This window comes from Pelecanus crispus, chromosome 11 (assembly GCF_030463565.1).
Source record: "Pelecanus crispus isolate bPelCri1 chromosome 11, bPelCri1.pri, whole genome shotgun sequence".
NCBI classification, from domain to species: domain Eukaryota; kingdom Metazoa; phylum Chordata; class Aves; order Pelecaniformes; family Pelecanidae; genus Pelecanus; species Pelecanus crispus.
This window is the reverse complement of record NC_134653.1, coordinates 10,431,439-10,719,796: the sequence shown is the minus strand read 5'-3', so window position 1 is coordinate 10,719,796 and position 288,358 is coordinate 10,431,439. Positions and strand designations below refer to the sequence as shown.

General features: G+C 42.8%; 1 protein-coding gene across 2 annotated transcripts; it reads left to right on the top strand.

The window, feature by feature from the left end:
- The first annotated feature begins 67,602 nt into the window (after positions 1-67,602).
- On the top strand, positions 67,603-283,217 carry XYLT1 (xylosyltransferase 1). 2 transcript variants are annotated; one of them, XM_075718798.1, is made up of 12 exons: positions 67,603-67,833; positions 122,370-122,408; positions 178,296-178,821; positions 214,424-214,596; positions 215,241-215,443; positions 242,552-242,632; positions 259,331-259,547; positions 261,640-261,816; positions 263,628-263,890; positions 267,377-267,572; positions 274,182-274,515; positions 282,895-283,217. In XM_075718798.1, exons 1-12 carry the CDS (start codon positions 67,603-67,605, stop codon positions 283,215-283,217), a joined length of 2,763 nt encoding a protein of 920 aa, XP_075574913.1. The 2 variants fall into 2 exon arrangements, with proteins under 2 accessions (XP_075574913.1, XP_075574914.1); XM_075718799.1 differs by lacking the exon at positions 122,370-122,408.
- The last annotated feature ends 5,141 nt before the right edge of the window (positions 283,218-288,358 follow it).

Here is a 288,358-nt window from a genome sequence, read left to right as displayed (position 1 = left end):
GGTTGGAAGGGACCTTTAGAGGTCATCTAGCCCAACCCCCCTGCAGTGAGCAGGGACAGCTTTAACCAGATCAGGTTGCTCAGAGCCCCATCCAACCTGGCCTGGAATGTTTCCAGGGATGGGGCCTCCACTGCCTCTCTGGGCAACCTGTTCCAGTGCCTCACCACCCTCATTGTAAAAAATTTCTTCCTTATAATAAATAATAATAAATAATAAATAATTATTAATAATAAATAATAAATAATTTCTTCCTTATAAAATACTACATAAAGAGGAAAAAAATACAGTCTCTCTCTTCCCCTTTTCACTTCTTTTTTTCTCGTCACTTGCCCTCAAATGAAAAAACCACACAATTCTCATGGGGGCAGAGAAGAAAAGTAAGGGCCCGGATTTACAAAGTGGTGGGAAGCTTATCAGGGAGCTTGGAATTGACCAAAGATCATTTAATTCTAATGCAAGAAATGCCAAGGAACTCAGTGAAGTGGTACATGGTTGGAAATATTTGCTCTATAGCTGTGCAACTTGTGGAAGACCAACTTAGATCTGGCGGTTCAAGTCACGGGCACAGTTGAGGCTGCCAAGAAAAAGTAGAAGTGACTAAGCAGTGAGCTGCTGAGCTGTGGGGCTTGTTTTCTGCAGCAGCGTAAGCTGCAAGAGGCGTACCACTGCGATCCACGATGGAAATGCTTGTTTTCAAAAGTGCTCAGCATCAGGCTGCGGTGATCATTAATTACAGTGACTGCACAAGTTAATAATACTAATAGTTATATTAATAATGTTACTAACTGCTTGTATTACAGTAGTATTCAGAGATCATTTTCCTGGATGGAGTACAAGTAAGTGATTAGGAGAGACTTAGCTGGTGCTGTGGGTGCTGTGCTGGTAGCAGATAGCTCAACTCTGAATGCCTGCCCAGGTGTGAGATCGGCTTCATGTCATGGCTGGTGCGGTCTGTCAGGGAGGATGTGGCAGAGGTGTCGTTTTGAGTAGATGGCAGTTGCTGTATCACTTCTCATTATACCTTCCAAATAATTGGAAGATGAAACACGTTCCCTCCCGTCTCTTTCCTGAAAAGATCTCATTGAAATCTGAAACTCCTGGGCGATGCAAATCACTCACTTGTTACATCCAGCAATTTCTCTCAAGCAGTGAATTTTAAATAAATTAGAAAGAAGGTCTTTCTGGATTGGAATAATAGTTAGGTTTTATCTGAAAGCACTGATCTAAGCTTATAGCCTCACGCCTTCCCAGGTGTACCCGCCAGAGGCAGCGTGGCCCCCGCACCCGCGCATCTCTGATCACCACAGCCTTGGCGTGTCTCCTCGCAGGGGTGCCTGGGCTGGATGTCACCCCCGCCGTGGGTGATATTTGCTCGTATGCTGGAGAATAGAAAATGGAGGGCACATTTCACCCCATGGCCAGCAGCAGGTGAGATGGTGTGCCTCACCCTCTGACCTCGTGGTCTGCCTCTGGGCCCCAAAGGCAGCCGTGCTTCAGCATCAGAGTCTAACCCATACTTCTGGTGACCTCAAGAATGAACTCGGTGTTTGCTAGAGCATGAAGCTACTTTGTTTTGGCGCTGTTCAGTCATTGCATGAGAGTGACAGCAGCCATCCTAAGTGGTAAGAGCCTTTGTGCCAAAGGCTGAGAGGGCGAAACTCCCTAGCTGGGAGCTATAGCAGACTTGTGTGGCTTCAGACAGGAGTAAGTGAGGGTCACACGAGCTGGTGGTGTCCTGCTTCTTGTGCAGCTGCGCTGCTTCCCTTGTCAGTCCTTCCGCTAGCGGCAGTGCCGGTATTGCAGCCGGGGGGGTTCACAACGCTGCGCTGTGCCATGAGTCATCTCTGAAACCCAAGCCAGGATAAAATTTGCAGATGGCTTTTGCCCACAGCAGTCACTGTGAGGTGAAGTGTGGTAACCTACTGCAGTGGGCTACAATGCACCCTGTGTCCGTGTTGCTGGAGGATGATGCCGAGAGCATTATGCTGGTCAGGGCTTAGGCTCACGGAGAAGCTGAACAAGACAGCCTAGCTTTGAGCAGGGAAAGAAATGAACATAGCACTTTATGATAATGATGCTGAATTCTGATATGAACAGACGGTGCCTTGCATTTTACATCTTTCACTCAACTTTGCTGTAAAAGCTGCTATAAAAATTAATTAAAAGACTTGCTTCACTTGGGTTAACTCAGTGTAACTCTTCCTCTGGGTCATTTACTAATTCCAGGTGATTTGTGAATCCAAATGCAAGTAAAGTGTAGGCACCTAAGCAGATGTCAGGGACCTCGAGAGTGGTGAGGACACTGACCCACTGAAACCCAGGGTGCGAAGTTGCTACGAGCAGCGTTCTGCCTCAGCATGTAGCTGGTAACCTGGGCTACTGGCAAAACCAGCCTTTGCCATGTGCAGGTATGAGAGCCTCTCCATGCACTAGCTAACAGGTGTGTCCATTCCAAACTAGTGTTTCTCCCTACATCTGACTTTCCAGCAGCACACCATTTAACTAGTAACTACACAAATATCATAGACCCCTTTAAAGCACGGTTCTTGACTCTAAATCACTCCCAAAGCCAGTCAAACACACCTTGTCCCCGAGCCGCTGCTGCTAGAGATGTTGCTCTTTTGGCCTTTGACCCTTTATCAGATTTAATTGGAGTTTTAGCTCATTACATTACTGAGCACTCAGCATTACAGTAACCCAGCACAGGCCACCTGCTAATGACCCATCAGCTGCTGGGTGTTATTAGGAGTCAGCCTTGATTGCCTGAGCACCCACATCCCTGACAAGCACGGCTGCTCAAAGCAGTGCCCGTGAGGCTGTCCAGGTCCCTCCGCTGCTATTCTGGTCTCACTCTCTGCCTTTTGCGTTACTGTTCATGTGGTCTTTACCCCCTACTCCACCATGGTATGCAGATGGTTCACTGTCCTGCTCCTTGGTTTATAAGTACATTTTCTGCCTTCCTATCTGAACTATTACCTGTCTGGAAGCCACAGGTTTTTTTCATCTCAGCTTGTGCCCTCTTCCATGCCCAGTCCCACCTTGACTCCAGAGACCCACACCTTTGGCTAGGAAAGCAAGTCCTTCATCCCTGCACACAGAATGACTGCTGCAGCTTCTAGTGCTTTCTTTGGGGAGGAAGGAGCCATCTCGGGTATGACCTGTTTTCTCAGGCAATGACCACTTTTAGTCTATGTTTGCTCCCAAGTCTGATGTATAGAATTCTTTAGAAGTTTAGCTGTGGGCTAACCATTTGATCCCTGCCAAAACCAGAAAGGAAAACCTGGTTGCAGTCACTCTTCTTGCTTGATCTTGATAATCCTGACTGAGGTTAATTTGTCAGCAATACAATTAGGGGAAATGCAGTGCACCTGATCTGCATGAATGGAGCAAGAGAAAATACACAGTGTTCTGATTTAAATTAATATTGATCCCACTAATAGGAATCACAGGACCAAAATAAATTACATAAATGGAGTTAATCAAGACAAAAATTTTCCAAAGAGTAACCTTGTGTTAACGGAGCTGGTTTTGCTGATGTCAAGTAAAGACATAGAGAAGGATAACAAACCATTTGCTGGGAAAGACACTGGGCAGTGCTGCCTTCTGCTCTGACTGCCCAGGGCTGCTCAGGTAGGAAATTGTTTCTGAGGACCTAGTATATGACTTTAAAAAAACCCTATTTTTTTCCTATTTTACCTGACTCTCTGTGAAAATACCCAAAAGCCTGAGGCTGCCAACAGGTTTGCTGTGTCTGATTGATAGCTCTACTTCCCTTTGTTTGGGGAATCTCACCAGCTTGCAGGTGTAAGTAACCTGGCAGGAAGCTCCAGTAACACTGCAGGCAGTGCCTGTGAGCTCTGCGCTCCTGCGGAAGGGCAGAGCAGCAACACGTGTGGCAAGCAAATGGGTAGCGATGAACGGGAGGTGGGCACAAGGGAATCGGTTCAAAGCTTTTTGGCAACAGACAGAAAGAGCAGATAACTTTTTTAAATGCTTCTACTCCTACACCCAGCCCTTGCCGCATGTGACATCGCTGAACAGATGTTCCTTAACCTGTAACTCCAGCTGCTGAGCACTGAACTTCCCTCCCCTGGGGAGGGAGAAAGAAAGAAAATGATTGCAGGAGGAGCACATTCTGGGCACACTGGCCTGGTGGCTGGTACAGGGTCTCCTCCGAAGGACCTCAGAGTATACATTTTGCATTGTTGTGTTCTGCAGGTAGCAGAGAACAGCAGTGGTACTCGTAGGATTTATGCTGTACAGCTTGTGAGCATCTTTGTTTTCTGTGGGCGGCCTTGTATGGAAAGAGGGTGCTGCCACTGCTGTCCTCGTAGGCAGGGCAGAGGAGACAGAGATGGTTATTTCTCTGTTTGCCAGGTGGTAACTGCTGTGGTTTGGGAGGATGAGTTCAGGAGACTTCCCTTGCTGAGGAATTGATATGCTGAGTGGAAGTGGGACTTGGGCAAACCTTGTCTGCTGTTGGGAAGACCTGTCACAGTAGAAACATTCAGTCCCACCCATGCTCACCTCCGAGTCTGAACATAGCCAGGCACCAGAAGTACTTGAGATACTGTATCTCATGGTGTTCAGAGTAGGTCTTCTAAGCCTGGGTTTCAAAATGGCAATGGTGGCTAATGGGCTGCTTATTTCAAACCGCTCGAAATGCGGTTGGAGACTGCCTATTGCTTCTCCAGCTCAGCAGATCAAGAATTTTTTTCCACTCCTTACATAGCTCTGTCATCTGAAGCTCAGGAGATGTCCACTTGAGTGCATTCAGAGAGATCTGGTGTGTATCACTGGTGTGTCTCCCAGAGCAAATCAGGAATATGGCATCTCCAGTTCCACCAGTTTGATCCATGCCCTCCCTTACTGAAGCATTACGTCACCTTCTCCCACCACCGCTGCCCCTGACAGCAACAGTGGTGAAAAAATTTCAGAGTGTGGCGAAAAAAAGACTTTAAACAAAGTTTGACATTCACGGAACCTGCTTCTGGAGTCTGCAACAGTTCAGGGAATTTGGATGTGTCGTTGTCATTCTCTCTAGTTCAGTCCAATTTTTATTATATAGATTTTATTTAAATGTCTCAGACTGCATCAAACATTGCTATTACAGGCTGTGGAGCTGTATTGCGTTGTTGTTTGTTGCTAAATGTATTACAGACTGCTGCTTGTTCTTGAAATCTAATATTTTTTCATGACATTTTTCTGACATTATAACTTCAGTCATTCAAACTTCATGTTACATTAGTACTTTCTTGCATATTTAATACATTTCAGTTTTGTTCCTGCAGCAGTTACCAAAGTCTTCAAAGAAAACCTTGAAAAAATATAGAAAGTGTAAATCTTCATTAAAAAGTTAAAGATTATTCTACGTATTTTCCAGTGGTAATGATTTCCATGTGTTTGGTAGAGAGTTTGTTTGCTGTTGTGTTCTAAGATGTACACACAAATTCAAAGGACATAAAGGAAAGCCTGAGATAGTGTGACTATAAAATAATATGGCTTCATAATAAGTGAAAAGCTCCATTATCCCAAATACTCAGAAACAAATCTTTCCTATCCATTAACTGTATTGTTACTAGCAGAACATTTGCTATCAAAAGGAAATAAAACCAGTCAATATGGACATCTTAAAATTAGCTGGAGGAATGCCAGGAAATGAAGAGCGAAGAGTGCACATATGCAGTGTACAGATGCTCTCCACTGCATTATGTGGCCAACATAATTGTGCAAAGACAGTTCTGTTTATCATCATATCAAGTTAGTAATTTGCATTTAACACGTGCAAGATCTTCTGTCATCCCTCTATTCCATCTTAATTTTCATAGAAAATCCTTCCAACATTAAAATAATTTCTTCCAGCTTTGAAGTAATAATGTGTGCCCAAAATAATCTTCTGACTACTTGAGATAAATGCAAAATGCCACCATGTAGTAAATAAATAAAGTTTTCAGCAGAAGAAAGCTGCTTTGCCTACCTTGAGGGTGCTCTTTGCCTATGCCTAGAAAAACATCTTTCAGTTGGTTCTCTTCCCTTGCAAAGGCCCTGGTGCTGCTGTACCTCTGCCTTCTTTTGGTATGCAGATAATTGATCTCTGCCAAACTGCAGTAGTGTAGTCGCCCCCAGTTACTGAGCTCAGTTTGAGGGGTAAATATATAGTATTTAACAGTTTGTGCTTTACGGAGGGGAGGAGGAGAAGGAGGACAGTTGGATTTGATAACCAAATAATGTCTTCTGAATTTTAAGTTCCATGAAATCATTTGGGCTGTCATTACAGCTCAGACACTTGAGAAACTCATGCGGTGAAAGCAGAGGAATGGAGATTTGGTAATTCCCCTCCCCAATAAAATCAAAAGCTACCAGCTGGAAAAAGAAAACTAGGTTAATTTTTTAGCATTTAAAGAAAAAAAAAAAAAAGGAAGGAAGGAAAGAAAGGAGAAGTGTCTCGGATAGTTCTTGGCTTTGCAATTATGGAAAAACTCTTTCTGTTCCAGCGTTTAGGCTGTTGTCCCTCCAGATGAGGCCATCACATTGGTCCAGGTTTAGGAGATCCTGTTGCACAAGGGGAAGGAGAGTAGAAATTGCTGCGTGAAAGGGAACAGGAACACATTTAGGCTTTGATTTAAAACCAGTGGACCTCACTCTTCACTACTTGCAGCTTGTGCCAGCCTTTTCTACCAGTACAAAGAAAAGGAAAAAATATATTTCTCCTTTGACACGCACCTCTTCTGATGCGGCAGCAGAAGGTGCAGGTGAGTGAGAATCAGGGTCATCAGAAAAACAAACAAAACACTTGAAATTCTGGCTGCATCTTATATCCCCCCTTGTACCAGACCAGCTCAAAAAGCCTCAATTATCATACCACCACGAGGTCTGGAGCGTCTGGTTTTGACCAAGGACCTGTGACAGAGCTTTGCCTCCAGTCCTGCAGGTGCAGTGTGGCTGAAATGGGGCTGGAACCCAAATTCCCTGAACTGTGGGCCCCGGTTACCACCAGATCAGCTCTCTTCCCATGATTTCTTGATTTATAGAAGGCAGCAGAATGGCTTGGCAGAAAGGGTGATGTAGGAACATAGGGAGTATTGAACACACTGCATAAAAAAATAATCAGTTTCCAAAATTGATAAATTGACTTAACTAAAAGCTGTGCCTGTAGAACCCCCAGAATATGGAATATTGCAATTAATTGCGATTAATAATTAATGGTAGGCAGTTCATTAATTGATTGCTATTTGTATGGAAATGCAGAACAGTGATCCCCAACAGCAGAGGCTTGTTAGTTTGGCCAGCTGCTTTTTAGCTGACTGTGTTACCATCACAAGGTGTCTGTCATACAACAGGCAAGACCACTGCATGTCAGGTACCTGGCAGAGGGTGTGGGAGAGATCTCTGATGGCCAGAGAAAACTTTCTTCAGCCCACCTCCACCTTACTTTTCACACGGAAGAAGCAAATTAACCCAAATTCAATATGAAAAACATTTTAAATGCTAATACTTAATCATTTGGCATTATGAGGGAGGAAGGAATGGTAGAAGCAGAAGTTGCTTCAGGCCTGACGTTCATGGACATGGACTTGGCTGGTCTAAATTCTCACACTAATTATCTTATAGAAAACTTGACTACAGAAAGGCAAGAAAAAAGCCTAATATTTGAAACCAAGGCTTTAAAACCTCTCCTTAACCTAATGGTATCCAGTGACCTGAGTGCTCACAGCTGAAGTGTCCTTAATTTAATTTGTACCTCTCTCTCTTTTTGGAATATTTCTTTCAGTAGAGGATTTTTGCTGAAGTGATGATGAGGCTGCTTTTAATTTTATTCTTTTATTGTGCGTTCAGACGGCTGCCTGGCACGTGCCCGTGTTTGGTTACACGAGCATGTCCAGGGGACACTGCGCCGTGATGCTAATTAACACCCCGAATGTCACTTTCTTCCTGGTTCATGTCATTCATTATGTGATGCTGCTAATGGGAAAACCAGAATTCAGGGAATAATTTCATGCCTGAATTTTAAGCTGTAGCAGAGATAAGGTGGCTGCAGTCCGAGGCAGAATTTTTCAGATATCTATGGATTTTGCTTGACTGAGTGTATGGGACCAGCCTGAGCGTCCTTAAGCACACCCAGCTCTGGTTAAAGGAAACCCCAGGCTGCACTCTATTACTTGTAAGTGAGTATTTGTTGACCGTCAGCTGGGATGCTCTGACTGTGGGGCCAAATTAGAGGTGAAGGGTGTAAGCAGGGAAGTGGGAGGTTAGCACAAAGCCACAGGAAGATTTTGCAAAAAGCAGGTATGGATATAGGACCAGGGGAAGGAGGAGTGAAGGAGACCAGAATGCTGTGGTGGGGAAGCGGGAACGCAGGGTTGGAGGAGCTGGAGGAACTGGAGAGTGGTTGCTGTTGGGAGACAGTGATCGGGTGTCTGGTTGGGGGCTGAGGACTTTGCAAGGTACAGACAGTCTGAGGAATATTGAAGGGGATGGAGAAAGTATAAGGTGGGAGAAGCAATAATTCCTATGAAAATCTTTGTAGAAATAGTTGAACCTCTTGTATATGAATTTGTGTGACAGTCTATATCAGCTATAAATATATTCATCCTGGGGCCAATAATAATGTTCTATGGAAAATAAGCTAGCACTTGTTTTATTTCTTCTTCATGCTTCTGAAGGGCAAGTATTCTTTGGTAAATTTTCATAACAGTTTTTAGAGCTGAAATACAATTGCTCAGTAATTTGTATTAAAGCTATTGCTAAAATTCAGAATCAATTGATGAGAATGATGTTAACTCACTGAACTTTAGAAAAGTAAAAAGGGAACACAGAAAGAAATCTGCCTTGCTGTCCTTTTCACTGAGTTTCTGTCTTCTGCATCATGATGCCAAAAGGCCAAAGCAGCACTGGGGAAATAAATTGTTGAAAGAGGAAGTCATTCTTCGCTCCTTAATTAAAGAAAATGAACGACTTAAACTTGCAGTTGATGGTTAGAGAACCAAAGCCAGACACATGAACTTTTGAAACGTACTTAAGTTCCCCAAAGTCTGCATCAGGCAACTGGCAAGGGCTTTGTCTGTAATTGCTCAGCTGAATTACTTGGTCTATTTTTCTTTCCTCTTTCATGTCTGACTCTGGTGAATAAACTCCAGCAGAAGGACCTACTTTTGCTGTTTTATGGGCAGGGTCCTATACTTGGCAACAATTTCAGTGCCACATCCAGCCCCAGTAGTCTGTGCTGGGATGGAGGTGGCACTGGGGCAGGTACACCACTGCCTCATTGGCAGTGTCAGTGTGACCCTCCAGAGATCCATCCCCGTGTAGAAAAAAACCTCACCTCGTGGCTACAGTGTGAGAGATTTGCTGCATTTTTCTCCGTACCTCACACAGAGAGGGTGGAAAACTTTTGCAGTTGTCGTGGTTTAGCCCCAGCCAGCAACTAAGCAGTTATTAATCTGGATTTCAGACAGCCTGTTTCACATTTCCATTGCCCAGCCGTTTACAAGGAGAGCACCATTAGACTATCATCTGTGGACAGTCATTCACACCAACCGCTAGAGGTGGGTTAGGCATATTTCTGTACCGATAATAGGGATTGAGATGTTTGGGGTTTTTTCTCAACGAGCATCAGTTGTGGTTTTGTATGTACCTACTGCTGCCCTTTACTGATAACATTTACATAACAAATTTCTTGGGGAATGCTTTGCTGGCAATATCCTCTCTCAGATGGCCAGCTCTTGTGTAGTTAGGGAAACCAGACTGGACTTGGGAACTGACTGCAGATCTTGTCTGCCCAAATCCTCACTCTGAAGTAACCTTGGTGTAGGACTCTTGTAGTTTGCTGCTGCCCACCATTAGCTTATCTGAAAAGCCAACTAAAATAAAAATCCATTTTTGTGTGTGACCCATTCATTGTGGTTTGCAGCAAACATAGGATGGAGGTGATCAGAGGGTCCATAGTTCTGTTTTAAAGTTAGACACGCTGATGGAGGAGTGCTCTGTAAGTACCTATTAACACGGAGAACCAAAAGCAACCTTGTGTGAGTATAGCAGGGAACTCAGGTTTATAGTTGCCCAGCTACCTCCAAATGTGCTCCCGGCTCTGTTGAAGGCAGGAGTGGGGCTGGGTAGACCTTTGGTATGTCTTGGTCAGCAGGGCCTTTTTAAGCTTTTCTCCATTTTCGTAATGCATTCTTGGCACAGCTTAAATCTGCTGTTGGACTCAGACAGCTGCTGCTTCTGAAGAAACCACCTTGGCAGGCCTCACCTGAGCGAGCTTTACCAAGCTTGACCCTTTTTGTACAGACTAGGTGCTTTGCATCAGGGTGGGCCTGTTCAGCCAACAGCTCCCCATCGGTGTCCCTCATGTCCCATGGTTGCCGTGCCACTGCCCCCTCAATGGGGTATGAGAGCCAAGCTGCTGTGCTGGGTGGGATGAGGTGGGCAGGTGGAAGAGAAAAGGTGCGGAGTGATGGGCACCTCCTTCGCTTACATCCATCTGTAGTTTCAGGAGGGTGAGTGAACATCATAACAGCCCTGGTGACAACAGGGGAAACCCTTTGTGGTCTTCTGAGTCCCAAGTGCTGTGTTAAGGGGTACTAGAAACATTGTAGGTCTTTCTGATGAGACTATAACAAGGCATTGGAAAGCTAGGTAAAAGTGTTCCCTTATACATGTATTTTATTTTATTTATATATATATATATATATATAAAACCCAAACGTGTATGTCAACTGTGAAGGAGTCAGTCCTGAAGTTCATAATCAACTCTTCCTTGGTGCACACACAAGGTTCGCAGCAAGGTGTATAAATTAAATCAAACTAAAAAGCAGGAGCAAATATATGGACTTCTAAACTTGTCCATGTGTTCAATATGCATTGCAAGTAACAGAAAGAGGGACGCTGTAAATCAGAATTTGACTTTTCTCCCTTCCCTGTATCATAAAACATAACGAGTCTCCACAGGCACGAAGGAAGGCCCCATCTCCTTCCTTGTGATTGAGCGATGCTATAAACTGCAGCAGCTGGAAAGAGGGCTCTGTCAGGTTTACTGGGCAAGACCTTGACGGAGTTGTTTAGGGCATGTGTGCAGGACCAGACATGAGAGCAAGCTCGGCCCAAGCTAAATGCGAATCCGCAGGGGCGGGGGAGCCAGGCTGGGCTCTGGGCACCTGCTGCTTTGTCCCTCTGGTCCAGCACTGCATCGGGCGGGGTCAGTGGCACCAGGTTCCCTGTGCTGAAGGCATGCCATCGCTTTCCAGAGTAGGGAAACTGTAAGGAGATCTAACTTGCCTCCTCAAGACCATTGTGAGAATAAATATGTGTTGGTCTGAAAGTACTGTGAAGGAATGCTGTCAGTGTTTTTACCAAAAAATCAGATAGATGAGACTCAACGATTTACTGTGCTTAAAATTATTAAGAACTGACAAGCTGCCTTTGTCTTCCAGTTGAAATTTAGATCTGCTCTAAAACAAACAAACAAAATAAAAATGCCCCAAACCCAAGGAGCTCTCTTGTACTTCTGAGCCATCTTTTAGCTCATATGAGTTCTCCTTTAAAAAAAAAATAATCTTTCATCAAGTCCCCTGACATGCAATGGAGCTGGATTCAGCAGATTCAGATTTACTGACTTGAATTCACTGTGCCAGCTTTTGCTAGAGAGCAATCTGGCCTGATGAAAGTTGTGTGTTTTTGAATAAAGTTCTCATGCGAATTCAGTTTAGAAGACCTTTAAATAAACAATAAAAATCTTCTTTTTCATACATGCCTATATATTTACATTAATCTGCAGCTAAGTTAACAAATGCTATTTTTGCCTTAAATACTGAGTTTGATGAAAACAGTATTTTGTGCCAAGCTGGTTATAATGATCGTGTAGTTCAGAAAATATATGAGATATTAAAACTCTGTGACATCTCCTTCCCATGCTAAAGACTGTAAGAGGGATTGATGGGACCAATAAATCCATTCCCATAGGGAAGACTGTAGAAAAACCGGGAAGCAGTACAAAATATAGCCCACCTGGTAGTTTTATGGCCCTATCTGAATGCTATAATCATTTTAAAGAGATGCTGGTTAGTATCAGCAACAGGAGTTGAATTGGCAGCATCAGTAGCATCAATTTCAACAACAGCACTGGAGGTCCTTAAGTTCCCATTTTGTGATTTGGATGCAAATGATTCATCCAGTCAGCAGGTGCTGTTCAATCTGTACTAAATATATGTAACTAACAGATGAAGGAATGCAGAATTTGCACTTAAAGAAATAATTGAATGCATCAACTGTCACCAAAATTCAATGATTTGAAACGACATTTTAGAGTATAGACAGAAAGTAGACAGAAAAGATAAAGGCCCAGCTCTTCAGTGAAGTGAACACGGCCATGCTGGTTTATCCTAACCGGGAGTCTGGCATGGAGATGGTTCTTTGACTTTTGTCATGAGTTTCTGCAGGTTTCCACAGCTGAACCTCTTCCTGCTGAAAGCCAGTGAAGCAGCAGTGGTTGGCTCCAGCCAGATCATCAGGATTCATCTGGCTGAGCCTGAAGGAGGAAAGGCAAAGCATTGTAATTCAGAAAAGGAGAAACGCCTTTCCAGATCCAAGGATGGTTTTCGGTTTAGAAGCTGCATAAATGTGTTCTGTGAACCTGAAAACCAGCATGACGGCATGATGCCATCAGCAACAAGAAGCATCAATGATTATGCTTTGCAAGCTATTCATGTCTTTCCATTCAGATCCCGTCATTGGGGTTTACATGTTTTCAGTGTCTTCCTGGATGTGGTGTCTGAGGCACACAAATAGACGGTATGTGTATTTCTCATGAAGGAAGGAATTGTCCACAGGCTTGCTGTGAAATGAGATCATTAGAGAGACAAGGACTGTGGGTGGTACTTGGTGTTCAGCTGCAGATGAAAATCACATCCTCATAATTCAGTTTGCTTTGAAAAAAATATTTTAAAATTTGGTTTTAGATATAATAAAAAATACCTTAGTATAAACCTGACACGTTGAGTTCTCCAGCCATTTCAGGTCTGGGAGGAAGGACTTTCTCCAGCAGACTGTTCCCATCTGGTGGTGTCCCTTGTGCTGCACAGAAACTCTTGGCTGTCTCACAAGCAAACTCGCTGCTATCACACTAGTCAGGAACACAGAAAATACCTCACCGTTGCCCACTCTGCCAGGGATGACAAGCTGAAGTAAGGAGTCTTGGAGCTGCTCCTGTTTAAGGGGAGGAAGACATTATGGGGGTATGCATCTCTGGCATGCTCCTGCTTCTATGAAAAGTTGTGGTCCATGGATTGGAGAAGGAATTGTGCACAAAGCAGCCCTAAATTCACCCTCTCTGATCTTAGGTAGGTAGCTGGGATGCAAGGTTAGGTGTGGAGTGTCCCCATGTTCTCTTTGTGCTCAGTCTTGCAGGTGGTGATGCTGACCTCCGTGTGATGTGCCAGCGCTGGTTCAAGGCACAGCTTCTCTGGGGTCCTGTCTCGCACTTTGTTCGGTTTTGCCTCTTTTACACAAACAGGCAAAAATTCTTGGAAGAGCTGCTAATGGAAACTGGCATGCGTGTGTGTGTGTGTGTATTTTTGTCTGGAGCTGCTGTTTTAAGGGGAAGTTTAATAGGATTTTTTTAAGTATCCTCAGTGAAAGGTGGCTGCTACACCGTTCCTCTAACCAGTGATAGCTGTTTGTGATACAACTGTAACATGTTGCTACTGACCTGATAAAGTTTTATTCTCAAAAAGAGAATTGAAAGTACACAAGCAGTAGATAGGGGTGTGTTGTTTATCCAAGATACCATATAGACTCTGAAATGGGCCATTGGTGTTTCACCTTCCTGCCGATAAAGGGTCAGGATACATACTGTATTGAGACTGCTTGTTTCCAGCATATTTACATTCAAACTGTCCATCAACAATTTTTAATGTGTCAGTTCTATAGTATATCAAAAGTAAGTTGAGTTTGTAAGAGTTGTGTAGGGCCATCTCCAAATACTGCATTTGGAGTTCACACCGCTCAGCAGGATTTGCAACAACGTGCACCTGGGACAGGCAGAGAACGTATGGCCCTTAGCCTAAACCAGTCATGCTTCCACCCGCAGCAGGTGAAGCAAGAGAACCGCTGGTCTGCCAGCGTGCACATGGTCCTAGCGCAGTGAACTCCCCTTATCTGGAGGGTGTAAAACATATATTTTTCTCCTCACAACCATTTGGGGGTCCAGCTACATTGTACCATAAATACAACTTTTGCTGTACCTATTAGCCTGGCACTTTCTTTTTTGCACTCTTTTCCATGGAACCAGTTTCTACAGAATTTAACGACAAATTGGACTTACATCAGCAAAGCCTTGAGTGTGCTAGCCGTTGATCTTGTGGCAGAATATATCGTCTCCGTTATTCATGGTGGTTCAGTTCCTATCACCATGTCTTTTTTTCATTTCTTTGTCGTTAATAAAAGAAGGGTGAGAAATACCTACTGTGCTCATTATCTTTTCTATTCCCCGATTTTTCTACTAATTTCCTGATATTTTAATTTTTTTCTTTCTTATTTTGATTCATTTTCCTTTAAGGCATTGTAATTAATGGACTGTTCTAATTTCCTTTGAGACAACATTCTTAATTGCTGTAATTCTCACTTATGTCTTTTAGGCATCCCTGCTGGCATTGGTTCATTTCAATTTGCATTCCTGAATGCTGCGACTATAAATAGTCAGTCAATACATGTAGCGAGCTTGTCTCTTGTCCTTTTGAATGCTATACAGGTTTTTCTTCGCTTTTTTGTAGCAAAACTAAACGGTTACTTACGGTTGTAGCATTATCTTAAAAGCTGGCATATGTGTGCCTTTGTTGTGTTCAGTAGGTTGGGCTTTGGGTTGGTGGTAAAGTGACAGGGAGTTTTACATGATGTGTTCCACTGTGCCTGCCTGCCATTTTTTTATTATTTTGAGAATAATAACCTTGAGGGTTTTTTTAAAACCAAATTGTCCAAACAAATGAGTTTTCCAGGGATAGAAATTACAAGTTGTGAATAGGACTTGCAAATCTGGAAAAAAAAATAATATGTGCTGGTGGCACAGAATTTCTTTTATAAAGAAAAAGTGTGAATGAGATCATATGAAGCTGAAGGTCTCCAGCTCGGGTGCTTAATGAAGGCAGCAGGAACAGCACAGTGAATGCCATTACACAGAAACGTTTCGCCATCTCCGCCTCTTTGCCCTGGCCCCGGTGCCAGGCGTGACCCCCGCCCCAGGATCAGCCTCTCACAGTGTGGCAGGAGAACGCAAGCCGAGGGTCTCCTGACCCTGGCCTCCTGACCCCATCTTATGTTAGCTTTGGACTGAACAGCTTTGAGTAGAAGTTTTTCCGCTGTCAAATCATTTCCCGCAGGCCACCAAAAAAAGCCACAAGGGAAATAAATTTGTCACAGCTGTAAATAAAATGAAACAAAGCGAAGCAGCATTGTGTCATGTTACCAAACCCCTAGGTCACTTGGTCATCGTGGTTTCTTGTTTGGTCTTTCAGTCTGGTAGAATTACTTCTTGCAGGCACAGAACTTTAAAATGAGATGAAAATTACTTGGTTATGCCTTAGAATAAGTGCATCCACATTGCTCCTAATGCAATAAAAATATCCCCTACAGAGGAGTCCTATTTATAGATCAAAGAAATACAACACATTTTTGTTGTATTTCTTTAGTATCCCTACAAATGCATTCTCATGGAAGCAGTATCCCTACAAATGCATTCTCATGGAAGCAAACATGAAATGTGGTTCTGTGATCAGCACTTGAAGCAGTTGCATTTTCCGTATTGATGACAGAGAGCTGCAATAGGGAAAGATTGCTGGGCTGCAGTAAAATGCAAAAGGATTGACCAATTGTCTTCTCACCAATTAAGACGATTAATCAACAAATTAGGGCAAGAATTAAAAGCCTAATGCATTAAAATAATATTTAAACTGGTGATTTAAACTGCTTTGATAGATTACTTCCCTTCAAATTTGTGTTCACATCATTTACAAACAGCAAGCGATGGGCAGCACACAGAACAGGCAGGAAGCAGAAAGCAGACAGATCTGTACTAACGTGTGTAGTTACAGGGCAACCACCGGAAAGCCTTCATTGCACCCTTTCCTACTTCCACATGTATTTATTTGGAACTGTTTAATTGGTTTTGAGTATTCTGATTTCTTTTTTTAATGGAAAGTGTGAACTATCATGTTCAACAAAGATTACCATTTTTCCCCACCCCATTTATTTTTGTTGTAAATTTTCCATTCATTGACAAAAACTAATTCTGATGACCTTGTTCTTTATGAAATATATAGTAAAGAGGTTTCATTGCAACCAGCTTAAATGCCGATTAGAATGAAATGCGACATCAGCTGACAGGGAGGCTCAGCAGCCAGGCGGTATTAGAGTCCAGATAAGGTGCTTGGCCACGAGCGCGCTGCCAGCCCAGGGCAGTCGTGTCTCGTGACTCCCCCCAGGAAAGCAGAAGTAGGGAAATAGTGGGGTAAACTACAGCTCTTGTTTCCACCTCTTGCACAATAGAAGTCTCCTCCAAGGTGAGTTCAGCTGTCGCCTGCCAGCAGTCTTTGAAATCCTACCAAACACATGGTGCTCACACGGTGCCTTCCAGGAGGAGTTTGCTGACAGCGGGGTCTCTGCGAGAAGTCAGGTTGGCTACTCAGAGCTGCAGCTTTGGGTGCTCTAGACAGCACCACGGGGCTTGGAGGGCGTTTGAGGCTTTCCCTGCCCTTTTGCAGTAGACTGCCAGGCCCGATCCCCTGCCTAGGTCCGTAGCATGTGTCTGCGAGGCACTGAAATCACCGCGGGCTGGCCCCTTTGCGGCCCCGCTGCCACAGCTGGCTCCAGCTTGGTGCCCACCTCTGTGGTCCCAGCAATGCGGAGGGGCTCAGGGGTGCTGCCTGCTGGAACAAGTGCTAATTACCAAGTCCTGATGGCGGCTTAATTAGATGGGTTTTGTGTCTTTCTCCTTATCTCAGGAATTTGTGCTGGGTGAGCATGAGGAGAGCAAAGGAGAAACCTGTCACACACTTTTACACTCATTCACTTTCACACTTTCTTCATTCTTACTAGCTTGGCAGGTTGTCAGCGGGATTCAGAAAAGCCCCTAATAAGAGTGCTGGAAAATAGCATACAGGCATCACTGCAAAGTGCACAGGCTGTGAAAGAGGAGATTCGGGGAAGAGATGAAACCAGTTGTATGAAAGGGTAAAAGTAACTTAATTATTACTTGGCAAAAAGTATACACAGCCAGCCACAGTGTTCAGCGAAGTCTCTGCTCATTTTCAGTCCGTTGCAGTACTCTGGCAACTGCCTTAGAAAATTCTTGGTGGTCACAAGAGGTTGTGATCAGGGGCACGATGCCCTGCCGGGGGCCAGGCACTAGTCGTGTACCCTTGGTGTCGATACTGGGGCCAAGGAGGTTTAACATCTTCGTTCACGGTCATCACCGACAGTGTCATGTTAGGGTAACTGCAAAGCAAAGCCCATCAAAATCTAAGCAACCTTAGTTATAAGGATGGTTGAAGCAATGTAAGGCCTAAGACAAAAGTTGCACAAGAGAGAAGAAAGGCTGGGTTGGCAGACTTCATTGACTGGATCCCCTGTCCTGGTGGGCTACACAGCTCTGCAGACCAGACCCTGCCCCAGCAGTTTCACACCGACTCCAGACTCAGTTCACTTCCAGTGGATCCTGCATAACCCAGGTCCCACTTCGCTTGATGATGCACGCTGCTCCCGGGGTGGAGGGAGCGATCCCAAGCCAGAGGAGTAGACAGGTTTGCAGCAGATGTACGGTCACTCCATGGTGACAGACAGGGAACATTCCCACTGAAGTTTTTGGGGGCACTGCCTTTCAGGCCTGCTCTTCACCAGCTGTAACTGATTTCTTTTGCAGCTGACTGAGTGCAAGGGTAATGGTACACACATGGTGGCCAGCCAGAAGGCTGTTTAGTATTTCATTGACCTGCAGGCCAAATTGATCTATTCACTGGGTCATCTATTTGACCATTGATGCATACAGTATTTGTAGCATCTTTCCAAAGTGGGCTATCACTGTACAGTGAGTTTTGTGCTGCCAGCTTGCTTACCTGTACCCCTTCAAGTCAGTATTCCCACCAAGCTGGACATACCATGATGTGCTGAGAGCGGACAGACCAGGCTTTCTCTGCAGATTTGTTTTGGTTTATATTAATAATAAATTGGCTCATTATCCTTCTGACTTGGTTTAAAAAATAGATAGATGACTTAAAATGAGAGTGAATTAAAATTCAAGATGTGTTGGGAGCTTGAGCAAGCTGGGCTGGATTCCAGGATGCTTCATGAAGAGACAAAGACAGGAGGGGAGGCAGCAGCAGCGGTGCGAGCAGACAAGAAAAAGTAAAGTGGTAGCTGGCAAGGGGCAGGGAAGCAGTGAATCCCCCTTGCCGATGGGGGAAGCGATACGAAGGAGGTGCTGCTGTGCCCATGCTCTATGTAGAGCTGACTTGTATTTTAAATTGCTTTTAAGTTAATCAAACTAGGAGGCAAGTGCTTGAAAAACATTGCCCCCTTTCCCTTTCATTCTTTCCTCCTACAACCGATGCTACTTCTGTCTTTGCCATTTTATCATTTTAGAAAATCCAAATGTTTCTACTGGCTCTGTGCAAAACGAAGGAAAATATTACTTTTTCCCTGATTGCTTTTTCCCCCAAGCAGTCCTTCCTAGGATGAAAATCTGAAAACAGCTGTACGCAGGGAAAACGCTGCTTCTTTCCAGACAAGCCGGATGTTAGGGAGGGCACAGATAGCCTGGCCTCACCTGCAAGAGCCTGGCTGCAGCCCGCAGTGGCTGGGAGCCCCGCCACTCCCCGAGGGGCTACAGCCAGGCACGAGGAGCACGCTGCAAATGCAGAGCGCTGAGTAGCAGTGGGAGGAACGATATCACAGAAAAATATCAATAATCTAGTATTTCTTTGGGCAAAGCAATAGGTGGCATGGTAAGCTGACAGCACAATATGTTGTCCTACCATTTAAAAAGTCTTTGGAGTGGTGCATTTAGGTAATGCAGCAGTACCTGGTTGACTGGGCTGCATAGGAAAGTATCTTTTTGATTTTTTTCCAAGTATCTTTTTAATAGGGGAAAAAAGTGTAAGTTCTTCCACCCCACCACCACTTTTGTAATTAGTTTGCATTCAGTGGTATTTTCTTACAAAGAAAATGATGAATGGGTTCTAAGTTAACACCACTTTGCTTGCAAATTAACTTAAAATAAGTCCATTTAATAAATGATAAAAAATGCAGTAGAGCTGAATGGAGGGCCAAGTAGTTTATTGATTTTTTTTTCCCAAATTAAAAGATAAAAGAGATTTGAGCAATATAATTTTCAGCTGGCTTCATAAAAATAAATAAGCATTTTCTGCAAAGCACTATTAAAGCAGGAAGAGATGTAAATAAGATGACCAACACATTGTGCTGTGGCTGGGACTCCATTTCTGCAAAAGAACGGCATACTTAGGCAAAGCAAATTATTAATGAATGCTTTTATCCTCTGAAATATCAAAGGAGATATGAGAGATTTTCTGTTATTATGCAAAATTTTCAGTGAGGAAAGCATATGCAAAAGGTAGTCAACCTGCACTGTAAGAATGGCTCCTCCAGCACTTTTTCTTGTCTATAAAGTCACAGAAGTAATTGTATTCCTCTCTGCTCTTTACATAAAGTTAATGCATCCACATATGACTAAGCTTGCCTCCTGTACACCTAGCAGCCTGGAGCCCTGTGAATTTGCATGCTGTTATTCAGATGGTCGTATTGAATAGACTAGAAGCTGGTCTGACCCAAGTGTTACAGGTGGTTAAGTTATTATCCTAAAGGGGCACAAAGAATTAAACCAAATGGCTGAATATCGGTGGCTGCATCCTGCGCTGTGAACTTGGACTGTATCTCTAGCAAGAGTAACCCAACTTTTCTTCCTTCCCTGAATTTAGCATCTGCCTCATAAATTCTCCTTCCTGGAACTGCCTGACATAGGAGCACACTTATTTAAGGTCAGAGCTAGTTTTTTGATAGCTTCCATAATGGTGGCCGCCATTCTTAAGAATGTATACTGGAAGAAATATAAGTCGACTGGCCTTTGCTGCCTGCCGCTGTTTATCAAAGTTCTCAGCTGTAAAAAATAAATATCATCGTACTCTGCCATTTGCTGCTAACACCACTGAAGCCAGGCGCTGCGGGGCTGATGAATGAGTGGCTAATGGGTCTGTTTTTAACAGCCTGGCTGCTGCTGGGTGTTACTAAAGGCATTTGTTTGGGAAGGGAACCGTTGTCACTTGCGTCTCAGCAAGCACTAACTTTCCTAAGAAAGCGCAGAAAATCTATATTTAAATTATGTAATAGTTTGCTCCAATGTAACACCATGGAGGTTTACTCTGCTGTAGAAACCTGCTCCTTCCCCAGCCTCTGCTTGTGCCTGGGTAGGCTCTTCACATTAAGGTGCACAAGTGGGAGAAGTTCAGTAGGACTTTCTAGACTGCATTTCACCAAGTAAAAACGAAAGCCAGAACGAATAACTTTAGAAGCTTTTGAGAGCAGCCAAGCATCTGAGAGTGATGTAATGTGCAAGAAACAGTAGAAGTTCACCATGGAAAAAATAAGCTGATGTGCCGGCAAGGAGATTTGTCTGTTCACTTGGTAAAGCACAACAGAGATCCATAAAGGTGGCCTTCAGTATCTGTGTGATTTAGAAAATGCAACTATCTGTGGGGATATGCTTTCCCTGCCCCTTATGAGTGGCAGCAAAGGCGATGGCTGAGACTTGCTCAGGTTGCCTGCTGTGGCTGTGGAGCGCAGGGTTTCTCCACCTTTGCAGTAGATCTGTTTGGACATACCACTTTTCAGCACTTTTGTTTTGGTCCTTTGTGTCCAGGCTCTTCTCCTGGAAGAAGACAAAGATTATAGTAAAGAATGCTGATGCTACAGAATAACTATTTTCATGTGCTGTGGCTATGGAATAAGTATTTTCATGTGCTGTGCAAAGTTACTTCTTTGGAAGACTTAGCTGTGCTGGCATAGCAAAGCTCTGGATATCTGTGCCTGTCCCTGTTGTCCCAGCCAAATGTAAAGAGCCAAACCTGAGATGTGCTGTTGATCCTTAAAGGCTGCTAAAATTGCCTAAGTGACTCATGGATTCTTGGTTCAGTTATTCAAAGAAGAAAGAATTGTTACAGCAAAAGTTGAGATGTACAGATAATTTAGTCATGTCTTAAATGTAGATGCAGTACCGTAGTTAGACATAGCCTATAGCATTTAAAATTTACACATGGTATGCAGAAAGGCTCAGTGACGCATCTCAAACTCTTTTTCTCCTAAGGAACAGTATAAGTAAGCCTGTGGAAACATCTTTGGGGGAAACAGCAAAAAATCTGTACCTCTGGTCCAAAATTCAAAGTGAATTGAAACTAAAACATCTGAGGAATTTTGGAAAAGTTAGTTAACTTTTGTAAAAATGTAAATATGTCCCTACACTCCTGATTTTCAGATTTGACGTTATCTTACCTGTAGCTCTTGACAGAAATCTGCTATGTTATTGGCTAGATCTCACATTCATTCATCCCTGCTTGCGTGACACCACTTTCAGATTTGTTAAAGCCCCTGCGACTGGGCCACTGATTGCACATGTAGGTTTTTCCTCAGAGTTTTTAGAAGAGCTCCCATGCAGCGAACTCAGGTTCTAAAATCCACAGTGGCTAAAAGGCGAAGTGAGAAAAATGCAAATGTAAGGAACACTTTATATCTTTCTGCTGGTTGCTTTTTATGGTATACACCTCATATTCAGCTCCTTAGTATAGAAGATCTTATGAGGATAAAACTGTGTCTTTTCTATCATAGCCCTTTAGCATAACAAGACCATTATTTTCTTCAAAACTTCTGAGTGCAACCTAACATAAATATTAAATAAGTTACACTGATGGTATTCCTGTGCCTCCACTTAGAGATATTACATCACCCTACATTTCACTTGTGAATTTTCCCCCAATTGGACATAGCGTTTGGCTAGGCAGCGAGCGCTGGAGATGATGCTGTATGCAAACTTCTTGGCTCTACTCCCATGGCAGAGGGTGGCTTCAGTATATGTTCTCCTTCCAAAAATACACCACAGATTGGTAAGTGTTATAACAGCACCCTTGCTTTTTATTAACACGACCTTATCTAAGCTTGAGCGAAAGCTTTTGCGAGCCTTTGGTGAACGCTTCTGTGGTGTAGGCGTTTTGCCAATGAACTCTAATGAGCGGCAGCAGTTAACATGGAGCAAGCCGAGCGGCTAACGGGCTCGCACCCGTGTGCGGGGATGATGCTGCGCACCATGCACAAACAGACAGAGCGAGGATGGGGTTTGTCACGAGAAGTGACTAACTGTGAAGTGTACAAAGTTAAAAGCCTGCTGGCTCCTGGCCCAGCTCTTGGCTGGGAAGAAGAAATTGGAGGAAGGAAGAGGCTGCGGCTAGCAAAGACATTTCTGCGCAACACGGCAGGGTATGAATCAGAAATAGCGAGGATGGCTTTTAGCAAGCTGTTCTGTAGCTGGTTTACTTTCTACAGCAAAACTCCCTCGTCTAGCACCAGGGCGACTTTCCCTGCGTGGCACCAGATTACGGCTCACAGTCTCCAGCGGCTTCAGCTGTCCCTTCATGGGGACGGGTTTCTGACCTACCGCTGTCATCTACCATCTCTCCCAGTCGGTGACATCTTGTACCCTTCTCGACTTCTCCCTCCCTCCCATCATCAAGGAGAATGCGTGATGAACCCATTTGTGGCCTGGCAGAGGCTGTGATGTTTCTCGCAGTGCAGTGGCTGCGCAGAGCCGCAGGGTTTGGGTTGCAGTGTACATGCTCGCCAAATGCTGTGTGAGGGTACTGGCCCCCAGCCTTACGTGCCTCTGGGTACGAGTCTGACTGTACTACTGTCCTGCCATGGCATGCTTTGGATGAAAGCTTTGAAATTTAGAGGGTGTAGGACTGAAACATCCTTCTCACGCCCCTCATCTCCTTCATTGCTGCACTCCTTCCTTTGCTTATGTTCCAGAAGTCCTGACATGCAGCTGGAAATCTTCACCGAAGGCTATTTGCTTGTGTCCTTGGCTCTTTGCTGGGGTGGGGACGTACACGGCGCAGCTTGCCGAGACCCATGCCTGTCAGAGGGTGAGCTCTGCAGCTGCCAGAGCCTTTAGTGGGATTGAGGAGGGCCTTTGCTCTTTGCTGGGGTACATGGCAGTTGCAGGAATCAGTTCCTAATGTGGAAGGAAGCACTTTATTTCCTGAAATGAAGAATACGGGGCAGCCTCAGATACCGAGGTCAGATCTCTACAATGACAAGAGGAGCTGTCTGTCTAACTTTTAACATCAATACAATGTCCTCTTGTAGAGACCAGCAGGTGTGTGTAAACTGCACATTACAAACCACCGTGGAACTATTCTTTCCTAATCCATTGAAAATTAGGAAAGATTTCAGCCCATGCCTCCATTGCACTGTTTTACTCATGCAACACACATTGCACTAAAATCACATTAAAAACACTTAAAGTCAAGCAAGAGAGAGAGGAAGAAAGAAACATCATGGTGAAGGCTGAAACAGATTTTGCTGTATTGTGTTCCTCATTACCCAGTCACTGAGGGGTGCTATTTGACAGCTTTTTCCTGCACCCATTTGTGCCAAGATACTTGAGGAAAGATGCCTTATTCTGTCCTCGCCTGTGAATTTCTTTGCCTTTATGGTTTCTCATTATCACTTTAATGTTTTCTTACTGTAGTTTTTAGTGTGAATAAAACCAGTGGCAGGACACATGGTGCTTAGAAAATTGTATCTTGTGTGTCTGGAGTTCCAGCTTATGGCTTTTTGTTGTTGCTTCAACAGTCTAATGCGTGGCTAGAGGAAGCGCTTTAATCTGGTTCAGATGTTGTCTGCAATAAGGGGGAGAACAGAAACCTTCAAACGAGCAGGGAGGCTAGCGAACGAGAGATGGCTGAATGCTGCAGCGCATCGTTATTCAGGCCGTGCCTTCTGAGATGCGCTGGTTGGTCAGCAATTTTCATGTGTGCCAGATGTGAGGCCATGAATCACTTGATACTGGCCCAGCACTGAATTACTGAACCCAGGCACTGGGCCTGATTCCGGGCCTCTTGAGCAGAACTTGTCATGACACAAGGTTGTCACGGGCAGCAGATCGGATCACGGTGTTGGGCTTCTGTCTACAGCGTGTTGCCACTGCTGGAAGACTTAAGTACTTGTGTCTTCTAAATTAAATGCTTATTTAATTTATTGGCAATCACATTTAGTTTTCTTTTAGTACTGGCAGTGTGATGCTGCAGGGCACTCCGGAGGGGATGAGGGTTCGCAGGGTGACTGGGTTAAAGGACTGACCGTCAGAAGTCAGGCTTTGCAGGGAGACCTGTAGGGCAGCAAGCAAGCTAGGTGCTGGAGAAAACTTTAAAAACCTTTTTTTTTTTTTAGAACTGAACTCTCTGTGAAACTTTGCGCTCATTGTTATACCTGCTAAGTGCCACTGCTTCTGGCGGTGTGTAGATGTCACGAGAACAGAATTCAGACAGATTTTTCTACCTGTGGTATTTTGCAGGTGATTGTCAAGGAAACGTAACTCCCACTCTATTTAGGAAGTATACTCTTTTATAACCTTAATGTAGGTAAAGCAGTGTTTTTGTTACATAGCAGATGGGAAGACCCCAAACCTTTTGAATGTTTGTGAAACTTCACAGGTTTTTCCAAGCACTTATAAATTTTCTTTGAGAACTAAAGCTTATTTCTGGAGTTATCCTCCATACTTTGATGTCTTTATAAATGCTGTGAAAATGTCTCCCTGTCTGCTGTGGCTCTACATTTATAGCATGCTTACAGCAAAATCCTATTTCTGTTTGTAGTTGTAAAAACTCCCAAGCTGATCCTTAAATAGATCTGATTGCTCTGTAGTCCTTACTGCCTCAATTTGTCTTAAAAATATTGGTCTATCCTTTCTAGTCATTAAACATATGCCCCTTCTGTCTGCCACCAAGGATTTCGTTGGTGTAAGTAGTGCAGAATATTTTGTAATTTCCACGTGGGGATTAGAACAGGCTTAATGGAGTGTAAATCTTTATATTTGAATAAACAGGTTTCTGCCTTTCTTCTGATTGTTAATTTTGTTCATTAATTTTGAGCATTTTGCTCCATCTAGCAGACCTGCCACAGGGAGCAGTGAGACCTGAGGTCAAGAATTGCTGGAAATGAAGGGCTAGAGGCAAGCTGTAGTTACAACTGGTTTTCCAAGTCTGATCGGGAATGCTGAAGGGTAGTGCTCTCCTCTTCTGTAAGGAAGGCTTGGTGCATAGAGCTGGTGCACCTCTGCAAGCTCTTTAAGCGAGCTGACTATCATTTTTATTACCTTGTGTGTTATTTACCGCTGGCTTGAAGTATCAGCATTTCAATAGGAAGTGAGTTTCTCATTTCGTTAAGTGCTTTAAATTCTGATTGTGGGCAAAAATGCCAAACATGCAGGGGAAAGAGCAAATAATATTAAAAAAAAAAATCCAGGGTTTTTGGAAAAACAAAGGATTTGTGGCTTTTTATCTGCCCAGTCCAAGGACTGCCTGCTGCCTGCAAGCTCTGGCCCAGGGGAGGGCTGTGAAGGATCCCAGAGTGGTTCCTCTGGAGCTGGTCCCCCAGCCCTCCCCGCCACGTCCATGGCAGCCCCAGGAGTCGCGCTGCTGGACCAGCGCCTTTCTGGGGTTAACCAGCTTCACCAGCCTGTGCCCCCCGCAGCCCCTGGCTCAGCAGAGCAGCTTGTGGGTGGTCAGCTCTTCCACGGCTGATATGTGCGCTTGTTCTGCAGTAAACAGCCATCGTTTAAATGGAACCGTAAGGTAATTTTTGTAATTGATTTTGAGGTCAGAAAGATGTTTTTGTTGTGTTTTTGCTTGCCACTCTTACAGTGTCTCCTGACATCATCTATGGCACCGTCTCGGCATCCCAGGTTGGGTTTCCCTGCTGGAAGGATTAATGTCACATCTGTGTCACTCCTGTAGGCACACACCATTACTGTGATCACTCTGGTGCCATTGCACGCTAAATGTAGTATTCTCCTCCTTTGGTGTTGGAAATTGACATTAATAGGCATGCTTTGGAAAATGTTATTTATGCTAAAGAAATTATGGGAACTATTCTGCTACTTAAAGCTTCCTTGGTTATTTGCCTTATGCTCTTTATACTTATCTCTTTAACTCACACTTAGGGCTGGGTGGTTGGGAAGAGGGTCTGTGGCAGAGTGACCTGAGATCTTTGGGATTAGTGGGGAATTTTGTGTCAGTAAGTTATTCAAAATAAGCTTTAAAAGAGAACAAGTTGGGGGGGGGGGGGGGGGAGAAGGACATCTGTCAAATGATTTGAAGAAATTTGAAAGAGTGGAGGATGCTGGTGAGAAATTAGGTGCTGTCGCTGATAGACATTTCTCTCAAAAAAATGACAACTAACCAGATGTTGAGATCTGTTTTTATAAAGTGTTGGGTTGTCTGTCTCAAAGAGAAGAGGCATACATCTGAGGCTGGATATTGCTGTGGGCTTTATAGATTTTGCCAGGGGAGGCTTTTTGTTTTTTTAAGAGCTGTCATGGTAGAGCATGTGGCCCCTCCAAAGATGTCCCCAAGACAAGACCTCTCCTTCCTGAGCAAACCTTGTACGCCTTCAGTGGCAGCCATTGAGAGTATGTGTTGACTTTCATACATCTGTTTATGTTACAACATCCCTCTGGTTTTTAACAGAAATACTGTGTGGAATAAAACTCATTAGTTTCTTCTTTTTTAGCTTTTTAATCAGAAATTCTGGGAACAATGCTTCCGTTTCATCCCTGCAGGGTCTCCAGTTGAGGTCCGTAGTGACATCCCAGGGATGTCTACAGTTCTTCCAATACAAGCACTCTCAGATCACCTACCATTGTTCACACCAGCTGGCTGCCTTGTTTATAACCTTCACCTTTCCCTATTAAAGAAACAGCTGAAAATATCTCTTTTCATTTCAGAGCAACTTGCACTTATGTTTTGTCCCTCTGAGATATTTAAAGCTCAAGCGCTGTGCAGTGTTTTAACATAATTGTTGTGTACAGTTCTCCCTGTGTACTTGCTCACCTCAGCAAACAAAGAATTGCACATCACTGACGTTCAGAGTCTGCAAAATTTAGTCCCTAGGGTTGTTTATACACTATGATTGTTTTAGTTTTCTCTCCCAATGCTCATATCTGTCAGATGACAGCTGGGAAATTCAAGATAGTAGTGTCTATATGAAATGAGAAACTATTTTCTGTTGGTTTAATAGACAAGGCAGCAGATCTAGGAGGGAGGTACCATGTATTTGTCTTCTCCAATTTAAGGCCTGAAAATAAACAAAGAAAAACTCTGGGTATTTCTTGTTCTGCTGTAAAGCAAGCTTCCTGTGCAGGCAGCAGCGGGATCAAGCCTGGGAGCCCAGGCTGGAGCACGAACAGTCCCCAGGTTTTAGGTGACGAGCAGGGTAGTTGCGACACTGAGTGATAGCTGAAGGTTGGCTCTGAAGGTTGCTCTGAAGCAATGATCACATGGAAGATATTTCACGTTTACATTGGTGATAATTACATATGTGAAGGTTAATATGGTTTTCTAGCAGTCAAGTCAGGTATGAAGCACTCAGATTTGCTTCTGTGCTGTCCATAATTGGAGTCTCTAATGCTACAGTTACAGAGATTGGGTTCTTTACGTCTAGAGGAGTTGCATTACACGGTGTCACATCATACGCTGCGCATAAGCACATACTACATACAGATATAAAGGGTACTCTAATTTTTGGGGGGCGTTGCTTCATATTCATGAATAAATGGAGAGGCAGGAAGGCCCATGGAAATGGGCAGCAGACTAGGAATCTGGTAGTGCTCTTCTAAAATGTGAGGCTGTCCTCTTGCTGAGGAAAGCTACCCAGCGTGGCCGGAGCTGGCCCCAAGCACATCCCCTTGCCAGCCTGCTCTTGCCTCTTGTTTTGTGGTCTTGGGCAAGACGCAGAGATGCGGCACTGAAATGTCCCCATCTAGAGAGGAAAGATAACAATACTCATCTTCCAAACGGGGATTTTGCTAGGACTAGACAGTTAATGTTTCTGTGGGTCTTTAAAATGTGAAGTGCTACATAAATGATGAGCGTCCCTATTAAACACCAGGGACATCTGTGTTGTTGTATAAATAGCAAACAATAATAAAAATACTAAATTGGGTAGACTTCTTAAACAGTTATTTCTCCAAGCTGCCGGTAACATCTTTTTTAAATCAGAAGCAAATTAGCTTGCAAATGTTTCTGCCTCCATTAACAGATGATTTTGCCAGGTTTTAGTTTAAAAGATGAACAATGCAAGATTAGAAGTTAGAGCCTGTTATCCTCTGGGTGACAATGGAAATCAGATGTCAAAAAGAATCCAAGAAATTCTGCTTCTACTTAAAAAAAACCCACAATTGCTTGAAGGAAGTCTAAAGGGGAAATGCCATCTAAGATCTGGTGACCTCAAAGGAGCAAATAACTAAATACAGAATCATTTTAAAAACTCACCTACACCCATCAGGGGAAGGCAGTGTATCTAGTAACGTCTTTGCACATGATCTGCCTGTTGAATTTTGCAAGGTTACACATGTTTGGTCTCATCTAAGCACACAAATCAATGAAACCCAGCAGTGGGACATGAGTGACAGCCCAGTTTTCAGGTAGGCTGTGGGATTTTGAACAAATCCTAAAGGAGGTCAGAGTTAGTCTGAAGCAACGTGCGCGAAGCAGATGGGGTTTGCTCCATATGGGCGAAAGGAGAATCAGATGTATTGCCTGGAATTGGAGTGTATTAATGGATCTCTCTGCTATTTTGCATGCCTTTTCCAGCTTATCTCCAGTTTTCACTCTCTTCCTCAGCATTGTTTCTGGCTTTCAGATTATATAAACATCTTTATTCCCTTTAAGGTATAGTCTTGTGTTACACCTAAGCCTATTTAACGGCAGCTGCTGTCAGCAGCGCTCCCAGCTCCCCTCTTGGCTTTGCATTCCTGCTGTCCTTTTTGCATTGGATCTTGCAGAAGTGGTTGGCCAAACTTGATTGAAAACTAACTCACTAAAAAACCCCCACAAAATCCCAAGCCCTACCTTTTCCCTCTGATCAGCCCAGTCATCAAATTTAACACAAGCAAGGGGATAGGAACCTGGAGCAGGGACAAACTGCTGGAGGGAATGCAGACTGCTGATTTTGTCAGAAACCTACAGTTGCACCAGATTAAATGTAATGTGAAATTCTCGTGGTAGTGCTGCTTGAGCGGGAAAGGTGTGATATGAGCATGTGTTCAGGCAGATAAACTTGCTGTCAAGGGAATGTGCTGCTCACACACACTATAGGTCTCAAGAGAGAGTCGTGTACGTATACGGACTCACCTTCTCACAGGGAGAGCATTCTCTGGAGCTGCTCTCCGGGGTGACACATCAGCTCAGGGACTGGGGACAGCCTCGCCTTGGCAATATAGATACTGATGGTGGCAGCCCTCTCCTGCCTGGGAGTCTGTTAGGAGGACCAGCCCGCTGCCCATGCTGAATCTGGCTGGTGTCAGGTCGGTGCCACTCCTGCCCGTCACCCTCTGGCACGGCAGAGTTGACATGCCCCTGGTTTGCTGCTGTCAGATGTGTAACAGCAAAGCCAGGGAGCAGTCAGTTCAGACATTAAGATTGACATCACAATTCACATGCAGACAGAGTTCAGACTAAGTGTGCAATCTTCACGGAGTCATAAATGCTAGTGCAAACAGATGTCTGTGATAATTCATTAAATACTGCTGGTGAATTCATAATAACCGAGACGGACACAAAGTGCCATTATTCAACGTGCTAAACAGGACCTCTAGCAGCTGAGGGAGGGCTGTTGCGTTACTGTTTGGCTGTGCCCATCGCGGTTCAAAAGCTACTGGTGTTACATGCAAGAGCAGAAGGTCTCCGTGCACCCGCCCCCCATCCAGCCCCCAGCCCCGCTGACCTCTGCCCATTTACTAGCAGCACGTGAGCAGTGCCTCACCAAGGGCCACATCCTCCTCTGACTTGTGTGAGACCTGTGGCCACCACAAGGTGCACAAGGATGTTGGTGAGAAGGTTTAGTAACCTCACTACAGGCTCCAAATGGCCAAAACAGTGGCCTGGGAAGTGCCATATATAACAGCTTTATGCCCGTACTTCAGGTCTTTCCTTAGAGAGACACAGGGTTGCTTCTCCTCTCCTTTGTTTTCCACAAGCTAGACAACGGCAGGTACTCCCGCAGGCGTTGGGGACAGTGCATTTCAAGATTGCAGTTCAAGACTCTCAGGTTAATTCAAAGCAAGTTTTACACTTAGTGGTCTAATTGCTTTCAGGTTCAAACCCTTTCACTTTGATGACAGGAGTTGTGATTGTTTGAATGTTGGTTTAGATACCGCTTTTAGAACTGCTGGGTTTAGATTGAACTGGTGCTGAATTCTTCTCCAAACAAAGCTGCAGCCCTGCGGTGGGAGCTAAAAGCAGGGTGCGCGGCAGAGCTGCGGGCTGTACGATGAGGGGCTGTGGGAGTGGAGATGGGGTGCTGTGTCACGCTCTCCCCCCTTGTCGTGGTGTAGCCCCAGCCAGCAACTAAGCACCATGCAGCCACTTGCTCACTCCCCCTACCCCGATGGGATGGGGGAGAGAATTGGAGGAGTAAGAGTGAGAAACACTCCTGGGTTGAGATAAGAACAGTTTAATAATTGAAATAAAGTAAAATAGTAATGCTAATAGTAACAGTATAATAATGATAATAATAATAATGATACACGAAGCAAGTGATGCACAATGCAATTGCTCACCACCCGCCGACCGATACCCAGCCAGTTCCCGAGCAGCGATCGCTGCTCCCTGGCCACCCCCCCCCAGTTTATATACTGAACATGACGTTATATGGTATGGAATAGCCCTTTGGCCAGTTTGGATCAACTATTCTGGCTGTGCCCCCTCCCAGTTTCTTGTGCGCCTGGCAGAGCATGGGAAGCTGAAAAAGTCCTTGACTAGCCTAAGCAGTACTCAGCAACAACTAAAAACCTCAGTGTGTTATCAACATTCTTCTCCTGCTAAATCCAAAACACAGCACTATGCCTGCTGCTAGGAAGAAAATTAACTCTATCCCAGCCGAAACCAGGACACCCCTCCCCAGGGCACCCCCATGATGCTCTTGGGGCCAGACCCCACTCAGGAACTTCTGGGGTGGATATGAGCTTGGGGACGGTGTGAGGCTGTTGGGATAGGGGCATCATGCAGCTGGAACAGGCACGGAGCACCGGCACTGCTGGATGGACCCACCAGGCTGGCAAAGGAAGGGGCTACGTCTGCTCTTGCACCGTGGCACGCAGGGCGCTGTGTACAGACAGGGGCAATACTACAGCCCTGGGCCAACTGCCTTAAAAAATCATGGTGATTACTACTCTTCTTTCCCTGTCCAATTAATGCTGCAATTGTAAGCTGGAATTGGCAACTTGATTTTTAAGGCACTGAGCTCGGGGAGTACAGGATGGTTCTGTACATGGTTTTATCTTCAGTCATTCTAACAGCAGCACATGTGTTAACAAGAAAGATGATCAGCTGAAGATGCTGTTGAACCAGTGTTAGTGTTAACTCTGTATATGGTGTAACACGAACAGCTATAACATTTCTTTTCCTCTATATGTATAAACACCCAAACATGGTGGCTACCTGCAGGAACGTATCTCTGTATAAATAAGGCACCTTAGCTTGGAAGCCAACAAGAGGAATCAGTAAACACAGGTCCTTTGCTTATCTTGTGGGTCTGCCCAACACTGCTGAGCCAAGGATGGGGCAGAGTATTATTTTTATCTAAGGGCCCTGGGGTCTGTCTTTCTGTGTCTGCCAAGCACCAGGAAGGGAAAGCAGAGCCATATTAAATCCTGGATATGGTACAGGTCGGTCTAGATGGCTTGATACCAGACACAGCCACACAGGCTGGTAATGTGCGGCAGTGTCGTGGTTTAGCCCCAGCCAGCAACTAAGCACCACGCGGCCGCTCGCTCACTCCCCCTGCCCCGGTGGGATGGGGGAGAGAATTGGAGGAGTGAGAGTGAGAAACACTCCTGGGTTGAGATAAGAACAGTTTAATAATTGAAATAAAGTAAAATAGTAATGCTAAGAATAACAATATAATAATGATAATAATAACAATACACAAAGCAAGTGATGCACAATGCAATTGCTCACCACCCACCGACAGATACCCAGACAGTTCCCGAGCAGCGATCGCTGCTCCCTGGCCAACTCCCCCCCAGTTTATATACTGAGCATGACGTCACATGGTATGGAATAGCCCTTTGGGCAGTTTGGGTCAGCTGGCCTGGCTGTGCCCCCTCCCAGCTTCTTGTGCACCTGGCAGAGCATGGGAAGCTGAAAAAGTCCTTGACTAGAGTAAGCACTCCTTAGCAATAACTAAAACCTCAGTGTGTTATCAAGGTTATTCTCCTACTAAATCCAAACCACAGCACTATGCCTGCTGCTAGGAAGAAAATTAACTCTATCCCAGCCAAAACCAGGACAGGCAGCTTCTCAAGTGTGTGGTGGCTGCTGGAGGAGAGGACCTGAGGCAATTAGGGGTGCATTGGTGAAGCATGATTCAGCTTGGCCCACAAGCTGCTCAGAGCAGCAACATGAATCATGGTTCTTCCACTAGAATTGCCAAGAGTCCCAGAAAATGGAGAAGTTTATTGCTGGGCAGTGGGACCAGGGACCTCCAGTATTCATTGCATTCAGAGCATCACATCACTGAATCATTTTTGACGTTGTAGCCAGCAAAGACTGATGAGACTGAGGCCTGAAGGCACCTTCCACTGCAGCAAATAGCACCAGTTGGCACTCCAGGAGATGTTATACTCCCTATGGAATTATTTCTGAGCTCTGTAAACCTTGTGTGTTCCTGTGATTTGATGCTCAGGCAGCAAAAATTGGCAAAGCCCCTCCACCTCAATAGGGGCGATGCTCTAGAACTGGAACTGCAACCATAGGATGGGATTGCAGGAGCAAGGCTGGATAAACTGGAAGTAAGCAGGAAAGAAGCCAGGAGGAAGAGTTGTATATCCATCTAGGATATATGTAAGTGGTGCGTTACAGCTGAAACCAGAACGGCTGCCCTAAGAAATCCTTGCCTCCTCTGGTTAAAAAAAAAAAAAGATGGGGGGGAATATGTGGGGTCAGACAGGCAATTGCCACTATGTTTCTAACCACTCTTGCATATTTCTGATAAAGACAATATAAGCCTAAAAGATGAACCGTCCTGTGTTAGCAAACAGATAAACAGATGATGCTTAGAGAAGTCCAGACCTGTTGAGTCCTGTATGTACAGCACAAGGTATGCACATCTGGCCAGTGTCCCCCCATCTGCCACCACAGTGCTCTCAGCTTGCTTATTCCCCAAACGGCTCCAAAAGGTTCCTGGACCTCGGGTAGCAGATGTAGATGTGAATGCTGCTCAGAGATGCCAACTTATTTTGCAAATCAATAGCAAGGGCAGCAGTTGCTAAGGAAGGTGCACGCTTCCCTATATCTGTCCTGGAAGTGGAGGAACTTGAGCTCCATGCACTGGCACCTTGAGCAAAGGTTCAGCCGCTCATGTATGCATCTCTGCCAGCTTTCCTCAAGGAGCTCCAGCACGTAGCAAGGCAAATGGCTTCAGAGTATGAGCACGCAATCAAAGCAATAGCTCTCTTGTTTAACAGAGTTAAACAAGCTTTTTTAACTAACAAGTTTAACAAGTTAAACAAAAGGCTGCTCATCAGCTGAGCTTCAGTAACTCAGGGGAGGTGTGCTCACAGCCGGTGGTGAATGCAAATCCCAGCACGCCAGTGCACAGCCATTGCAGCAGAGGAGCTGCAGTAAGTTACATGTTACGGTGGTACTTTCGTCATTGGTTTTATTTTGTTCATTTGCTTTAACTATGAGACAGAGGCGATTTGGGTTTTTTATAGATGGCAAAACTGAGAGAGGCTCAGAATAAACCCCACAGCCTGGGAGTCCCAGCTCTCCACCTCTGACACACACCTTTAGCTGAGGGAGGTTATTCTGCTGCTCCGGAGATGTCATGACACAGAGTACGGTGCACACACTCCATGCTGGCCACAGTCAGTACAGCTCGCTCAGACAGTACGTGCTCGCATGGACTCCAGGCTCTGGGTTTCCAAACAAGCAGCTTGTTCTGAACTGAAGTAAAGGTGCCTCAATCCCTGCGTGCAACTTCAAGGCGCTCCGTGGTGGGTGACACAAGCAGCCAGACAGTAGCCTTCTGTTTTCTGCTGAGGCTGGGGCATTCACAAGGGACACTGTAGTCGTAAATTTTTCAACAGAGCAGCACCTCGGCTTTCAGGAGGGAAAAGGGAAATACTTCGTTCCCTGTGTTACTTCTAAAAATAATGGGAAGCAGCATACTCAAGAGATGTAGGTAGCCAGCGGTCTTTCTGGAAGGTAGGCTATCTGTGGGTGTATATACGTACCTCTGCCCAGAACATAAATGTGCCCTTCATCAGAAATGCAGTCCCTGCCTCCTCACAAGTGGAAGAGATCACATAAGATGTTTTCATTTGTATCATCTTAAAAATCTGTTCTGCCTTAACCATCAGGCTTTAAAAAAAAAAAAAATCTGTTGATGTGAGTTGTTAGTTTTGTTAATATCAGGAATTCAGCTGTTGTGTAATATGATTCATGAAGTTTTCTAAGATGTAAAAAATGCTACCACTCATCTAGTAATTACTAGCAGCTTGACTGACTGAAGAAGAGCCATGCAACTTTGTCTCACAGCAAAATAAGGTCCTATTTTTGTTTGGGACTCTGTGCACTGTGTGGTTTCTCTAAGTGGCATGAGAGGAAGGGATGGGTTAATCTTTTCCATTTGAAACCTCTCTCATGCCTGCAAACTGAATGGAGTTTGATGTATTTTTAATTAATAGCTCCACACAGAGACACGGTTTGGGATGGTCAGTGGGTGAGGAGGGATACTATTTCTGAGCTTAGCATAAATCATTCTGTTTGCCTTTTTTTTCCTGTCAGACTTAAAACTTGACTATTTTCTGCATGGTTTTCATGTCATTTCCTCCACCAGGATGAAATAAAATAATTTCATGCATGATAAAGAAATCCCTGGTCAGTTCTGTTCCGAGAGACCAGTGTTAGAAACTTTAGCGTGAGATAAGTAAAAAGACAACCTAACTTTTCAATATCTATTTCTGAGATTTTTTGTCCCTGCTTAGTCTTCAAAGACTTTTATTTTGTCACAGCTGACATAGTTTTGATCACTAATGTATCCACAATGCTCTCTGTACAGATTGTGGGCATTCAGAGATGATGGGGGGTGCTATCTACCCGTACTGACTTGGAGGCACTGGTCTCCTGCAAGGTAAATTGTAGTCTCCAGTATTTGCGATATCCTCTTATGCACAGGTAAAATCAACAGCAGCTTGGCATTCAGTGTAAGCCTGACAACAATCGACAAAAATATCCAAACAAATAACCCCCCTTCAAACCCTCAGGAGGCATTAGATTGAAAGCAAGTGGTTTGGAGATTAATTTCTGAGAAATTTCTAAATGCAGAAAAAGCTTCACGCCTTTGAGTACTAATTGACTGCAAAGCTTGTGATTTATGTGAGTATTTGTGACAGGCAGTGATTGCCGGAGCGATGTGCCTTGATGCTGGGTGCCCAGTGGACTGGCACTGGCCTCACAAGATGGATTTTGTGTCTGATGTCAGCTCGTCGCTCTTGGGCAAATGCCGGTGGAATGACTCGGCTGCAGACTCTGACTGCAGGTCACCGGTAGCTTTACCACACGGCCTTGCTCCGTCTGGTGTTTTAGGAACTCCTGTTACACCTGAGAGCAAGAAATTCCAGTGCTTCCCCAGGCTGTGTCTAAAACAGTTTCCCTGTCCCATGAAACTGGGCACTGGGTGATTTCTGAGTGCTCGAATCCTGCACAGCCCCGGGCCCCACGTGCGACCAGGCTGCCCGGGGGCTGGGAAGGCACACGCTGCTGCGGGATACCCCGGGCATCACGGGAGCACCACGACGGACAAAATCACCCGACTGCTCTCTCACAGCAAGCAGAGGTCGATCACGCTCTGTCATAGGTGAGCTCAGATTCAACCTCTCTCTTTGAAAGTGCGCAAAACCTACTCAGCCTTCCTTACAGCTATTCATCAAAATTTCAAAGGAGTAAGATTTTTCCTGCAAGGTAGGGCGACAGCCTGGCATCCCTTTTCCCCTTTTTACTTAAAGCAGTAAATCTTCATTTTCTCAGAGCTCTAGGAGCAATTTCTCATCTCCATATATCCCTGTTTATAAAGATATTACTTATGCAGACATCTCTTCTGCAAAATCTTTTCTGCCTCAAAAGGCTCAGTACCCTTCAAGCACTATTTTCCCCTTTTAACGCACATCTCGTTTCCGGCCCAGCACCCTGCCTAGCCACAGGACTCTGCCTTCTGCTGTGGCTTCAGCCTTCTACTGACAGCAGGCAATTTGCAGCTCATTCCCCTCCATGCAAAAGCAAAGCTGATCATCAGCTGCTTCCAACCCATTGCCTCTTACCTGAGCCAAAAGGCTGTCCTTCTTCACAAGGCAGCATGTGAAACGTGCCACGGCCAGACTTGTCACTTTAGAGGAGAGTCTGATCCTCTCCTTTGGGATCTGTCATTCCATGTTACGGACCAGCCCGAGCAGCTACAGGGCTCTCTCATCAGCATTCACTGTATTTAATGCGGAATTGTAAAACACTGCACTCAGATAAAAACAGACTGCCTCAAGTTGCATGGCCAACTGCAAGCTATCATAGAAAGACGTGCTCTTCCTGTGATGCTGGAGGAGCATTACGCCAAATCTGAATGCTTGTGGCAATCCCACAATCTGGGTTTTATTCAGAAGTAATTTGGTAATATTTGTGGGACTAAAGAAGTGACTATCTGCTTACCTGTTGGCATTTGCTGGGGGTATTTTCAGGCACGCTCTGAAGAGGCTGTTGAAAGCCACAGTGGGACAAAGGAGAGAGCTCGGGGTGCTGAGCGCTGCTGGGGGGCTGAGCACCCTCAGCCCGGCAGCTCTGCTGGGCCTTTGCTGACCTGGTTTGATTCCACACTTGCCTTACACTAATCTCAGTTCAATGACTTCAACAGGAGGCCTCCAAAATTACAAACGTAAGAAAGAGGAAAATTTGACCCTAGCCATAATCACAGTAGAAATACCAGTGCTTGCTGCTTACAGGGTGAGGGGAAGAAAAAGAAAAAAGGGGGGGAAAGAGCAAAGGCTGAGCAGACATTGGCTATCTCTAGTGCTGGCAAAGCAAGGCATGAAGATTTAATTGTGATCGGACCGTAACAGACTGAAGCCCTGCTGGCTGTAGCCCTCGCAACAGCAGGGAGGCACCATCCGCGGCGCTGGGGTTCCCTTCGCTCTCCTTTCGCCACTTGGTACTTTCTTAATTCTAGTCCAGGTGCTGCATTTGGCCAGCTCATAGCCAGCCTCACGCCATGTTTGCCACCATACTGTCATTGGAGTCTTCAGAACTGAGGAGTCTGAAATGAAGCAGATGAGAGCCATCAGCTGCACCCCTAGCTCAGTGCAAGCCTCAGGCAGGCGCTGTGCGGGGAGGGCGTTCGCGCTCCCTGTCAGGTATTATTTGGGCACCTCCAGCTTTGTGAACCCTCCTAGCACGGGCCAATTCTTGGACACGTTAAATGCCACCGTGCTGCGAACACACGAACAAGTTCCCCAGGGCTCAGCTACATCAGTGAATGGCACAACTTGTAATTCATCCTGTCGATAAGTGGGTGTGTTAATCAAGGGGAAAATCTGTGCAATTGGCTGATCTTGATTCCAATTAATTTCCCATTAACAGATTTCCTAAATCATTAACAGAATGCCTAGTTACAGATGATGCCAATAACTCTTTGGCACATATGGCCTTCCTGCCACCATGGGAGGGAGTGGGCTGGCTCAGTCTGAAGGGAGAACTTTGAGGATCCTGGTGCCTTTCTTAAAGTAAGGATTTTTACCTGAATATTTTTGTAGAGGGGTCTGCCTGCTGGAAGACCTGTGTCTTGGTTAAGATTCATCTCTTTGTAAAGGGAAATTAGGTTTTGTGTGATAAGAAGCAAAGTTTACAGTAGCATGTGTATTGTGGAGTTTGATAATTTTGATTTCTATCTGATGTTACTGTGGCTCTACATAAATCTGAAAAATATCATGTTCCGTTTGCGTCCCTTGCTTTTTTCCCTAAATGATGAGGGCTTTTCCCAGCATAAATACTGGGGAGGGAGAAATCACGTGAGTGAAGCATATCTGTCCTTTTCTGTCCATCCTAAAAAACTCTAAGGGCTATGGAAAAGCACTTTGGAACTGTTAATAATTGGGGGTATTGATTAGGTAGCAGGGATTCAAGATTCTGGCTTATGATTCAGAAGACTCGCTACAGGGTCAGACCTCTAAAACATGTGTCAGAGAAATAAGAAAGTTTTAGCATACCTAGATATTTTAAAAGTTTATAGTGCTTCAGGTTCCCGCTGTTCTACAATGCTCCGCTTTGAAGAGTCGCATTAAATTCAACCTACCAGGTCAGGTTCTTCAGGGGACAGGAAATTTTGGGAGCTGAGACTTGCTGCGTAGGAACTGTGGATTTAGACAATGAGCAGGATGGCATAGCAAAGACAGTTAATTTTCATGGGATCTTTTTATCGTTCTGTATATTTTTTAAAATCCCTTCTTTAGTATATTAGATTTCAGTTGGTAGAATTAAGGCCCTTTTTTTTGTCATGGGGGAGTTTCTGGTGCCTCTGAAGTTGGTGGGAGTTGTGCTGTCGACTACAGCTGCTGAGGCCGTGATTTTATCCTTCAGCTTTGTGGTTTGCAGTGAGCCACCAGGATTCACCTCCACTTCTGGATAGCCTAATTCGGGCTGCTCTTGGCTTCTGGCTGTGCCATAGGCCATTGGGTAAGGACTCTGCTATTGAAAAAGAAAACCCTTAGTCCTAACCCCAGTGGAGTTAAGAATGGTATCTTCAGTTGCGGGCGCTTTATTCAGAGCATCCATCTCAAAGGAGCTTGATGTCATTCCTGTCACTGAGGGTTGGTTCTGGTAAGAGTCACTGCACCTCTGTTTTCTACAGGTTTGCTGTCTCTTTCTACCTGGAAATCATGTTTGAGGTCTCTTGTTTTCTCGTATGTGGCAGCCCCCACTGTGCTGTAGAGTGACTGGGTATATGCAGAACACCACAAGTCAACATGCAGTAACTTAAATAGTCCATTGACTTTATTATAAATGGCAGACTTTCATTTAAACGTGATTCTCTTTCAGCATATCTTAGACTGAAATACTTCCAAGTGTGGTTTAGGACCCTCGCAGTGCATGCACTTTACTAACGAATGCTGCGTTAACCACCAGCCCTGGGAGCAGCCACTGAAGTAGGACCTAATGGATCAGTTACACAACCCTGGAATTTAAAACAGCAGCATGAGGAAGAAAAAAAAAAAATCCAGAGCAAATAGTCTGACTGGGGGGAAGGAAAATAATTTTATTTTATAATTAAGCTACAAAGCAGGATGACAGACTTCATAAACTGAGTCCTGTTTCCCTAGACAAGCCAATTAATGTACATGGTCGGAATGATACGTGTTTTAACAAGCAGCATGAAAAATAGTGTGTTTCAAGTTAGGAAAGTCACACTCAAAGCCTTTAACATGCACAGTCAGCTAGATACAAAACGCCAACAAATCTATCTTAACAAGCTTTTAAAATGTATTTGGAGTAATGAGGAGAAAATATAGGAAGACTTATAAACACACATGAAAGTAATTTCAGCAGTTATAGATTGCATAGCACAGTGAAAGCATTTTAGTTACTGAGCAGCAGTAAAATGTGTTGACTGTTTAATTTGTACACAGTTTTATTTTATAGCATTTTAAAAGTTGCCTTTTGGCAGAGAGAATACATAAGGATGTAGACTTATTGTAAGGCAGATGACTGACAAGAGAGCTCAAGTTCTCTTCAAGGTTAGAACTATTGTGGGAGAATAATGCTCCCGAGGATCTGGGATGTATGGGGCTGTGTCTATAATCAATTCCAGTTCTGGATCCCACCAGCAAAGGCATACTTGGATTCTTGCAGTTCATTAACAGCTGTGTTTCAGATACTTTGCCAGGGCCTGATCCCAGCCTCGTGCTGGACAGCCTGCTCTTCATTCAGTGGACTTCAGCTGGGGTCTTTAATGAGAAATTGTCTTCCTACAGATGTGCTCTACTTCAATAGAACAGGTTCCTCATTGCTGTTTGTGAAATGACTGTGACTTCCCGCACATTCTTTTGTATCTAATAGCTCCACAGGAGTCCCAGAGTCCTTATGAGGTCTAGAAACTTCATTACAGATAACTTTACAGTTGGTATCTTCAAGCATAGCTCAGTAAAAATAATGCACTTTGAATAGTATATAATAGTTCTTCACCCTAGCCAAGAAGTGTGGTTTCCACCCTTCCACCTGAGAGGCAAGTGCTTTTGAGTTGTAAAAGCAGTAGTTAGCAAGACAATAACAAAATTGTATAGAACTACTTGATCACGTATGAAGTCCATGTAGCGGGGTGGGCAGTAGTTATGTCTACAGTGTATTAGAAAAGGGAGAGAAGATGGTAATGCTTAACTAGCCTCAAGTCTCAAGAGAGGAGGCATAACTGATGCCATAATAACTAAATGGCAATATAAATGGGCAAGAGCAGAACACACTTTAATAGCTGAGCATGATGCTCTCTCTGCATGCTGCAAGGGTTATTTATGATGAATTTTCTCCTCCCCTACGCTGGCAATGCCCGAGGACAACATCTGATTTGAAGGTGGGTGAAAGGGGCAGCCTGGCTCAGGCTGAGGGCACAGCTGAGCTCCTCCAAATCCAGCAGCTCTGGAAGCGCTGCGCTGTGTGAGTGCCCGTGGCTGTTGTCTCCTGTAAGGAACGCTCGGCCATTTGGACTTGATAGCAACTGAAACAGAGCCATCGGCGTTTCAACTTGGGAAGCGTTACATCAGGGGTCACAAATCTCATGCTCTCATTCGTTGTAAGTGTTAAGCTGCTGTTTCTTCACTGCTCCAAGCTAAATGCTCATGGTCAGCAGCGCTGATGCACAGTATTGATTTTTGTGCTGTTCTTGGAGTTCCCATGTGACTCCCAGATACTGCAGGCACAAGCCAAGGAGTCCTGGGCGAGCTCTGTACCATCAAACCCATGAAAGACTTTATTCAATTGTGTTGTTGCTACTGAACTAGTGGCTGGGGAAGAGCTCTGCTGTGCTGGAGATTAGTAAGAGCTCTCAAAATAGCAGCCCAAAATTTACCTCTCCTTGTGGTTTGGTGCAATATCCTATGAATCAGTGGTGGTTAAGGCTGTTCCATCTATTTTGTTTTTTTCTCCCTCTGTGAGATGAAAGACCAGGGCCCCACCCCCCTTAAGTAATAAACTTTCACCAGCAGTTTCTCTCCGCGTGTGGATGGACCAACTGCCTTCCCTGAGCCGACAGCCAGTTTCCAGCCATCTCTAGGCCAAGTTACACTGTAGCATCTGGTTGTCATTATATAAAAGCCAATAGGTCTGTTTTTCCATCTTTCTTACATATGTTAATATAGCACAGCTGGACTCCAAACGTGGAGAGAATAGTAGAAGTGCAGAAGTGTGAGACCAGAAATTTGCCCCTTTCTATTGTGCCCAGTCTGGCTGCGGTGGTGGGCAGGTATCGGTGCTCCTGTTCCTCCCAGGGTTAACCTGCTGCTGCAGCTGTAAGCCTTCCTTGGACCCCACCGAAAATACTCTGTGTTGTTATTGCTGTTGAGAATTGCTGTTTGGGCAGAGCAGAAAGCAGCCTTTCGTGAAAATTACTGGGGAGGAGTGGCGTTTCCATGCGGTTGCTCACCGCCATCACCTGGTATCTGGGTGTGCAGTGCTGGGAACCACCTGCAAAACAGCTCAGAGAGGCTCCCTAGCAGCACAGGTACCCTTCCTTGGCAATGTTACACCTCATTTGCTTTCGCCACTGCCTAGCTGATATGTAAAAAAGTACCAAACCAAACCGCTACAGCCTCCATCTGTTCTCCTTCAAGCTCTAAGCCCATAAAACATCTCTGCATGTGTTTAATGCTCAGCGTGATCCGGTCATCTCGCTGAAGTTAAAGATCTGGATGTTCAGCTGTGTGCACGGCTTGCATGGGAATACCAGCATGGAGAGAGTGGTGTAGGCACAACTGCCACCTTTAAAGGCTGATTCAGTAAATATCCTTGCTGTGCTTTGGTCTGTTCCTCTTCCCAGCACTTAACATCTACTGATGTCTCCTGCTTACATTCCTTTTTGAACCACAATGCACCAAGTGTGTACCTTTTGTTACGCTACCGGGAAAGTAACATGGAGGTGAGCTCAGCTTCCAGGATACGCAGAAGCCTTAAATGTAACCTGACATCTCTCAATGACAGTCCTTTAAATGTAACCTGAAAAAAAGGAAAATAGATCAGTATTTCAGTTTAAGTTGGTAGCTTCATTTCTCTTACTTTCTACATGTTTAATTTATCCCTACATTCAGAATTCCTCATGCAAATTATCACTGACTGTTTAACTCTGCTTAACTAATTGGTACTTGTATATGCAAGATTAGTGATCAACTATATTAATATTATTGACCCCTGTTTGCCTCTTAGTGCTATCTATTTTTCCCAGGTGAATGCAATTAGAGAGTAATTAATTATCAAATAGCTATGTTCCTTTTATTCTGAACACTGTAACAATTACACACTGAGATTGGCACAAAATCCTGAATACATAATTAATTGTTTTGTGCTTTCCCCATAGAATCCATGGGAGATGTGCTAGAAAACAGACACAAGTAGTTGATACTTAATGCATTTAAAGACCTATAAAAGTTTCATCCTTGAGGGTCCATTGGGAATAGGATGGTTTGAATTTAACTTTTAATTGTATAGCTGGGAAATGAAATACAGATAAAGGGATGGTTACTGTAACTGGCACCAGACCAAAATAAATGTCGGACCCAGCTGTCCATAGCCTTGAATACATGAATAACTTTATGCTCTTGGGTTGTTTAATTGGATTCTGTGGGACTGTGAATTGGAGTAAACTTATTCATGCATGGGTATTTTTTTTCAGGATCAGGCTGTTGCAAGTCCTTTCATTGTTGAACAGAGTTAAAAATCCACAGTGGCTGTAGATGAGGCCACGTGTTTGACTCTGGGGTGTCAGGTCTGCTCTCACCCAGGGAGTACTCTTGTCCATCCTGCATCGGTGCACAGGAATCCCGCTTTCCTGGGCAGCAGCTAACTCTGCAAGTGCTGAGTACTGTGGCCACGGCATCTACTAAAATTGCAACATTGGAAGAAGAGATTATTTCTGTCCTTTTCAAGGCCAAATCTAAATGTAAATTGGCTTCTCCAGTTGAAGTAAAAACAGTGATGGGTTAGGAAGCCTACGTGCTGGGTAAAGATACTCGCCTCACTGGCCATCCAAACCATCACGGGCCAGGAGCTGTGTCAGCTTTACATATCTTGTCCAAGCCAAGCGCGGATGGTGGTCCTGGTGCTGGGTGCCCTGTTCCTCACCTGGTGCTGGGTGCCCTGTTTCTCACCTGGTGCTAAGCACCGAGCTGCAGCATCGCAGGGGGAGGCTGTGTCCACAGCGATTCAGAGCAGGAGTCGGACCCTTTCTGTGCTTGCTCGATGCCTTCAGCTTTCCCACCTCCCAGTTAGGGGTGTGACCTACTTGGGGATGCAGGGGGATGGATATTGTGTCAATATGGCCCTTTTATCTCGGGTAAAAAGCTTTTTGACATACTGAGATTAAAAATTAGATGCGGGCTGCAATAGTGGCAGGTTTCATTTTCCCCTGTAAAAAGGCATAGAGGAGGAGACCAAAAGAAAAGCGTATGCTTGGTGAGAAAGATTGGCAAGAGTGAAGAGAGGTTGGGTGGGGTGTGCTCGCAAAGCAGACTCGGGATTCACTTAGGCCCTTACAGCTGTGCCTGTGTGCATTAAAGAAAATGCAACTAGATAGTCAGGTCCCTTGGGGGTTTTCTCCACCTTCCCCATTTACACAGGACCACTGGAGCACCCTGGACAGGAATGCAAAACATGTTGATTTTTCTGGTTTTGTCGGGGATAATTTGGATAAATTGCTTTACTCCCATGTATCCATGCTTTTCTGCTGGTGAAATAGGGACAGTAACATAAATGTTCTTTATAAAAAGTACTTTGAGGTGGGTGTTTTTTTTTTTATTACTGCGACAGCCTGGGTTCTGAGTGCACAAACATATGAAGTCTTGCAAAGCACAATGCTTCCCTAAACTTAAACTACTGAAATGTGGGTTTAAATTACAAAAAAGGGGAAAAGGATGTGTTTATGAGCTTTGGCCTGTTCCCTCCTCACCCCTTCCCAAATTAGTTTATTAAATCCTAAGCTGAGTGACTCGGGACAGTCAAGCCTGCTCGCCAGGCTGCCGTGAACAACAACAGGTGCTTTCTGGAGGTTTAAACCTGCCGGTGTCTGGTGGTTTTTGTTTTTTTTTTTTTTTCCCGTCGGTTCTTCTGGCTTCCTCTGCCCTTTCGGGTTTGGGAGCGGAGTGGCTGAAGAGCGGCGAGCGGCGCCTGTTTGCGGTCGCAGCGCCGGCAGGGGCTGAGGCTTCGTTCCCTGACAGGTTGCCGAGCTGCCGGCCCGCAGCAGCCCCTCACCAGCCCCGAGCGGACAGACGGACGGACGGACGGACGGACCGACCGCAGCCCCGCGCGGGGCTCCGCGCCGCCCCCGAAGCCGGTGCTGCGGCGCCACCTGGCGGCGCGCGGGGGGCGGAGGCTGGGGCGCTCCCTCCCGCGCCGCGCGGAGCCAGCGCCGGCACCCCGGGCCTTCCCGGGCCGCCCCCCGGCCGCCCCCCGGCCTTCCCGGGCCGCCCCCCGGCCTTCCCGGGCCGCCCCGTCTGTCCCCCGGCCTTGCTGGTGGCTGGTGAAGTAGCAGGCGGTAGCGCTACCCGCTCATAGCCCCTTCTCACGCTGCGTCTGCCGGCTGTGCTGCAGGGCTCCGCCCGTTCCACCCTCATCGTGTTCGCAACGGGCAGGAGTCGCTATTCAAGGGCACAAAGTGCCTCGTTACCCGCTTTAATAGTTTTCCAAGAGATTTTCCGAGAGTGCTGCTCCGCTAATGCTGAGCTCAGCTTTCCATGGCAGGTTTTAATGGTTTGAGATGGAAAATAGCTGTTAAAAATGAGAAGGTTGGAGAGGGAGGAAAAAGTAAAGAAAACACCCCAAACTCTAGCGACGACAGGTTGGAATACAATTAGCTGAACTCCTCCTGGCTAGAAAGCCCTGAAATACTGAGGGCTGCGGGAGACTTTTGGAATGATATTGCAGAAGTTTGAAAAATATATTCCATATGGCACCTAAGTTTTAATTGGCAGGGATGAGCAAGCCAAATTTTATTGGTAGAAACACATTGGAGAGCTCTGCATATAATTCTCCTCTCTCATTATGGTACTTTATATATGTTTTCTAGCATAACCATTTATTTGAATATGTACTGGGCAGTTCTAAACTATCTCCATGTATCTGTGGTGGATGCCTGACACAAATTAGGTCACACGATTTCAAGGTTTCATTAAGTCACTGCACTTCTTGCCAGCTTATATGGCTGAGAAATTGTGAACAATGAAGTCCAGCTTTCTAATATTCATAAACATGTCCTGGGGCAGAGAGGATGATTCCAGGTCCATCAACTGTGCATGTGCCCTCAGTGATTCTGACTTCAGTATGCTCTTCGTCAGAATCTGAATCGAATAGCGCAACAAGCCGGTCTGTCTTTAACTCCTCCTTCTGATCATCAAAAATATCAATGCATGAAGGTAAAGCTTCTTCCCCTAAATCAAGAGGATTTGCTATCTGGCTGTCATGTAAAAATACCTCCAGAACAATATCTGGAGCTACCAGACCTCTCCTTTTTCAGTTGTATCACTTGGAAATTGCTCATTTGCCAAATTAAGGTTATTCAAGTCTTAGCTTGACACCAGGCTCTGGGTTAGGTAGGGCTCCTTCCACTGGTTTTCAGTGGGCTTTACATGACAAAAGATGACGTTCTCCACCCTCATGTACTTTCATTTCTGCTTCTCATTCAGAGCTTTTCTTAGCCTTTTGCAATTCTAAGAAATGCTTTTTCTCTTCATTGAGGGAAGGCTGTGGTCTTTGACAGCTGCCAAGGTATACATAGTCTGTCACTCACAATAGCAAGTCACAACAACTAAAATCCTGGCTGCATCTCTCAAAATAGGTTAGGTAGTTAGCAGAAGCATTAACAGAGTCATTCCTTATAAATTATGATTAATTGAGCATGAATTATGAATTATAGTTCACATTTGGTGCTCAGCATGCTGCTTAAGAACACTCATCACATGTGGTACTCTTCCATTTTCCAGAAAGAATTAAAGGATGTTTATAGAGAAGGAAGTGTTTTGATGTTACTGTGGCATAAATTGTAACAGCTCCACTGCTCAGCGATTTTTAGTCTGGATTTCATCCAGCATTACTCAAAATAATCTTATCTGACTTTCATTGCATTTCTTCCTTCAGATGGTTTGTTGTTGTCGTCGTTCTTGTTGGTTTGTAGGTTGGTTGTTGTCCCTCCACTCCCGTTTCAAGTGAGTTCCTGATGCTTGGCTTTGTGACTTCACCTTTGTTCCTAGTCCATATGTTGTAGGGCAGGCCAATGAGATTCTGTTTTGGGGGAGAAACCAAGTTGTAGGCTTTTCATCTATTTTTTTGAACCAGGCAGAAAATGAGAGCTTTAAAATCAGTGTTATTTAACTGTATCATTAACATAATGTGATAGTGGGGATGAAAGAAAAGTAGTGACCACAGAAGAAAAATTAAAAATATAATACACTGCATTAGATGTAAGTCAGGACAGGTATTTATTCCACAGTTTTAAAAAAAAAAAAAAAAAAAAAAGTCTTGGTAGGCGAACATAACTACATACTGGGATTGAAGATGTTGTTGTTCTATTCTGGTGTTATGCTAACATAAGATTTTTCAGTTGAGTTCTAAACAGAATAATTCTGGTTAAATACACAAAAAAATGTGGTCATTTAACCAAACTCACCCCAGCTTCTGAATCTTCTAATATCAATCCCGCTCTGCTTATCCCTCTTGCATATCTCTGTGATACCTCTGTCCTCTCTGCCGCACCTGTGACCTTCTGCAAAATCCTGGTGGCAGAAACTAGTTTGGGCTGGAGACAAAAGCTGATTTATGTCCAGTGGCCTTTAATGGCCAGGTCCTGGGTAAGACTTTTAGACCAACACAAATGCCTGTGACATACCAATATCAGTTATTCCAGCCTGAAGAGCTGGTCCAAATCCTTGTTTCAGCTGCACAGATTTACACTGTGTTATACATTACAAATCACTTAAATTGTCCTTGGGATTTATTCTTTCTTTGTTTTTGTTATTATTAAAATAATCATCAACACTTATATGTCCACAATGGGATGAATTGGGGGAAAGAGAGTTCTTCAAGTCACTGATTCCTTTTGGAAATAATGCTGCCCTACATTTATTTATACAGATAAATCTATGTTCCTAATTAAAAGGGCTGTAACTGCTATGTGCAAATGTAAATGGACATTTGCTTACACCCTGGAGGTGCTCATACACAGGTCTTGAAACTTCCTTGAGAGCCTCATCGCTCTCCCATGGGATGTTCTCCCCTAGGATAATCATGACTCAGATAATCAATTGCAAAGCACGAAGTCTGGCAGTGAAACAAGATGCAATAATACATTTGTTAAGTAATTGTGAAGAGCGAATTTAGAAGAAAATGTGGTTTTCTTGTAGAAAACTCCTGATCAAAATGATTATGTTTTGGAAGTGGGGATTTGTTGAAAATAGTTTACCTTAGAGATGAGATAGAGACCTTACTTTTACAGGTCTAATACTTTTGATTTTTAGGAAGATCTTGTGAAATAAGATGTTATTCCTCATACTGAGTAAAGCTGTGCTAACTTCCTGGTTTCGGTGGAATGGCTCATATCTGTGTTAACTCAGCAGAATTTTGCCCTAAATTCTAGAAAAATGGATTGCTTTTTTTTGGTATATCATTTCAGATGCATCTGATTTGTACTACTTCCTTTTTTTGGTTAAAGAATTACTTGGTGCACAAATTGGCACTTTCGGTAATGCAAGAATACAGAGGAAATATTAAAAATGCAATCGAATAAGATCCACTGTGTCCTTGTTTAAAAAAAGATATGGGTGATTGATGCCATATTTGTCCCTGGGCTGCCGGATTGAGTCTCTGTGTTGGGTCAGTATGGGGACTGCGAAGCTGAAGGCTGTGATAGTGGCAGCGTGGCTGCCAGTTCTCTAATCAACCCACGGGAATTACAGGTGACGTGACTGTTGTGATGAATATTTTGAGCTGCAACTAGGTCTGTGAGCACTCTGACCTTTTTGGCACCTTTATGCCCCATTAATATCTGCTTTAGACAGATATTTCTCTAGTTAATCTTTCTGGCACAAATGATCTGCAGAAGTATATTCCAGAGACCCAAGCAGAAGGCATTAACAAAATAAGCCTTGGTGCAATTGTTAGATGAAAGAGGCTACCATTGATCTGGCCATAGAGGGCTGACTAGTTGGAGCTAAAGCTAATGGGCTTGGGAGGGAAGGTCTCGCATTGGAAATGACTGTGGAGAATGCTGGAAGACAACTGAGACAGATGGAGAAAAACCCTGAAGACTGTTTGGTTTTTTTTTTTTTTTCCCTGGAAGTCTGAGTCAGCTAGATAGCCATTGACATTTGCTTTCCTTTGAGACTGCCATGAATAAGTCACTGCACTGGTGTGACAGGGTTGTTTCTGGGACCAAATCTTCATACTATACCCTGTGTGCCGCGTAGACAGACACATCATCAAGATACATCAAGTATGATGGCTGGTTTTTCCTTCTTCACAGTGTCCTTGGATTCACTTAAATTCCACCAGAGAAAGTAAAAGTTAAAGATTACTTTCTGCTTAATACATAGTTTTCAAATGAGAATATTGCTGAATTTTACATTAAAAATTTCTATAGTAATCTAAACAAACAATTTCAAGGCTAGGAGCTTAGCTTATTGACAATGTGGACTTTCAAGTCCATGCTTCATTTCCTCTAGACAACATTATTGTAACATGTTGCTGAGTCCTCTTCCTGCCCCCCCCCAGTTAGCTCACTAAATTGCCCCCAATTCCTGCAGATAGGACTGTAACCAGAATACAAGGTCTCATTGCAGTCTACCAGCCTCAGTAGATTGATTCCCATTTCAAACGCATTGATTTTCGCAGCGCTCTCTATAGTAACAGCATTCTGCTCTCTGTGTTTTGTACCCTTGACTGATCAATGTTAGTCTTCAGCTGGAAGCCGGGATGTATCTCTGGTATGAACTTCAGCTTTATGTTCATTTAGAGCTTACAAGCCTGAAGAGTTTCAGCCTGAAATATGGCAGTGACTTATTAGCAGCTCAGAAAGGAGGTTTGTTGTGAAATTACGTAGGAAGCTGAGCAATCACTGGATCAGGTGGATCTGTTGTGTCTTTAGCCACACCTCCTTGTATTACGTTCCTCTACAGTAACGCTAACATTGGCAGCAAGAATCATGACAGTAGTATAAATGAGTGCTGTCTCCTGAGTTGACATCACACTTAGCACAGCAAAAAGAGAAGTTTAAACTGGCTTGTTTTACTCTACACACTTAAGTACTGAATTCAAGCTTCTTCTAGTGCTTTCTGTCAGTCTTTTGGTCTGCAAATATTTTGCCTGGAAAAGTATCCCGTTCTCCCTCTGCATGTAATAGGTTAAATCTATTTGGAGGCAAATATGTACCAGAAGAATACAGGATGTAAATCAGAAAATGTAGAATCACAGTGAAATCTGAATGAAATGATCCTGTCAGCAAAGAATATGCCATCAAACTTCTTATGCAAGGAAGATACAAGGATGGAAGGAAGGGTCATGTGGATGTTACCCACAGATCCTCCTAGAGACATGTCTTGACAAGCCTAGAAAACTAATGTTATTTATTATCTAAAGGTCGAGAGCACAATATCAGGGGAAACAGGGCATAATACATCAAATCTAAATGTTTTAGAGTAGTTATGGTTATTGTATACGGAGTATAAATATACATTAATAGAATTCTTGAAAGGGTGGAATTGGATTGCTCTGGAAGTTCTCAGTTCCTACAAACTGGCAACCCGTACCTATTGGTACTTAGTGCCACACCCCTAACTTGTCCTACCTCAGAGTAATTTTATTAATATTTGTTTCTATAACACTGATTTTAATAGTTGTAACTTTAAGCATATGAACTAATGTGATTTTCTTTATAATTAAAGTAGAATGTATCACTAACAATGGTAATCCGTCTAGAACAACTTTTTTTCTATGTTAATAAATTAAAAAAAAAATCACAGGGACCATTTTTGTAATCTTGTCTCAGCTTGCACAGACATGAATTAATTATGTCTTGGACCTTTTAGGGGATTTTTTTTTTCCTAAACCTGCCTTGATTTGACCTTAAAACTACAGAGGATGAAGATTATTCCCTAAGAGTCCTCAGTGAGAAGTTCTGTAGGCTATTTTGATCGCTGCTGCCGACCTTTCCTTAAGATGCCCAGCTGCAGTGTCAGCCAGCCTATCTTGCTGACCTTGTCTCCCATGCTGAAGAACCTAGTCCCAATTTTTTGTCTGAATTGGGAACAGTGATCTTAATTCTCCTTTTATTTGAATAAACATTTTCAATCTCTGGAAATTTTCAGCAGAAAGGTCTTCCTATCTCCTCCCCCCCTGCCCCCCCCCCCCCCCCCCTTATTATTCCTTTGGTTTTGTTCTTTTAACAGCTTTCAACTTATTAACTTCACCCACTGTGGATTCTGGGGCTGGATATAGTATTCTGGCAATGGCTGAGACAGTATAGAGTCTATATAACTTATTATTCTTTAAATGCTTGAGGACATCAAGGTCATATAAAACTGTCTTCATTTTGGCTGGGAGGAGGGAGGCAGACTGAGGAAGATGGCCCATGCCCACAAGACTTCTGCAGTTTCTGTGTCTACTGTATTCATCTGAGCTTATATTGTACCTTTACTGCTGATGCATTTTCTTGCAGAGGGAGGATATACTACAGTACTTCATCTTCTCTGTGGTTGTGCTGGCTCTGAGGGGAAATTTGGTCTTTTTAGTATGCAGTTCAAACACTGTCTGAAAAGGTGTCATGGTTTGGATAATAATTTTTCAAACAAATTTAATACACTGATTTCCTTGGGATGAAGATCAACTACTGTTCCATCCAAGATGCACCTAAAGGGCAACTTGTTTGAGTTAAGTTTACTGAAACAGAAGTGACAGAATATCAATTTGTTTTCTAACTTCATGTCATATTTGAGAATCAGATAAGCAATTACATGAGAGTAAATTGGATTTATTTCAATATCAGGTGTGCAGTCCACTTGTTGTTTTATTTGATTGAGATAAAATAGCCCTTCATTTTACAGTAAACATGCTCAAATATTATATTTCTTCCTTGGCTTCTTCAGAGCTTGTAGTTTCTCAGCCTGAAGTTGAAAACATTACTGATACATAACATTTAACTGACTGACTTAACACCAGAAGCCTTGCCTGTATTAAGGTGATGAAGGTGATGAATAGTCCCAAATCTCTCTTTCTTTGAGATGAGGTGACTTGCAAACTGGTGCCAATGTATTCGTGTCAACTTCTTCCATCATTTGCATTTACAAAAACCCCAAATTTGAATGTAGAAGTAGGACCTCATACATAATGTATTTGCTTAGTCCACGGGTGCAACCATGTGTAAATATAGGTTAAAATCGTATGACCCAAAAAGGGTACAATTTTATCTTTTGTTTTAGAAAATACAGCATTTTCAGATTCTTCCCAGACTTTTCCAAATGTTCAGATGCCTCTAAATAATCCAAATTGTCCTACTTAAATGAATCAGATTTCACCAGTCTCCTCCTTTCTGTTGTTCATCAAAGAGCTTTTACTCTAACTTGGTTTGTTACTAGATATGATTTACACAAATGTTTCTGTTCCCTAACACTATGTAAGGATCCTAGATAGCTCAAAGGATTACTGAAAGGAAACTTAAGTGGTTCACCTCTAGGCATCCTGCTCCAAGATTAATGGTAACAGAATTGCTTCCTTCTCCCGCTTTTACCCACAATATATTTTGCAAAATATTTGTCAAATTAGGCTCTTCCAATTCCATATGTTTTCTGAACCTGAATTAATTCCCGTGGTGGGGAGGCAAAGATCATTTTGCTTTTGTCTTAGTTAATCTTTTACACAGAATTATTTTGGACCATATTCTATTACAAAGTATTTCTGTATAAAAAGCACATTCTTTATCTAGAATTGTAACGCCCCTCTAGGCCAAACAGAATTTTGGTGAAATATGGGAACCTCTTTGCCAAATCCCTGAGCCACTGCAAGTCACTCCATTCTACACAAATCAAACTCGTGCATTTGGAATAAATGTTAAAGAAACTCCAAACATGACAACTGAGGTTTTACCAGCCTGAAAATTATAGCCCAACCATGATAACTGAAGTTCTGGCAGCAATGAAACTGAAATTTGGCTGCCAAAAGCTGTATTTAGCTGTTCATTCTAATGGTTGTGATCACCATGAATACTGAAGGGAATTAGCGATCTTGGTCCAGAAGTAGTCGCGGTGCGTGCAACGTGCATGAAACAGCCAGGTATCTACATGCAAAATAACAATTGTCAGCCGAAGGAATGATCTCGGTCAATTAAAGGCTAAATTAGTCTCCTAAATGAACTACTCAAAGGAGTTACCTACAAAGGCCTAGGCTGAAGCTCGTTAGTGCTCCAGTAGCAAATACTGCCATTGCCTGCTGGAGTGGTAAATGCAGTGCTTGCTCATTGGGTGCTGCCAGCTTTTCAGAAACACTGAATTCGCATCTCCTTTTTCTGATGGATAAATAACACTCTTTGCAAATGTTTCTTAAGCCATGATTTGGACCTTTGTTTCTTTAGATCCTTTCAGTAAAATCATACCATTTATTAATACATATGGCTGTGAAAGTGTTTTTCTAGCATTCTACAATTTGCAGACAGGAACCATTGAGTTCATCTGTGTTTCCATACAGAATTGGCAGGGCTCATGTCCCTTTCATTCACCCGCTAGCATATTCTGTAAAATCATAGCATATTGGGTGAGAAGGAATCCTGAAAGTTCATTTTGCCCTCAAGGAGAATCAGAAACGCTTAAGCCATTCCTGACAGCTTATTTGTCTAACCTGTTTTTGTGGAGACTTCACAACCTCCCCAGATGATCTTACCAGTGCTTAGAAAATTTTCTTAATGTCTTTCTAAATCTTTTTTTGCAGTTTTCTTGTCCTATCTTCATTTGGACTCAGAGAACAATTTATTGCCTTTCTCTTTGCAACAGCCTTACCTATATGTGAAGGCCATTAGCATAATTACTAATATTTTGTCCACGATGTATGATACATATTTTCATTTATCTTTTCTTTTTGCATCACAGGACATGCAGTCAGATAGGCTGTGTCACGGAATTTGCCATCTCCAGTGTTACTCCATACTGTGTTAAGGACTTAGATAAAGAGTTTGCCCATTGGCTTTTAGCAAGAGGTGGTGTAAATGTACATCAGCTCAAGAACAGGCCAAGGATAAAGTTCTTATTTTTCTACCATCTTGGGTGCCTCATTGCTTCAGTTGGGAAGTAATCTGCTTTGGCTTATATGCTGTTAGCACATTACTTCCCAGATGTAGGGACTGAATTATTATGGCTTCTTTGTTGGTGGCAGCACAAAGGATTAAAACCCAGTCTTTTGCCCAGATCTGGTGACGATGGGGAAGAGAGAGAAATGGAGATTAATTGGACTTCAGAGACAGCTCTTTGGTATGCTGGCCCAGGCAATACTCTGTTCAGAGAGTGGAGGAACTGTACACAGTGCACAAGAGACTTGTCTTGAGACTTACCTTAATTATTACTTTTCTTGCCAGTATCTAGTATCACTTAGCAAATAAAAGTTTTCTTCTCCCTCCCCCCCTTTTTCTGATGAAGCTATGGGTATGTCTCTTGACTACAGAAGGTAGGTCAGAGTCATCGGTAGGGTTGACACCTAAGGGCTTGGCTTCATCACTGCCTACAGAGCTCTTCAGCAGCTGGAGTAGCTCACCTAAGCACATTGTTTCATAATTTGTGTGTGTCTTTATTGCCTTGTGTTGCCTTAGTCCTGCCACCTTTCTTTTTTTTACTTCTCACCTTTCTTACCTCTTCAGCAATATCTCAGAATTCAGTCAGATGAACAGTTCGTCTATAAAAAAGAAGAAAAGCTATTTTGAGATGTTCAAAGCTATTTTGTCAACTTGTAATGTTTTCAGTATGTATTTATATGTACTAAGTGCAAATATATTATGTGATTCTCTTTTCTAATTATTTATGGCCCTTTTGTGATATTGCATGTCAGTTTAAATTTGCACCATTGCTGAAGTTATCTGACAGTAAGCTATAATTCTGACATGCAGTTACAGTGGTGTAAACAATATCTTGTCTTACTGGTAAAAAAAAGGTAACCTCGGAGGCTCCTCTGAAAGACTAAGACAATAGTAGATGGGTGTCATGGTTTAATCCCAGTCGGCAACTAAGCACCACACAGCTGCTCACGCACCCTCACCCGCCTGGTGGGATGGGGGAGAGAATTGGGGGAAAAAAAAGTAAAACCCATGGGTTGAGATAAAGACAGTTTAATAGTACAGAAGAGAAAATAATAGCAATAATGATAAAAGAATATACAAAGCAAGTGATGCACAATGCAATTGCTCACCGCCTGCTGACCAATACCCAGCCAGTCCCCGAGCAGCAATCGCTGCTCCCCGGCCAACTCCCCCCAGTTCTATACTGAGCATGACGCCATATGGTATGGAATAGCCCTTTGGCCAGTTTGGGTCAGCTGGCCTGGCTGTGCCCCCTCCCAGCTTCTTGTGCACCTGGCAGAGCATGGGAAGCTGAAAAGTCCTTGACTAGCATAAGCAGTACTTAGCAACAACTAAAACCTCAGTGTGTTATCAGCATTCTTCTCATCCTAAATCCAAACCACAGCACTATGCCTGCTACTAGGAAGAAAATTAACTCTATCCCAGCCGAAACCAGGACAACGGGTATATTTTCTGAGACTCTATAAAGAGTACAGAGCTTTTTCTTCCAAAGGTTTTTGATAGTTCCTGTGATACTTGTGCATTTGTTGTTGGGTCTCAGTTATTGTGCTTGGTTGATGATGATATTTCACAGATTAATCCAAAAGAGGACCAAATAGCAATGTGAGACAAACAGCGGCAGAGCTAGAAGGGGTTCCTCCTTGTTCAGGCTACTGGTTTTCATTTCTCTGTAGTAAGACTAAGTGCTTTTTTTAGCCCTTTTGCACAATTATTTAGAAACCCAGGGAGGAGTTGCTCTTTTCACTCCTTTCCACTTCCTTCCCAATCCAGCTGCGTCAGAGGACAAGATCACCGTCCTCAAATGCTCTTTACTACCGCTCTGAAGGAGAGCAGTTTGTGAGAGTGCTGACTAATAAGCTTCTGACAGAGGCAAATGGGCAAGCTTAAACAGTTTTCAAATGGATAGTCTGAGCTATCTCAGACAAATTTGCTTGAAGAACTGTAGGAGTGTTCCTGTAAATGTATTCAGCAGAGCTAGCTCCACCAGGGAGTGGTGACAAGTGGCTGGCACTGATGATCTCTCCCACTAAGACAGCTGGATGGGGAGATGATGGGTGTCTCCAGCCTGGTCCCCAGGCCAGCAGTAAGTGCTACTGGCTGTATCTTCAGAGAGGACTCGTCTGCATATGAATGTTTTATCAGTCATACGCTCTCTATCCATGCTGACTTCCTCAGTTTAGTGTTAACCTTTCCCTAAATACCTTAAACAGAAGACCCTGTTATCCTTGCAGGAATTACAGTTGTATAAATAGTAATGGGAATTTACACCTGAGTTCAGTCCAGCATAACTTTTCCTTGCATCTTGAAACTTACCGTGCATCAGCTGAATTACATTAACTTATCCTATGTGTGCTCTTAGCCTATGATAACTTGGTGATTTCATCTCAATCATGCAGCAATAAAAATAAAAACTAAATATACCAGATTATTTAAAGGCACTGTAACTGTTTTCAAATGAATTTCATCTATTGTTTGTAAGGAGATGACTTTGCTATTTGAACAAACACATCGAATTTGAAAATTGGAAGTGGGAGAGAGATGGGAAGAAGCACTTAAAACTGTTCTTTTGACTACACTATGCACAGCAAAAATGCATTAAGGACCTGTTCCTGAGTTGATGGTAATGACTGTGATTCATACCAAATTTTAAATCTACATGATGTCTAGTTTCATCACGTTTAATTTTTAGTGAAATACTTTGTTTATAATGACACACATGCCAAATAAATAAATCATAATCCAAGCTAGTGATGATAAAGGAAACGTGAAAGAAAAATGACAAATTTGATGGAAATGCAGTATTATGAATTTCACCTATATTCGATCTGCAAGTATCCACTGCATCTTGCGCTTATATCTTTGGAATGCTTCCTCTGCATTTCAGAGCTCATATGGTAGAATGACTCATTTCGTCATCATCAAATCAGGTAGCACTTGAGGCTGCTTAAGCAGTGCAGTGATTACAGTCGATTGGGTGGCATAATCTTTCTGAAAGTTATTCTGACACCTAGAACACTCAGTACTGTACCACGTGAAACTGAGAAAATGCCTATGGTCATTCAGCAGGTTATTTTGCCATTTAAAACGCCAAAATTACTCTATCTGACTAACAAGTGCCTATGTTTCCATTTCATATACCATGTTAGCATTGCTTCTGCAGAAAAGTTTACATCATCATCTTCAAAGAGACTTAAATTGGTTACATGTGTTCAACATCCATTGAAATTCAGCGGCATTTGGACACCAGATTCACTTGTGTGCCTTTAAATACTTTGGCCTTAATTAGCAATAACCTTTACAATACTATTTAATCAACCAGTGATTCTCCATCCAGTCTTAATATTTTTTTTTTTCTAATCTCTTACTGTGTCTGTGAAACAAATGGAACTAATATCAATAGACCTCTTAATCCATTAATCTAGCTAGCTTTTGTGTTACAAATATGAGCCTGGCTTTCAAGCAGCTCCTTCTTTATCTTCTGCTTAGGGTTCTAATATTTGTGCTTAATGTCTTTGATGGATTAATGAGTAAAACCAAGCCTGTTGTGATATGCCTCTGGATCTATGTCTATTACAACTCTTCCTTGGGGCAAAGATGGTTCATAAGGTTTCAGAGGCACAGAGAGCAATGAAATTATTTTACATGTACTCAGCTAGAATCTGTGTTTCTTTGGAAGAAAGCTTGGCTTTTCTCCACAGTATTAGCAAATTTACTAGCTTAGAGCAGGGGGAGGCAAGGGAGGTGCTAGCAAGCCATGAGGGACATAAGAAAGATAAGTTGGACATGAGATCCAGAAATACTGAAGGCTCAGAGCTTGCCACAATACTGGTTTTAGGGCAACACTCACAACCCAAGACACTATGAATAGGCAGCAGTCTTTTGCCAATGAACAGTTAGAAATTTTACGCCATTATGAAGTTAAAGGCTGATGCCCGTAGAGTCAGACATGACAGTAGGTATGGTACAAGCCGCTGATTGCAATATCTCATTAGCATTGGTGTAAGTCAGGAGCAAGCACAGTGAAGTCCAAAGATACACGCTGCTGTAAGAGCAGAATCAGGCATCCTTTCTACATGCTGTGGGATTTATTTGCTGTTCAGGATTTACAGTCATCTCTGACAACTGCTTCTTGCAGCCACAAACCCAAGTACATCCTACACTGAAGCACAGCAATAACAAGATTTGAATGTCATTAGGGCTGCTCCTACACATCTTGTATTAAAGCAGCTAAGCGTTTAACCCATGAATAGAGCTCCTATTATCTTTGCTTTTGAAACCTCAATATAGATCACTTAACCACTCTGCAAGAAATCCCATGGGAGACCAACAACAGCAGGGAACAAAGTCAGGCAAAAAGGACTGTATCTGCTAGAGTTTTTTAAACACGTTTTTCATATGAGCGCAGAGTCAGCTTGAATATTACTTCTAATATAGATTAACCTGAGACAGATTTCTGCAGAGCATGAGGCTGTAAGAGAATTTGGCCAGATAGTTTTTCACTGAAAAGCTCTGCCAATTATGTGCAGCACAAAGGAGAGACTAATGCATGAAATGCATAATATGCCTCCTCCTTCACAACATGGGGCTTAAAAATAAATGTTACAGATCCTATTTGCATTTTCCATCTGTGCTCAGGTAAATCCAACTCTGAGATAGGAATCTGTTTCAGTGTAGTTCAGCTAGCAGAATGAGCTACCAAATTTGTGGGTTCAGTTTCCAGGCAAGAATGTGGCCATTTGAGAAGTTTCAGTGTTGTATAGGGTCAGTTACAGTCTCATCAACAGTTGTGTACATCTGGAGGACTGGGGCTGAAGATGTAATAGAAGTGTGAGATCTACCTGTATATAACTGATTGAGAAGAAACCTAGAGCCTCTCTGCTGGCTAACAAGCAAATTACCTTATTCACTTAAGCATAGTTTATAAATAGTAACTGATCATTAACAAATGTATAGTACCCTAGCTTTTTACTTACGTTTTAGTGCTTAAAACAGATGTCAGATTGACAGTGCATCAAACAAATCTCTTTGTTTAGTCACAGAAAAGTTATGTACTAAAAATGGTGACAAAACCTGGTTTTTTCCTCTGCCCTTAACCCAGTGATTTAGAAGGACCGACTTGAGCCTCCTTCCAAAGGGAGACGGGGTCAGACTCCAGCTTCATCTTTGGCATTCCTTCTGAGATTGCAAACAGATAATTGTTGATGATGGTAGTTGTGTGCAAAGTGAGGTGAAGAGATTAAGGCTATGAAATGCAATCAACCTAAGGTACCAGCCAGCTGCAATCTACTCTTTTTATGAGTGTATTTGTAACAATGTTTTAGTAATAGTTTTACAAATTACAGGTAGGGCTATATATTAAAATAAACCGGCTTGCACATGCATGCATAAAATCTGTGTTAAGAGTTGGCTATATCCTACTTCCTGGAGCAGCAACAGTGCTGGAGAACAGATTTGGGATTGTGACTATGCTGTGCACCTGCCTGCACAGCAAATCGGAATGTTTCCAGAGTACTCTTTGCATGATCTGACTACGGACTAGACTAGCTCGCAGTCTGGATGTCACCATGGGACTTGGATACAAATACACCTCTCTTATGAAATGTGAAGACATTTACTGTTAGCCAAATGAATTATAGAAGCTCATTTCCTAAGCAAAAGCTTAGCAGGCCACCACTAAGCAAGGAGAAACAGGGATGCTGACTCCCCCTCCCTATTCTGCTCCTCTGAGGTTTTCTGTTGTAGGTCTGCAGTGGAGGAGAAATGAATCTCTCCTCAGATAAATCGGATAAGCTTTTGTTGAGCTGGGCAGTTTGTTTCCTAGTTCAGCCACAGGCAAAGCTCATCCAGAGCTTTGAGCGATAACGTGTTGCATATGAATTTTCAGGAAAAAGCACCTCACACCTACTAGTGAACAGCAACCTGAAAAATGTTGCTGAACATGCAGGTAGGAGAAGAATAACTTAAAAAACCTGTACAATTATTTTATAAATACATAAAAAAAAAAAAAGTGCCTAGGAAACCACTGTTGATCGGTGGTTACATTCAATTTCAAGCCAAGTTTAGTTTCTGAATATTTTTAAACAGATTTGCATAGCATCATACCGTAAGGCCTCAACTCAGGAAAGCTCATAAGTATATGCTTTATTTGAAGCCCTTGCATATGCCACCAAATTCAATGGGATCATACATGTCATTAAGTGCTTTCCTGGGTTGAGACCTAATTCTTTGAATTTACAGGAATTTCCAGGTGTTTATTTAGATCATAAGAGATCCGAAATATTTTATTGTAATAGTTCTTCAGGAAAAGAAGAACCTAAAACTTTGTTTTCGCTAATCATCAGGAAAGTTGTGTCCCACTATTACATGAAATTGCAACTACATCTAAGAAGCCATTTTAGGGCTAAAGAGAGTCATATATTGCAATAGTCACTGCTGAGAATGTAAAATGTATTGAATTGGGTTGTTTCTGTGTTGTCAAAATTTACTACATGGTTCAGAATTAAAATTCACCATAACTTAACATTCTGTTTGATCTTAAAGGTGGCTTGCACATTACATACAAATAACTTGTTATATGAATTTCCTGAAGAATTTATTTTATACTGTAATTTAATGTCAAAGACTTAGAGACAACAGGAGTGTATGTGAATTGTTTTACGAGCACAGTGTAATCACTGTAGGGTCTACTTACTTATTTTCCCTTTCACTGAATAATATTTAGTTTCTTTTCTAAATCTTCTCTGCCTTTACAAGAGAGGTAACACTTATTAATGTCACTCCTGGGGCAAACCATTGTAATTTAAGTTCCAACCCCAATCGGTATTCTGTGAGCTAAAGTGTTTTACCCATGGCATCTATTTGTCTATTCAAAAATGCCTATACATGTACATGCCTGAATTTTGCACATGTAAACATTTAGATATTCGAGTAATTCTGCAATATAGCACATGCATTATGTACCTATGGTGGATTGTGGGGGAGTGGGTTATTTGAGTTCTTACATGAAAAGTGGATGTCTCCTGCACAACACGTCACTGCTAGAACAGTTATCCTTTGTGGCAAACACCTCTTGGCCTTTCAGAGCAGAATGTTCTCCAGGCAAACAAGTTGTCAGACATGTGCCATACCCACAACTTAATCATAAAATGGAAGGAACCAGTAATTTCAGCACTGAGCTGTCATGGCAAAAACCTGTACTATCCAAAAGGTAGAACTGCAGTCATGTCGGTATCTCCATCTTACCAGGCAGACCTGAACGAAGTACAAGCAGCAGGACTTAGTACCTCGTGTATAATCTCCCTCAGTGAGACCACAGAGATCAAGCAAGCCACTACCTCCAGCGGCCCTTGCTGAAGAGTCAGCACACCTACAGTGCTCTTACGTGGGATAAATATCAGTTTTCAAAACTGATGGAGCCACGATGATGGGCACCAAGCCACACCTTTTCCTTAAAGGTGGTTACAACAGTATGTGCTGTACTGTGGTGTAACTTGGCCATCTCCCTACATACACCATTTTTGCAGCTGCAGGCATGCAAACCAGCAAACAAACTACTGATTACGTATGTGCAAGTGGTTACTGTGTAGCAGCCACTGCTTAGGCATGGCCAGCAGCATGGCTCTGGAGATCGCAGGCAGCTGCTATGCTTTGTATGATGCTGCTGATGTGGACAGATTGGTTTACCAGCTCTTCTTCCTCCCAGTCCTTAAGTTTATCAAAGCACAAATCATTGTGAGGCCAAAACCATACAGAAGTAGAAGATCATTTCAAGATAATTCTGCTGTCTGCTATTGCAAAACTGCTGTTAGCTAGCTCACGAGGATTTTCCTCTGGCTCCTCAGTCTCCACAGGGCTTCAAGAACCTGCCTGCTTGTCTTGCAAAGATGGGAACTCGTTCCCTGAGGAGTACATTTGCTAGATTCTCAACGAATCTTGCATCTTTTGGTCCTATTGATGGAGGTTTTTTCATTATGATGATAGATCTGGGGCATAAATAGAAGTCGGTGCTTGAACTGTTAAACATGAGAGTAATTCTCAAAGATTGTAAAGGAGGTATCACCTTTACCAAAATCTTCTCTGATGCAATAACAAGTGTTTACAATGTGCTACCAGTTCTATGAATTCAAAAGCTATTAAAATGAGAAATCATATAGTGTACAATGCAGTCATCTTTGCCGTACATGGACTAATACCTTACTCCTCCAAAACCTGTATTTCTTTTAAGGCACATCAAATATCTTGTCTGAATACTTCCTTTTCTCATAGCATCCAAATTAGAGCCAAGCATGTTTTCGCACCCGCTTTTGTTAATGCCTATCTAAATACAGCAAGATTAATGATAGTTATCAAGTTTGTTTGCTTAAATCTGTATAATTGTCTTTGGTTTATAATATCCTTGATAAGCCTGTGGTGTTGACAGACCAATTTCACAGGTAAGCTGAAGCACTTCTTTGCTAACTTGGCTGCTAGGAACCGCAGCAGGAAATGCAGCCTACCTGTTCTGTTCCTCTGTCCCAGGGGGAAACAGCACATTCACACTTCCTCGCCCCGAGCAGCTTGGTCCAAGGGTTTGGAGAATTTATGCAAAAGTTCAGCAAAATTTCACTGTCATGCATGGGCATATACTACTAGCTCCACCTAGCACACTGTTTTCTGTGGGACTACCAGTGTGGTCAAGGGACTTGTGGACAAGTAACTCAGAAGGATAATAACACAATTTTTAGTTAACGAGAGAACATCAGAAAACAGAGCTGCAGGAAGCTGTGAACTGCAGTATCTCCTTACTGAAGACAGAATGCCACATGGCAAGAACAGATGGGTAATCCTTCCGTGATTATCCTCGACCACTGGCTGAAAGAAAAAGCCGTCACAACACTGAGGGCTGTATATAAAGTACATATACATGACATTTCCTCTCATTGGTAGTAAAAGGTTATATATGCTAAGAGATTATAAAAAAAAAGGGATGCTTTAATGTGATGGTGAAGGAAATAATTCTTCCATTTTCCTTCACTTCCTGAAGTGGAGCATATGCCAAGGTCCTGAACTGAATTTATCTCTCAGAAGGAAGAGGTAATATATATTCCACATACATATTACATATTTTATATAAATTGAACATAGGAAAGTACCTGTTTTTATTGTCTTTGTCTATACTGACCCAGAAGTAAAAAATAAGGATTATTTATGTTGCTAATTTATAGATACTGTTACCAGAATGAAATATTGGTGTTAAAAATTTGGCTTTTGCATATACATTGACACCAGAGTTTGCGTTTGCAAACTATTAAGTGGCAAAATAGAACAAGAGTGGATTAAATATGGCTTGCTGGAATCTCAGGTTTTACAAAACCACCAGAACTAAAAGCGTTTCTTGCACACAATGGTTGCATCTCCATTGACTTTAGTTCTGCCAATGCACGCTAAGAGAGAACCGGGCTTTTATAACTCACTTTGAGAGTAACTAGATGTAAAATGAGTACATAGCAAGGAATCTTGGGGTTTTGTTTGCTTATGAAAAGAAGAGATGGAATAGCGAATATTCATGGTGCAGCAAACCCGAGTGGTGAAGAATGTACATGTAAACCATAAAATGCCTGAATTGGAGAAGACAGAATAAGTTAATGATGGTGCTGTGGTTCAAAAAAAATCAAGATACATTCCCCCTACCTTTAAAGTATAGCAAGACGCCAGTGTTTAAAAACAAAAAGCAACGAGTTGGGAACTTGTTGCAGAGCAGACGCTGAACTGTAGTCTGAGATGGTGAAGTTTTTATCAGCCTCTCAAAGAGGCTGATACCATACCCTGTTTTGCTCTTTCAGATTTGACGCATAGACCAGTAGGACTGCCAGCCTCCTGGGGACAAGGTATATGTTCTCCATATGCACAACGCTTCACTAGAATGATTACAGGTGGTATGTTGTTCCTGGTACTGATAGAAGGAAAAGAAAAAAAAGAATTTGCTAAGTCGGGGAGAAGCCCAAATGTCAAGATACCCCTACTGCTACTGCAGATTACTCATCAAACACTACCCGTGCTCATGGCCTATTGTCAATCTTTTCTATTCCTAAGGTGCATTCCTTAGGTGTTACGATTTTTTTTTTAAATCATAGGACTATTAGGATCATAGGAATCATTGGATATTAGGAATTAAATTATAGCAGATTTAAATTAATTAACTAAATTAGGATATTAGGATAATTAAATTAGGATATCAAATCATAGGAATCGTTGGATATTAGGAAAAATGTCTTCACAGAAAGGGTTGTCAGGCACTGGAACAGGCTGCCCAGGGAAGTGGTTGAGTCCCCATCCCTGGAGGTATTTAAAAGATGTGTAGATGTAGCGCTTAGGGACATGATTTAGTGGTGGACTTGGCAGTGCTAGGTTAATGGTTTGATTTGATGATCTTAAAGGTCTTTTCCAACCTAAACGATGCTATGATTCTATGAATATACACAAATTTGCTAATTGTTCTGGATTCTTCACAGATTTTCTTTTAAGATTGAATATATTAGATACCTAGCCTTAGACAAGTCAGTTCATTCCCAGATACGCCTTTTTCTCTTCACCCTGATAACATATAGCTGAAATCTAAATTTTGATGTGATAGGGACATGACTGTTTCAAGAAAAATGCAAATCTTCACTCTGAAATAACTTAGTCTTTCACTGATTACAGAATGTGCTTCTAAACTGCCTATGAGTCAGCCTGTGAGTTGGAGTTCAGATAAGCCTGTAATGTTTGTTCACCAGATGGACTGTAAGCTCTTCAAAGTAGAGGAAAGGATATTGCTTATTAACATTGCTCTAAACTTCACTTACTTCTTTGTACAAAGTCTGGTTACTTGATTCAATTTTAGACTATGTCTACACTGTAACGAGGAGAAAATGTATTTTTGTAACAGGGTAGGTAAATCTAGCACAGTAGATCACAGTAAAAATTTTACTGGAACAGAATATGGTTTTTTTTTTTTACATCATTCTAAGTAGCCAAGATTGATACCCACCTCCTCTCAAACACACCCAGGCTGAATTTACATACCTATAGAGAGGTAAAAAATATTTAAGCCAATTATCTGTTAGGATTTTGAGCAAATTAGCCAAGTCACATTAGTTATCCTTGCTTGAAACACCATCTCTGACAGTTAAGTGCAACCATCATCACTTGTTTATTAAGAACCAAATCTGTTTTTTTCTTACATACTTTGTCCTAGGTACTAACAGTCTCACGTAACATGGGCAACATCAGGAATTTTCAGAGTGGTGACTCTCTCAAAGGTCCTCCATGTAGCCAGATTAAATATTTTCTGATGCAACATAGCTCACTCGAGCTGCCATTATTCATGAATATGATAATAAGAAAGGTCCATTTTATGGTTTTAACTCTTATATAATTTCTGATTTTAGTTTGTTCTTAGGATTTGTGCAGCTCAGTTTTTCAGTTTTTGTGATTTTTTTTTTTTCATCTTCAAATTCTCAAGAAGCTCAGCCTTGCCCTTTTTACTTTCCAATTTGAATCAGCACAGGAAAAATAATTAGTTAAATTATCCTCCTTCTTACTTCTATTTGGCTGTTTTCTTTAGTAACAGAAGAAGGATGTTTTGAGCAGTTAGCAGTCATTGGTCATAGCATGGTTTTAAAAATGAATGGCATACCTACGGCACTCTCCTTTCCAGATTTTATGTAATCTCTATAAATACAGGGAAAGGAGGATGTTGTCAGAGAGGAAGGCTGCTCCTCTACCCACTCCGCTTTTTCACTCAGTGCAGAAGCATCCCATGCTGAGGGTCCCATCCATATGCAGGGCTAACTTTACAATGAAGACTCAGATCTTTGTGGCCTGTAAATTATTGTGGTTTGGATACAAACCTTAGACGTGCTTTCAGTAGGACACATCTGAGACTGAGCATGCACCGTCCTTATCGGAAGATACTATTTTGCACCTTTGGATTTGGTTTGTAAAGTGGGATTAGGCTTACAAAAAGAGGCACTGTGCAGATTACAACAACTCCCTACTTCATTACTATCATCAGATAATGAGATCTTTCAGATTAGAAAGCCAATACCAGTATGGGAGAAAAAATGCAGCTGAAGCCATCCATTACGTACACTTTTTTTAGACGCTGGGCATTTAATTACAGGCACCTCGCGCCTATGCCTGGTGCTTGCAAACCTTGCAGGGCTGTGGCGGTGTTGCACCTCGCTCTCGTTCTCACTCCGCTGCGGCCAAATGCTGCCAGTGACCCTTGTGCATCCAAAAAAAAAATGTTGGCCTTGGGGGAGTTGAATCATTTTTGCCTGTGAAACGGTTTGCAGGCATTTGTGCCAGCGTTGTACACGATACACAGGGCTAACTTTACAATGAAGACTCAGATCTTTGTGGCCTGTAAATTATTGTGGTTTGGATACAAACCTTAGACGTGCTTTCAGTAGGACACATCTGAGACTGAGCATGCACCGTCCTTATCAGAAGATACTATTTTGCACCTTTGGATTTGGTTTGTAAAATGGGATTATTACGTACACTTTTTTTAGACACTGGGCATTTAATTACAGGCACCTCGCACCTATGCCTGGTGCTTGCAAACCTTGCAGGGCTGTGGCGGTGTTGCACCTCGCTCTCGTTCTCGCTCCGCTGCGGCCAAATGCTGCCAGTGACCCTTGTGCACCCAAAAAAAAAATGTTGGCCTTGGGGGAGTTGAATCATTTTTGCCTGTGAAACGGTTTGCAGGCATTTGTGCCAGCGTTGTACACGGGGACGGCTGTTAGTCGGATGGGGGGAAACGACAGTGTCTTTAAAGGCGTGCCTATGCTGCAAGCAGTCCAAGCACTGGGCTGTTGGCAGGGCCCGCACAGAGCGAAGGCCGCACAGAGCGAACGTCGCGCTCGGGTCTCCGTTGAGCAGAGTTGGGGTAACACCCTTGCAAAAGGAAAAGACCGCTCAATAGCTACGAGGCAGGGGAATTACGGAGCGCGGGCGGAGTTCTTGCTCCGCTGTGGAAGTTGGACGGCCGATCGATAAAATTTGCTTCTATTAAGGAGCGCGAGCCGGGCTGCGGCCATTTTTAATGTGGCCAGCCGAAACGGAGGAGCCCCCTCTGAGGTGGCTGTGGGTTCGCTCGGCTCGAATTGGCTCCAGGTGGATTTAAAGAGGAAAAATTCTAGAAAAAGGGCCAACCTGGGGCAACCGGGCGTGAGGGGGCACCTGGCGGGCGGGAAAGCCGCAGGCTTTCCCGCCCGCCAGGTGCCCCCTCACGCCTCCCGCTTCGCGCCCGTCCCCTCACGCCCGGCTCCCGCCCGCCGGCGCGCAGCAGCTTTCCCTCAGAAGATGGCAGTCGTCGGCCGCCGCGGCGCCGGCCGCCCCCTCTCCCGCCCGCCGTCAGGCGCGGAGCCGCCCCGCCCCGGCCCCTTCCCCTCACGCAGGGCCGGGGCTCGCCCGCCCGCCGGCGGCGGCAGCAGCAGCGGGGGCTTGCTGCTCCTCCTCCTTCCTCTTCCTCCGCCAACCCCACCCCTCGCCCCGGGCTGGCCCGGCCGCGGGGCTGCCGCGCCGCCAGGGCCCCCCGCCGGCTTCCCCCATCCCCACGCACACCTCCTCCGCCCTCTCTCCCTCCCTCCTTCCCCACCTCCGCCCTCCTCCTGCTGACGTCTGGCTCTGCCCGGCTGAAAACTCCGTGCCGCGGCGGATGCGGCGGCTCTCGGGAGCGCGGCAGCAGCGAAGATGGTGGCCGCTCCGTGCGCCCGGCGGCTGGCGCGGCGCTCCCGCTCGGCGCTGGTGGCGGCGCTCACCGTGCTGCTCCTGCAGACCCTCCTCGTCTGGAATTTCACCTCCCTCGACGCCGGCGAGGAGCAGCGCGGCGCCGCCGCCGGCCGCGAGAAGCGAGACCGCGGCGGAGACCAGCGGGCGCACCCGCAGCGCCGCGGACCCGCCGCCCCGCACGGCAAGGCGATGGTAGGCGCGGGAGGGGAGCGGCCGTGCCGCCGTCTCACGGCGTTTCTCCGCGCTTCTGCGGAGGCGGGGCTGCCCGGGAGGCGCGGGCAACTTGGGGCGAGCGAGGCGCGGTCGCCCGGGGCTCGCGTCCCCGCACGCCGCGTGGGCGCCCTCCCGCGCAGGTGCCGCGGTGCGGGTGCGGGTCCGGTCCCGCCGGGCGGGCTCCCACCCGCGGCCGGGTCCTGGCCGCCGGCGCCCCCGGCACGGCCGCCGGCGGAGGGGGGCGGCGGGAGCGGCCGCGGCCGCGGCTGCCGCGCCGGAAAACGCATGGCCAGGGTCCGCTCCTCTCCCCGTGCCCCTTCGGCGCTGCCGGCCTCCGCAGCCGGCGTGTCAGCATCCCCGAACTTCGCTGGAGAGCCGCCCGCCCGATGCCTTCCTGAGGGTTTATTTTACTGCTACTTTATTCTTTCCACCTGAAAACCGCACAGGCGCTGTTCTCTACTGCACAGCTCTATCAGGCCCAGTAGGTGACAGGCGATGAAATCTAATGCAATCATTTTATTAACTGAAGCTCTGCCCTCTCGCCCTCTCTCTTATCGTTTTCTTTTGCAAACTCCCCCGGTTTTCATTTAAATGACTCGGGCCTGGAACTGCAAGGGCTTGCAAAGCTGGCCCTATTGCCAGTTGTATTTCTGGTTTTTCTGATAGACACGTGAAAGGGAAAATTAACAGTGTTCTTGGTCAGTTAATGCAAACCTTAGAAACATGTGTTGGTGCATACCGCCAGTGTGTAGTATCCTTCAGCTCAAGAGAAGCTTCCTTTGGTTTTCATTTAATTCTTTTAGCAGTAGGCTTACGTTAAATAAGTGCTGCATCTTAAAGTATGCATGCATATTTTTGTTTGTTTCTGTATTTCTGTTTATACCTGGAGAGAGAAAGCGAGAGCTTGGGGCTCAGAGATGACTTACCCTCATCAATGACTGTGGGTATTTCGGCCACAGAAAGGCTGGAGAGAACCGTGCCCCGAGCGCACGGGTGCTTCGTCACTAACGTTTGGGACCACTTTTCTGAAAAGTAGTACGTACCCATCCAGTGCGTGCAGATCATGCTGTGCTTTCTAGATGTAAAAATTAAAATTCTTGCTTACTGAGTTTAGTTTGTCTCTACACGTAATCTTATCTTGGGACTTGCTGTGCTCATAAATGTAATATTGAGGCTCCGCTATTTTTCCTCCAGTACTCTGCCCTCTGCCTCTTTTCCTATCTGTCTAGTCTTTTATTCTTTTGTCTTTCATTCTTCTCCAGCTTTTTGCCTTCTTGGTCTCTCCAGCGTGGGTTATGGAAGGCTGGTGGGTGCCGGTACCTGGGCAGGCAGGGGGCCGGGAGGGGGCAGGCTGCGTCCGGGGCTCCAGCCCCGCTCCACAGCTCCCCAGGCTTTCTAGGAAATAATCCTTTTCTGTGGGCTCTGGGGCAGCGTCAGAACAAGTACTGTGAGCAGTTGTCCTACACACATCCTGGCACAGCATCCGGTTTGCGCCCGGTGCATTGGAACAAATGCTGAGTTCGGGGCTGAGCTCTAATTGTTTCTGTGCTGGCGAGACGCAGACGTAGAATACGATTATTTTGATGGTGGCAGTTATGAATCATGCCTTTATGCATACAGATTCGATCAAAGACCTAAAGATGGAGCACTGAGGTTCCGACTAGAAACCATGTTCTAAAACACATGCTGAGTGTACCTGCTTTCCCCTCGTTATGTAAATGACTAGTATGGATCACAGTGGGCTCTCCCACAATGTCTGACATTGGCATTAGAAAAAACCCACAACGCTCAAGACAAGTGACAGCGTGCTCGACAGTGTGCTTTGTCAAGAGGTGATTTGGCAATACTTCTTCAAGATGACTGTGGTACTTGTGGCTTTACTTAACCTACACACTGGGAAGTGGCTGCCATTCTTAAAATTACTTTGTCAGAATGCAAGACCCCATACTTAGGCATCCATCTATTGATTAAAATGTGTGCTTGCTGGAAAAGCGATAGGGAAATTGGATTTGTGCAGATTTCTGCCTTAACAACCTGACAGCTTGCTTAAATTGTTAGGTGAAGTTTCCAGGCACTCTCGACATGCAAATGTTGGTTTATCTAACCGTACCTATGTTGGCTGTCTCTGAGGCAGGCCCAGTTTTGATTTCACACTAGATTCATGAGGAAAATCTCTGTTTAATGGAATTACACGATATAGAATCATTGTGAAAGAAAAAAATTTTCCTATGTTGCTTTGTTTCCACATTACAATACAATTTGTGTAATGCCCGAGCGAAGTTGTTACCCTTCTCAGTCCAAGTTTCCTGTAGTTTGTGTATGTCAAATTGTTTTGCAACAGTTGGAGAAGCTGGCTGGTGTGAATACAGTAGTCCCATTATATCCAAATTTCTCTGGGTTAAGCGTGTCTGAGAGACCCTGCAAGGATTTTTTCAAAGATTCTCAGTCTTGCATTTTAACCAAAAAAGAATATTAATTTTAATGTGTCTCTAGTCTGTTAATGGAGTGGTGTGTTTAATGCATCTTTGGGGAGTATTTTCTCAAAAGGCTGCTAGGTGTTTGTCTGTGATATAGTAACTGATCACTTTTTTTTACTCTGAAGAGAGGCTTTAACACATGGATGCCCTGATGTAAAGGCCTTTACAAGAGCCTTTATACTAAATAAAGGTACAGAACCCGGATTTTGGACACTTTGGGGAAGATAACGCTTCTCAAACTATGTCTGAAAGTAGCCATATGAAGTTACAGTGTGTTGTGGTTTAACCACAGCAGGCAACCAAGCCCCCCACAGCCACTCGCTCATGCCCCCCCAGTGGGATGGGGGAGAGAATCAGAAGGGTAAAAGTGAGAAACTCGTGGGTTGAGATAAAGACAGTTTCATAGGTAAAGCAAAAGCTGCGCACACAAGCAAAGCAAAACAAGGAATTCGTTCACTGCTTCCCATCGGCAGGCAGGTGTTCAGCCACCTCCAGGAAAGCAGGGCTCCATCACGCGTAATGGTTGCTTGGGAAGACAAACGCCATCACTCTGAACGTCCTCCCCCTTCCTTCTTCTTCCCCCAGCTTTATGTGCTGAGCATGACGTCATATAGTCCGGGATATCCCTTGGGTCGGTTGGGGTCAGCTGTCCCAGCCGTGTCCCCTCCCAACTTCTTGTGGACCCCCAGCTGCTCGCTGGTGGGGTGGGGTGAGAGGCAGAAAAGCCTTCACTCTGTGTAAAGGCTGCTAAGAAATAATGAAAACATCCCTGTATTATCAACACTGTTTCCAGCACAAATCCAAACCATAGCCCCATACTAGCTACTGTGGAGAAAGTTAACTCTACCCCAGCCAAAACCAGCATATGATGTTTTCATTTACCTTGTTATTTTCTTTGTTTCTGACCTATGTACAAGACCAAAATGGTGGTATGTATTTTGCTTTACTGAGCTGGACATAAGTAGTATGAGGATTTGGTAATTTGTGGCTGTGGGAAAAGAAACACAGTGCTTTGAACTAGATGTTTAAGAGGTATTTAGACTTTTATTAAATGCTGTCAGATACACATAATAAGCAATTTCATTTGGAAAATGAAATAACATCATACCGTAGTAAAAAATGTTGCCGCTGTACCTGTGCATAATTGAATATGAATTGCCAACTTGGCAGGAAGAAACAATTTTGAATTGAGCTATTTTGCCACTGAAAACATTTACTGTGCTAGATCACCTGGCCAGCTACATCTGGAGCTTTCATTACTCATAAGCAGTTTCCTGCAGTTGTTCGACATTTAATTAAACCCAGTTATAGATATCTTAAAGAAGTATGAATTGTATCGGTAGCGGTGACTTCAGTGGGTGCTTGCAACCACATGTGATTTTTGCAGCTGTTCAGCACCCTTTGCACAAACTTTATTCAGTCAGCAAAAGTCAAGCATCAAAAGCAAGCAAGAATTAAGCTACCTTCTGAGAACGAGTTGATTTTTATGTAAGGATGTTTATCTTTGAAAAGTATGCAACAGCTTCTTGTGAAAATACCGTAAGCATGCTGCTTACGGTAGCTTTTTTAATGCAGTCTGCTAGTGATGGTGGAAGGGGCTTGTTGGTGGATGTTGTGTGTTGGGAGGCCAAAGGGGAGAAGAAGGAATGCAAATCCCTGCTTCAGGGCTGATGGTGATGAGAGGGACGTGACAGCAGACCATCTGCTGTGGTCTTAGCTCATGCCCAGCATTGCACTGAGAGGCAGTTGTGTGTCGCGGTGATGTGTTTGCGTTACCCAGCTGTGGCCTCTGCCTTGGAATTAGGCATTGAAGGCAATGTCTGTGGATACGTAATGCTCCTTCGTGCCCTGTGGCATCACTGGATTTTCATTACTGCCTGTTTTGCCATAAAGCAAAAATGCCAGCGTATTGTTACTGTGTCAGTTGAGTGAAATATAGCTCTTGCCTGCTGGTGTAGGATCAAAGTAGTTCTTTAGTCTGAAATTTTGTGTATTCATTTTAAAGAAATGGCATGTTTCTTTCAGCATGAAGCTGTCAAAGGAACCAAACATAACTATTGACAGCTTGAAATGTTCAGAACGGTAAAATGAAGAGAGAGAGTGTTGTGTGTTTGGGGACAGCGAGGATTATCTGTTTTAACTCCAAGCAGAAGTTAAGCTAGCAAGGACAGTCCTGAGGATCACTAGTGCCTCTCCTCCTTATTTTCATGTCTGCAGTGAGAAATGTGGTATTTCTTCTCCTGGGAATGCGGAGCATGAGGCTGGGTCCACTGCTCCTCCATGGGTTGGTCAGCTGAATGTGCTCAAGCAGGTTTTATTTCTTCTTGCTTGTTCCCTCTGGCTCACTTATGTGATGCATGCTGAGCTCCACCAGGTTAAAGATGCAAGAAGCCAAAAGTTAACTATAATGTGTGCGCAAACTCTGTAATACCTGTTGGTTACTGAAACGAGGAAAGGCATCCAGCTGCTACTCTACTCAATGCTAACAGTTATAAAAACTGTGATCACTTGTAACCGAATGCAAAGTAGCAGCAACTCCGTAATGCTGGAGAAAACTAGGGGAATCATACAGCAAAGAAAACCCAGGAGACTTTACTCCACTTTCTCTGAAGTCCATCCATCAAATATTTCCCCCTGCCTTTTCCAAATGCTTCCCCAAAGTAAGAACGGTGCAGAATTTACCTTGTGTATCAAGCAGAGGCTTGGTGTTTTTTCAGGTTTGCAAATGAGAGTTTTCTTTTGAAGAGTATTTGCCCCTTGTAATGTTTAGATTCTGCAGGTGGATTCCCAGCACTGTTTTGCCAGAAACAAACACACAGCCTGGACCTACCCTCTGCCGAGCATCAGTGCGTTACCCATCTGGGAGGTACTTAACGAGTGAGTTTCTGCACAGCTCACAGGTTTCAGTATAGCACCTGCATTAAAGCATAGCTTTGCACTGGGGTGGTAGCAAGGTGGGCATTGAAGGAGAGAGTTCCTGCCTTGGGCAAGGAGCTGGGCTACTGCTGGAAGACTAGCTGTAGTCTCTGGAAGTTCGCTCTACGAAGTTGCACTTAAGCATAAAATAATTTGTTAAGCTCCAGAAAACAAAAGAGATTTCAAGGAAAAAAGAATTACTTCACCCCTAGTTTATAGTTTTTGCTTATATTGGTGAATGTATAGGTTCCATATATTATGACACAAGCAGATGGTACCTATTTAAACATCTTCCCCTCTAAGTAGCTTGTTGGTGTAGACATGTGGCCTCAGTAATTTCATCTCTGAATACAAGAAATGAGGGGAAAAAAGGTTTTCAGAAAAATTTCCAGACCTGAAAGGTGCAAGGGAGCTTAATGTGAGCTAATAGTTTATGTGTTAAACTTCAGTCCAGTGTGAATCAAGCTCTCGAAACTGGGTCCTCACTCTTTTTAGTACACCTGCTGGTCTCAGTGAAAAAGCTGAGTTAAGGTACCTTAGGTCGTTAATAAAATTAATGGTACCGAGAGATTATGTGGCCAAAAATGATGTATCTCTTAGAGAATGGGTCCATAGTACTGACTTGACCGTTAAGTACAGTTTTGCTTGTTAGTGGGAGCTTAATCACACTGCAGTACAGCTTTAATAACAATTGAAAAGGAGAATGGAGACAACTAATCATTTTGTAATGGGAAAGGGGGGAGACAATATATCTGCGGCTAGAAGCTGCATAACGATTTTTACGAAGTCTTAGCACTTAACAAGGCACATGTTAATAAAGCAAACAAATCTTTTCAGTAACAGAGAACTAATGTATGCATTATTTAAGAAGAGTATTAGAACCAGATTAGATTGATGGACTCCTTGCAGCAGTTACCTCGTTAAGCATCTTTTCTGTGGGGATGTGGGAAGGTATTATATGAAATGGATCTGCGTTAATTGGTTATGCCATCGGAAGTCTTTTTCAGGCCACTGGTGTATTTTTGTTGTGTTGGTGTTTTATGCTTTAATGTATGATGGGATTTTGCAGATGTTCCCTTTGAAATAGAAGTGTTTTCATTTTTTAGCAAGAGAAGACCAGCTGTTGTACAGGAGGCACACAAATCCCATTTAATTCTTGTCAGCTATTGCAAAATGGATACTTTTTGGTGTAAAAGGCCCTCATTACCTGCCACATGTCTTAGCTGTATTGAGAAATATTTTTTTCAAAATATTTTTTCCCTTCAGTATTGAAAGTCCATGATATGTGATATGGTATCTTATTAGTGCTTGATGAAGGGTAAGGAGTACAATGAAAGCATGAAGTGAACTTAATTTGTAGGAACAGTCAAATTATATAACCTCAAGGATTAATTTTAATCAAATACTTCCTGATTTTTCTTTACAGTGTTAAAATTAGGTCTGGCACTTCACTGGAGCTTTTCCGGTGACTCTTTAAATGGGATACAATGTCCTGTATTTTTTTCTTCTAATTTGGGCTGATGGGGTGTCTGATTTGGGCAGATGCAGGAGCATCTTTGCACAGATACTTGCAGGGTGCATGAGTGCTGGCATGTGTAACTGCTTGTATTAGTGGAGTTTATGAGGAGTAACACTTTCAAGTGTTCAAGTCTGATTTTTAGACTTGGGAACCTTAGTCCCTCTTCATTTTTTTAAGTAATGGTAGGCCTTTGATGCTGTGTCGCAGAGTACGTGTTGAACAGGAGAGTGCTCTGTGGGAGCAGGGAACGTCAGAGTCCTGGTTGCCTTCTCCCATCAGTAATCTCTTGACATCTGTAGCAAAGTGTTTAGAGCCACATAGCTAAAAGTGACATGCAGTTTTGGGGTTTTCAGTTATTGGCTGTCCAGACTTAATCCTCTTTGGTCTGATAACTATGCTTTGGTTTTTTTAGTTCTAGAGGAGCTGAGCCCTGGCGGGTTCCAACTTTATTTGTCCCTTTCACGTTTGGTGCTGGTGATTACAGCTGTCCCCTTTTGAGCACTTAAGCCCAGGCTGAATCTCACAAACTAAATTCAGGCAGTCTAAGGCGTTCTAATGAATGGAGAGAGATGAGTGCCTCCAGAAGGCAGTTCAGCTCACTTGAGGTCTGAATCTCTGCAAAAGCCTGCTCCTCTGCCCTGGTGAGGGAGGGGGGCCGTGGCAGTGATGCTCAGATACCTGCCATGCTGTTGTAGGAATCCATTCCTTCACGCGCCAGATCTGGTGTTTCTCTTCCCCAGCCTGCAAAGCGTGCTTAATTTTAACTTCCCATCTTTCACGGAAGTGGTGTGGGTTTGAAATAATCAGTTCTTGTGAAATAGTTTGAGATCTTCAGCAAAGACTGGGACCAGCTTGTCAGCTGCCATGCGTTGGCATAGCTCCATTAAAGTCAGTAAAGACCAGCTGAGGATTCTGGACCCACAAATGTAATTATTGTTATAATAATAGCGTCAAACAAGTAAACATTATTTTTACTCTCTCTTTTCATTTCAAAATGAGAAAATGATTTCCTCTTGGATCAGTGAAAGTAATTTACATTATGCACAATAATGCTCTACATGGAAATATAATTATTATTCATTTGTATGGCACCATCTGGGCACTAGAAGCTTTACAGACACGTGAGGAAAGGTCCCTGCCTTGAAGAGCTTACAGGCTGAATAGCAAGTATAGCTGCTAGCACTTAACAAGAGTCACGAGTGTAACTTTTGCAGTACAACCATCAGGGACCTGTTCAGCACAGGACTTCCACAGACTCTTCTTTGATGATTTCCACTCACTGATCATAATTTCTCTGTGATTGGCACTATACAGCCTAAGGGTAGGATGAGTCAAAGGATTGATGAGCGTGGATGGATCAAGAAAGAAATCAGCAAGAGGCTAGTATTATAAATTGGCTGCCCAGCTGTTTTCAGGTAAAGGAGATTTCCAGGCTTCTCTCAGAAGCAGAAAATGGTCTCAATGCCTTGTGGACCTGTGCCTCCTATGAAGTTACTTCCAAGCTTTACATTAGATGCAGGACTGAATGGTTTACTGAGTTTGAGTGTGAGCTAGAAGTGAGGAGACCAGGCTTTCTAATCATGTGGATATAAAAATTGACCAACGTGTAACGTTTCCTAAACTTACTTATATATGGTATAACATTGCTGAGTTCATCCCTTTATGTGAAGTACCAAAAGGGTCAGTGCAGGACACTTAAATCATGTGACTTCTTATTTTTAGAGATGATTAGAGGATTCCTCCAAGGGGTGAACTATTTATAGCATGTCTATAATTGGCTTCTTTTTTTTTTTTTTGTGGTAATGAAATTAAACTTCACAATAAATGAATATGAGTTTAGTAAAAAAAGTTAGCTAAAAAAGATTTCACACTAGTGTGTGGTTAACTCTGAGGTCAGATCTTGAATGCTTCCCACATATATTTTGTTTTCAAGCCACTGCTCTATTGGTGTTCTGTTATATTATTAGAGAGTAAGTGGGATGCTTATTTAAAACAATTCTACAAAGCTGAATGACACTGTAAACTTTAATTTAACTTGGATTTGGTTGAATGAGTCATGGATACTCATTTTTACTTTGTACTGCAGCCTTTGCTTGCCCTTCAGATGTACTTTTTGGTTCAGTTATGTTGGTGAAGTCTGAGTATTTTTCTTAGAGTTGATGCTATTGGCTGACTTTTCTTAACGGTGAGTTTTGGATTTCATGCTCTCTGAATTTCTGAGAGGTCTTTCATTTTGTTCTTAAAACTCAGCCTGTTTGTAGTTAGCTTTGTTCTTTATAATTGCACTCTTTGATTCAGGAGGACACACGGTTCAGTTAAAACATCTTCTTTGAAAGAAAAAGCGATGGAAGTTGTGGCTGTATTAACTAAAGTGAAGTGAGTTCCCTGAAACTATATGCAGCCCGTTGACCCTTACTTGGGAGATGAACAAACCTGAAAAATAACATTTCCATGGCAAATTTTTGGTTCTTCAGAAGCGTACAACTACACGTCATAGTGGCAAGTGGAGTCCTTGTGTCATGTGTTCTATCTGTGAACTTTGCAGGATGACAATTGGCCACCCTTGATGAAGAGCCCTGCAGCTGCCAGGGTCATTAGTTATCTTTTTAACTGAGGAACTTTTTCCTCAGTGTGGCAGTGTACCTGGAGCTGTAACTAGCTAAATGGCCATCTGCTAATTATGAAAGTTTAAATTGGACTTCTGTGTAGAAATGGAATGTTACCAGAGATCTGGATTGGGGTCATCTTGAACAAGCACGTGAAGAAAAAATAATCTGTTATCGTGCTAATATTACCTGGTTGAAAAAAATAGTCTTACGAAAAATAGCGACTTGTTGCTTGCAGAGGTCCACATTTGGGTAGCTGGAGATAAATCTAGGCACCTAATTATATTCACTTAGATGCCTACAGGCTTGCTTATGCACTTAAAACTTTCTATGGATGCCTGACACAGATGTTTAAATATGTAAATATGGGTTCAGGTGGCTACCTTAAGGCATCTAAGTTCAGCAACTTGGCCTACAGTATGTATAACCCAAGCAAACAAGCAGCAGAGGAGTAAATGTAGTAAACAAAGCTGTTAGTGTGTATACACCAGGAGAATAATAATACTTTGCACAGCTACTGTGCCTCAAATTGCTTACATTTTGGCATTCACTTGAATTGAGTTTAGTCACTCAGTTGCATAAATAGAAACTTGGAGGTGCTGTCTGCTAGCAGCGTACATGGAGCAGTACCTCAGCAATGAGCTAGCTTTTTGGCAGTCTTACAAGAAAAGATGTGCAAGTCTTCAGCGCAATATTTTGATAAGTCATTGGTTCTTATTAAAATAATAATTATGGTGATAATTATAACTGCAGTTGGCTCTGACTGAGCTGCTAACTGAGTAGGGGGTGGCGGGAGGAAGATTATGAAATACTCTCATAAAACCATCTGAATCCTGCTCTTTTAGCTGTGTGCACACAGATGAGGACGTTCGTGTCTGTATTTCGGGCATGTCATGTGCCAGTACATGGCAGTGCCTGTGAGCCGCACGGCTCCCTCTAGGAGGAAGCTGGAGATTCCCACGCAGTCTGCCTTACAGGCCGATCATCATCCCTGTGTTCCTGTTTCTAATAACAGAGATATGATCAAAATATGTGACAGTATTTTACAGCAGTACAGTAATAAAATGGTGTAATAAGCTCATGGCTGTCTGGCTTTCTGTAGTTAGCACTGTGACATTTGCTGTGTCCCCAGCTTCATAGCAAGATTATGTCGTCTTGTTCCCAAAAGCCCAGGTCAGGCCCTAATAAGACTGAAACCAAAGGAAAGTTTCCATTAACAGGTAGCACTCTAGCTATGATGACACTTTTCTGAGCCTTTCTAATCTAATTCAGTATTAAACATTTACACTAACCAGGCTGTAACTGCGTGACCTCCTGTGCTAAGTGACTGCAAGTGATTAATGACTATTTATTAGAAAAAGATGGTATCAAACCTGCTCATTTTCCAGACAGTGTAAACAGTGATTTCCCCTCCTCACCCCCAAACCCCAGCTGTAAAATATGGTATTTTTCTGTTTGGTTTCTTTAGAAGTTGATTTTTCTCACCCCTGGATATCTAAGAAAAGCAAACAGCACTGGCCATTGCCTGGCCCCCTTGTGTGAAGCTGCAGTGGGCATCTGGAGCGTGAGCTTTGGTGTGCTTGCTCCCCTTGCTTAGGGCTTTAATGAAATGCCACATGAAATGGGCAGAAGGAGAGTTCAGGTCTTAAATTGCAGGGCAAGTTTCTGTATGGGGAAGAAGAGAAAGTTAGAGGTCAGCTGTAAAGCTCTGTGGCACCTCTGGGAGCACAACCAGTTTGAAAATTGGATAAATCTAAATGCATTTATCACACTTTCAGAGCACAGGAATTTTCCAGAATTGAATCTCATAACGAGTGCTCATTTTGAGAGGTAGTTGATGCAGAGAAAGAACGAGGTTTATTTTGCGTTTTCAGTAGGTTCATGTAGCCGGGACTTTGGTTCTGCAGTTGCTGTGGGATCCATGGGTTTATGCACACACACCACACAGTAGAATTTGACCCAAGGGTATTTTATGTGAAAGCTAGGTTATAAGGTTTGTTTGCTTTTACACAGCCAAATATATAAGTAAAAAGTGGTTTACTAGAGTTCAGACAAGTTTGACATAGTTATTTAAGGCAGTTTGGTTTTTTTTTTTTAGTACCATCACCAGTCTGTCAGACTGAACAACAATCTCATGCTGTCAGAATGTTATCAATAGGATATTTCATTCTGTAGTTTAAGTCCTTCAGGGGATTTTCACTTTCTAGTTGTACTGATGTAAATTTACAGTAATTCTCATATCAAGGACCCATGAATGAATGTAATTGTGGAGGAAAATAAGGGTTGTGCAGGTCAAATGGTTCTTCAAGGACTCCATATTTGGAATGTGGACATCTCAACAACTGATGGAGCATTTTGTTGCTTTTGAAGTGTCACTGTAATTTTGTAATGGGTGTTCAACAGTCACATACTATGCTCTAGTTCTTTCTGTTTGTGGAATGTTTGTCACTTGGAAGGGGTAAGTGAAAGGAAGCCCTTGAATTTCTTACTGTCCTGGATTCAACTTTTGGGTTGTGTTTCCAGTTTAGTTACCAGACCTAGCCAGGCTTTGATCTGAAGTCTGCCACCTAAACAACCCTCTTCAGCGCTTTGAAGCCTTTGGTAGTCAAAGAGCAAGGTGCTGTTTGTTTTGCTTGTTAGTAAATGTTTGTATTTTAGTTGTTAGTTTTAACATAGTCTTGTGTATTAACTTCTTCCTTCTTGAACAATTCACTCCTGTTTTCTCAGTGGTTGCAGAGGCTGGCTCAAACTCTAGTTTGAGGTTGCTGGGAGTTACGGCATTGACTTCAGTAGGTCAGCTGGGACTGCGTTGGTAGCACAGTTGCTTAGGAGGTGGATTAATGTAATTGGAGAGGGAAGTCAGCTCTCTGTTAGGCACTTAGTAAATAGTAATTCTGTTATGGAATGCTGTTTCTTCTTTGAATAAATTGGTGTGGTTTTGTTTTCCTTGCTTGCTGTCATTGGTAAGCTGTTTTCTTCCAAACTTGTAGTCGTCCAGTTTGAAAGACTGTTTCCTGTTTGCTTAAAATAAACACTTCTGCAGCATTTGCCTGTTTCACACTGCATGCAGACAGCAAAATGTATCCTCAAATGTTTAAATCTGTTGCTATGGTTAGGATGGCAGTTTCATAGCAACACAGAGATGCTACAGGAGTTGGAATAGTCTCTTTAGTAGAGAGTTGGTGGTTTAGTGGTTTTGGGATTTTTCCTCTCCCTGTTTACTAGGGCAAAATGTATTCAGGGCTCGATTTTGCAATTCTTAGGTGAATAGACACGTGCATGCATACCTGTATTCCATAGTGGTCAAATATTTGTGAGTCTCAGTGCCAATTAATATAAGCAAGAGTTGCCCTTTTGGGTGATTAGGCCAGGATTTTCCAGACTGACTGTTGCTTTGAAATATTTTGCTTTGCAGTATCCAGTTTAAATGAGCCTAGGACTTGGCAAGTCAACACTTTATCAAGTTTATGCTCTTTTAGTAGCCAGTCACTTTTGAAAATCTTCACATTTAGTGTTAGTTCAGACTTTGATCATTATCCTGTGTAAGCATGATGTGTGAAAGATTATTGTACAGGACTGATTTTGAGACGCCTTTGCCAAATAAATTTCACCTTTTTCAGTGTACTCACGTTTACTGTGGGATGAAGGCATAGGTGTTTAAGAGCTTGAGTAATACAGTACACTGAGAATAACCTGCAGTTCTTCAGAGCCACCACGTGTCTCCACTAGGAGCTGGAGTGGAGACTCGGATGTAAAATGAGGCAAGAATAGTCTTATGAATATGATTGTGTTAGGGTTTTTTACATATTTTTATGTATTTTTTGTATATGCATTTAAGTTGTTAAACTGAAAAGGGTCTTAAAATAAAGGTTGTTCTGTTTCCCTGAAGTGTTTCATGATATTAAAAAAGAAAAAAATGGAAAGTTTTGATAGCAACGCTTCTTTAAGTGGGTTTTATAAATATTGGTTCTGTAAAACCTAAAACTGATATAAATCTGATAACTTAAAATAATATACAACATTCTTTTAACAACATTCTTTCCTGTTCCCTGTTCTAGATAGACATAACACATGACAGGAGAGAATGATGGGGCTGGACAGATACAACTTGAGTTCCTGCGTATTTCAGTTGGCACTGGTGGAATTATTTAACAATCACTGTCCATTTTTAGTGTTTTTAGGAGTGCTGAAACTGATAATTCAGGATTTTTTTTTAAAGTCCCTTAGTATTCTGCTGGCCTTGTTGGGGCTCTTTCTAAGTTGTGCAATGTCAATTATTTCATCCCACGCTGATTTACTAAAGATGCTCATGCAGGAGGACTGCGCTCTTGAGTTTTGCATTAGGCTTGATGCATGGAAATATTATATTGATGGAAGGTGTGTTAAATCCATCTATGTTGCATTATGCTTTACCTCTGATACTTGCAGTCAGCTTTTAAGAGGTCATATGCTTCAATAAGTGTTTACTGGTGGACTTCTCTGGGCTGGCTTTGAAAGGAATGGGTGGGGTTTCTGAATGGGTTTAAAATGCCTGCTTTGTATTCAAGTGGATTACCTGTATTAGAATTTAATTTAAATATATTGATCCCTGCTTAAGGAGATATCCAAATTGCTCATGCATGGTGGTCTGCCTGGGGATCAGCCAGTGTTCGGTTAAACTGCAAACATTTATGTTGAAAGACTGTGTTGTATTCTGCTCAGCTTGTACAGTGTGTCAGCTTTAATGGTTGTTTAATGGTGTTTTTAACGGTTGGACTCGATGATCTTAAGGGTCTTTTCCAACCTAAATGATTCTATGAGTCTAACTGATGAAAAATAGAACAAAACCTCAGGGTCTAGAAGAAAGGTGCTGTGTCTAAGTTTGTGTGGCAGCAACTGGATGTAAGTTCAGCTCCCAGCTTTCCAGGATGCTGCTTGTGTGGCCTTCTTGTGGAGGAGGAAAATACGGGGCTGGCTGTCTCTGCTTCCCATTAGTCAAAGAGAAGGACTAAGTCACTGGATAGCGGACCTGGTTTGTGTGTACTGCTTCCTGGCAGTCTACAAACACGCGTATTGAAGCTGCACTGAGAGGTGACGTTTGCCAAACATCCTTGTCTGGTTTGGTTTTGGGTTTTTTTTTTGCGGGGGGAAGGCAACTATCCTGGGTAGACCAGTCAACCAAGGGAGTTTAAGGGTTTAAAGGGCATTCATAACTTGACAAGTGACTCACTGGGGAATACAGAAGGGAAGGTGTACTTGAAGAAAAGCATAAGATGTTTTTTTGCCACGATGTCTGTTGGGGATTGCCATGACTAAGGAGACTGCATAGATGTACTTTGCTGTGACAAATTCTTATTCCGATCCCAGTGCAAAAAACGGCTGTTTTATACAGTTTCTGTGTGTTAGGCGTGTGCCCACCATAACCCCAGATCTCCCAGAAGCAGACAAGTTCTTCTCTTTGTTTCAGTTTCAGAGTCTTGAATCTGTTTGAGCCAAAAATAAAAATGACTGTTGACAAAACAGTTGCCAGCCCTTAACCTACCCAGGTGGGTTGTGCTAGCATCTTTCCTACCACAAGAAAAGAGACCCTCCTGCTTCAGCTGTCTGATAGACTCTGGTTTGGTGGGATGGATGGTCCAGGTCTGCACAGTGATGGTAACCACTTGCTGGTTAGATTTTGTTACCAGTGCTACAGGCTGGGGTTGTGCTTGGCTCACCCTGCAGCAGCTGTTTCTGTTTCAGAGCAGCTGGTGGGAGGGAGCCCATTTTATCTTCTTTCTGCTACATCTGTAGTCAGGATAATTTTTCTGTGAGCTGCACATATCTGTGGCCTTAAACCTCCGCTCAGCCTGGAGGTAGTCAATGGAAGGCGACGTTTCCCACAGCCTGGCGTTCACTTGCCATTAGTGGAAGCTTGTGCTGCTTCACTCTTGTGCATTTTATTTAAGGATTCAACACTGATATTTATGAAGTCCTTTGATTTGCACGTATCAACACGAGTATCTTCTGAACATACCTAATGTATTGCAAGCCTAATATTTCTTGTAGGATTACCAATCTCCTTAAGTAGTCCTTTTGTGTATGTATGAAGGGGGGGAAAAAAAACCCAAACCCAAAAACCTTTGGCCATTCCAGCTGGTGAGTTGTGAGTGCTAAGTCCTTGAGAAGAAGCTTTTCTATTAATCCGTAATGCTCTAAAGCTAGCTGAATAAACAAAATGAACACAGATGTTTCCTTGCTGGTGATACAGTTCATAAGACTGCACCACTAAAGGCATTACCCAGCTGCAGCTCCTGTGTGCAGAAATCTGTTGACCAAACAATTCAGTCTTACTCAAGAAAACTTCCTGCGAAGTTGAACAGGCTTGATGAATAATACTTTTTGTGTTAGCAGTTTATTAACCACTTAATGAATTACACAGATGTGTTTAAATTAGCCAAAAAGCTGTTTTCTTACCACACGGAAATGCTGTGAGGACACTGCGATGTGCTGCTGAGGTTGTGCCCTATTCCTGGAGGAATGGGCTTAACTGTGTGAACAGACATTTGCCTGCAGTTCTGGGGAGCAGCTCCTTGGCTCGTACTCAAGTGAAAACAGAATCAAAATAAGCGCTGTACAGAAACCCTTTACAGGTGTTTTAATTCTGGCTAAACTCTGGTTATAGAATCATAGAATGCTTTGGGTTGGAAGGGACCTTAAGAGGTCATCTAGCCCAACCCCTGCAGTGAGCAGGGACATCTTCCACTAGATCAGGGTGCTCAGAGCCCCATCCAACCTGACCTGGAATGTTTCTAGGGATGGGGCCTCCACTGCCTCTCTGGGCAACCTGTTCCAGTGCTTCACCACCCTCATTGTCAAAAATTTCTTCCTTATATCCAGTCTAAATCTGTTCCTCTTTAGTTTAAAACCATTACTCCTTGTCCTGTCACAACAGGCCTTGCTAAAAAGATTCTCCCCATCCTTCCTCTAAGCCCCCTTTAAGTACTGGAAGGCTGCACTAAGGTCTCCCCACAGCCTTCTCTTCTCCAGGCTGAACAACCCCAACTCCCTCAGCCTGGCCTCGTAGGAGAGGTGCTCCAGCCCTCGGATCATTTTGGTGACCCTCCTCTGGACCCGCTCCAACAGGTCCGTGTCCTTCTTGTGCCCATTTTAACAATTTTGTAAGAAAATTTCTTCACACAATGAAAGAGGAATAACTATGAATTGGTTGCAGTATGTATTTAGTAACAAAGCAAGCCTTTGCCGCTACTCTGATCAGGCTGCCTCCCTGCTTATTCTTTTTCCAATTACTTTCCTTGTTTAGGCAATTTTTTGAGAAATTAAGGTCTTTAGGATTATAGAACAGAGTTTGGCGATGTAGGTGGGAAGGGGAAGCTAGAAATAATGCCCAGTTCTTCAGTGAACCTGAGCCACAGCGGTGGATGTGCTCTGGGAGCAGAGGCTGCTTCCAAGAGGCCCTGATCTTAGACAGCTTTCACAGCTCTCCCAAAGATGAGGTCATGGTTTATATAGTAGAGCAGGTGTATATTAAAGGTTTAAGGCAAGCTTGAGAAATCTGACCACTTACACCCTGCTTGTCACTACAGGATCTGCTATTGTGTTTAAAAAAATAATTATAAAAAAAAGATAATACTTTCTTGACATGTGTGTGACTTACGTTTTAATAATTATTTCAGAATATGTATTTCAGGGATTTTAGAGGTATCAGTTGCTATTGGAAGGAAGACAACTTTAGTCACCTAGTTCATGAATTGTTAGAAACAACCCGTGTGGGTTGATACTCTCTCAGAGCTGCTGATTTCTCTTACTACTCTGTTAACTCCTGACTCTTCTTGGTAACTATGGTGTTGCTCTTATCCTCAACTTGCTTTTCATTGAAAACTTACTCCTTTATTCCCACATCAGGCTGAGCTTGCTGTTGCTGCCATTTCTGTTAGCCCAAGGCAGTGACACATGGAAACATTCAGCTGCGTGTTCAATTGCTGCACTGTGGTATGGCTGCTTCCCAGGGCCCGCATATGTGACCGATTGTACGAGGCTGTCCAGCACTTCGCCGGAGCTGTATCAGAAGTGCTGGAGGCTTGAACTTCAGCCACCCCTCATCCCACACAACATGTCTGAATCACCTGCAGGACAACTCATCACTGGTGCAGAGATGAACTTTCTGTTTGGATTCTCCCTCGGTGCACCATGGAAACTTGGCTTCATGTCCGTCTGTGGTCCCTCTCTGCTGGCACCTTTTTTCTTTCTAAAGATCAGATTTTCCTGCTCTCCCTTTCATTTTTTTATTCTCACTGATGTGCATCTCTACTTCTGTTCCTCCCTCCCTTTTCTGCACAAAGAACATTTCTTGTTTCTAAGCATTTGAGTAATACAGTTTTGTTCCCTTTTGGCAGAGATAGACCAGCTTTGATCAATAGCAGAAGCAAATGGTTGTAGAAATTCACATTGTGCACTTCTTGCATACTCTGTAGAGTGTCTTTGTAGCTGATACTTAGCATATTGCTTCTGGAAGCACATTCCTGGCATGTAGCTTTTATTTGTGCAGCCAGAGACTTTGGCAAATGCTTCAGATTTGATATGAACCCACAGTCCTTTTAGATATTGAGTAATATAAATAAGGACTTATCAACATGGGAAGGTGATAGCAAAGTAAGCGAAGGTGTGAGTTTAAACCTTGGTAGTTTATGTGATACTAAGTACCCACATGGGCACTTTGATCCCACATGTAGGGTGCTGTTCTGTGGGTTTGCTTGATCTACTCCCAAAGCTGGCACAGTTCAGCTGATAGGTGCTTTTACCATGGATGAGAGCCACCACAGAGAAAGCAGGTGAGGATTAGTTACTCTGGGCTGTTGACCCAAGTCCTGAATATATGACTTGTTCTGAAATATCAATATTTTTGATCATTTTGATCATTCTTTATATAAATAAAGCAAAGAACAATTGAAGACATGTTTATCTTCAAACGAGTTGCTGTTTTTAAGCATGTTCTTCACAAGTAATTTTAAACCAGTATTTACAATAAGTTACGTTATCCATGAGAGAAACTCTGTGTTTTTTACTCTAAATCTAAGTAAAAAAAGTAATTCTTTTAATCTCCATCTAATGTGTTACTGTAGTTTCCTCTTTGGATGACAGCTGGAGGGGTCAGAGGTAACAGGAACTAACACAAACTAGTACGGGGAGACACTTCATGGCTTATGTTGCGCTAACATGGGGTTATTTTGCTAGCTGCATCTGTAATGCAGCCTTTGCTTACTTTGGCTGATTTGTAATGTCTTACTCCTCATTTGCATCCCATTTTGCATTGGTGGCATTTTTGCACCATGGCTGACGCTTACTTCTGTGCAGAAGGTCAGTGCAAATCCTGTGCCAAACTTACTCAAAGGTCTTCATCAAACCAAGCCAGCGGGGTAAAAGCAGAGCAAATAGTGCAAAGGAATTTGTCATGGCTTTCCACTCCAAGGTGAATTTTTATCCTAAAGTAGAAAGTACATTGGAAAGTCTGCTCTGAAGTCACTACAAGCAGAAGGGGAAATGTGAATAATGGGGGGCACATCTTTTTCAATCATTTAGAAAAATTAGGTTTGGTATTAATGGTGGCTGGAGAAAAATGTATTGACGTGGCTATCGCCGAAGTCTTGGGGTCCTAAGTAATGTGCTTTAGGAAATAGCTGGTGGGTTCATATTCTTTTACTCAATCGAAAGGCCACCTGAGAAAGGATGAGCATGCTTCTGAGGCTGTGAGAAGTCCAAAGTAAAATCTCTGAAGAAGCAGGATAAAACACGCACTTACTTTTTTTTTTCCATTTCCCTGGAAATTGCTTCTTTCACATGTGTATGTTCTTTATGATACCAGTTGCTTTATGAGAAGCATCTTTTTGTGTTGCTTTTAAATACTAGTAACAGGAGAAGGCTGGTATGGATGTTAAAAGAGCAAATGAAAACAGCGTATAGCACATTTCTTATATTTTGGAAATAGTGTTGTAAAATAAATTTCAGCTTGCGTGGGTGTACATCTTCTCAAAGGGCACTGTGGTTTGTGCCCTACAAGGCTGGCATAATATAGTATGGTGTAATGGGAAAGTTCCAAACGGTATTTGAAATAGCATATACATCATTAATGGTAGAAGCCATTAAATCTGGAAGCATTTTCTTAGGAAGGTGGTGAGTTTTCTCATGTTGAAGTCTCTGAAATGAAGTCTAGAGGCTCTAGGGTAACTAGAAGTTAGTACGGGTATCACAGGGTAATGTTCTGTGGCCTCTGCTATGCTGCCCTTAGCGGGATGTGTCTGCACGTGGTGTGTTGGAAGGTCAAAGGGGAGATAGAGGTAGTGGAGTCAAGGCTTTAGGGGAAATACTGTCCTTGGATACATCTGTGTGTGATTCATCCACATCACTGTGCTTTACCTGGTGCTAATGTTTCTATTGGGTAGGCTCAAGGACACTGTGCTACTTGGTATTTCTGACTTAGACCTTTTCAGGATCACTTAAAGTTAAATTAAAATGAGAATTTCTACTATCCTTTAGTGTCCAGTGTGAATTCTCAACTCCTCTGAAGGTGGTGGAAAAATTCCCAATTACTTTGGAGGAGTTAAGATTTCACCTTAAGGCTTGTTTGCGCTGGCTTTTGTCCTTTGAGTTATAAACTCCTGGTACAGCTGTAAGACTGGAAATATTTAGTGGTGATCGGTAGTGACTGACTGCAGTCAGAGTCACCTGGAGCATTTCACCAATTTGACATTGGTTTTCTAAGCTCATGTTGATGTTTCCTTTAACGTTTCTTACTCAAAATCAAGCTCAGTTTTGATTCACATTGCCAAAGAGGCATTACAAATTCTGCCCTTACCTAAAGCAGTGTGCCAGGACGTGACATTTATATGATGGCAGATGCATGGGCATCTGTTGTGGCTTAACCAACCTGAGCTAATGTTTAGGGTTCTTTTGCCAATGCAAAGCATTTATGGATTTGTCTCCCTGCTTAGGAAATGCACTTGTCCCAAATATGGCATAAGCAAATACATTTGGAGGAAATGTTTTTCCCTATGCTCCACTTATTGACAAGCCAGCCAGTCTTACTCTAATATGCATGTGTACATATATGCATATACATACATATATGTGTGTTTATATGCACACATTGCCCATGGCCTGTTCAAAGCCTTGGGGGAGGAGATTTCTTGCAGTGTGACAGTCAGAGGTCAAAGGGTTAAAGCTCTCCCTGAAAGGCAGTAGGGTGTCAGCCCATCCCAGTTACTGTATAAAAAGATTGATGCAGGACTCTCATGCTGCATGGAACAGCTTTAGACTCCCAGTGAATACTGTGTTTTGTGGCATAGAGGAAGACGAGGACACTACATCTGTGGAGAGCGAATCTTGAGGAAAAAGAACTTCAACAGATAACAAGGTGAAATTTGTATTCATACACAGCTCAGGTATTTGGAGAGCACAGGTTATGTGCAGAGTTGTGCTGCTGTGACAAACTAGCTTTTTGATTCTTAACAAAATTGTTGCTATTAGTCTTTTGCAGCACATCCAAAAGCTCTTGTCACTTTTGACTTCAGGTTAAAGCTGTGCAAAGCCTTCAGGTTCTTTTTAAAGGAACGTACTTAAATTTTCCTACTCTTTTAGATGAGAAGTGGTGTCTGCCTGCTACTTTTTTTTTTTCTTGTTGTAACTTTTCTTCTTGGTGATTGTAACAAAAACTGCCAACTAAATTTGTTTTGTGTTTGTAACATGACAAAGTATATCCTTGGCACAAATTCTGTATGGCTGGAACAGAAAGCACAATAAAAGGAAGATTTGGAAAGGAAAGTAGCCTGTCTTTATCTAAAACAAATGTTGATAATCTGGTGACCTTTTTAACAGCATAGAAGTGTGATATCTTGTTCCTGATTTGCAGTCTCCTTGGTTATTAAGGTTGTCAGTAGGATCCTACCCATCTCTTGCCAATTTCTGTATTTTTTTTCCCCCCAGTGTTTATGTGTTTATGTATGTGTCATCAGGAGTTTGGAGGATAAACAGTTTAGTTTCTGCAAAGGGAAATGAAGTCTTGCTAATCTGCTAAAGTTATCAGCAAAATGGATGATAAAGAGGTGAAGAATGATGAGTCTGCAATGTAATGAGCAATTCCATTCCAGAGCCATTGACAAGACACCGCTAGAGAAACTAAGTTGTCAGGAAATGAGGAGCAGCATCCTGCCATGATTAGACATGGCCTGAAAGATTATAAAAAAATATTAAAAATAAATTATCCATTTTTATTGTTGCAAAACATATGCTGAGGCTTTCCTCTGAGGTCCAAAGACCTGGAATAAGTTTGGTAGTGCTGCTGAGAGAAGGACTGTGCACACCTTGGTCCCTGTAACAACTACTCTATCCTCATGTGTGTGAGCCTGCTTCAGAGAAACAGTGTACTTTTAAATGTCTTACCATTAAAAATAGATACCCCGCTGCTGCTGTGTGGCTTGCTCCCCACCTGGACATCCAGCAAGTTCCTTAGCCTGAAGCAGTGGCTTCCTGCTGCTGGGAGACGAAGCGGACAGCAAAAGTATGGGAGAGGGAGGGTTACTGGGGGCAAGCAGGGAGGTTGGGCGCAAATCTAGGACAGAAAGGACATAGTCTGTTGTAGAGAGTCTGATAATTTTATTCATATATGTTCCTGACAAACCAGTGGATATTCTGACTTTCATTTATCTGTAGGGACTCAAGGGGAGGCTCTTGCTCCTTTCCCTCCTTCTCTGTCTGGGTCTTGGACCTTGGGTCCCTGTCCCCTGCCAGCCGTGTTCCCCAGCCCACACCCAGAACCAGTGGGTTGCCAGCATGCCGCCCTCCTGATCCAGCTGTTGGATGCAAAGGATTGCAAGGTCTCTGCTTAAAATCCAGGTTAAAATCTAGGATTGTAGAAGCTCAGGAGGAGAGGAAAACAGGTTTGACTTTCAGTTTATGTTTTGTGTTCTTGCACAGCAAAACCCCAGAAGGCCAAGCAGAAAAACAGTCTCATTCTTTCTTGTTGGGTCCACTTCTAATCTCTGCTTCGAAGGTGTCTAAGTGGAGTTGTTCCTTTATTCCTAAAGAATGATTCTTCTAATACAGACCAGCAATTCTGTGCATCACCAGGATGATAACTTTTTTTTTTAAAAGCTGTATTAAAAAACTGTCAAAGTAATAACTGATCCTCCTTTCTTGGCTTGCTTTTTTCCTCCACTTTTAAGAGATCTCAAGAGTTTTCCCTGTACGTATGAGTTGCTTCTCAGTACCAGACAGGGCGTGTCGTTATGAAGAAGAGATTGAGTATCCTCTTTGTAAGGAGTGCTTGGAACATGTTACAGTTGAGGATACGTGGTATATGGCGGAACTTGATAACCTCGCCTGAGGTAAAGACTGATCAGAAGTACCACCTCAGATGTAGGGATGTGATGCCAGTTAAGACCACACAGGAACTGATGCATGAAGTAACTCTTACTTGTTTATTTTTTTATGCGCCTGTATTTCAAGTTGCCTGTTGGCATCTTTCTAGCTTAGAAAAAATTGAAAGGCCAGACACGATAGCAAAATGTAGCATACAAGAGCCTCAGAGCCTTCTTTTAGAAAGTAAAATCTGCTTGCTGTTAGACAAGCACGTTATTTAATGGCCCAAATTAAGTCCTGTAGTAAACTTGGAGAAACACAAGATGACATAGCAAGTGATCTGCTGACCTTGTTAGTTTATCTCTGTCATCTGGCAGTTTTTCAGAAACTACCACCATTTTAACAGTTCTTGCTGACAGCTTACAGTTGGTAGTGTCTTCTACAGAGTTTTAAACCATGTTTAAAATGATGTATCTTAGGGTAAGAATAAATACTGAATCAATCACTATTCATGATAAAGCAGCCAAAGATGGATAAATCAATACTATGTGAAGACTCTCTAGTTTTATAATTTCAAATTAATTAGTAGCCTGAATTATTTTTTGATTACTAAAGCATTGATAATTTACTAAACCTTGAATTTATGAGTTCTAGCAATAATTTCAAATTAATGTTACAAGTTGCAGTTCAGGCCCTCTACTGAAGTTGTCTGATACCTCTGCAGTAACTTTACCTCGGTTAAATTAAGTATAGAGTGATCTTTGTGCTTGATTCCTGCAGAGGAGTGAACTTTACACTTAAGCTTTGTGAGGAAGGCTATATACTGATGACTTTTGTCCTGCACAGTGCAAGAGTAGCTTCTCTCATTGTCCTGTGTTTCCTCCTGAGTTCAGAGGATGTTAAACTTCATTGCTGGGAGTGGGAGAAAGGATCAGATGACGCTGGGAGACCTCTTGACTCTGCAGGGGTAATACTGGATACAGGGGGACGGGACTCATAAGTTTCACTCTTGCTGACCTTTTTTTGTGGCCTTCGCTGGCCTCTGTGCCTCTGTTTCTTTCTGCATTTAAGTCTTTTGTCTCTATGGATCTGCTAAGTTTTCTTTGAAGCAGGAATGTTATTTTACTATATGTTCAGCACAGAGAGGCCCCACTCACAGCGGGGGCATTCAGGGGCTTTTGTGTTACATGTAACAATCAGTCTGTACTGTAAAAAAAGCAAAGTAAACAAACCAAGAGAGGAGAGTGTATGTGTTTCTGATTTGAAGGCATGTTTGTGCATAAATATCTGTTCAACTTTAGGAAACTGAAGTGTGTTACAAAATAAATGCTTATCTGTAGCTTTCCGCAAATTTAAATTTTTCTTCCCCCCCCACCCCCCCCCCCCCCCCCCCTTTCCTCCCTGCATCTAAGTTGTCCGGCAAAATGCCTCTTCCAAACCATTATTTTGCTATTTTAACATATGTAATTGGTCCTAGGACTTTTATGAAGCTATCATCAGAGCCAGACTGCTTTCTTTTTATTCAGACTTTTGGGGATTTTTTTGTAACTTGGCTGCAAGACTCCTAGAACTTTATTGTTGTCTCCTGAAGTTGTGTTTTGCGTGTTTTACCTTTGCATTCTTCTTCTCTTCAGGGCTCTATGTCATTCTATTTGTATCCATATTTATAGAAACATTCTACAATATATTGTCTACTGGGAATTTTGATTCATCTAGCACTTCTTGTCTCTCAGCAGATTGATTTACAGACATTGACTGGTACATGTTGCTGTTCACTGCTGTCAGAAATGCAGAGTCATGTTAGAAACTGTGCAGCATTTTGTAGCTGTGATAGTTAAACCAATCTTTGAACTGCAGGGATGGTAAACCTTTTAAAACATGAATTGTATCTCACAGAGGCCTATTACTCTCTGAGAAAATAAATTACTTCTTTGTAACATTTTCTGCTAAGATGTTCTTCCTTTAGCTTTCTCATTGTTCATCAGCTTGTCAAACTCTTCCTATTGCCATTTATCCTTTTGTTTTAAATATCTTACAAGTTTTGATCAATTTGCCAAATTTTCCGAGTTTGGAACAGAACAAGTTTGGGAGCTCTGAAACAGTTGTTACAGTACCAACCCCTGAGAAATGCTGTGGTTTTGAATACTAATTCAAAGAAAATTTGGTTGGGAACATTATTTGTCTGTTAAATGCTGTTACATAAAATTCTCAGGGATCTCACATAAATGCTTAATTCGTACAAACCAAGCCCTGAGCAGATGCTTTATCTAACTCATTCGACGTTAAAAAAAGAATTAGTGCTGTCTTTGCAGTCAACCTGCAGGAGTTTGGAAAGTCGCTCTGTTAATGTGATTGATTTCTACTTCAAGGATAAATCTTTCCTTCAACACCCAAGTGCAAAGGTTCACGCGCCTGCATGGAATAACTAAGTGTATGCCTGATTTCAAAGTCTTCAGGAGGTAAACGAACAGAGTGTTTCCAAACAAAAATGCCTGTTCTGTTCCTCTGGAGAGCAAGAGGCATGGTCCGGACTCTGTCAGGGAGAAGCTTCTGGTAGGCTTTATTTCAAGATTATGTCATACGGGTTTTTGTGGACAGAGGTGCGCAACGCTTCCTTCTCTGGGGACCTCTGATGCAGTGGCTTGATCTACGTTCGGCCAGTTTTTTGCAGGTGCTACTTGGGATGTGATGCTTCAGTCATCTTGTAAAATCACAATAATAAATACCGGCTCATTTGCAGTGTCTCAAAAAAAAAACCCCAGCAGTGTCAAAATTGTATAATTACAAAGCCCAGTGGTGCAGAAGAGCGGTGGAGAGCCCATCAGTATTCCACCCGCGTGGACCTGCCTTGGACAGACCATGCTAATGGGCTCTGAATGAGCCCAACTGCCAGCCGCTGTTGGATGGTGCGGGGCTGCAAATGCCGCTCCTTGTGAGTTACAGCAGCGAGTGCCCAATACCACGCTCGATCGAGGTCAGGAGGCAGCTTAACGTGACATCAATCAGCAGCAGCTATGTGGGGACGGCCGCTGAGGCAGGGTGGCATTCTCGGAGCACGTGCTGCAGGGAAAAAGGGACGTTAAACAGTGTTCCGCTGTGCTTGTGCGGGAGCGGAGAGAGCAGAAGCTTTAAAAAATAAATAAATTTGCTTTTTTCTGCCAAAATATTCCAGGCATAGCTGATGGAAAAATAAATTAACTGGGCTTTGATAAGTACATGGTTAGCCTCTGTCTCCATCTGTATCTTGTATTTATGGAGCACCGTAGAAGTTTTGCTAGTCTCATCCGAGGTAAACAGGTTGTGCATCCTGCACACCTGCAGGTTTTATATGTACTCTCCTGCATGCGTACTCTGAACATTGCAAGCAGTTTCTGTGTTAGAGTAGTTACTTGTTATGGGCTATCATTGTGTCGGCATTGATTTCTCAGTTGCAGCAGGCTTGTATGTAAGATGATGGTCCAGACCCCCAAATTAGGATATCCTACTCTTGCTCTTTACTGTGTTGGTTGGAAATACTTCCAACGTTGCTTACGTGCTTAAAATATCTATTTTGCGTTACGCGGGTTGGTATAACAGGAACCATCCATGCTGCTACTTAGGTAACAAAAAGATGAACACTTAAATGTGGGTAAATGACGAAGCAGGAGTTTTATGGGGTGTAAGGGAGCTGTTCCATGCTGGAGCGTTGCTGTTTCTCCTGCCTGTTGAGAAAAGAATGGTTTTCTCACGCAGTGTTTCACTGCAAATCTAATTCATGCATGGCTGAAAGTCTTGTGTAAAGGGATTGTAAATGTTATGCAGAGGATTCCCTGAAGTTTATGATAAACAAAACAGCAATATAGGTTATTGGATGTTCGTTACGTGTTTGTAGGTCTCTTTTTAAAAGCGAATTTTAGAGGCATCATACAACTGCAGATTTTGAAATTCTACTCCTTTGGATAAGGTAGCAGGGGTATCTTTAATGAAAACTATGTTGGAAACAGCTAGGACTACGTGTTTCCTAGCGCTTGAAATGATTGATGGGAGGAGATGAGCAGAAAAGCAAACAGCAGAGGATTATGTTTCAGGGCAGAGCTTAAGCTTTTGGGAAGAGGAAGATTTTATTTTTGCTGAAGTGCTTGTCATGGAGATGACGTTAGTGTTCGGTACTTTGCTACACTCTGCCTGCCCCTGTAAAACAGGTAAATGCTCGAGAAGATGAGCTTACATCTGTGCTTCCTGTAAAAAATCTCTCTCAGCTTCCCACTTTTAAACTTCCTGGCTTATGTGGTTTTCTCATATCTCTGTCCCTTCCTCTATTTTTCTAATTGCTGCCTGGATGTTATCCCTGTTCCTCATCCTCTAACCGCTCCGCTCTTCTTTTTTTTTTTCTTCTTTTCCCTCTGTGAATGCTAACAGCGCGTGTGCTGTGCTCTCGCTGCTGTAGCGCTTCCTGTTGAGGGTTTCTGCGAGGAGCCTCAGCCCAGCTTTTGCTGGGTGCTCGTAGCAACCCGCAACTGAGGCATGGCCACGGCTGAGCCAGTTCCTGTTTTCTCTTAGTGCTGCACGGTGGCCGCAAAACACATGGCTGCGGAGCTGCTGAGCGCTGGCGTGTTTGTTCTTCTGTTGCTGGGGGAAGCTTGGACCAGCAGCAGCACAGAAAGTTAGGACTGTGAAGGGATAATGTGTCAGGCAAGTTATTGTCACGGACACCTGGACAGGTGACTCTCAGAAGCCATGCTTGTGCCTTCCAGAGGGGCAGAGTTTTCTACGGGAAAGTTTCCTAACAGTTGTGGGCAAATAGAGTGAATTCTTGAAACCAGTAATTCTTGCATAAAGTAACTGCCTGTATTTTCAGAGGTAATAAAATCAGCCATGTTCTATGTCTCAGCCAGCATCTTCTATAAGGAATTTCATAGATAGACTAGATAGTCAGTGTAGAAGATCTGACTTTATTTTTTTTTTTTTTTTCAGCAAGGCAGTTGACGTTGGAAAATGATGTTTCACTGAAAATAGCACACCCGGCATGTGTGAAAACTCAGTGTAAGATTTTAAATAACTGGAGACCAGAAGAGGCACTATTGCATTGCCACCCTCCTAGCATTGTTGTAGTCTTTCATTCTATCCCATTAGTTACAATATAGTCTGAATATATGGTACCTAGTAATAACTGTACATGAATAATGTGTACATTAGATCAACAGAGTAGAATTTTGGATGTCCTTAGAGTGAAAAACATAGAAAACATTTAAGAAATTTTATCTAGAATTTTCATAGAATTCAATTTAAATTTTTCAACTTCTGTTTCATATTAAGAATTAAAGTTAACTTCAAAGCATCAGACTTGGTTTGTGCTGTAAGATCTATTTTCTGTCTGTGTCTGCAAACAATAGTTGAACAGATACATACTTCAACTCTAACAGTAGTGTCTGGAGTTTTGGTTTATTATTTCACTGTGTGGAAAGGCGTAAGACAATGTCTGTGTTTTTACCAAATGGAAAGAATTTCATCAGGAAATGTCTCCACTCCAAATATGTTCAGGTTTTCTTTACTGCAATCAATAGGGTTATTCATGGATTTCTGCTCCCAGCTCGCTCGTGGCTATATTTAACACATGTCATTGTACTAGACTACATCGTTTTAAGAACGCTTTTTATTGTTGTACAGATGTGTGTTGCAATGAGGCCAGTGTTGTATACAGCCAGAGTGCTGTATAAATCTGTCTCCTACTCCTGTAAACATGAGCAGGGTTGCTGTGTGTGTTGGGCTTAGCTGATGGTTGATGTCTGTTTTAAATTCCTGTAGTGGCTGTAGCGAGCTCAGCAGATCATCCTTGGTGTACGTTCAGCAGCCTCACAGCTTTGCATAAATAACTGCTCAGATGATCTGCATAGTTTGTGTAGTTCTGAAAATAATTTGCATTTGCTACTGATGAGGCCTATGGCATTATATATCTGCTTGTTGTGATGATGTCCTGTGGTGACAGATTTTTTTTTTTTCCCCTCAGGAATTTTGAGTCTTCTGAAATGAAGTGGCTGTTTAACTTTCAGTGGCTACTTTCTTTTAAAGGTCAACGGTTACACAGGCACAATTAGGAGCATCTCTGCTCTTTTTGACAGGGATTAACCAACATTACATATGAAAAGCAAATAGTGGTGGTTTTTTTTTTTTTCCCCTCTTTCTCTCATCAGTTGCTTCCAGTTGATTTTCTGTTGAAATGTGATGCTAGGCAGCAAGGTCATGAGATTCAAAGCGAAGTCTGCTCCCAAGCTGAGCTTTGAGATTTTTGGGGTACATATGTGGAACCCAGCTCCTATGGGTGCCAACTACCACGGTTTTCAGGAACTTGAGTGAAGACTGAAGATCACTGGCACCATCCAGAGGGCATTTGGCACTTTTAGTTAGGTCCCAGTTATATTTGTTAACACCTGTAATTTTGAAGAGTCTATGACACTTAAGTGTACGGATACCATTAGTTTTGAGTGAAGTTGGCTCCTTTTGAAAATCGCAACTTCAGTGCTAACATTGGGATCACCAGTTGCTTCTCACTAACACCATGTCGGGATCCCCTAGTTTCTCGCATGCATTTTCCCCTTTAGTAGCCTGCCAGCATTATCTGCAAGAAGTTTTATTGCTCCATTCTACAAAAAATGCATTTAAGCTTTAAAAAAAAAAGTCTGTTGTAGTGCATGTTTACTCAGAAAATGCTGTCATGCATGGGGTCCGGGGTCAACACCTGATTTACTTGGTTTAGGTTTGGGATAGCTGTAAGTATCGTTGCGCCGTGTCGCGTGCTTCCTGTGGCAAGGCAGGGGTATGAATATCAGCCAGCCACCCTGCGGCTGTTGTGAACTGTTCAATGAGCATGCATTAAGAAATGCCATCAGAAGCTGCAAGTGTGTTTGTGGTTTTTCAAACAGATGTTTGAGACACACATAGTTACCTCTGGAGTGAATAGCAATTACAGAAAGCTGTGGCTGTTAGACATTGACAGGTAGTAGTAGTATAACTTGGTTCATTTCCACAATGCTGTTCTAATAGGATGCAGCTTACTAAGGTAGAGAGCATGGGCTGGCTGAAAACCAACTGTGATTAATACAGTGAAATTTCCACCCAACTACAGGTAGGAATTAAGTTAGTTTTTTATTACTAAGGTTTATCCCCCTACAGTTACGATGTAATAGGCCAATGCGGAGTTACGTTTATATTAATTTTGGGGTCATCCCTTTAGGGTAAAGCCATATTATGTAATTTTGAAAAAGAAGATAAATGCAGAGGTTATCACAAAAGTAATTACCATCATTTCAGTTGCTGTGTTGTAGACTACAGATTGCAACTTGAGAAGAAAATGGGGTTGCAACCTTTTCTGAAATGCTGTCACGCCTGTTTTGGTGGTAAGCTTTTGAACTTTGAAGGGAAGAGAGCCCACAGGTGAAAGAGGTGCCTCTTCTTTGTCCCATGATGTTTTGCTGAGGTTGGGCTGTAGTATGAATTTGAAATATCTCAAACTATTGCCATCAAATTGTTTTAGATTGGATTGGGTTAGAGTAATCCACTTCATAATGATGCTGGAAATCTGGCAAAATGACAGAACATGATTTGATTGATTTCCGGCCCCGCCCCCCCCTTTCCTTTCAAGACAGTGTGTAATACCAGCAGTAGTAGCAGCAAATACTTCAGAGACTGCCAGAGCAGTAAGACTTTTCTTTGCTTCATTGCATTCAAAGCTTGCAGTAAGCACTGTGGCGAGGCTGCAGCTGGAATACTGTGTCCAGTTTTGGGCCCCTCAGTACAAGAAAGACATTGAGGTGCTGGAGCGTGTCCAGAGAAGGGCAACAAGGCTGGTGAAGGGTCTGGAGCACAGGTCTTATGAGGAGCGGCTGAGGGAACTGGGGTGGTTTAGTCTGGAGAAGAGGAGGCTGAGGGGAGACCTTACCGCTCTCCACAACTCCCTGAAAGGAGGTTGTAGTGAGGTGGGTGTTGGTCTCTTCTCCCAAGTAGTTAGCAGTAGGACAAGAGGAAATGGGCTCAAGCTGCGCCAGGGGAGGTTTAGATTGGATATTAGGAAAAATTTCTTTATGGAAAGGGTAGTCAAGCATTGGAACAGGCTGCCCAGAGAGGTGGTGGAGTCACCATCCCTGGAAGTGTTCAAAAAATGGTTTTGAAAAATTCCCAGTTATTCACCAAGGAATGAAAACTGCGTTGGAGCTGCTGGCTGGCTGTTAAAATTGTGATGCAAGGGTGTGGCCAAGTGTTAGAGGGAACACTGTCAGCAGCTGATTTTGTGTGTGTGCATCAAAACCAAGTTGTCTTTGGTTTTCTGGGTTGCCTTGCCTTGTGTCCCAGCCTGGCTGCAATCAGTGGGGCGGGTGAGGCAGCCCTAGCCCATTGCCTGAGGTCTCCCACAGGAGAGTCTGGTGGATACAGCTGCAAAGGGGAACAAACCTGTTTTATAGGAGCAACTCAATTCCTCATGTGTTAACTCAACCACCTAAACACTATCGTCTTAACACTCCCCCCTCTTTTTTTAAATAAGCAGACTAAGTCTGAAAGTGGAAGTATGACTTTAATGCCTGAAGTGATACGGTTATTGCAATAAAGATTTCTCATTTTACTCAAATCACAACTGGCCATGGTTTGCATAGTGGGCGTAAATTAAGCTCTGCGGACAGTGCTGTTACATCCCTGACACAAAAGGGTACGTCAGGCAGAAATATTTATGTACACCCTACAAAAATCCCAAACAAGTCCTCTCCTGGTAAGCACTCTATGTGGGTTGGCTGAAGTTATTAATGAAATTGCTTATCCTTGTTATTTACTGATACATAGGCAGACAGTTGGTTTAATTTTGTGAGGTACATGATCCAAATTGTTCTTGGCCACAATTTTTAATGGCAATGTATAAAAGTTTAAGGAGCATCTGTATGACCTTGAGCTGGCTTCATGGTTAAGGTGGCCATGGTATGCTGGTTCATCTGTGACAAGCGGTACCACTGGCTTCCAGCTGTTGGCTGTTGTTGGGAGGATATGAATAAGAACATGTTAATTGATAGCCTAAGAGTAATGAACTTAGCCCTGTTATTTTTGTATGAAGCAAACTAAAGAGTTTTTGCGTTGCATGTTAAAGTGTAGGACAACTTTGCGGCTTTTTAGCTGGAGATCCTTTTTGCCAGTTTTACTTTCAGAATACTCCATCGTGGCATGCCTCAGACTTCCGCTCTTTCTGATATTCACACCTGACAGTTAAAAAGACCTGTAAATTATGTTGCATGCCTAATATTGCTATTTTCTCTTTTGCATCTGGTTAAATATTTTAAGCACTAGACTAGGCAGGATGGGGTAACTCTTGGCCTGCTGACTAGACTGGGTTTGCCTTTGGTCCCTTTGGGAGTTGAGCAGTGGGGCAGTGCAGAGTGCCTCTCCTTCGCCCCACTGCACCACGTGCCTCCTGCATCAGTGCAGATTGCTTCCACTCGTGTCCATCTCCCTGCACCACTCAGGAGCTGCTGTGGCTGCTTTGTGAATGTGGTTCTAGTTGCCTTCCGCTGCTCTTCGCAACTTGTTCTTGTTGCAAAGCTTGTCCCGAGCTTTGAGCTGCTGTGAGGTTGGTTGTTTGGTTTGATTTTTTGCAAGACAGTCCTGTTTCTGGGCTCATCTGCAGTTATATGCTTAAAGTATGTTTTTACTTTGTGGCTGTATGTAAGAATATAAAATCAACTGTCAGGATACATGACTGCGAGAGAGACCAGCAGTGAGAATGCCTCAGGTTCCTGTGCCGTGGGGAGGGAAGCAGCAAAAAAGTGTTGCCCACTTGAACTTTTTCCCCCCTGAAAAATTTTTTTTCCCCACTGATCTCGGAAGTGATATCCTCTAGTGAGCGTAGTGTTATCCAGATGATGGATCTTTGTACAGTTTGCAGCACGAACAGAGATTTATGGTTGCTTTACCTGGAAATCAAATAGTACTGCCACTGAACTTTCTTTCTGCAAACAGAGTATTTATTACAGGAGGTCTTGAAACTTGTACTTAAATGCTTACATTTATAAACTTTGAACTTAGCTTGGTATCTAGGCGAGATACTTTGAGATATAACCGTGCTTATTTGCTGGCAATTGAGAAGGTCAGTTATGTAAATAATTAGCAGAATAAAAAAGCCAAACCAACAAAACAAGCTTGTCAAATGTATTTGCTACTATGAATCCATTGTCTGGATGAAACTGTAGCAGTGTCTGATGTCAGCTCAGAAATATTTAAATATACTGTTGTGTAAAATTTTAGGTCTGGTATATGTTGAATATGTGCCTATTTCATATTGTGAACTTGAATGGGCTTGGCTGTTTGTTTCTGTGTATCCTTTAGCAAGTACTTGGAAAGCGCCATGCAGGATCTTATGGTTGCGCTAAAACTGTTGGTGGCCTCCTAAAAATTGAAAAGCAAATACCTTGGTTGTTTCATGAAGCATAGCCAAAAGAGAAAAGTTTTGGCTAGTATTTTGCAAGAACTATACATGATGTGGTGTATAAACATAGTGAGACAATATGGCAGATCTTCAGCTGGTGTCTCAGGTGTAGCTCTGTCTCAGCTGCATTTGGAGCAGCTGAAGACTGGATCTCTCTATAACTGCTAATTTCAAGAGTCAATCCCAGCTTTCTTTGCCTGACAGGCGTTGCTGCTTGGGGTTCAGTGAAGTAATTTTTTGTCCAAGAAAAAGAAGACCCAGGCCCCGTAACTTTTATAACCGCTTTATTTAAAACTTCATAATCGTTGTTCATTTAATTTGGCCAACACAGCTTTTAATAATCCCAAGTGTTAACATGTCACTCTGGGCTCTTGCAGGTGAGTGCAGTTTGACAAGGAGCCCTCTCTCTCTGCCTGATTCCCTGGGACGCTGCCTGAGCGCGGTCTGCGCGTTGGCAGGCACGCTCAATGGGCTTCTTTCACCAAAGTGTAAAACTTGGCTGTAAGGCAGGTTTGGAAAGACACACTGCCTTGCTGTTGCACAAAGAAAATTGTTGCTCCTCAGGGAAATAACAAAGTTAGAGCTCTGGTGCCAAATGTTATAGGATGCTGGCACAGCGAGTGTTTGCATTCTGAGAGATCTCTCCCTTGCCATTAACAAGGACTGATTGTGCAGGAGGAAAGCATTTGCTTTGCTGTCAGACCTGTGCAGCAGTGAGCAGAATTGCCATTAGAGTTTATTCATTGCCTGATACTTTTTTTTCTTCAGACACCATCAGCTGGCATACTTGGCTTTAAATTGAAAGGAATTAGTTTGTAATAGATTGCTGTAAAGTGATATAACAATCTCCCTGTTCAGTAAAAGTCTGATTTATATGGCACTGTTTTCATTTCAGGATGTACATGTGAAAGGAAAGAGCATCCTAATTGCTCCTACATCCCATACAGTAAGAAAGTGAGGTTTGGAGAAGTTAATGCTAAAAGCAAAGTTGCTGAGTTGTCAAAGGTATTTATAAAGTGTTAAGCATTTTACAAAATACCTTTTTTGGCTCCTGAGTAGGTGATCAACTCGTGTTGTTGCATGTAGAGCTTTCTGCTAAAATTGTGGTTTTATTTTTTCATCAGAAATCAAGCTCAAGTCTTTTTTGCTGCCTTAACAGAGTTTTTGAAGGCACAAAGGACCTGTTCTGGTGAATTCAGAGAGAGGTTTTCAAAGCTGTTGTGGTGCAGAATAGGAAGGAAAATAATCCAGTCTATCAGAAGTTTTGTGAGAGCATTGGTTAGAAAAGCATCACAGTGTATCTCCAGGTAGAAAGGGTGTGGACACTGTCAGTGCTCAGTTACTACAGAGTAATGCTCTGAAGTGGAGACTTCCATACCTGTGGGTATAGATGGAGCAAAGGATTGGAACTTCCTAATGGTAAAATGGCATTTTGGGCTTACTGGGAGTAGTGCTGCAGCACATCAGTGTTTGAATGTATGTGTTCGAGTGTTCAGGAAGAATAATGCTTCCTTTCTTCTGCAGTGCCCTTCTCCCCCCAGTCTTTCTGAAGCACATTTTAGTGAAGTACTCATCAATTACATTCTTCAAACCTTACTTTATGGTATTTTTTTTCTCGCTCATCAGTGATGTTTTCTCATCCTGCCCAGTTACGTGCAGATCTGTGCTGTAATTGGCAAGTAAAACTTGGTGAGTTCTATAATAACTTATATTATCAGCTCAATAGGAACCTGTGATCAAATTACTGGCAGGTGTTAGTCGCTAGAATTGTACCCAGGATTAATGGAGATCATTAACTTAGCAGATCTTAGAACTGCAGTGTCTGTTTTAGAAAAAGTACAGAAATTGGAGAGTAGAGGTACTTTACATTTTCTAGCAGCACCTGAGAGAACCACACATTAAATCCAGGTATAAAATAGAGCATCTTTTTTGTCTGTGTAGAATTATGTCTGCTCATACTAGCTTTGACCAAAATTGTTTACGATAAATCAGTGTTACAAAGTATAGCACAGAGTTGATAGACTGTAGTGTCCAGCACTGCACTCAAATGTTTTTTGTTTTGTTCAGTGACTCAGTTTGACTCTTCTACAGATCATGTTTTGCATTAGTAGATTTAGCATATGTGTATCCCAGCCTGCAAACAAAAAGGGCTATACTTCCATATCCTAGCAGAGGATTTTCCAGGATCATGTGGGAGTGTTTTCCATTTCTCCCCCCCCCCTTTTTTTTTTTTGACTCTCATGACATGAATTTGCACTTCTTTGACCCATTTCCAAGGTATAACAGTTTATATGTATTTTACTTTGAAATCTCCCTCTTTTGCAAACGATGTGCCTGCTATGGGTGAATAAACCATGAGAAAAGGACTTATCCCCCTTGTAAACCTCTGCAACATCTATTTGTTTATGGAGTGGGAGTAACTCAGTGACTTTTCAGGTATATGCGCACACCCTTTCCATCTCCCATCGTTAAATCCAGCTTTGGATGTTTCATTACTTCCAGAAAACTGTGGCCAGGAAACATGAAATTACTACTCTACCCTTAAATCGGTTTAGTGGTGGACTTGGTAGTGTTAGGTTAATGGTTGGACTGGATGATCTTAAAGCTCTTTTCCAACCTAAATGATTCTATGATAATATGAGCCAGACCACCCTGGTCTCTGCTTCTGTCCTCCTGAGATCTGTCTGCAGGTTTTAGATCTTAATTACAGTACTCGGAGTCATCTCACGTTAACATTGTAACTCCTGCTTTCTAGGGTTTATATATCACTTTTCCTCAGCTAGCAATCAAAAACTTAGAGGCTCATTTCCTTGCTTCCTTTTTTGGAAATGAGTTGTCTTTTTTAGTTGAACTTCAGGATAAGGTCCATGCATTACTATTTAAAGATCCTGCTTACCACATGTTAAGGAAGGTCATGGAGCTTCTTAACCTTCAGCCCATTAAAACAACTCTAAAGGGCTGTGCATTAATTACATTTCTCCTTAACTTAGCTTAGTACAATGGTAGTTCTTGCTTACTGGGAAAGCCCTGACTTCAGATAGCACAAACTCCTTTTCAGGTGCCCGGGACAGGTTTTCTCCTGGTCATTGAGGAATGAATGAATTCAGAGTATGCGTTTGGTTGCTTTTAAAGACATCTGTTTAAAAAAGCCAATGACTGCTATTCTGATGATCCTTTCCTTACAAACACCACCCCACCCCCCCCCCCCCCCCCCCCCCAAGTCAGATCTGGTGACTTGCTCTATTTTGTCCAAATTAAAAACATACCCAACTCAGCCAGTCAAATTCTTGGCTGATCTAGCATGAGCAGTATTAGCTCATATTAAAGTAGCCTCTTTTCAATCAAAATAGTAAGAATACATTAAATATTTTCTTAAAAAAAAAAAAAAGTATATTGGTAGTCTCTTCAAAACAAAAAAAGCCATTGCCTTAGAACTGAACACCCTTGATTTGATTGACAGATTTTGCTGTGGAAATTTTGTATTTTAAGTCTTTCAGTAGAAAAAACTTTCTTGTTATCTCTGTAAAAATATAATTACTCTAGGTGTGAAATAATGTTCAAAAACTGCATTATTTTTCAAATATAGGAATCTTTTCATTTATAGTTTGAGAGGTGTTTGATATACATTGCCTTTACTTAAAGGAACTGTTGCTCATGGAAGCTACCAACAGAATGAGTTGTGGTATGTTTCCTCTTAGATAAAACTGAATTTCCTATCTGCAGCCTGACAGTCACCTGTCAGTTGCAGAATAATTAGAATAAGAAACACCTTCCTTTTGATTTTTATTATTTTTTTTTCTAAAAGACTTGCTTCTTGGATAATAGTGCCATTAGCAATGTAATGTTCAGTAAATTATCTGCCTCTGACAGAGCAACAGTGTTTATTTATGCTTTAGATCAGTGATGGTATCTTCAAGAAAAGAGTTGTTGTATGTGTGGCAATTTTTTTTTTTTTTTTTTTTTGGCTAAGCCTGGATAATCAGTCTGCATTCATCTCCAAAAGTGCTGGGTTTGTTCCAGCAAGTAGGAAACTTTTCCTTATGCTTGGGTGAGAACCTGCGTGCAACATGCCATTAGTATATCATAGAAACATAGAATCGTTTAGGTTGGAAAAGACCTTTAAGATCATCCAGTCCAACCATTAACCTACACTACCAAGTCCACACTAAACCAATCAAGGGTACACTAGATTAAACCATGTCCCGAAGTGCCACATCTACCCGTTTTTTGAACACTTCCAGGGATGGTGACTCCACCACCTCTCTGGGCAGCCTGTTCCAATGCTTGACTACCCTTTCCATAAAGAAATTTTTCCTAATATCCAACCTAAACCTCCCCTGGTGCAGCTTGAGCCCATTTCCTCTCGTCCTATCGCTAACTACTTGGGAGAAGAGACCAACACCCACCTCACTACACCCTCCTTTCAGGGAGTTGTAGAGAGCAATAAGGTCTCCCCTCAGCCTCCTCTTCTCCAGGTTAAACAACCCCAGTTCCCTCAGCTGCTCCTCATAAGGCCTGTGCTCCAGACCCTTCACCAGCTTTGTTGCCCTTCTCTGAACACGCTCCAGCACCTCAATGTCCTTCTTGTACTGAGGGGCCCAAAACTGGACACAGTATTCCAGCTGCGGCCTCACCAGCGCTGAGTACAGGGGGACAATCGCCTCGCTGCTCCTGCTGGCCACACTATTCCTGATACAAGCCAGGATGCTGTTGGCCTTCTTGGCCACCTGGGCACACTGCTGGCTCATGTTCAGCTGGCTGTCAGCCAACACCCCCAGGTCCTTTTCAGCCAGGCAGCTTTCCAGCCACTCCTCCCCAAGCCTGTAGCGTTGCATGGGGTTGTTGTGACCCAAGTGCAGGACCCAGCACTTGGCCTTGTTGAACCTCATACAACTGGCCTTGGCCCATCGATCCAGCCTGTCCAGGTCCCTCTGCAGGGCCATCCTACCCTCCAGCATATCAACACTCCCACCCAGTTTGGTGTCATCTGCAAACTTACTGAGGGTGCACTCAATCCCCTCATCCAGATCATCGATAAAGATATTAAACAAGGCTGGCCCCAAGACTGAGCCCTGGGGAACACCGCTCATGACCAGCTGCCAACTGGACTTAACTCCATTCACCACAACTCTCTGGGCTCGGCCACCCAGCCAGTTTTTTACCCAGCGAAGACTATGCCCGTCCAAGCCATGAGCTGCCAGCTTCCCAAGGAGAATATTATGGGAGACAGTGTCAAAAGCTTTGCTAAAGTCCAGGTAAATGACATCCACAGCCTTTCCATCATCTACCAGGCGGGTCACCAGGTCATAAAAGGAGATCAGGTTGGTCAAGCAGGACCTGCCTTTCATGAACCCATTTCCATGTTGGTTTACTTTAATGTATCATGTTGGAAACTGAAGTACATACTCCTCAGTTTTATTTAGGACAAAAAAAAAAAAAGAAAAAAGAAAAAAAAGTGATAACTTCCCATTGATCCAGGCTGGCAGGCAGATGTCAGGCTTGTGTTCAGACTCCTCCCAGTTAGCTTCAGTTGTGTTTTAAAGGCAATTCATGGTTCGCAGGACAGTAAAAAAAAAAAAAAAACCTGCATTTTTCTCTGTGAGCATCCTGCAACAGTTATGTGTAGTGCTTGGACAGTGAAAATTTCGCATGAGATCTGAGAATAAAATCATGTGCATGTAGGTATAGAGCAGTCCCTGAGACAGGACTCATTGTAATCATAACTTAACTAGTCCTTTTAATCCTTACTTTCTGGTAGTTTCTAGCCTTTCAAAAACAAAAATAAAACTATAGGAATAACCCCAATGACACTGAAATTCAGCCCAGAAAAGGGAGATATGCTAGACACACAGCATGAAGCCCACTGGGAAATTTGCACTTGCTTGCTTGTTCTGTGGAAGATGCTCAAATACAGACAAGTGTCAACAGAAATCTTCTTTGATGGCCTTACGTGATGATTTCCTGCTTCCAAGAAATAAAATGTAAGAGTTTGCTCCTTTCTTTGTGTTTTGTCCAGAGAGATGGCAGTCCAGGTAGCACACTCAGTTATTTCTTTTCACCTGTTATATGTCAGAAAGAAGGGCATGCTTGTGTATTAGCCTCTTCTCCCATTAAAAACAATGCTTGGTCTGGAGTTTGTGGAGTATCAGTCTATGAAAATCTGTCCTCTGGGAGTTTGGGATGAACTGGCTTCGTCCATCCTGCCTTTAGTTCTAGTCTGAGTTTTTTAGTGCGGCTAAGATGGGGACTTGGGATGTCGGGAAACACGCTTGAAATTTGTGTGAGTTGTTCTTGCTGTACTGTTGTATTTTTCATTTCCACCGTAGTAATTCACTGTCCCAGATCTCAGCACTGACTTGCTGGCAGAAAGTGTACAGGGCCCGTTTTTGTGGCCAAAAGGCATACTGAGTGCCAGAGAAGCGAGGGCTCTGTGCCTTAATGTTCAGTGATACAATCTCAGCGGATTTCTTGGCTATGAAGGAGTTCCTCTCTGAAACAATGATGTGCTGTCTGCATCCCCTCCGTCTGTGTGCTGTTATGAATGCCATGTGTTTTCTTCCACAAATTGAAAGGAAGTTGTAGTTTCACAAGGACCTCCTTGCCTTTCATTCCATAAGGAAGAAGACGGAATTTGTTTTGCTTTTGTTTTTCTCTTTACTGGGTCAGCAATTATATCTTAAAAAGGATACGGCTGCAGTGATTAAGATGAATTAGCCAAAACGTTTATCAAGCTACTAAAGCCGTGAAATCATAAAACTAGTGGTGAAGTGGTAACAGCGAGTTTGCCTTTCATCTCAACACTGTACAGATTTTTCATTCAGAGAAGTAGAATAGAGTGTCAAATTCTTGAACGTATGTATAACTCTACAACAAAAACAGCAGGTGGCCACTGTATTAGTAAAGGTATATATTTGCACAAGCAAATTTTCAAAATTGAGAAATGCTGTGGGTAGTGGAATACTACTGTTCACTTTCAGAGGTGATTATGGAAACTGTTAGCCTGCTTGCTGCACAGTTACAATTGTATGTGCAAACGAGCGCTGTCCAGGCTGGGTAACTTACTGCTAGAGTGCTCAGCCCAAGACAGACTTAGAAAGGAGCCTTTTCCTATGGGATGTTCTGCGTACATTGTGTTTGTATTACTCTGCAAAGATACAGCCCTCCCTTAAAATGCAGTCAAGTCAGTAGGAGACCAGAGAGAAATAGGTTCAATTTCAAATAGAAATCTAAAGCCAGTTTTAAATGCTTCTGTTCCAGCAATGTCTGGCTCTCTCTTGTAACATGTATGTTATGCAAGAGCTTTGCATCTTAAAGCAGGGTACTATGAGGTTTGATTACTATAGTTTCAGACCAAAGGCTGAGCCCTTATGGCTAAGTTAAATGCCTATTTTGTACCAGACATGACTCTTGTTACACGGAGGTAATATGCCTCTGTGTCAAAATATGTTGATATCCTCTCAGCATAACCTGAGAATATTGTAGCTCTGATCTACTTAAGCATCTGTTATATTTATTTAGGTGTGCTATTATGGGATTTACGGAGAGCCTGTATTAGCACATAAATTCAGCCTTCAGCCTCCCCCAAACAAGATATTATGGAGGAATACCTTTCAACACTGGATCCTGGATGCAACGGTAACATACTTGTTTATATGGTTTTTGAAGCTGCATTCAGAGATGCTAAATATGTAGACAGATTTCAAATGATGATTTGTTTACAAGTGAGTGTTTTCTGCAGCATACAAAAGAGATGAACTAATCCCAAAAGGCTTTTTGATATAACTTGAACAGATGATTTCCTGACATTGTTATATATCCTGGTTTAAGGCGATGAATAATTAGCTATTTAAGTTTTAAAAAAAAAAAAAAAAAACAAAACCTTGAGAACTAGATGTCAGCTGAAAAGCTGTCAGTAAATTTGGAACAGCTTTGCATGTCAAGTTGATTATAGCAATGAATAAAAGGAATTACCAGGAAAATGAACCATGCAGTGTGCAGTTTTTAACTTCAGTCTCCCCACAGTTTCTCCCATCTCATTCTCCAGATTCCTAGGGTGCTTGTGATATTATCAAGCTGTGGAGTTCCCTTTCACAAAATCCTTTACTGTGGGCAACTCTTTCTTGCTATTTACTCTACTTCATCAATGTGCAGTCACTTGAAACTTTACATTCAAGGATTTCCCCCCTCCAGACCCAAGTGCTGTTAACAGCATCTTTTGTCTGACTTCCTGAAATATGGAAAGCCACTTACAGCACAGCTTCAGTTCCAGGTGACTGCCCAGGACCAGGCAGCTCAGCTAAGGGCAGCAGGTTCTCCTCCCCTGCACATCCAGCAAGCTGCCATGTTTATCCTCTAGTAACAGAGGTTATTTTCTGTTTTCCAGAGTGGATTGGATGGGCATCTTCTCTGTGCAGTTAGTAACAGAGTAGTTGCTAGGTCTGAGCTGAACAGTTGGTAGGCTTAGTGGGATGGTACAAAATGAATTGCAATAAACAGTTTTGGAGCCTTTTTAACAAGACGATTAAGTTGGCTTTGGGGGTCTGAACCCTGCATGTGGCTGTGCATAGAAGGGCACTATGGACATACAAGGTAATCAGGGTCTTAAAAATCTGGTTCATTTAAGCAGGTGGGACTGAATTAATGGTCTTTGAATTATTCAGCTTCATATGCATGAAAATAAAATCATGCATCTGTATTAAAGTTAGGAATTTAGATGGGCTGAATCTCCTGCCACCTACACATGTGGAAGCAGTACTGACTGCAGCGCGGTGAATGGAGGTGCTTTGGCAGGAATTGTGAGACTCTGTATTCATGCTCTTACATGAGCAGTCATTACCATGGCATCTGAAGGCCAGTGCAAAATGGAGCTGCTGTAGGGCCATCTTGTCTCTAGATGGCAATTGCTGTTTACCAACACAGAATACCTGTCTTCATATGCTGAAGTGGCAGACTTCGCCTTTTTCCCATCGTCAAGACTGTAGCGAGCCAAAGCAGTGCTGGAAACCTGTTCTCCTGGCAGAGGCAGCTGTGCTGTTTATGAAGAGGTGGCTTATAGAAAATAGATTGCAGATGGTCTGACAGCAGTGACGCACAGAAGAAAGTGGGGGGGCGGAAAGGAAAAGAAGGAAAACCTGGAAATTAAGTATGGGGATGAGAGGTTCCTCGCTGACTGCTTCCCTGCTCAGACAGTGAGTAGCAGTGAAGTTGCTTTCCACTGGGTATTACTACAACCCTTTCGTTTGCCTGTGCCCGTTTCTTGCCATGCCATTTAAATGTGTGATGTGGAGCAAGGCTTGTTCCAGAATGCTTTAAAATCATTGGAACTGGGCATTAATAAACCATGTGTCCCATTTTAGTATAACCATGTGGGCTTCAGCTGGTCAGTTGATCGTGTGGGCATGTTTAACGTATGTTGAAAATAAATGATCGTTTTGGGCTGCAGTAATTTTCACACTGATGCAGCATAAATACAGTAGCAGTGTATACCAGTATAGTGATATCAATGTGGTGTATACTAGTATAGTGATACAAAACCAAACTCCTACAGTGTATTCCTAGGTACTTGGCTGGCTGTTTATGAGGGGCTTAATGGCATCACATGAATGGGTTGGTAGCTAAATGAAGGATTGACTAAGCTAATCTCTGTGAGAATCCTCTTTAATGAGTTAATGAGGTGTTCTTATGGGCTCCCTGCACACACAGATGCTAATGAGAGTTTTTCCAACTTACCAAGTGATGAAACTTGGATCTGCATCCAGGCTGATAATAAAAATGATGGATAGGTTCTGTTATTTGGGGAAAAATATGTTTTAGTTCTGGCATGAAAACTGCAGAAGGGAGCCAAAACTGCTGTTCTACCTGCATATTCTTTGTCTTTTCCTGTAGCATATTGATTAAACTCAAAGCCTGCTGCTAAGTCCTCAGTAGTCCACAGTCTGAAAATCAGTAGCTGTACGTAAAAAAAAGAAAATTGTTTATCTATTTCATCTTTAAAGATCAGCGTTAACAAATTTTATGTTCAAAAATTTCCCAGGAAGACCCAGTTTTGGTTGTTCTGGTGTGGGGTTTTCTTGGGTTTTTTTGTTTGGTTGGTTTTTTTTGTAGGTTTTTTTTTTCTTTTTCTCCTCTCTTAAAGCCTGGAATGTAGTAAGTTTATGCAGAGGAAGTGTCTGGTCCTAAATTGATTTATCAGCTACGTTATTCCATAAACCCACAATCTTTTAAGCTGTACCAGGGAAATGGGGAAAACAAATCTTGGTGGGATTTAGGGCACTGTGTTTTGTAGTGGTGAGATTGATTGTTTTCTGGCTGTGCCTGAACGGGAGGTCTCACCCTTCCTCCTGTCAGTGGACTCCTGCACACCTGACATCTGCCAAGGACTGAATTTCTGCGACCCATCTCCTCTGACTCTCAGGAAACAGAAAGCCGTGTTTATTTACAGGGTGGCCAGTGGTGGGGGAGGAGATGTTGTACAGTGCATGGGGCTGTGTGAGGGAGGCGAGGGGGATGGACCACGAGCGGCTGTGGCCGGAGCGTGTCTGATCTGCCTGACAAGGGTCTGAGGGCAGTGTCCTGTTGCTGGACGTGTCTTCTTCACCTTGTGGCAGGCTTGCGTCCATCAGACACAATCTGGCTTTAATGAAATCTTCAGATTTTGTTAGCATGCTCTTTAATCCTTGTTCCAGGCCATTAATGAATTTGTTCAATACGACCTCCCCTCAGCTCAATACAGTGCCATTTATCATTATCATTTGTTTACAGTCCTGCAGCCAGTTCTCGATTCCAGTGCTGTGCACTGGTCCTTCCCAAGTCTTTTTGAATTAATTTTTCAATTAGGATTTCGTGAGACACAGTATCAGATGCTGTCCTAAAATCCAAAAAATATGACCTCTGCTGTGTTCCTTTAATCCACTCTGTCTGTAACTCTATCAAAGAACAAATAAAGCAATTAAATTTGTCTGGCAGGCTTTATTCTGTATAAAGCTATACAGGCTGCTTCTCATTCTATTACCCTCAAGATTTGTGGCTGGATTTTCTTAACGAAGCTGACTTCCCCTTGTCTTTTTTTTCTTTTCTTTTTCCTTTCCCTCCTAAAAGACCTAGGGCTGTGTTCCCAGCCACTTGCTGTCCTCAGTTTATTCTTTTGAAAGATCCTACACATGAGAGCATTAGGATGGAAACGCTCAGGGCATGACCCAGGCTCTGTGCCAGGCTGCACCCCTCTCCGGAGGGGCCCCGAGTGATTGCAGAAGGAAGCGAGAGGGTGGAGAGCTGAACCTAGCGCTCACAGCGTTAAATGACTGCACAGCATGGCTGTCACCGAATAGCCACGCTTTACTCTGCTGTGAGACCAGGGATTGCGTGGGTGTCTTTGTGCAGTGCAAAATCTGGTGAAAATGTGCTCTTTCTTTTGTTGTTGTTGTTGTCATTGGGGTTATGCAGACACCACTTAAGCTGGCCTACCACCATATCTTTTCCAAGTTCTTTGATATGGATTTCCTGCTCTATTACCTGTGATAGCTACAAGTGAAACATCAACTCTTCTGCTGACTGGCTGACTTCTGTTCACACTGTAGCAGTGCCTGACTCTGCTTTGAAGCTTGTCGTGCCTGAATTCTGTCCTCTTCGGCTGTTCAGTTAAGTTTTGAACATGTTCCTTAGTGCAGGCTTTAATTTTCTTCTGGTAACTTATTTGTCTGCAAACTTTAAATGAGCCTGCTCTTTGATTTCGGTCATGGCCTTCCTGATGATTTTCTGCACTGTGTCCTGTTCCAGATAATATTCAAGCAGAGCAGTTTGGGATTGTTCTCGTAAGAGACGATGACTGAGCAGTTGTCAGCCAGGACAGCTCTTTTTTTCCTTTAAATGCTATGCTTATACACTGAACTGAAGTAGTGTCTCCCTCCATGTGCTTTTTTTTATGTAGCTTTTTATAACACTTGGTTACTCTATAAATATCGACTCCTCTAGCTCTATTCAAGTTGTGAAAATGTTGCATAAGGACATGTATCTTTTTTCTTTTTTTCTTTTGCCTTTCCATCACCAGAACTACAAATAACCCATGTCCGTGTGCCTGAATATAATTACACTCAAAATCATACCCAGGCTGTACCTCCTGGGGTGCCCTCTTGGAGGCTTCCATGGCAGCATCTGCTGGAGAAATAGGCATGAAACTGTGTTTCACAGCAGTGAGGAGCTGTGGGGCTTTCAGAGACGAGCTGGGCATGTGGGGAGAAACCTCTTTTTCAGTATCATCCGATACACTTTGCCATCTCTAAACAATCCAGTTATATTGATCTGTTAGATTAGTATTCCTTGTGTTTTTACACATTTGCATTTCATGATGAAATTTGTTTGCTGCCTGAAACAAACTGTCCAGTTTGTTAGGACAACTGAACAGCGCAGCAAAGCCACTGCTCCTGCCAGCTTTTAATAAAGTGTTAAAGAAAGCAGGACAGTTGACCCTTGCTCTGAATCAGTTGGATGTATCATCCTTAAGCACAGATTCAAAAAGGTGGTGTCAGAGCAGCTATACTGTATTAAAGTGTCAAGGCTGAAAGATAAGCCTGCCTGGAGTTAATAAGTTAAAACATTAACTGTCTTTCAGCTTGTACCTGTGAGACAGCATGTCTGGCCTGGGCAGCTGACATATTCAAAATGTCCAAGCAGTACTTGGGCAGCAGCATCTCTGTGGCCAGACATATTTTACAGACATCTGGGAAAGCTTCCTACTGCTATCTGCATACTGCTGCACCTGGCCCTGGCTGAGTTCAGGGGTCTGTGCTGAGCTGGTAGCAGCAGATATTTTTCAGGTGGTAAAAGACACCAACGATAGGAATAGTACCAGATCCGTTTGCAACTGGAATTTCAGGATTTAATAGACAGCAGATTTAGTCTGTGGCTTAAGTGTTCAGTAAGATGGTATGGATTTATTTTGGGTAATGTTTTTTATGGAGGCATTTGAGAGTTCTGGGCTATTTCTGGGCACTGACTATTATTGCATGCTAAGGAATAGTCGGTCTTGCTGCAGTTCAGGTTCTGTAAATGACTGTAGCCTTCTGTAAAGCTCCTGCAGACAAGAAAACAGTTTTATCTTTGTGGAAGAGCAGGGAACCAGCAGGTCTTAGATTTAACTGAGCTGCCCTTCAACTGTTGGATAAGCATGCGGTTGTTCATTTGGCAGAAGACACATATGCCGTGCTCAAGCCCTGGGCAGACCCTCAGCTTTTTGGCTTTGAAGGAGCTACACCGATTTACTTTACTAGCCAAGGGTTAGAGCAGTTTTTACCAAAGCCATTCGCTATTAAAGAGACTGCAGTTGTTTCTGGTGGTGAAATATCCAGAGTTGCTGTGCAGAGGCATTGAGCACATCAGTTTTTCTACAAGAACGTTATTTTCTACCAGTTGATACGTACCTCAGCACAGAGTGGGTAATCTTCACCAAACTATATCAAGCCAGTCAAGGACTAGCTGTGAACTGATGTCTCTGTTACATCTCAAGTCCTGCTGACTTGTTTCAAGTTAAGAAAATGTGAATGTACTGCCCTTTCCTACAGCTGCCCTGTGGCTGAGTAGAAGCGACCTGGCAGCTTGGGCCTCTTCATATTTCGAATACTGTTATCACAGGCTTAATATCCAAATGCTTTCTAATGTCCTTTCTTTCATGTGGAAGAGCTGTCCCGGTGTGGTAGAGGGTGGTAAGCCTTTGCTACACTCAAGTGTGTGTTGATAAAGTTATTCACTGGTGCGCTATTTTTATTCTCTGTAACTTGGGTTATCTTAACACCTCCGTAATCCAGACAGAACCCCCAATGCACTTGGAAATTGAGAAATGGGGAAAGCTGTAAGCATTTGGGGTCTCAATCTCAGATTTTGCTATTTATCTTCAATTTTTGCACTGCAAATTGCAGGGTTAATTTTCTCCATGTTTTTGCTGCATGTGCTGCTTTCCCCTTAGTAGGTGTCTTTCTATGTTTCTTACTTCCTGCCTGTGTTCCAGACTTACTTGATCAATATCCTCCTTTTCTAAAGGATTACAGGTGGTTTCAATGTATTTATATTCTTGTTCTTGTTTCTTTCTAATATTTTTCTACCTGGCACTCTCTCCTAGGTATGCTGCAACTGAGGACAGTGGGAATAGCTCAAAGCGTGCAGAGTAAGAATCCAAATTAAGTGCCTGTATTGTGTACTTAATGGTGTTGACCAAAAAAGTACTTTTATGGAGCCAATCATGAAATTCTGTGTCTTAAATTTTAGTGGATGTCCTGGCTGAAGCTGCCCTCCTACTTCTTGCAGTTTCTCAGCAAACTGAGGAAATGATTTTGCTTAAATATATTTTTCCCCAATGGTTTGGTTTTAGTTAGGATCAGTTCTCCAATTTGGCCACACAAACACTTCATTTGTCAAAATTAAGCGCTGGCAGAGGCCACGTGGGCTGATGTAGCTACTGAAGAACAGGTTCGTTAAGTTAGCAGCGAGCACACCAATTGCAACTCAGTGGTTTGGAGCATCCTCTGCATGTTCCGGTGTCCTGAGAGCTCACAAGAGCTGCCGGACCACCCGGCACGTTTGGCTGGGGTTGCTCCACCTCCGTTACAGCCACATCTTGTCACAGGCGCTAGCTGAGAGAGGAGCCCCTGGCAGGTGTCTGCATCTTCCTTGCGCTGGCTTTGCTGTGGGAGTTCTCCCCTCTCCTGCGGCTTCAGTGTCTGTCAGCGCCACGCACGGGACTGAGACCTGAGCTCGGGTCTGTACCACACACAGCAGGTGGTGGCTGTCACGCCGTTGAGAAGCAGCTGTAGTCCTGCCATGACACGGGATGACCAGCAGTGGGGCTGTGCTGTCACTGGGTTAACTGGGTGACATGAGTCCCTGCTGCTGGTGGAAGGGAGCCAGCAAGTGGGGCTCAGCTTGGCCCTGCCAGCCGTCACAGGGGGTTGCTTCATGCTGACTACATCCTTCAGTGTTTCTGCTCCTTGGAAGCTGTTGTCATTGCTTGCACGCTCCATCTCCCCTCTGCTCCCCCTGTCTCCTCGAAGGACGTAGTAAGTGTTTGAGGCTCTTTGTCATATGAAGATTTGGGTATGTGGCTTGCAGAGCAGACAGTTTGGCTGCTGCTTTTCTGCACTGTTAGTTCATGTAACGGGAAGTTGTACGTGCTCCGGGCTTGGCTTCTGCTACTGCTTGCCTAGAGCCTGCTGCACTGGCTGAGATCCTGCCTTCACTAAATGTTTGTTTCCGGACCATTGCAGCTGTAGTAGGTGGTGGAAAGATTGGTATATTGATAACACAGTAATTTCTTCCTGAGAACCACTGTTCATTCAAACAATGTCAGTGGGAGGAAAAAATGGTGCAAATGTGCTAATTTCCAGCCTTGGCATTTCAAGATCAGTCTTTCGTTGAATAATTGTTCTTAATGCATAGTAGGAAACATTCTCTATAGTCTGTTTCCTTTCTCCTAGCTGCCTTTTGGAGGAGGAAAAAAGAAGTCAAATAATAATTTTTACATGTGTGTACCAGAGCCTCCTGGATGTGTGTTAAGATGTCCAGCAGAAATACTAAAATTATGATTTATGTGGCCTGTGATGACAAGCTGAGATTTTTATGGAATTCGTGTATTTGTTTGAAAGGATGCTTTGCATAGCAGTTACAATGAGGCTCTGGATACATTAGTACTAGCGAGTCCTTCCCATCTTTTCCTCTTTATGCAAACACTCTGATGGAGCCTGTGAAGTGATGCTAAGACTGGGAAAAAAAAAAAAATTCAGGCTAGTGCCGTGCAGACCACCCTGGTAATGCTTACCCTTCTTACCCTTCCCCTTGAGTTGGTGCTCGCAGATGTTAGTGCAGCATGTGATGGTGGGCAGCGTGATAAAAAGCAGATCTGCAAGATCATTTTCGGGTTTTGTTTTCTTCATATCTAAATGACGTCCTGTTGTGAAGCCCTGCCTCTTAGAAAGTGCCTAAGCACGTTGGAGCTGTTGCTGCCGTGACCCCTCTGCCTTGCAGTGCGAGGATGTGAGCTGGGTGACTTTAGGATTGCCTGTACCCCTGCCTGGCAGCTCCTGTCCGGGATAGTGGTACTGGTGCTGCCAGCAAGTCTCTCTTCCCCAAATAAGTCAGCGTGTGTGAGCTAGCGGGTGGTGTCGAGGCGGCTGTTAGTGTGACTTAATATAAGGGTTACAATTAAGGTTACTGAACACTTCCTGTAATAAGATGCTGGGTTTCGTTGCAGGGACATGCCACACCCCCTCTGCCTGCAGGGAAACTCCGTTCCTTGGTGCCCAGGGTGCTGCTCCGGGGTGCTGGTGCCGCTGTCGCTGTCCTTGTGATGCGTGGGAGGTTACCTGACTTGTGTTCCCTCCTTACTAGTGGAGAGGTGGGCAGAAATGTGGGGAAATAGCAGCCCAGGAGATCCCTTCCAATTTTGTCTTGTTTTGTTTTTTGTTTCTGTGAATATACAAAGGTTTTGAGCCAAATTTGAGCATAGGATAAAAACCACAGGCTGGCAGGCTAACAAGCCCCTGGGTCATAAAATGAGTCAGCAGAAGAGATGAAGCCGCAGTGCCCTGGGATAGCTGTAGCCTTCAGCTGCAACTTGTAAAAACAGCGCTGCCCACACAGGGAGCTGCTGTTATGTGGTCCTGCCTTGCAGGCAACAGAGCTGTTGGAGAGGACGTGTGAAATGTCGCTTTTAGGTGAACGTTTTGTGTCTTCGCCTGAAACTGTGGTTTCATGGGAAGAAGTGTTTGGTGGTGATGCTGCCATTTGTTACTGCTAGTTGCCTTCTCACCCTGTCCCCAGCTGCTGGTTCTTCCTTCGTAACCTTCCCTTCCTGGCTTTGCTGGCCACCCCTCTGCTGCGCCAGCACAGCTTTCCTTGCCTTGTGTCATGAGCTGGGTGAAGGAACTGGTTCAGCTGTAAAATGACACAGAAGAAATAAATAAAATTAAAAAAGAACCTTTCAAACTGGTTCGGTTCCCCTGCGTGGGTCAGGTCCCAGCCGCACAAAACGTGGGTACAAAAACTGCTGCAGTGCGAGAGCCGCAGTTCTGGGGCGAGGGCACCCGCAACTGGCACTGCTGCTGGGGAGCTGCTGCCCCATGCCAAGCCACGTGCGGATTGGTGCTGCCTCCAGGGGTGGAGAGAAGTGGCTAGAAACTGAGTGAAAATCCCCCTAACAAGTAAAAAAAAAAGCTTTTCAAGTGCCTGCCACACTTGTCAAAGCTGAACAGAGCTGCACAGGAACCGAAAAAGTGCAGTCCAGAAGTGACGGAAGGGGCAGCGCGCGGAAGGCATGTCTGCAGGATCAGGTCCAGTGCAGCCAACAGCACTTTGCTGAGTCGAAGCACTGGGCTTTCCTGCAGTCAGTGTTGGACCATCACCAAAAATATGTGTGATTAGATGGAAGCGTAGATTGAGTTACCATGTTCAAACCTGATGTCTCTTGAAGTGGTGCTAGAAAAACATTTTTTTGTGGCATGGGTGAGAGACATGTCTTGCGGTCAAGGTCCTAGACGGTGACTTAGGGATTTCTCTCATATTTCCTATATGACTTTGGAATAGTTGGTTTGTTTGTCTGTACCTCAGTTCCTGTTAGTCTTTCCATCCTTTAGTTTTGTTTTGGGAAGGTTGCAGTGTCTGTGAAAACAGCTGTCTCTTTCCTGTATGTAAGCGAGACATTAACCCATTATGAAAAATACGGTAACCAAACCCAGACCAGAGTGGCTGTACTCATTGTCACCTTTCAATAGTAAAGTCTTACCCTGATCAGTCTTTAAACGTGATAAATGTGTCATGCCGTTTATACAGCAATGTCATACTGTTTATACGCCAATTCCAGTACAGATTTCATTTGATCACAAGCACTGCAGGTTAATGATTCATAGCACTTGAAAAATGGCAGTCTGAATTTCAGATAGGATGATTGCTGATGTCCCCGGGGTTTAGTTATAACAACTCTTGTGGTACTGTGGTAGGCTGCTGAAACCTGGTAGAGTTTAAGCGGAACATACACAGACCAAGCAAAACTTTGCTCAGAATGGTGCCGGTTGTTCTGCTGTTTGCTCCTAAGCATTTCCCTGCTTAGACGTGGACAAGTGATAACTTTGCTCTCTGACACAGGCCTTTCATTAACAGCTAATAATCAATGAGAGCAGGAAGGTTGGACAAAGCAGAGAGGTTGTAACTTAAAAAAAAAAAAGTTATACCCTCATCCCTCACACGTGGGCTATTCCTGTGCGCGTTATCATACATAACCATGGTCAGGTTATACATAACACAGGCCACGTACAGGAGCTGGAGAAGAACAGTGGGATTTGCCCAAATGTGACCTATTTACTTGGCACTAGAGATAGGTAGATAATTTTAAGAACATGCTTCTTCCTGCGGTAAGAGTGAAAGCCTTTCTTTTAAGTTGCTGACATTGAGCTTGAATTTTAAAACTGTTTCTTGCAGTTGAAAGCTGAATTTGGCTATGTTTATGACCTCCACCCTCCTCAGCTTCTTTATTGCCTCGTTTAAAGAGGAGAATTGGGATGCATTGTCTGTGGTTGTGTTTTGGGGACCTTCAGGTCAGCTCTGAGAGCTGTGATGAGCGTGGTACCTGTAACTGCATGAGCAAAGCAGAAAAGTAGAGTGGGCAGTCGGGCACCGAGTGAAAGAGGTATGTGAGGTGACATCCAGAAACAAACCGGCAAAGTCTTTTCATCATTGTTTCACAGTCAGTGGATGCTGAGAGGCAGCAATGTTGCACCGCATGAACCGCTGTTGGGAGAAAGGGAAAAAAACCCCAGACCTGCACCATCTCTAGCAATTGTGCTGGTGCAAAAAGTGTGAGATGGGGGAGGAGAAATTTACCTGGTTTGTTCCTATTTTTGCCCATAAAAGCCAAGCTTCATTTTTTCTCAGATAATTCAGAAGCGAACAGCATGTCATGTGTGTGAATGATGTGTGTTCCTAATGACGGGGGAAACAGGTCTCCCTGTAATGCTACAGTACAGGTTCCCTGCACAATGGCTACAGTACAGGTTAATACAAGTAACCGTAGCTAAAATGAGGAGGAGGAAAATAAACAGGAAAAACTGTAGCATCACAGTGTAATAGGCCCATGCTGATGCACCATGTTCCACATGGTGAAATAATGCCATTCAAAACCTGGTTTGTATTTACAATTTTCTTTAGTCAAGAAAGCTTTTGAAATTCATAATTACCGTAAGAAATCTGTTCTGTTCAGCAAGCACTGGACTTTTAAATAGTCTGAAGCCCTATCTATTACAGGAATCCCCTGATCTTTCCAGGATGTTATATACATACAGTAGCTGCTTCCTCTTACAGAAATAATGTCACTTGGAAGTGAACAGTACATGCTGAAAAAGCTTTTGTCTGCAATCAAATTGGCAGTGACTGAGAAAATCCAGATGATTTCCCAAAGGGGTGTCTGTGCAGCTGGGCCATTCTTTGTTACAGTAGTATTTTGCTCTTTCTATTTAAACACATTTTGTATTCTATCTGCCACACACACCTGCCGGTATTGTGATCTTCCTGCTATGATATAAATGTGAGTGGGACAATGTAGGACAATGTTGTGACCAAACTAGCATGGCTTAAAGTCCAGCTGCAAAATGGATGAGTTTATCCCTGCTAAGTCCGTAAGAGAAGAGCTGTGAGTGCTGACATCACTTGTCTTTAGAAAAGCCAAGCCATCCAAGGACAAGATCCCTCTTACCTCTTCAGATGAGTTGGTTTCTGCCCCCCCAGCTTAGCTGATGACATGATATTTGGATTTCACTGAGGTTTCTCACTCTCCTTCCAGTCTTGGTATCATGTGGCCAGTTGTCAGATAATATCTACTATGTGTGTATAATAGTGGCACTCTGGTGTTAGAACATGTTAATGAAAGATTACATTTAAGTTAGCAGTGTGGCAGAGGTGATTGTGGACTTTTTAACCTGGGCACAGCATGCTGCCTGGCTCGTGACTTACTGAGTGGAGAAAAGATGTATCAAGGGTTTCAAGGCCAATTTCTTCCTTGACTTCTTTTCCCTGGGTTGATAGCTTGTTTCTTCATTAGTATATTTACAGTGAATATTAAACCAAAAGCTGTGTTATAGGCATAATTAAAAGTAAAAGGAATATACTGTTTCTTTGAAGAAAGCCAGATTTTTTTTTTTTTTTATTCTGTTCTGTGGTTTAGCCAAAGTACTGAGTATCTGGGGATATCGAAACTCAAAATTAATCTCAGGAGCCTGATAATCTGACAGACAAAAATTTACTGTATTAAACTAAAGCTGTCTAATTTCGACAGATGTGATGGATTAAAGAGAAAGCATCATTGACCTGGTTCCACTCTGTTAGGCTTTCCAATTAAACAGGATGTTGTAGAAAGCAAGACCCAGAGTAATACCTGTCCCAGTAGGACTGAGGTTTTAAATGTCCCTTGTACCTTGAGAGTTGTTCCTTTAAAGATTTTGCTTGAGCGCTAATCCCAGAACACTAATGATGGAGTCTCCTGTAGGGGTGTTATCTCTTTCTAACCTCTTAATTAACTGGCTAAATAGACAATTTTTGTGCTTTTGTGTTAGAAGCTCTTTAATGAGGTTTGAATCCTCTGGCCAAGCCAAGTTAAGAGGTCAAATTTTGACACCAAGGAAGATGCCAGACTGCAGAAAATTGACGGTGTACTTGCACATATAATGTGCAAGCTGGAGAGAGACGTTCATCAGGATGAAATTGTAATGGAAAACAAAACAACCATGGCACAACTGCAGCTGTTGGGAGGAAAAATTTTGCCAAGGATGTGGCCAACCCTATCATCATCAAGTTCTGATCAACTTTCTGAAAAGGTTCTAATGCCTTGAAATTACAGGAGCACCAGTCAGTTGTAATCTAAGAAAGAAATGTAACAGAGGATTAAATCAAAGATGCAAGGGCCTGTATGTGGCCTTGAGTTGTTCTGTAGCTAATCTGTTTCTGATATACTCCAGTTACTGCAACTTCCTTCACTTGTCCAAATATTGTAGAGATCCTGTAATTTCTGTGTGATGGTAGGATGTCTGGGAAAGGAGGATCTCTTTTTAAAAAAAAAAAATAAAAAAAAAAATCCTGTCATCTTTGTTCAAACAGGTGTGTTTGTTCTCAGCATCGCTACTTTGGACCAATAATGGCTCAAAACACCTTCTTTTGCACTATTCCAGAGTAATGTCTGTTTCTGTGTGCTCTTTTTGTAGATTGAACCTCCTAGTCCCTACACCAGTTTGGAGACACAGGTTAGTACCACCCCCCCTTCCCACTTCTGTCTTACAAGAGAGTCTCTGAAAGAGAGGGCTGATCTGCTGTCGCCCACCATATTTATGATATTTAATTGTGTTGGTGGCCCTGGAGAAGGTGCAGCTGTAACAGCAATAGCTCCCAAGAAGAGAACCAGACTCTTTACAGGAAACAGTAGGTGCAGATGGTGAGGAAGGGACCTGGCGTTCAGCTGGACGATGGCAGAAGTGACTTGTATTTGTTAGAAGAGAGGATACAGTCCTCAAGGCAGTGCAAGCATGCATTCATGGGATTCTCCTTTCTTTTTGTATACTCAGCTTCCTAGCTTTTGTTATGATCCCCGCTGCTAGTGTGTTACTCTAAAATAGTGTTGCACTGCTGATTTCCTCTTTAGACATTACAATGAATGGTAATGAATCCGTGGAGATGCCTGGCACCAGAAGGTCAAAATGACAGAAGGGATTACACAAAGTCACTGGTGCTTTGATTTGTGTTTTCTAACAAGGCAGCATCATTGATTTCCGTTCTCGCTGATCTTTGGGAGACAGCAAAGGCAATGGTACTTGCATACTGAAGATGAGTGTTTATTCAGAACACACATTTCCAATGTCCCTTAGTGACTGCATAAATATTTCTACCTTTGTCTTCTGCTGGCCTTTCTCTGGGGAAAGCTTTTGACTGTTTTGTTATTTGTTTCAACAAACCACCTACATCTTTTTTATGGACGTCACTATGGAGCCAAGCCTTTGCGAGTCGAAACTGGCAAGGAAGGATCACACAAAGATTGTTATACAGAGTAGTATTATAAAGTGGTATCAAAACACAGAGTACATCATAAAGTACTAATCCATGCATGATGCAGAAATATACAGTAATAATGAAGACTTACTTTATTATTGACTTAAAATAGTATAAGAACATCAGTTTGTGTCAGTGAAGGTACTAGGGGAGAATGCACATGATGCACAAGAGAATTTCACAGTTGGAGAAGGAAGTGAAAGAGAGATCATCAGCTCCAGCTGTTACAGCTGCCAGCTGCAGCAGATTACTGGCTGAGGTGATGCCTTCAGCCCCAGCATGCCACCTCCTTGTCCTGCTTGGCCAGTATGCACCTTCCCTGACCCGCATGTCATTCGCGCTTCCAGCCCATTACCTCCTTGCTAAGACTGTCAGCGGGCTTGCCAGGTGACTCCAGAAGTTGCTCCGCTTTCAAGGGGCCTTGATATTTTTGGGGTCAGGGAGGTCATAAACGCGTTGTTTAATGAATAATTAAGATAGAAATTAAGTCAATGCTTGTATGTGTTGATATTTCTTTCAGTGTTACTGAAAGCCACATCCACTTCTGAATTTTCTGTAGAAAGCTGCTTACTTCTGACCTTGAAATAGATGAGGAGAGCCAAAACCAACTTCTTAGGGCAACGCACTTATGTCCTGAAGAGTTCTAGACTGCTGGGGGTGGCTGAAATGTAGGAGCTGAGATCAGGCAGGTATCCTGGGGTGGGGAGGGAAGGGACTGTCTCTCTCCGAGAGGTGGGTATCTGGGTGTCATAGCTGAAGGTCAGGGCGTGACTTTGGTTTTTAGGGATATATTTCTCTTTAGGTGAAGTGGTCAAAAGCATTCAGATTAGCAGTGGAAGTTGGTTTATATCCAGACTAAGAAGTTAGCAATTCAAGACTGGGCCATAGTCTTAGCTGCAAGTGTCTGTTTTCTTTGCTGTGAAAAAGCACTGTGAGAAAAATAACATAAGCAACTTTAACATTTTGCCAACTTGAACAGGATGTTAACTAATACCATTAGTAAAGAATCCCAAAATTTGCAGAAGTTTCTCCGCATGCTTTATTCTCTTCCTTTTTCTTTGGGGACAGATGGGAGTGGAGAGTAGCGCTGCATTCATTTGAGACACGTTGAGTAGACTGGTGAGCTGCTTCTCTGCTTTGGTGGTTTCCTGTACAACCTTAGGATGAATCAGCTCATTCGAGAGTTTCTCTCCACTGCCCTCTGGTTTCCTGTCTCAGCTCTGGTTTGGTTGGTATTTTGAATGTTGACATTTCAAACCCATGCTGTGTGTTGAAAGGGAACCGTATTCTGGAGGTCTTCTCATTTTTTTCATATAATTTCCCCTCTTTTCCCTAGTCTTCCAATTAGCAGTACAACTGTTGAAAATTTTACAGGTATGGCTGCAAGTGATCTTCTAGAGAATGGGTACTCTTCCAACCAGCTCAGTTTCAGCAGATCTCTTTGAATTCCCCTATAAAGATATATTTTGGGTTGTGTGTAAGTGAACAGAGGGAAAGCATTTACTTGAGAGCTAAGCAAGTGTTCTCGGCTGATATTTTTCCAAGGAAAAGACAGCTTCTGCAAACAAAATAATTTTTGCACAATTCCCTCACGTTCCTCTCTCTTTTAGAGGTGTATCAAAATACTTTGTTCAAATTAGACCTGGCAAATCACACTACTTGTGTTAATCAGATAGCAGTATATTGGGGATTGGTCTGATTTGTTTATACCTACCTGTGCTGGGACAGTGTGTCAAAAGATGATGCAGTCAGGCAGTTCCTGTTCTCCCTGTTCTTTTTTTGTAAGTGGGATTATATAGCTCACAAACAACTATTCTTTAGCTTTTCTCATGTTAAATGGTGTGTAACAAGTATGAATCATGTAATGTACAAATTTGGTACAGCAGATCAACAACTATTTAATCAGTTGCGTTTGAGGGAGTAGAATGTGGTAAATTTATTTGCACTATGTGGCAAAATGATACTCATCTAGGGTGAAGCCCAGAAACTTTGTCTTTACTGTATTGGAAAAAATACTTTGAAAACCAACCTCCCATTTTCTATCTCTAAATCTCACTGTGTGCTAATGCCAAAACCAGATATCCCTGAGCATCCTGGAGGTGTTTGATAAGGTCATGTTGTCAGGATTCTTTTGGAGGGTTCAGGCATGTTTGTCTGCATTATCACACGAAGAGAAGCTGAGTGTAATTTGGAGAGAATGAAGAAAACAAAGAGAGAATGAAAGCTGTTTTCAGCAGCTGAGGTGGTTGTACGTTACATCTGAAAGAGCTGTGACTCTGTGACTACTTTTCTCAGGATTTCAGGAGTTGCCTCCATCAATGAGATTGTGGCTGTTTGCATTTTGCACTTCCCATCCTTCATTTCACAAAAATACCAGGAGCCAAGTGTAATGGCTTCAGCAGCAGGTAGCCAGAGGTAGATTTTGGCCCAGCTTTTCATTCCCTCGGAGCAATGGAGTTTGTTACCATCTTTGGGTTAGAGAGATCGTTATCTCCTTCGAAAGCTGTAGCTTTGTGACTATTAGAAGTTGTGTGATCAGATGCTAGGGAGCCCTCTAAAGCTTACTGATACACGACCATGGAGTATTGCAGCTGGTGTCGGGAATGGGGCTCTGTGTAGCAGGTAATGGGACTGAGTAATCAGTGCAGCAACTGCAGTCCTCTCTTCCTTCAACTGTGAGAGGTAAACCTTGCCATGTGTTTTCCTTTTGCCAGTGCTATCCCCAGCATGAGTACGCCGCAGTGCTTGCCCTGAGAGCCACTGTCTGAGGGGTGCCGGGCTAAGCCTGTGGCAGGCAGATGTGCACCCTCGTGTCTGTGTGGTAAGTGGTTGGTTTTCCCCTGTTCGGAGGTCAGCAGCAGCTCTTCTAAGCTTATGGCAATAATAAAAAACCAAACCAAAACAATGCTTCTTCCCAGAAAATAGGGTACCAGATTTTCCTGTGTTGTTGGAAGTCAAAATATGAAGTGATTTTCACTGTGCAGTTTCCAGAAGATGCTCTCACTGGGGTAGCTTGTTGTGTGAGAGTAGCTGGTGGCTTTCAGCCTCCCCTTAAGTGATGGCTGCAGTTTCCAGGTGCTACTGAAGTGTGAAACTTGGAGATTGCTGAAATAACATGCACGCTACTCAGAATCCAAACATGAGACCTGCGTGTAACGCATATGCCATGCCAGGAGGATTTCAGCTGGAAAATTACCTTAGCAAAGGGGGGATGCTAGTCCAGAGAGGATTAAGTTGGCAAAGAGCCAGCATGAAAGACGCTTTGAAGGCCTCTTCCCATGGAACACAAGTGCCTTCCCACATTGGTGAAGTAAATATTGATGCTTGAGTATGGGCAGCAGTGTGCTTGTCATAATACAGCAAAAACAGACTGCTTTTTCATAGCCTTCTGTAATTAGGGTGTACCCTGCCTGCAGCATAGCGGCTCAGTACCTTTTACCCATGTCAACCTCTTGTCGCTGAGAAAAGCTCAGACGCCAATTGCTCCCAGACAAAATTTGTATTTTAACAGTAGTGCCTTTAAAGAGACCAGGAGAGAAGACTGCTTGTTATTGTCCTCTCTACCATTTAATTTAATTTTTTTTTAAAAGCTAGCTCTTTTTAGAACAAAAATGTCCTACCCTGGAGAGCATCGTGTAAGGAACAAAAATTGTCATATTAAAAGGTATTTATTATCCTGTAATTCCTTTCTCTGAAATTGATTTCGGGCTTAATTCAATAAAAGACTCAGAACTGAAGGCACGCGGTGTGCCACTCTGTTGTGGGTGTTTCACTTCACGATTAAGTGGCCACTTTGAACAGCAAAAACGTACTCTTGGTGCGTTTCTTGCAAGTGTCCGGCAAGATGCCTTTGTTACTGGGTACGAGTCAAATAACTTCATTGTGTATAGGACTCCCTAAATAATCGCATGCTCAGTTGTTTGACCTTTAATTACTTCTTATGTTCGACCCAGACATTTAAAACCGTAACCTTCAGCTGTGGGTGCCAAGAGGGACTCAGGTCTGTGATCTGCCCTCATAGCCTGCAGGTAGGAGAGAGGCTGTCTGGAGGCACACTGCTGCCTGGAAGGCTCACGTACCTTGTACCCGGTTCTTGTCTGGCAATGATGGGGTGCTGCCAGACCTGCTTGGATCCAGAGCACAAGTATGGCAGCAGCAGCAGCTGTACAAGTTGCCTAATTGTCCATCTTTTAGCCTGGAGAAGAGGAGGCTGAGGGGAGACCTTATCGCTCTCCACAACTCCCTGAAAGGAGGTTGTAGTGAGGTGGGTGTTGGGCTCTTCTCCCAAGTAGTTAGCGATAGGACAAGAGGAAATGGGCTCAAGCTGCGCCAGGGGAGGTTTAGGTTGGAAATTAGGAAAAATTTCTTTACGGAAAGGGTGGTCAAGAATTGGAACAGGCTGCCCAGAGAGGTGGTGGAGTCCCCATCCCTGGAAGTGTTCAAAAAATGGGTAGATGTGGCACTTGGGGACATGGTTTAGTCTACCCTACCCAAGGGTAGTGTGGTAGTGGTTTAGTGTGGACTTGGTAGTGTAGGTTAATGGTTGGACTGGATGATCTTAAAGGTCTTTTCCAACCTAAATGATTCTATGATTCTATGATCTGAAAATGGACATGATTGCAGATAAGTGAATGTTTTGCCCTTTGTGCGTGGACTTGGTCAGCATCTGCTTTGCTGGGGGCTGCATAGCTGATTTTACCTCAGTGCCATGTAATCATCATTTCCCAGTAAGAAAGACTCAATAAGAATTGCAAACTTAAAGGTACTATATCCACTATTAGAACAAGAATAGAAACACTCCCTGCGTTGTTTGTTAGAGTAACATATGGCAAAGAATCATTAAATAATTGGGAAACTGTTTTTTAAAAGAATATGACTAAAAGTAATACTCTGACTCTTTTGCATCTCTGGTTTTGGGCGTGTTTGAGATTTACTTTCTGAGCCTTATGGTTACCTCACGAGTTAGAAACTTGGGGATTTTTCCAGTTTTAGTCAGTATTCATGGAAAAAAATCATGAGTCCAGGAATGTTGGAGGCTGTAGAAGAAGTACGTCTTGCAGTTTTTGTGACAAGATGATTATGATTGGTAACAGCATAAATATGGAGGCTTTCATAAAATCATGCTGTGAAGATAAAGTAAACTTCCAGGGTACTTGCTTTTCAACATGCAGATAACTAGTTTTGTTCTAGCTCGTTAGTTTGGGGAGTGAGGAGGGGCATGTGCCATTTCATAACGTGCTGAAGTGAGTAAAGGGCTGCAATGCCTATGGGATATATGGTCACTGGGGAAAATTCTGCAATTTCTTGCAGTGACTGTACTTACTTTAATTGAGGATTTTCCTTTCTGCTGTCAAAGTGAAGAGGAAACAGTGTGTTTTCCTTCCTGCTGAGAAACATGAAAATACAAGTAGAATTCATGGGCTTACCTCTGAAATCTTTGTAGTGCAGTCCCCATAGAAACATCCAGTGCAATCAAATTGCTGAGCTGTTATTGTCTAATAATCAGATACACTGATTTTGGCAAAGATAAGCCCAGAAACACAGTGGCTAGAAATGTCTCCGTTGTTAAATCACACAAGAAAGAGAATTTAGGTCTTTTTAGGAGAATGCATCTTTTGAATGTATCTGCTGAGTGGGTCCTTTTTGGATATAGGTAGGAAATACTCTGCAGCATTAACTGGATATTATTTGCATTGAAGATAACTAGGTACAGTCTCATGCAGCATTTTGGGAAGTTTAACTTTTGTTACACGCGCAGTCATTGTATGCGATTCAGCCATGTACAGAGAGAGAGAGAGAAAGGAAGGAAGGAAGAACATGTGGATTTGTACTCGCATCTCTAGCCCTTGTTTTCTGCATTATTTCCATGAAAAAAACGTGAGAAGTTTGGCATTGAACACCAATGGAGTCTTTTGCAACAGCCTGTTGCATGAAGAGGGTACACACCACGTGTCACGTAGATTCCTTCCTACCAGTGCTGTGAAACTTGAATTTTATATGAAACTCCTTTTAAAAAAAAAAAAAAAGAAAAAAAGCGTTATAAAGCTTTCTAACTTACATAGGAAGAAAAAAGTACCTAGCCATTAGCTTACAGTGGCTTGGGTGCTGTGTAATGATGCAATTCCTTTCTCTTGTTCTTTGGAGGCCGTTTGATATTTTCAGCATGTTTTCGGTCCACTTGGTGCTTGTAAAAGCTGTCCCATGGGCAGCACTGGGAATGAAATCCCCTCTTTGAGAGGTACAGATAGGGCAAACTTCCCAGACCCAGCACATGCAGAAGGCAACTTCTGCAATGGACAGGGTGGGAATTTCAACTCTTCTCTGAACTCTGCATCCAGAGCTTGCTAAGTATCCTTGCTCTCCTTTCATTGAGCCTGAACTATATGTCATATTCTCTGGATATCAGCTGTGGGTTGGTTGGGGTTTTTTTGTTCCCAGAAGTATTTGTGACCGGTCCAATGGGCTGTCTGTCCATTTTAATAATCATTTAAGAAAATATTCTTGTCCTTTCTAAAAACGGGGAAGTTTCTAATTGTCCGTAAGTCCATTCATGCATGATGCGGCTTCAGGAACATGAGGTGCTCTTATGCAGTTATCTTTAATTATGAATATTTTTAACAGTACACCTACCAAAGCCTTATGCTCTCAAGCTAAGATGTTAAAAAGATGTGAGAATTGTGATATTTCCCAGCAGAAGCTGATTTGCCAATACCCTTTTAAGTTGCAGAGCATTCAAAATGCTTACCAGCAATGCTAATGTTTGTGAAGTGTTTAGCCTTTGATGGAAAGAGAATTGTAAAATTTAGTTCTGTGCTTGCCTGTTTTTATTGTATAGGGCAGATTGGCAGAAGGGAAGATACATAAATTATGTTAATTATACTCAATTACCATCAGAACCAAATGGTTCATTATGACCCTGTCTCTGCTGTACAGGAAAGCTATTGTATGCTGTCATGCTCTGCACTTCAAATGACATCACAGAACAGGAAAATTCTTGATTATTCCAGAATAATGGTAACTGGGCTAACGGGTAAAAGATCCGTATTTGATAGCATGAGGTTTGGCTGATTGCTTAAATAAAGCTCTAATGTAGAACTGTTCTGATAGCAAATGGAGAATTGTGCCAACAAACTGGAATATTCTGAGAGTAATTGAATCCTTGGGTATCGGTTGCCATTCTTTAAGTGAAATACATCTGGAAGTTGTTCTGATAAATATATCTAGAAATAAATAAGTACTTCATATCTCACAGATTGCAAATATAATATATATTTGTGGCAGTTGCAATATTGCAGTGAGGGGCTGTTAAGAGTTTTACAGCCGTTTCCTTTCTCCTGTGCATTCCTGGGTGTCAGAACAGCAAGACAGGAGGAATTCACACATTATTTTCCAGTTAAAAGTTAGGTAGCTTGCCATTCAACACCTCTTAGGCTAACATTTGAGAGCATGCTTAATTACAAGCACCTACTTAAGTGCAGTTGACTTCAGGGAGACTTTTCCTTGAAGTTTGTGTATCACACCTTCATTTCTTACCTAAAACCAAATTTCCATGGCAGTAGTTTAAAATATATTTTTATCTCTGGAGTCCTTTTACACAGAGTGGACTGGACCATTTGGGGAGTAATTCACTGTGCCTCTCCCGACTGAAGCAGAGCAGTGTCAGTTTATCCTGGCTGAGAAGGTGACTTACTGTATTAACGTGAGCAGTGAGGAAAATGCAGGTCGACTTGCCAGCGCGACTGGTGCGTAGTTATGGAAGGTTGTGCAGCAAGTAGAACGAAAAGCTACGTGCAGGTGACTGGTGTCTGATGTTACCACTTGTGCAGCGTTGTCTGCGCAGCATTTCTTGGGAGACATCTGGGATGCATTTTGCTTTAGGATTGGTTTGAAATGATACTGAAATGTGGGGTCTGTTTTGGGTTTATTTCATTTTCTGTAACAGCTAGAGGTAAATGCAACTGAAAAGGCCTTTGTGATGCTGCTCCCCCCCCTGCTTCCTCTGGTTACGCTGGGATTAGACCTCAATGGCATAAATAGCTTCTGTAGCAAAGTAGTTTAAAGTGGTAATTCCATTTTTTGGGTGGTGAAGCATAGCACAGAAAATAAAAATACACAAATAATTTCTTAAAAACATTCAGATAATAATTGGATAACTATAGACATGCACAGCTGTGTTTTGCATGCAGCATTTTCCACATCTAGTTAAAATAATTTTGTAGCCACGGCAACTTCGAAGTGGATACATCCACTTTCATGTAACACAGTGAGATTTTTTTCTGTTTTTGTAGTTACCTAGTCCTTCAAGTACTGGAGACCACAGTACAAGGAGAACCGACTTGTAAAACTGTTGTTCTCTATTTGCAGAAGTAGGACGAACTATGCGGAAGGTTCTTTTGCTCGCATGCCTGGGCTGCTGCACAGATCGTGTGTGCACTTTTTCACGTTAACCACCTTCTTCCTACGAGTGCCTTGTTTTACAGACTTGCTGACATAGCTTTGCAGTCCATGTAGTTTTGCCTCATTGTCACAGTTCACTTGTATGACTAGAAGAGGAATTAACTGGGCCATAGGATGGCAATAAAAGCATATAAGTAGCTGGTAAATCCAATGGAGATATGGAGCTAACATCTGTATTACATACTCCTGTGTTTTGTGTTCTGATTGCGAAAATGACTGCAACTGGGTAGATTGCAGTGCTGAAGCCACAGGAAGATTTGAAAGAAAAAGATGCAAATGGTTTATTGTCTTGACTTTCGACAGTGTTTATTGTCACAGTTAGTGACCATGCTGAGGCAGTGGGCTACTGAGTGACAATCGGTCGGTTGTCACTCCCAAGGGTGTTAGCTGGACATCTGCAGAAGTGATGGAATTTGTCTGAAAACACTTTTCCATGGGAAATTAGGAAGTAAGCTAAGAATCTTTGATTACTTGAAATGTTCTCTATATTTGCTCTTCAGGAAAAAGAAACCAAAATTGTGACTTGTTGGTCTGGTCCCTTGTTAGTACTGGTGGGAACTGTGTGGTTCAATGTCATTTCCGTGACTGAAAATCTTGCGCTGGCCCAGGCCAAATGGGGCATTTTGTCTGTGGAAACGGCATGTCCCGTGCACACCAGCTGCCTTCCCTCCCCTTCAGCACTTTTTTGTGGTATCCCAGTCATAATGACAGGGGTGGTGCTGCCCAGGAAGCGTTGCATCCAGTCACATAGGTAGCCCTGCACTCCTCTATCAGGTATGTTTTGACTGCAGCCAGCCACAGCAAGCTGTGCATTAGATAACCTTATCTGAAGAGTATGAGCATTTGGAGGCTGCGTCCAGTAATCGGCAGAGCATCTGAATTTGAGGCTTGCCTTTCAAAGCTAATGCCAGACTCTGTATTATTGCCCAAGCTTCACGTATTGCGTGCGTGTAGAGAGCTGACAGCCTCAGAGCAGGATTAGCAAAATCTGTCATGCAGTGAAATTACCAAGGATGTGAGATTTCTGACTCTTGCACCACTGCAGCCCTCAGGGAGAGCTGTAATGTGCCCTCTCTGGCTGTTCGGCATTCGCAGCCTGTCACCCCAAAGCATTGTTTATGCCCGTTCTCAGAGAAAAACAAACCCAAAGACAACACCCTGCCAAGGCTTGCTTCTTTCTGTGAAAGGTGTGGGAATTTCCCCTATGGGGAGTGCTTGCCCGAGAGGTGGAGGCCCCAGAGGGACCCTCTCCTTAGGCTGGGAGGGTGCAAACTCTCTGTGCCGGCATCCCGGGGTGCCCTGGCTGTGCTGCCCTGCGCTGCCCAAGCAGGGTGGTGGGACTTGGGAGAGTGTAAGCTGTGCTGTCCCTTGCAGGAGAGGTCAGTTCCCTGCTCCTGTGGCAGGACTGTTTCTCTATTTTATACGTGCTGCTAAACTGGAGGAAAAAATCTGCAGTCTTAAGATTCAAATCAAGATGAAAATAGTGGTTGGGGAGCCTGTGGTGCTGGCTTCTGTTAGGTAGCAAGTGCCAGGTGCTGACATTTGTAATGGGTTAATAATTTGTATGTGTTACAGCAAAGCCAAGCTTGAAGAGGAACTTCCAAGAAGGGTCGTGCTACGAACAGGTTTGATAAGCTCCTGGCTCTGCTTGGAGAGTCAGTTTTAAAACAGTTGTAGCCCCGAAATAGTTTTCTTCTTGCTGTTTATGTGTAATATGATTTGTTATACATATTATTCCATGACTTCACAGGAACCAGAAAGAATTTTTATTATTTTTCCTTTGTTCCTGTGTCTTTTGGCATTTAATTGTACTTTATCCTATGTAGTAAATGTTACCTAATATTTGTAATTGCTATAATATGACTGTCTTCTAATGTTTTACATACAACAAACAAAATATTTTTAATAAACGCTGATAATAAAATCATGATACTAGAAGAGCAAGCACTTAGTGCCTATAAAATGACACTAAGGTCAGTATTTGCAAATTATCTAGATGCTAATTTGGTTGTGGCCTTCAACACTGTTTGGTTTCTTAATAGGCAGGAAACATGCAATGTTTCAGTGCTCAGCTTTCAACTTTTGTTGGCACTTTTACCACAATGCTTGGTAGCTGCACAAAGAGTCATACAAAGGCCAAAAAGTCATTCCTGACTAATAGTTTAAAAAAACCAAGGGGGTGGGGGTGGGGCAAGAGGCAATTTAAATAACAAATCAATGAAGCTTTATCACTAAGTGCCAGATCAAACTCATGGTATCCTTTCTCATAGAATCGTTTAGGTTGGAAAAGACCTTTAAGATCATCCAGTCCAACCATTAACCTACACTACCAAGTCTACCACTAAGCCAATTAAGGGTAGAGCAATAATTTCATGTTTCCTGGCTTGGTGGCTGGATTATTTTTTAATGAAAGTAAAAACTAGGCATCACTAAGGTTGGAAGGGATCTCTAAGACCATCAGTCCAACCATCAACCCAACACCACCATGCCCACTAAACCATGTCCCAAAGTGCCACATCTACACGCTTTTTTGAACACCTCCAGGGATGGTGACTCCACCACCTCTCTGGCAGCCTGTTCTCAAGGCCTGCTGCCTATCGCTTTGCCTGTGAAAACACAGATGTGTAGCATAAATGGAGTAAGTGGAGGTCATTGCCTTTTTTTAGCCATCAGACTGATGACTGACACACTTTTCTCATTCATTGCTTTTTCTCCAGTCAAATAGCTTTGTATTCTTTATAGCCCAGCCTTTCAAAACTGACACAGAGACATAAAACTGTTGATGGTTTTTTCTCTTATTTTTAAATTTTGATGTGGAGCGTAAGTTAAAACACACCCAGGTCTCTGCTCCAGGTTTCTTGTGCCACCCTGTGCAGGAGTCCCTTTCTGCCAAGCATAAGGTGTGGCTGGTGGTGTTTTCCTCTCTTTGTCGTATGGGAGTTTGGTAGCCTGGGCCAGAAAGCGCTGGTGATGTGCGAGTGCTGTTACTGTCAGGGATTTGGTCATTTGTCTGGAAGATTTAGCACGTGTATAACTTGGCCATTCATAAGGAAATCATTTAGTTCAGCATGGTGGGGTTTATTAAAAAGGTACCTGATAGATTGCAGGTTGTGCCACACAGGAGGACCTGTACCAGTTGCAGCTGGGGAGGTCTGTGGGTTTTTGGCAGGTGCACTTTTGCTGGGCAGAGCTCCTTCAGGCTTCCTGCGGGAGAGCTGTGAATCCTGGCATGGCTCCAGCTCACCTGAGGCAAACCAACGGGCTTGGAAAGGACAAAAGCTTCAGAGAAACTAGAACTCAAATGAAAACTCTTGTTCGGGGTCATACTCTGCAGTAGTGACCATGAGGAGCTCTTGTACAGGAGATGTATATGAGTAGCCTACATATTTGATTAAGCGGCTGGCCCCCTTCTCCACGGAAAGCAGAGGTTTCTGGTGTGTAGCTGTTTCTTGTGACACCTGAAGGTGGAACTCTAGGTCGTGTCCATTGCCTGTAGGTCACTTCAAGTGACAGCAGAACACTGAGTAACTTCTGTGGAGTTAGTGGTGCCTGTGAATCCAGGGGTGTGCAGACCTTGTTCATGTTACAGACATTTATAGATTGTGTTTGGATATATACTATATATAAAAATATTTTTAATATAAATTTCCCACTGTTTTGTCTTGTACTACCATTGATATTTTTGGTAGATTCTGGTTCCAGCTTAGAAGCAACAGTTTTTCCCTGTACATCATACACCACAATACATACGCTGGTTTGGAAGCTGTTCCTTTACCATACAGTGAAAGAAGTTAGTAAAGACATGTTTTGTTTTATTTTTACACAGAGTGCCAGTATCATGACTGATCCATGGGTCTATGCCACTTCTGACTATTACCTGAAAATTCACTCTGAAGGCCGTGCTGTTAAAATATGAGAGCGTTATTTCAAATTACATTTACTCCATAGTGAATTGGGAGGCTTTGGCATAGCGCCTAGTTTACACTAAGCCTGCCAGCAGAGGAAGTTAATCAAGAATTGTTGGTCCGAGGTGAATTCTTGCTCTGTTTTAGCATGAATGACTTTCTGCGGTAGACAGTCCTACATCTTGAGCTAATCTGTTCAAGTCCAGGATTAGGTCGTATATTTTCAAAAGCATGATTTCCTTGAAGACACTCCTGAAACAGCCAGCTGAGCCTGTCTGCTCCCTCATTCCCAGCTGTGTTGCTGGGTGCAACCACAAACTCCAACACCAAATATTGGCATCATTCGGAAAATGTCATCCATTTGCTGTGCTGAAGTTGTTCCATGTGAGGGAGCATGAGTCTGAGGCTCCTCAGTGGGAGAACAGGCATTGCAAAGAATTGGTCAAGGGCCTGGGGTGTCCCAGCTGGCAGTTTTCATTTTTTATTGTGATCATCAAACCCCCTCACCCCATCAAGATCTTAGTCATGGAAATACAGTGTTGGCAAGCTGTGGAAGGTCATCCTGGGAAGTTCAAGCTGTAGAGGTCAACAGGGCTTGCCACTTGGTTCAGAGGGAGGTTTGCTGTCTGACGGAGATGCTCTTTTCCCAAAAGAATGTTTATTATTTCTTTAAGTGTCCATGCCCCTCTTCGGTCCTTCCTGCCCTCCCTTGTCACCTCCTGACATAACTGTTGTGGCTCTGACAACATATGCTTTTTCTCCTAGGTTTCAAGTTCTTAATTAGGTTTTAACTTTTAGTTTGATGTTTTCCATTATCTGAATGGTTTTAAAACTGAGATTTCTTTTGCTTAATGTCTGTCTTCCCTCTGTGGCAGTTTATTTTGTTCCCTATAGCTAAATGCGCTGGCTGGATTAGAACACTTTCTTGGTGTCCTTATTCCCATTATTGTCTATCTTCGTATGTATCTGAATAACTAAGTATTTTGATGTCTGAAACAATACAGTGAGGGCTAAGTTCTGTCAGTGCTATTTGCTTGGAAAATGCAGTGTTTCTCTATTCAGGTTCAAAATTATAGGACTTAGGCTGAAATTAGACTTTTAGCTTGTCTTTCTAGTTATGAAACTGTTGTTTTCACTAGATATTTTGAAATCTTGAATAACTGTATGTTTCCCCAAGGGAAGATAATTTGAAGAGTTGGGTAATAGCCCTTACTCAGTAAAACACAAGAAGACTTGCAAGTTAGGCAATTGCATCAATGTGAATGCTCACATGCTTTGTATTGAAGATGTTGTTTAAGTGTTTCCCTGATTGTGGCGCTTGATGCAAAAACATTTGCTTATAATTTCAGTGAATTGGCTTTTGCTGCATTAATAGGCTTTTTAATTATTTATTGGCAGTAATGCTGAAAGGGAGTGAATTTCAAAGATGCATGCACTTTAAGTCAACACATGCGAACAACTGCATTTAAAATGCTTGCTTCAGCATTCAGTAGGGAAGAAGGATCCATTAGGCTGGTCGCAATCACAGGAGTGCAAATGCTGTGGAAAGATGTATAGTGAAATTCCTGTAAAATGCTGAAGGGTGTTTGCCAGAGTGCTTAAAGGCATCCAGCTCTTGTTGCCTTCAAATGAGAGACCCATAGAGCTGAGTAGGAAAAACTTTTGTTAGCAGTTACAAGTTTTAGAGATTTGAAGTGGTTTTTCACTTCACTTCAAAACAAAACCAGATCTTTTGATATTTTCATAAAAGGTGAGCAGACGACACTCCTTAAACACAGTGCTGTGTTATGCACGCGTGTTCCAGAGAAGTCCTAGAGGTTCAGGCATTCTCCCTGCTGACCTGCTGCAGAGCAGGAGGCTGCGTGAATAACGGCAGTCACCAGGTAATACAAATTTCAGAGGAATCTTTTCTTTAGCAGCCTTTGGAGCATAGTAGAAATGCATCCTATTGATGAAGAGAAGTTGCATGTGTTCTGCAAACTTCTGGTCTTAGGCATTCATATACCACCCAGAAATCCTTTGGAAAAAAAGAAAAGGGTAGAGCAGGAATTTTATTTTCTCAGTCTCCTAGTTGTCATGTTTTTGCCATAAACCTTAACCGTGCAATAGCAAAGATGGAATGTCTGCCCAAAGGACCAGTCTGCCTCAGCCTGAGAAATATCAATAGCGCCTGTTTCACTGAGGGTCAGAGCTCTGGCTCGGAGGCTGGGCAGCAGAACAGAAGTGGTAGGTGGTGTCTCCGTAAATGCAAGTGCCAGGTGGTGTGACCAATAGCCAGAGGCAAAGTCTTACATTACAGGTTTAATTAAAGAGTCTCAGGGAATATGCATCGTCTGAACATTATAACGCTCAGAAGGAACTTTGAGTCAAAGCCAAAGGATAATAAGAATTAAACCACATTTTAACCATGTACATTACAAGGGTTTATATTCTTTGCTGGAGCTGAATAATACATTACTGTAGTGCAGTAACTGGTGTTATGTATGACCTTATAAAATGTTGTGATCCTTTCAAGCGTTTATTATTAAGTAAAAAATGAAGTACTTCTTCCACTTTCATAGTTTTTCCAAGTTTAAAATTGGTTTTGGAACATAGCCTGGAAAGAACAATTACACTAGCATCATTATTTTTAGGAAAATTTGCATAGCCTACTTCTACACAGGTATATAAAGATGTAATGGTACTACATGTAGAAGGATAGCTGTGAAGTGCTTTTGCTGTTCTTTGCCAAAATTTCATTTAAGCATGAGATATCATCTCAGCGATTGAGAACAAACTTGTAATTCCAGAGCAGAATATGACAGATGCTTCTTTAGTTTAAATTTCTGTTACATGTTACCAGAGACTAAAACAAGTAATAGGAAACAACAAATAGCTTAAAATAAAGAATATTTTGTGTCCATGTAATAAAGCAGTGTGCATCTAAGCAAGAAAGTGGGCAAAAAGGAATCATCACAGTCATTATCAATTACCATTTGATCAGGTGGAGGACAAATGGAGTCACTTGCATATCTTCTTCAAGATCACACCATGAGTCACTAGCCAAGTTGCCAGGTTTGTTTATTAGGCTTTTTGGTTCTCTTCTCCTGTTACTGTTATTTGACAGCCACTTCTCCTTGCAGCCCTTTGTAAGCGCTATGTCTGCTTCTTTTACTGATTGCTACTGTTGATTTCTAGGCAGTGCAGGGTGCTAAAATAATTTTTGAAGTTTGTCTTGGGTAAATGCTGTTAAAGAAATGGAGCTAAATGCAAAGAATTATTCTAGCTCTGGCAATGAAGAGAATAAAAGGTGACAGTTCAGGATGACTGAGCAAAATAGATGGTGAACCCTCAGTCGAGTGTCTGAGGTCTCTAGAGTTTAGAGTCTGAAAATCCTCTGCGAGCTTTGAAAACTTCACCAAATTCGTATACTAAGCTGAGGTAGGGCTGTGATGGTTCACGTGCATACCTGTCTGCCTCTGTAAAAATAATTGATGCTTGGGTAATCGTCTGTACTGGCAGATGATATAGCTGCACTGTCTTGGGCTTGTCCCCTGGGGCAGAGGGTAAAGGGGGGTTCTCAGGAGATGCTCCCCACCTGTCACTGTGGTGATATTTTCATAACAAAAGCCAACACAGTGTTTGTAACGCTTACGTGCCCAGGCTGGTTGTTTCTTGAGCACCTGAGCTTTTCCTCCCAACTGTGCTAACTGGGCTTTTTCCACAAGGACCCTTATTATAATTTTACTTTTCTTCTAATTAACTTTGAGCCAGCCTTCCAAACTGTTCCCATGACATGTGTCTAAAGCAGGACTACTGCGTAATCTGTAAGACCATATATAGGTAGAAGGTGTGTGTATTTCCCATTTCTTTGGTCTCTCTAATGATCTTTCCTGGCAGATTTTCTGCCCTGTAGCCCAAACTTCCAAATGTTTACCAAAAACTTGGAAAGGCCTCATCTTAGAAAACTTCCCCTTTGTTATATGCCTTCCTCTGGATCATCTGGTAACAGCACTCTGTTCCTTAAGCACGTTCCTTTAACGTAACTATTGCTGGTGCTGAGTGCAGTCTCCCTGCTTTTTATTATTATTTTTTGTTGTTTATTAAATATATTTACTTAATACATAATGCTAAAAATAGTTTTGCTTCAGAAAGAATGTGGTGCTCTTTCTGATTTACAGTCTTGGCATAGCTGTGTTATCAGCTTCGTATGAGGTATGTCCAGTTAGCGGGACCAGTGAAAATGGGTTAATACTGATGTTTCTCCACAAAGCTACATAAATACAGAATTTCTCTGCATTAGTTTCAAAATTTTAACAGGATCCCCTTGTTGTTTAACAAAGCATTAAGTACTTGTCCACAGAGCACAGTAACAACCTTCAGGCAGATTTCTAAACGCCAAAACAAGCTTAAGGCAAGTAATTTGGTATTTCTGCATCACCCTTTATGTCTTATTCTTTGGGTTTGTTTATTTTCTTACTGTTCCTATGTGACTCGGAAGTATATAGGCAAATGCTAGCAAAGAATGAACATTTTTATCATCATCATTATAAAGTAAAGCTGTGTAAGTCTGTCTGGGTAACTGCACTTGTACCATAGGTGATGCTGTGGTCTGAGTGTGAGAAAGGGGTGCACTGATGGCTCTTCTGTAACTGGGGTCTGATAGCGGACAGAGTACCAGATAATCTCGGAAAAGGCTTGATTCTACTTAACATTTTTGCCCTAACTGGGCAGCTCGAAATTTATCTTGAACTTCCTAGCTGTCATAAAATAGCTGCTATTTGTGCCAACTCTTCAGCCCTCAGAGTCTTGCTGAAGGGGGGTTGAGCCCTGTCTTACTCTTTAGTAATGACTGAGGTGTCATTGGGTGCAATTCTGCATTTTCCATAAGGGGCTTCCAACTTTTTATGCCCGTGTTTAAATCTGAGCTCAGTTGCTTCTAGTGTTTACACGACATCTTGAACAAAGATGCCTTTGGAAGGGCCGTTAATGATTTGAGTGGCTCATCAGGCCCTCCAGTAACTAGCATCCCACACTGTGCAGAAGACGGTAAGCTGTGAAGCAACTGCAGTGAAAACTGTATATCCAGCTTCAGCTAAATAATTGGCTGTACGCTGTTTCTCTGTTTATGATTCAATTTTAAAGGCCCTTTTAAGTGAAATTGGATGCACTACAAAGTGTTGGTTTCATGTGTTTTATTTGCAGTTTAATCAGCGTGATCCAGCTGCCAGTGTAGGGGAAACCGGAGCTTGATTTTTAATTATCCCTGCTTTGCCTGAGTTAGGAATTCCCAATAGTGCTCTCTGAGAAAAGATGCCAAAAACTGCATTGTTCTTTAATTAGCTGTTGTAATTGTTTCAGTCTAATCTCCGTGATTAGCAGCAGCATTAAATATAGCAGTAAGAATAGGCCTGCCCTCTTTGTGCTGCCCTAGTAAACACAATACTCTTACTTCTGGTAAGGGACATAATATAAAATCAATTAGAAGCCAACTAGTGTTGATTGGAAAATGATAAAGAGCAGCTACCGTGAAGTGCAGATTGCTTTGTAAAGTTGGTTTGTAACCATACTTCTGGGATGACTTAATTGCCCGGTTTTGGGGGAAAACACCAGAATAACAACCTCTATTGCAGAGGAGCCTTTGGGGATCTTGCAGACTCCATCCTGCATGAAGCCCTAGTACAGGCTTCAAGATAAACTTTGCTGTCGCTAAGGTTAACGCCAGTCCAGTTTTTAGGAGGGGGTCATTCTTACCACCATGCAAAGCAGGTGTATTGTCAAATGGAAACAATTGCAGAATATTCCCCAAAGAGATGAGTTTTTATTGTGCATTTATCTGAGTTTTATTCTGAGGCTCAAAAATGCTCTGCAGTGGTACATTTGTAGTGGGGAATTCTGCATTGCAAGGAACCATTTCTGCACAAGTGTATGTGTTGGATCTGTTTCAGAATGGATTATGATATTTAGACATGTGAAAATACAGGAAAACTGCTTCATGAAATAGAAGTACCACGCCCATGCCTGCTTTGATGGTGTTGAGGTACCTGCTAAGGTACCAGTTATTATCTTTTAAGTCCCTAAATACCTTTGTGAATTTAGCTTTAAGTATTATTGCATGTGGGAAAAATAGGAATAACACTCTTGGAAAATGCAGACTTAAAGGTAGGTCATGCAGTTTAAAGTGAGTGTTTATGGGTGTAAAATCAGCACTTCTAGAGAAACGTAATTGCTGTAGTAACGGCTATAGTCACAGACTGTGGAAGTGTGAATATTTTGGCTGGTGCTATGCTTTTGTAAAGTAACTGATACAACTTCTTACGTCTTTTGATGACATCTGTCAGAGCCACTATGCTCAAGTGTCACCAGCAGCATTGGCAGCATAAGTTCAGGTTTTGTGTGTCAGAGTGCAGGTGTGGTGCAGACCTGGGAAATGCTTCATCTGGGCATACACCCAGGAAAGCTCAGGGACTTGAAGAGTTTATTCTTGCTTGAGCCATGCGAAATAAAATGATCTTACCCTCATTAGACTGGAGAAATCAGGTTTTACTGCACCTGAAAAACCAGCTTTCCTGAGTCTAAACCCAGTGCTTTGGACCAAAAAGGGGTGGTGGTGGTGGTGGAAATCAATCCAAATAAACTTCCAGGACAGCAACTGTAATTATGGGTGAGCTAATGAAAGAATAGAGGTGAGCTTGCATCTGTAGCAGATTACTCTATGTGTATTAAGATTACTCTAGTTTACAAATGTAAAAATGATCATTTTCTTGCCAATGAAATTGAAAGAAATTGCACAATTTTTTGTTCAATACTTTTAGTTGTCCAAAGGGTTCTCCCTAATTTTCAGAAGGGTCAGGTCAATACCGCCAAGCTAGTGTCTGATGCCTTGTTTGAATAACACTGCAGAAGGAGTTGTTGTAGGTTTACAGCAGAAATCCAGTTCAGTTAAACCACTAAAAAATCAGGCTTGTGTACTTGTCCAATGAGAAATAAATTCAATTAAAATCTAAATGTATTTATTAGATTATTTAATTTGAAGATATGTTGCATAAAAGACAAAAGCTACCTGTGCGCTAAAACAAATCTTTTGTGATTGTGGAAGACACTGTGCAAGTGCTTAATGTTGTGAAGCTGGATATTACTGAAATCTGAAAGTGCCCATACCAAAGCACTGATTAAATAGGTTTGGCTTTATACTACTCTCTTATTCTTTCTGCCTACAATACACATTGGGAAGGAGAGAAGAAAGATGCCTTTTTTCTCATCGGTTTATCTATAATCTTCCAGTTTATAGACCTGATTAAAAATAGGAAGAATAACCATACATAATCCTAGTGACCTTAAAAACGTGTAACTACATTTGCTCTATCAAAAGCAGCATTTAATAGATCCAATTTACTGCCAATTTCACTATTTGCTTTACAGTAACAATATTAAAATTGATCAGTTGAAGTAGGTCTGTACCTGGGAAGGACTGAAAGCTAAATACTGCACAGTGGGAACACAGTATTCCCATACCATTTATCATCCAAGGTTTCTTGTATTTTCTTTCCACGGTGGAAAGCCTATTTAGGAAAAAACTATACTTGACTTTTATGGTACTGGCTGGTTTTCAGTTTGAAGATGATAAGCTCCAACATGCGTGACCATTGCTGTTGCACAGAGGACCGTTTCTCCACCAAGCAGCCCATCTATTGAGTTGAGCTTCACTGTTAACAGAATCTGGCTACTAACAGACTTCTGCTGTTGCTGTGTTTCATGTAGAGCTCAAGAAAGCTGGTAATGAGCCAGAATGCTGCTAGGTCTTGTACAATGTACGTAGTGAAGAGGTTGGAGAATTAAGTCTGGTTTCTCTGCAAGAAGGAGTTACTGCTTTCCATCGGTCACAGGAGGAGGCTGAACTAGGCATTAATTAGCTGACCATTTATATTTATGCTGAGGTGTAACCCTGTGAAGATTTCTTTAGATCAGTGTAAATAAGCTGGGCTAGTTTTACTGCTTCCACAGTTAAAACCAGAGGATTTCGGAACAGAGGAATTCTGAGATGGCAGTAAATGTGTGACCTGCTGCAGCAGCTGGGTTTCTGGATGTGATTTCTGCCAGTATTTAGAAACCAGTGACTGATTGGCATTGTGGAGTCAGGATTTCTTCCTACCAGCTCCATAATAATAGTAAATGGAACCAACTTGTTTTGTTTTACTGCTTCTGACACAGTATGTTCCTACCATTTTGAATTCCCCTAAGAGAAAATACAGGCTTAGCAGACTACATGCTAAATATATGAAGTTCTCTGCACAAAAGCTGAAGGGAATTGTGTTAATTCCTCTTCTGCCAAAAATCACTGATTTTGCTGTAAGTTGAAATGGTTGCAGCATTTCCTTAACTTCATATTTCAGGAGATGTCTTAAAAACAACAACAAAAGTTGGGGCAGTTAGTGAGCTCAGTACTGCTCACACCACTGGGGATGAGCTGAAAATGGGCGGAGAATTTGAAGGTACGGAAAACACAGCAGCATCAGATTTTTACATGAGTCCTTTCACCTCAGAGGTAAGCCAAAACACTTTATCTTGATGGAAACTACTGTTATTCCTTCTAAAGAGGAAAGATTTTTTAACTGTCATGGCTTTCAGTTTGGCACATTTTACAGAACTTCTTTCATAAATAAACCCCTGAAATTTCTGATCGGAATGAACAGAGAGCAGCAGAGTACCGTCGTGCAGTTAAGGGATCGTTAGCTTTTATAAATACTTAACGTATCAGACGTAGATACGTTATATGGTAAGCATAAATACTCTCATTGTTATAAATGTACCTTGATTCTGTACATTCGTATTCTGCAGAGCACTGCTAGAAACTGAAGCCAAAGTTGCCCAAAAGAAACGAAATGGAAGAGGCTAGCAGGCAGGTTTGTTGCTGGCAGGAATGGCCTGTGCTCAAGTGGGTTTGAGGGAATTGCACAGATTTGGGGCAGTGGGAGGGAGGCAAATGTTCCCACACGTTCCCTTCTGCCAGTAAGTGCTCTCCAGCATTTGTCTGATCCCACCAACACACACCTTGGAAATACCTTGGACGGGTGGACTAATACTACTTAACAGATTTTCAATATGTATATATGAAGTTAAGTAATTCTAAGCTCTCTCAGGCTCACCAGTGGTGCATCTAAATGGCAGGATTGTAAAACCTGCTTTATGTTTGGTGTAAAATCACCTGCAATATCATTGCACTTGCATAATCCTATCTTGTGGCTGTTATTAAAGAAAATGTGTTTCTGAACATGAATTTAAATAACTAATTACCATGCAAGCACTGATTGCAGAAATGCTGCAGAGGTCCTCCCGCTGCTTTCAGCAGTGGCCGATCTGTTCTAGGGTCGAAGGGAGGAGGTACTGTCCTCACAGCAGCCCCTGCAGCCTTGGTAGATGCACGAGGAAATTCTCATTGCCTAATCTTGCATCTAGAAACAAGCAATATGCAGTAGCTAGCTTCTTATACTTTTTGCAACTGTTATTTTAAGATTTTTTGTTAGCAACAAAGGACATGAAACTTTCTGTTCCTTGCTTCTTGGGTTGTGGTGCAATTATGCCAGTGATGTGCTCGTTATAATTTGTCTCCAGTAATCCTTAGGGACTCCAGAGAGCTGCTTCCATTAGACTATTAAGTTCAGGCTGTACTGACTGTTATCAACCAGCAGAATTTCTCTTTAGAGATAAAACTGCATTAGAACAGAGTACATTTATTTTGCATCTCACACATGCACATCTTGCTGTGGGACTTTCTGTGGAGCCGGTTGAAAAGCTCATACTCTGTTTTCCATTTAAACAGGCATCGCTTTGCTTATTGTTCATTTGTGGGCTGCCATGAGCTGAGGGTGTGGATGAGATGATTTCATCAGCCCCAGAGCCAGGTCCTTTCCCAGCCAGGGCGCACCCAACCCGTTCCAGTACAGAGAGCTCCCGCAGCTCCGAAATGCACAAGAGTCTTCCCAAATAAATATAATTTGGCCTTAAATTGCAGGAATGTCTGTGGGGTTCTTGCTGGCAAAGTGCTCAATAGTGCTTTGTTTCATAAAGTACCCCAAAAAGTTTGGTGTATGATTGAGAAAAGCCACCACCTTCAAAAGCAAGCATGTAATCTAAGGTGACCCAGGTCCCTGAGGCTTCTAGGTAGTGTCATTGCCACGTAAAGTGGTGTGAGAGCCTGTCAGGCCACTCAGCGGGGCCAGCAGAATTTTTACTTTCTTCTCTTTCTGTCACCATCACTGCCTACAAAACAATTGAACGAAATAATTGGAAACCAATTGACTCCATCCAAGCATTTTTCTGGTTTAAACTCACTTCTTTACTGAGCAGTAGGGCTTCTCTGGTTTACCAGCTCAAGATCTGCCCTGACAAGGGAGGCTGTTTGGGTTTTTTTCTTTGGATTTTTTCTCTGTACTTTAAAAAAAAAAAATTAAACATAACTGCTGCGTGTTTTGTGAATTTCTGAGTTGTTGCAGGACCAATCAAGGGATGTCAAAGGCTTCTATGAGAAGCAGCTAACAGGCTGGTTTTTAGAGAATTACGTTGAGAATTATCCTGAAAGGGTTCATGGCAAGATTGTTTTCCTGCACTGTCGTGGTTTAGCCCCAGCCAGCAACTAAGCACCACGTAGCCGCTGGCTCACTCCCCCTACCCCGATGGGATGGGGGAGAGAATCGGAGGAGTAAGAGTGAGAAACACTCCTGGGTTGAGATAAGAACAGTTTAATATTTGAAATAAAGTAAAATAGTAATGATAATAATAACAATATAATAATGATAATAATAATATACAAAGCAAGTGATGCACAATGCAATTGCTCACCACCCGCCGACCGATACCCAGCCAGTTCCCGAGCAGCGATCGCTGCTCCCTGGCCAACCCCCCCAGTTCTATACTGAGCATGACGTCACATGGTATGGAATAGCCCTTTGGGCAGTTTGGATCAACTATTCTGGCTGTGCCCCCTCCCAGCTCCTTGTGCACGTGGCAGAGCATGGGAAGCTGAAAAGTCCTTGACTAGCATAAGCACTCCTTAGCAACAACTAAAACCTCAGTGTGTTATCAACATTCTTCTCCTGCTAAATCCAAAACACAGCACTATGCCTGCTAGTAGGAAGAAAATTAACTCTATCCCAGCCAAACCCAGGACATGCACTTAGAGGGGATGGTAACAAAACCACTGGTTCCGAGCCCCTCACTGGCTCCTCGGAGCTGGCCTGGTGTTTTGAACTCATGCCCTTCTGGACAACGCGCCGGCTGCGTGGAGGTGCTGGCCGGGTGGCTGAGCTGGGCCCTTCCCGCGGCCACAGCCGGGCTCTGCCCTCCACAAGCTGTGCCCGGGCGCTGAAAGCACCTCTGTGCTCCCGCACAGGCCTTTTTTGTCTGGAGACTGTCCCGAGACGTCCAGGGCTTGCTCAGGGCTCGCTTTGCAAGGCTACGTGGAGAGGATAACGATTGCAGCACGCAGCTACTGCCGCAGGGTTGCAGCTGCAGACAGGGCGCTCTGTTTCAGCAGCTGTGTGTCAGTCATGTTATTCTTTCAGCAAATGCAAGACTCTGAACAAAATCTCCAAGGTACATCTGTGGAAGAATTTCTTTTCTGTACTAAAAAAAAAAAAAAAAATTATTAGCAGTGAACATCACTCTTCAGTTGAAAAGTATACTCTACCAAAGGAAACATTTTTAGTCTCTGGCTTGCTGCTAGAACTAGGAGATGTTTCTTTTCACTCTGAAAATATTTGCATTGATCTGTTCCATGGTTGTACTTCAGCTACTTAATGACATACCAGATACTAAAATCATAAAATCCTGACTGCCCTCTTGCCTCCTTTGCTGTCGCATCATGGTGGTTACGGTTCTGCCTCCGTCTCGCGTGACAGACGTTTTCGGGTCTGTCTCTGCTCAAAATATCAACTACAAAGAGTATTTTGAAACAAATGAGAAAGAAGGGGTGAGGTAAAATTGGCAGACTCGTTAACTGGAGGATACAGCAATGATTTAATATTTTATAGCCTGCATGGCCTCAGTATAAATGTTAAGATCTTTAGCCAGGGGTATAAACCTGTCATTACTCAGCATATTATCCTTTGGATGTATCACTTCATAGTGTCTCTTCTGGCCTTCTAGTAAGGATGAAAGGCAAATACAGAAAATCCCAGATCTTTAGAAAAAGAAAAGTGATTTTCATTTTCCTGGTCATCTCTATTTTGCATACAGCAAGGTTGGAAGAAAAGATTTTTTTTTTAATGATTATTATTAGAATTTTATTGATGTCTTCCTGCTAATCATAGTGGGTTTTTTTACAAGTACTAAATCTATTTCTCATTTATCTTATTGTTTGAAAAAGCCATTCAATTAGATGCTGGGAAATCATATGAGCGTTTAGTCTTTATAGCTTGTGTATAAGCTATAGATTTGCTCAGGAGCTAGAACGTGGGCAGAGCCCATGGAAATGTGCTGGTGCTGAGCCACCGGGTTGTGTCCGGCTCCTGGGCTCCTCCTGGCACCACAGAAACAGCTGGCTTTTTGGCTGTTGCTCTGTAGAGGCTGTTAAGAGTAACAGTAGCACGTGAGTATAATTTTGATTAATCAAACATACTAACCAGGAGAAATAGCACACGAGCAAAAGTTTCTCCTCCGGGTTTTCCCACATCCCTCCTACTTAAGGGATAATTTGTAGTGCTGCGATACATCTGTCTCCTCCCCAGTTTTGCAGGTAATTTCATAGCCTTGACCATCACTCTTTGTGTATATATTTATGTGAGTAAATAAGGTAGAGAGGGTTTAGGAGGTACATATTGCATAGATTAACTATTTAAAACTTCAGTTTGTATTGGGACCTACTTGGGTCCCTGATTTGATTAATTCTTTTTCTATATTAGGAAACTTCTTCATGTGGAAAATATCCATGTGTAGGGTTAAAAAGCATTCTTGTAATAGTTGATTTGTTAAAAACCCAGGGCCTGCAAGACAAAAAACTGTCATTCATTAGCTCTGAGTGAGCCCTCATGCTCCTTCAAACGGTGACAGTAATTCAGAGCCCTGCATACGTACCATTTTATAGCTTGTCTCAGTTGCTTCTCAATTTGTGTTACTCTTTTTGCATAGCAGACTACACATTTTAAATTATTCGCATTCCCATCATTTCCAAAAGAAAATCTAAATAAAGAAAAAGAATTTCTGGAGTGACTCAATCTCCCTGTGTATTGCCACGCAGTTAGGTTCTTCAGGATGGCAAACTGCTGCATTTTCCTATGCTAATCCATGCCAGGAGTTTCCTTGGCTTGTAAGGCCAGGCCATTCAACGCGAGGCTCTGAAAGCCTATGGAAATTTCTGTGGGAAACTTAAAATCAACTACAAAGAGATACTTCTTCAAAAAAGACAGTTTCTAGAGTCAGTGTCCACTTGCCAGCTGTGATCTGGCATGTCCTTGGAGGCCTCTGCTCAGAGCTGTCCTGCGTGGGAGGAAGGTGCGCCATGTGGGAGGCAGTTCCTGCCCCAAAGAGCTTGTAAGACAACCGGACAAGGGTGATAGTTCGAGATGGGAATGGGGAAGTTAACGTGTTCCTGTCCATATGGTTGTTGTAATGGCTAATAGGAGGTTATCAGGTGAAGATAACCATCTTGATGAGGTGTGTAAATAACTCCTGGACAATACCTCATTTTGATGCTATTTTCTATTCAACCCATCTTAACCCCGTGGGAAAAATAACGTGAGTTCCCTGTGCTTTACATGTGAGAAATATGGCATTGCGTGTTTTCTGTTGTACTCTGGAAAGGTAAAACTACCGAAACGTGCAGGCAGTTTTGCTGGGGGGCGCGTGGGTGGGCTCCTGCCATGGCCGAGGAGGTGGCCAGCAGGTTCAGGCAGGTCGTTGCCGTAGCTGCCAGTGCTTGCTGGCTAGATAAATCACAAAAGGCAGTGAGGAAACTTGGCGTGCAGGTTGCTGGAGCTAAGGAAGGACTGACTGTGAAGGAAATAGGAGTTGAGAGTAACGATTGGCAACAAGTGCCAGCTTTAGCTCAGGTACGCAGAAAGCACGCAGGCTATGTCAGTGGCTGCTGGGTTGCAATAACACATATATGTTACATGATATCAATAGACACCCTCTCCGCAGTTGCTGAGCCAAACAGTGCGTGTTTGTATCACATCTGTTGTCTGCATAACTTTCCTGCAAGTGCTGTGACAGTTGCAGCTTTCTCATCTCCAGCACTCTTTGGGACCAAGCAATGTTGGCAGCTAGGTAATTAAAGCATCCCCAATATAGTGTGACAGTTATCATTTATTTGATGTCAGTTAGCTAGAATCACTTCAAACTCATCTGAAATTGTCTTCTTGAGGCCTTGACATGCAGAAAAATGTGATTTCCCTGCTTTCCTTTTCTTTCCTCTTGTGTTTCTACTTTCTGTCACTTCTTTACGTGCGTGTGTGGTTTTCCATTTCTTCACAGCGCACTGAGCAACAGTACGGACCGCAATAATTCAGTGGTGGCCGTGAGCTATTGAAAAGCTGCTTGGTCCTGATTTGTATGTCATTGAGTAACCAGTGTTGTTCACTTGACAAATCATTCCTTGCTGCCGATGAACAATCAGGATAGCAGGAGCTGCTAGCTTCTGCTCAGTAGTTTCTAAATTAATGGTGTCATCTGAGTACAGCAGTTGTATCTCTTATTATAGCAACATACATTTGCTTTACTGGTGGCTAAAATCAGCTGTGGACCATATGGGTAGCTTCTAAGCTCTTTTGGATTTGCTAAAGTATTGCTTAATGGTGGTGTACTCAAATGTCTAGCATCACAATGTCTATTTTCTGACATATAAAACTGGTGAAACACACACTGTCAGCTGCCAGAACTCTATAAGAAGGACTTAATGACTTATCTAAATTTAATGTTGGTGCACATTCTCATTTCTCATTATATGGACTTCACGAGTTGGTTGTGAAGCCTCCCTTATGAAATGAACTATAAGCCCAAATGAGATTTTGTTTAGATTTTCTAGAAAGGGAATGTTGGTTATAGGAGTGCTCTTTTGATATTTATATAGGATTGTCTTAATTGGGAAGTCTTTTGCCCACAGCATTCCAAACCAGTTCAGGAAGATATTTTGTTTTCTTTTTGGTGGAAATTATTTGTTGCTTGTGCTAATATTGAAATGTCCAACATTTCAGTGGAGATACGTGTTGTGGAGTGTTTGGGATGAAAGATGCTGTATAAGCATTAGACACTTACTGCATTTTAGTGTAAGCCGGCCACAGACTGCAGCAAGAATTCAGAAATCAATCATCCTTGTTTCCTCCCTTTGAATTTGCTGAATCTGCAAATTGAATTTGCTGCCTCCTGTTTTGCTTCACATGAGCTGTAGTTTTCTTGCGGAAAATGCCTTCTGTTTCTCTTAGAGGTCTGGACAACTCTCACCTGTCTCTTGCCATTGATTTTTGAATTGTCACAATACAGTAGGTCAGCCCTATTTAGTTAGGTACGTACTACTTCACGATTGCTCTACTTACACAGTGCTGTGCTACAAAATTAATGTGCCTCAGGCCTCATTATGGATTGACTTGAGTCTGTGTCCAGGGCAGTTTGCTGCTGCCTGAAGGAAACGCCTTCTGGCTTGGAAGTGAGCTGCTGGAAAACCAGAGTGAAGTGGTAGCCTCCCAGAGCTGCTGCCAGGCTCTGCAGGCTGCACAGAGCTGGTTCTGTATTCAGCTCTCATCTAGCTCTAATGTATTTGTTTTATTTGCTATTTTATGCACATATTAGTTTTAGTGGGATGAGTGTCAGCTGCATGATAATTAAAACTATCCTCACTTCAAAATTAAAAAAATGACACCAAAGAGCCCTAGGCTTCCTTGGGAGCCTAGGCTTCGTCAGCAGCCGTGAGTCACCATGAATTGTGTGAGTGCATGAGATGAAGTAAACGTGATGATTTTTTCCTTTGTTCCCTAACCTTTTCTGAATAAGCAGCAGGAATTGTCTCTCTGCACTTTAGCACCTAAAATTTCACCGGGGCATGGAAAGCTTCCAATCATAAACCTTGTAATTCTTGGACATAGTGTTCAAATACTGGGAAAGTGCCACATCAGCAGCTTTGTCTGTTGCCGTTGCAAAATGGAGAATTTTTTTTTTTACATTTTAACTACTTGTTTGAATAGCTTCCTTTAACTGGATCAGCAAAGAGGATGCCTGTCAAAAAGGTTTTTTCACCTTCCACCCACTCCTTTGCTTATTTTGTTGTAAACTGGATTCTTCACAAGCAAGGTTGCAAATTTATGAGGTTGCAGTGAAGACAAACAGGATTTTCCCAAGCTTTGTTTAAAAAGCTATTTGATACATACTGTTGAAATTTGGAAAAAAAACCCCACACAACAGGAAATGTGTGATATGTAGATGATGTGTAAAATGTAAATATATAATAAGTATGCATAATAATGGCATCTGCTGGTTTTACTTTGGTCTTCAGCATGTGTAGTGTATTTCGGTTTCACAGCCTTTTATAAATATTTCCATTTTGTGTGCATCTTCATAAGGACTGTAATGGTACTTGAGAAGTAGGATGCATCAATATGAGCCTGTTTGAGGGAGTGATAATTCAAAAGAGACTGGGACTGTTCTGTTGGAGATGGCAAATTAAAGGAAGGCAAAAAGTTGTGAAAACACTGTGTGCTCTTCCATGTCCAGTCAGGGTCATTACCAGCAGAACAGGCAAAGACTTGCAGGGAGTCAAAAATTTGATTGAAATACCTGGGAAAGGAACAAGGAATCTTTTTTTTTTTTTTTTTTTTTCTGTGATGACATAAACCAGATTTTAGAGGGACAGAAAGTTTTTGGATTGGAGTAGCTTTATCCTGACTTTCAATTGCTTGGTCAATTCTTCATTTTACACATATGAAAATACTTCTGTTAAATAATACATGCAGTCTGCATGCATTTTTTAATGCCTCTTTCTTGTCTTTCCGAGACCACTGTCATATATGTAGAAGGGAGATTGATTAATACAACTTTATTAAAAGATGATCTACATAAACATTGAGATAGTGTTACTGTGCAAGGAGCATAACCTCAAAACGTTTTCACTGTAATAAGAAAAAAATACATATTTCTTTGAACACTGCGAGCTGCCATATCCTTCTGCTGTGGGGGTAGTAAATGCCTGCTAGATCTGGCAAATCCTTTGTTGCTGTAGTTAGCTGGCTTTGCAGGTCCATGACATACAAGACAATGATAAACTTTGGCTTAGGACACTGTTAGCCTTTCCAGTGACTTCCATTTGATTTAGCCCCCACTGCCTTCATACCAATGTCATGGCCACAGTGGTTGCAGCTGTAATACCACTTAAATCTGCTCTTTGTGCCAACTGGGGGGAGTCTGTGTCCTGAAGACCAACACAGCCTGCAAATTCATTTCATGTGGCCTGTAGCCTGGTGGATGGAGGCTGTGTTTTTTCCAGTGGGTGTCTCTGAGGTGTACTGCAGCATGTGGCCCATGTATTTGGAAAGCCCTAGAAGCCCTCACCAAAGCCAGGACTCCCATCCTCATTCCAGCTTTGCATGGTGCAATCTTGAAGCTTGCCTCCAGCACTTTGACAGCAAGGGAAATACAACAGTGACCTGGGGACTTAACTGCTAGAAATGTCAAATCCATGTTTTCATTTATACTCAAATCACTTGGGGTTTGACTAATGAGCCTTTAGAGCTAAACTACTAAACTCATTGTGTAAATCATAGAATCATAGAATCGTTTAGGTTGGAAAAGAGCTTTAAGATCATCCAGTCCAACCATTAACCTAACACTACCAAGTCCACCACTAAACTGATTTAAGGGTAGAGTCGTAATTTCATGTTTCCTGGCCACAGTTTTCTGGAAGTAATGAAACATCCAAAGCTGGATTTAACGATGGGAGATGGAAAGGGTGTGCGCATATACCTGAAAAGGCACTGAGTTACTCCCACTCCATAATGTTATTTTATCTAGAACTTTAGAAAGAAGAGTAAGAAAAGAAGAAAGCAAAGTGTTGGTGCCAATTTGTTGGGTCACTCTGAAAAAGAAGAGGTAAGATTTTGAGCTCAAGTGTTACTAGGGAGAAACCTAGAAGTTTTGTTTGATTACTTTCATTGCTGACAAAGAACTGAAAAATACTGGTGGCTTTTTTGATCCCAGTATGCCCCTGGGTGGTTCTGTTCAGTTAGTCTTGCAGGGCAGGGCTGTTAAGTCCTGATGAGCTCCTGAGCCGTGCCAGCACCGAGGCCTTTGTGTTGGTGCAACTCTGCCGGTCTAGCAGTGCAAGACGCAGCTTCACATAGGTGGATATAGTGTAAGGGCGGATGGGGTGGGGAACTAGTGCAGTTGTCCTTTGCTTGGTTGTTCTGGTCCTCACCTGAAACCATTACAGCTTTAAGGCTGAAAAGTTTTTGGAGATTTCGTCTGCTTTCCCCAGTAAGCCAGCAGATGACGAAGCCTGACTCGTCTTGACAGCACTTCACAGGATCTGGCCGCTGTCGTAACTTTGAGTGGAACCTGACCCATGGCTAGTTTTATGTTCCCTTATCTGTTTAGAAAAGAGTCTTTTGTTCCTTGTCTGACAGGTCTGCAGATCTGCAAAGGTTGGAACCCAAGCAAGGGCAGCAATCAGACAAAAGGTGAACTATTGAACACCAAAGCAGAAGCGGAGAGATGTGACAAGATTAAAAGACAAGCACAAAGGGCATTGTATCAGCTGTAGATGGCATCTGACAGGAAGGGTGCCCAACAGCAAGGTTCAAGATTGGGTCAGAAGTTATAGTCTGGAAGAGATTGAGGGCTAAATAGGTGTAAAATAGACTTAATGCATAGTTCATTTCTTTAATCTGTCCATGTTTTCTAGAGAACAGTCTTACTATTTATGGAACTCCTCATTCTTTCTCATTGTTTATACCATGTATGTTCTGATGAATGTATATAACTTGTTACATAAATGTTTACATATATGGTATTTTAGAAAGCTGTTTGCTTTATATTTTCATTCCTTCTTGCCTGATTTTGTAAAATGCTCAGGATCTCGGAGGTCTGGGCCCTTAATTTAACATTTCTGGAAGCTGTCTACCTTCACATCCATATGTGCTGATGTCAGAGTCTGCACTTGTTTGACCTAAGTTATTATTGAAGGTTTTTTCCCCCACAACTCCCTTTTCTGAGTCACGCATTACTCTTGCTTATATACATTTTGCCATTAAATCTGCTTGACCTTTTTTGTATTACCAAGAACTAAAATCTTTATCCTCTGGCAGTTGCAGTGATCTTCAGTCAGTTTTTCTTAAATTAAAAAAAAATCTGCCAGACACTTGAGATTGTACCATCATCTGCATGAGAGATAGGTTGAATAGTCTATTGTTGGCTTACTTGCCGACCCAAAATTGAACTCTGAACAAAGGGACACTACACCTTGTTTTCAGAATTCCTGAGGAAATTTGTCCCTTGAAAAAAGTGCTCCTAGACAACGTGTGGCACGGGATTTTCTAAATCTGGAAAATTGGTGTTTCAGCCTTGTTATTTCAGTGTTCCTTTTGCTTCATATTTTTTATAATGAAAAGTGACAGTTGTTTTACATACTGGAAAATCTTGCATGACTGGTCTCAGCTCAATATCTGCAGGAGGAAATTTAAGATTACACTACCCACACATTAACGATGAAGTTCCCACGGCTTTTTAATGACATTTTACTTTAAATGCGAAGACGCTGTGTTGGTGAACAAGATGACTACAGTAAAGCCTAATGATCATGATCTGATCATATTTGTATTAATATGATCTGTAATTAAAAACTACTGGTTTGTAATAGCAATTAAAACATTCCACGAGTAATTAAATGCTGCTTCTTAAAGACTTTTTTTTGCACTGAATGAATGTCAGACTGACACTTAAGAGGACTGGTGTTAAACAATTTCCTGCAAATACTTGTCAATTCATTTTTTCATGTCAGATAGTTGCCTAGCAGTTGGCATGCTTGGCTCTGCCCTTTCCCTGCTTGTTGAGCTGTGTATCTGCGTTTTTACTCCTGTATGCGATGAGTATGCCAATTCCTCGCTCAGACTCAAGTTTTACCAGGCTTCATGCATGGTTTTTGTCTGGTGTTGGATATTCTTCATTTCATCATTCTCCCCTGCTCTGCCTCCCCAAGTGCCTAGAAGAGCAGTGGAAATAAATATACTTTTCTGCTTTTGTTATGACTACTTCGTTTCAACTACTGCCCGGTTAATACAGCCTTGTTCCTGTGTCGACGGGCCCATGAGAGATCTCTGCTCTTGTGGTGCATCCTGTGTTCTTGGGAAGTGCTCCAGCTTACGTGCCGCCTCCTTCAGTGAACTGAATCCTATAAAACTTTGTTGAGATACTAAGTGGCGAGGTAGTGAGGAGATGAATCACAGCATGGATACATCTCCTACTGTTTTATTGGCTTCTTTGAATTCCACCATTTTGCCCAGTCCCCACTATGTGCACTATTCTCCACATGGCTTGCACAAATGTAACTGTAGAGAAACTGGTGCACAGCTTGTGGTAAAAGTATTTTTGTGTAGTAAAAGCAGTGGTGTAAGGAACAAGGGAAAGAGAATGTTCACTCTTTGACAAGTTTCTCGTGGTTCCTTGCTAAGAAGTCTGTTGTTTTGGACATACTTGGAGGTAATTTCCATGTGGTAGGTGTGTTTAGAGCTTCAGAAATCTCTATGCCAGCCAGTTCACTAAATATCTTTTAAAATATCTGGAAATACGTTGTAAAAAAGCATTGGTTCCTTATAGGAGATCGCATTAAAATATGAGCATTCCATGGAATAATTAGCATTGCAAGTAATCCAATTGCTCAGTTACAGTTAAAAACATGGACTTACTTAATTTCTTTGCTTTCTGCCTATGCATTTTTGTTGCTGACAAGGAATATTCTCGCTTTAAATTAAAAAAGGAAAAAAAAAACCCCTGTTTTACAACAGTAGTTGCTGTTTATGATTTAAAAAACAGTCCATGGTTGGCATTTTTGATGGGACCAAGGGCTGAATGATATTGCTGGATCACCTATAGAAGTGTGATTCGTCCAGGTGAGAGACAGGCAGCCGACGTCGTGTATCAGGCTGTATCTGCTGCTTGGGCACTGTGTGCATACAGCCAGCCTTGATGCTGGCCATTGGAGTTGTGCTGGTTGTGGATCGTAGCTCATGATCTAGATTTGCTCTAAGCTCGGTCACTGACCCACCAGTGAAGGCTATTATGGATTTTCTGAGCAGGACCATGCTCTAACATGCTGGATCTGTGTGGGGATGATGTGGCTTGCCAGCAGTGAAAGGCTGACTTTCTCCTTTCTGTTGACTTCTGGGTGGGGACTGTCAGAATTTCACCTTGATCTGTAGAACCAGCACTGAAGTAATACACTTACATATGGGGACAGTCTTGTTGACTGTACAGACAGAGGAATTCGTATTTATAGCTGTTGTGTAACATTGTAATTGTCATTCTCTCTCTCCATGGACAATTAATTGATGGCAGATAAGATGAATAGGGGGTTTTCCAACCACTACTCCCGTCTTGCTGCAATATTCAGTGTCAAGGGGGACTTTTGGTTAGCTAGCACACATTTATTCACAAACAGGGAAGAAAAAAATAATTCAAGGGACTCTTTACTTATTTTAATCACTTCTTTAAAATTATCAGAAACCACTTGTTTACTGGAAGCAGCCTAGATCATGCGTTGGGTCAAAGAGTTGAGGATGATAATCTTGTTGCTTTTTCCAGCTCATTCATTATCTTTGAGATTTCATCACAAAGAGGAAATGTTGCCTAGTAGATTCCTATGTCTGCTCTTTTTGAATTTCCTTGAGCAACTCTAGGAGCCAGTAATAGCCCATGTACGTTTTAACAGTCATTCAAAATCTTTACTTTCAGAGGGATGTAAAATTTATTTGGGCATAAACTGAGAATCTGGGCCACAGACAGGGCCTAATGTTGTTTCTTCTTGATACGGGCTTTTGCTATTATAAAGGACAACACGTGAATTAAACTAAGTAAAGACGACAGCTCTTTCTCAGCTTTCATCGCATGCAAAATGCATCTTTTCACATCAGTATTTACAGCAGGCTTCTGCTTGCATCAGATTTCTTCAAATCTGCTTGGTTAACATAATTTGATGCTAATAAAGATTAATAAAGGGCAACAATTTCAGATCTGCTGACAGTAATCAGTGGTCCTGCCTTTATAAGTGATAGGAAGCTAGAGGTTGTTTTTCCTAGGGGAGCCTCCTGTATCACAAGTGCTGATCTCCGATACTGCCACGCTCTGAATTGCAATGTGGTACCTGCTGGGAAAGCTCATCTCTGGCTATTTGTTTCTTTCATGGCAGAGGGTTTTTTTCCTCCTCCTGTTTGCTGTTAAGCTCATTGCTGGGCTGCATTGGTATTCCAGCCAACACAGTCTTGAGCAAACATTTCTGTGCCATCCTTCTCATACAGCGGGGCTTGCCCGGCATGGGGGCAATGGGGAGGGAAGCAGAGGAAGCAAGAGCAGGGGAGCTGGTAAAAGCCTGTGTTTCGGCATCTTTCCCATGCTTTTTCTCCTTAAACTCCCTGGAGTTCAAAAAGGGAACTACGTGCAACCCGTCACCACAAGGGGCTTGCCGGGGAAAGCGTTGAGGCGTATGAGGGTTTCACAGGCTGCTTCCATGGGAAGTGATCTGCTGCCTGGCAGATGTGCACGAGGCCCCGAAGTCTGGAAACTTGCTGAATTTGCTTCTCTCATAGCAGCATTGTATCACTGAGAGGCAGTAGGTAATCAGACAAAGTAGGATAATAATAGTCTTTTTTCTTGGGTATACAGAAAGAACTAACCAAATGGCCAAAGTCTGCAAACTGACAGTACTTTATCTGCACCCATCACAAAAGGTACACAGTGTGCGTATGTATCTCGTTGGTATTGCTTTATGTAGAGCTGTTGATATACCTGTCCTTACAAACCATGCATTAGAAACTGTTAGCTTCAAATCAGTATTACTGATGGTTCCCTTAGGCTGATTTCTGGCAGTGCTTTCATCTTGCATTTTATGTGTTCTAGATAAGATTTTAGAGATTTTCGTCATTTCAAACCCTTGAAAATATCACTCTGCTGAAGCATTATTATTATGTTGGTAAATATATAGCATTATACTTGTCAATATAATGCTTGTTGTTTTGATATTTGGATTGGTTAGCGTAGTAAAATGGGAAATACATGTTTTTGGAAGATATACATAGTATGATGTATGCTCTATCATTGTACTGTCTCTGCAGATGAAACTGTATTCCAGCAATCAGAAAATCCTCAAAACAAAGTTTCCTTCTAAAAAGTGTGTTACAGTAGTATGTACACCAAAGTTGCTGTAGATTGATAAATACGCTTGTAAAAGAAAACTCTCCTGTGTATGAAAGACCAAATCCTGTCCTGCACACCAGGCTTGAGATACAAAAACAGAGGGGAAGCTGTGAATGAATTTCCCATTGGCCCCATGAGAGAAAGCAGTGCTGAATGTGTGGAGTCACTAACAGCTAGTTACTGTAAACAGTACTGACTGAAAGCTGTCTTTGCCTTTCACCATATCACAACGCTTGCTGGGTGTTGATGAGTGCTGCAAAATCAAGCAAAAAATCCAGATGACCAAAGAGCAACTGGTTAGAAAGCCAAAGGCAGTAACTTCATCCTGCAAGTTCTGCTACCCATTTAATTCCAGTTAAGTGGAAAGAGTGTCAGTGTTGTGTCTTGGTAGCATTACATTCCCACACAGCTTGTTTTGGACCAGTGCTGATGCTGTAGAAGACGACTTATCAAAATCTCAGGTAAATTTAATAAAATCCACACAATATCTGTGTAGACCCATATTTCAAGTTTTCAGTCTCAATTTACATTATTTTACTGCTTTAGAATAGGGAGATACGAGGAAGATACAAACAAGAATTTCTTGACAGACAAGACCTGCTTTTCATTACTATTTCTCTGTGTGGCAGTAATTTTTTTTTTTTTTTTTTTTTTTTTTTGGTAACAAAGGAAATTGACTACTGTAGAAGAGGCTGGTCCATTGAACCTTTAGGTATGCAAGTTAGAAGTTGTTTAGGTTCATGCTGCTGAAGATAATTGTGTGGTTTTCCACGTATTGCTCATGGATGAGGTCTGAGAGAGCACGTTCTGCAGGGCTCCTAACACACGCGTGCACTTGTCTGTTGATGACTGAGCAAGCAAATGACTTTGTAATACAGCCCAAAGTTGCTGTTTTGATCAAATATTTTATTAACATTTATTTATGGTTTCCTCAGTGGCCGGTAGATCACTGGGAGAATAAGAGGGGATATTCTGGGAAGAGTGCTGAAGGATGCTAAGGGATGCTAGTTGTTCACAGCCTGTATGGGGCAGGTTTTCATGGCAGACATCCAAACCATAACTTTAGTTCATTGAATATTTAGGAACGGTATGCCACAGATGGGGAGTTAGAATGGCAGATTGTCCTGGTTTCAGCTGGGCTAGAGTTAATTTTCTTCCTAGTAGCTGGCATAGTGCTGTGTTTTGGATTTAGGATGAGAATAACCCTGGTAACACACTGAGGTTTCAGTTGTTGCTAAGTACTGCTTACTCTAGTCAAGAACTTTTCAGCTTCCCATGCTCTGCCAGGTGCCCAAGAAGCTGGGAGGGGGCACAGCCAGGCCAGCTGACCCAAACTGCCCAAAGGGCTATTCCATACCATGTGACGTCATGCTCAGTATAGAACTGGGGGGGTTGGCCGGGGAGCAGCGATTGCTGCTCGGGAACTGGCTGGGTATCGGTCGGCAGGTGGTGAGCAATTGCATTGTGCATCACTTGCTTTGAATATTATTACTTTCCCTTCCTTTTCTGTCCTGTTAAACTGTCTTTATCTCAACCCACAAAATTTGCTGGCGTTTTTTTTGGTGGTTTTTTTTTTTTCCACGATTCTCTCCCCCATCCCACTGGGGAGGGGGGAGTGAGCGAACGGCTGTGTGGTGTTTAGCTGCCTGCCGGGTTAAACAACAACAGCCCTTTTTGGTGCCCAGCGTGGGGCACAAAGGGTTCAAGATAACAACAGATCTGACCAGAGCATGTTAAAACGAATTTCTGATAAGCATTCATTATATTAGTTTGTCACTGGTTGCCATGTTGAATCATTTGCTCTCAGAGTTGTTGTGATTGTTTTCAGAGTTGTGCTATGTAACACCTTACTTGCCATATGTATTCCCTGTGGTTTATTACCTCTGGGAGCTGGATTAAAGTTAATAGTTTGCTATACTGTATAGCACTGGTTTATGGTATGATAAAATTATCGGTCATGAGGTTGTACTCAGCACTGCCGTCATTCTCATACTTCGGGAGCTTTGTGAGCCATTTCTCGGAAACTGTTAATAATTACACTTTTTACCTCTTCTCGTTGGAGAACCAATCTATTGGGGAGACAGAAGGGGACGCTTTCCCCTGCTCCTTCACCATCCCTTTCTCCTTCAGGATAGTTACGACAGCTCTTGAGAGTTTTGAATATCCTTGGGATATTAAAACCGGCATCCTCCTATTGCTGTGTCTCCTGAATGTGGTTCAGGTCTTGTTTAGGGTTAAACAACTATTTAAGAATATCATCCAGAGATCAACCCCCATGACAGGCGCTGCGTCCACTCCGACCCCCGTGGCAGGCACTGCAGCCACTCAAACCTTGGTGACAGGCACTGCAGTGACTCTAACCCTAGCGACAGTCACTGCGGCTGAACTAGAGAACCAACCTGTGCCAGTATCAGTTGCCTCGATACACAAGAAGAAATACACAAGAAGATCAGCTCTTTTAGTGAGGGATGAAGATGAACCAGGGCCATCACGAGAAGAGAAGGAAGAGGTAGAACCCATAAATGAGATGGTAACCACCTGATCTCTATCCCCGAGAGAACTGCAAGATACGCGAAAAGATTTCAGTCGTTGTCCAGGCGAGCACATCATCACCTGGCTGCTCTGATGCTTGAATAATGGGGCCAGTAGCCTGGAGTTAGAGGGCAAGGGAAGCCAAGAAGCTGGGATCCCTTTCTAGGGAAGGGGGCATTGACAAAGCAATTGGCAAAGGGGTACAAGCCCTCAGTGTCTGGAGACTACTCCTGTCAGGTGTGAAGGAAAGGTATCCCTTCAAGGAAGATGTTATATGTCACCCAGGCAAGTGGACCACCGTGGAGAGAGGTATCCAGTGCCTGAGAGAATTAGCCATGCTGGAGGTGATTTATAGTGACCTGAACAACGAGCAGTTATCCAAAGCTCCAGATGAAGTCAGGTGCACACGACCCATGTAGCAGAAGTTTGTACGGAACGCATCATCGTCGCATGCAAACTCATTGGCAGTAATGATCTGGAAAGACGGAGAGGAGCCAATGGTGGATGAATTGGCTGGCCAGCTCTGGGAATATGAAGGATGTCCCTCTTCCTCCTTACGGGCCTGTGTCTCAGCAGTAGAAAGACTGTCGGAAAAACTGCCTCGAGAGCTCCAGCAACTCAACTCCCCACCTGTACGGACCAGTACCTGAGCCATTAGGAATAAGTGTCCTTCTACCCAAGAGAGAGGATATAGTGGATACACTCCACAGGCTACCCTGTGGTTTTACCTGTGTGACCACAGAGAGGATGTGAGGAAGTGGGATGGAAAATCTGCCTCGACCCTAGAGGCATGGGTATGTGAGTTTCAAGGAAAAACAATCACAAAAGGGGGTTTTCCCAGGAAAATTGCAGCTCCAGTTTCCAGTGGGCAGTTCCCCAGACAGAGTAGAAGGGCTGATTTTACCCCTGATCTCAATAAAGGGACTTCTGATTCATATTTACAAGAAGTGAGTAACAAATACTATGACCAGGACTAGAGGGGCCTTGCCTCCAGCCAGGTAGAGGAAAGGCACAACCGGGTTTACTGGACTGCATGGATTCGATGGCCTGGCACATCAGACCCACAGGAGTATAAGGCTCTAGCGGGCACTGGTGCCCAGTGTACCCTAATGCCATCAAGCTATACAGGGGCAGAACCCATCTGTATTTCTGGAGTGACAGGGGGATCCCAACAGCTCACTGTATTGGAGGCCGAAGTGAGCCTAACTGGGAATGAGTGGCAGAAGCACCCCATTGTGACTGGCCCAGAGGCTCTGTGCATCCTTAGATGCATCCATCCTTCGTGCATCCATAGACTACCTCAGGAGAGGGTATTTCAAGGACCCAAAAGGGTACCGGTGGGCTTTTGGTATAGCTGCCTTGGAGACAGAGGTAATTAAACAACTGTCCACCTTGCCCGGTCTCTCAAAGGACCCTTCTATTGTGGGGGTGGTGAGGGTCAAAGAACAACAGGTGCCAATCGCTACCACAACAGTGCACAGGCGGCAATATTGCGCCAACCGAGACTCCCTGATTCCCATCCATAACCTGATTCATCGACCGGAGAGCCAAGGAGCAAGCAGCAAGACTCGCTCACCCTTTAACAGTTGCATATGGCCAGGGCGAAAGTCGAATGGAGAGTGGAGACTAACAGTGGACTAGCGTGGCCTGAACGAAGTCATGCCGTTGCTGAGTGTGCTGTGCTGGACATGCTAGAACTTCCAATACAAACTGGAGTCAAAGGCAGCCAAGTGGTATGCCCCAATTGATATCGCTAATGTGTTTTTCTCCATCCCTTTGGCAGCAGAGTGCAGGCCTCAGTTTGCTTTCACTTGGAGGGGTGTTTGGTACACCTGGAACCGACTGCCCCAGGTCGGGGCAACAACCTTAGTTGTTGCTAAGTACTGCTTACTCTAGTCAAGAACTTTTCAGCTTCCCATGCTCTGCCAGGTGCACAAGAAGCTGGGAGGGGGCACAGCCAGGCCAGCTGACCCAAACTGCCCAAAGGGCTATTCCATACCATGTGGCGTCATGCTCAGTATAGAACTGGGGGGAGTTGGCTGGGGAGCAGCGATCGCTGCTCGGGAACTGGCTGGGTATCGGTCAGTGGGCGGTGAGCAATTGCATTGTGCATCACTTGCTTTGAATATTATTACTTTCCCTTCCTTTTCTGTCCTGTTAAACTGTCTTTATCTCAACCCACAAAATTTACCTTTTTTTTTTTTTTTTCCCCCTCCACGATTCTCTCCCCCATCCCACAGATATATATAAGTACATTTTAATATAATTTTGTGAATGAGCATGTGTTATAATGCTAGAAATGGGGAAAATCGTTTAACCCTCAGTCAAAAATGCATATTGACAGTAATGTCATGGACTCTGCTGGGCTTACATGGAAGGCAATTTTGACCCTGTAAGGCAGACCAGGATCATAGGATGGAGGACTGAGTATAATCTCTAAAACTTGCCCAAGATTTAGGGAAGGCTCCAAAAGAGGGACTGGAGAGTGTTCAGAGGCAGAGCCTGAAGGAAGGTATTGCTTATGCTTGTGTGTTCTGCCATTGTACAGCATTGTATACCTGAGCCTCTCCCTGCAAAGACATTGGGCTTGCTGTCAGTAAAGTGTGAATAGTCACATTGCAAGGGAAGACATTGCAAATTTGTTGCATGCAAGAAGTTATTGAATGATGTGTCCACCAAGAATATAAAAGTATAATAGGTCTCGAATTTCCCCATGCCTTTAAAAGAAGCTGGTATGCTTCCTTAAGGTCCCTGGGGTAAAGTTTGGTTTAGATCACATGTAAAACTGCTGATTGTAAATAAATCTTTGGCACAGTTCCAAGGGCAGTGGTTGCCCTTAGAAGTGTTTTTGTGATGTGCTAACATAATGATGTTAGTTGAAACAATGGAGTATATTGTGATTTGAGTTTTTTGCATGGCATGGTCTATGAGTAGTGACTAGCTAAGTTAACATTATGCTGTGCTGTTGATCTAGTTCTGTCAGTTGAGGATGTGTATATGCTGGATATGATCGCTGACTGTATGTGGACTGATTCCTCGTTTCTGACATAATTGCAAGTGGGGAGTTATGGAAATATGACCGTTGTTAAATGCGGCGTAATTACAAATAGCTGTTTTGACAGTACTGTGCTTACAGCGTGAGTGAAAGGCTGTTATGTGGCTAAAGCAAGTAGGGCACCGTACAATCTGGTGCTTGGCTCAAATGTAGTCAGCATGTTTAGTGCGGTACAGAAAAAAGTTTTGGTCTGCAAAATGAATATTCATTCAAGTAAGGGTGGAGGGCAGTTTCCTGGAAAACTTTTTGATGGCTTCTACTAATGCCTGTGTTCTTCACAATCTTTACTGGAGCCAATAAAATGACAAGTTTTTGAACTTAAGGTGCATCTTTTTTTGGTGTTGGAAATCTGTGTTCTGCTACATCTTTTAACCCCAAATCTCTGTTATGTTTCATCAGGTTGTTAAAACTGCTCCTTTTTGTGGCTCTTAATGAGCATATTTGCAAGAACAGAGAATGCAGTACCACATAAGCAACCCTTGCTGAGGCCAGGCCCTGGGCTGGGTTTTCAGGAAGGCTGAACTGCTGACAGGGGAGCTAAGGAAGCAGGTGGCAGAGACAATAATAATATCCTCTGGCCTTTTCAATTTTTATTTTATTAATGTAACTTACTGATCTTGCAGAAAAACCTTCTGTGAAGATACAAACCAGTATCTAAAAACTTCTTTTCCTGAGTTGCTTTCTCGTGGGTCTGGAAGTCTGCCCCGTGACCAAGAGGACAGGACACCTTCCAGGATTAACATCTGCACCTAAGCTTTCAATTTATAGAGAAAAGGTAATTTTTAAAATCACCTACAAGCACTGGCTGGCACACATCCATAAACCTATAGGAATGCCAGTTTATATGGGCAGAAAATTTGGCTATTGGATGCAAACCATATGTGGTTTTGACGGGAGAGAGAATTTCCCTGTTGCCCAGTGCAGGGCTGCTGTGAGAAATGTGCCTGACTGTACCTGATCATTGCTTTACCAGCACAGCAGGATGGCCAAGACAGAGTTGCGCAGAAAGCTGTGGAGCAGCTCTGGAACAACTCGTGAGGACAGTGACCTTGAGGCAGTCCTTGGAGAAAGAAGAATAAAAGAGATGGTCTTTCTACCCTGCCATCTCTCTCTGTTCAGGAGAATGGGCAGGGGAGAGGAGTTGGTTAGAAGTAACCTGGCCTCCGTGGGTAGAAATGAAGTGGTAGAAGTAGAGTTTGTCTTTGACCAGCAAGAGGTGGTGCCAGCTTCACTGGGTCTGTACAACAAGCAGGTGTTGCCAATGTCCACCCAACCCTCCCAAGTGCTTAGGGTCCAGGAGCAGTGCTCTACACGTGCATGAAAGGATCTGCTTGGCTCATTTCGATTAGTAGATACAGGATAATGTATTTGGGCCATGTGATACCAAACTTTGTGTTGCCATGTATCCAGCACTGGATAACCGTTGCTCATCTGCAGTCACCCTGCAGTAAGCGCACATATTGAAGTGTTTGTATTTCGGTCTCACCCAAACTGAGAGGAAACACGGAGGCCTTTCATTCCTGCGTGCTTGGTTCAAAGACTTCTTGTGGTGCTGGGCGGGTGAAAAAAGGTGTGAATGAATCTATTTCATTTAGTGCTGCTCGTATTAATAGGCTTTGCTCTTCATGCTTGTCCTATTGTAATTCTGATTTAACAACATTTATCAGTAGAAGATCACTGCAGGGTCTTTAATGATTATAGTTGTTCAAACTGATAGTCTGAGACTATTAAATAAGCTCCAATTACTTCCCATTTATTTGTGTTGTTTTTTCCCTCCAAGTAACAAAATGTAATCCTGAAGTTCATTATTATTCTTTGCATTGTATTCATCTAAATAGATTTTCTACCTAATTAAGGCTCAATACGTTTGTGCTAAACTGACTGTATTTTACGAGGATGTTTTCATTTGTACGTGAGGGCGTCTTTGGTTTCTACCATCCATATTTTAATTATGTTTAATTTCTATAGCTGCCAGAGATCCTATTGTGTGTCTCAGCAATTCACCCTGGGCTGCTCGAGATTGTTTAGATGGAGTTGGAATAGGCCTCCAGATGAATTTAGTTGGAATCTACTTAACAAGAAGTCACCAGGAAGCAATTTCAAGTGTTTACTACTGCTTTGAAAGATATAAAGTGTATATTGGCTGAGTTTTGGATGAAAGAAGTAGACATGAAAGCAGAGGAACTTAGTTCAGATTAGCCGTGTTATTTTTTATGGGGTAGGTCACTGAGAGGGGGAGGTGGGAAAAAAATTCATGAACAGGTTGGCTGGTAATGTGTATTCAGTGTGGTTATCGTGTCCATATTCTGAACATTCAAATGATTGAGCTTTACCTCTATATTTATTTTGTGTTATTTATATACGATCTCTCTGGGGCACCTTTACCAAATAATGAAACAGTACAATTTGGTGATAATTAAAAACACAGAACATCACATTTTCATTTCATTGTATTAGAATAGCCATCAGGAAAAAGAACTATGTAGATATACCATTCTTGACCTACCTGCTGAAATCCTGTCCCATGCCCCAGAAGAAGTCGGCCCAGCCTCACGTGGATGCGGGCGCCGTGCCATGCCATGCCATCCCCTGGGTGAAGCCTTCTCAGGCAGGAGCGAGAATAGCACAAGTAGCCCTACACCTGTTAAAAAGTTGTGGAGCATTAGTATCTGCTGCTGCTCTCCAAAAATGCATGTCTTTTCAAATGCTGGTTGAGGGTCCTGTTCAAGGACCACAAAGCAATAGACATTAATATAAAAAGTTACTTAAATTACCTTTCCCTTGAGAAAGTGCTGACTTCTTTGTAAGCTCCTTCATGTCTGAACTCTTCGTTGGAAGGATTATAAGATCCACCTTCTCTTGGGAAGAAGCTGTAGGAAAATAAACCTCCAGGGTTTCCCTGAGCTTCCTTAGAAGACACGTTTTGCACTCTCAGGCCAGTCCTCCTTCATCTCTTTCCTAGTTTTGTGGTGAATTCTGTTTAAAGATGTGGTTAAGCTGAAATGAATCCAGGAGGATTAATAGTGCTGGTAAATATTCCAGGACAGTTGCTCAAAGTGAATGGTCTTCTGAGGGTGTGTTCGCCTGGGAACGGAGCAATGTGTCATGTCATGCAAGGGTGGGTTCCCTTGTCCGCACCGAGGCAGAGCTAACCGCACAGCAAAGCAGAGGCGGAAACCATTAAAATGTGTGTGTGTGTGTGTGCATATGTATGTATATGCAGGCAAAAAAGCCTGCTCAAACTCAGTTAGTGTTGATGTTACTGTTGGTGAATTTGACTGTGAGGGACCTTTGCCAAAAGATGGGCTGTGTGCATTAGGCTGGAGTCTGTTAATGAGATCGACTGTCATTTGAAAGGGAACAATATGCATGAAGTGGGGGCAGTTACTGGTTATGAATCAAGTTCTGTTGCAGATTGAGTAAATTTGATTAGTCTGTGGTGTCTTCCTTTGTAAGTGCAAATTTTCCTGAGAAGTCTAAATTTGCAGAAAACAAAGTTGTCGATTTTTTAAATACTATGGATATGTACTTTCACAACTCCCTCTAGCAGTATTCTGAACTTTTTAATAACCAGATGAACATTTGAAATTACTGTTAATACAATGTGGCTGTTCAGACAGTTACTGTGCTAAGCTGGAGCAAATGTGAAAAATCTGTTTAGACTCTTGAGGGGTGCAGTATTGTTTTACTCCCTAATCTAAATGACTCTGAAAGTCAGTCACGTGTTAGCAAGAAACAGAAAAACTCTTTTGGGGATAGCAGCCAAAGTTTTGAAGCTGTTTCCATTCTGTTTCAAACCAGAACATCTTTCCTTAATGTACAAATGTTATGTATGCAAAAAGGAAAAAAAGCAACTTCTATTAATGATATTTTTACGATGTTGTTTCTAGCATTTTGGAACACACTGCTGAAGTTGATATTAAGAAAAAATAAAAATCAGTGGTAACATTTTTGGAAAGGAATGGAAAAATAACACTCCAAACAATCACTTACCACTGCAGATGTTCCAGTGCGGGGTCCCCTGTATCTGTGCACTTTGTGGTGGTCCATCTGTTACTCTGCAGCATTGAAATGCAAGTGTAACGATAGTTTTAGGCTAGCAGTGCTGTTTGTTAGCGTTGAGTCCTGAAGGACTCATGTTTTTTCAAGTATCAGAATCCCCCTTTTAACCCAAATGATTGCTTTTTCTCATAGTCTTTTTACATAACAGAAAGGACTGTATTTGAAACAATTACATCTTTCGTCTATACCAGCGTGCAAGTTCAAAGTCAATAAATTTGTTTTCACCTTTTGTATCTCCCTCTTTAATGTCAGGCTTAAAGTAACAATATGTTTCTCACAAAATGTTTCTCACAAGTCTTCAGCCACTGACAATTAAAGTACAATGTACTTATTACAGCAAAATGGAAAAACATATGGAGAAATCTAACTACATTAACATCTGCTGGTTTTTCTCCATCTGCTCTCTTTGGCCGTGCTTTTGTCCAAAGCTGCCAAAAGTACTAGTTTTCCAAGGGTCTCGTGGCACATCAACCATGTCTTCGATTAAAGTTCACAATTTCTTGTTTATTTTGGTGGCGCGGCAGAATGTCTGCATCCCTGTGGCTGCATGACGACTTAAAGCAGAGCAATGGTTGTTTTGTAGTTTGGAAGATGTGGATGTGGTAGGACAGACAATAGGGTGAGCGCTGTATCCAGAGTTGATTTTGTATTGGCAGGGTCCTATTCTAACTGGGAAAACACCTTCCTTGACCTAGTGGCCTTCTGAGCCATTAAAATGAGTGTCTGAAGGATGTTGAAATCCGTGCCATTGAGCACAGGAGATGATACCTGCCGTGACGCTCAGCCTCTGGACCATGGTGAACTGCAGCACACAGGTGAAGTGCCCGAAGCTCCTGTAGAGCCAGCAGTTTGTCAGCCCTGCATGCTTGATCGTCCCAGGGAAAGGCCTTGCTTGGTCTGACAGTGGGAAGGGAGAGAGGATTTAACCCAATCTCCTACCTGGCTCAGCAATTCTTTGCTGTGACATTCTGATGGTGACCATCTTTCTGTATGCATCTAGCAGAAGAGTGAGCGTTTGGACAATTCCAGGCAAGTGCCCTGTAGTTTTACGTTGCAGTGATGGAGGAAGATGGGGTTTTTTGGACACTTGCAGAAAAGGAGAATGGAGCAAAGCTGCTTCCCATGATGGCCTCAGTAATCAGCTGTGGGGCTGAAGTTGCCGTGCTCCTTAGTTTGGCAGCCTGCAGCTGCCCGTGGAACGGTGGTCTGAAGGAGTTTCTTTGGCCATGTGCCAAGGGAAACAGATGCCCAGCTGTTTCAAAAAAAGGGGATGAAATTGGATTTTTGAGCCCACTGGAGCATGAGGAGTATTTATAATTTCTGCTCTTGTTCTGAAGACCATAGTGTAATGTTTGTGGTTCTGCTGAGGGGAAAGGTTTTGATTTCAACTAAGAAACAGCCCTCAAATATGCAAAGGTTAGAGCAGAAAAAAAAAACCAAACTTCATACAAGAGCAGTCCTTGCTTGTAGAGATGCCATCCTCTGACTCCTCTGGCAATTGGAAGGTATCATTACTGAATAATTAACAAGCATTACAAAATAGTATGTCACAGAGCTGTAATTAATACTGAAGAGAAACTTGTTTTAATTATCTTCTCATAGGGCTGTTTAAATTCTTCTTGGTCACAGGACAGGTAAAATAGATGGTCCTGTAAAAACTGACCAGGTCTCTTTGAGGCTTTGACATGCGATGCAGATTTTGAAGCTGCTCTCCACCGCCTTGAGCTGTGAGCTGGTTTGGAGCCTGCAGCGGCACAGCTCACCCCAGTACAGTGGCAAGTGTCTGCCCCAGCTCTGGGCGCTGGTTTGGTCTCAGACATGTGATCCTGCATGACTGCCCAGTGATGGCGTATTTTCAGACGCGATCAATAATTGTTATGTATTTTATTATGTGACAGGAGAAAAAAAAAAATCTAGTTTTTTATAGTACAGGCGTTTGATTTATACCTGGCCCTCAAGGGCAGCAGGTCCAGTAGTTTGTATTTAGAGGAAGGTCTGCGTGTTTTGTTGTTGCTCGGCGTGTTCATACGCATATTTCTGGTCTGTTTTGCTGTGTCTTTAAGGTACCAAGCTTTGCCAGGGGAAGAACACGAGAATATGTTCTCAGTACAAAAAGACAGCAAATCCCTCCATGCTGGGGAGAGAAAATCAGTTGTGTCAGATAAACTGAAACTGTGAACATTTGCCATTCAGGGCTTGATTGCACATGGTCCATCCATCTGTGCAGTATTTATAGGACTTCCTTGGTACAGAAATCATACAATGAATAACTTTTCCTGAGAAGGGAGCATTTTGTTATTGTCGGGAGGAAATGCTCTGCATGATGCAATGAACTCTTTTTGCAGATAAATGCAAGCTCTTATTGTATGCGTTTGTGAACTGATTAGGGTTTTCTTTAATTTTCCTTACAAAGCCTCTACAAAAGGAGCCATCTAGCGGCACTGCATTTCCGCAGGTGTGTAGCAGGTGATGCTGGAGCCGTGCTTACCTGCATGGGATGGGCTCTTCCCCTTGGGTTTGGTGTCTCGAGTTGGATCCCTCAGCCATGCAAAGTCTGCGTGCCCTTGCTGTCTGCAGAGCTGGCGCCCATCAGGCCACTGATGTTTGTGTCTCTGCTGATTTATATGCATATTAGGCTATCTCTCTGAAAGCAAATTGGAAATTGGTGGCTTTTTGCTTATTGCAAAAATTAACAGTCGTACTGCCTAATCCTAGCTGTTGGCAGTGGCACCCTTTCCAGGGTCAGCCTGAAACTACGCGAGTTGGTTCCTAATGGCTTTGTAGCGTATTGTAGTCTTACAGTGGGATACCCCACAGAGAACATGCTGGTTTATTGGAGTTTTCCCTTGGCCAATATTGCAGCCATAGTCTTTCACCTCCTGCCTTAGGCACACAGGATACAGAACCATACCTGAAAGATTACATGAGAATTTGTGACCTAGATTTTCTAAAATGGGCAAACCCAAATGCACATTTATGCTTGAATGTACTTAACTTGGAGGCGAATATATGTGATGGGTACAAGTGAAAAATGTGTGGAGAGAGGCAGTCTGCAGGTATGTAAACTACCTGGGGTCTGGCTGAGCAGGTGCGTGTTGTACTTGTAGAAGCCTTTGAGAATGTTAACAGGCTGTTATTAAAATCCATTTGTCATTACTGAATGTAAAGTTCCTCCAAATTCTCTGTATTTGTGCTTAGGTACAGCGAGTGGCAGCTGCTGCTGGGTCTGTAGTAGGTGATGGCATCAATTTATTCCATGGTCTTCTCAGTAGATTGCAAAGGCTCTGCCTCTGTCTCCCCAGAAACCTGGGCTTTCTCTCCTGAGATAGATGGGACTTGGAATTCAATCAAGCTCACAGTACTTGAGCCTCAGACCCTCAGCCACCGTAGATATAGTGGCTAATATACCAAAGAGCATACATTTTGTGTGACAGATTTTAATAAAACGCAGTAAAGGTGGAGTTTGGAGAATTAAAACCCGTGCATCCAACAAGGAGCAGAATTTGGAGCTTCCTCATTACATGCAGTGGCTCTGAGCTTAAAATGTTATTTTTGCATTAATGTTATTATTTTTAGCATCAATGGCAATCAGTATGTAATTGGCAATGATCTCATGCACGCTCCTGGGTACAGACTGTTCTTTCCCAGTTTGGGAGTATTTGCTTGTTATTGCTGAATTGCAGCGTATGCACATGCAGAAGAGGCCCCACAGTCATTAAAACTCTCCCTGCTAGGGCTCTTACCGTTGAGTACTCAGCAGTTGACCTCTCCATGTATCTTCTGAGAACCACGTGAAGTTAGGACAGAAAATTTCTGTTTGTGGAAATCCTTCTCTTAGGCCTGTGTTCTGTGATAAGACATCCACAGTGTCACACTTGGTCTTTGAAATGTGGTGCTACAAAGTGGTGAAAACCCTCCAAAGGTTTCTTTATAAAGGCTGTAAACTGAGTTGGCTTTTAAAATGTGGGAAAAAATACTTTGACCTGATCCTGCGCTTCTCTGCGAGAGTGGAATGGCTTTCATTGGTGGTGGGAGCAGGAGTGGGTCATTACTGAGCTACGAACATGACTTCCTGTGGGAAGGGTGCACAATTTTTGCTTTTAGCCCCCAAAGGGAGGCCGTGTCACTCTGGGGCTGCTGGAGAAGCATGTATAGAATCACACAGACAGGGAGTGTTTTCCCAGGACTGTAGTGGAAGCACAGTTGAAACACATGCTCTTGGGTGGCATGTGTTGTGTTTGACACCTGTAATACTGAGTAATTTTAACAGAGCAGCCTCTCAAATCGGTTGGCTTTGGATAGAGCCTCTTCTGGTCTATGTCTGTTCTAGAGAGGGTTACTCTAGTGCAAAGGCCAAAGCGGTACGTTCCATAATAACTTTTTTTCACGTTTTGTGGATGAGATTAAGTCTAAACAACAACATAAAATAGCAGTGTTAAGTGTTGGTTTGAAAATACTGCTTTCATCTTTGACTGTGGATACATACAGGCTGTATTAACAGGCTCTCCTCTTCTAAATTGGTCCCAGTATAACCTTCCATTTTTTCAGTGTATTTAATGTGATTTGCAAGCACAAAGAGAGATAAGAAGGTGCTGCTAATGCATAGCTAGACAAAAGTTGAGAAAGACGATGATTGGAACAGTGAACCCGCTGACGTACTCCCCATGGTACTGTCAGAACCCAGAATGCCCGGTCTCAAGATTTTCTGCAGAATGACTTTGTCCTGACTTGGATGTCTTAGACATCCATGGCAAATAAAGTCTGCAGTTAATCCAGAACTGTAAAATTAAATATTGCAGAGCAAGTAAAACCCATCCTCCTGTAGCCAGCTGAAAACCAGATGTGCTGCTTTTGTTTGTACCCCTGAACTTCACAAATGAATGCAATTTGTTGTCAGCAGCTGCTGCTGTTCTAAGCTCAGAGTGCTGAGCTTCATTTCCCCTTCACTGCAAACATGTGTACGTTCTGCTGTCACGTATGGATCCTATCTTGAAATCATTACGCTGTAAAAATCACACTTGGCTTTGGTGAAAGTTATTGTGAGAGAGAAACACGGATTAAAGGTGGATGGAGATTTCTGGTTTTGTGGCATTTAACACTTGCATCAACAGGTGTGGGATTGCGTGAGGCTGGATTTCACTGTCCAGCTGAGGTATTTGTCACAGGTCCTTATTTTTCAATGTATATCTATAGCTCTTGGTTGGTACAGTTGTCGTACAGACTGTGTTTTATTTTTAGTCTTGCTCCGCCCAAAGAGACGTCTCTGCAGACACTGGGTGTCTTCCATGGTGGTGAGGTTTTGTGGTATTCGCCGGCCCTGTGGGCAGGGAAGAGTTACAGCAGAGCTTAGTTTTGTGTCTGCCTTTGAAGCATTTAAAATTCATTTGTCTTTTCAAATTCCAACATGTAGACTTGGAAAAGCATTTCCCAGAGGGGGGCCAAAGCGCTTGAAGGAGGAAAACAGTTTAAAGAGGTGAACTGTACACCAGTAAATCTGCTGTTTACTTTGCTTTTTTCTCCTGAGGTTTGATTGCAGCTTTCTGCCGCTCTGTGCTGTGTGAGCATAGCGCATCCGCTCGGCGCGATTCAGCCGGGTGGGAATGCGCTGCTTAAACACCCGGAGCTGCAGCCTCCGCTGGTCCCAGGGCAGCTGCGTAGCTTGACCGGCCACTCGTGGGCACCGGAGCGGTAACGCGGAGAGTGAACATCCCGACTGAAACATCCCATAAGTATCATGTCAGATGTGTTCGAAACAGGAACGGGCCCGCACCTCATCCTTTGATGCTTTGTCAAGCGACAGAGAGGTTTGGATGGGGCAGGAGGGCAGAGCGTGGGGCAGGGCTGTGCACTCTTTGGGACGTGGGAGGGGGTGTGCCCGTCGCTCTGGTTCAGCCTCATGTCTCGTTCGTGGGTAATAAGAATTACCACGAAAAACCAACAAGAGCGAACATCTCCTCTCCCTTCCCCTTTCTCAACATGCCATTTGTTGCACAGAAGAGGTTTGGGTTTTTTTTTTTTCTTTTTTAAGCTTAAAACCAAAAATCGTTTAGCAAGAGTCAGACTGTGAGAGGGAATGTTGCCAAGATACACAGTAATCCTATCGCACAGAAATATCTATGGCATCGCCTTTAGAAACTTTGGAAAGAGTTTAATGAACAAGACAGGATTTGTGTGGCGTTTTGGGTTGTTTCCCTCCCCCCGCCCCCATCATTGCAGCTAGGTATTTTGGCCCTGAGTTGCAGCATGGTGGAATGCTCCAGTTACCAATAAAAAGTGCTTTAAACTGTATTAACGATGAAAACTAATGATAGGGATGCTTTGCATTACTGTGGAGTGGTGTCCCTGTAGCTCTCTGCACGCTGCTGCTGTTGAAACCCAACAAATAAAGTTCACATTTGCTCTTTCATAGTTTCCTTCGTATTTTACACACTTAACCTGTTGAAGTTAAAGGACTACTTATAAAGAATAGCTCAGGCTGTCTTTGGGATATGAAATCTATATGAATAGAATTAATAGCATCTTGGATGCCTCTTGCATTTACGTTTCATATAACTGGGGGCCAAAACAGTGGAAAGAGACAAGGAAAAGCCCTGGGTGACCTGCTGTGGTTATGGATGGCACCATCCACACAGATTTACCTCAACCCTTTTGTGTCTCATTTAGTTGTTCTCATTTATACATCCAGATATCTGCAACTCCAGATAGCTCTGTGTGTTTCTGCCTACATTGGAGGGCTGGTACAATGTCCTGCTGTCAAAAAGGGAACAGTATATATGTATTAAAGCGTAATCACAGTGTGTTTGTTCTGATTCTTTGTGGTCAGTGTAATTTAAATTAGGCATATAGCTGTGTGTGTATATATATATAGATAGACAGCCATATATACATATATATACACATATGTATGCAAAAGAGTGTGGGGTGTCTTGCATTTTATTATTTGATGAGGGAAAAGATTAATTGCGGCACCAGCTTAGAGGGAGGAAATGTGATGGCACAACAGTTAAAGTTTCTGAGCTATTTCACATATACAAATCCAAGATTCAAGTGCATTAAAATTAAAGCGAGTCAAAATATACCAGTGGCATAACTAAGCTGAGGTTTTGGAGTTGGCTGAACAACAAAGGGAACATGACAGCTATCAAACATCTGAAGTCTCAGAGCAGTGGCACCTCAGCGGAGGTGTTTTGGGTATGATGTTAATAAGCTTTACATTTGTCTTGCTCTGTTTGCAGTTTGCCGCTGGGTTTGGAGCGGTCTTTTTCTTTGAGGATACATTGGAGATACAGGCTAAGTGAAGGGAGCTGAGCTCTAAAAATAATTGTGGTTTTGTGTTGGGTTTTTTTTTTTAGTTTGGTCATTCATGGGAATGAGAGCTGTCTTGAAACTAGTTTTTGTTTGTTTTGCTTTCTCTTTGGTGTCCAAAGAAGAGCAAGGAAGCTGGTGAAGGGTCTGGAGCACAGGTCTTATAAGGAGCAGCTGAGGCAACTGGGGTGGTTTAGTCTGGAGAAGAGGAGGCTGAGGGGAGCCCTTATCGCTCTCTACAACTACCTGAAAGGAGGTTGCAGCAAGGTGGATGTCGGTCTCTTTTCCCAAGTAACACGTGATAGGATGAGAGGAAGCAGCCTCGAGTTGCACCAGGGGAGATTTAGCTAGGATATTAGGAAAAATTTCTTCGCTGAAAAGGTTGTCAAGCATTGGAACAGGCTGCCCGGGGAAGTGGGTGAGTCACCATCCCTGGAGGTATTTAAAAGACGTGTAGATGTGGCACTCACTGACATGGCTTAGTGGTGGACTTGGCAGTGCTGGGTTTACGGTTGGACTCAATGATCTTAAGGGTCTTTTTCAAGCTAAATGATTCTATAAAAAATGGTCATTTTTTTTTTCCCCTTAAAAAAGAAGACAGAAAAAAGAATTTGATTTCATGTGTGCCCTTAAAAATTAGAAAGATAATTGTTTTAAAAGATACGTTCTCTCCAAACTAGAAATATTTTGTTTGAAAAACATTTGGGTTTTGGTTTGTGGGGTGGGGATTTTTGTTTTGGTTGGTTTGTTTTTTAAACTTCTCTGCATTCCTCCCTCTGATAGATAAAGCTACTTGTGAGCTGGAGATATTAATGGAGAGAGAATCACTTCAGTCACTCACAGCACGACATCTTCTAATGAATAAACTGTTCAAACATTTCTCATTGCTGTGCTGCAGAGGTCAAAGTGATACTGACTCCCTGCATGGCCTTGGATAAGTCATTATCTCCCTCTCCTTCCTCTGCAAAACCTGACTGTTAAATACTTCCTCACAGAAGAGGTGTGAGAAACAATTAGCTAATGCTGGTAAAATGTTTTGAATACAAAATGTCGTTCATAGGTGCTAAGAGTGGCTCCCATCAGTCATCATTAGCTGACACTGTAATTTACCAGCCTCTGATTTTTGGATAGGTCTTTCACAAATGGAAAGAAAACAGGACAGATTCAAAAAGTCTATCAATACTTATACTCCTGTCTTCAGATGTTTTAATAACAATTCCCCATTGATTTCATCTGCTACTGGTCACTTTAATAAATGGAGATATTTCCTGTTCTACCGGTCTAAAAATTGCGTCCCCACTAGCCTGAGGACTAGTTTCTGCAGTTGGAGCAAAAGTAGCTCAACCTCACCCGCCCCTGGCTATCAGACAGGTTCCCATTTGACAGTAAATATACACATGTAAGTGCCTCTTGGTTTTGTTCTAGTCTGTCACATCTTTTCTAGAGCAGATTGCCATGTTCTCTGTTGCTCTAGGATCCCTGGGATAATCCTCCTTTTTCTCTGGTGGTGTAAACTTGCTCTGCTGTTGATGGGCTAGGACGAGTTCCCGTGGTAATAGGCAGAGGCGGGGGTGAAATCGTGAAGCAAAGCGTTATTTTGCATCAGACACGTATTTTACATGGTCTGTTCCTTTTCCTTTATACGATATATTTTAAATGCTGTAATGTTACGGTCAGTGTATTTATCAAAGCGCGCCCAGCATGGAGAAGAGGAACATGGTGGTTAAGAGCTGACATCTGAGCCTGGCTCTGACCCTCCTGGGGAGCCTGAGCATCTGCAGCTGCTCACCCTCTCACACAGGGCTGGTTGCTGCCACAGCTTCCCACCTGCGGCAAGACTGCAATGCACCCCGTGGGAAACACTTCTCCAAAGTTCTACTATGTAGAAACTCAAAAAAACAACATTAGGAAGGGTTTGGTTTGTAGCATAGTTACTTCACTGAAAAAAAGCTTGGGCTATAAAGTTGCATGGTGCTTTCTGCAGAGGAATGGGGCAGTTCTTGGGATACCAAACTGCTGTCATTAACACAAGGAGTGAGGAAAGCATTGAAGGACTTACTCTCGCTCCACTGAAACCTGTGTTGGTTTTGCCATTGATTTTTTTAATGATGTCAGGGTGAAGTCTCTGGTTCATAATTGCTCTCAAACCTGTGTAAAAACTCCCTGCCCCATCTGAGATGGGGGTTGAACTCTGGATTGGTGATGAAGGTGCAAGCTGTAGTTGTCTGCACTGACTTGGGCAGCTCAGAGGCCTCTCTCAGCTCCGTCTTTCTGTTATGAACCCTAACATGGGGATTTTTTGCAGTATGTTGGATTGTAATTGATTTATGTTTTCATGTAAGAAATGCTTGTAACGCGTGGGATGTGAGTATTTTTAGTAAGTTGAGTATAATTTTTCTCCCCATTTATAGGATGGCTATTTTTCCCACCGACCGAAAGAGAAAATGCGAACAGACAGCAATAATGAAAATTCAGTCCCCAAGGACTTTGAAAGTATTGATAACAGTAATTTTGCTCCCAGGACTCAGAGGCAAACCCACCAGTCTGAGCTGGTGAAAAAAACCCTTAGCAAGCAAAAGGAGCACTTGAGAAAGAAACTGGAAGAGGAGAAGATGAAGGAGAATTTGCTGCTGGGGAAGAACTCCAATGAGGTGGTGCAATTCAGTGATCCCCCCAGAAAAAACAGCAGCAACAACAACAATTTGAAGGAGATTCACAGGTCTCCCAGACAGCATCATTTAAAAAAAAGTGGAAACAGCTCCCCTGAACTGAGATACGACCAACCACCAAAGTGCGAGGTAACGGGCAAAGAGGCAATCTCAGCCATGTCCCGGACTAAATCTAAGCAGTGTCGTCAGGAGATCGCAGAGGTGTATTGTCAGCACAAGCATGGAAAGCTGATGCCGGAGAAGGTGACGCGTTTCTGTACACTGGAGGGTAAGTTGATAGATGGTGAAGGAGAAATAAGATGGTATCTCGGGGGAAGGATTCTGTAAAATTGAAATGGCCTTCTGATGACAAAAAATGGCTTTATTGCAGGAATGTGTAATGTACTTAGTCTGTGAAAATGAGGGAGGGTTTTAAACAGGGAGTTACATGGCTGTCACAAGATCCTTGGTAGGTTCCTATAGAATTTCTTTTCACTTTACTTCCACCAGATTTTTATTGCACTATGTGATGTGGGTATTCAGCTACTACTCCTGTTTCTTTTAGTTCTTAATCTACAGACACAGAGAATCGTAGTCAAAGTCTTGTTATTCTGTACGGGAGTTGCGTCCTTTTTGGGGATCAGGGAACAGCCATGGTGAATCTTGGTGCCTTGTGCTAACCGAGAAATGAGTGGCATTGCTGTTATGGCCGTATAGCCATTTTTATGGCACAATGGAGTCCTAGCTAATAACCAGGACTGCTAAGCATTTTGATAACCCAGATAATTATCATAAGTATAATAAAAAAAAAAATCCAAAAGCATGGGGAAAAAAATCCAATTTTGTGGCTCACTTCTATTTTTAATGTTCTTCAATCAGCAAAAGTAATTTTCAGAATCACTGTTGTAGAGAGTCAGTTACCTCTGCTAGCCTAAGCTGCTAGCCTAAGCCAAGCTTTGATTTGTTGCTTTTGGTTTCTCCATGCAGTCAGATACATGAGGTATCTCTCAGCTTGCTGTCGGTTGGCATGTGTGAGCTGACCTTTTCCGACTTTTCAAGAAGAGTGCTTCATGTGCCACCACTCATTTAGCTGTAAGCGTTCCATACAGTAAAGTGCTTTTTCTTTTTTAAAAACCGAAAAAGCATTGATCAGTTGATCAAAGTAGGTATTGATCAAGGAATACCATTATCCGCAGCAGCACTTGTTTATACAGCAGTCCAAGGTCCCCATGCTGTAACTGGCACTTCGGCCCATGCATGTAAGGATATGCTGATGTCTTTGTCCAAGCTGAAAGTGCAGAGGGACTTTTACAAACAAGAGAATAGGTACAGTAAACATGGTGAGCCATGGCAATTAGGGGATATTTAGTTTCTTCCATTAGGAATATTTAGTTACTCTAACCGCCACGGCTTACCTGTTTATTGCACCATCTCAAAGCACTGGTTACTATTGGGTGGTTTCAGTGTGGGAGGGAGGAGGATCCGTGTTGCTATTGCCTAAATTAGGAGGCTAAACTTCCTGTAGAGGCAGTGGAAAGGAGAAGGTGCCCCAGAGGATGTTTCCAAACAAGAGCATCTCTCTGTAATAGGAAGTTTAGGCTTTTAATTTAGATGATGCATATTACCAGGATGAATGGTGTGAGCACCCCATTTCCCACCCCGGAGCATCTGTGACTGGTTTTTTTTGTTGTTGTTGTTTTAGTTTGGTTTTTATCATGTCTCTTTTGGTGTTTTTTCTCCCTTTCTTATCATGGTAATACTCAAAATCATTAAGCTGGGTAGGCAAACACTGGAGATAAAGAATTAATGGAGCAGGCAGAAGACTTGGTGTTCAGTGGGAAGCAGGGAGAGGGGCAGCAAAGGCAGCACAAGTTGAAGGGAAGATAAAAGAACAGCACAGAGGTAAGAATTGAGCAACACCAGACATCAGTGACAGGCTGAGCATCGGTGAGTACCCCTGGGTGCCCCTGAGGTCCCATTGGGGTGCCACTGGTGGAATTCACTGTGATAAGCATGTCCTTGGTATCCTTCCCTCCTCTCCTCTAATGACAAGAGAGTCGCAGCTCTGGTCTGTGAGAAAGCTGATGGAGGCCAGCACCGTGCAGACACTGTCCTACACTTTTGGGCATCAACAACATCTCTTAGTAATGTCATCAATGCTGTATACCTCGTGTAGGGTAAATGCATCACATATACAAATATGCAAGTGATATCTTGGAGAGAGCTGGAAGATATATTGTCATTAGTGTGGGTGCACACTGCAGCTGTGTGCACTTTTGCACACACCTAGGATTTTATCCCCTGCCTGGTAATCTGTCTCCCAGGGATGCAGGGTGACTTTCCAGAAGTTTTAAACAACTGCCATTCTTAAAAACAGGCTTCTCAAGAAATATTTATTGCTTCTTTTTTAAATGCAGAATTTATATCATATGCCCTGCAGTCAGGATAATAGTGTGGTCTTAGAACCAAGAACAGTGTCAGCTTTTACCCTTGAAGCCTTACAGTATGTATGTACATTGCACATTGGTATAAATGCTTCCTTTGTAATAAGACATAGTAAAACATCCTGGAAAACCGGGAGCTACAAACATGACTAGAGAAATGGAGAAGTTGTCCAAATATGGTTTTATTGTAAAATACACATTAATTTAGTAACAACTCCTGAGGTATGGATATATACCACATTAAAAAATTAAGTGTAAAAAGACTGTGGCTACAATTTTTTGGTTTGCAGTGCTAGAGCTTCATTTAGATTTTTATTTTAGGCAGTGATGCTTGTTTAAAAAGAATAATTGAGAGATGTCTTAACTTAGCCAGATGGATCCTTGTGGAAAATGGAAATGGAAAATGGAAAAAAAACTTTTCTTTGCATCAAGGTTATTTCCTCCTGCCCATGCTGACAGCTGAAGTTAACCACTTCAACAGCCAGATTTCCTTGGCAGAAAATCTGGACATCCTGTGTTATATACAGGGTTGCTCTAGAGCAGATTTGGGAGCTTTGCTGTGGGGAAGCGATAAAGAAGCAGCATATTGAATGGGACACGAGTTGCTTATGCAGGAGGCACCAATGCACGAGCAGTTTGGGCCATCAGACCTATGGAGGAGATCCAGACTTTGAAGTCACTTCTCAAATGTCTGAGTACAGAACTATCAAGACAGACATGTAGGAACCCCAAAACTGAAGGTGCCCAGTACCTACCAGAAGGCCTTATATGTATATAACTTGGTAGGTCCCTTAAATTTTACAGCCCTGTTTAAGATGCATTGCCTGAGTTTAAGTGTGGTGTAGTCTCAGATCTCTCCTCCCCACTGCAGAACATAAATACTGCCATTGTTCACTCACAGACTGGCTCTATCCTTCATCAAAGGTGTCTTCATCAGCTCCAGAGGTCCTTGAAAGGAGTTGAACTTGGTTACGAGATGTTTGTGAAGCACTGGCCATCAGCTTTTGGGGATATAAGACACCCCATTGTTAGGATTGCTGGTAGGGGGAGGTCTGGGTAGAGGTCTTGCCACTTTATGCATCAAAAAAGCTATATGCTGTTTGTCAGCAAAAGTCAGACATCCGGGGACTGAGTCTATGTGTTCAGCATATCAGTGCTATTCCCTTCAGTTTGGTTTGAAAAAAGGTTTCCTTGTCTGTTTTCAGCAGAGCTGTGAAGTATAAATATTTATGCATTGGAGCAGCACATTCATCCATTATCCCAACATATAAACGTGTTCCCAGTGCTATGGTTTCCATTGAGATGTCATCCAGCATTTAATCCCCTTGGATCCTGTCTCAGCTGATCAAAACCACGAAGTTGCTAAGTGTAGCTATCAATCATGGACATGACTCCATCCAGCTGGATTGTCATAAATGTTAAGTGATACGTTCACTTGAGTGGTTATCAACAGGGACAGGATCTTACAAGCTGTTTCTTTTTTCTTTTAAGTATTTTATTGTTTCCAAAGGCAGCAGGCAAAGGAAGTCAAATGTAACAATCTTCAGTGTATAAAAGAAAGGACTGTTAAAACCAAGAGCATGAGGTTTACTACCCATTTGACATGCAGGCATTATTTCCATGAGAACAAGAGGACATGGGCTGCAGTCCCTCTAAGGATGTTGCAGAGAGACAACACTGCTGAAGCAGCAAAACGGGACATGGCAACTTTACCAGTTACGCGACTTGCAGAGCACGTGAGCTGGCATTTCCCAACAAGCCAGTCCTGAAAACAGGGCATGAACGCTACGGAACAGGGGATTGGTGTCAAAGACTTTAGGTGCAGCCTTATCCAAAGTCATGGCTGAGATCAGGGCAACGGGCAGCTTGCAAGTCACCCTTCACTCAGAAGGGAATGTTTCGAGTTTGTAGAAGTGTGTTTTGAGGGGAAATGCAGTCAGTGAAGGTAGGAGGGGGAAAAGTAGGTTCAGCACAAGGTTAGATGAGGAAAGGGCAAATGCAGTCTTGTGCAGTTTGGGGAGAGGGTACAGGGAGGCATCCTTTTGGGGAGTTAATTTCTTCTCAGGGGACATGATACGGTGATCAGCAGCCTGTGGACAATGTGGCAGATTGTTTCCTTGCTGGGGCCATCTCCAGCCTGCTCCTATACAGGCCAGACTAAAGACACTGATTCCCCTGGTGTGCCAGACTCGCTTCTGCTTTTACTGGGAAGAAGCAGAAGTTTCAGTGCAAATTCTTGGCTCTAAAATAAGCTTCACGCTGTACCTAGATAAACTGCTCTTTGACAAAGCACAAGTGACCTGATCTGCGCCACGGTTCCCCCAGCAGAATCCTTTATTGCCGCGGGCAGGAGTACAATTTAGAATGGCCACTGTGACCCTGACTGCTGAGATTGCTGCCCAGATTATTGGACAGCAACGCAATTACAATTACAGAATGCCACATTTCAACATGCACCTTAAAGTTGTGCCTTCTACTTGCAGTCTTTCTTCTGCAATGAAAAAAGCCCCGCTTCTGACCCACTGGCTGGATTCAGTCCCCGAATTCTCTGCTTTTCACTCCCATGTAGTTGTGGTAGTTTGCAGCTCTGAATCCCTTGCCTTGCAAGTTTGCTGGATGTGCAGCATGGTTCCTCCTTAGTCATTGGCACCAGGTTCGTGAGTCACCGCAGGCACGGTGCCAAGTGGCATCTGCATCCGTCCTCCTCTGGGCCAGCTCCTCTCGGCTGCCTTATCCCCAGGGGAGACTCTGGCCTAATCCTCGTCATTAATTGCGCAACTGGGTTTATGTTTGACCCAGATCTATGGCCCTAGATAGACCAAAAGTATGTAACAGTTTTTTCTGAGGGGTGTTTTCTAACATGTAGTTCTGGCAAAAGAAAAGTCCCTAGGAAAGCAGAGAGCCTCAGGTGAGCCTGATTTATTTCCCCTTGGCTCTTCTGTTGTCTTTTCTTAGTTTACAGATCAAACAGGTTTTCTACTACCTTCAACCCTGTAGGGTAAACCCAACTCATAAATAAAGTAGAAAAATAATCAAGTTACCCTCATTCCACATCACTCATCAGCACTGAAAGAGTTCTTTGCCAGTTAGACTGCTTTCTCCCTGGTTGCTTATTGATAATGCTGCTCTGGCACATTGAAGCAAGAGTTTTCAGCTTCTTCCTGGCTGTTGAGAAGAAAATTTTCCATTTGACTTTAGAAGACACAGCCTTCTTTTGGTTTTCAAACTGAGAGAAAAGGGCTCTGGAGCTCTGTTTACTGAATAATGCGCACAGGTAATAGCAATCTGCATGTCTATAAAGTTTTTATGTGACTACTTCACAGCACTCAACAGAAAGAGGTATGATTTGCGAGAAGGGAGAGGATAAGCCACTAAGATGCCAAATACTTACAGAGTGGAGCAGAGCAGTTCTTCAAGGCATGGAAATAAAAACATCCTCTATAATTTTAAAAGAATGGGAGCTGTAACTAAGCAAATACAGAATTTCATCTGCTCAATATGCATGTGTATGCACACAGTGACATATAAATGTGTGGCTTTGTTTAGCTTTCACATTTTTGGCAATGCATTTTTGGACTCACTGGGTTTGATCTAAAGATTATTGAACCGCAAATTTGTCTTTTTCTCCTGGTTTCAGGATTCCCAATGACGCTGGCTGCTGCTGCTTTTCTGTATGTTTAATTTGTTAGAGTGACAATATTACTGTGGTGAGCTATGCACAGTTTAAGGAGCATGTAAGGGCCATTGCACGTGCAGCCCAGACAGCATTTTAATTTGCTGCACCACAGATGACTCCGGTTGCAATAAATTTACTGTGAGTAGACTAATTGCAAAATAACCCTAACTGAGTAGTTATCAGCGAATGACATCCTGTGGAACAAAATTGCTTACAATTAATAGCATTTAAGCCATACGCTGGTATTCTGCAGAACACTAAGATGTAATTACACCACGTATAGAGATTGCGTTCTGTTCTGGAAGCCATGTTTCCAGCACTTCTTTCATTATGAAGTGCCGTTTCAAGATTCAGTACTTGCATTTTAGGCAAAATGAGTTTATGAAATAAGTGGTGTGTCTCTCCTCTCCCCTTACATGTATAAAACGGAACCAGCTCTAATAAAATCAGTGAAGCTGTGGCACTGTAAGGAAAAGAATGAGATCTCGGGAAAAATGTATGTTGCCAGTGATTCTCAGGTTAACTTTTATTATGGCCACATGAGCAAGTTTGGATAGTTAAAATTAGCATGTAAGTAATGAAAAGATACTTCGTTGTTTTGGCTGAAAAGGGACCCTACCTCACTGTATGGATGGGAACTGGAGTATATCATTTACGTGATGAAAATACATGTAAGTGCTAGGACCCAAAGAGCCATAAGCCCCTGTCAGCAGGCTGGATGTGCAGGCAGGTGTCCCACTGTAGGGCTGCCTGCGTTGCTGTTGGGTGACCAGCGCACTCTGGTCGTTTGAAGGGAGTCACGAGGGAGCTGCCAAAATGCTTCCGCCTGCTCACAGCTGAGTTGATCCCTGGGCAGAGGGCCAAAAGAGTGAATTATCCTCAGAAACTGGATCTGGCCAGCGGGTCAGAAACTGGACAAGTTTATTTGCAGGTGGAAGATCTGCGTACACCTTGTAAAGGAGCTGGAATTGCTAGAAATGTCCTCGTGGCATGCCAAAACAGGGTGACGTTGTTTTGCCACCTCCCTGCATCTCTGGGGACAGCTGCAGTGTAGAGGGCAGGAGACTGGTGTTTCTCAGCGATGGGTGAGCTTGTGGCATTGCAGAGCTGAGGGACTCTTCTCCCAAAAATAAGGCCATTATGAGCACAGGCTAGCTCTGTCAGCGCTGTCTTGCATAGCTGAAGCTTTGGTTTTAGAAGAAATTCAGTGAGGGGAACACTGTGTTGGGTGTCTGTGCCAATTAATCCTTTCATTTAAATACAGACAATTCCTGTCTAGATCATCTGCAAGTTTAGAAGTGGGAGAATGAAATCAGACTGATGTTCCTTGTTTTTTCCACATGATGCTACTGTCTGGTCACGTTTTTCCACATGAGGCCTGTCTGGTCACCTGTGGATCTGGTGGCTGCAGAGCTGGTCCCTGACACGCCAGGGCAGCAGACTTGCAGAACAATATCTTGACAAATGGCATCTTAAGGAAGTGCTGAGAGCAATGCATGACACAAGGAATGGAGGGCAGAAGGGCTGGAAAATTTATGGGCAGCAGCCCAAGTTCTCACCAAGCCTCTGTTTTGGAAAATGGTATCGGTTTATGGAGCATTAAAGGGGGAGCGTGGGCAAGCGTGGGAGAAGATAATGGCTAAGTATGTCCTCGCTGCAGCCCTCTTGGGAAGGGAGCATGAAGGTAGCAGAAGCTCAGTGAATATTTTGATAAAGATTACTGTGTATGTACTGAGATGAAAGAAAAGTACTTCAGTGATCGCTAATGCTTCCCAGTGATCCTGAAACGTGTGGACAGAGTGTTGGAGGGGAGAGTCAAATACAATTATGGGTAGAGAAAATTGTTGGTACAATGGTATGAGCTGGTAGGGTTGGAGGGGAAACGGGGAGCGGGGGGAGGGGGAGGGATGGGGGGATGGGACACCAAACAAAACAAAAAACCCAAACCAAAACCACCAAACCCAGCCTCCCTCTGTGGTAGGAAAACTTGAGCCATACTGGCAGTCATGGTTTTTTCCATACAAAATAGGTGTTGGACCTGTGGAGTGGACTCATTACAGGGCCTTTAAGAGGAAACATGGCACCTGATTTTCTTATTTTTATTCAATGCTAAGCAAGCAGTTGTGTGATGTAAATGCACAGTAGTAGTACTGAACCGAGCTTGAGATAAGGTTGCATAAGCAGGTCAATGTTACATTCTTTCCTAATTTGACTTTGCAACCATAACAAAACTGTGTTAGAGTGTCATTGTTACGTACTAATTGTAAGCAGGCAACAACAGCTTTCAGATTTGCTTTTTGGTTTAGGCCTAAAATGTCACCAAGGAACAAGGAGATTGCTGGGGCTGCCTCACTAGAAATTCAGCTCTGCCTTTCTAACCATTGCACTTCTGTAAGTACCATTACTTAGCGAAGTAATACTGCTATCACGGGAATCCACAGCTGATGAACTGTAATTTTGAGAATGGGGAAGTGTCATGTCCCAGAATTCCCACACCAACTGGGGCTTGAGGCTGCCACAGTTTGGTTTGAAGTCAGTGGCACTGACTGTATTACTTTTAAAATAATTGGGGGGAAAAGTCTTGACATTTAATTTCCTCCTTCTGAGCTGGGGCAAAGAATTTTTCTCTTTTGGGGCTTCTTGAAACAGATGCCTTTACTATTTACAGAGTTTGTTACAGGATTAAGTATATAGTTAAAGGGAATGCACCCCTTTTCAGGCAAGTTTTTGAAAGGGTACGTTTATTTGATGTATTTCAGGAGTCGCTGGGCTTTATGAGACCAATGGCTTTTTTGTAATGTCTTCCCTTGGAAATGAGGAAGAGTTGTTTAAGGGATCTACTCTGAATTAAAATGTCAACGGTCTAGGCATGAAGCCAATCTCACAGGACTTTAATGCCATTTTAAGACTCCAGACCATAATTTAGTTGTTTCTATTGCAAATATTTCTTAAGCAGAAGTTTTAAAACATCAGTCTTTTTTTCTCCCTGGGTAATCATGGCTTCTGTAGAAAAAGTGAATGACAAGAATCTGTAGCTGAGCAACCTTGGAAAAGATTTTGAAATGCTCAATGTATATTTAGTCTTCCAAATACATGCTCGTCTTTGATAGCTTGAGAGTGTGTTAGAAGTGAATAGCCCTAATTCCCCACTCTCGCTATTTTAATATCCATGATATGTCGCTCGTTTATCATCTAGTTGTGTCAAAGAAGTTATTAGTGATTGACACCTTTGTAAGGAAGAACAGAGTACTCCCAACTCCCAGTATCTCCTGTTGTCACCATCGGGCTTAGTTTAATGTACATTAAACTCTGAAGTATTTACAGTTTTACTATAAAATAAGATACTGGTTTTAAAGTCCTGTCCCTACTGAAAGGTCCATGGCAAAAGTCCATAATTTTCCTTCTCTTGTTTTCTCATTAGCCTCCAGGGAGACCAAAGAATTTTTCAGTCCTTTCCCCTAGAGCTTGCTGAAGCTGAATCATCACTACCATCTCTTGTGTTCGGTGCTTACCCATTTGTCTTCTTCCAGTGGGTGTCACTGTAAGAATGGTGAGAGATTTAAGCCAAAAAAGAGAATTATACTGCAGGAAAATCATTATCTTTTAACTCAAACTCTGCAGTTTATTGAAAATAATTTGAATAGCAATTGTATATGCTTTCAAATTGTGAAATTCGTAGGATTTGTTCTGCACCACTGAATCGCTTTGTTGCCTTTTAAAACAGAATTTCTCCATATTGCTGTTCTCGTGATAAAACACAGTTTTCTACAGGCAGCGCTGCCACGAGAGCATTGGCTGTACTCCAGTGGCTGCATTCCCCTGCCTCACCACCTTCTGTTATGCTGCTACAACTTTTCTGGGCGTTAAAAGTTTTGAAGAAAGGCCCTTCTACCTCCTAACAATATGCTTTGTCTAGACTGAGGAGAGTGGATGCATTTAGGTTGTCAGTGGGTGGTACATATTAAGCTCATAGGTAAGCATATAAAGGCTTGGTTCAGACTTGGGTTCATGTTTCCTATTCATCATTACTACATAAACACTCTGGCTGTGTTTTAGAGGGACCATGTTGTTCTCCACAGGCACTGAAATTCAGCAAAAACTTCAACCTCACACACTTTTATTAACAGCAGTGGGATGCTGCCTCTGAGTTATGCCAGGAGTTCAGAAAAAAAGCCTGTGTCCTCATGAATCAAAAGCTTTTATGTAGACACCGTTCTCCTTACCTTGCATTACGCCCTGCGGAATCACTACCATAGCTGTCCTGGTTTCGGCTGGGATAGAGTTAATTTTCTTCCTAGTAGCAGGCATACTGCTGTATTTTGGATTTAGTAGGAGAATAACCTTGATAACACACTGAGGTTTTAGTTGTTGCTAAGGAGTGCTTACTCTAGTCAAGGACTTTTCAGCTTCCCATGCTCTGCCAGGTGCCCAAGAAGCTGGGAGGGGGCACAGCCAGGCCAGCTGACCCAAACTGCCCAAAGGGCTATTCCATACCATGTGGCATCACGCTCAGTATAGAACTGGGGGGGTTGGCCGGGGGGCAGCGATCGCTGCTCGGGGACTGGCTGGGTATCAGTCGGCGATGGTGAGCAATCGCATTGTGCATCACTACTCCTCCGATTTTCTCCCCCATCCCACCGGGGGCGGGGGTGCGAGCGAACGGCTGTGTGGTGCTTAGTTGCTGGCTGGGGTTAAACCATGACAACAGCAAATGACGATTCTTGTAAGAGGACAGCCTTCTGCTATCTGTCATGCTGATGTTTTGGGGGCCAGCTTTGTGAGTTTGCAAATGAAATCTTTATGATACCGTAAAGATACCACATCATCTTTGTGTGGATCAGCTTGACAAAGCTCATCTGCAGAGCTCATCTCCCACTTCCTTGCTAGTTCCTCCAGCTTGTATTTGCTTACTTTAATGACCAGTTGTCCTTGAGGTGTGATAGTCTGCAACAATTGTAGGTCTTGTCAGGGAGCACCACAAAAAAAAAAGCTGTCTAAAGGATCTTTTTCTACAAATCTCATTGAAAACCTCACTCCTTAGCTGAAGTTCAAAGCAGCCCTCCACGTAACTAGAATATAATTGCTTGTATAATTCTCTTTGTTGCAAGGTGATTGCTTCTCTTTTGTGGATACTTTTTCTCCCAAACTAATGGTGAAGTGTTTTGTTGAAGTCTTGATTCATTTGTAAAACTCATTAAAAGTTGTAAGAGGAACACGCTGCTGGTGAGAATGCACGTTTGTTCATGACCAGCTGTAAATAGCAGCTTAACCGGTCCCGCTGCTTACTCACCTGTGTTTTTAATTGGAAATGAAGGTTTCCATCCAGCCAATGGATATTACCGTGCAGTGGAGTATTTTAAACCATGCTACTTTTATACTGAAAGCTTCTGTGTATGCGGTGTGTTACTGTGCTGCATAATACTGTTGAGCTCGATAGTAGCATGACTAAACAGAACCATACATTTTCATGTTCTCCATCTATTTGTGGGCTGTGATTCATTCTGGGCAATTTACTGAATAGTAGGGAGGAAAAGGGAATTTTGAAAGAGGAATTCACTGCAATATATGTTTTACCCATTTGTACTTTCTATTTTGCATGGGACCTAGGTGTAGGTGCTCTGAAAGAATTTTGCTAATATACCTGTAAGTCTCTGAACAGGTTTGAGGATCTATCCCAACATCATTCTCTCTGTCTGAGGAAGAGTCGCATTCTTTGGTTGCTTATTCAAAAGCATTGTAAGGAATATACTTCCTTACAGAAGGCAAAGCTGGACAGGAGAACCCAGCCTGGCTCCGTTGCCCACCTTGCCAGAAAAAGTAAATGGCTAATGAGAGGTGCAGCTGAGATTAATTGTGAATAGAGCTACTGAGATTAATTGTGAGTAAGACTATTCCATAACACACACTGGCTTTGCCAAGCCACAGCAGAGGGAGTCTACGTGGAGCTGATGTGTTTTTGTAAATAATTACCGGTTTCTGCCAGGAGGTGAAGGCAAACCCAAGCTTCCCAAGAAGTATTAAAAGCAAAGTGGGCTAGAGGTTTAACTGATGTATATTGCACTAGTTTTGATGACCTCACTTAAATGATCTCTTATTTCAGTAACTTTATGTAGTAACCTTTATCAGTGCATGTTAAAATGTCTCTGTGCACTTCTATCTTGATAATTTTAAGATCACCGAGAAAAAATAAGATGGTTTTGTTCCTACAGGAGTAAGCGAAGATCAAGAAGAGAAAAGAGATATTCAGGGGTGGGGATTGTTCTTTTACCAGTAAATGGAAATGTATGGTCCAAAGCAAAGCATATCCCTCCAGTATTTTGGGAATAAGAACAGTTTTATGGCAGATCTGATTCTGAAAATGTTCTACCAGCAGATCCGTGAAAAGCAAATGGGAAAATCACTTCAGTCAGGTTCCCAGGGACTACTACAAGGAGGCTTCAGACACGTCTGGCATTCTTCACCTAGTCAGCAAAAAAGAAATCTGTTCAAAATGGTCTACTTCTGGATCTTCTTAATGAGAAATCCTATTAGATTTAGCTCCATCGTTTACAATGAAAAGGCTGCAGTTAACACACAAGTTCACACATTTTCATTTCTCTCGATCATTTATGGCCATCATTTCTCTCGATCATTTATGGCCATTTCTAGACATAATTTGCCAAATGGGCAGACAGGATCATCTTTGTGTTTTTTATGATGTCTGCATTCTATTGCTTTAGACTGCAAAAATTTAGGAAAGAAGTAAGAGCAATATTAGAGAGCCCCCAGTGCAAGCTTGAAATGGCTCAGAGGGTTATAGTGGAATCCATCCAAGCAGAAGTCTCATTTAGAAGAAGGAAAAAAGAAGATTCTCTTGTTGTCCCTATGATGAAAGAATATTTTTCAAAGTCTATTATATTATCACCTGGGGATGTGATTACTCAGAGAAGTCATTAGAGAGCTCCCACCCAAAGAGTGACAGCGGGAATATGCTCCATTGCACCATATCATAAACCAACTATACAAGCACTAACTAGAAAGTAAGCCCTAGATTAGCACTGTGGAAACTTGGGTTTCATTCCTTGATGTGTCACAGGCTTTTTGGGACACTTCAGACAAATCATACCATGTACGCACCAGGGATAACAGGTACTTAACTCCATTGCAAATATATGCAGAGGAAAAATGGTGTGAGGTGGTATTGTTAGTTTGGTATTTAAGTGGATTTAAAATCCTGCTTATCAAGAGACTTGGAAATAATTTTGTTACAAAATAATAACTTTTTCTGAGTCCTCTAAAGGAGTTTGCTGAACAAAAGTATCTTTAAGGAGGAAAATGGTAACTGAGTTTCTCTGGTGCCACTTAATTTAAGCACTAAAATCTATAGTTCTATTCCTGAAAAACCCTAGTGTTTTGCTGGCGGGATGAGAGCAGGCAAGAGAGCAGTCCAGCTGTAGGTCCGATCTGACTTACTGTACCTTCAACGAATTTATTGCCACATCACTGGCGGCGGTTCTCCAGCTTTGCACCACGGCGATGCACAAATGTGAAATCGGAGGAAACGTTTTCTGCGACATTTCCCCTCCGTTTTCCTCTGTTTGGCTCAGCAGCTTCAACCTGGTACAGGGACTTGTGTGTGATGGCCTCTGGTTGATGGCTGCTGTAAGAAGTGTCGGTTGTGCAGTGTATCAATTGATTGCTTCTGCGTTAGAGACCTGGGAAGAGCATGATAGTAACTTTCTCTCTTCATCTGGTAGCTATTAGCATGTCTGATATTTTTGTACCAAAACAAATCTGTTCCCTTTGTTTCAGGGTGGCTAAGAAGGGAACTGTGTTTTTAATTATCATGTATTTCAAAGACTGCCCAGTGCTGTATTAGTTTCCACAGTAAATTTCCTAAGGTAAAGTGACAAAACAGTAATTTTTCATTATGAATCAGTTATTCATGAAAGATTGGATTTAGATCAGAATTTATTACCCTATGGAATTGAAGCCAATATTTAACATAATGTCCGCTACCTTGATATTAGAGAATTTTAATGGCTATGCAATTTTATTCAATGATGAAGGTATTTCAGTTGTGTAGTATATGTCTAGGCAATTTGATGTGCAGTGCCTTGAGATGAAAATTGGATAAACATGGAAAATGGTAACTGATTGGTAGAAGGTTGCATTAGGTAAATAATTTAACAATAAAAGGTATATCAAGGCAGACATTATTGCAATCTCCTACGCTTTTAGGAGTCTTTAAGTTGGCATTAAATCGATGTTTAAATCTTCACAGTCAGAAAGGCCTCATAACTCAAACTGATAAATATCTTCTAACATATCAGGAGGAATAATGATCCATCTTAATATCTGAAAGTAGGAAAGATATTATTCTTTCTATTTGGTATGAATCCCTGTAGAAGGACTGAGCCATAAACCAGAAGAATTAAGATTAGGAGACAGAAAGAAATATTAGAAAGGAAAAGTACAGCAATAGTTTGTCTGGGGAATTGAGAGCAAATTCTGTTTGCTTTGAAAGATGAGTAAAAATTCCCAGCAGGACTGAGCAGAATAGGGTGAGCTGACGTTCACATGCCGGCTGTCCTCAGCGGGCACGCACAGATCCTTCCACAGGTCTGTGGGGTGATTCATTCCTGGAGGCAAAGAGAAGAGAAAGGCCACAATTACTTTGTCTGCCAAGACGTATCGAGCATCTCCTCCAGATGACTAAGCCCACCTTTGATTTATGCTCAGGTTATGGAAAGTACGTGGTGGATCAGTGGAATAGAAACACGTGGCCTTGGAAGAGCTGGAAACAAAAGCACAGGATGGCATTTGGATTTGTGCCTCAGTTAGTGGGGAAGACTGGTCCCATGCAAATGGCCGTCGAAACAGCCCACCTATGTGAAGCCTTTGTGCACTTGTGCTCTGCCCTGCATGTCCTCTCACATATGTTCCCTTGCCTAGAGTTGGCCTAAATACAGATTAATGATTTTATATTGCGTTGTCCAGAAAACAGTATAGATAACTTGGTTTTTTTTTCTCATCTGCCAAGTGTTACATGGCAAGGGCCTGGATTATTTGTCTAGAAGGCCGATAATAGGATCCGTAAGCACAGCTGAAGCTGCCCCTTTGCTGTCTATGTACCAGTTCAAGCACTAGAAAGAAATATTAAGCACAGCCAATAGGCAAAAAATTAAAATCCTCATTCAGATGGTAACTAAACCTAGTGAAGAGTGAATGGGAAGTGCAAGTTCCTTTCTGCCTTAGAGGCAGTGATACTGTTGAACACTAATGCTGGAATTTTCTTTGAATAGTAGGCGGCTTTTTATTTTTTGAGGTGGAGATGGAAAAAATTATCCTATGGATAAATAGGATCTCCAAATGAGTTTTCGTCTTCAAGCATTACAAATTTATTTCCACCTGTATCTAAAACTATCCAGCTGCAATAGCACAAAGCTGCCCTAAATAAACCTTCAAAACTTTCAGAGTTTGTCCAGAATTCAAGCAGAATATGAAAGCCTTGTGTCATCCCTGAATAATACATTTCAAAGCTGATGAAAGATATTTCATCATTTGCATGAATCTTGAGTGGAAATAATTGTGATTTGACAATTTTCTTTTCATTATCTTAGTTCAGAACTGAAAATTATAATTGTTAGCTGGCCTAAATTGGCATAGCGTATAGCTTCATTTGGATAAAGCAGCGAACCTAACTGACCCTGCAGCTTTTCTAAAATTCCATCATCTCCCTTTTGAACAGCATTTGCCTATGCTGAGGCAAAATGCAGAAAATCCTGCATTTCTTAGATTAATTGGATTAAGCTAGACTGGAAATTGTGTAATACTACACAGTAGGCATTTAGCATCCCTAAAACTTCAAGCTTCAAAGAGCAGTTTCCCCAGCAGTTCAGGCTCCCTACCTGGGCTTGTTTATTGCCTTGAACATGCAGACATACTTTTACGATTCGTAATCATCCATAAAGAAATTTAACTGTTATTTAAAATGCTCTGTTGGGAAGGCTCGGTAGTTATTAATTAATAATGCATCAGTAAAGCAACAAAAAGGCAGGTAAAGATGCAGTTAGAAGTATTGGCTGGGTCTCTGCTGCCTTCAAAATTGTGTTTATGTCTCGTTTCCCCAGGGTTAGCTTGTCGGTGTGCGTTAACTCTGGCTTCTCCTCTTCATACTCCAGGCTCTTTCTTTAGAAAATACTGACTGATGCATGAATATGTCCATAATTAAAAGTAAATCAAAATGAGTGTTAGCATGCTGGTGTGGGTTAAGAGGTATAAACTGACTCTTAACATGATTTCAGTGCCAGAAACCTGTCGGGGACTTGTGAGAAGAGAACACAAAAACGCTCAGTAATACCTTTGAAATGCAGAAAATTTAAGGGTAAGTATAAAAAGAGAAAGAAAAAAAAAACCCAACCCAAACCAAATCTGCTTTGAACTGCTGTTATATATTGCTAAAGAGAATTAGCAATTGAAGTGTGTGCTGTAACTATTGCGGTTTCTAGACAACAGTCACCGCTTTACAGTGCCGGTGAGGATCAACATGTTGAAAGTCAGCGCAAGCCTGGTGTAAGTGGGGTTAGAGTTAGACCAACTGAATGCTGCCGCTTTTGAAGTGAAAGGATGAACTATTTGGAGATTTCTTTTACCCACTGCTGGCTCTGGCTCAGAGTTGAGCTCTATTTAGCAATATTTTGTTCGCGTTTTACTTTCATGCTGATTACCACATTTGCAATGCATCCTATTTTTTGTGTGGTAATTGGTAATCTGAAAAACTTACTTGGTGTGCAAGATTTAATATTAGTTTCTGCTATCATGCTGACAATGAATTAGCTTTTTGGACTCTATCATATGTTCTCAGCAGGCACATATGTAATTAAAACGAGCACACGTTGGGTTTCGTATTAACACTCAAATCACCTTTGGCAAAAGGTCTCTGTTCTTTTGGGATTATACACTAGGGCAATGTAATTATAGTGTCAGGTGTAATTGTTATTTTTAAATACTTCTTCATTTAACATAATATTAACCCTTTCCATACTAGTTGACTTTTGGATTTGGAGAGTGATTTTGTTCTAATAAAAGGGTTGCCAGCAAACAGGCATTCTATTTCAGAGGTTGTCTTCAGCTCTGAAAGTTGTCCTGTTGAACAGTAAGCATTTAGTGTCATAAGACATTGAATTATTTTACAGAGTCATTCCAGAAATTAAAGGTGTTTTTACATTAAGGAAAAGATGGTACTTACTGTGACATTAAGGTCAGGGTGGTAAGCAAACTGCTTTTTCTTTTTACTTTACCTATTCTAAAATAATTTTCTGAAGTATTCTAAAAGATTTCCTTCTGAGGAAATTTCTTGAAGTACGGCCTTAGAGGTATGTTCTCTCTGGGTTTCTTCTTTTAACATTGAACTTTGGTGGTAATGTTAAAAACTTCTTTCAGTTGATGATAAGCAGTGTCATTAAATTGAATGTAAACATAAAAAGGGAAGGAGTAGTTTAACATGAATAAACTAAATAGTAACCTGGCTTTGATAGGAAATAGAATGCTTTCTTCTTAACCTTAAGAATTGGATGCAGTGTTTTCAATAAACAGTTATTTTGTGCAGTCCTTGAGTAGGCAGCACGATCTGCACGCTGCAGTTAGTTTTATAGACAAGTAGGCTGGGACTGGATGTTTCGAAGTAAATGCATGGTGGCGTCTGGACGATGCTCCTAGTCATATGGTTTAGTTTTAGGTAGTCCTGTAAGGAGCAGGGGCTTGGACTCGATGATCCTTATGGGTCCCTTCCAACGCAAGATATTCTATGATTCTGTGATTCTGTAATGCGAAAAAAAGACTTTTTTCTGACTCTAGAAATAAATACTCAGGCTGATTAGATATGAAGAGAATTCAACTACATGTTTTAAAGCGAGGTTACAGCAAATCCGGCTGAGTTGTAAAAGGAGGCATCCACTAAGGAACCGTGACTTTGCCTGGGGAAAAAATAAGTTCTATACCACATAAAACTCTTCTAAGCATCCTCAATGGGCTAGTTCGGCCCGTATTTTTGATGGTATTAATCAGATCTACAGTCTTTCAGCACTTCAAGTGAATGTGGCAGGACCCAGGCGGTCAGATTGGGGAGGAGCAGTTTTCCGGAGGGAGGTGACACTGAGGCACAAGGAGAAGGATCATTAAAAGTGACTCTGTTTTAGTGGGGACCAGGTGATGGCTTCTGCCCTGTCAGTCTCATAGGAGAAAGGGAGAGAGTGAGTGGTGTGTGTACGGACAAACACTTCGCCTTCTAGCAATGCTGTCTTGGGAACTAATAGGAAGAGATTCTTCATTGTTCTTTCAATGTCAAAATAAAGATCTTGGAAAGTAAATTATATTTGAAGGAAATTGCAGCTCAGTTGTATTTGATTCTTGTAGCTAGAATGGGGGATTGTTAAGGAAGCTCAAAGTTAATCTGCATTTATATAGATCAAGAATTGTTCAGAGCTGGAACATGAGCAAACTGAGCAGAATTTGGTTCAGACATGCTAAATCTCTTTTGATACTAATTTTACACTGTCAATTCTCCATTAATTTCAGACGGGTGTCTCCTGCTGCATAGCAGGAGATGGACTGAAATGAATTCAGCAGATGAACTGAAGAGAGTTATGTTGCTACTACTCATTAACTAACTCCTTGCCTTAAAAAGCAGTATCTATCCTTAGCTACGATTAAAAATAATCTTTGGGGTTTTTTAGCTTTTAAGCTATGAGAAGGATGAGTTCCTGATAGTCCACCGCCACGCAGAAGTGTTTGCAGCAGCAGCTGCAGCAGTAATTGGAGAGCTTGCTATAACTGGAGACCTCAATAATTCCTGATTCCCCGCTGCTGTGATTTTGTACCTTTCCGTACTGGAGGTGCTGGCATCCTTACTGATCCTGCCCTTGCAGATAGTGAAGTATATAACTATTTTTGCAACAAACCTGTTGGGGCTTTTTCCCTGTTTCTCTTCCCCCCTCTACCTCCTCATCCTCCTCTTCCCAAGGATGCTCGAAGTGTTAATTATGAGAAGGACGGGCTTAACGTGCCCTCTGTGCCGATTTAGTTGCCGTGGCTCAGGTGCTCAGTGGGCTCTGAGGGCTGTGGAGCGCTCGCTCTCCAGTCCCGGAGCCTGCAGTTCATGGCAAGCGCTAACCAACTGACAGCCACGGAGTCTTTCGGTCGGTGCTGCTGTGCTCTGCCAATATTCCCTATTTTCCCTGGTCTCTTTTTTAAATAAACATGTCATTTTACAATCTGTGAGATGTTTCTTGTGTTTCACACTTTTTCATCTCCTAAATTAGTTTTGCTTAGCAGTTTTGCTGCCAGTTGATGATTTTTACGCCCTACTGTACCATAAAAGCCAAGTTGTGAAAGATTTTGTTTAGTTCAGGGCTCCATCTTTTTAGAGGAGGAGGAACTGAATTACATCTGAATGCAAGCTTTTTTCCTTTTTCCCTTTTTTCTTCTTTTTTTCTTCTTTTTTTCTTCTTTTTTTCTTCTTTTTTTCTTCTTTTTTTCTTCTTTTTTCTTCTTTTTTTCTTCTTTTTTTCTTCTTTTTTTCTTTTTTCTTTTCTCTTTTTTTCTTTTTTTTCTTTTTTCTTTTTTTCTTTTTTCTTTTTTCTTTTTTCTTTTTTCTTTTTTCTTTTTTCTTTTTTCTTTTTTCTTTTTTCTTCTTCCTTCTTCCTTCTTCCTTCTTCCTTCTTCCTTCTTCCTTCTTCCTTCTTCCTTCTTCCTTCTTCCTTCTTCCTTCTTCCTTCTTCCTTCTTCCTTCTTCCTTTTTCCTTTTTCCTTCTTCCTTCTTCCTTCTTCCTTCTTCCTTCTTCCTTCTTCCTTCTTCCTTCTTCCTTCTTCCTTCTTCCTTCTTCCTTCTTCCTTCTTCCTTCTTCCTTCTTCCTTCTTCCTTTTTCCTTTTTCCTTCTTCCTTTTTCCTTTTTCCTTCTTCCTTCTTCCTTCTTTTTTCTTCTTCCTTCTTTCTTTTTTTTTTCTTCTTTTTTCTTCTTTTTTCTTCTTTTTTCTTCTTCCTTCTTTCTTTTTTTTTCTTTTTTTTAGGCCTCCCCTTGTGATAGGGGTAGTCAAATAGCTTGTGTGTGAGTGAGCAGGTGGCAGGGAAAAAGCCCAATTATATTGGAAGGCAATGCTACTGAATTACATCTAGAGCTTCAAAACATTTTTAGCACTCACTTTACCTAATTAAAATGCATAACTACTTGGACATGTGCCCTGTCTCATAGTACGCTGCACTGTTAAGTTATTCCTAGAGATCCACGCTAATACATCATGCTCACTTCTGCCAGACTCCCTAAATTCAGTGGTGTGGGATAAGCTGCGCACAAGCAGAGCCTCCCTGAAGAGCCTCCTCCTGCTAAAACCTTGCCAGCACATGGGCGGCAGCATTGGAAGGGCAGGATCAGTCCCAGCCGCAGTAAATGGCAAGTGCCTGGTGCCAAATTTAGTGCCTCTGACTGCTAACGTGGAGGTCTGCAGAATGGGAAGACAGACTCTGAGGAGCAGAGCTAAAATAATTTTAGAAATAATATCCATTATTATTTTTGTCTGTAAAAGGTCAGCGTTAATTTTTTTATTTTAAACACTGCACAGATATTCATCTTTTGTGTTATTGAGCAGACTCTTCTACAAGTTACTATTTAAGCAGCTCCTTGACATCCAAGGGCATCAGAGCCTTGTTAAAATCTGAGAGAAATTTATAACTCTGGGTTATAAATTATGGTATTATTCCAAGAATGTATTTCACATAGAAATTCTCCCCAGATGCTTTTAACAGCAGCCAGTAACTTATTTAGTCAATAAAATGACATTTTCTGCACGTTGGGGTTTTTTTTAACAACAAAACTGAAATGTCTAGTGAAGTACAGAAAAAATCACTTTATTTTGCTTTTGTTGAACATTTTCCATTGCCAGCAATTTGATTTTCCTTTGTTTTCCTCTAGTGGTATGTTAATGGGATCTTTTTGTACCATGATGGAGTAACAGAGTGAAAGTCCTTTATTTTAGCAACAAGACTACGCTGTTTCTTTCTATTCTTTTCGCATAAATGTAAGTGTGAATGTACATCCTTGTGAAAAACAATCCAAATAATTTTCATGAGAACATTTAAAAAATCAAGCTCAGTTAATGAGTGGCAATTCGTTCCTTGCTTGTGAAAACATTGTATTAGGAATTGTTTTCCTTATTGGTTCAAAGGGATGAATGTTAAAAGGCCAGCATCCATACCCACCTGCTAAGGCTGCAGTCCACTTACTCTTACAAGTGATGTTTCTAAGTAACTGATATTCAGGTCTGAAATGGGAGGTTAAAATTATGTCTTCAGCTTCTTGTGCTTATTTAATTATATATGTTTATGAGTGAAAGAGATTTTAATATCTAAAATTTCTCTTCTGTGTGGTGAGCTTGCTTTTGAAATTGCTGGGAATGCTCACCCTGACTAATGTGTTAGGGCACACGTGTTTGCTGCTAATGCAGCTTGCAGGATGGGGGTCAGCCTGTTTGAGGGCAGGGTTTGGGTTTAGTTGCAGCAGAGGGTGGAGAGCCAGCTGGAAAGCGGAGAAGGCATTTAGCAGCTGTCTTGTAAATGGATGTTTCACTCGCACAGAACTGATCACAATGAAGCCTGGAATTCAAGATATGATTTTCAAGGCACCCTAATTGGATTAGAGGGATTGTATCAAAGATACGTTGACTATGAAATGTTTAGAGGATTAACGCCCGATGATTTTTCTTCTTAAACTATCTTTACTAATCCCTCTTGATCAGAAGCAGCTTGTGGAAAGCATTCCAGCCAGGAGGGAGAGCCCAGCCCTACCTTTCCTGTCTCCAGGAAGAGAGATGTAGGTTGTAATATGCAGTGCGCAGACCGAAATTCTCCATTTTAATTAGATCCAGAGTACTTACTGTCACTAGTGCTTGTTTTTTCTAAAAATGCTGCTATTTACCTCCTGAACATTTTCCATGTTAATGAACAGTTTTGCAGTGTAAGGGTGGCATGTGCAAGAATTAGCATCCATCTATTTCTTCTGTGTTTTGACCTGTCCGTATATGTTAAAATCTAGCTAAAGTTGTGTGTTGCTGTTTATTATTCAAATGTTATTGTAACTTAGCATACCATATGAGTAATCTTTTGAAGTCTGCCAAAGGAACCACTGTTAATTGCTTACAGTAGAGTGTATTTGCTGTTGGAAGTGTCACAATATAATTATGTTCCATTCCTGTCTCACAAGTAATATACGAAGAGAAGATTGGTCCTCTTTTTCTTCTGTGTTGGGTAAAATTATTCACGCTCATCCTTTAAGTAGTGCACATGGTAGCAAGCTTTCTTGAAGTACAAGAACTGATCATTGATAAAATAGTTCATGTGTCACTATTCAGGTGGACAAATGAGAAGTACTTTATATAGGGAGTGTGAGGTAAACAATGTAAAGTTATGTACTACTTTAGAAATTTAAATTACACGGAATTAGCTCATTTAATGCACACAATACAGAGAAAAGTAAAATGATCGTATAGATTAATGCGAACGTTAAGGGAAGACATGGATCTTTGAAAAGTATTTAGTGCTCTAATTCCTGTCTAATGCTTCCCACTTCTGCTCGTCAAAAGGACTTTGCCACCTGAGGAGCCTTTAAGCAGTGGGTGACAAGCTGGGGAACTTCAAGCAGGGAGGCTGGAAATGTCCTGGTCTTGCTGGGAGTACCAGCTGAGCTGAGCCTTGTGATCTGCAGAGCTGGAAGTGAATCTGCTAGAACCGGAGCTAATGTCCCCGTATCGTGCTGGTTTTGCTGACCAGAGAGTGAGAAATCACAGGTGCTACAGGGGAAAGCCTGCAGAAATGGAATGGCCATTTCTGCAGCTCTCTTTCTTGGGAGGAGATTTACTTTGGGTCATTTGGGAAAATCATTGATTAACAGTATCCTTTGACATAAAGGATATTTGACAATAGTTACGTGTCAGCACATATGCCGAAAAACATATACTCTGAATGCAGAAACTGCATTTGTTTCTGCGGGAAGCTAGTTTTTTAGGTGTGGTGTTTTAGTTCAAATATTTCAATTCCTATTAACCTACCAGTGTATACAGTGTGTGTATACACACACAAGGCATATATATATTTATGGTACATACACATACGTTAATCTGATGTCTCACACATCTTTTATTGCCACAGTGTGAGATTCTTAAAAGCGCTCAGCTATGTCCCAGCCCTGCAGCTTTTGAAATCTATAAAGCTTAACTCAAAGGGATGCGGAGGAAGCAAAGCCTGACAGCTTTGGAGTGAATCTGCCCAGACATGTGCTATTTATATTTTCTCTCTCTTTTGACTGTGTTGTGAAATTCCTGTTAATTTCAGTTGCAGCGCAACTAGTGTCAGCTAAAACATAAGGCTGAACTTTTACATTGTACAACACGTGGACACAAGGCACAGGTATGCAGGTTTATTTTTGCTTTTGCTAGTGTCAGTCTTCATTCTCGGTACCTAACTACACCTTTTCAAACTAGCTGTGTAAAATACCTGTGAAAGTCTTGACTTTTTTTTGTCTGTTTCCAACATTATGTTCGTGATTATCTTGGGCACAGAGTAAAGGCAGACTCTGTCCTTCCAATTCTGCATTCAGAAAATAGGAGACAGATGTAATGGGAATCTCAAAGGAAGGATTACTTTCAAGTTAGCAGACCAGATCCTCATATGGTATAAATTAACTTGGTCCTGGCCTTACACCAACTGATTATAATGATTAACTGTTCATTTCTTAAGAATATCTGGGGAAAAGAGACTTTACACAGGACTTGAAAGATGACAGCATAGTAAAACAGAACGGGAAGACGTTGATCAGGCAGGTAACAGACCTGCTTTCATCTGCCTATTCACTTCTTAGCAGTCTCAGCAGAACATAAATATCTCCTGGTAGGTTATGTGAAGTAGAGGCTTCCTTTAACTATGTAATTGCTTATGTTTTCACTCCGTATTGATTATTTGTGCTGTGAGCATGACAGGAAGAGATGGAGTAAAGGTTATGGATGTGCCAGTCTCCAAACACACTGCAAAACACAGAAACAGGCACTGGATTCAGCAAAGGCTGTTTCAAATGCTAATGTGAGGCATGAGCCTTGATAGACCTCTATTGCTATTATGCTTGTGATTTGTTACGTTGATATTGTTACTGTCTTGTTTAATGTACGCCTTGGTTGCTCTGTAGTAACTGGTTGGCTTGAAGGATGAAACTTGCTGATGATTTGAGGCAGAAGAGAAAGTCTGAACTGAAATAAGGACATTTTCTATGTTTTCTTCTTGTCCTGCACAAGAAATCTAAAGGCTTCTCCAGCAGGGAAGAGAGCAATGTGCTTCAGTGTAGAGAAGAGCCGACTCCAAAGCCCATTGTTGGTTTTGGCATGAACAGGGGTGAGCCAAGTTGGTGTCCAAGCTGGGATGTAATCCATCTTCAGCGAGAGGGCTGGCATCCTCTGATGTGTTAATTCAGGCCACCTAAATCAGTACCTAGATGGGAGGACTCTAAAGAGGGCTGTGTCTTGTAAAGTACAGTTGGGGTTTAACCTCGCAGGCAGCTAAACACCACGCAGCCATTCGCTCACTCCCCCCCTCCCCAGTGGGATGGGGGAGAGAATTGGGGGAAAAAAAAAAAAAAGTAAAATTTGTGGGTTGAGATAAAGACAGTTTAACAGGACAGAAAAGGAAGGGAATAATAATAATAATAATAATTAAAAAAAAAACCCCAAACCAAGTGATGCACAATGCAATTGCTCACCGCCTGCCAACCGATACCCAGCCAGTCCCCAAGCACCTGTTGCTGCTCCCCAGCCAACCGCCCCCAGTTCTATACTGAGCATGACATCACATGGTATGGAATAGCCCTTTGGGCAGTTTGGGTCAGCTGGCCTGGCTGTGCCCCCTCCCAGCTTCTTGGGCACCTGGCAGAGCATGGGAAGCTGAAAAGTCCTTGACTAGCATAAGCACTCCTTAGCAACAACTAAAACATCAGTGTGTTATCAACATTCTTCTCCTACTAAATCCAAAATACAGCAGTATGCCTGCTACTAGGAAGAAAATGAACTCTACCCCAGCCGAAACCAGGACAAGTTAATTGTCTACTTTAGGTGCCCTTAGGGCAAACTGCAGGACCTGGGAGCACCTCTGGGCTTCCTCTGGGCTGCCATCACCCATGTCCCCAGGCAACAGCTGTACTGTACCAGGAGGAGACTAATGTACATATAGTCTACCGCTATTGCCTGAGAGAAACCTGAGTCTATCAGCAGAAAGGAGCCTTGTAAAGGAGCCTTGTTGCCACTCTGGCCAATTCTGCCTCTATTGTGATCACTTGAACAGCCTCTGGAGAGTCCTTCTGTCTCCACAGACTGTTTGGAGGGGCTGATGTGTTAAATCAGGCACCTAAATTATGTTGCTGCATTTGGGCGGTGTGAATCTCACCACTGTCACTGATCAGAGGGGCAGGGGACTGCAGGCAGCTCGATCGCCAGCATCCCTGGCAGGTTCTCTCCAGGAAGGATGTGCTGGTGGCCGGTGGCCCATAGCATGCACCAGCTAAACAAACTGCCCGGAGGAACCGGGTACCTCCCAACGCTGCGGTGCTGTTTTTGTAGAAGCCAGAGTGCTGTTGATGTGGCTGTAGGCGCGTCCGGAAAATGCAAATAGTGGATGAGGTTTTATAAATGCTTCAGCTTGGGTTTGTGTCATCAGTTTTCTTGGGAGTGGTGGGATGACTTATCTTGTCTGGCAGATTCCTGTTCTCATCAGTTTTGGACTGTTGAAAGCAGCATCATTAGCAACAATCAGTGGTGGGTAGGATATCTAAACACATGCCTCATCTCTACCCTTTCACTACTTTTTCTCCCCTCCTAAAGAGCACAAAGTTTCCCTGACAGTAGGAACTCTGCTGGGTGGGAGTCAGCTCTTGGGCCACAAGACCTGAATGAAGTGTCTGGCCCTGCAGTGAGCTCGCTGGGAGAGGAGGGTGGCTCCGCACATCAAGAAAACCTTCACACCTTATGTGTTAACCATAAAAGGCAGGACTGCTTTTTTTTTTTCTTTTGCCTTGAGTCTATTGTCACAGAACTGGTGCATTCAGGAATTACTCCTGGTTTCAGTGATTATCTGGTTGGTCTCCACAACTTTTGACTCTGAGCTGCGTGTCCCACTCTGAATGGGCTGCTGGTTAGTCCCGAGAGCCAAGCTGGAAAAATCTCTCCTTTATTAGAGCGTTTTCTTAGGGCTGTAATGGTACAGGTACCTGTAAATAGTGGTCTTTCTCTTTTTTGTGGTTTCCAAGAGTGTTACCTCCCAAATGTTAAGTTGAACTAGGGTATAAGGTGCAAGAGGAGTGAATAGTCTTTGCATGGAATATTTGTGTTTGCTGTTGGATCTGCTTTATATTACCTCTCTAAAGTCCAGTATTGTCACTGAATGTAGTAAAAATAACCTAATGCTCACTTAGAAGGCATTTTGTATTCATCCTAGTAACACTGATCACGATGCACTAATTGGCTGTTAATTGATATGATAAATATTATTAGGAAATTCATTCTAATTTAACATTAATTAATCTACTGTTGCTTTTGAGTGTTATTTATTTATTCATGAGAGTCAGTGGGAAAAGGGAGAAAATGCTTGGCTAACACACTCCAGCAAAACTACAAATAATTGAGATTTGTCTCCCAGGAATGCTACCATTTTCATAATTAGAGTAGTCAGAAAAGCAAGCTTGTTACTGAGATTATTGGCCTGCCTAGATAAGTATGGTAGTAAATTAAGTTTAGTGTGTGTTGCAAGTGCAGTATAGCAGTATCTGATAATTAGCTGGTCATTTGCAAATCATAAAAATGGTTTCAGTAACTGCTCGAGACTGACTGCAAGACAGAACAAAGTTTTTGTTTGAAATATGGCAGGCTGCTTCAAACCAAATGCTCCCTGGTTTTGTTTGAAATTTAGTGGATATAAATGTGCTGTCGCAGCACATGCACATGCACGCAGACACATAACCTGAAGTTCTGTACTGAGATTGATTTTGAACAGTCCTGTGTTATCCCAACTGCTTTCATGGATTTTGCGATACCAAAGATTTCTGTCTTTGTTCTCAAGGTTCTTGTATTTCTTCATTTACAATGAATCCTTCAAATCACGTGAAAACCATCCACAAAGTTTTCTGGTGCAGGGTGTCTTTCTGGATTTGCTTAACAGATGATACCTGCCCCAATGGGTTCTTGAGTGACTCTTGGAAGTGGTGCACGCAGCACAAATGTTAAGTATCTGTTACAGAAGGATGACAAAGCTGGGATGGAAATGTTTTCTTTCAAATTCCAAAACAGAAAATTATCTTCCCCCCTCCCCCTCCCCCCTTGGGAAAAGAGAAACAGTTCATCTTCTTGTGATCCAGCTGTGAATATGAAACAGTTCTACATGTGTCCTCTGTCTTCCTACCATCCTTCTTTCGTGCACTTTATTTTTCCGTTCATAGACAAGGTAGAAATCTCTCCAGCACAGGAGGTGCAGTAGAACTCAACCTAAATCTGTAATGACAGTGAGTTTCCCTTTTTATATGAAGTTCTGCAGGGATGCAGAACTGCTTATCAGTTCACAAACTCACTGTAGAGAAATTTCCAGTGATCTCCTGAAGGGAATTGTCCAGCTATAAGGCAGAGGCTCTTCTCCTCTGAGTGCCCTAAGTTTATACTGTCACCCTCTGAAATGATGAAGGCACACTCAAAATGCCCATAGCAGCAGCCCCTTTGTTCCAAGCCAAGGCTTCTGCTCAGCATGGAAAGAACATTACTGAAATCTGTCTCTTTAATGTTAAATGGACTAGTCATTGAGCGCTTGTAAATTATGTCTTGCTCCTTCCCGCCTACCTTGCATTGATTTTTGCTTATGGGTTACTTGATCATCTGAACTTACAGAGGATCATAAATTACTTCTGTAATTCATGGTAGAGTCTGAGAATGAAAAATACTAGAGTGGGGTTGTTGAGATAAAACATTACTGAAAAAAATTGAATATCCACTTTTCAATAGCAGCATGATTTCTGAAATTTTATCCAAAGTGCTCAACGCTAACTCACAGATAAAATTATGGGTAACAGCAATTTTAAGGAAATATACGGAACATAACTAGCAACATTTCATGCTCTAAACCATAACCATCCTCCTCAAATCTGTGTGCCCTGGGGGCAGTTGCACAGAAGATATTCTCAGCTGATTTCACCCCTCCTACTTTGCTGAGCAAGTTAAAACCCACACGCATGTGACCGGTCATGTTAATTATCTTCATCAGGAGCTTGGTTTGTTTTGCTAGAGGTGCAACGCAGTCCCTCTTTGACCTGGGAGGTGGATGTGCTTGGTTCACCTGGTGCGCAAAGGTGCTGATTCCCGAGGATGCTGAACACGATCAGCTCATGCTGCTTCTTAGAGGCACAGGAAAACAGGCAATGGCCTTGCCGCAAGCAGGACGTGTCTGTGATACACAGAGCTCTGTGTGGCCGGTTCGGTGTCAGTGTGCATATTCACCAAAATTGCACATGCTGCTCAGTCCACTTTTTGGTGAATACCCTTATTTACCAGAGGGGTCTTCTACACTGTGAATAGACCAGTGGGCATTTCACATATAAATAGTAATAATAATTTAAAAAAAAAAAAAAAAAAGGCCACCATGGAGACAAATTAATAATTTCCTAGACTGGAGGTGAAAATTAGCATCCCAAAGTTGGGATTAATTTTGCTAAAGATAGTTTTCTGGGTTCTGGCATAGGAAAAATTGCTTTTTCATCTAAGTATGATTAACACACGTTGTGCTTCAGGAGTTACCTTGCCTGTGCAAGATGTCTTCGCTGGAGTGTACTGCGGGAAGACACAACATTCCCTCTCGAGCATGATGGCAAATGAGGCACTTGCTGTAATGGAACATTGGGCCTTAACTCCAGCAAGAGTTCTGGATAAGTGCAGGTGAACGTTGCTATTACCAAGCCCTTAGACAAAGACTTCTCATCAGGTCCTGATGGCTCACTGGTAAATTGCTCAGTGAAGTTTGTTGTTGTTTTTATATAACTCCAACTACTTCTGTTATTAGGTCTGTTACAAAAATAGGGTTTTCTAAATGAAGGAATGTGGTTTGTTCTGTTTTGGGGTTTTTTTTTCAGTCTTGTCGCCATTTGAACAAGGCAAAACTGGTTTTGCTCTAACCAAAATGGAAAACATTTTCAGATGAAAGCCAAGTCTGGAAATTTTCAACCTGCTGTGTTGTTATGAGTTGTGAGCAATTGAAAAGAAGGAGTTTATAGTGGAAATCTGAGTTCAGCAACTATCACTCAACTGGCTGTTGCAGAAATGGTCCTGCTGAAGGGAATGGGGCTGCGCCTGTGAGTTTAAGTAGGGACTGCAGAGCTCTGCCTCTTCAGAGTGATTATGGCTAGTACTCCTGCTGTGATGACAGGGCTTCTGATTGCATTTATGGATGTAATAGCAGTAAATAGTGTGCTGAACTACACAGCAATAACTCTTCTGATGTCTTCTATCCATTGATTCATGCTATCAAGGCAGAGTACACACACGCAGCTGTGTTCAGAGGAAGTCAGCAGCATCCAGGTATCTCTGCACAAGAGGTATTCTGTTGAATGGCCAGGACGATACCAAGCTGAGAATAGAAGTTAATGGATTGATTTACAAAAAATAATACAGCTCACAAAATTCATTAAAAGATTGCTTCATGCTGCTAGAAAAGTCTGATGATATCATTAATTAGCAATAGAAGTAAAAGATTAGCAGGTTGGCTCTGAGTTGTACAGGATTGAGCATAATGTCGCACCGCAACAAATATGAAAATGATTGCACTGTTTATTATTCTGGCATTTAGTAATACTGCAATAGTTGAAGATTAAACTCTTAATTACGGGCATTTATTTCTCTGGGCTCTAGAAAATGCAAGTTGAAATTGCACTAGAGCTGAGATTCTCCTGTTACCTGCAAAAACAGTTATGGGTTTTCCTGCTAACATACGTTGATATCAGTCCTGTCATGGTTTGAGCAGGAATCCGGAAGGGCAACTTCCGCTTTTCTCGGTAAGTTTGTGAAAGATATTTGGTCACAGAGCAAAATGACACGTTTTGTTTTCAGTGTAGGATAGCAAAATAAATACGCGTTGATACAAGGGCTAGAAAACATTTGTTATGGGCTGGGTGAGCACTGCCAGTTCTGTTGCGGTCCCATGTGGCATCTTCTCTGAAGCAAGGCAGCATGAGAAGTCACCCTTCTATCCACTGTTTCCATTGCATAATGAAACGGCAAACTTTGAGGAAGTTTAAGACAAGTCCTGCTGCTTCCAGGCCAGAGCTACTGTTTCACCTGTGCCAGATGGCCATAAAGAGGACACTGCATTCACCCTCCCCACTCACTGATATGTGCAAAGCTATTTCTGAGTCTAGAGCTGTGCTCCCAAGATGTAACCGTAACATAATATTCTTCACGGTTTTTGTTTTATATTGTGGGCTTTTTATTACATTTTATAAAACACTGATCTGCCTAAGTTACCCTAGAAAAAGGGAATTCCCTAAACATGTAGGAAAGTTCACTTGAGAGGCAATGCCCACACTCAGAGAAGCTTTCTAGGTGAGATGGGGTGCAGCTCCAGTCCCACTGAGACTGCCCCAAGCAACTGGTGCAGGAAGAGAAGACGGGAGTTCTCCTGTGTTGGCTTGACTCATTTTTCTTGGAAAGGCAGATGATGGCACATGGAGAGGTGACAAGTGTTAGTGAAGGCTGAGCATAGGGAGTGCTGCAGAGGAAGGAAGCTGCCTGTGACTCCTCTGCCTGGTAGGCGAGGAGAAAAGTGAACAGAGGCGAAAATATTGTCAAGGGCTGTTTGCAGCCAGGGAGAGAAAGGTGATCTTGGCAACTGCTTTTTGTTGGACTGAAGTGACTGAGGGCGGAGGCCACTTGAATTAGCACCCTGAGTGAGCTTTAGTGCATGGGGCAGATGGCAATGTAGTGATGGCACTGAAGTAGCTACCAAATGCAAGTACTACCTTAAAATCCTTTTAGATTTTTATCACTGCTGAATGGTATGATGTTAAGTGAAATCATCTGGTGCATCTTCAGCGTCTTCTGTCCTTACACCCAGAAGGGGATGCGCTCCTACATGAGGCAGGTCATAAATATGCAGGCATTAACATGATGTGCAAGACTTCGGCATACACGGGTTTTATAGAAATCCGGTGGCTATTCAGATCTTGACATGGTTCATACAGCTCTGAAGTCCTACTGTATTTTTTAGGAAGCAGATACTCGATTGAATGTTTCCTGCCAATTTAATCTTATTTGCAAACCAGGCTGGTTCTTTTATCGGTGGAGTAGTCTGCAAAATAGAGGATGCTATTCAGCCACAGGCTAAAATCAGGGAAGTAACAGTACAGAGCAGAATTAGCAGATATTCTGACAGATGGAAAAAATACAGCATTCTTACCTTCATGAAATTCCAGGCAGCCAAGAATAGGATTAGATTAAAGAAGCCGTAATAGTATGCAGGTGGAAAATGGGACTATAAAAACCTAAACCTAAAAGAGAAGGAAGGAAGGAGCATGTGGAAAAAGAGGTTAGAGTAGGTAGGAAAATAGCAGAGAGGAAAATAAGTCACTACAGGAATTTATTAGAGAAACTCGATGAAGGGAGGTGGCATTTCAGGTGAAAATTCGGGAGGATTTTGTTCTCAGTAATCGCTAGGTAAATGATAGTGTGGGTATTGAAAGCAAGTTAGTTTAAAATAAAAGACCCACAATATGGCTATTTTAAATGCTCCTCACCTTCTACGTATCATTGCAGAAAGCCACTAATTTCAGAAGAGAGGTATCCAAAAATGTAATGAAAACCACTAAAAATATTTAAGTCCATCAATGGGACATCATCAGCTTGAAATCAAAGCAGTTTAAAAGAAAAATGGGTTCATTTAGAAATCACAATTGCCCTTCATTCCCCTGTCAGCTCTCCTTGTAAGCACATATTCTTTCTTTCACAGTCCCTTTCTGTCCCTGTCGCTGTGCAAAAGCCTTAAATACATGCACTGGGAAGCTCATCAGCTATGCAGGTGTGGTGGGTTGACCTTGGCTGGACACCAGGTGCCCACCAAAGCTGCTCTATCACTCCCCTCCTCAGCTGGACAGGGGAGAGAAAACATAATGAAAAGCTCGTGGGTCAAGATAAGGACAGGGAGATCACTCAGCAATTACCATCACAGGCAAAACAGACTCGACGTGGGGATATTACTTTAATTTCTTGCCAATCAAATCGGACTAGAATAACGAGAAAATAAAAGCTTAAGTCTTAAAATACCTTCCCAACCCCTCCCTTCTTCCCAGTCTCAACTTTACTCCTGATTTCTCTACCTCCTCCCCCCGAGCGGCACAGGGAGATGGGGAATGGGGGTTGTGGTCAGTTCATCGCACATCTCTGCTGCTCCTTCCTCCTCAGGGGGAGGACTCCTCATACTCTTCCCCTGCTCCAGCATGGGGTCCCTCCCACAGAAGACAGTCCTTCACAAACTTCTCCAACGTGAGTCCTTCCCACGGGCTGCAGTTCTTCATGAACTGCTCCAGCTTGGGTCCCTCCCACGGGGTGCAGCCCTTCAGGAGCAGACTGCTCCAGTGTGGGTCCCCCGTGGGGTCACAAGTCCTGCCAGCAAACCTGCTCCAGCCTGGGCTCCTCTCGGGTCCACAGGTCCTGCCAGGAGCCTGCTCTGGCGTGGGGTCCTCCCCGGGCTGCAGGTGGAGATCTGCTCCACCACGGACCTCCATGGGCTGCAGGGGCACAGCTGCCTCACCATGGGCTGCACCACGGGCTGCAGGGGAATCTGTGCTCTGGTGCCTGGAGCACCTCCTCCTCCTCCTTCTTCACTGACCTTGGTGTCTGCAGGGCTGTGCCTCTCACATAGTCTTACTCCTCTCTCCAACTGCAGTTGTGCAGGGTTTGGGGTTTTTTTTCCCTTCTTAAATATGTTATCCCAGAGGCACTACCACTGTCACTGATGGGCTCGGCCTTGGCCAGTGGCGGGTCTGTCTTGGAGGCGGCTGGCATTGGCTCTGTTGGACATAGGGGAAGCTTCTAGCAGATTCTCACAGGAGCTACCTGTGTGGCCCCCCCCTGCTCCCAAAACCTTGCCATGCAAACTCAATAACAGCGGGAGAAACAGTAGAACTGAGTGTCGGCAAATGGCCATAATAAACAAACTGAAAATTATAGAAGAAATTAAATTTAAGCTTTTTTCTGATCTGTTAGTGCTGTTCATCTGAGTCTTCTTGAATTAGTGGTGGAGGGGTTTTTTTTAAAGAAATACCATTTAAGTTGTTGGTATCCCATTTAAAGTTAAGAGCCACTCATGGGGCTAGAAATTTCCTGATAGGCAGTCTGAATGAAACTGGGGGCAATAAAGTTGCATTGATTCATGATCAATACTACTGCAGATTGTTCCTTGAAGGGCTGCAGAGAGGTACGGGTCTTTTACACGGGGTGGTGAGCCTCTGGGTCTTTGTAGGGTCTTTAGCGTTCAGTATCTGTGTATATTCCTGGGTAGGCACATAGCTGCCTTTTAGCCCTTCATATAGTCCAGCAAAGAGCCTTATTCCTGAGACCGGGTACATCTCTTACATGTACAACTTTCCTGGACCTCCAGGGTGGAAGGAACAGATTCTGACTTAAAGCAAGTGTGCTAGGGAAGCACTGCTGAGGAGGAGAGACTTGAAGGGAGCGTTATGGGAGATGTTGAAACCATCCCTTTCTGGGATGTGCTGATCCCATTGCAGCAGGATCTCTCTCTCGTGGTTGTCTAAAAGGAGTGTTTCAATTACCCAAGGGCATTTCAGTACAATTAAGGGGACCGAATTGTTTAGGTAAGCTGAAACAGTGCTCTGCAAACTTTCAATTGGTCTGTTTCTTCCGAGTTCATGCTATTCCCTTTAATAAGGAGAAGATGCAACAGGAAGGATTAGGCAAAGGCCTTTTTTCTATGTCCAACTTTTGTTTTGTAATTAATACATTTAGAAAAAGAAAGCTTTTGGTATGGTTTACTTTTAATAACATATGTTTCCAGTTTCCAAAACCTGGGATAAAGTGTCTTTCCCTCTTGCTTGCTCTCTCTTCACACTTGGCCAATGTCATCTTTCTTGTTTCTTGTATCAAATCAAACAGACATGAGCATGGTTTTTTTAATAACTGTAGGAGATGTTTTGGAAGGCACAGTGGACTTAGTGGTTGTACTCATGCTGTCTGATAACTGTGCCCAGGTGCAGCCTCAAGTTTGTCCTGCAGCCTGTTGTGTCCCCGCTGTCTGCAAAAGGAGTTTTGAGATGGTGGGTACATGGAGGTGGGAGGAGAATGGGGGCATCCCAAAAGGCACTAGTGCAGAAACTGGGTATGACTTATCCAGATACACTCCTCGCACATGATTGCAGCTGCTGCTTTTAGCTAGTTCAGCTCATGCATGGCCATTTCCAAACCTTTACTTGTAGTGGGAAGTGAACGTTTGAGTCCTGCCCATCTTCACATGCTTTTCCAATAATTAAATACATATTTTCAGTATAATCAAAAGCTCAGACTTTTCAAGATCATCAAATGAATTTACCTTTTAGAGGAAATAAACCAAAGTAACAACTCGGATCTTAGGACTTTGAAAAATTGTACCTTTGGGGTAGGGCAGTATGACTAAGTAACTTTTGAGACAGTGATATTGCCTTTCATTTAAAAAAGAAAAAAGTTAAAATATGCAAGAGGAAAATTGGGGCAGGAGGGTTTTTTTGAGCTTTGAGACACTTTCATTCCTTGTTCTGCTTATATTCAAAATTTCAGGTTCCTTCTAAATCATCTTTGTTGAGAAAGGTCCTTACGAAGTTGGAGCACTCAAGAGGTTGTTTAACTGAAGAATGAATGTCAGATTTTGGATAAAATTGTATTTTTCTTACATTGTGCTCAGGTTTTTGAGTTGAAGAGCTGTTACACAAAACAAAGCACTTCAAATTCCTGAATAAAAATGGCCCTCCAGTTCTTCAGTTAATCAGTACATCCTGTCTTAACCATACACAGTGGTGCTTGCTTTAGAAAATGGAGACCAGAAATTCCTCCATTAAAATAAAAATTAACATAAATTTTAAATAGGATTGTAAGAGTCCCTCTCCTAAATGAAGAAGTAGGAGAGGGGCAGGTTGCCATTTAAATGTTCCAGGATACATCTGCTGTTACAAATAAATGCTATCAGTCAAGATAATCCTCAGCAGCTGTTAAGTAGCAGAGCTGTGCTGATCACGGGAATGAACATCTTTTGATAAATGGGGGATTTCATTTCTGGGGGAGCAGGGGTGAAGTTGGCCTTGGCATTTTTTGAATACTTTGAACAGTGCTTGGAAACTTTGAGGTGATTCCTTTGAAGATGCAAATGTGCCTACCCAGGTACAGCTTGGTTCAACTCATAAACATTTGGGTACTTATCTGTGTTCATGCAGCCTTGTCCAGGTAGAGGCACGCAGGCAGGGCTGTGTGGGGAAGGCTGGTATGGCTGCTGCCCATGGGGTGATGACCCTGTACAGTGGTGGAGGAGAGGGGTACGATCTCGATGGCACACAGGCTGGCACCCCTTCTGAGTTCTCGCTTCTCCTTAGAAACTGCTTCTGAAGAAAGAGCCGAGGTGAAATGTGTACTGCTTTCTGCACCCCTGCCCTGTAGATACTCTCAGAGATGTCCTGTGTTTTGTTTTCAAACAGGAAAAGCCAACAACAATGTACAGTGGGATGAGGACTCCGTAGAATACATGCCAGCCAACCCAGTCAGGATCGCATTTGTCTTGGTTGTTCATGGCAGAGCTTCTCGGCAGCTCCAACGCATGTTTAAGGCTATTTACCATAAAGACCATTTTTATTACATTCATGTTGACAAGGTAATATATCACTGGTTATAAATTGCCTGTCTCGCCATCTGTCAGTCTACCCATCTTAGTCACCTTCTTCATCTTCTCTACCTTTGCTGCACAGAGTGTATGTCACTTTTTGTCTTTCCATCTGTAATATGTTTGGAGCCCTTTTTTTTTTTTTTTTAATTTTTTCTTTCTCATTGTCTTCTCTATGTAACAGCCTTCATTTCTCCTTATATGTCTATGAGCATCTATTCATGTCTGTCTGTTGTACATTAAGTGAACAGTAATTGCTAAGTTGATGCACACTGACAGTGGTGGCCCACTGGATGGAGAGCTGACCTGAGGTGCCTTGGGCAAGTTACTTTACTTCACACTGTAAAAGGGAGGTAGTAACAGTCACCTCCTTTAGCAAAGCCCTTCAGGATCTACTGATGACAAATGATAAATAAGAGCTAGTTACACTGATTAGTGGTTACTGAAGCTGTAATAAAAAGAATTAAACATTTCCAAATTAGCATTTAGCAAAAGAAGGTGTGCGCCATAGTAAGTGAGGGCAAAGCAATGGCAACGCTCAGAGAGTCAAGAAGTAGAGTTGGTGGTTAGTGAATACAGGGAGGGACAATTTTGGACAGAGTAACTTGAATGTATTACTTTTTTCTCCTGTAAAGCGATCCAATTACTTGCACCGGCAAGTGCTCCAGTTTGCCAACCAGTACCCAAATGTGAGAGTCACTTCTTGGAGAATGGCAACTATCTGGGGAGGAGCAAGTCTTCTGTCCACCTACCTGCAGGCCATGAGGGACTTAATGGAGATGAATGACTGGCCATGGGATTTCTTCATTAACCTCAGTGCTGCTGACTACCCAATCAGGTACAATGAGTATTTTAAGAACGTACATGTTTGTTCCTAAAGGAAATATGTCTTGTTGGATATAAGAGATGACATGTCCATGCTGTGCTGCAAGAAGGAGAGGTCAGAGGGGCAGTTTCTTCTTACAGCAGAAGAGTCCTCCTGGTGAGGCTGGTGTCTGACAGCCACACTTTAGCCAAGGAGACAATCACCGTACTGTACCCTGTGTGTTTGCTGCTTACCTAGAAGGGACTGTGGCTGTGAGCAGGCTAGCAGCACTGGTTCTTCACTTTTCCTGAGGAAGCAGGGGCTGCTCTATTTGGTCGTTATTTCCAGCAAGGGGCACCTGCAAGAGAGGGTGAGTAAAGTAGCAGGAAGTACTGGAGCTCAGCAAACAAACCTCAGGCATGGAGAGATTCTTCCCTCCCAGGTCTCTGATCAACAGTTTGATTTGATGTCTCAGAAAGTGTTGAAGATACAAATATAGATTCAGTGAAGCTAATGTTCTCTTCTTCCTTTTTTTTTTTTGTACTTTTTCTGTGGAGGATAATGATAGTAGAAATGACAAATAAGTTGCTCGGAGTCAGTTATATCTTCAGCACCAACCATTGCCTGAATATCTTTATTCAGATGGCATCAGGCAAAGAATTTCACATACCACCACATGACAAGGCTCGTGATTTTAAGTGAAACTATATTCTTTCTGGATTTATATAACCCAGGCCCCACAGCTGCATTCCATAAGGTTTACTACATTGTGCAAAAGTAGACAGTCCATAAAAAAACCAACCAACCAAAAAAAAACCAAACCACCAAACCATTCAAAAAATCCCCCAAAAGACCCAACGCCCCAAAAAAACAAGTGTCCTTAAACTGTTGGGTTTAGACTATAAGAATTATCAGGAAGAGGGAAAGAGGAAATTCTTGTGACTTCTGTTTCCCTGTATGTTGAAATGAATTGATGAAAGGGGAAGTAACTTTCTTGAACAATTTTCTGATGAGTGATGACATAACATACTTTTAATACTCATAGAAAAGAAACATATTAGATGCTTTCACTGCCTTTCGCTGATTAGTTTTCTGCAAGATCTCTCTCAAAGTGTGGGTCCCTTCCTGAAGCTGCTACTCAGACAGAAGTCCCCACTGAAGAGAAAAATGAAAAAAACCATGAGTGTATGCCTTAGGAAGAATTTTGTGAGAACTGACAAAAGGCTTTATTGCTGGTGCCCATTTCTGAGCACTGTTAGTGAAATGCAACACGTTTTGGGGAGAAAAACTGGGGAAGAGCACAAGAGTCTCAGAGATGGCATTGATATTGGAGCATGGGGATTTGAATTAAGAAATCACAATATTTCATGTTGCATCCAATTTAAATGCTTTTGTGTCCAACAGGAAGAGACCTAACAATTTTGACATATTATCCTTGCTTGTAAGGGAGAGTATGTAGTTCCCTGTGTATCTCTTGTGTTTTGGGAAAAGCTAGCTTGTTATTCCCTATCGTTCACTTTCCTAGTGAGGAATGCTGCACTGATGATAAAAAGTAGACTAATGCAAGACCGTAAAGGAAGAGGTAGGTGATGGCACTTTGAATCAAGTAAGATAAATTGTAGGAGAATAATTGCTGAAGGTCTAGTATAATTATAACTAGTTCCAGCAGATGTATCCAGTTATCTTTCTGTGGTGTTGACTCTACCCTAAATATCGTGTAATGCTCAGGCCATGACCTGTGGTGGTCTCAACTGCTCTTAGTTCGTTGTGGAACGAGTTAAACCACAAGGCCAAATGGGATCAGTCACTTATAGACATGGCCATAAACAATGACAGGATTTTTTGAGTAAACTGTAGTCAGTTTGGTGTTAATGGATTCTTTGTAATAATGCCGTGGTGTCTTGCAGTCATTCAAACTCTAAACAAGTGCCATTCAGCTGGAAAAATTCCGGGAGCTTGTTTCTTCATGGGGGAAATTCTTGAAGGTCGTGCTTCTCCGTTGCAGTGGCTCTCAGAGCTGCATGGTGGGCTCTCAGCAGACGGGCAGGTGTCTGAATTGCTGGCTTCCCTTTCTGTCAAAGTATTGTGTTACCAGAACTGATGGAAATGTGCTTCCTCTCCACACCATGCACTTCAAAAAGTAAAAAGCCATTTTCAGTGCTACAACTTTAATGACAGTAACTTACAGGTACTGTTAAATTTTTTTGAATATGGAATATTACAGCTATAAACCCTGGAAAATGTTATCTCATCAAATATACATGAGTCCATTTCATTTTCATAGTGGACATGCTATAAATTAATATTCTTTATAATTTTTAGGAAAGTATTACCGCTCTGCATACCCCATAGAGAGATGATTGTTTTTCCAGGAAATAGTAAATAGGATGTTTGAGAGGTTTTCTTCCTTTTTCAGACCTCATGCCATGATTTGTCAGATAATGGGCTAGGGGCAGTTCACACTTCTCTCACTGGTTAGTCATATTGCCGTGGTTTTTGGTAGGTTTCCCTGCATAAGAACATAGGAATTTGGTGGATTAATAGTTTTTATCCAGAGCTGCTTCACAATAAGCTTTCGCTTCCCATCTGCCATTCCATCTGTAACACCAAAACCTTTACTACTTCTCTTCTGATAATAAAACTGGAACTGGGGTTGTTTAGTCTGGAGAAGAGGAGGCTGAAGGGAGACCTTATTGCTCTCTACAACTCTCTGAAAGGAGGTTGTAGCAAGGTGGGTGTTGGTCTCTTCTCCCAAGTTACTAGCGTTAGGACGAGAAGAAATTGCCTCAGGCTGTGTCAGGGGAGGTTTAGACTGCATATTAGGAAAAATGTCTTTACTGAAAGAGTGGTCAAGCATTGGAACAGGCTGCCCAGAGAGGTGGTGGAGTCACCATCCCTGGCAATGTTCAAAAAACGTGTAGACGTGGCACTTTGGGACATGGTTTAGTAGGCATGGTGGTGTTTGGTTGACAGTTGGACTAAATGATCTTAGAGGTCTTTTCCAGCCTTAATGATTCTATTCTGTTCTATTCTAAAAGCTAAGCCAGCCTTCTAAGTCAGAAAAACTCATTTGGTATGTGGGGTTAATACTGTATGAGCAGTCTGGTATGTTCACAGGCTACATTACAATTGCTAGGAGCCATTCATCCTTCAGAAGAGACATCCAGAAGCAGATATCAAGGATCATACTATATAAAGGCAGGGGAAAAAATATTAGAACCATTCATTTTGGGAGGGAAGCAATGAAAAATGTGTAAAATAAAACACATGCAAGCCAGGAAAATTCAGATACCCCTATTATTCTTCCTTATGCCTTAATGTTTAATTTGTGAAGTGAAGTCTGTAGGTCCAGCACCTAGCACAAAGGAGGTCCTAATCCATGTGCTTCTGATACTGGCAAACAGACTCTGGACATAAAGGCACCTCCAACACTGTGTTTCCCTTTAGTCATGAAGCAATATGCTATTTATTGGCCTAAGTGAAATGATGTGGTGCATTATCCAACCTTGACTCCACTCAGCTCCATTAAACATTCTCAGCAGGAAAACAAGGGATGAAATGGCTGAAGACAAACCTCTACAAGCGACTCTGAGGTGGGAGGTTGCATGACTGCCCCTTCTTTTGTGCCAGGGTTGTGAATAAAAAAAGGGCACATGCCTTCAGGGTTCTCAAGAAATCATCTCTCACAGTCGTTGCATTCATAAATACATGAAAGAAACCAGCACCTTCCTTCCTTTTCCTTAATTTTTTTTTAATTTTAGTGGCATTTTTTCATTATTTAAAGTCTTTTTTTTTGAGAGCCTCTTTCAAAACTCTGTGGGAGGGCTATTGATGTCTTTAACCTCTTACTTTACAGGGGTATCTATTTGCATTATTTATTGTCTCTGACAAACAGCATCAGGTAGTCAACCTTATGTTCAGGGACTGAAATTTCACTCCCAACAAGGTGAACTATGGTAGAGCATCTATTGATGCTGAATGTTTAATGTGCATTGCAGGAGTCCTTGGATAATGTGGCAGGTGAAGTGTTGCACCACTTAATTTAAGAAGTTTAATGAGATCATTTAACAGTAAATGTCATGTCAGTGCTTACCTGGCCACAAAGCTTGTATAAAGAATAAACATAGTGAAACATTTGAACTATTTATAATTTACAGTAAATCATTGAGCCTCAATCACCAAAGGGATCACCAAATCTAATTGCCAGCTAATGCTTGGTCTTTAATAAAGGTCAAGCAAAATTATTAGCAGAAGCTTGGGGAGTGCTTCAGAATAGTAAGAAAATAGAGTGGCTTATTGATGGAGCCAGGAATGCAGATATGACTACATTTTCAATTATGAGCAATCGGGTATAACAAAGGAACTTAAAAGAAACCCAGTGAAACTACTTGTGTTTTGCTGTTTGGCGCTGTTTTAGGATAAAGGTTGCATAGCTATATTTTCCATAAAAGCCTGTGTTGTGAAGACTTGGTCAAATGAGACACATTCAATAGAGGTTTTGGTTTGGAACTTGAATGAAATATGTATCATAATACAAATAGCACCTGAGGAAGGGTGGCTACAGACCCTGGGGAGTAAATGGGATGATCTGACTTGGACTGGTCCTTTAAACAGGTGCCAGTTTGGTGTAGTTCGTGGAGATCATCTTTGTCAGTCAGAATCGCACTCAAATTAAGAAAAATGAGCTAGCAGAGAACTGTTGCCTGACCTCCCCCTGTTTCCTTGTGTTGTCCTCTGATGGTCAAGGTAACATTGTTAATGCTAAATAGCAATATTCATCTAAAGATTTAAATGCTCCTTTAAAAACTTGACTAGATAAACCTTTTTCTCAGGTTGATGTTTCCAGCCCGACCAGCCAGCAGCAGACAGGCAGTCTGACTCTCAGTACTGCATTTCCTCCAGCAGACCTGCACTCCTGACTCTTTAGGAGAGTTGTTAGCAAAGATAACCACCAAAAATCAACAGTTTTGTTTGAAGTCCTGCCAAATCCAAATGTGGTAGACAGCGTAATAGTGATAAAGCTGTCCTTTCACTCATTTGTCATCTTGACAGCTTTCATCTCTAATAACTTACATGGCCAGGTCCTGCACTGGGACTATAGCAGGGCTGCTGCCTTTGGATATCAAGAAAGGAAACGGAAGACAAAATGGCAGTGAGGAAAATTAATTACTTAAAATTCTCCTCTGTGAGCAGCCAGATGAGGTATTGGTTAATATGAAACCAAAGTGATGACTTCTGAACGAGGTCCCTGGGCAGCAAAGTGTTTGCCAAGAGTGAAAAGGTGGGAGTGGAGGGAATAGGTCTTTAGGTTTTCATTCTGGTGGCAGGTGGAAATAATTATGACCAACAGGTTTTAGAAAGAAGTTCAGCCTTTGGGAAAAATGCTTCAGTACTTTTTCAAGTTATTTTTTAGGTGCCAGAACTACCGGGGAGAACAGCAATTTCCTTGTTTCAGCCAGTGGCCCAGATTCATCCCCTGCAAAACATGGGTGACTACCGTTCCATATAAACTACCTCAGGGATCATTTTTGCTCTGTCAAATTTACCATGACCTGCCCAGATTTCACCTGGGCAGTTGACCAAATGACAGAACCTTTGAAGCAGGTGACTGGGAGAAGAAAGTGAGAGAACACAGTTTGCGTGGAGTGAGTAAACCAGACTCGAGCTGTCCATCTGCTTTTGCAAAACTTCTCAGGTTTTGCGATGTGCAGGCTTGAAATGCAATATTGGCAATGCAGGAAAATCTGTTCTTGGAACTTAAACAAAGAACTTAACTTTCACATGCAGCACTCTAGCTTTGTGAGAAATGTCTGAGACCCAGTTGTACCCTCTTGATGGTTAGGAACTTAGAAATCCCAAAGCCACCAGGGCTGCTGGAAGCTGTGTAGTGGCAAATAGGATCACCAAAACCATTGGCTCAAAAGGCAGTTCCTGTCTCTCCCTCCCTCTCTCTCCCCGCCCATCAATTTGACTTGACTTACTTGACTTAGTTTAACAATTCTATGTCTCACTGAGATTCAGACTTCAGAGCTGTCTCTTACAGATATTTCCTTCCTGGCAATACATAAGCTGGTGCTGGACATGAAAGCCTGTATAAAATATACTGACTTTCCAGGGCTGAATTTGACCTTACGCCCCATACAAAGCTGCCTGTTGCAATGCTGCTCTGAAATGCAGGCCTTGCCACTAGAATAACGTACCGGGCACTAGGCAAATAATACAGCATTCTTTAAAGTGCCCTTTCGAATGTTATCCTGAACTGAAGCACTGGTAAATCATATCTAAACATCTAGATGGGAGTACAGTGCAGGTAGCTTTTGCAGTATGACATCTGTTAAGATGCCATCACCTGAGGTTTTTATCCCAGTATTGTCACTGACATTGTATGCAGTTTTGTTTGCTCAGAATATCTTATCTGGCAAGCCAGACGTCAGTCCACTCTCAATGCTTCACAGGGAATCTTTTTTCCTGTCCACAAAGGAACTTTATCAGTGTTTTTCTTGAATCTGCATTCTCTGAGAATTTCAGATGTTCTTCTTTCTTAAATCGCTCAAATAACCTTTTCTCCTCCTCTTTCCTCACTTTGCCACCACATTTGCTTGAGATTTATATGTATTTTGAAGGTCATCTTTTTGGTTTGCTCTCCCACTTCTCTATTTTACTGTTAAATTATCAGTGGTTGGCAAAGCAGTGTTTTTGTACATGGTCACAAATGGGTGGGGTGAAATGTTGAAATTATTGTGGCTTAAAAATTTTATTTACGTCTGGTGTTAACATAATATTTTCTTCAACCTGGCAAATGTTAGTGATGGGAGACCCACCCTTTCTCTGTGCAACCACAGCAGCTGAGGTTACTCTTTCTCCACCTCCCCTCCTGGGTTTAAGGCTATAAAGCAGCTTTTTCTTTTGGAGAATTGTGACATCTGCAGCTCCTGGTAACTTTTTTGAATATTTTGTACTTCTGAAATGTTCTCCATAGCAGCCTCAGTCTGACAACAGAAATAAATGCACCCCAAATTGGAGACTGGTTTGGCTATCCAGGCATCTCTACAGTGCATGCAGATTAAAGATGCATCAATAAAGCACATTTTTAGAATAGCGGTGTTACTCAAAGTACCCTTGTACTTGGCAGCACGTTATCTTGTTGATTACAGTGCTAAACATTCAGCCCTTCATCTCTTCCTATGTGAACTGAAGCATCTGAGCCAGCGTCTGAGACCACTCAGAGGACCGCCTGGCAGATTAAAGCCCCAGATGCCAAGCTGTACAGTTTGATGGGCACTGCAGCATCTGAGCACGTGCTGGGCTGCCTGGCTGGTATCCTCTTCTCTTCTGTCTTGGCTCTGGGGCTGCTCACAGGGAGGTTCTCCAGCAAAGAGCCAAAGGGTTTTCATCTGTTTGCCATTTGCTTTCTGGATGCAGTTCATTTTTTACTTATTTATGACTGAGAAAAAAGTCTATCTCCTAGAAGAGAGTTAAATGTGAGTCTTCACTGGATACCATTCAGCCTGATCTATAAACAATAACAGTACAAATATTGTGATAATGTACACCGTTGGTTCCTAGGCAACGTAGTTATGTCTTTTTTCTTCAGGATGCTAGAATAATATCTAGATTAGTGTTTTTATAAGGGGAACTGATGTGTTGGGGCTGAGGAAGGCATTGAGCAGTATGAGGGATCTTGCCAGCTCAGCTATTTGTCCTTCACAGCTCCAGGCCTATTTATGAAACCTGTTTTTCACTTACAATTTGTCTTTGTGGACAAATAGTCTGGGGTGACCAAGTCAAAAAGAGGGTCCTTCATGCAGAATGGCTCTTGTACCTTAAATCCATGGCTAGCAAAATTCCCCGCTAGCTGTTCTATACTGGCAAGCCCTTCCCATGGTACTCAGCTGCTCATTGCATTCCTGGGCAAGAAGCTCCAGTGGGATTTGAGAGTGTAGTGGGATGTTGGTCGTCAGGGAAATCCCAGGTGTGACTTTCTCTCTTGTGTGCTCTCCTGCAGCTTTGCTTCAAGTGGCTTTTACTCTGTGGATTTAATTGTGAGGTGGGTAACAGAAGCTGAAGAGAAGCCGGTCCTTGTGGTGTTTACCTGGGTTTTATGAGCAGAAACTCTTTAATCTCTCTTCAGCTGGGTCTTGTGGTTTGGTTTTGGGGTTTTTCTTTTTTTTAGAAAGTTCAGTAAAATCATTATCAAATTCCAAAAGCTAAAACTGCTTGAAAGAGGGAAACGTCCCTATTATAGCATTGCATTTTAAACACGCTCTCCCTCCGTGGTCTTGCTGAATTCTCTCAGGAAATTAAAAATCTGTTGAAATTGCCATTAAGACACTTTTTTGTTTAGATTTCAGGATGCCACTTACAATAAAACAGCTGCAAAATAATATCTGGTAGCAGTTCAAAGTGAAGATGAAACAACAACATGTGCTATTATACCTTTCCCAAGTCACTCTTAAATAGTTGGAAACCAAAAGGCCATTAAAGGGTGAGCGAAAATGTTGTTCTGATTCAGTCTTTTAGTGGTGATCTTGAAATAGAAAGGAGAGGAATAGATGAACTCTTTTCTTTTCCTCCATAATAGGACTAAAAATGTAAAAGTTGAGTGGTATTTGATGTTAAAGGTTTTTCAACCAATTTATACATAAATTCTGGTCTTGGCTTGATATTAAATTATGCACTTTGACAATTTTTTGTTTAGGATTGCTGCATGTGAATGAGCTGAAGGGCTGATTTGAATGAAATACTTTGCAACAGAATTAAAGCTGCTTTGGAACAACAGATATTTTTTTTAAAAAGCGCTTCTGTATATATAAAACACAGTAGTAACCCACTGTGGTTACAGAGCGAGGGTGGCACGAGCGTACAGTCCCAACGGCCTCTCCTTTTACTCTGATCCAGTGGAAACTGCTTTTTCCCCAGAACTGCAGTGCAAGGTAAGAGCCAGCTGGCCACCAGCTGCCTCACTCCCTGGGTTTGATGGGGAACGCTGATGGGGAATACTGTATTAACGTGTACAGAGGCATCCAGCATTGCTCTGTCTGCCTGCTGCTGTCACTCAGTGAAGTCCCTAAGACCATACCATGTGCTGATGCTCCAGTCCACAGGCTACGGGACCTCTGAGATGGAGGAGGGTAGTTGCAGGACAGAGGTGGGAAGCACGAGGCTGAGATCTTCCAGTGCGCTCCCTTACATGGGAGTTGTTTAAGAGGCTCCTTTGCCTTTGTTTTCTTCTGCAGGGAACAAACCCCACTTCATCAGTCTATAAACGCTGCAGAGGAGGCCCAGCTTAGTTCTCGCGTCTCTGTAGACCAAAAGCAATACCTGTTTGAACCTGCATGTTCAGTGCTGCAGAGGGTGGCTGGATCAGAAGAGAGTAGGGCACTTCTGTGCATGCTTTGTCCTTTGGGATGTGCTGCAGAATATGGCTCTTTCTCCCAAGCTTTTTTTTTTTTTTTTTTAATGATAGTCCTGACTAGTGCTAACTAGTCAAAACTTCAGATCTTGGGATATTGTGGAAGCTTTCACCTGGTGGTACAGAAATTCAAGACCTATGTTTTGCCATGCAATCTCAGGTAGAATTAGTGGCTAGCTGGCTTTTATAGTTGCACCTTATTACAGTTGAATACTTCATTTCTGCTTGTCCTGCACAGCACTATTAGTCGCAATGCATTTATATGGTACTTCTGAATCTCTCTCTATATAAATAGTGGTGCTGAATACCGTTGACTATCTTTGTGACTGCGCTTCTGTAGTTCCAGGCTGATCGGAGGGGATGAGGCACTAAATGGTTCATTGTAGCACACATTCCACTCTGCTGCACGCCATTTAATTATATCCATCATTCAGTATTACTTGGTGAACCAGCTGTAGGCACAAGCATCCCTAACCTTTCATCAGGATAATTGCACTCTTTGCCACATTAGGAACTGGTTTGGGGCCAAGTCTTTTCCAAATACAGAGTCAATCTCTGTTTAAAAGTTTGCTGCCCCAAAATGATTTCTAGCAAGTAATCTTGCAACAATGCATACTTGGGACAGCTGAATACTAAAAGGTCTATAAAAGCAAATTGGTTATTTGTGTCACATTATGGCTTTAAATAATTGGGGCAGCCTTGGAGGATGTTTAAGCAGTGACTTCATTGTATTCTGAAGATGGGATGCACCATGCCAGCGTAGTGGGTTGACCCTGGCTGGATGCCAGGTGCCCACCAAAGCTGCTCTATCACTCTCCTTCTCAACTGGACAGGGGAGAGAAAATATAACAAAAAGCTCGTGGGTCAAGATAAGGACAGGGAGAGATCACTCAGCAATTACTGTTACAGGCAAAACAGACTCGACGTGGGGAAAATCAGTTTAATTTATTACCAGTCAAATCAGAGTAGGATAATGAGAAATAAAAACTAAATCTTAAAACACCTTCCCCCAACCCCTCCGTTCTTCCCAAGCTTAACTTTACTCCTGGTTTTCTCTACCCAGGGAATGGGGGTTGGGGTCAGTTCATCACACGTTGTCTCTGATGCTCCTTCCTCCTCAAGGGGAGGACTCCTCACACTCTTCCCCTGCTCCAGCATGGGGTCCCTCCCACAGAAGACAGTCCTTCACAAACTTCTCCACCGTGAGTCCTTCTCATGGGCTGCAGTTCTTCATGAACTGCTCCAGCGTGGGTCCCTTCCACGGGGTGCAGTCCTTCAGGAGCAGACTGCTCCAGTGTGGGTCCCCCATGGGGTCACAAGTCCTGCCACCAAACCTGCTCCAGCCTGGGCTCCTCTCTCTCCACAGGTCCACAGGTCTTGGCAGGAGCCTGCTCTGGCATGGGCTTCCCACGGGGTCACAGCCTCCTTCGGGCACATCCACCTGCTCTGATGTGGGGTCCTCCATGGGCTGCAGGTGGAGATCTGCTCCACCACGGACCTCCATGGGCTGCAGGGGGACAGCTGCCTCACCATGGGCTGCACCACGGGCTGCAGGGGAATCTGTGCTCTGGTGCCTGGAGCACCTCCTCCCCTCCTTCTTCACCGACCTTGGTGTCTGCAGGGCTGTGCCTCTCACATAGTCTCACTCCTCTCTCCAACTGCAGTTGTGCAGGGTTTGGTTTGTTTTTTTCCCTTCTTAAATATGTTATCCCAGAGGTGCTACCACTGTCACTGATGGGCTCGGCCTTGGCCAGTGGCGGGTCTGTCTTGGAGCCAGCTGGCATGGCTCTGTTGGACATAGGGGAATTTCTAGCAGATTCTCACAGGAGCTACCTCTGTGGCCCACCCCCCCCCTGCTCCCAAAACCTTGCCACGCAAACTCAATACAGCCAGTCAGGTGCAAGGTGGCTTCTAGACTGTTTCCTTGGCAAGAGCTGGCAGGAACCATGGCTATGCGTGCTGTATGAGGGTTGGTGTCATTGCTAAACCTTTGTATAGGTGATATCGTGTAGGTGGTGAAACTGTTCCTGCAGGGTCAAGTCATGTTGCTGTTGGGAACTACAGAACTATAGCTGAAGGCTGAAATACCCTGATATTTCTTCTGTATGTGAAACTGGTATATGTGGTGTGTCAAGAGATACCAGTGCTGGGTGTTATCCCAAAGTGTGCCTGGAGGACCTCCAGGTTTGTGAACCATTGCAACCCAGAGGGGAGAGGCAGCCAGGATGTCACTCCAGGTCACCTCCTGTCCACTAGGCAGTAGGACTTGGCAGGGTCAGGAGATCAGCTGGTGACAGACTGCCTAACTTAAATTCGCATGCCTTTTTTATAGTCTTTTCATGAGTTGAAGTGAACCACTGGTTCTCTTCTGATCTCATGATTAAATAAGACTGTATTGGTTGCAGCTCTGTTGAGCACAGCAGTGAGTGACAACACCAGCTCCCACCCTCCCAGTTGTCTTCTCATCAGCCCCAGTTACATCAGTTAATGGATCTATACGTTCCCTTTGTAGTTGTATTGCTCAGGCCTCCTCTCTGCCCCATCTTTGTGCCCCTCATCCCAGCACTGCCTTCTTCACTGACTTACTCCAGAACAGTCCCAACAAAGAGTAGGACAGGTCATCAGCTGGCACAAATTGTCAAAATAATATTACTGCTCAACTCAAATAAAGGTAGCAAAATGTGACCTTCTGTTGTTAAAACCAATTAAGTTTCCTTCCATCAACTCTCAGTTCATTATCCCTCTCACCCCCCCAGGCCCTGTTCTTCCATCTTTTCAGGCTTGCTGCAGAATTAATGTTAAATCCCATTAGCCTGATCCTGTTTTCCCCATTTTGCCTTCTGGTCCTTTGAACTGATGCACTCCGACAGGTTGATTCAGCAGCTCGGGGATCAAAGGGAGTGGCAGGCCCACGAGGAGCTTCGGGAAGGGCCTGGTTTATTCTAATTCATTTTACTTTTAAATGAGGTTTGTGAAAGGGCCTCAGCAGCGGGGTCTCACTGGGAGGAGGAGTGGCTCTTGGCTGCATCACTGGCACAGAGGGCACCGCATGGCCCTTCTGCTAATGGGATCCCACCACTCATTTCTTGGGATAACTAATTAGGAGATTGAAACTCATCATTGGATGAGTCCCTCTTGCCTTTTCCTTGGAAAGTGTGGAATGGAAAAACAGAAGTTTCTTTACCCAGATACATCTTTCCTGCTGCATCAGAAGGGCCATCTGCTGTCAGCGCAATGTGAGACACTGTTGGCCACTTTTTGTCTAAGTTTATGCTGCAAATTAAACAGGGAGATGGCAAGACCTAATACCAGTATTGAGTGACTAAACTATACATGGTGGCCTCTCAGAAGGGGCTTTCCTGCTCCCTTTTCCAGCAGTGGAACAGTAGTCTCAGGTTTTCTGCTGCTTGCAAGCTTAGCACGAGCGCTTTCCATTTCTTTATTGTCATGAAGCATTTGGTAGCCACTGTGTTGTGTGGCAGCAGGGAATGTGCCTGGTGAGCTTTGCGGAGGACACTGGACCTTTGCATCTGGGAGCGTGCCTGCCATGCTTTCCCCTGCGCGGAGCCAGGAGGTGGTCCCGCAAAGAGGGGCCGTGGCAGGGTGGCTTCAGCGCCGAGCTGAATGTGCAGGGAGGAACGTTTTCACTTGAGTCCTGCAGTGAACCGCTCCTTGGTGTTTTGCCAGGCATGTGCTGATTTTGAAAGTGATGTGGGGAAGATATGACTGAATGGCTTTAATTTCCTGATATGACAAATGGGTGAGGGTGGGGCGATGGGGTGAATCGCAGCCCGTGGGGAGTACACAGTCAGAGTGAGAGCAAGTTACGTTTCAGAAACTGAGAAACGACCAAAATTTAACATTTAAGCTGGAAAAGTGGCACCTTAACAACTGTATCCAGGAAAGCAAAGATTTCTCATGGGTCTTAAGTTGCAAGACTGTCACAGCTGATTGAGGAACACACAGCCCACAGTGATGGACTTTATATCCAAGGTGGATCTGCTGGGTAGATCCGTCCCGGACACGCAGCCTGGCCTAGCCTGATACCTGTACACATGCCGTAATCACGTTATCCTTCTGCATGTGATGATGAGGATCCTAGACCCAAGGTGAGATGTCTCAGGAAGGGAGTGCTGCGCACACGGCTGTGTTTCTTCCCAGATGCCGGAGCGTCTCCGATCCAGCAGGACAGCAGGATCACACCCCCAGACTGACAGACTCTGCGATCTGCAGGCAAAACTCTGTAATGATGAGCAGGGTGGAGAAGGCAGCGGTGTTAATACTGCTTGTGACTGAGTTTACTTCACATAAAACATTCTCAAGCTCGCTGTCTTCCCACTTTCTTGGAAGAAAGTGAGCATTTTCTATTATAACGGCTCAACCTAATGAGCAAATAATTTTTCTTATTGACTTGTACAAATAAAATTTCAGATGGATGTGGGAGTGTACAAATTAGATGAAGCGCACAGTTGCTTTAAATCTATACTTGGAATTAATTTTAATTTTTTCCTCTTTTACACAAAACTCCTGGTAATTGAATTTTAGAGATGGTGAAAAAAAATTGCTGAATATAAAATATGCCATGTAAAATATACACGGTATAAACAAACAAAAAGATCCCGTTCAGCCCAATACCTAGATTTTTTTTTCTTTTAACCAAAGTCTCACTAATTTGAGTAATGTACTTGATCATTTCTGCAGCTCACTCCACTTGCTTATTTAATCAGTGATTATTGTTTTCATCAAAATGGGATGTATCATGTAGACAGATGAGGTTCCACATGAATATGCAACGGCAGACAAACACTGAAAAAACACAAAGTAGGGAGCATCATTCTATACTAAATAAAATCCCAGTGCTTTGATAAACCTAAAAATCTATCATGTTTAGTTTTAATAATTAAATATCCTTGGGTATTAGCAGCTGGTTTAGGCAAGTATTTCACTACCAGTGGTTTTTTTTAGATACTTTTCAGCAAATATATTAAGTGGGCTCAGTTCTTTTTGTGAGATAGGACAGTCATATCTGTCTTAACTCTTTGTAGTGCTGCATCCTTACAAATGATATCCTAGCATCAACAGGAGGATGGCTTGTGTTTTGATCCATCAAGAGTTTGTGTGTTAGCCTGTTAAACTAACAGTGGTAGTTTTCTATATTGATCTCTGCATTGATGCAGTTGATTAGTAATGGAATGGCTTGTTATTGTAGTAACAGGTAAAGACAACTTTGTGATAAGTAAGTTATCTTGGCAAATACATTGCAGCAGCTATTAGAAGTCATGTAGTAACTGGCAGCAATTACATTTTCTGCCACTCTGACACATTAATGAACGGGCCTTATGGAAAAAAGCGGTTGCTCAGGAACTTTTCCTATGGAGAATTAACCTACTATGAAACACATAAGTAAGGAAAAACAGAGCAGTTCTCAGAGTGATAGGAAGATAGTGTGAATTTGCGTCTATTAACGTGCTATCAACACATACCAACAATATACCTTCCCAGCCTAAACAGTCTAGCCTCTGAACTGGGAAACACCACAAAACTTTTGTTACGATTTCCCATAGCCCATTCCAAGACCACAGAGCCAGGTTTATGGCCTGGCTTATACTAGTGTAAACTGAGTGCACTGCACTGATTTTGGAGCATTACAGATATGAAAACAGAATGAAATGCAGTCTTTTGCATAGAGCTTTATCAGCTGGAAATAGGGAAATCAGGATAGAAAAAAAGTATTTCTTCATTGATTAAAGGAATCGCAAGAGGGAACTTGTCTCAGTATTGAGGGTACTAAGAATATTAGTATTTTAAGGAACAAAATAATGGTTAATTTGTGTACTGCTTTCTTCCAATGTGCACCTGGTAGAAGAATGGGCAGAAAGTGCATTTACCAATGTTTCTGTCATTCCACAAGTTATTTTATCTCATGGGAGAAAACCCTTATTGTCATAAAAGTTGTTCAATAGGAATATGCTGAAAAGAGAAAATAACACCCAAGACATTGTGGGTTTTTTCCTCCTTGCAGGGTTAAAATTAAGTAAATATCATTAAATTTCGACATTCTGGGCATGAATCCTCTTTAAACATGCATCTCAATGTAAACAGCAATGTCGCTTAAAGCTGTGTAGCTAACCTATTCAAGTACACTGCTGCTTCCTGCTCGCTGTCTATCAAAATGATCATTTACGTCAACACTCAACTACCTTATAGATGGAAATGTAAAATGTGATATACTGTTGACAGTATAATATTAAAATCGCCTTTCCACACTGAATTTTCAGCAAATAGCATGTGTTCATTAGCTTCGCACTCTGCATTCAATCACTTCGTACAGTCTTAATAGAAAAAGGTTAAAAACGTTCAGACTTCGAGTCACTGATGTCATCCACCTAACCAGTGCAGTTTTATCATGAAAATCACAACTCTTTCCATTTATCCTAACCACAGCTACCTCGGAAAGTTGCTGACTAAAGTGTTAATGGCAGCTCTTAGTGGAAGGTCAGCTAACGTGGCTGGGAACGTGGCCTCGTTGTACTTTGTCTGAACCCATGTGGCTGTGTGTGACAAGTTTCCCATGAAGTTCTTCGCAATATGTGCAAGCTCACCTGCCCCTGCTTGCACTGATGCTTCTCTTCCCTTTGTTTCATTAATTCGGGAGTAATTCATTTTGAACTAGAGCGATGACTGTTGTTGGCTTGTCTTCTGAAAGTCTGCCATGTGGCGTGGAGAGTAAATATGGAGAAGAACAAGTAATTGATTATGCTGCTCAGGGGAGAGCGGAGTTGAGCTGAGCTCTAGCGTAACTGCCGAGGATCCTGGCCCGGCTCCGGAGCGGCAGCTGTGCCACTCCACGGGCCCCCCCTTGGACCAGAGTCAGACACCTTCCACTCCACTGCTGGAGGATGTTGCATCCTGTCTGCAAAAGCTAGAGGGACCCAAAACACCTCTATGGCTTATCCCTTACATGCCTGTTAACCACAGTAGGGGTGATAATATTTAACTATTGACTCTACCAGAGAACAAAAATTAAACCAGAAGGTTGTATGTTAGGCTATTTTTTTTCAATTTGCAGATTTGTGTTGGTGGGATCAAAAGCCGAAAAAGGCTGGAAACAAACTAGAAATGTGGCAGAGCCAAGATAAACAGACTAAAATATGGCTAGACAAATTGCTTATACTCCAGGCAGGCAGAGACTGAAGTGGGGAGCAGGCAGATGTGGCAGCTCGCTCTCTTAAATAGCTTTCACAGCTTTTTCTCTTTTATGCCCATGAACAGAAACTTCTGCTTGTGAACATGAAATGCGCCAGTGCCAAAAGGAAATCTGCTTACTCAAGACTGGCAACTTAATTTAGGAAAGCCAGCTCACGTTTGGAGCTGAGATAATGCTGAGTAAACATCAAACTTTGGCTTACTTACCCAAGTACTAAGCATTTTGGATCAGGCTATAATTTGAAGTGTCTAAACCCCAGATTGCTGTTATTTTCTCTTCACCAATCTGCGTTATTTTAATTTCCAAAGACAAATAATGGGAGTGCCAGCAAGGCCTGATAAACAGTTTTTGCCAGCACTGATAAAAATGAGCTTTCTTCCATACATGCAGTTTGACTAAACTGACATCTCTTGTTAATGTAGTGGGAAAGGAATTTTGCTTTAATACAAGATATACCTTTAACAAGTTTTCTAGCCCTTATCTAAGTTAGACACATGTCTCTGCCTTTACTTAAAAATATTTGTTGGAAATATGCAATTATAGGCCTTTTTAGCAAAGGCTATCTGTCAGGCACTCAAGCTCTGGGCTAGCAAGATGAAAAAAAAAATACTAGTGGTGATGTGCTGATCATTCATAAACTTAAAGAAATAAGTAGAAAATTGTTTAATAAATCAGAGTGAAGCGTTTCCTTCCTTTCTAGCAAAATGCCTCTGAGTTGAATGCATCAACACCAGGTTATTTAGGGAATAATTCATCCTGCGTGTAGCTGATTTGCTTTGATTATTTTCATGTGTACCAGGTTCTGTGCAGCGGAGCTGCATTTGGAGCAGGAGCTCCATTTGGAAGGAGCTTCAGAAGCTTTTGTTATTCACGTGTTTTTTCAGTGCGTTTGTTGTTGATAAGCATACGTTTAATCTTGGCTTAGCTATTGCATAAAATTAAATTTGTGAAAGGAAAACTACTTTAAATAATGCATTTCACAACTTTACCGTAAAATACATAGGTTGCTTTAAAATTGGGTAAAAAAGAGCTGCATATGATATGGTATTGCAGGATAGTGGTTTTTTATTTCTTTACTTTTTATTGCAGCAGTAGGGATGCTCAGAAAATGTCATTGTCACAGACAAATGAGTTCCTAAGATCAGTTCAGAGGTACTCCTGAGATTGCGGGGGCGGGGGGGTTAATGTTTTGTAAACATCAGTGAGTTAAATCTCGAACCATTGGTGAGTTGTGTAATATATCTGTGGTGGAGATGGACAAACTGAGGTACAACTGGATTGACCGCCCTGGAAAAGTCTCCTTAATAAGTGTACTTGTGCGCCTAAGAGATCTGAGATTAGTTAAAGGACAGCTCTTGGCTCTTAATCTTGTGCATAATCATTGCACATGCTGCTTCCTAACACATGGACACGTGGACCCTTACCCATAAAGTAATTTATGAGAATATAGTGTGAAAGTTGCGTCGTTTCAGAAGAGCTACAGGTGTGCTACAGTTAAGCACATGCTGTTAAGTGCTTTACCGGATCAGGCACACAGTGATTGTGCTGCAGTATGGTGTGTTTGATAAGATCCTGGATAATTTAAATGCTTGTGTTGAAATTGCACTACAAAATAATTGGAAATTGAGTAGATTACTTTATGCCTAGCAAATAGCTACAGAAAGTCAAAAGCAACAAGTTAAAAAGTTTTAATGAGTGCATGTGGTGAGTATTTATTATTATCATAAAAGCTTTAGGGTTTATTAGCTGATACAGGGCTGGAGTTTTTCATTAGCCAAAGGCGTTTCAGGGTTTCATGGGATATAGCTGGAAAACATTCCAAACAAATGAATATTCCATTTTAAAAGAATAATGAGACGTTGAGGGTTTTTATAAACTCCAAAGTTTGCTAAACTAATATCTCTAATTAGATGAAGAAACTCTCTATAGAGGCTTTGCATCAATGGCTATGCACACAGCAAATGTTTTAAGCATTTACATATCAAATACTGCTGGCAGCATTTTGGCTGCTGTCCAGAGCTGTAGATAGTTTTAATCACATTTGTTCATTAATCCTTGGTGGAATTCTCTTATATGGTCTCTTTAGGATTTTCATTTAAGCATGTGCTGTTGCTTGTCAGCAGTGGGCTCATTTATTTATTTTATGAATGCCATCTGAAGCCTTGAATTTATAAAAAACAGGTTGTGGAGTAGCTCAGGAAGCAGATGATGGAGCATATTCTTTTTCTCTCAGTAGATCTCCTTTGTACCCAAGCATTTATGTACTCCTGCTAGGAAGAGGTTTGTTCAGCAGTGTGACATTTAAAGACGACTTTCACTCTTTTGTGACTATGTTAGTTCTTTTCTTTTTCATAGGAAATAGACAATGGTTGAATGGGAAGCAGTAAGTGGAAGTACAGCAAAGATGATTGTATTGCTAATAAAATGTCTGGAGAGTCATACAACACTGGCAGAGCTGCACTGAGAGTAGCTGCATCCCATATGATGACTGATCAGTGCCTGGAGCATCAAAATGCAGAAAGCTAATGCGTTGAAATACACGGGTGCGACTTCCCAGCCCAGATGGCAGCGCTGTTGCTGGAGCAGAACTCTAATCTCTCAAGTACTCGAGCGAGCTGAGCTGCTAAGGCAATAGTTTTCTTCCATTATCTTGTTCCTCTGTTAAACCTGACTTGAAAGACAAAACAAGGCATTTAAGACAACACTGTTGTGAAAGCAGAGGTGTTAACAGTCACCTAGAGCCTTCCACATGCAGTTGGCCTCTGAAATTGTGTCTGTCGTTCTCATTTTTATGGTACGTTTTACGAATGACTGCTGTTGTGGGAATCGGCTTCTCTGAGAAATGCCTGACATGCTAATATTTGTTCTGTGATAGATAGCGATGGCTAAATATAGCCTTCCCCTTTCTTTGCACTTTTAGATGGCAGAGTCTTTTTTTTTTCTTGCTACAGCCAGGGTCAGGCTCCTCTTAGCCTGCCCTTGCGCTAAATTGCCTTTGGGGAGAGAGGAAGAGTAGGGAGCATCAGTGAGAGGGTCAGGCTGCATAGCCAGGGTCCAAAAGCTGAACCGTGCAATGAGATGTTTTTTCCTGTATTGTGCTGCATTTGCATGGTTGATCATCTTGCTATAAGCATTTCCTTCAGGAAGAGGTCTTGTAGGTTTTTGCTTTTTTTCTGCTGAATCATTCCGCTGTCATATCCTTTTGTTAGGTTACCCGTGCGTGCACTCTGTGCACAGACACCCACACAATTGCTAGCTGGCACGGTGGAAGGGCCAGTATGGACCAGTGTCCCTTACTGGAGTAGGAAGATCCTACCCAGCTTCACTGCCAAGTGCTGCCATGTCCCCAGCAGACACGGGAGCGAAGCTTTCAGATTGCACTGGGCGCTGTACAGGTGTAGGCGGGAATTTGCAGTAATTCTTCCCCGTCTCCTGGATTGCTCTCCTTCCTCGCCACCTCCTCTGTGTCTCGTGGTGATGCAGAGCTGCTGGCAGCTGCAGAAGCTGGTGAGCGGGTCTGAACACGTGCACTCCTTGTGTAAGAGGGAGAGGGCAGCAGGGTGGGATAGCCCCAGGCTAGGAATAGTCTGAGAAAGAACTCCCCTTCTGCTACAGGGGTCTTGGCAGCAATGGCATGTCCTAATACTTTACAATAACGTGTTAAGTAAGATTAAATTAATCATTTATTGAAATCAATAAGCTTAATCATAATTATTAGAATTTCTTGAAAAGAAGGTAGCAAAATTGAAAGCACTCGGCTCTTCCACTTCCAGGCTCTTGTGTGCGCATCTGCATGTTTAACCATGGAGTAATATCATGCTTAACTCTGAGTAGATGAGTTTGCCCCATAATTCCAGTTTTCTTCTCTGAAGTCTTTTTCTTCTCTAGGGACCTTCTAGAAATAGTTTCTTGGCAAAGAGCTGCCGGGGTTGCTGTACATCTGGGCTCTGTAGGGCTGTGCCTTCGCACAGTCACAGTGATCCTGGGAAAGGGAACTGTGGAGAGGGGTCAGGTGGGTGAGGGTGGAAATACCAAAGCTTTGGGCACTGAGAGAACTTGTAAGAGTTTTGACTTACCTCTTCTGACTATATATTTGCCTTTATCATCCTTGCTTCAGAGGCCCTTCATTGCTGCTTCAAACCACATTAGCCTCCTTGCCCTACTCTCCCAAGCGCTTTCCCCTTTATGTTTGTTACTCTGGATTTTTTTGTCTGTTCAGCTGCTTTCGTGATCCTCACCTACTTCTCCAGCACCCCACACCACGACAGAACTACTGCTATGTTTGCTGACACCACTGTTCACCACGGCAAGGGCTAACCTGCTCCCTGCGCTCACGTCCGTCTTTGTTGCAGCTATAGGGTCTTGTGCAGTGGCTAGCAGGCTTGCCTTTAGATAATGCAAAATTAATCATGAGTAATAATTTTACCCATTTTCAGAGTGCCATCTCCTCACAAGTGGGTATGTTGTTCTGTACTAACCTAGACTGTTTGAATTGCACCAAAAGCAAGTGTACGGCCCAGCGTGGAGGTGTGCATATCAGTGTCTGGTGAGACCTGCTGCCTGAATTCAGGAGCTACCCTCGGACCCCAGGTGCTGGTGCCACGGCACAGCATTGTCACGGTCACTGCAGTGCAGCTGTTCCAGTTCAGCGCTGCAGTATTGTTGTTCTAGGGAATACAGCCTTTGTCTTTGCAAAATATGGTAAATATATGAAAAAAGTCTCAGAGCCGTGGCTGCAGAAGCATTGTCAGCAATGCTGTAGGTGCTGGTGTGTGCTCAGTTGCAAGGACTCCCAGGTCTGGTGATTGCCAGTCGCTGCAGTTAACAGCTCTTGTGCACTTACCTAACTGTGGCAGGATGGTTTTCTGGGGAAAAGTTGGGCAGCTTGTAGAAGCTCCAATCCTGCTGTTGCCTTTCGTCTCAGTAATGTCCTGTGGTTAACACAGCAATTACTTACTGTGACCAGAACTGTGAATTGTCACAACCTAGGCACACTTACATTTCTTCTGCTGGGAGTGTGTCAGTAAGCAGGATAATGAAAAGTTCCTTTTGTCCCATGTATGTAGCAATAAAAAAGGTGTTAATATTTTTTTTACCTGTCGGATTAGAAAATGTGTAAGAAAAAAACTCTTCCACACATTAAGATTACAGCAGTGACAAAAGCACTAAAGGCAGAAATCACATTCAAATCAGAATAGTGCTTGGGGAGAGAAACTGCTAAAAGGCCAAGATACTGTTGCTCCAGGAGGCTTTGCCCTTCGTTTCTGGAGAAGTGTGGAACAGGACTGGGTCTGTTTTAAACAATTTTAAAGCCACATTCTAATTGTCTTGCTCTAGCTTTTCATATTCCAACATTGTAATTTACAAGTAACCACATTTGTGATTAAAGTGAGTTACAGCTGCCTGGAAGGGATAGCAGAAGCCACTTCTCAGTGCTGATGCTTGCATATAAGAGCAGGCATACGGGAAAAGAGAAGAAAAGAAAATAATGCCAGAAAATAATGATTAAAAATGGAATTTAGTCTGGGTTCAGCTTAGCAGCTGTTCCTAGCCCATGCTTGTGCATGTAATTCAGGATAAGTTCATGACAGACTTCTAAGTTGGGACAATGTGGGGTATTCCTGGTGAATGAAGTGCTGAGAATGAGCTGGCAAGAGCCAGTGCAGTACAAGCCATCCCTTCCCAGGCACTGCTAATGAAGCAGGGCTGAAGAGAATGAAGTTGCCTATAGAAGTCTAAAGACCAGTGAGACCATAGGAGAGATTTCCATGGATTTCAGTAGATTTTGTCTCAAACCTTGAGCCAGTAACAAAAGAATTCTCTAGTATGAGAGCTGCTTTCCAAGCAGAAACACTGTATATATGCATAATGTCTAAAAACCTTTATTTAGCCTTACCTTTCTGACAGATCAGAAATTAAGTGACTAGGAGATAGAGAGATGATCTATACTTTGTATGCAGATGCACTGCAGCCCCTAGCACTTTTAATGACATTTGAAACAAGATTGCCCAGTCTGGTCCTTGATAAAGGAAGTAGTTTATAAACCCGGTCCAGGGATTTTTGTGAAATGAGGACATTTTGTGAAGACCTCACTGGTGAGTTCACTTGAAGTAGGTGGCAAGCTGAACCTTCCTACCTGTGACCTTGCCTGCCGAAGCATAAAAGAAACCGAAAGAGATTTTTGGCAGCGCTGCCTCTGCTGCAGCATCATTGTGGGTGGGCTCTGGAGTTTGCTGGGTTTCAGTTAAGTCGATGGCTTTTTAGGTTGCAGCAGCCTGTGGTCCCCACTAAGTTTTTCTTACTGTTGCTGCTCCCTGTTTTAACCAGCAGGGTCTCTTCTGTCTGCAGAGCCACAGCCTGCTCTGTGCCCAGGCAACCCCCCAGTTCCCAGTTCAGGCTGCGGGGGGAAGCCCCAGGGTCTACGCTGGGACAGGCAGACCAACACCAGCGTGTCTGAAACATCCCTCTGGAGAGGGGCACTGGGCTCTTGCCATACAGTACCAAAATGGCGGAGTCCGACCCCGGAATACAGCTGAGCAATTGCTCTTTCCTTCATCTGATTCCTACACAGAATCAAACCTATCTTGTTTCCGTACCTGTGTGCTGCCAAAAGTTTCTGAACTTTTGATCTAACTTAGCCAAACTGTTATGCAATTGAGTAAGTTTTGACATATGAATAGTCCCATTGAAGTGACTGCTATTCCTTACATCCTTCAAGTTGCCCATGCGTTAAAGTCCCTTGCTGAATCAAGGACATTAATATTAGCTTTCACTATCTTCCAAAAGTAACAATCGCTTGTTTTCCTTTTCTCAGATTCTCCAAAGACTTTCTAATCTATTTTCACAGCTGTAAACTAAGGGGATCTCTGTTCTTTGCTTGGATTAGTCACCAGGACTTGGAGGGTTTGCGTAAAACCAGCAAGCCCAGCACTGCCTTTTGTTGTCCGCAGTGTTCGGCCGTGTTTGTGCACAGGGACGCACTCGTACCGCTTCCTGGGCAGACCTGCCAGCGCTTTCAGACAATGCAAACACAAAGTCAGTGTTTCTCTTTCCAGTTTTCCATTTCAGCCCCCAGTGTATACACCATATTCTGAAATTATTGCAATGCTCAGCATGTATATGTGCTTACTGAGTGCCTGGTTAGCCTGCTCACGCCCTGGGACACCTCAGTCCCAGGCCAGGGGCTGCTCACGAGAAAACACTAGTAGCAGACCTGGCAATATCTTCTTCATTCCTTTCTTGCTATGGGACTCACCTTTCTCTTCCTTAGACCTTAGAGTCTAATCTTCACCCTGACCCCAGGCTTAGCCCCAGCCCACGGGCTCAGCCACGTCCCCAGGTTGAGCAGTGCTGAGGCTTGAGTCACCGGCAGCCCTGGAGCTGGTTTTTCAGCCTCCAGAGCCCCCCTGCCTGCCTGGCTGAGTACTCCCATCCTCTGAGCCCAACCCCACGGGAGACTTGGCTGAGTTTGGCTGTGTGACATCTCCGCAGGCGGGCACGGTGCTCTGCCCCTGCTACCTCCGTCCACCCTTGCTGCAGGAGGGGAGCAGCGGTACCTTATTGAAGTGACCTCAGTAAAGTTCTGGTGGAGATGGACCCCTCCGTCGCAGCTGGCAGACCTGCCCTTGCTTAACACCAAATCTACATCAGTGAAGTCGAAAACACTTTATTTTCCCCATCAGTCTTCTTCACTTGTCATCTTCTCATGGAAGCCCTCCCACATGCACGATCTTTTGCCACACTTTGAGTTCACTGGAGGATTAGTTTCCCGTTTCTCTCTGCGTGCTGCACACCTGAAAGCCTGCACATTTTCTCTCAGCCTCACTACTCTCACCTCGTCCTCCCTCCTGGCTAACAGCACAGGTAACCAGCTGACTAATCCTTCTCCCTGGTGCCTCGCCCTCTGAGTGAGTGTAATAACAGAAGGAAATGAAAGTGGGAGCTGTGTGGATGCATCCATCAGCTCCAGCCTCACATACAAACTGTGGAAAGGCTTTTTCCTCAATCTGTATTTGTGCTGTGTTACACACTAGGGAAACTCATAGGACTGTAATATGTATATTAGTGTGTTTTAGTCCGTAGCATGAACTCTCCCTATCTCCCTGACTTTTTTATTTCCTTCTTAGGAAGGAAATACTAGAAATATGTTGCACTTGTTACTTTCTGTTATACTGTGATGCTTAGTAAAATATTTTGTGCCAGATTTATGATCAGTGAATTATCCCTGAAATTTGTGAAGCTATAGCAGAATTTAATTTGGCAGTGTGAAGCTGATGTTGCTCCCAGTGATGTCTTCAGCTGAAAATCTCAGCTTTCCATTGCCTTAGAGAAAAAATAGGCCCATGTCTTTAGTATTTCTCAGAAGGAATGCCAGAGGCACTGTGATGATGTAGACTCTGTTGCTGCCGTACATGAAATGTGGTAGCAATCTGTGCCAGAGGCATTTAGGAAATATACCCCTGAAGGTGAAGTTTTCTGAGAGATGAGGAGGATGTTAGCAGCTGCATTAGCATCTATGGCATGTTCAGTACCTTTGATTTTCTTTTTAACGTCATGTGGTAGAACAATTTGGAGGCAGTGCACAGCATCCTCATGATATTGGGGCCAGAAGAAGCAGTTTGAATGAAAGCTTAATAGAAATTCAGTGTGCTCCCATGCTGAGCACAGAATTGGTTGACCGCATAAATCTAAATGTCAAATAACTAGAAAGTTTTACCAAATGGAAATGTGATGTTTTATTTCCATGTTGTCAACACATGAAAAGAAGCGTACTTAATTGACAAAGAGTAAAACGCCGTATGAGTTCTTTTTTTTTTAAAAAAAAAAAAAGTTAAAAGTGGGACCAAGATGCCACCAGTGTTTTCAAGAAGTGGGAAAATGTCAATTATTAATTATTTTGAGAGCTAAAAACCGTGTGGGTGTTTATAAGCATTATCTAAGAAGTGAGAAGCATTGAAAAGTTTGTATGGCAGCCCCAAGTCCAAATACACTTGGTAGAGCACCGCTGAATAGCAAAATATAGGTTGATGAGCAATCCAGAAAAGATGATGTTTTATTGAGTGGTATGGATTGTTACTTCAGTTGATTTGATTTTTATCCTGTAAGAAAATCAAAGCTCAAGCACTTCCAAACTTGGTTATATTTCTAAAGATCATCTTTGCGTGCAGCTTTTGCTAGAAACTCACCCGAAGATGTCAGCCATTGAAACCATTTCATGTGGAAGCATTGCTAAGTAAATTCACTAAATGCCTATTCATCCCAGTAAGATGGAGAATCACTGAAGCAGCAAATGTGAAAATCTGCACAGCTTACTTATACAGAAAGCAGTTTTCTGAGGTTGCCAAATTGAGATGCAGAGTCTGACCCTGGGAGGTATTACAGCTCACATGAGTGAGCATAGAAGGAGGGTCTCAGGCTCCTACAGCCTAGTCGTTCAGGCTGGTTGATAGGCAGATACTTCATTTGGTCCAGATAAAATCAATGGTTAACTTGTTCTTTATTCATCAGTTCAATAATGAAATGCTACCTTTGATGACAGAAGAATTTGGGTTTATGAGGTACGAAGCTAGTTTACTAGGCTGATAACATTTCCAAGTTGTTGCAGCCTGACCCCAGAAGTTAAACACATTTTGTACAGGACTCTGGTTTTACATGATTTTCTGTGGCTTATAATAATTAAATGTTTTCAAGATACAGTACTATTGAAGGGTGTTTTATCTTCAGTTTTCTGCCTTTGACTCCATTACAGACCATTGCTTAAATGGTGTTGTATCTATAATGTTGTGCTTTTGAATGCAACTCAGGAGATGAAGATCTTTTTAACATGATTTATTCAGTTTTCCTAAACATGCTGACCTAGATAAATAGAGAAGGTTTTTGCTCCATTGTTAAAGAAATAAAACAGACCACAAAAGCTGTCAAGCATAAACACATTCTTGGACCCGTCAGCTGAAATTTTGAAAATACTGATGTCAGATTGCCAGTCATACTAATTGGAATTAACCTTCTGAATTTCTTTGTTCCTATTAATTATATTGGGATTTTGACATCCAAATTCTCTTGCTTTATGCATTCCAACCTTGACCTCTTCTCTATTACAAGGGTGGAAACAAATGAAATGCCAATAGATACTTAACCAAATTCCATAGGAAAGATCTAGCAAAGTATGTAAAATGGGACTATCAATGCAGCCATCTCACAGTTGGATTTTCATACTTAAAAAGTGCTGAGCAGTATTAGTTAATACATACTCTGTTAATGCTTAAGACAATGCTTAAGACATCTGCCAAGAGTTGACAGGAAATTCGTTAAGATGTAATAAAGCTGTGCTTCTTTCCAAGGACGCTTTCCTGAGTAGAGGGAGGCAGTGAAGTTTAGCAGCAGGACAGAAGTTTTTTCAGCAACTGCCTCCTTCAAACAGTCTGCAGATGGTCCCCAAATGAGCACAATAAGTATATAAATTACTCAAAACATAGTAGGTTTTGCAGTGTAATATGTGCATCTTTTGTTCTTTCTCTTGCAGGACAAATGACCAGCTAGTAGCATTCCTGTCCAGGTATCGTGATATGAACTTCTTGAAATCACATGGGAGGGACAACGCAAGGTAAGCTGGCCCTTTCCTCAGCTTATTTTAACCATGGCACTGAGAGTTTTTGCATAGTGATGGTTTTCCAGCTCTATCTGACTGAAGAAATTCCTAGTCCAGGAAAGAGAAACGAATGAGGAGGAAACCCTCTCCTGAGGACAGTTGGTTTTTGGTGCAGAATGGCTCCTCCCCAGAATCAGTTTGCAAAGATACTTTTGTGAGGAGGAAGACATTAAGCAGACTGATGTTTGCTCCCTCCTTGGGGCCTGGCACAGATCGATGTTTCGGGAGCAAGCAGTAATTGCCCCACACAACAGCACTTCCCTGCCACAGTCAGCCCCAGCCGCACTGGTGACCAAGACCTGCGCTAGCCAGGGTCTTCAGCAAAGCCTTGTGCAAGCAGAGCGTCTCTGCAAGGGGTGGGAGCCTGTACCAGCCTGGTACAGGGTGAGGATGGTGGCTGGAGGGTTATCGTGATCTGCTGCAGTTTTGAAGTCCTTGGATCAGTGTCCATCTACCCTGCGCAGGTCTCAGGGAGAAGAGGATGTGCTGTGTTTCCCACAACACCTTGGTAATACTTACAGCTTTGCGGTTTGAGGGAGCAGCAGTGACCAAACACCGTGTTTCCAAAGCTTTAAACAACCTCTGCAGGTGGCAGATCTTTCCCACCTGATTGCACTGGTCCTCTTTTCCTCTTTATTGGTAGTTTTGCTTTTCCTCTTCATTGCTAGTTTTGTACCATAACAGCAGTCTTGCAACAATTCCAGCAACTCCATATGCTGAGTCCCAGTGGCTTTGCACCTAAAAATATTGTTTTATTCTGGCTGGGTCACCAGGTCATCTCTTTATTCTGTAAAATGTCAAGCATACTGTAAGGCTGGGTTCAGATAGTGTACATAGAGAAAAGGTGACGCGTCAAGTCTCATGTTCAGTGCGGCGGGTGGGTAGAATAACACATAGGTCTCTCTCACGTCTTGGCAGCTTTTATTCTTGTCACTAGATTTATCAATTCTGTCATGTTCCTGTTTAAATTAAGTCCTCACAAGCATTCATCTTGTGCATGCAGAAATTCGAAAGCAGGTAATAAAAAATAATACTGTGAGGAATAATATTTAAATCCAAGTCAACAGTTTTCACAGGAGAGTCTCTGGTTTGGGAAATGCAGGGTGTCAGAGTGATTGGCAGACTCAGCTCTAGCTGGCAATAGTGATCGACAGCAGAGTTAAAGTAGAAAAGGGAAGAGAAATGGCTAGGGAAAAGCAGTCGGTCTCTTATGCCTTTTTGCTCCTCTGGTGCACCTGATTCTTCTCAAATTCCCTGAGCTGGCTAAGGAAAATAACTAATGAATTATGACATGCCTGCATCAAGCTGGTTCGAGCATGCCAACCTCAGCTGGGTTAGAACAATTTAGATCAATTAAACACACTAATCTGGTATTAATTTAATAATAAAATGAGCTAATGTGCCACTTGTCCTCTCCTCACAGGAATAACAACCCATTTATTAGTTCAGTGGTTCCCTTTGACTGTATAAACAATTAAATACCTTTTAGCCTATTACAACATGTCGCCGTGTTTTATTGTTTCTCCTGGATTTCTACCATAAATTCTCTGTGCATCAGGGAACATAATGTGGGACACGAGTGCAGATTTGCTGCCTCTGTCCGCCATGGCTGTGTAGTCCCCGACTCCCGTAAGCACTCCCACTGCTGACCACTGGATGAATGGATCCTTTCACATCGCTCCTTGGCAGCTCCCCAAAATTTCTGTCAAGGAGATACAGTGGCTCCCCTCCTCCTGCATAGCCCAGATAACTGTAGAGACAGGACTCAGGCCAGCAGCTGCAGAAGTCTCTGAGTAATACTGGCGTTTGGTAAAAATTCATTCCATTGGTGTCAAAAGCTGATCAAAAAGCAGTTAGCCCTCTGCTTGTATTGTGGGTGAATTTGCATCTCTACATAGAATCTTAGAATCGTAGAATGCTTTGGGTTGGAAGGGACCTTGAGAGATCATCTAGCCCAACCCCCCTGCATCCACCTGTTGAGAGAGAAATTGTATCTAATGTGAAGATCTCTAGCCTGATATTTCAGTTTTAGTGTTTCAGTAATTCAGTCTTGTCTAAACCGGTAAATGTACCCTCTGCTCTGCCCATTTGGCACAAGATTTCCAATGACTTTCATTTTATGCCCAAGGTGTGTAAGCTGTGGTCATGCTGGTGAGGTTTATCCCTGTAGTTAGAATGATTAAATCCTTTGGACTGAAATACCTTGTATAAGCACGGGCAGGTGAGATGAGATCAAAGGCCCATCTAGGCTGTCACCACATGTCCTGCTGCCTACAGCCGATGTCCCCAGCGGAGCAGAAGAAGGGGTGGGTAGTGGTGCTTCCTTACGATAAGAAGGAAGGCCTCCTGTGACCTTTGCTTGGGGAATTTCCACGGCCAAACCTGGTGACTTGCTCATTTAAGAGTAAGGGATGATTATTTTTTCTATTAATTTTTCCAGTTACTTTTTAAATTTTGCCATTTGCTTTGCCTTGTCACAGCCCTGTGGAAAAGAAATATCCTGTGGGGGTAATGCTATGGCCAAGAGCTTAGTAAGATCTAGGAAAGACTCAAGGTTTGGCAACCAAAACTAAAAAAAAAAAAAGCTTTTGGAAAGGATTTAGGACACAGGCTAGTCTCCAAGTTATTGGGCAATAGGAGAAGACTCCCTTGGGACATCCTATCTCACAACAGACTGGAACAGGATTTTTTGTTTAAAATGGCTAGTTGAAGCCATGATAAGGGAGAGAACACTGGACTAGACTGACTGCAGCCCCATGTACAATAATAATTTTGCTGTTCCAAGGTGTTTTTCTCAAAACAAGTGAACTAATAACACAGGAGCTCAGCATTTAAATATCACTGAAAGCAATTTATAACCCTTGCTGCTACTTTATTTTAATTTGTGAATGAATAATGGCTCCTAAACAATAAGCTTTTCAGCTGTCTAAGTCTGCTTTGTAAACAACTGGAAACTCTGAATTTTAAGTCATCCTAGTCTGGATCGTACAACGGAGAGAGAAAGATTAGAAGTGCCATCTTAAAACTGAAATGCTTATACAGCTCAATTACAATGTACTTTGTATTCAAGCCATGTTCACAATCAGTACATGTTTTACTGCCAAATAAGGAGAGAAACCAGGCTTCCTTTTATAGAGTGAAGTTTTCTTTTAGTTATGCCAAAGTCATTAAAAAGTGCATTGCTCTGATTTTCCTTTAGTGGCTTCAGAAAAGCGAATGGACGTGAAAATGGCTCCTTAACTCAGCTGGAGAAGCATTATTTCCTTAGAGAGCTGGGTGTACGAAATGAAATTGCACACAGTGGCTGGAGTCGTTACATAGTACTTAGTGGGCAACACCTACATTTTCTCCTCTTTTCAGTGTCTTAGACTACTAAAAGTAAAAGAATAATCCAGTAGTTGTATAAGATATTACAGTTTGGAACACCCAGAAGATTTGTTTTTTTGGCAGGAGCAGCACCTGGCTGATGTATTATAAAATATAAAGACAGTCAAATGTGACATCTTGAACGACAGGCAGGAAAAAGAGGGGTTTTTTTCTAGAAACCTTGCCAAAGTAATCATTTAGGAGACAGTGTAAACATGCTCTGAAGGTTGGATGCTGTTACATCTTAGAATAGTCGGGAGCTCGTAGGTAGAATACGAACAAGTAAAGAAAAGGCCATTAAAAGTTTGTTATGTATCTATACGAGTTCTTTTCTTGTGCTGCTTTCTTCTCCTCATTAATACTATTCTTCGCAGTTATGCTGTCCCCTTTCTGGATCCTGGGTTCTGGATACTTTTAGAAGTGTTGCTGAACTGTTAGGCTTTTAGTAAGGAGCATTGCAAGCCCATCCCAGTTCTCGGAGGCTATAGAGACCTTAACTCCCGAAGGGCCAGAGCATGTTCCCAAAACCTCCACCTCTTTCATCCCAGTTCTGCTGATGCATATCTGTTTCATCACCCTTTCAGACATGCCTTTTTCGCACTGTGGCACATGCTGTTCATTGATGTTCTGTACACTGGGTTGATGATGGTTTGGTGGTCAGTTAGAAAATGGATCACATAGTAAATGCTATTGTGTATTGCGTTGATGGATTGCCCAGTAAGTACCCAAATACTAGGAAAAAAATTGGTATATTATCCCTGCTGCCATAATAGCTTAATCACTTAGTTCCCAGCAGCGCTTACCTTGCTGCTCATGTGAAATATTTGGTGGTTCATTTGGCTCAACTTTCCCTCAGCCATAATCTTTTGTTAGTTTTGTTTTAACACTTCAGTATTCTGAAGCACACAGACTAGGAAGATCTATTTTTTGCTTTTAAGTAGTTCAGCCCAACAGTTGCATGTGAACTGTAGCAACTGAAATAATAATGTGCATCTTCTATGCAAAGAGACTGCACTTAAAAGTTGTAGACATTACAGCTAACTTTCAGATGTTCCTTATTGCTTTATGCTAAGTGTTAGGGGAACCATAAAGCCTTTACTGCTTTGGCTTGACAATTTGCCTCCCTGTAGAACTTTTATTTCTGCTCAGTTTTGGAAAACAGTCATAGAATCATAGAATCATAGAATCATCTAGGTTGGAAAAGACCTTTAAGATCATCCAGTCCAACCATTAACCTACACTACCAAGCCCACTCTAGACTAATCAAGGGTAGACCAGACTAAACCATATCCCGAAGTGCCACATCTACCCGTTTTTTAAACGCCTCCAGGGATGGTGACTCCACCACCTCTCTGGGCAGCCTGTTCCAATGCCTGACCACCCTTTCCGTAAAGAAATTTTTCCTAATTTCCAGTCTAAACCTCCCCTGGCGCAGCTTAAGCCCATTTCCTCTTGTCCTATCGCTAGCTACTTGGGAGAAGAGCCCAACACCCACCTCACTACAACCTCCTTTCAGGTAGTTGTAGAGAGCGATAAGGTCTCCCCTCAGCCTCCTCTTTTCCAGGCTAAACAACCCCAGTTCCCTCAGCCGCTCCTCATAAGACTTGTTCTCCAGACCCTTCACCAGCTTCGTTGCCCGCCTCTGAACACGCTCCAGCACCTCAATGTCTTTCTTGTAGTGAGGGGCCCAAAACTGGACACAGTATTCCAGGTGCGGCCTCACCAGTGCCGAGTACAGGGGGACAATCACCTCCCTGCTCCTGCTGGCCACAGCATTCCTGATACAAGCCAGGATGCTGTTGGCCTTCTTGGCCACCTGGGCACACTGCTGGCTCATGTTCAGCCGGCTATCTACTAACACCCCCAGGTCCTTTTCGGCCAGGCAGCTTTCCAGCCACTCCTCCCCAAGCCTGTACTGTTGCATGGGGTTGTTGTGACCGAAGTGCAGGACCCGACACTTGGCCTTGTTGAACCTCATACAGTTGGCCACGGCCCATCGATCCAGTCTGTCCAGGTCCCTCTGCAGGGCCATCCTACCCTCCAGCAGATCGACACTCCCACCCAATTTGGTGTCGTCTGCAAACTTACTGAGGGTGCACTCGATCCCCTCATCCAGATCATTGATAAAGATATTGAACAAGACTGGCCCTAAAACAGAGCCCTGGGGAACACCGCTCGTGACCGGCCACCAACTGGACTTAACACCATTTATCACTACTCTCTGGGCTCGGCCACCCAACCAGTTCTTTACCCAGCGAAGAGTATGCCTGTCTAAGCCGTGAGCTGCCAGCTTCCCGAGGAGGATATTATGCGAGACGGTGTCAAAAGCTTTGCTGAAATCCAGGTAGATGACATCCACAGCCTTTCCATCATCTACCAGGCGGGTCACCAGGTCATAGAAGGAGATCAGGTTGGTCAAGCAGGACCTGCCTTTTGTGAACCCATGCTGGCTGGGCCTGATCCCCTGGTTGACCTGTACTTGCCTGTGGAGTTCGCTCAAGATGAACCTCTCCATAATCTTCCCCGGCACCGAGGTCAGGCTGACAGGCCTGTAGTTCCCCGGGTCCTCCTTCTGGCCCTTCTTGTAGATGGGCGTCACATTGGCAAGCCTCCAGTCATCAGGGACCTCCCCTGTTAACCAGGACTGTTGATAGATGATGGAAAGTGGCTTAGCAAGCTCCTCTGCCAGCTCCCTCAGTACTCTTGGGTGGATCCCATCCGGCCCCATAGACTTGTGAGCGTCCAGGTGGCATAGCAGGTCATTAACTGCTTCCTCCTGGACTATGAGGGCTCCATTCTGGTCCCTATCCCTATCCTCTTGCTCAAGGGCCTGAGTACCCTGGGGATGACCGGTCTGGCTGTTGAACACAGAGGCAAAGAAGGCGTTAAGTACTTCAGCCTTTTCCTTGTCCTCGGTGACAATGTTCCCCCCCCCATCCAGCAAAGAATGGAGATCCTCCTTGGCTCTCCTTTTATTGCTGATGTACTTATAAAAGCATTTTTTATTGTCTTTTACAGCACTGGCCAGATTGAGTTCTAGCTGGGCTTTTGCCTTTCTAATTTCCTCCCTGCAGGACCTAACAAGATCCCTGTACTCCTCCTGAGCTGCCCGCCCCTTCTGCCAAAGGCGGTAGACTCTCCTTTTTTCCCTGAGTCCCCGCAAAAGCTCCCTATTCAGCCAGGCCGGTCGATTTCCCCTCCGGTTGGTCTTACGACACACGGGGACAGCCCGCTCCTGCGCCCTTAAGACTTCCTTCTTGAAGAGGGCCCAGCCTTCCTGGACCCCTTTGCCCTTCAGGACCACCTCCCAAGGGACTTTCCCAACCAGGGTCCTGAAGAGGGCAAAGTCTGCCCTCCGGAAGTCCATGGTAATAGTTTTGGTGCCCCTCCGCTTAGCATCACCCTTAATTGAGAACTTTATCATGTCGTGGTCGCTAAGCCCGAGACGGCCTCCGACCTCGACATTTCCCACAAGCCCTTCTCTGTTGGTAAACAGCAGGTCAAGCGGGGCACCTCCCCTGGTAGGCTCGCTTACCAGCTGCATTAGAAAGTTATCCCCCACATGCTCTAGGAACTTCCAAGACTGCTGCCTCTCTGCTGTGTGGTATTTCCAGCAGATGTCTGGCAAGTTGAAGTCCCCCATGAGAACAAGGGCTAGCGATTGCGACACTTCTGCCAGCCGCTTATAGAATGCCTCATCTACCTCTACCTCCTGGTTGGGTGGTCTATAGCAGACTCCCAACAGGACATCCGCCTTTCCAGCCTTCCCCCTCATCCTTACCCATAAGCATTCCACCTTGTCATCACCACTGTCAAGCTCTATGCAGTCGAAACACTCCCTAACATACAGAGCCACCCCACCGCCTTTCCTACCCTGCCTATCCCTTCTGAAGAGCTTATAGCCCTCCAGTGCAGCACTCCAGTCATGAGAGTCGTCCCACCACGTTTCCGTGATGGTGACTATGTCATAGCCATCCTGCTGCACAAGGGCCTCCAGCTCCTCCTGTTTGTTGCCCATGCTACGTGCATTGCTGTACATGCACTTAAGCTGGGCTGTCGATTTTGCCCCCAATGTTGCCATGCCGCCCCTGGGCTCCTTACTAGCGGGCCTGTTTATATCCCCTTCCCCCTTCAAACCTAGTTTAAAGCCCTCTCAATGAGTCCCGCCAACTCTTGGGCGAGAATCCTTTTCCCCCTTGGAGACAGCTGATCTCCATCAGCCGCCAGCAGGCCCGGTGCCGTGTAGACCTCCCTGTGATCGAAGAACCCAAAATTCCAGCGATGGCACCAGCCTCTGAGCCACCTGTTAATCAGGTGAGTTTTCCCATTCCTTTCAGTGTTCCTTGCTGCCACTGACGGGATAGAGGAAAACACAACCTGTGCTCCCGATCCTGCGAGCAATTGCCCCAGTGCCCTGAAGTCCCTCTTCATTGGCCTAGGACTTCTCTCTGCAATCTCGTCACTGCCCACCTGTATAACCAGCAGTGGGTAATAATCGGAGGGCCTCACGAGGTCAGGCAGTTTCCTCGTAATGTCCCTAACCCGGGCCCCAAGGAGGCAGCAGACTTCCCTGTGGGATGGGTCCGGGCGGCAGATCGGGCCCTCAGTTCCCCGCAGGAGGGAATCCCCCACCACAATCACCCTCCTTTTTTTCTTAACAGGGGCAGTCGTAATCCGTGGGGGTGACTGACTGACCCTCGGCAACCCCCTGGCTGGACCTTCCCCTTCACCTCCCTCCCCGCTTGCCTGGCCCTCAACCTCCAGAGCCCCGTATCTGTTGTGTAGGGGCAGCTGGGGAGGTGAGGGAGGCCGGGAGGGGATTCGCCTGCCTCCCCGGGCAGGGACCTGTTTCCATTCCCCCCCGTCTCCTGGATCCCCTCCTTCTGCTTGCCGGCAAGAGGGCAGGGGATCCTCTGCTCCTTGTGGGGCCTCCGCCTGCTGCCCTGGCCCCAGGGACGGCAGGGTGCGGCTCCACCAGTCTATCTCCTGCTCGCACTCCCTGATGCTCCTCAGCCTTTCCACCTCCTCCTTCAGCTCTGCCACCAGGCTGAGCAGATCATCCACCTGCTCACAGTGCTAAGTTGTCAATGCAAAGGGAAACAAAACTAGGTTGAAGATGATAGGAAGATGCAGTAAAATCAGCCATATTATTATTATGTCTTGACATGGGACAAAGCAGGATGGTTTTTGGTCTTGGTAGAGTATACAAGTAAGATCATCCACCAGTTCAGGAAGGTGCAACAAGTGAGGTTTGAAGTAGCCAGAATTTATGGGGTGGGGCGGGAATTAGGAAGGAGGTGAAAATTGAGGTACCGGTAAAGTTAATAAGAGATCTGATTGCTATCTAAGAACATTGAGCTGCACACTTTATTTTCGGCGGTATATATAGTAACATTTGTGTCCTTTCATTCGAGATCCTGCAACATTTTATAAAATAATTACGGCAGAGAACATCCTTTTAAGTTGGACAGATATTGTTGGCCCTGTTTTACCCACAGGTCAACATCCTGATTTGGTAGCTTAAAAATATGTATAGACGTGACTCACACTTGCCCTCAATCACTTGGAAAGTTTGAATCCCCATTTCCTTTTCTTTCTTCAGTCGTCTAGTATGCAGATCCTGAGATGTTAAGCACAGTAGAAACACCCAGTGGGATGCTGTTGTGGTGGACACCGGGGTGTGCTCTGCATGGTGGATCCCTTTGCATTGCCTGCGGGCGCTGCAGCAGCTGTGATCTGCGGAGCGGTAGCGTGTGCTGTAGCTACTCCGGCAGCAGCATCACATAGATGAGATGGGTTCAAGCTCAGCCGCTCAGGCGCAGCAGTGTTCCCAGGTCAGAGACTGCTTGGTCATGTGCGTGTTGGGAAGAAGAGGAGGTGAGGGGACAAGAAATTCTAGAGGAGACATTTATTGGAGACAAACAGATGGCAAAATGTCAGGTTTCATATCATTGAGTCTCTCTGTGGTGAATTCATGTACGTCTCTGCACACTATCATTTGCAGTTTTCTCTGGTTTGGTTATTTTATATAAAAAGAAAAAAAATCACTTGAGTTGTGGCCTCCCTGATCGTGAGAGGAAGCCATTACATTTTTGTCCTTGTAAAAGCTGTTTCTTAAAAGATACTGTAAGTGAAGAGTGGTGGAAAGAAACCCACAGGAAAGTCTTTGAAAGTCCCTCTCGAGCCTTGTGCTCATGAGGGACCGTATGGATGGTTGTCAAAACAAGGCAATTCCTAGTAGAGTCATTACTGCAAAAAATAGACTCTGCAAGTTTTCTACAACTAAAAACAATTTTAGAGTTTTTTTTTTTATTTTTGGGAACACTTGAAGAGTTTGTTCCCTGACCTGTAACATTAAGATATTGAGAAGCATTAAGGCTTTTTAAGATTTCCTGTCAAAGAGAGATTTCCAGAAGATGGAAATTAAGATTTTTCAAAATCAGTGGAAGTTGATGCTTAGGAAAAGGTGGATGAGAAGAAAGAATCATGAGGAATTTCTTCTAAACATAATGCAAAGATGTCATATGACTAAAGCATTAAATGGATATACTGAGAAAATTACATATGAAAGAAGCAGAAACAAATTATGTAGAGTATGAAGCACCTATTGTAAAGCTTGAAAAATCTAATTATGTCCATATAGAGATGGAATAATGACCAGATAAAATGTGTGTATTCATTGGCTTTCAACAGCATCTCATGTGGAATACCCTAAATGCCATGGATGTTTGGTTTCCCTAAAGATGCCATTGACTGAGAAGGGCCACGTTTAACATAATATTTCAAGGTAGACTTGTAACTTGAAAGAGACAGTCAAAATACTGTACCATTTTTGCTACACTGTAAATGATCTAAACTTATATTGTCCAACATTTGTGGTAGCAGACCAGTTGTCTGCCCTAGATTTACTTGCACGCTGAGCATAAAACTGTTTGAACATACATTGGAAACAACTGTGGTAATGTGGACCATCAGAAAAATCCTTCCAGCAGAGCTGCTTGTCCTCATGATGACTTGCAGCCCAACTCCTAGAGACCCACAGAAGTTGCAGGAACAAATGTCACTAAGTGCATCTCTCAGTGCTGGCTTATTTTTCATGTTCATGTCACCTGTGTTTTCTGCTCTGAATTCGATCCCTGTCCTCCTGAGGCTGGAGCCCGTGCTGCCCTCGCCAAGGGGCAGCCGGTGATCCCGCGGTACGGGGTGGGCCACCCCTCCCTTCACACGCCTGCTGTGCTCTGCTGCTCCACGAGGTCTGGTGCCCTCCTCTGCTGTAGGGCATACAGAGATATGAATGACAAACACTATCATATTTTAAAAGTAAGATTTTCCTACGTTCCTTTTTAGCTTCCGAGCATTTAACACAGTGGGCAAAGCTAGTAAAAGCATTTCAATTAGTGTGCTTACTTAGGGGTTTGGCTTTTGCATGTGAAATAAACCCAATCTCACTATAGGAAATCCAGTCAAGAGAAAAGTTCTTTGATATTTTTTATGTTTGTGCATTGGCATTAAAGCTTAGGGGATTGTTAGGACAGTATTATGTTTATAATATTTTCTTCAGAGTAAGGGAATTAAAGAAAGATAAGAAGAATTCTGCTTTTGACTTCATAACATTGGCATTCAGGATGCCGCAGTTTAAACGCATTGGAAAGCAGGTTACAATTTTTATTTCTCCCTCTCTTTTCTCCCATTGTTTTTATCTATAGTAAGAGTTTTTTTCATAGCCTTTTGAAACAGCAAGAATTGTGCATTCTGCACTTTCTGCATGCTACCTGTCATACCGGCAGGAAAACTTCCTCATCTTGACGGACTAAGTAGGTGCTATTTCTTTTTGATGTTGTTCCCCTTTTCAAGCTTCAACTCTATTTCAAGGGTGGGGGGTCAGCCCTGGAGGCTTTCAGCACGACAAAAAGAGGTCTTGGGAAACATACTGCAAGATGACATCTTTAGAAAAATAGATGTTTAGCTGGTACAGTATAGACATTGTGCTTACATAGCCAATTGTTAATTATTTCAGATTTTTTAAATACTGTGTAACCCTTCATAGAATAGAGTTACTCATGGAAATGGGGTGAAGTCAGGGTTGTGTCACAATCAACTGGAAATTCATCGCATACTCAGTGGAGGCCAGGATTTCTGGCCTGTAGTGAGCAGGGAACGAAACTGCTCTGTGCAGGTTTAGGTTTTATGCACTTCCTTATTACAAAGAATTATTCAGTGACTGGTTTATGGAGATATATTGTAGCCTAGAGATTGCTCACAAATTACTTGTTGCAACTGTTGAACTCAAGATTGTCAAATTACTGTTCTGTGCTTTCTACTTGGTCACCTAAATTGCAAGTTACTGTTTTATGCTTCCCGACTGATTGACTCCGGTAAGTGTTTCCAAGGCGGCTGTGCAAACACTGCTGGCAAGAGCCTCTCACATTTCCCATCCATAAAAATATTTACTTGACTTTTCCCACCAAAATTGGCTGACTTCTTAAAATTTTTGTCTGAAGAGAGTTAGAAGAGGAGCAGATAGAGTCAAAGCAATGTGCAGAGTTTGTCCACTACATTAAGGAGAACATGGATGTGGTGCTAGTGGAGATTCAAGCTCTGGAGATCCTTGCTTTGACATTGACTTTCAACTTGTGATGAATTGTTTTGCTGATGTATTGTTAACTTTTATTCATAGTTCATATTCTTGTATAGTGAGTAATGATGATGAGGTCCTGGTAGGTGCACCTGGTTAACAGTGAAATGTCAATAGGAGGTTTTCTAGGCAAGAGGCCAGAAACAGGAAACATTTAGGAAGAAATCTTTTTGCCTTAAAAAAAACATTCTTTCCAGACAAAAACCTTTTAGTGATGAGGTTGCTGTTAAGTAGCATTTAGCAATCTGATAGCCTCTGATGCTTAAGAAAGTTCTATTCATTTGTAGACTTCAGAAAATGGAAAACAGCAAACTCTCTGTCTTATATACTGCATAAGTGTGAGCATTCAGGAGCGGGGGTCTCTCAGAGTTGCTGTGGTATGCAGTGTCACTTGGAGAAAACTATCCAAAAGGGTGATATTTGATTGTGATATTTTTTCTGATGTTAAGTAACTGTGCAGCAATGTTTATTAGTAGTTAAAACATATCATAAGAAGAGCTGAGCTATGTGTTTATATTCATGTTGTAGGAGCGTGCGCTAAACATCTTACAAATGCCTTATGTGTTATACAATGCTAAAGTCTCATCTGAAATGCATTTATAAATATTTAAATACACTACAAAGTAAGAGGAGTTCCCTAAGCTAGATTGCAATCATGAGCTGTCTGGACAGTTAACTATCTATACTCAGTGTGATAGACCATGTGCTGCAGATAGTAGGTTTTTTTAACAAAGTATAAAAATAACCATCTGGAACTGTGTGAACCCCAAGGCTGCATCCACGCATAGTCAGGGCACAAATGGCACCTTTCACGCACGTAGTTGCCTGATTGCTGAGCTCAGCTGGCAAGGTGCACTCATATTATGCTATGCTTGCTGCTTACTTTCAAGTGTAATCCAGGCTCCTCAAAATTGGAGGCTCTTTAAGAAGAGTTAAAATTGATTAAGGGTAAGCATAAAATGGCTTAGATGGAGTGTTCTATGAAATAAGGTAAAATGGCATGCTTTTCCTTAACTCTAGTCTTACTTTAATTTTATTTTCTCCTGGTTGACTCTCTTTTCTTATCATCATTGTTTTCCTCCTGTTGTTTGTCTTAGATCAGGAGAAAGGTCAAGTGTGTTCATCTGATGGCAATCTCCATTGTATTTGGCTAACCATACCTTGGTGCAGTTGCATGTCATTGTTCTGGCAAGTACATTTGCAGTTGTCAGAGGTGTGCCAGTCTTACCTGAAGTTCAGAGTGCCAGGAAGCACCTGAATTTTTCCACATTGACTAAGATTAATGCAATGCTATTTCTTATCATTGTTATTTTCCTCCTGCTGTTTGTCTTAGATCAGGAGAAAGGTCAAGTGCGTTCATCTGATGGCAGTCTCCATTGTATTTGGCTAACCATACCTTGGTGCAATTGTATGTCATTGTCCTGGCAAGTACATTTGCAGTTGTCAGAGGTGTGCCAGTCTTACCTGAAGTTCAGGGTGCCAGGAAGCACCTGAATTTTTCCACGTTGACTAAGATTAATGCAATGCTATTACTAACCCATTTTTCCACTTCAATTTGGGAGTTATCTGCTAGATGTCCTGTAAAACCCAAGAGAGAAGGACTTGAGGAAAAATCACCATTTTTTGCATTTCCTTGTTCTCTCTGAAGCTTGGCATGCCTTCATAAAAGGCACTGTTTTGGTATTGCATTGAGCATAACCAGAAACTAATGAAGTACAGCATTAGACTAGAAACAAATCAGTAGGGTCATGCTTTTACCCTCCGTTGTCTTATCTTTCTTCTCAGAGATGGCTGCTGCAAGCATTGTTGGATGGCTAGTCAAGAATCTTTATGAACTGTTTGTAGTGTTTGAGGGGTTTTGATTTCTTGAAAATGCCTACGTGGCATAGATATAGTACCTTTCCCTTTCCCTCAGGCAGTATCCAATATGCTTAGAGTAAGTTCTTGCCTCCCTGCGTGCCAAAATTGCTGTTGCTGGAGTAGCTAGGAGCATCAGAAGAGAGTCTGGAGGGGAAAAAAAAAGCCTCATCCACCTTTTCTACTTTGGTTGCAGTTCAGCTCTCTGCGTGTCAGCGGTACAGCCTAGCCTTGCCAGGGTCCCCACTGCCTCCTCAGGCAGGATCATTTAGCTTCTAGCAGATCTACAATACACTTGGTCCCCTTGGCTCCCAAGGAACATAAATGGGTAACAAGCAATTGCCCGAAGGAGAGCTGGGTCTTTAAAGCCCCTTGTATGAGTTATTGCTTCATAGATGAAAGGAAATTGTTTGCTATGCCAATGCATTACTCTATTTAGGCCCAGTAAGGGTGAGCCTTCTGAGAAATGCCTGCTTCCTATTCGGTTGTTACTGTATTTAAAACCTGAGATTATATTTCTAGGAAGGTTTCAAGACACAGTAGCGAAAGGGTCATCTCTTTGCAGGTCTCCAAAGGTGATGCTGCTCTTCAGTTGGGCTAGGCTGCCTTGCTGGAGGATGAATAGTTGGAAAGTACCTTTAGTTTTCTTCTTCTAACCTTGTTGTATAGGATTTTAGGACTGAGATTTGTTGTGAAAACACTCGTGCTCCCAAGAATTGTCTTATTTCACTCCATATGCCGAGATTCGCTTGTCCAAGCCATTAGCTCAAAAAGTCATAGAACTCTGTACATATACAAAAAAGGAGCCCGTCAACTATTTTGGAAAATGTGAAGCTGTGAGCCTAGATTTGCTAGGACCTTCTCATCTTGAATGTGGCCATACTCTTCTATTGCCAATTTCAGACAATAAGGCTGAAGTTGTATAACTGAGCTTTCTGGTACTAGTTAACTGTAAGCCCTATCATGTAATATAGGGTAAGGGAGTTTGGTAGTAGAGGGGTTTTTTAAATGGCCAGGTGGGTTTTTTTTGTTTGGGGGTTTCTGTTGCAGTCAAAGAAACTTCTATTTGAAAACGAGAATGAAGGGTGATAAATTGGTAGAGATAGCAGTTGAAAGAAATGATTTCATGGAAAAGAACTTTACGTTCCTATTTAAATACGGTCGATAAAATTCTATTATTTTCTTAAAATAATTAACTCAAACGAGCATTTAGTTTTGAGGGAAATAAATAAATGACCAAACTTTCAGGCACATTAATATTTGATTTGGAGATAACTGCATAAATATTGAATTTGAAGATTACATTCCAGAGCACTGCATTAAAATTGCAAGACTTTTCTATTATCCTTCATAATGGAACATGAAATTAGAAACTTGTTCATGGAAAGAAAAATTTCTCCACTCTCATCTACACATTTTCTGTACTGTTGTATTAACAGAGGAGCTCTTCGCATACTGTGAGAGGAGATGTAGCTATCAGTAGGACATAGACCCTGAAGGAATTTACGGTCCTTTTGAAAATTAATATGCACCATTTCATAATTGCATTTCAGTTCTTTGATTGGTATAGAACAAAACTTTAACCAGGGAGTTAGCCTACGGAGTTAACACTCACATTTCCAGATGCAGGAGTCCAGAAAGCTTTGGTGGTGTTCCTTAACTTTTATTTCTTTTCCCCTTCCTTCGGTTGCATGTGTTTGAGGACCACTAAAATGTCTTCTTGACTTCCTAATCCTAAAACATTTCTAAGAAACCTGGTGTAGCTTTATGTTGTTCAGGAGGGGAACACAGGTCTTAGAGTGTCCTCCTCACTGGAGGTGCTGCAGATCTTGTTAGCCTGCAGTTCTTGCATCCCGTGAGATCTGTGGTCTTGTGGATGTTAGTTACTATAGTGGTCTGGTTAGCTAGCATTTATTATTGCTCAGAACATGTGGGATGTATTCAACACAGCAACTCGCTGTTATTAGCAGCACTCAGCCCCCCTTGCAAAGGTACGTGCTAATTCATGGCCACCCTGCTTCCCTTTCCGGGAAATAATTCTGAAAATGGAATAACAAATAGAAACCTGGATCAGACAGTCTCAAAAAATGTGTGGGCATCCAGTCCAAAGTGTTTTCAAACATAGATTGGTTTTGCAACTCTTTTTTTCTTCTTATATTGGTCTCAAATAATTCGTTTCCGTACACAGTTCTGCTGTTGCTCCTCTTATTCATGGTTCAGCAATAACAAAACATTGTTCCCCATAGATTTGAAAATGGAGCAAACATATTCACTCTACAGCAAAGAGCAATGCAATTGTATTTCTTCCTGATTAACTATACCCCAATAGAAAAATTTGTGGAATAATAACATAGGAGAAAATTGGTCATTTTACCTTTATGTATGGTTTGCTGTTTTTCAGAAACTGTGCATTTATTTAGAGACAGAAGCCTATCACACAGACTGTGTTTAGTTCCTGTTCATGTTATGGTTCTTCTGCAGCGGTTTGTTAAGAGTTAATGAACATGGCGGATTTTCATGCCCTACAGCTCTGTAACTTGCACAGTTCTGTCTTAGGACAGCAGAAGGCGTAAATGATGTTTAAAAACAATCTGTTGATCTTTGCCCCTATAACTGAACATATAACTTGATTAATCCTTTTTTAAACCTCTACATTATTTATGAGTAGAACAGAAATATAAACAAGTGACCTTTTTATCCTTTTTTGTTTGAGAAAATAGCTTCTTTATTTATAGAGATAGTGATGATAACAAAATACAAATTAACTTTTAATGACTGCTTTTGTATTCCCTCAGATTTATCAGAAAACAAGGACTAGATCGGCTTTTCCTGGAATGCGATACCCACATGTGGCGCCTTGGGGACCGGAGGATCCCAGAAGGAATCGCAGTCGACGGAGGGTCAGACTGGTTTCTCCTGAACAGGAAGTTTGTGGAGTATGTCACTTTTTCTAATGATGATCTGGTAACAAAGATGAAGAGGTTTTACTCTTACACGTTGCTTCCTGCTGAGGTATGTGAATTCAAAGCAATCCCTCTCTGTGTTCAAAAACTGCAACATTTGTGCTTGTCTGAAAGATCAACGAAGTCAGAAGGGCTTTCATCCCACAGTGGGTAATGAGAATTTTACTCCCATGATGAGTAAGTCCTTTAGTGTTAGAACAACTTTTGCAGTTGTTTAGTTGTTTCGTTTGTTTGTGGGACTTCTTTGCAAGAAGTGGCTTTGGTTTTATACTTTTAAGTCTATTAATCTATTACTGAACAACCAAAAATCCAGCTGCCCTTTGCTTGCAAATTGATCCTCCACAAAGCCTTTGAAGACTATTAGAGATGGCAAATTGTCTTCATAAGTAGCTTTCCTCACTATTATCCAGCCCTTTTCTTTAGAAATAAAAACCCTACAAACAAAGGTTTTTTGTTCTGTTCAAAACTCAGCTAGAAGGCATAGTCACAAATCATTTAGATCACTCAGGAATCACTGTGGCTACAAGCGATGCAGAAGGAGAGCGCACACCAGGATGGATTTTCGTCTAGCATGCGGCAGTGTGTCAGGGAGATACGCATTATCTACAAATAGAGCACAGAGTCTGGTGGGTTGTCAGACTGTGCTACACCTGCCTCAGCAGGTACATTGCTCCCCTGGCTTGTCAGGCTCTGCTCCCAGGGTATGTAGCATGCAGCCATCCCAGGAAAGATCTGATGACTATCTTTAAAACAATAACTTCCTTCCTCGCTAGTGGCCCCTGAACATTTTGAGGGATTGATGAGACCAATCTTGCAAATCTAGGCTTATTAGCTTGCAGTGGAGCGCAGCGATTGTCAGCTTTTGATAAGTGTTTATTATTCCACATACATGTTGAATAATCTTGCATTAATCCCATTTCTGTTAAAAATCACCTTTTCTCTCAACTCTGATAACCTTTTCATCCATTATCTAGGAGAAATTTCTGTATCATTATAAAAGGACACAGGGCAATGGGTAATTGGGTAGGGTTTTTTTTTTTCTTCTCGCTTGAATGAAAATGGGTGCCTTTATGGGTTTAACCAAACAGTTCAAGCATAAAATCCATATTCACTGGGCTGTCATTTAACATTAAAAAGGGTAGGGGGATTATTTGGGGGCCAGCCACGCTAATGTTATGCTGGTTATTTATAGGTCTTACTATTGCTGATTTTGAAGACAAGTCACTGCTCCAGAAATCATCTCTTACAGGGCTAAAATTGATCATATTCCATAGCTTCTTTCTACAGGGTTTTCTTTGCAAGATACATAGCTGGTTTCTTAAAATCACCCTGCCTTCACTGACCTATTAACCTGCTATATCAGTCCCCATTACACATGATTTATGTAATAGCTGATATTATGATTATATAATTAGGGTAGCCCAATAGGAATGCCTTGCTGTCTTGAGTCAGCAAATAAAGACTTATTATTTCGGACATAATTGCAGGAGGCAGAATGTCCTTCTGGTGCCTGGGGTGAAATGTATGTTTCGGAACAAGGCCATTCAACTAGCAATGCATTTCGGAGTGCTGTAGATAGACACACCCACAGAAGAGCTGCCTGGGACTATATTTTTTTCATAGTAACTGGGGTGATGGCGAAGGTTTGGGAATTGTCTTAGGAAGCAACTTGAGATATATCATTAGCACATTGCTCAGGAAAATAGTCCTGAAGCTCTTAGACGAGAGTGGCTTACAGAAGAGACATAATGAGAATTTCTTAGAATTGCTCATACAACTGAAATAAAAATAAAATAATTGCTGGCACTGGTGCCTTTCCTGGAGTCCTTTGGACTCCCGACGCCCCAAAGCTGGTCATTGCAGAAGTGCAATTATTCTGTGCCAGGTAATTGTAGCAAGGCCTCAACTGTATGTTATTACAGTTTGGCTGGATCTATAGCATCTTGTGACTTTTTCATGCTCTATGGAATCCATATATGTAGAGTGCTTTTCATATATGGCAGAACAATAGAGTTTGTTAATTCTGTCATTTCAAAAGTAAGTCAGTCACTTGCATTAGGTTCAGGCCCATGGGCTGAAGTGAAGGAGCAAATGGAGGTCTGAGGAGCTGAATGTACTGATCTGCTCTGTCTTTCTTGCAGTCCTTCTTTCACACTGTTCTGGAAAATAGCCCTTACTGTGACTCCATGGTGGACAACAACTTGCGCATCACAAATTGGAACCGTAAACTTGGTTGCAAGTGTCAGTACAAGCACATTGTTGACTGGTGTGGCTGTTCGCCTAATGACTTCAAACCAGCAGACTTCCACCGATTCCAGGTAACTGAAGCGGTCTCTTCTCCAATACCCACAAAGAAGCTCTTTGCCCTTTGCTGGGTTGTGGAGAGCCGTCTGGCTGCATGGCTGCAGCAGGGAGTGGGAAGGGAAGCTTTTACCCCAGCAAGCAAGGTGGAGAAAGAGGTGTGAGGAAGCTCTGCTCTTAATTTCAGGAGAATAAAAGATTGGTTCTCCTGTGTTTTGGCCCTTGAGACTTACTACTGTGTGGTAAGGTCACAAAGCAGCTCTTGGGACTACTTGGCATTGGTAGATCTGGTGTGCTAGAAAGGAGGGAAGCTTGACACGTCTCTCACTGTACCAATATTACTTGGTAACTCTTGTGAATTTGCAACGTATTTTTTTCCAAAGTTCCAACTCAGGTGCTTTCATGATTTCTTGGAGCTCCTGGTTTTCATCGTTAAGCAGTGTTTTTCATCTTTGAAAAAAGCTTAAAAGTTGACTAGAGTGCCTGCTAGAGGCTTACATCGCACAAGGCAAATCAGTTTTTGTGATTATATTCATCAACATGATTATATTTAAGTTTATCTTGTGGTTTTGGGGGCCAGAGTCATGAGGTTTCAATCAGCCAGGCTTGGCAGGACTGCCTTAAAAAGTGTAATCGGTTCCTCTGTGATACAGTTTCCTCCAGGCAGATGCAAGAGCAAATCCTTGTGCTCCAGGGTGCACTCGGTCTCAAGACTGTATCTGGCCTGTGTATGTTCTATTAAGAATGAACAACCACTTGTTTCAAGGTCACCAGATTTGCAATTCCATCCCTGCAGCTCCTCAGGGTTCCCTGCATAAAGCATGTTTGTTCAGGCTTTGTGTGGGATGGGGAATGTGTTACCCAGCAGCACAAAAATGGTGACTGCTCTGAAACAGAGATCTTTTCTTTATTGTAATGTGCTGCCTACCAGGCACGGTTGAAGTCAGTGACACAGGCACTCACAAAAAGAGCAAATGAGACATTATCTAAGAGAGGCTCTGCTGCCCCCAACACCAATCCCAGGAAAGTCTCCAGCACAGAATAAATGGCAAGTCTTAAAAAACTCCTGCCAGTCTGCAGAGGCTGACCTGCTCTAGGCTGGGAAAACAAAACACACCAACATTTCAGAAAACAATCAGGTAAACTGAGCTGCAAGGGAAAGTTCAAAATTAGAATAGATGTAAAGGCAACTTCTGACACTTGCCTGATCAGAGAGCCCCTCAGATGAACACACGGCACCAGAAGGCTTGCTCACGATTCCCACGGAGGCACAAAGCAAGCTGCAGAGGAGGAGATCAGAGAGCCCACAGCATGCGCCGTCTCATAGTAAAACTGAGCATCCTCAAAAGAATTTTTCAACCATCTGGGGCACTTCTGAACTCCTCGGCACCTCAGAACCCATGCTTAAATATGAGCAAGGCAAAACAAAGGCTTTTTAAAAGCTAATGGTAGTTGAGTAGCATATAAACCAGTAATATACCCAAGATTGTGTCAAGTGCAGAGCAAAAAATCTGTACGGGACTGGTTAGAAGCTGAGAAACCTCAGCCTCTGGCACTTGGAGAGCCTTCCAGAATAAGGCAGCAGGGGGGTGGCTGTTGGTATGAAGAGATTGGCACACCTACATTTTTGTTGAGTAATTACTTAGTTTTTATCTGAATCTTAACAACACTCTTAAAGACAAATGGTCACAAAGGTGACCTTTTAAGTCATCTTTGCCCATGGGGAGAACCAGTTCATGTCCTCAACTCCAACCCACTGCTTAGGACAAAGTGTCATGGCTGAAAATGGGAACTCACTCCGGTGTCTTTTCCTTTCGTATCACCACAGCAGACTGCCAGGCCAACTTTCTTTGCCCGCAAATTTGAAGCTGTAGTGAATCAAGAGATAATTGGCCAGTTGGACTACTACTTGTATGGCAACTACCCATCTGGCACACCCGGCCTCCGATCATACTGGGAGAATGTGTACGATGAGCCTGATGGCGTGCACACCCTCAGTGATGTCGCCCTCACCATGTACCATGCATTCTCCCGCTTGGGCCTGCGGAGAGCCGAGACTTCGTTCCATGCTGCTGGAGACAACAGCTGCCGGTTAGTCTGAGTCTGTCTTTCTTTTTCTGGGTGTTTCAGGGGACACAGACTGGACTGCCAAGTGCTGGTGGAGGTTCATCTACTTGGCTGTGCTGGTTGGAGCATACCGTCACAAACAGGGCCAGGCAGCTGCAAGTGTACAGCTCTTATTTCCAGGAGTATTTATGCCCATAATAAAGCACTGGTTATTCAGGGTTGACATTATCCGACCTGTTTGCTGCACTTTTAAGGAGCTCCTCTCCAGCCTGATGAAGACTGACAGAATCCAGTTGGGCAGCGCTACCCCCACTGCTGTGTTTTCTTGATTAATTTCAGCAAGTGTATTATACCCGCAGCTCCTAAACCCTCCGTGTGATTGCAGCAGAGGTCGTGTTCACCTCTATTATGCTTACCAAAAGCAGAGGACAGGATTTCAGAATTAATCTGAACACAGGCAGGTTAATGGTCCTTGCTTGTTTGTTCCCCTGGGTGCATACATGGAGTACAGAGAACTACTTGCTCGAGCTCAGTTTGCCTGCTTGGTACAGCTGTCTGTGCCAAAAGTGTTGCAACTGGTGGGATCCATTAGCATCAAATAAATAAAATGTATGTATGTATAAATATATATATATCTATCTCAAATACAGGTCCTTATTCTTTAAAAGGAAACCCCCATATATTCTAGATTCCTCTTTCGCCTATAAGCCTAGCAAAGAAGAATTCAGTCTAAAAGAGATTTGAAAGAAGAATTACTTCAGTTAGGCTTGCACAGAAAACGCTCTCTTCGTGATAGATGTCTGCTGCCTGCAAACACATCTGAAGCTGTTTACGTTCAAAGCAGAGAGGGTTCATCTTTTAAAGTCTCTCTTTGCAGTCTCTTAATTCCTTCTTCAGAATGTATTTTTTTGGACCCTGCCTTTTTTTATCCTAATAGAAAACACATACAACCTAAGTCAGCAAATACTGAAGACACTACTTTTGCTTTGATGGATGGACTGTGCCCCTCTTGTGTTCTCAAGAGGGAACCGAATGCGCCTTGACCTTCCTACTTAGTCATGGAAGTGCTGAGCAATGTCCCATTCAGAAAGATGTGGCAATAAGTGATCCAGATTCCTATTACAGTTTTGCCAGTAAAGGTTACTGGTGCAAAGCAATAAAAGATCAATAACAATTAGATAGAAATAATCACTAGTAGCATGCCTTCCTTATATGAAATAAAGGCAGACCTAAAGAAGTCCTGGGTCATTTGTCCTGCAGAGTGAAGCCAGTAGAGAGGATGGGAGCTATGTATAACCAGTACTGAAATAATTTGACAATTACTTTTGTGCCTATTCCTTTTGCCAGTGTTCTGATGATGATTTATATCAATAATTAATTGCGTTTCTGGAGAGCTTTTCATTGCACAGGAACTCAAGGTGCTTTTCAAGCTTGCTCAGATTATAGATAGGGAAGCCATGTCATCCACTGCTGATTGCAGCTGTCTCCGGTATAAAGCATGGCTCCTTTACAGGAGGCTGGAGCCTCACAAAACAGAGCAGGGAGGAATTGCAAACAGTGATATGGAGTGGAGGCTTCATTTTCATACCTACCTGAGCCCCTTCAAAACACTGTGATTCAGTGTCCCATTTATATCACAGAAAGGTGGATAATCCTCACGTTTATGATTCACATCTCTTCTCTCTTGATACTATGTTGTCTTTCTAGGTGCATGCATATATAAACTACCTCTTTCCTCTCATGATTTTGCATGTCTCTAATGCGGTGATGGCAGGGATATATTTGGGCTGAGCACCTCAACAGTATTCCCTTTGCTGTTAGGGCTAACAGCAGCATGAAGTTAGCTGATATTGCAGTCACCACCCCAGCTCATTTCACACTGCTGCAAGCACTGTGAGGAAAGCCTCTACTGCTTCAGAACACATTTGGAGTCAATCCCATGCTGCCACCCGCAGCGACCCAGGAGACTTTTATAAGAGAAGCTGCCTTGCACACTTTTCTAGCACGGGCTAGCTCACAGCCTCAGAAAGCCGTGCCCCCTGCAGACTGCTCTGGTACCAAATTAGATTGCATATCAGCATCTTCAGTGGAAGGAACATTAATGTGTGATTGAGATTTAATTTATTTCTCTCGATCTCTAGGCATTTTTACTCACTGCTGCCAAGAGACAATTTACTCAGACTATTTCAAGGATATTTTAAATATTCGCTGCTGCACGTATATAAAACAGGAGGCCTTAGTACTGAGAACAGAAGTCAGATTGTTGCTGGTGTTGGCTGCATAGCTTTGCTGTATTTTTGCTCAGTCTGACAGTGCTGGCCCTGTTTGTACCCCATCTTGTTATGTTTATTTCTCAAGCTCTAGGGACTTCCTTCTGGGTGTTGCTGGTTTCATGTAATGGAAAGTCCTTCTTGGTTAGCTCCTCTTAGTGCTTATGTCTTGAGATGTAATAAGTAGCATGAGGAGTCAGACTTAGCTGGCTTGACTGGGAAGGTGTGATACTGGTTGGTTTTAAATGTGTTGCAAACACCCTTGTTTCACAGTTAATGTCAGTGCTGTAAAGTAGCAAAATACTTGATTTCAGAGCTATGAATAACATGTTTTTAATTATTTATGCATCCATATGTACACAAACATCATTACAGATGTTTCTGAGACTATAGCAGACAACTGACCATAAATTTTAATTATTTGAAACCATGACTACAATGTCTTTAAATCTGGACTGCAACTGAAGGCTTCCAAATTTCCCAATGAGAGGTTTTTCCTGTTTGTTTGACCTTTTGTCAGTTTATTTTTGATTGTGAGTAAAAAATCCATGGCAAATCAACCTCAAGTCTTTAAGGAATGTGAAGCTTTATTTCCTGAAGTAAAGGAGACCTACAGTGGGGACCGGATCCTGGTGCCCTTCGCTGCAGTGCCACTCCACAGAGCATTGCCCTTGGAGAATCAGTTGGGGATCAGATTTATATGCGGGGAATGGAGCGGGGCATTAGCGTGCCCGTGCCCGGCCTCGCAGCACCCTCTGCTGTCCCACAGCAAGCAAGGGAGGCATTGCCATTGCCAGGCGTCTGTAGGGACGAACCTGCTGAAGGCAAATAAAAGGCGGCCACCTGATTTGGAGCAATAGGCACGCTTCTTGAACATCATTTATCATAGCAAACAGTGCTGCAGCCTAACAACATATATCTCCAGGTGGCACTTTTTACCCAGAAGAGGTAGTAGGGGAAGGGAGTTTTCTGGCACACAGAGGTATCTCCTAAAGAGCTTAGAGCTGTGAGTATGTTCTAAATGAGCATATATTCTTAGTAACATTTTTTATGTTTCAGGGTAATTGGAACAGCCTAAGAATATTTGATAATGAGTCATGAACACATTTGAAATCTCTTAATATACAGTGGTGAATTTTCTAGTGGAAATGAATGCTTCTTAAGCCATTAGCTCCAAGTAAATGGAGATTTCATGTCTCTCTTGTGTAGCTGATGAGCGTGTGCATGTGCTGTTTTACAGATACTACCCCATGGGCCATCCAGTTTCTGTTCACCTTTACTTCCTTGCTGACCGTTTCCAAGGCTTCCTAATCAGACACCACGCAACCAATCTGGCTGTCAGCAAACTAGAAACTTTGGAAACGTGGGTGATGCCAAAGAAAGTCTTTAAGATCGCAAGTCCACCAAGCGATTTTGGAAGGTTACAGTTCTCAGAGGTAAGTATTTGTAGCCGCCCATGCAGAATGTCATGAGCCTCTGGAGAGATTGCATACTAATTCAGCAGCCTTTGGAAACTGTATTTCCATGTCATTTTTAGGTGAGAGTGGCGCTCTAGCGTAACGCACATCCTCTTCATTCAAGGAGATACTGTTGCTGGTTCAGATCTGTGGTCAACCCTCACTTCTTGCGTTACTCTGAGTATCCTCACTCCCTCTTGTTTTAAGAACAAAGTGAAGGCATTTATTGTTGTAAAAGGGGCTCAGTAACTTAAAAGTTTTGTGATTGTGATTGTTGTGAGTGCTGTGAGAGATACCTGGGAAAGATGCCAGGTTTCTGCAGCTCCAGATGTGAATGGGGATGTGGTAAGCATTCCTCTCAAGAGTATGCTGAAAAAACCCTCATAAAATTAGTGATAGTCAGCCACCGATGCCACATGTGAGCAGAATATTGATGTTGTAACATGAAAGAGAAAATTATCACAGCGGTGGCTGAGATTTCCCACAAATCCTGTTATTTCTTCTAGGAATTTGTCTGAGGATCTGACATAGAGTGTAAAAAATGTACCCTAAAATATATCAGGAAAGTTGACCACTAATAGAACCTGACATCTGTGTTCTGTTTTAAAGATATAACTGTCTGAGCAGTTAATTTCATGATTTTTCTTGTTAAGCCACGAATTTCAATTAAGGTATAAAATTGATTGAACAAATGTGTTCCAGTTGTTATGGCCAAGTCCATAAATTACCATCTTCTTGGGCAATTAAGAAATGCCTAGGTAGGATTCAGTGTTTTGGTGTGCATGGCAAATCCATGACACTAATGTGCCATTAAAGAGATGGATGGAAAGTGTGTTTCATTTATCAATGTGTCTGATGGTAGGCTTGCCATTTCATGCAGTGATAAATGGTCATACAAGCTTTAATTCTTGTGATTTGTAAGAGTATTTCTGCTGTTTATTTGGCACTTTTAATCTCACTTTCGGCCTGATGCCTCCTCTGGGTCCTTCTTTTGAAAGCAACTGGGCTGGCAGCAGGAAGAGTTTTTTCTAATTGTATGATGAAAAGTAGTATGTTGATCTTAGTGTTCTAGAACTCAAATAAAAATCTTTAGAAATAATACATCTGACTTTGTCTCAGTTGTAGGGACAAAACAAACCTGGGACCAGAATTTACTCACTGGCCACTTGCCAGGTCCCACTTGGCCCCAGTGCATTGGAACCAAACTTTTGTTCCCCAAAACCAGCCCTGCAGGAACCGTGAGCCTGATCAATAGATGTTCTGGAGCAGCAGTGCCCAGTGTCATCCTCCCCTGCCAGGGGAAGCGGTGGCACGTTGGTGGCCTCTTCGCTGCACTATGCCCACAGCTCTGTGGAGTGTGTCACCCTGCAGGGAGGATCCCTGGATTCCACGGGACTAATGAGCCACTCTTCATGGCCTCATAGACCACGGCAGGTCTGTAAGCAGCCCTGTAGGAGCTGCTGCTCTAGTGAAGCCATGTAAGTGCAAAGCATAGGAAGGATTTAATCACTGGTGAGCTTTTTTCAGGCCAAGGAAACATTTTCTTCTATTTGAAATGCACAAGAAGAGTTTTGGTGGCTGCTTACTTGTTTTCATTATTTTTTCTCACCTAAACTCTTTAGTTGTCTTCTCCTTTCATAGATGATTCATATTTTAAAAGACCAGGAGGTACAAAGTAAATCATTTAATCATTTCTTAATTGTTTATTTTGCTTTCAGCCTTCCCTTGCCCTGCAGGCACCTCTGCCCCTCAGCCAAATTATTCTCTCAGTTACCCTGATATAAATCCAGCATTAACCTCTTCAACTTCAGTGTGATTGGAAAGCCTCTGATCTGTTACTGCTTATTAAAATGGCACTTCTTTGTCAAAGTCCAGCAAGTGTAAAACAAACTTAGCAGTTCAGCTAAGATGAGGGCATCAATGTTCACAGGTTAAGCACCAGAAAAGAAACTTAAAATTTGTACTTATTGGGACATATAACTGCTGGTTTTTCAACAACTTTCACCCCATGATCTGCCAGAAATTTAAAACTGAATGTGGCCTTTTTAGCTGAGAGCTTTCTTCCCTCTCCCAGCTCACACCAATGGGACTAACAGGAAAAGCACAAATATGCCGCACTGAATGTGCTCCCGGGTGCATTTGTGACCCTGATGCACAACTGAAATTGCAGCGGAGGCAATGGGATCTCTCCAGTCAGCCCTTCCTGCCCTCTGCTCCTTTCCTTTGCTTCTCAGACTTTGCTTCCTGAGTAGCAGATATCACCATACACCATGTAAGACAAGTGGAAAAAAATCAGCTGGCTGGGCTGCCTAATGGCCAGTGGGGTTAATGATAGTGTTTCAGTGGCACATAGCTCCTGCAATCAGTCTTGGGCTGAGTAAAATAAAATAAATCTACAGGAAATCCAAGAGAGACGATTTCCAAGCATGAAACTCCCACACCTCCTAAAATTGGCTTGCGCACAGTGTACACAGTACGTATCCTACCAGCCTGGGTTCATGACAACTTTTACGTGGAGGGCAGAAGATTGATTTGCTGTACAGTACTAAAAGTCTCAGCTCAGCGTGTATCAGTTGAACACTAAGTTCATTTCTGGTCTTGTTAAGACTTGTGATTCATCACAGAGAATAAAATAAACTAGGTGGCAGGCAATTAGTGTGCATTGTGTGAACCTAATGGTCCTGTTTGTGGTGAGCAATGAGACACAAACCCATAATCAAGGCATAATTTATCTTGGGAAAATTTTATCTTGGGACTGAACAGAGATAGAAACAGGAGTTTTAAGCCAATGAGAGAGTTCCAGCTTTCCAAACGTACCCCATGCACAGTGCCTGCTCTTGAAGCTCAAAAATCATGGTGATTAAAATAATGATGTGGAAAATGTTGGTTTCTGTGCCACATCCCCTCATAATTTATCAGATATTCATTACTGCTTGATTCCATCCCATACTTTGTGTATTCCATTTGAAAGTGAAAGCCTCCTTACAATGTTTTAAGAGGCTATGAAAAATATTATAGGACTGTAGTATCTCTTGGCCTGTAAAATCAGACATCTCAGCACTGCGAACTCAGCTGCGTAGAGTTCAAGGGAAGAGGTATAAACCCTTAACTAGCGCTTTAAGTAAAATTCCCTTTAAAATACTGTGCTTCTAAAACCAGCTTGTACTGTAAGCTGTGCAGCATAGGAAAGTATGTCCCCCAGTGGGAAACTGGGCATGAAGGGCATATCCTGTAAATAAATGTGTGCAGCTCCCGGCCCTTCCCTTCCCTAAGGTGCCTGTGCTGCACAGCCCCAAGCAGTGTCAGCACCTTGTCTTGGTCCGAGCCATGGCTCTGGGGTATGCAGGGTGTTGCAGGGTGTCCAGTGCCTTGCCTTTGTGTTGCTGAGAGCCAGCTCTATGGCAGTATGTTCTCCTTGGTTTTGTGCTGCTGTTTTCATGGACCTGCGTACCCTGACAGTGGTGTTGTGACAGGCTCTCATGGGAAGCGATTGCCACCAGCATGAGAATTGTCCCTTCCTCCTCCTCTTCTCCTGCCCTTTGGCTGTAACTTTTGGTTTACATCAGGGAACCCAATAACATACCTGCGCAAAGCTTAGCAACCAGCCACAATTTTGTTATAATTTTTCCCCAAAAGCAACTTTCGCTCTTCTATTCTATTCTAATAAACCTTTGCGCATATGAACACATCTCAACATCTTTTGTGCAATCTGGTTGTTGAGCAATGTCACCTGGAGGTTGGAGCATCGGAATTGTAACTTTCTGATTTCTTTTCCCAGGGATGAGACACTAAAGAGGGGGAAATAGTTGTATGTTGGGGATGAACATTTATTTTTTGAGGATGATGTAAGCTTTCTTTGAGGAGTTCTTCAGTAAGGAATATTGAATGTGGTGGAAAGAGCTTCCTTATAGGTTTTTTTTTTTGCCCAGGAGGGTGTAGATTTGTTTCACATGTTGTGGCTTTATTATCTCCAGGTCTCTTGACCTCTGGTAGGTGTGACATGGCCACACTCAGTGAAGGTTGGTGGAGTAGATAATAAGATCTGGTCAGGAAATTTTCTTTCTCAGCCTATTTCCATACATATTCAGTCGGTCTTGTCAGGAGAGTACGCACTGACAGCTCCTCGAGGCAGTCGGTGCTTGGGTCTGATATCTGGGCTACGCTGTCTGGTTTGATTAGCTGGTGTGCTAGGTGAAATACCTCTGAAATACTAGCGATTCTGCTGTGTTGATTGCAGAGTAGTGGAAGGCTCATTTTGTCTCATATTCTGCAGTGTCATAGTCCAGTAGGAGGAATTTGTGTGATGACAGATGGATTTAGGATGGTAGGTTTTTATTCTGCTGGCCTTGTAGCTTTTTTCTTTCAGTCCTCCTGTAATTTGTCTGCCAACCACGGTGATTTATTTAGAAGGGATTGAGGACTGGACAGTTCTTAGTACAGGTATCAGTGGTAGGAGGCATCAAGTAATTGTTATGTTTTATGGATTTGAGGGGATTTTGGCATTATATTGGAACCACTTATTCTCACCAAATGAGACGCAATCTGGAAAAAAAATCTCTGAAGCAGATGAGCTACAATTATTTGTTATGCTTTCAGGAAAGCGGGTCCTGACCATACCTGTGTGAGGTGAAGATTAGGGACAAGGACAGGTCTGTGTTGGGGAAATCTTCAATATGCACATATGATGAAAGAGGGGATCCTGTCTGTATGTGCATGGGCCTCCAGAGACCACTTGAGAGAATTCCATGATTTCTTTAGTATAGGGACCAAATCAACTCTTAGGACATCTGCACTTTGTTTGGAGATTCAGGCCAAAAAAGGCCTGAAGGACTATGAGGGTTTCAGTACCAGGCTGGCCAAAACATCTGTATGTCTCTCCAAGGAATGACATCAGATGTCTGCTTGCCAAAAGGAGCCAAGGGGTTCTCCTGTTCTTCACTTCAAATGGGGTCCTTCAAATCTTTTTGTGTTTGATATTGATCACTTCTGATTTGAGATCATGGGAACAGGACCTCATGGGACAAGTGAGGTGGGCATTTCCTCCAAAAGCAAATATGCAGCCTTCGATACTGCAGTCCACCAGGCTGCCTTCTTAAGAATTGATGGAAGTGGTTCGTTCATGGTCAGCCCCTTAAGTGCCTGCTAGATTTAGTGCTGGGGTAGTAAAATGTCTTTCAGTTGGCCTAAGAATGCCAGTTACTACAATTTCATGCTGTCTGTTTAGAGATGCTTATTTTCAGTAGTGTACAAGTGTTAATGGCAACAGCTTCTAAGTTTGTATCATCCCGTGGGTTATGGGTGAACCATTAAAATTCATATAAAGAGCAGTGAAATATGAAAGCTGCTAGGAAAAAGAAAGGTCCATTAAATATTTACACTAGATTGTGAATCAGCTGCTTTACTGTTAGTTAGTGAATAAATAAAAAACAATCTTGCTGTTATGACAGAAAAGAGTTTACCAGAAACAGCTTCCCACATCAGGTTAGGAGGGGAGTGCAAGAAGATAGCATCTCATGGATAGATTGTAGTAAAGGACCTGATGTGATGTCGTGGTTTAACTCCAGCCAGCAACCAAGCCCCCCACAGCCACTCGCTCACTCCCCACCGGTGAGATGGGGGAGAGAATCAGAAGGGTAAAAGGGAGCAAACTCGTGGGTTGAGGTAAAGACAGTTTCATAGGTAAAGCAAAAGCCATGCATGCAAGCAAAGCAAAACAAAGAATTCATCCACTACTTCCCATCGGCAGGCAGGTGTTCAGCCACCTCCAGGAAAGCAGGGCTCCATCATGCGTAACGGTTACTTGGGAAGACAAACGCTATCACTCTGAACGTCCTCCCACTTCCTTCTTCTTCCCCCAGCTTTATGTGCTGAGCATGGCGTCATATGGTCTGGGATATCCCTTGGGTCAGTTGGGGTCAGCTGTCCCAGCCATGCCCCCTCCCAGCTTCTTGCTGGTGGGGTGGGGTGAGAAGCAGAAAAGCCTTGACTGTGTAAAGACTGCTTAGCAATAATGAAAACATCCCTGTATTATCAACACTGTTTCCAGCACAAATCCAAAACATAGCCCCATACTAGCTACTATGAAGAAAATTAACTCTACCCCAGTCAAAACCAGCACGTGACTTGTCCTAGAGTCAGCAAAAGCCTCTTCCTTGCCCTTAGCAGTAAGCAGGTAGGTCTCTACTGTAGTGTCCATCTCTCAAATGTATCATACATTTTCATGACCCAGGAGATGATGGTTTTTATTTTTTTCTGTGCATAGCCTGTGTTCAGGCTTGATCCTTTATGGACTGCTTCCATGTGGAGGAAAAGGAGAGCTGCTGTAGTCTGTTATTTCACGCTTAATATAAAGAAAACCCTTCTATCAATCAAAAGTGGACAATTGGACCAAAAAAACCAAGCCTAGCGTTCAAGGTTGTCTCACAATTTGTGTACACTTTATGATCTTAGGTTGTGTTGCCATCAGCCTTTGTATGTATGCATGATTCATGTCATGAAATATGATTTGTGTGTCTTGAAACCCCTTATTTGACATAAGGGTCTTAGTTACAGAGATGATGGTAGCAACAATGTGGTCTTCAATTTCAGATTGGCACCGAATGGGACGCCAAGGAAAGGCTTTTCCGGAATTTTGGAGGACTCCTCGGGCCGACAGATGAGCCAGTTGGCATGCAGAAATGGGGAAAAGGCCCCAACGTCACCGTTACTGTCATTTGGGTGGATCCTGTTAATGTAATTGCAGCAACGTATGATATTCTTATTGAATCCAGTGCTGAATTTACTCACTACAAACCACCTTTGAATTTGCCCCTGCGACCCGGTGTCTGGACAATAAAAATTCTGCACCACTGGGTACAGGTAGCTGAAACCAAATTCCTTGTTACTCCTCTCACCTTCTCTAATCGGCAGCCTATCAAACAAGGTAAGTTTTATTTGGTACAAGAATAATACAGTTGTTATGTCTGTATTCACTGTAAATGCTGCTGTTAAAGTAGCACTGTTTTGGAAAGGAGAAAAGAAAGGAATTTTATAGATACTAAATCAGAAAAAATTGTTGCACTAAGACAAGCGGAAGTGTCTGTATCCAGTCTGTAAAACACAGCTGCTTTGAACAAAAGGCTACTTATATCTTTAAAATATGCACAGTTCAGAATCCATAGAACTTCAGAATCTCAATAGTCTAAGAGCTATCATAAAAGCCATCATTTAGAAATAGAAAGAAAAGTGGACCTTTCTCTGCTGCTTTTCGTTCGCATTTGCTCATAAAGAGTTACAGATGTTTGTTATCTTGACAAAGTCTGCGTGTTTAACAATGAAAGCATTAATACACAAACTGCTGAATTAGACAAAATTACCCTAGGCCAGAGCTCACCTGACATATTGTCAGGTCCAGACATTCACTCTTGCCTGATACCTGCCAAAACCTGCTCAGTACCTGCCAAGCAGTTGTGTTACAGAAATATCTGTGGATATGGCAGTCCCGGTAAGTACACTATCAGACCCACGGTGACATTTTTTAGAAAGAAACCATTTTCTTCCCTGCCACAGCAGCCCTGAGCCATCCAAATACAGAGGTCATTCTTGGGCTGCTGGTGTCTACAGGCTCCCAGCAGCAGTTTGCACTGGCACAGGCATTGTTTGAGTGCTCGGGTCTTCAGCTGGTGCCGAGGACACTGGGCTGGCAGAAGAGAGAACATTTTGTAGCCACACCTGTTTTCTTATTCAATAAGATCGAAACAAGTTTGTTGCTATGAATATCTTTATCATTCTTCTTAACATGCTCAAGTGCTTCCCTCTGCCCAGTATTAATATTCATAACTTTAGACATCTTAAAGTTGCTGGATATATGAATGATCCTATTAAGTTTTCAGAAGTTCTTCTTCCTGACAAGGCAGCGAAGAAACTGAGTCAGGCATTTACCTTCCAACATAACGTGCTGCTTCCGTAATGCAAACACCACCAGACAACTGCTGAGAGCTAATGCAGCCCTTACCTTGCTCAACAGGAGCTTGATTCTACACATTTCTCAGCAGAAGAGCTAACTTACTGATTTCTTCTTCTAACATTTGGGGGCATCGTTTCTTAAGCAGAAACTAAACCACCACCAACCTGCTGCTGTTACTAGCTAATAGGCAATGATAAATTGTGAAGAAATGCCATGTGTAGAAGGAATACATTTTTAAAGTTTGAGGCAACCTATTTCTAAACGTAGCTGTTACTGACTCGTCTCCTGGAAATTAATGAATTCCCTGTTCTTTGCTAATTTAACAGTTAAGGCATAAATTGGATGGAAAATGTGGCATGCAGCTAGCAACCTTGCTGCTTTTCCCTATAGCGTGAGAGCGCTGTGGACAGTTAAGCCTGTCTCAAACTTCAGCCATGAGCCTGCACTTTATGGTGTAAAGGCAAAACTCCCTTTGGTCCAAACTCTGAATCTGGAATAACTCCACTGAAATTATGGAGTTACTCCATATTGCCCATTGCAACACTGGGAGATGATCTGACCCATATTTTTTGTTAAAGAGCCCTGTTCATTCATATGGTAACTAGAATCTACTATAGGAATGAAATATAAAGCTTGGGAACAATACTATTTAGGAAAAAAGCCTCAGGAGTGATTTGCTACTGATGATGTAATGTATAATCTCCAGATGTCTAAGGCATGAAGGTAAAGAAGAAAATTAATTACAGGGGCAGATAGTGACACTCCACTGTAGTTAGAATTGTATTTACAATGCAAATTCCTGTTTGGGTTTTTTAAGGCTTTCTGTCTCAGTGACACTATTGTGCTCTGTGCAGGCAATTGTCATTTAGCTTTGACTTCCAGCTTTTGTCAGTTTGTCACTACTTTATTATTTAAATAAATTTTTCTCTGCCAAATAAAGGCATTGTGAGAGTATGACAGAACAATTAGAACTTCTAAAAGAACAATTTCTGTTACTGTTGTAAACAATGCGAAAGCTGCCAAATATCTTCTAAAATGAAGAGATAGTATTATTGTCTCGTCTTAACACTGAAAATAAAACATACATCAGACTTAGCCAGGAGTTGTCAGCAGAAGAGAGGAATAGGTTTTATTAGGGATTTCTTTAAAATTTTGCTCTTCCAACCATCCTCCCTCACCTCTACCCCCACCCCCTCCCCCACCCCCCAACAAAAAGATAAAAAAAAAAGCTATAGCTCTTGTCAGAAAGATTACCCTGGAAAGTAATTTGCTACTCCAGAAGCTTTTGAATGACTGATACATTTCATACCACTTTGCATGTCATTTGCTTGATAATGATTTGACCCCCTCTGTCTCATATACTCCAGATGTAGAAACTTGAGTCCACGTAGTTACATACATAAAAATCTGTCCGTGGTCTTGTGTGTGCCATTCTAAAAAGTGTTTGCACAAATCTGGTAGCCACGCAGCAGCCACTAAAATCTTGTGTCTTGAGAGCATGAACACAACAACAGTCACTGTATTTCCTAAATCATTACTTATCTACACATCACTTCAGCACAGAGCACAGCAAGGCAAAGTTGCTTTCGGTTTCCCAGCATCATGAAGGGAGCCACTTGCTCCTCTTTTGAATAATCAGAGCGAAACATGTTTGTTCCTGTATCGTGACTCTCCAAATTCATGATTACAATTCAAAATAAAAAGAAATTAATCATGGGACAGCTACCAGCAAAGATGTTTTGTTTAGTATTATAAGAATAGCATATGCAGCTAGTTTATTCATTTTCTATTCCCATTTTTTTATTGTTTTTGGCCTAGAGTCTGTGCATGCAAGTAAAACCATAAAGGGAAATCAAGAGCAGGTATTTTCTTTGATATTGTGTCCGGGTGTGCATAACTGACAGAATGTAAACTGTTTTGAAAACATGGATTCATTGACCTTTTCAAAATCTGGATCTATAAGAGTTAAAGAGATCAGTTCTTACATGGAATTACTGATGCTGGGAGGTTTGGGGTGTTTCCACTGTAAATGAGGCTCCCAAAGCTATTTCAGTGGAAAGTCTAGAATCTGATGTTATTTATTCTTTCTTGCTCTTCTTCCCCCTCCAGTCATCCAAATCTGCATCTATTTTCTGTAGTGTGAGCTGTGTCACTGAGCAGCTCTGCCTTCAGCAGATCCTCTGGCTTGAGAGTGCCTTCAAGTGTTTGCCTGGTTGGAGAAAGAAAATAAGAAAAGGAAAATTAAGTGAATTTGTGAGATAAATCATTTGAAGAAATCAGGTTCACTTGCTCCACCGGTGTCTCCTTCCCGCTACGTCCTGCACAGCCAGATTCTGTTTTATTCTTCTTCTAAATGGCGATTTTAAGTTTCTCACCATATGGCGGAGTGTGTTAAAGCCAAGTGCTCCATGCTTACTGTAAGGACACGGGAGGGCTGCCAAGGACCAGCAGAACACCCCAGGATTAAATTGTGCCAAGACAGAGAGGGGATGTAACATGTGGAGGAGACAAAACAGGGAGATCAGTGGAAGATCACTAGCGGTGATAATAGAGAGGAATGGGGGTTTCTTGCTGTCTGCTTTAGGCAGTCTGAATGTAAGTGCAGTTCAGGGGCTCGAGCCAGATGTCCAGGTCCCCTGCATAGGGACTGTCAAGGCAGAACCAAACAGGTATAATTCAAAGCATTTAGCCAGCAGTTCACAAACTATAATCCAAGCTACCAAGTAGATTTCAATTCCTAAGAAAACAGCAAATTCAGTAGAGGTTGGCTCTGCATCCCCATCATCCTGCTTTACCACCCTTCCGTGCTCTACAAAGTCTGTGTGAAGCAGTCATGCCAAGCGTGATCACACATGTCTCCCAGGGGCACTGAGAGGGGAAGAGAAAAAGCCAAAGCAATTTCATTTTTAAATTTGAGTTTATATTCGTGGCAAAGTTTCCACAGCCATCTCCCAGCTGGAGTGACGATAATGAGTTGTCATGCGTTTAATGTATAGTACCTGTTTCATTAAAGCTAAATAGGTTACTGTGAGCCAGTGGGCAGATTCACTTCTGGGGCAGAAAAAGCCCCAGACCACAAGCTGATACCAGATGCTGGTTTGAAAATAAATAAATAAATGAATAAATAACCCCCTTCTTCCTTCAGTCAGGGAGGGCAGCGAAGAGCATTCTCCTTTGCCTTAAGAGAGACCTTTCACGTTTGGTTCCTAGCTTGGTCACGTGCCCTGGACACGGGGCTTCCGATCTCTGCTGCTCTGCAATGGGACAGGGAGCCTTAAATGCCAGCTCCTGGTCCCTATGCCCTCTAACTGCAGCCACCTCTTTCAAAGGCTTGATGGCATTAGCAGATGTACTGCGATGCACACGTGCATCTCAAAGGCCTTTTAACCTAATCCATATTTATAGATCATCTTAATTAATTATATACTGGGAAACCTTTGTTTTGCCGTTGGTTGTTTGCAGTGGCTCAATCAATTCTAATTGCATCTATACAGATTATAAAGTGGGTGGCAACTTGTGTCAGAACTGCTGTGATTTCTTTAAATTAACCAGAGGTAACATGACAAGTTCTTGATAAACGCTGTAATAGCAGCAGGCAAGTGCATGGCTGCAGAAGAGTAGACATGCCCTGGAATCGTCATTCCGAGAAAAACCCTGAAGACAGGGATTTGCTTCAAAATTTAGTTCAGATCCAGTTGACAAGGAGTCGATTAGCTTCACAGTGAGCAAATGCAGCACTGTCTTGTTTGCTGCAAGAGAAAACAAACAAAATGTCAATAAAAAATTACCTCTTTGCCAGAGGGTTTCAGCACAATTCAAGTAAAGAAATAAAGCTGTACATTCTGTGTTGCTTCAAAAAAACCCACAGGTCTAGCACCTTAATGTGTTCCAAGGTAACCACATTCTTCATTCCTTAGCCCACTCTCTGTCTAAACTCATTTGCTTTTTCTGCAAAATGAAGAACAAACCCACAGAAAAATGCTGAAATCCCAGCCTATGCGGCTGACTACAGGCTGTGTGTTTAGTCCAAAGAAGTTATACTAAGAAAAGTCAGTTGAGAAATGAAGTGCTCTCCCAGAGTTAAGAGCAAACAAAAATGGGGGACAAAAATAACTCATTTTTTAAAGCTATAGTTAGAGTCAGTGGAATATATTTTGCATTCATACATGTCCTTCTGAAGTCAAAGGGCTATTTATTTGGATGTGTTTGCTGGCAAAAAAATCTGGCTTAATGTCTGAAGTTCAGCTAATTTTGAATTCGTTGCTCTAACTGTAATATTTAAATGTCTAAACACACATCTCATAGGGGCAAGCCTCTTTCTTGTTTTTTCATGAGCAAGGACTGAAGTGTCAGTGCTTCAAAAGCATGCCCAGTAGCTCGGGGGCTCTTTTCATACAGTACTTCAGGGCTTGGGATCCACACTGTCCCCCTCCTGTCCCAGCCCAGTAAGTTATAGAGTCATGATTATCTCTCTTTCGTTTTTCCTTTAACGGAAAGAGGAATATCCCACGTCTACCATAGCTTGGATGAGCAGCATCCTCCTTACTTTGTCCTCTGAACTTTGTAACAAAGACTTCGAGGCTCCAGGAGAGGGTTCTGAATTGAATCCTCAGCACTTCCTATTGATTAGTATACATAGCTCTGCACTCGGATTGCTGTTACCCAGCTCTTTCTTTATAGGACACACAGACACCTAACTTGGGGGGTTCGTGCTGCTGTGGGGCCAAGCAATCCCTCGCCAGTACCGTGCCAGGGATTCATCATGTGTCTCACATCAGAGAAGCACATTTTCACTGTGGGCAGCGGTAGCCCGGAACACACTGAAAAATGTAGTGTTTTGTTCCCTTTAGTACTGTCCTCAGCAGTCTTTTCTTTTCCTGTCTGCCGATATTTGTGTGTGTCTTTTCAAAAAAGTGTATCTTCAGTCCCAGTAAACGCTATTACTGTTGTACCTGCCGGCAAGCCCTTGCAGCGCGGCTGGTTCTGGGGCAGAGCACAGCAGTCACTTAGTGGCGCAGCCCAGAACAGCGGTGTGTTGGTATGAGAAGCACAGCATATCCAACACAATTACAGCAATAGCAGAGTGGAGAAATTTAAATTTGTTGAAGATGCTGACCCTTATTTTAGCAAAAGCAGCCCGCTGATCTTAAACAACAAGGGTCACAGACTCGGAGGAAAAGATGATCTCCTGCTGCATCACCAGCACTGGCTCCTATAGTTTCTGTAGGTTTCATTCCTTCCAGTCCTGATAATCCACCAAGTCCTGAAGCCTGCAACAAGCGTGAGGCTGAGCCAGAGAGAAGAGCAAGTTCCGTTTCATCCTGTTATTTGTCTCTTGTTCCATGTACTGAACACATGCACAACAGGCTTTAATTCAACAAGCTCTCTGAATTGCCTGTTTCAATCAGATGATCCTGCCAGTAATGCCAACTCTTATTTGTTTTGGGATTTTTACTTAGAATGTTCCTATTTAATTAATATGTTGACAAACAGTCTTCCATATTTAATTGCTTCCAAAGGAGGAAATTTAATCATGTGTACTTGTTCTGTTTCTTAAACTGCAGTGCTCTGGCAGAGCACACTTCTGACACATGTGCATGGACTAAACTCTTTTTGAATAGAGGTTATTGTGGCTATCTACCATTTAAAATAAAAAGAGGGGTTTAGATAAATGCAGCAACAATTAAGTGATGTATAATGGTGATGGGGATGTGCCGAACTAATTTAATTGGGTATTTGAAGTAATGGACTTGCACAGTATTTGACATTAAAGACTTTGCAAATGTAACAGCAAAGCTCCAATTAAACGTCCCTTTTCCCTCTAAATAAATGTACTGATTTATTGCCAGCGCCTGAGCTACTGTCCTCTGCATGGAAGAAAGGACTCAGTGTCAGACTGCAATGCAGGCAGCAAGGACATGTGGAAGGAATTGTAGCCATGAATATGTAATTCCTGGCCTCTAAACGCTATCTGAGCATGGTGGCTTTCCTAGCCTGGAGCACCCTGAATGGGCCCATTTTGTGTTCTAGACAGTGTGTATGTTGGCAGAGCTAAACATATCCTCTGTGCTGCCAGAGTGAGGATGCTAGGGAAGTCAGCTCAGCTGAGAACAGAAAGAAATGGTTGAAAATTTACTCCCAAGAGGCACGCAGTGAACATTTTGGAGGGTCCCATTCTGATTTTATGAGCCGCACCTTGGTCCGCTCTCAGACCTTAAGAAGTCAGCCAGCCTTAGATGAAGGCAGTCTTAGGCGCAGTGTCCAGTTCAAAGTCTTTGAAGGCATTATCATGGCCTGACAATGATTTTTACTGCAGTGTTACAGATTTGGGGCAATGTACTGCATTTTGCTGATGTGGAAGAGTTACTGCAAGGAAAGTGGCCACAATGCAAAGAAAAGTGTCATTAGGAAATGGTTGTGATCCAGCACAAGAGTTTGAAATATAATTGTCACTAGAGAATACTTTCCCAGCGAGACTGGAGCACTTCCAGGAATGTTGCTGAGGCTACACATATTTCATTACGGGTCGGGTCGGGTCGGGTCTGGTCTGTCCAAGGCCATGGTGTTGTCCTTCTAGTGCCAGGAATGGCACCACTTGATTTTTGGAGGCAGATTGAGCTAACAAATGTTGTGACTTTTCCACAGCAGGGCAAGGTTCATAAGTTTAGAAAAAAAACCCAGACTGAGATCTTGACTCTTCCTCCTAGACAAATCAATGATAGCGCTTGAAGGTCTGATGAGGGTCGGCCGCCTTCTCACACCAAGCGTCTTTGAACTGTTTCCTGATTTCAAAGCACAGCCTTCCCTGAAAGACCACAGGGGTAACTTCAGCTGCACGGGGCTTATCTCCCAGGCTGCTTCTGTGGTGAAAGAGGCAAGATTAGCTTCTCCTGAATGCAAAATGGGTTTCTCCCAAGAAGGAGCTGCTGCGTGTTGATCAGGCTCCGGGTACAGACAGGAGCTTGTAGCTGGGATGCCCTTGAGGCTGGGCCTGCCTTTGTGTTGTGCTGTGCCAAACAGCTCTGTGTCGGGCCTGGGCGTCCCTACAGCTCTGGGGACACCGGTTGTATGTGATGATAAGGATGACGCTGCTTTCACTCTCAGGACTTCGCCCTGCTAACGCAGCGCTTGCAGGGGTAGCGTCCCAGTGAGGGAGCTCGTAGTGGTGAGCGTGAGGAGCCGAAGAGCTGAGCACAGCCAGTCATCCTCGGGATGCAGTGCATCCTCGATTCTGGGGAAATAGACTACAGTGCACCACTAACTTTTGCCTTTTCGTCTGCTGTACCCTTAGATCCTGAAGGTTTGTTTGGGTTTCTTTTTTTTAATGCGCTAACTTCTTTATTTCTGCATTTCCAGAGGAAGCCGTGAAGTATCACAGCGGGCCTCCAAAGAATGCGTACATGGAGCAGAGCTTCCAGGGCTTGAACCCCGTCCTGAATATCCCCATCAGCGCTGCCCGCGTGGACCAGGCCAAGCGGAATGCGGGGCTCGTGGGCACCCGGCTGGAAGCCTGGGTGGACTCTCTGGTCAGCAGCGTCTGGTCAGCTGTGGACATCTGCAGCACCGGCCCCACTGCCTGTCCGGTCATGCAGGGCTGCGCTCAGACAGCCTGGAGCTCCCTGAGCCCAGATCCCAAATCTGAGCTGGGCCCTGTCAAACCTGACGGTCGCTTGAGGTAGCATCTGGTACGCTCTCCTCTGGCATAGGTTTTTAAAAGGGAATTTAACCTTGCTCGTATGTGAATCTCGCACCAGATTTCAGAAACCTAAGGGATATACTTTTTTGTTACTTGTTGCAATATAATTCATTTTAAAACAAAGAAAGTTCTGACAAGGCCTTTGGCACTGCCCTCTCCATCAGCTGTGTCAGGAGCAGCTTCGGTCGTCCCGCAGCCTCTGCTGTCCCGCGGGGCCCTGGCCGTACCGCACACCACCGCGCTCGCCGCCTCTGTGGGCTTTGAAACGGTAGCAGCAAGCCATGGAGAGGGCAGTGAAGGAGCAGCTGCTAAGTGTTTTTTAAAAATAAATTTGTCGGTACCTCTGCTGTTTCATAGGCTTTCATTATTTTGCTACCATGAATAAATCACAGCAAAATTCCCTTCTACTTAGGCTTCCTGGGGAGGTTGGTTACTGCAGGCTAGAGCCTGTATGGCCGCATTACCTCACAGAACATGAAATAATTATGGTACACCCTCACTTTTTTTTTTTAATAACACAAAGTAATTCTGGACTCAGCTAATGTCTGCTGTTATCCTAGTTAGAGAAAATGAGCAAAAGCAGAAACTTTCAGATTATTTTCAGAGATTTTTTAGACTAATTTCATGATAAACTCTAAATGGAACCAGTGTTTTGCTATGTTAATCTTCTATGTCTCATGCAGTCAGGTTCAGGGTCTGGGTACTAAGAGTACTAGTTTAAAGAACAAAGAAGCATTTTGGATTTCAGCCCTTTCAAATCTGCAGGTTTTTTTTCTAAGCCCACCAGCACCTAAGCATTTTCACAGACTTCCAGTACAGCAAGTGTGTATGTGTAGGTTGGGTGTGGGTTGTGATGTGTCTGCTCACACCCGTTGCTGATTTTGCTTGTGCGCTGAGCTGAGTTTTTTCTCAGGCAGTGGAGTTGTGTGGAACCAGTAAAATGGTAGAATTGGCACCTAAATCTGCAACAGCACATTTCTTCCCTAATTTGAGTGGTGGCTCGTAAGTCTTAACACTAATTCCCTCCCTTGATCTCAGATCTGCCAGCTCTTCATGAAGAAGGGTCCATCTAGGCTTGTGCAGGGCATCCGGAAGGCTGTGCAGGACATGGGTTCCTGACTGAAGCGACGAGCTGAACGTGAAGGAGAGCAATGCCATGTTTCTCAGTGCTTTTACTTTATTCTGTCAACAAACTCTACCCTTGCCTGTCTTCAGAATTTCTAGCAGGCTGCATCCTGTTTGAAATAGGCATGTTTTGCATCATTTTAAGCTGCATTTTCTACAATAGGAAAAAAATCAATTTACATTCCAAGAACTTTTTAAAATACAGGTTTTATATGCAAATTCATCTCCAACTAATGCATTTTACATAAGCATAAAACATGCACTTTGTTGTTGTTGCTGTGGTAATCTCTTGTTAACAACAAAAACCAAAAAGGCTGTTAAAAGCTATTGGGTTAATTAGGAAAAAAAATCCTGTTGGTGTAAGAAAGTAAGGTATCTGTTTACCCTTCTGTGTGTATGGCTAACTTTCTGCTGATGAGAGTTAAGCATTCACATCAAGGAGGGAAATAGACCCTTAAATCATTCCGTAATCGCATCTCAGAAAGGTTGAATTCCCTTTTAAACAACAGTTGCAAGATGACTGTAACACACAGATCCCAGTGGCTTGTAGTATCTCTCTCCGTAGTATTGGTTTAAAGCTACTCGCAGTTTGCTTTGGACTTGAAATTGCAGTGTCAGCTGTGCTGGCATTAAGGCAGAGCATTGAAATGTTTATCTGGCACAAAAATGGATGCGTAGAAGGAACAATTTAGATATTTATTATTTATGTTTTAGTCAGTGACTAATTAGTAGGTGCTGCTGTTGCAGCTTGAAGATTATGTTATCTTACTAACTGAAGCTGCCTTTATTAAGAAAAGGCCTTCCTCCCCTCATACCTCCCTTTCTTTTTTTGTCTTGATTTTGACAGTCACGAGAGCCGTAGTTTTAGGAAAGCTTGTGGCAATGAGAGGTGGTTGAAATATTTCAGTCAAGATGATGTACCAGCTTTTCAAACGGCTCTAGAGGCAAGTGTGTTTAAAACCAGGGTTGCCAGCAGGTTTATACAATAGAAACACGGTGTTATTACTTATTCAGTAGGGGTTTTTTAAACAGTGCTTGTTTTTAATCTAACATTCCTTTGTCAAGTTCAAATTTTCTGGGGACCTCCAATCCTCACTGTGAAATCCAGGGCTTTAGTCACACTGATGCAATGGCAACTGCATGGTTCAAGCCCTGCAGATTAAATGAAGAACATCATATTTAGGGCACACAATAAAATTCATTAACAGTCCTAGTCAGTGATTGTTCTCAATAAGACTACCGGGGTAGTTGCAAAATCTTCAGTCTGTCTTGCACATAAGCATATGTATAAGGGTGCGCCCACACACACAGAGATAACTTGTTTTTTAAATTTGATACTTCTTTTATTTTTAAGCAGGAATCTTTTTAAGTGCTTTGTAGGTAAGTTTTCATTATTAACTAGACCAAGCAGAAGGTGGCAACAATCCTGTCTTTTGTGGTTAGAAGAAAATCTGCCACTTTTAAAATATAAGGTGCAAATTATTTTGGTTTAGTACAAAAAAGGGAAACAAAACAAATGGTTGCTGATATATCTATTTACATTATATGCTAGGTTTAAAATATCTCAAAACAAAATTTATATTAGTTTATTTTCTGAAAGACAAAAAGCATCTACACAAAGAAGTTATGTAGCAAGCTGGCAATCCCAGCGTTGCCGTTAAAACATATGATGTAAAACTGAAGAGGCTGGTCCTGCAGTCCTTTCTCAGGCAGAACTTCCACAGAATGCTGACGCTGAGTAAGGACTTCAGAGTCAAGTCCAGTATAAATAAAGGTGTGACTGTATGCTATGAGTAAATACTGTCTGCATTTGAAGTCATCAAAGGATGAGCTGCCATGTTTGGAACATCTTCTTGGGCCAGTGTCAAGTTTTGGACCTAAACGACAACCTCTACTGTAGCTATTAATATGCAGACACAGATACATAAGTTATGTATGGGACACTGTGTCTGAGTTACAAAGTGCTGTAGTTGTAAAGAAGAAAACATGGAAAGCAAGGCTCTTTGCATCAGGGATCAGAGCTTGCTCCAAGCTGATGCTGTGGTAGCACTGCTAAGATCAACGTCCTGCTTAGTGGCTTTTCTAGTTCGGAAATGCCAGACACTTGGAGCCTGTGATGAATATTATATATTGTTAGAAGAGAATAACTTCACAGATCTTACATTTGGTGAAAAGGAGAATTCAGAGCAGGGACCCACAGTTTGTACAAAACAAGCAAGTTATGCATCTTCATTTGAATGTGCAAGTGTTATTTTCCAATCACACTGGCTAGTCCTTGATGAATAGGACTCCAACTGAAAGCCAGTTTTAATGAAAATCCCTTTCTGTGGGAGAGGGGTGTATTTCCATATGCACACATTTGCCCTCTGTGTGTAATGCTTTGCTTGTTTAAATTCCCTGCCCATTCTGCACGATAGCCATGTAACACTTCTATGATCAATCAGTATTACACAGAAGGGGAATGTGGCAAAATGCAGAACATCTATATACGTGGTTTAATGAATTAGGTCCAGGTCAGTCTTAGCATTATGGAACCTGTTTATATGGTAATGTTAAACCTTGAGGCTAATAGAACTAGCTCAAATGACAGTTTATTTTCAGATTTGTCCAATTCTTTCTTTGATGAAATTTGGACATTGAGTAGTAATATTTGTATTTTCATTTTCTGATATTCAAGGTTTTTTTAGAATTGAAATTATGTCTTTATTTTTGTGCTGTATGTAAAAGCAGAGAATTTTAACAATACCTTCATGATACCAAGTGTTATACAGGGAAGTCCATCTGTATCTCTGTTGTTAAGCCTTCATTATTGCTAAGCCTAGAGATACAGGAATGTGCATTCATGTGTTACAAATTGACTTTCCTAGGTATTGGCTTCAGTGCATAATGCATGTACAGTTGTTTAACGGCATATTAACAATGATCCTGCAGCACCTTCAAAAGGACCAACTAATGTGTATTCACCTTCTGTCCATCTCCTACAGCACTAATTGCAATACTAATGAAGTCTTAGCTACGATTATAGTGAACGGAGTAGTGAAGTCAGTGAATCAGAACTGGGATATTCTAAACCTGACCAAAGGGAGAGATGAAGGGTAAAGAAGATGCTGAAACTTTGCAAAAGTTTGACACAGTTGTGCTGCAACAAAACTTGGAACAAACTGGGCACTTTCTGCACAGCAGGGCTGAGAAATGCTGATACTGTGAGACCTCAGCTTTGGCTTCCCAGATAAAAAGAAAACAAGATCCAGATTTTTACTGTGGCCAGGCAATGAGGACCAACTTTCTGTTGATTTCTCTAGTTCTCTTTCATCACAGCTGTCAGAGAACTGCCAGCTTGCCGCTGGCTATCACACCCTCCTCGTTGTCTTCCCAGATCCCAAAGCTTCAGGAGCTGGCCACATGAAACCTTGGCCAACTCCACCACTTTCCGTTAAGCAGGAAGTTTTGTACTTGTATGAGCCAAATCCCGTAGGCTTTTTCAAAAACCCTAGCTGCAGATCAGAAAAGTTTGCTTTTCAGAGCAGCCTTCAGTCAGCTCAGTACTAACACATGTGAAGGAGTTGGTAAAAGTGATAGCAATTGTCTTTTCCTGATTTTCAGGCATGAGTATTTAATATATGTAATAGTAGGTTTGGTTATTTCAGCAACAGAGTAAGACTGACCTGGTAGAAAGTGGCTAGCGGTGTTTCCCACTGGCCTTTGCTTCAATCTGGTTGCGAAAAGATAATGATCTAGATGTGCTTTTATTTCAACCATTCAAGGCCTCCAAGATAGTCTTAAGGTCTTAAGGATTTGTAAGATATTACATTAAACCCATATTAAATGACAATTGAAAACATCATGTAAAAAAGTCTTTCCAGACCAAACAAACCCTCAGGCTTCTGCCAAGACAGCTCCAGGGCTGATGTCCACGGAGAGGGTGGGAGCGATGTGGCATTGGAGGGGACAGGACACTGCCCTTTTAGGGGCCCAGCAGGAGTTACTGAGAGCAGGAAT

What these genes read in the sequence shown, in the direction of transcription:
- XYLT1 (XM_075718798.1), top strand. Translation starts at nt 67,603, where the DNA reads ATGGTGGCCGCTCCGTGCGCCCGGCGGCTGGCGCGGCGCTCCCGCTCG. An exon ending in ACACCAGTTTGGAGACACAG is followed by an intron (nt 122,409 to 178,295) that starts GTTAGTACCACC and finishes CCCCATTTATAG; the next exon opens with GATGGCTATTTTTCCCACCG. An exon ending in CATGGGAGGGACAACGCAAG is followed by an intron (nt 242,633 to 259,330) that starts GTAAGCTGGCCC and finishes GTATTCCCTCAG; the next exon opens with ATTTATCAGAAAACAAGGAC.